At 37.8% G+C, this 236,569-nt stretch overlaps 7 protein-coding genes across 11 annotated transcripts; 5 read left to right on the top strand and 2 right to left on the bottom strand.

Moving 5' to 3' along the window:
• Positions 1–32,261: 32,261 nt before the first annotated feature.
• On the top strand, positions 32,262–54,691 carry LOC125241551 (paramyosin, long form-like). Its single transcript, XM_048150087.1, has 16 exons — positions 32,262–32,456; positions 32,528–32,584; positions 33,483–33,569; positions 34,678–34,844; positions 35,696–35,933; positions 38,036–38,155; positions 39,378–39,644; positions 40,026–40,272; positions 41,777–41,904; positions 48,657–48,769; positions 51,222–51,411; positions 51,812–51,946; positions 52,402–52,596; positions 52,965–53,060; positions 53,413–53,694; positions 53,961–54,691. Exons 1-16 carry the CDS (start codon positions 32,346–32,348, stop codon positions 54,156–54,158), a joined length of 2,631 nt encoding a protein of 876 aa, XP_048006044.1. The 5' UTR covers positions 32,262–32,345; the 3' UTR covers positions 54,159–54,691.
• Positions 48,851–50,853, top strand: LOC125241553 (paramyosin, short form-like). The gene has a single exon (XM_048150089.1). The coding sequence runs from the start codon at positions 49,776–49,778 to the stop codon at positions 50,664–50,666; it is 891 nt and encodes a 296-aa protein (XP_048006046.1). The 5' UTR covers positions 48,851–49,775; the 3' UTR covers positions 50,667–50,853.
• Positions 54,692–57,920: 3,229 nt separating the features above from the next.
• Positions 57,921–79,124, top strand: LOC125241552 (microtubule-associated protein futsch-like). Its single transcript, XM_048150088.1, has 3 exons — positions 57,921–58,033; positions 74,393–74,469; positions 76,953–79,124. Exons 2-3 carry the CDS (start codon positions 74,452–74,454, stop codon positions 79,122–79,124), a joined length of 2,190 nt encoding a protein of 729 aa, XP_048006045.1. The 5' UTR covers positions 57,921–58,033; positions 74,393–74,451.
• A 41-nt stretch (positions 79,125–79,165) lies between these two features.
• Positions 79,166–157,692, top strand: LOC125241550 (FH1/FH2 domain-containing protein 3). 3 transcript variants are annotated; one of them, XM_048150084.1, is made up of 19 exons: positions 79,166–80,370; positions 83,321–83,354; positions 139,234–139,343; positions 146,153–146,211; positions 147,970–148,154; positions 148,320–148,801; positions 149,027–149,127; positions 149,550–149,924; positions 150,430–150,720; positions 150,810–151,330; positions 151,799–152,005; positions 152,085–152,207; positions 152,379–152,636; positions 152,761–152,978; positions 153,343–153,535; positions 153,764–153,903; positions 154,401–154,516; positions 155,355–155,404; positions 155,963–157,692. In XM_048150084.1, the coding sequence occupies exons 1-18, from the start codon at positions 79,166–79,168 to the stop codon at positions 155,378–155,380; spliced, it is 4,644 nt and encodes a 1,547-aa protein (XP_048006041.1). In that variant the 3' UTR covers positions 155,381–155,404; positions 155,963–157,692. The 3 variants fall into 3 exon arrangements, with proteins under 3 accessions (XP_048006041.1, XP_048006042.1, XP_048006043.1); XM_048150085.1 differs by lacking the exon at positions 149,550–149,924 and having other exon boundaries at positions 150,810–151,331; positions 151,797–152,005; XM_048150086.1 differs by lacking the exons at positions 79,166–80,370; positions 83,321–83,354 and adding an exon at positions 124,338–124,930.
• Positions 157,693–159,930: 2,238 nt separating this feature from the next.
• Positions 159,931–161,345, bottom strand: LOC125241675. Its single transcript, XM_048150253.1, has 3 exons — positions 161,199–161,345; positions 160,748–160,961; positions 159,931–160,296 (listed from the first exon to the last, which is right to left on the bottom strand). The coding sequence occupies exons 2-3, from the start codon at positions 160,947–160,949 to the stop codon at positions 160,070–160,072; spliced, it is 429 nt and encodes a 142-aa protein (XP_048006210.1). The 5' UTR covers positions 160,950–160,961; positions 161,199–161,345; the 3' UTR covers positions 159,931–160,069.
• Positions 161,346–169,008: 7,663 nt separating this feature from the next.
• LOC125240542 (TGF-beta receptor type-1) lies at positions 169,009–195,639 on the top strand. 3 transcript variants are annotated; one of them, XM_048148445.1, is made up of 9 exons: positions 169,009–169,325; positions 172,646–172,763; positions 175,050–175,159; positions 178,058–178,300; positions 178,720–178,950; positions 179,754–179,921; positions 180,827–180,999; positions 187,236–187,469; positions 187,839–195,639. In XM_048148445.1, the coding sequence occupies exons 1-9, from the start codon at positions 169,226–169,228 to the stop codon at positions 187,962–187,964; spliced, it is 1,503 nt and encodes a 500-aa protein (XP_048004402.1). In that variant the 5' UTR covers positions 169,009–169,225; the 3' UTR covers positions 187,965–195,639. The 3 variants fall into 3 exon arrangements, with proteins under 3 accessions (XP_048004402.1, XP_048004399.1, XP_048004400.1); XM_048148442.1 differs by lacking the exon at positions 175,050–175,159 and adding an exon at positions 173,435–173,586; XM_048148443.1 differs by lacking the exon at positions 175,050–175,159 and adding an exon at positions 173,000–173,151.
• Positions 195,640–210,184: 14,545 nt separating this feature from the next.
• On the bottom strand, positions 210,185–235,764 carry LOC125241844 (1-phosphatidylinositol 4,5-bisphosphate phosphodiesterase gamma-1-like). Its single transcript, XM_048150507.1, is given in 16 exon segments — positions 210,185–210,924; positions 211,525–211,670; positions 212,142–212,746; positions 212,921–213,141; positions 214,148–214,339; positions 215,379–215,444; positions 216,997–217,174; positions 217,552–217,730; positions 218,036–218,445; positions 218,448–218,968; positions 219,334–219,449; positions 222,101–222,301; positions 223,462–223,542; positions 225,236–225,317; positions 230,818–230,956; positions 235,238–235,764. Coding segments are annotated over 16 exon segments (3,606 nt in total). The 5' UTR covers positions 235,602–235,764; the 3' UTR covers positions 210,185–210,819.
• Between the last annotated feature and the right edge of the window lie 805 nt (positions 235,765–236,569).

Genomic DNA, 236,569 nt, shown 5'->3' with positions numbered 1-236,569 from the left:
ATGCATCCACTTGCCGTAAAACTTAACACCAGTTAAATCACAGAATACTTAAACACAATAGCTAAATAGACTAAAAAAATAGCTATTTCTATACATCATCATACTAGAAAGGAAAATGTACAATATCTTGAAAAGTGTAATCCTTGTTCGTCACTTATTTATTAACACTTAAGTTTGAGGTTATTCGTGTAATACATTTTAAATTGCGCAATTACTTAAACAAAATAAATTTGAAAATATCCAACTTCCATTGACAGTCCGATCTTTAAACTTTTTTATCTTTCTATTCTTATTTCAATGTTGAAAATAAAGGGTGTCTTTCTTACGCGCCTTAAATACCTACTAATTATATATAAATTTTATATTTTTTTAATAACTCCTAAAAAGCTCGCTCGTAACATACAGGTGGCAAGTAGTAGCGTTAGCGTCATACTTCTTCATTAACATAGGAAACCTATAAAATTTACACCTAAACTTTGTTCGAGTAACATTTTATTTGTAATATTTAATATTTTTATGTAATATTTTCAAGGACATTCTCACGTTGGTGCTCTTACTCTCTACCGGCAGTTTCAATGTTAAACAGGGATAGCAGACGCGCTTGTGGCGCCCGGCGCCCGTTGCTCTTCGCAAGGCTGCTTGCGAAACGGAGATGTGGAGCGATCTATTTTTACTTATATTGGCGTTCACGCTGTAGGTGACGTCTTTAACTTCCTTGCTACCTGTTTTACCTGCCCGCATACAACAAATCCTTCCATTTTTATTTTATTTGAAAAGAATTAATATTATAAACAGAAGTATTATTATTTTTGCTTTTTAGCAAATATTTAATTAGGAAAATAAAATTTATTAAAAAAACAGACCAGCTTTTCAAATGTATTTTAATAAGTGCTCAAAGTGACCACCCTTTTCCTGCAGCCATAACTGTGAACTGCCATAATCTCTTAAATTTTGGATGGTGATGTTTATTAAGCGATGAGTCGGGATTGACGATTCCATATTTTTCATGAAACAGTATCTGTGTCTGCACTGTACCTACTACGGGATGTAAAATAATAATCAACCATATCTACTCGTTCATTATGGCTAAATATAAGGATTGATTTATTTATTGCCGTCGTATTATTTGTATGCTGCACAAATGATTGTGATAACTAGCGGGGTTGTGGACTGTATTAACTAATGTAAAATGATGAAGACACGTATTAAAAACACTTATTTTAATTAAGTAATTTAAATTGATATTGGTAAACAAAACGTATAGTTCCATGACATAAGGCAGACTGACTAGTAATCAATCATATTTCAAACAATATAAAAGTGACATTATTTCAAACGTTTAAGGAGGTCGCGCACCAGCCAGTCGCCAACAGATTGAATGGCTGGTTTTTTTTTCAGATTACTTTTAAAAACGGCTGATCATTTAATTTCTTCCCATTTTATTTTGGTGTACGCATTTTTTTAATCTGATTCCATTTTTTTCCTATAAATGGACTCACTCCTCCTTTTTATTATAATCAGGGACAAGATTTAATCTGCGCAATTCAAGTACGCGCCGCTACGTATTTATTCGTGCATTCGGAGTACTTACCTACTTTTCATTTATGAACGGGCTTGTACTTTTGACAAACTAGAATGAAAAGACACCTCTTAAAGTTTTCCAAAACCTATCGACGCGGAATGGACTCTATTAGCCGACCAACAATCGCTCGATTTTTAAGTATGAAGACGCTTACGCGTAATCGTCGCTGAACGCAACCGTAGGTGCGCATGCTCATACTAACGAGCGACTTTTGGTCGGCGAAAGTCGATTCGGCGTCGATATGTATGGGGAGACCATTAGACTACATACTAACGTAATATATAAAATTATGTTTTATAATTTTCACGGCTATTATCTTACTTTCACGTCATAAACAGCCTGTATCTTCAATCATTCAATGTGTTTATAAATAACACCTCGTATATTTCTCGTCACATATCCCGAATTTAGCAGAGCTGACGTAGAAGTGATTCATTCCGATATAGAAATACATGATGAGTCAACCGGGTGGCGCGCCTCAGGCGACTGGTGAATTAGGGGACAATTCTCTAGTAAATATGACTGAAATAGTGTGCCAAGCTCCAAAAACATGTTTTTGTTTAAGACTTGCCAAAGCGTTTATTTCGACTTATAAGTACTGTAATTAAATAACAAAGGATCCATAAATATAGTACTACTTGTAGCCCAACCTTACCACGCAAGTGCGTTTTGGCTTAGAGGCCCTCAATTATTTCACTTAATTTTTGTCGCTGGCCCTCCGCGGCCGGTGCCTGTAACCGTGATTTTACTTCTGCACCTATTTTTAAAGTTGGCCCAGTACTTTGCCCAGCTCTTAGTTATTTTACGAGGACCATAGGCCGTTCAGGTGACGCGCCAACTTAGTCCATCCATCTTTGATCGACGCGCGCCCTGTCAAGCTAGTGGAATAGCCAATGGCCGACTCTCTATGTAGTACCTATGTACCTTCAGGAAGTCCAGTCCAAGAGAGTCGACAATAAAAATAGGTTTATTGTTTGAAACTTTATAACAAAATAGGTACTTAATTAATAACTATACAAAAACGAAATTATAACTACATAAAAATAAACTTATCATAAATTTCTCAACATATTTATTCAATTGTATCTCATCTACTAAAATATTACATTTCATAGTCCAAGTAAATTCAATATTTAAACAAAACAATATAGAATGATGAAATCAAAAACTGAAACATTCCAAGCAATAAGTGACAATGTGGCCGTCGGTGAAAAGAAAATTTTGCTCACGCTTTTCAAGACCATATTCCAATGGTCGTTTTGGTGCGTTTTCTGTGGGCCGGTGTGTATGGCACGTGGACGATGTTTACTTTGACAGAGGAACAGTTGAGGGAACCTATGATTGCCAAGATGAATCCTTCTTTAGAACAGGATTCCTGCTGCGTCCTCACATTCGAAGGCCCTTATGAGACTCCGGGTGCCTCTCACCCTTATTGAGACCGCTCGAATTAGGGAAATTTGGACCTTTACCTTCAGCCAAAACATTATTTGCGAGTATGGTTTTCCCCATTTCGTATTTAATTTTGATGCTGTTCTTTTCAAGAAACTGCTATATTCGATCCCAATGGCCCCATCACATGAGAAGATTAATGGTGTAAACGAAGCTCTTAGATCTTCTGTAGCTCGGTCGTATTTTAAATGTTTTTCTCGGCTGTGCCTCTGTGATGTTTTTTGCCAGGTGAGGTTGCTGTAAGAGGAAGCGTCAGCATTAACTATGAGAACGTCGAAGAACGCTTTCCTTGCAGGTTCCCAAACGCTGTTCAATAACAGATCACCTATAAGGGCTGGCTGTGTAGCATTTGCATCACGCATTAAGGGTTCTATTGTACCAGTACCTCATGCTAATTCAGCCCAATTTTTACAATCATCTCGGTGTTGGTCGTGGCCTTGTTTGACTAAACCTCCTTTTTTACAATTTAGGGCATGATTTAAGTTGAAGTCATTTTCACCGCAGCCATCGCATACTTGAGGAAGGTGTCCAGGTTCGTGTGCGTAGCGGATGGCAAGGGCATCTCTAAATTGCGAGGATGTGAGGTCTGTATTGTTTGCGGTGTTAGGTATGATTGAGAGCCATTGGGATGAGTTTGATTCGATTATTCTTTGGACGCTTCTTTGCAGTTTATATGGTAGATTGGGTATAATTTCTTTGCTAGTTTGACTGTCTTTCAGATGCCTTGTCGGTTTGCAAATTCTCATTGTTTCTGCTGCATGGGTTTGATGAGCAATTAAGTCCAGGTTTTCTGTATTTTTGATTGCATTAATTAATATCTTGTTTGATTCGATGGACGACTTGTAACATTCACTGTTTTTTAATGGATTGTTGATACCGAGACCTCCCCATTTCACTTAATCATAAATAGGTAATACTAACAGGTCAAATTATAACTAAATATCACTATTACATTAAAATAAAATAAAAATTACTAAAAGATGAAGAAGTGGAAGATTCGGACAATTGGTCTTGTAGCCAACCTTACCACGCAAGTGAGTTTTGGCTTAGAGGCCTTCAGTTACTTTAATTTTCTCGCTGGCCCTCCGCCGGTGCCTGTAGCCACGATTTTCATGTTTCTGATTTTAGTCCTGCATCTGTTTTTAAAGCTGGCCCAGTACTTTGCCCAGCTCTTAGGTGTTTTACGAGGACCAGAGAATAGGCCGTTCAGGTGCCGCGCCAACTTAGTCCATCCATCTTTGATCGACGCGCGCCCTCTCAAGCCAGTGGAATAGCCAATTGCCAACTCTCTATGTAGTATGTACCTCCAAGAAGTCCAAGAGAGTCGACAATAAAAAAAGGTTTATTGTTTGTAGAAGCTTATCTGTGGAACGATATCCCACAATTAAGAAAATTGTCGCACTATGGCGTGAAACGAAGATAAAGGGGACATTCGTAGTTTTTTGCGAAAAACGTGTTCAAAAAAAGACATTCGATAAGAAATAATATGGTGAACAATAAATGTGCTAACATTTTTCAAAATAAAGCATATTTAAGGCAAACATATACAAAATGTTTTTCTTGTATGGGACCCAAATTTAGGTGCCCTGTTTTAGGGAAACTATGAGTTACCTAGACTGACGTCCTTCAGTCCATTATTTCCCTACTTTTCTAGAGTATGAAATGATAAACAGCCAAGTTTATTAGGCGCTCTTTTGTCTGGTTAATCCAGTTAAAAAGTCTTCAAATATCGACATTTAACTGAATGCCTTTTTCGTAAACTTATGACGTTTTTTTGATACTTTCATGCTAAAATTACAACAATTAATTAAGAAAAATAATCATTAATTATTTTCTAATGGCATTTCAAAAATATGACTATGTTCATCTTCCTCGTCCATATTATTTTCAAAAATTAATACCTAATTCTAACGTTTCAGGAGATTGCGTCATAGTTTTTTTAGTCAATCTTGGCGTCAAAAAAATGTTATTATTTCTATAAGGTACTAGACGTGCCCGCGCGGCTTCGCTCGCGCAAGTGATCGATATCCTAACACTTTCACTGTCCTTGCACCCAATGTGGAATCACGATTAGCCTCAATTTCAATTAGGGAACGCAATCGGTAAATAGTTTGTATGAAAATAACTTGTTATTTACCGGTTTTTCGGTAATTCCCATACAATTATTTACCTGTTTACATGCCCTAATTTCACTGTCATATCACCCATAACAGTAGGGTATACTTTTCAGTTAAGAACGTGATTTAATATCGACTAATTATATACTTTAAGTATCCTTGCCTTCAGCAGTCAATCCTGTCAGGGCTCGAAACTGTCGTGATTTGAAAAAGAAAATATTGTACTTTTTTATCCACATTATTTAGTTATAGGCCTATTGATTCCGCTTACGATCGAAATAATCTGTGTGACCACGCAAGTGCGTTTTGGCTTAGAGGCCTTGAGTTACTTTAATTTTTCTCGCTGGCGCTCCGCCGGTTCCTGTAGCCGCGATTTTAATTTTGCGGATTTTAGTTTTGTACCTATTTTTAAAGGTGGCCCAGTGCTTTGCCCAGTTCTTAGGTATTTTACGAGGACAAGGGAGGTCGCTCAGGTGACGCGCCAACTTAGTCCACCCATCTTTGGTCGAAGCACGCCCCGTTAGACCAGTGGAATATCCATTTGCCAACTCTCTATATACCCTCCAGGAAGTCCAAGATAGTCTACAATTGGTCTTGGCGTACTACTTGTAGCCAACTCCTTACCACGCAAGTGCGTTTTGGCTTAGAGGCCTTCAGTTACTTACTTTAATTGTTGTCGCTGGCCCTCCGCCGGTGCCTTTAGCCGCGATTTTAATTTTGCGGACTTTACTTCTACACTAATGATTTTTTCATCACACCCGCACTTTAAATGTGCTATTGCACGCAGGCGGAGCGTGAGTTATAGAAAAATCGATCTCCCAAGGGAATAATGAAATTTCTTGTACCGTACTTAACTTTTTTTACATCTATTTAAATATTTTTTACATTGCGAGTGTGATGAAAAACATTGTGTGTAACTCGGGGAGTATGAATATTACAAACTCGAGTCTTTAAATCGCTCCGGCAAGCCGTCGCGATTTAACTTACTCTCGTTAGTAATATTCAACTTCCTCCCCTTGTTGCACAATGTACTATTAAAGCTGGCCCAGTACTTTGCCCAGCCCTTAGGCGTTTTACGAGGAGGATTTCTGCATAGTTTAAAATCACTTTTCTGTCTTTGACGTAATTGTATATTACGTAAATGTTTTAGGACGGTTTTTCGATTTCAGTCGGATTTACAAAGCAAGCTACCAACCGTGGACGAAAACTCCCGAAGAAGGCAATGACAAGATTGTTTCAGATTCATTGCATGTATTTCTTCTTATTATTTGTATCTTATAAACGTGTCATAACATCCGATTATTTAAATTAGCAGAGTGAAGAGAACAATATGCCCGGCGTTCGGTCCTCACCTACAAGGTGTAGCATTCCTGGTCCGAAATAGCTACGCGTAGGCGGCCATTACCTCTGTTATTTGGGAAACCGTAACAAACGCAGAGCTGCGAAACATTTACGAAAATCGGTTTTGTTGCTTGGAAACTAATTATAAACATTAAATTAAACATAGTTACACAAATAGATTACATACAGTATACCAAAAAACGATCCCGTTGCAGAGACTCGTAATATACCCATATGACACTTGACATGAAAAGCGGTATACTTATTACTAGGTAATTTTTTTACGATATTTCTAATACAAGATATTACTAGGTAATACATGTACAAAAAATAATTCAATTCGGTACATCAATGCCTATTTCACCATTTAAACTGTTGAGCAGGGATATTTTAAATAAATTTTAAATGTTTCTAATGTCATGCATGCAATATCAATTCTGTGTAGACAATCTACTTACGAGTGCGTTATTTCAGCGTCGGATAGGAGTTCAATTTCATCAAGCACTAATACACAATTACACAGGCACACACGCACAAGAAATCTACATGGAAATTACGTCTCAACCCTCGAAGAGCTAAAAAAAATGTTGGAGCTTTTGGTTGGCTGGCTTGACTTACCTATAGGTATTTTGCTTATTTAAATTCATTTGCTTTCTTAAGTCATTCTTTTTTTGTTACATTGTTATGGCTGTATGTATAAAGATTAATTGTTAAGTCGATTTTATTTCAGTATTTCGAAGTATATTAAAAATGCCGATAACGGTTAAATCTATAGATTAATAAGCTTATAAAAAAGTAATGTATTTTGTCGTTCGTCCACAGTCGAGCAATCTAAGAGGTGAATATTATTATAGACCCTATTAAGAAATAGGATGATGAGGGGCTTTCGACCTCCTACATTAGCCAATGGCCATTAGTCCATTTCTCACTCAGTGTTATTAAATATGGTGTACATGGTGGTACACCTAATTCGTCACTTAGTAATTTTGAATAAGGCATTTTGCATTATGCCTTTTGGCGACCTTAAAATTCCTCCACTGCCTTTCCTCCTGTGGGTGCTGTACTGGTAGATTGGGTTATGGTGCATACATGTAGGTACATACCTTAGTTCTTATTATCTATGTGGCAAATAAATACACTAGTGAAGGGCCAGGGTAAGCGGACTGTACATTTAATTCATGTTAAGGAGAAAATTGGTTTTATTAGTTCAGCACGACCGACAGTTTTGGAGACTAATTTAGAAGAGGCAGATTTTGGTTCTTATGGAAACAAGTAAACAATCAAAAATGCTTTAAATTAAGAACATTTCTAATATCAATGTTGCCAACACTATGAAATACCTACATCGTGTGATTGTCTATTTTTGTAACCGATTGTCAGCATGTCGCCTAAGCTATTAAACGAATAGCTTGATTTAAATTTCGCAGGTCAACACATACCCTAAGCTGACCATTCTTCTCTACAAGAATTAAAGAGCTTACCCCGTTGAGTTGGTTTCGTGACTATGGCGATCACATACATTTGTTCCATTCCCTTTGGGAATGCTCACTGACAATGACTGTATTTTGTTAATGAGTCGTCGCTGTGCCTTAAAATATATTTTTTAAATATTTCTCTAAGACCAAACTCGTCATTATATGCATTAATTTCTTCGAAGTTCGGGACTTCTTGCTTAGAGAAGACGATTACTTCATTCTACGAGAAAAGATGCGCAACTATTGTGTTCCAGTCCAAGCATTTTCTACTAACAGTCGAGCAAACGACAATTTCAAATTGAAATAAATTTCCGGATCTCTATCATATGCTTGTCGTCCTGGATAAGGCTGCATTAAATAGGTTACTTTTTAATGGGAAAGCTTCATGACTAACCATGATAAAAGTTGTTATTATATCTGAATTGGGTAACAATCGCCTAAGAAAGTTTGTGTTATAATTTAATCGCCGACCCATATAACTGTTCGCAAAAGTACTGCCGTCATTCACTATATTATCCCACTTCCCTTTTCATACTTTTTCATAATTGTGGTCAACCTAAGGCGACAGTACTAGCGAAAAGCATTTTTTGTAGTTAAAATACGTTAAACCACTATTTGCGGGTGCTTCAATGCAGAAATGTTTTTATTTCCAAGGCTCGGATACATTTCAATAAATGCCAATTCGTCAGCATTTATTTATTTTCTGTGCTCCCACTAGCTGGCGCTACGTAACAAATTAAGTTTTTCATATCAGAAAACTCGATATTTGTAAATCTTAAATATTTTTTTAGCTAAATGATGTAGGAAAGATATGACGGTTCATATAAAATATCAACAAAATCTTATAATTCATACTTGCTAACGAATCTAATTGTTATAAAATTCCTTCATCCCTTTAATAAGTAATATAGGCCAAAGCTATATATATTAATAATACTAATGGGCTGTCAGGATGCTCTATCAAATAAATTAATGTTTCGAGTTATAGTTTCTTAGTACATTGCTATCGCAGTGGAGTATGTAATTATTAATTCAATCTAGATTACGTACCGTGCCAAAACACGATGTCATTGGGAGACAACCATCAATTTCAATAGCAGTCAGGCTCATCATTAAATATTGTGACATTTTACTGTACGAAAAGCTACTGCTGAGAAGTCATTCAGTTTTCAGAGGCATTTGGCTGTAATATCGCTGCCTTCATTACTTTTTTCGTGCTCCAGATAATTATTAATCTAAGAGTGGTGACACGTATACAGAAATAGTTAACTTTTAGAATATAATTTTACTACTAATCGACTTATAAATTTAACTTTTTTTATAAAAAAAAAAATACTACTGGCTAAATAAAGAACAAAATAACTTTTTGAAATTAAAATATACTGTTAGTCGAGATGTCTGATAGTACAGGTGACTTTCAGGGTTTTGTCTGTAAGGGCCAGTTGCACCAAACCACCTGTAAATGTAGGCTCTGTTCGTAAAATTTTACCGATTACGTGGGGGACTTAACGTCTTGTTCATTGTAATTACGATTTATTTTATATTACCCTTATTTAAGATTGCGTGTTGTACTTACTTTTCTGTTCTTGCCTTAATTTGTGTCTCTATGAGACTCACAAGGAAGGTAATAACTTGCTTAGAAATTCGATATCGGTCGATGAACTCATCATCTGTCCATTTGTTAAAATTGTCAATCCTTGGTTTATAAACTTTCCTCTTCCGTAGGGGATCTCTTTCTCAAAATCGCTTAAATAGTGGTCAAATACAGGTTCCATTCTCGTATTAGCGCGGCCGAATTTGAAAGTGGCGGGAATTAGCCAAGCACAGATTAAAACACTTGTTTTCGTTCAAAAACTTTCACTTTTTCACTATGCAATTATATTTTGAATAATTTTTATCACTATATGACCCACGTTATTGATATAAAAGCATAAACTCGTGAAATAAGGGACAAATTCAAAACATTAGCCGCCATTTTGGTTCTAAGATTTGCCGAATACGAGCTGTTAACCGGTGGTCCAGCACCGGTTAAGTGACTCGTAATCCTTTTACTGACGGATGGCATGATGCAATGCAAATATTCACTTAACGGTCATCGGAGCCATCTTTAACGATGAAGGGGGCGTCAAAATGTGTTGGTGCAACCGGCCCTAAATATTATAATTGTAGTAAAAGCGAAACTGAATATTTTGGTCCAAGGATAACCCGGCGATAACCGACTTAAAAAGATCATAATAATCGTAATAAATATCCGGTTGTTCTTTACTCGTATTTCAGCAAAGCGCCCTTTTTACTGAGTTAATAGTGTGTGTTCAACACCTCAAAACCCGCCTGCTTGGGTAACTGGGTGTGAAAGGCCACTTAAGCATTGCTGCTGCGATGGCTGAAGAGTTGAAATTAGACGCAGCACATACGAGACGAATTTGAGTGAAACGTATGTATATAAGCCATGGATGGCTGCGTTCAGTCAATCAATTAGAACCCTAGGCCACTCTAGAACCCTGTCGTATTGACACCGTGCTTTATTTGCTATACCAGTCACTTTGAGTTTTACTGTGAAAGGGTTCTATAGTGGCCTAGGGTTCAGATTGGTTAAATAAAAAAATATATATATATATTGGGGACACCTTACACAGATCAACTTACCCCCAAACTAAGCAAAGCTTGTATTATGGGTGCTAAGCGACGATATGTATACCTACTTAAATAGATAAATACATACTTATATACATAGAAAACATCCATGACTCAGGAACAAATATCTGTGCTCATCACACAAATAAATGCCCTTACCGGGATTCGAACCCAGGACCGCGGCTTAGCAGGCAGGGGCAGGGTCACTACCGACTGAGCCAGATCGGTGGACTGTAAGTACAATGTGATGTGTTTATTAGCTGTGGATCTTCAGGATGGTAAAAAAATATAATCAGTATCATTTGTAGGGTTAGTTATCAAATTGAACCAATAATTGCATTAGCGTTAATTATCCATTTACCCTCGACATTTTTGTTCGTTCACGTCATACAAAAATTGTTGATGCTTATTGCCAATCTTTTTATGAGTGTGTTTATGCCAAGATAGCGGCAACAAGAAGGTATTCTGCATGACTCGTTGACTTGGAACCTCAATTTACATCTGTAACAAATTAATCTTTCAGTACAAATTTATATACGTGTATAGTTAACCACATTTGCAATATAAATGAAAATATACTAAAATATAATTGTCTTTAATAATATGAAATAAAAAAAGTAATGATCGTAGCACAACTGTTTAACACCACGGTTAGCGATCAAGATGAGAGTTACTCTCTCCGTGGTGTTGAACTGTTGTGGTACGATCACTTACCAATTAGTGTAACGTATAAGTAACATATGTATACGCATTAACGATTTTTTTTTAATGAAATTACCTATTCAATGTCGGGCCACTGGCTGCAAGCTCTACCATCGCGAGCGATTGGCACTATTCTGGATCCAAGCAGCTTAAGGATAGCAATATGCTTGAGGCTTGGGTCCAGAATATGTGTTCCGCATACCTGCGTCTGCGGCAAGGACGTGGACCGGCTGGGCCGACACGGCCTCTCATGTTACCGAAGCGCCGGCCGAATGTTCCGCCACGGCACAATCAACGATTTGGTCCGTCGCGCGCTTGCCACCGTCTCCGTGCCTGCGGTGTTGGAACCCGTGGGCATGACAAGGGACGACGGCAAGCGGCCCGATGGAGCGACGTTGGTGCCGTGGAAACTCGGAAGGACCCTGGTGTGGGACGCAACGTGTCGCATTCAGGTCGGAGCTGCGGCTGACCAGGCCCAAATTCTCAAGCGCCGTAAATACTCGTCGTTGCTCAACGACTACGAGTTTGCGGCGCTCGCAGTTGAGACTTTGGGTCCCTGGTCGGCCGATATGAAATCATTCATGGGGGCACTGTCGGCACGGCTGGTCGACACCACAGGGGACCCCAGGGCTGGCGCGTACCTCTGTTAACCTATCTCACTTGCGATACAAAGAGGTAACGCCGCCAGTGTCATGGGGTCCATGCCGCAAGCAGACCTACTGGAAGGGGTATTTTCTTTGTAACTAGGTTATTACTGTAGGTAGCTAATTATTTTTATATGTATGTAGGTATAGTTTGTTATGTAGTTTTATTTATTTTTAGATTTAACTTTAGTTTTAATGGTATGTTTAATCTACAATTAAGTATTTTATTTATTAAACCGTTCTTTTAGAATCAGAAAAAAAAAATGTGTGTTTTCGATCCATTGTTAAATTTGATATGAATCCCGCCATTTTTTTCTTGGCGAACAAAATAAACAATTTCTTGTAATATTTCTCAATAATTGATTCATATAACGTGCAACAACGTATAAATGCTTATTGCTTTCACTAAAAACTTACAAATAAAAAAAATTACCCAACTTTTGGCCGATAACTTCACACCGGTGTTAGGTAAGGTGCCCAGAAGGCTAGCCGCATTGCCACGCTGGCTAGCAATGCTAATCCCGTAATCCGCTGAGCGAAATATTGGCCAGCCCTCTGGTCACCAGATACATCTACAATTCTACATATGAGGCGCTTGGACAGCTCATAGAGGCGACGCACACTAGACCCCCACGGCCCCAGGGTTTCAACCCCAAACGCCGCAAATACAGCTGTGTACAAAATAATAGCAGTCAATAAAAAAATTAAAACTAAGGGAAAACCACACTTTAAAATCAATTAATTTGGAATTTTTTTTATTGTTTCACTTAAGTACTTAACATTGATTCTAAAGAGGGAGACGTTTCTTGTAATAACTACGTTTTATTACTAAATATAAGGTAATCTAAATTAATTGTTTCTTTATTAAGTCTTTACATAAATTCTGCTGGCCTTTGTCCAAATCTTTCAACCTTTCCTGTCGTTCTTTGATCGGTACCGTGGGAGTAAAATATTAATGCACATGAAACCTGCAACAGTTGTTTTATTGTGGATTAAAATGAACCTATCACAGTATGCAAATTGAGGCAGGTTTTAAATACGAGTACATATAAACTGAAATAAATGTCATATACAAAGAAAAAATGACCAAGGCCTCCAATTAAATTATTTTCTATGAGGATAATTTAATTTGTTCTATGAACGAGTACATATGTTAATCTTTGTTTCGAGTGTCACTCGTTGCAATCTTTTTAAATCAGTGATAATAATACATTTCACAACTAGGTAAGTAAATGCTCTTTGTTGGGGCGGTAATTGCCTTTTATGAAGTTGCATTGCTTCGCTAGTGTTTTGTAGCGGGTTGTGCTAGACCCCTTATAATATTATTTACTTTATATGTTTTGCTCTCGTTTTTATTTTTCACACGCATGTCGTAAGCATATCCCAAACAAAATAGTGCCTAGCCGCTGTATTATTAAGTGAATGAGACTCTTTCCTACTTATTCTTACATATTACGTTATATGTATAAATACCTACCGTTACTAAGTTTGCGTCTGGGACAGCGACATCTTTTAGAACATTTAAACAAATTAAAAACATTCCATAACGACTCGAACACTTAGCTATTCTGTAAATAGTTACTTGCTAGCCAACTGAGCATGGAATTTAAGTAAGTAACTAAGTAAACTCTTTAAAATGTACCACCAACATAAAATATACAAGACATCAAAAATAAAAGAAAGAATATGGAGGAAGTACAATGGCGAATTTATCCCTGATATGGATCTCTTCCAATTAACCTGAGTAATGAAAATAAGTAATGAAGATTTAAGTGAAGGAAATAACGGAACAGTCAAAATAATATACTTTGTAGTATTAAATGCTTCTTTCTTGGGGCGATTGGGGACGAAGCAAGAGATTTTACTTGTGTTCCATCCATTGTGTTGCAGCACTTGCATTGTATCTGCTTGTTTTTCCGCGATTGAAATAATGCAGCTGTTGATACATATATTAAAAATACTCCACGTTCACAATATTGTATGTAATTGCCTTTATTATACATATACATATAGATGTGACACGCATGTTACAGTCAAGTGCAAAAATACGTATCGATTTTATCCGCTCAAAAATATGTACCGAGACCTTATTCCGCCGACATAAAGTGCTATGGGACATATTTTTGATAAGTTGTACGCACCCATATTTTTACACTTGACTGTACAACAACGAAACCGGAGAAGTAGGTATTGTTTCGGTTGTAGAGTTTTGTTGTCATGATGGGGTAAGAAGTCGAGCGAAAATTTTAAAGAATCTCATCTTAGTCCATTAGGCGGGCCAGCGTGCGTAGCCGAATGCACAAACGCTCACGAAACGCTCACAAAACGAAATGCTCGTAGATATCTATTTCTATCGCTCTTGAGTATTGGCGTGACAGAACCAGACTACCTTTCGCGGCGTTTCGTTTTCGTTTCGCGTTGTAGAAAATATCATTCGACTACGGGGCCAGGGCAGATTCGTATAACTCACAATAACTTCAAGAATAATCTTTATAGTATTCAGACTCGGACCTTGACTCAGGGTTCATTGTGGTCGATATCGATTCCTAATGACTCTTTACATTTAGTTCATAGCTAAAGTATGGTCCTTTTTTTTAGAAAATCAAGGATCCTGATGTTTTCCTCTCGCAAGTCCGTGATTAAATTTTTTCACATCCTTGTCAAACTTCATGTCAGATAACTCGGCAACCTCAAGATATATTTTCCCCGTAGCCTTCGTAGAGATTCCTGTCTATCGCATTTTTCCAATTTTTTTTAAATATAAAATGCAGGTAGCATCCCGATATATTTATTTGAGAAATGGCATTTAAAGCAACAAATTCAAAATGTGCCTTAATATATTCCATGTTTAAATTAAAATGGTTTTAAGGGCTTGAAACAATCTGACGTACGTCTCCTTTTTCTTGACAGGCAGAAAAGCATGTGAATGAATGAATGGATGAATGATTTATTGCGTAGGTACATGTTAATACATGTTACAATAGCAGGTACATATGCATATTATAAAACAGTTCCACTGAACAATATCTTTACAGGTAATATTGTATACGTTAACATAACTTGCACTAATAAAAATAAAAATAAAAGAATACCTACAAGAATTACAAAATGTCATGAACTCATGACATGTCAAAATATATAGTAATGTAAATAATAAGGTATTAAAATAATTAAAATTAAATTGTAGTTAATTATTTATTTATTTAATCTTTATTGCACAACAAAATAAGGTACAAATGGCGGACTTAATGCCTTAAGGCATTCTCTACCAGTCAACCAATGGGCTAAACCAGAAAGAAAAAATGACCAAGGCCTCCAAGTGTCCAAAGCTTTTTTTTTTTCTTTGTATATGACATTTATTTCAGTTTATAGTTAAAATAGTAGTGTGTCTACTAAAAAATACAAATTAAATTATTTTCTATGAGGATAATTTAATTTGTTCTAAGAATAAACCAGAAAGATTAAGTAGGTGCAGTGTCTTAGGAAAAGGAAACTGTAACCTAACTAAACTATGGATAGATGAATATTAAACTATACATATTCAAGATAAACTTACATATATACGTAATAAAAATAAACATACATATATATTATTTACATTGATATACCTATACCTAGTGTGAATCATTAAGATGACGACGAAGAAACTTACATTATGTGTTTTCAGCATCCATATATTCTTTTAAATTATAAAAATATTTGTCTATAAGCCAATTATGAACTGAATTTTTAAATGTATGCAAGTCAAAAGTCTTAAATCTAACGCACATCATAAAGCTATTTTTAGAAGTTAATGCCAGTCTTACATAGGGCTTGTACAATTTGTGCTCGTATTGGCTTCTTACTATTCTAGAAGACATGTCTTGAACAGTTTTAAACATGTTATATGTAAAACGGACACTATGGTGCGGCAACTGCATAAGTATTTCTGTACGACTCGTTGACTTGTAACAACTATTTATATCTCTAAATGTATCTTTCAGTGTGTTCCTTTCACATTCGTATACTTCACCTCATTTGCAATATAAATAAAACATATCTATGTATAAATTAAATTATTTAAAAATAATATTATACTTTTACTTTCTAGTGTCTAAATGATATCGTACGGAATATTTTTTTTATAAATACCGAATAAACCTTGATAACATAATAAAATTAAATAAAAATAAACAATGAGTCGAGTCTACAGTTCTACACGTATACTTATTACATATTTCAAATGTCTGTTCGATTCTTATAGCGTAGACAACAGTTGTAAGTTTATTCGTAGCACATGCAGTCGTTTCGTAGCGTGCGCAATATTAAAATGAACAAAATCACCGATTCAACAGTTCAACACCACGGTTAGCGATCCAAAAAAATCCTCCACTAATTATAATAGTAAACATATGCTTGACCACGATGACAAAGTTTTTGATTAAATTATCCAATGTGTGTTTACGATGGTGATTTTAAGCTAAGCTAAATACCTAAACTATTTCTTGTTATTACCTCTTATTACTGTAACGTAATCAAAATTAATTGTTTTTATCTAGTTTTTATATAAATTCTGTTTGCCGTTGTACAAATCTTGATTTCGGCCTTTTCTGTCGTTTGATGATCGGTACCGTGAGCATAAAGCATGAATGCATCAATGCACATAAAACCTGCAAGAATTGATTGTTGATTAAATTGAAACTATCACAGAATGCAGAATGCTTATCTTTGGTTCTTAATGGGTTGTGTCACCCTTTGCGATCCTTTTAAAATTTTTAAATCTTTTTAAAAATTCGTATTTCGTGCCCAACTATTTATTTACGTACCAACTTAACCGTTAATTTCTCTGAAGGTGTTGGTACCTTTTCAGATTGAAAACCAGAATGACTATTAAATATTGTCGTCACATGTCAAATTAAATAAAACTTATTTTCACTTTACCCATGCAGAAAGGGTGCCTTTCTTCCCGGTGAGAAGGGAACAAACAAAGTGGCTTTTATTTAATATAACTAGCTCAAAGATCTCGTCTGTTAATCGGTTGCTTTCATCGATTTAGATGGTATGTGACTATTAGTAGACTGAATTAGCGATGAGAGAAAAGAGTAATTATTTAACGAGGTACTCTTGGTGTGAATAACTTATTTTACTTTATTTTTAGGATTATTTGTGTTATGTATTTTAGGTTAGACTTCTAAATTTAGTAGGTTAATTTTAGTGTGAAGTTGGCGGCCAAATGTTGGCGACTGATTGGCGGCAAGCTGTTGGTTTTCGTTCCTGCTAGTCAGACTGGCCGTTCCCAAGATACCTCTAATGTCGATGCCGATGCGCTGTGCAAGATTGCCCCAGCCTTCCGGTCACCCGAAGCGTTTATTGAAAAATGAAAATGAAAAAAAAAAGTATCGGTTACGCTTTAACAGTCTATTAAGCGCTTGGCCAGCTCAATAAAAATCCCTTGAGCGCCCTGACGCCCCTGACCTCACGGTCCGAGCGTCTCTACACCAAATACTTAACTCAAACAAACGGTGTCAATAGCTGCATATTAGCGCCATCTCTAGCTGAGGTCCCTGAAAGATAGGACGGCGCGAGGGTATCTACGCACATGGTTTCCCAGACGAGGGGCCGACCCAGCTTCCAGGGAACCAGTGTCATGCTATCTGGTCTCTATCTATGGTAGGTATGCACAATGCACATAGGAGCACGTTTCAGAACACTCCTAGTAACGTTAGACAAAGCGTTGTGATGAATGTTGTTTAAATAATAATAAACTGAGTCTTGTAGGGTGATTTACCGATCTTAATAAAATTCACCTTTCAGATAACCACAAATGAAAACATCAAATTGTTAAATCGGGTGAACTTGGTGACCTTTTAATAGGGCCATTTATGCCCATCCACCGGGTAGGAAAATTATTTTCACTAACTACGACTAACTTCGCACACGGCATTAAGTTCGCCTTTTGTACGTTGTTTTCTTTGTGCAATAAAGATTAAATACTTAAATAAATAAAAATAAAACAGCAAATAGGCCACAGGGGCACATTTACACGTCATATATATGTACATTGTACATATTTAGAAAAGCTGTAAAATGAATTTAAAATTACAGTTGACAATACTAATTCTAAATTCTAACTAAAGTAAACTCTTCTACAATTTAATATATTTTAAGTTAATTCGTTTTAAGCTGTACATAATACAGCATATTGTTTTCATTAAGTTAATGTTTCTTTTAGTTTGTATATAAAACATAAGTAATGTATTATTGCTTATGAAAAAAATAATACTTAATTAGAGATGTATTGTCTCTACATGTCGAATTAAATAATATTAAAAGTACAAATAAAAAAAAGGTCTAAAATTACTTTAGAGGTGCAAATGACTAAATGTCACAACTAAAGACAAAATGTATACTTAATCTAATTCTTCTTAGAGGTGTATAGGGTCTCCAAGAATCAAATAAACTTCTGTTGTTCGGATTTTGTTTATCCGATACAATAAAATGATCTGCGCATGAAATGACGTGGATCTGCGTTAAAAAAAAAACATCAATATTATACATTTTTAGGGACAACTCACACTTGACCAAAATTTCGACTAAACCAAAATTTTTTTCGTAAAAAAATACCTAATGTTTCTTTAGACAGTTTCCCTGTATCTTCTATAGTTTCCGATTCCCCATTATGTCCCCAAAAAAAAAACAATGTGTAAATTCAACAAAAAAACTTATTAAAGCTTTGAATATGATTCTTACAAGTATAATTGCCTTTATTAAAGCTTTAAATATGATTCTTATTAGTACATTAGCCTTTTAAAAGCACTTTTCTTGCCATTATAAGGTTAACTTTCTTATTGCATGCCATAATAAAGCACGTACAAGATAAGAAAGCTAATAATATAGCAACTACAAGGGGGATATAAGGTTTTTGGCCTTATAAGGTGTGCCCAAATGCCCTCTTGTAAAGGGTTTACAAGGTTATTATAAGAGTACTATTTTTAGCATTATAAGCCACTATAAGACTAATTTTTGTTAGTTGGGTGGGTTGTGTCACCCTTTGCGATCCTTTTAAAATTTTTAAATCTTTTTAAAAATTCGTATTTCGTGCCCAACTATTTATTTACGTACCAACTTAACCGTTAATTTCTCTGAAGGTGTTGGTACCTTTTCAGATTGAAAACCAGAATGACTATTAAATATTGTCGTCACATGTCAAATTAAATAAAACTTATTTTCACTTAACCCATGCAGAAAGGGTGCCTTTCTTCCCGGTGAGAAGGGAACAATGTTTCTTTAGACAGTTTCCCTGTATCTTCTATAGTTTCCGATTCCCCATTATGTCCCCAAAAAAAAAACAATGTGTAAATTCAACAAATAAACTGTTTAACAACATTTTACAAAACAAGAAGTAAGCAAACATAACTCAAAAGTTTTTATAACAACAAAACTGGACAAACACGGTTACAACACATTTCTTTTTTAAATTAATTGCAGCACATCTGACCAGACTGCGCTGGCGTCTATAGAATGTATTAAATGTGCCAAGACTGCCAAGTGAGCCACCTCAGGCTTCGACTCTCCTTTCATGGCTATCGGGTGTTCCAGAAAGTATAAGCACAAGCTTAAAATGACATAACACTTTTTTTTCTTAACTATTACATTATTTATTAAAAAATAATAATTTTACACTAATTAAACCACACATTTTGTTAAGATACCATTTTGACATCGTCAGTCGTAAGCGAGAGATCGCACCTTGGATCGAACACTTAACATTAGCTTCTGCACAGATTTGTCTCCAATGACTTTCGAGGCTTTCGACCAGTTTCTTTTGAAAGCCTCGATAGAATCTGCAGGCTTAACGTTTTTCCTAAGATATGCCTTAGTAAGAGCCCAAAAAGTTTCAATTGGTCTGGCTTCCGGGCAGTTCGGCGGATTCATCTCCTTAGGCACGTATTCAACTCCATTGTCTCTATACCAAGATAACGTAGTCTTGGCGTAATGCACTGATGCCAGATCTGGCCAAAACAAAACAGGACCATCATGCTCACGGATCATGGGCAACAATCGCCGATTCAAGCACTCCGAGATGTAGGTATCAGCCTTCATTGTTTGTGTGGTGACAAATGGTTTCGATAACTTCCCGCACTCGCAGATGGCCTGCCAAACCATTGCTTTCTTGCTGAATTTTTCAACAAAAATGGATTTTTCGGCATCATCGATATCCTGGTTTTGACGTATAGTATAAAATTGCTGACCTGGAAGCATCTTATAATCAAATTTGATGTAGGTTTCATCGTCCATAATAACGCAAGCCGATTTTCGACACAATAGGCTATCATAAAATTTTCTCGCCCTAGGTTTCACGCATGCGGCTTGTTTAGCAGTTCGTTTGGGTTTCTTCTGTTTTTTTAGGGTCTTTAAGCCAATTCTTCCCTTGGCACGTTGGACATTGCTAGCCGATGTTTGCAGTTTTTTGGCCACATCCCTAACAGACAAGTCTTTTTTTCTAGCGAATACTTGAGCAATCTTGCGGTCTAATTTTAAATCTACAGGTCCCCTTTTTCTACCAGGTTTTGGTGCATCGTGAAAGCTTAAATCCTCACCGTACTTTTGAATAGCCGTACGCACGGCTCCGATGCTAACTCCTTCAGATTTTGCCAACTGTTTTAGCGTGATGTTAGGAATTGTACACCATTTGTGCACAATCTCCTTTCGCTTTTCTGGAGAAATCCCCCGCATTTCGTATATTTTACACACAATCTTCGCAAAAAATGTAAATAATTGTAGGAAATTAAGCTACTGACAATGACATATAAGTTTTTTTTTCTAGTTAGTGTTAAAAACAAAAAAGATAGCGACACAAAGTTGTGCTTATACTTTCTGGAACACCCGATATGATCCCACCTCTGAACCATCTAACCCCATACATTTTCTATTGGGTTAAGATCTGATGATATAGCCGGTCATATTATTTTCTTTATTTAGAACCAGGTCGTGTGTATCTTACAATTATCTTGCACGAAAGAAATATTAGGCATCTCCTGAACAGTTCTTGTGGTAAGAGCAGGCCGGGGACGTCGCGTTAGTAGAACGTAGCTAGGTAGGCTAGGTAGGTTGTCCCGGGCCTGCTCGAAGAAGGAGCAGACAGGACAGGATGAGGAAGGATTGCAGAAAGTATTAGCTTGAACCCGGAGTTTAGAGTTCCGGACTCGAACGCAGAGTAGAAGGATGGTGACTCGAGCCCGGAGAGGCAGGTAAGAAGACTCGGAAGCCCGGAGAAAAGGGTATGAAGAGTCGTAGCCCGGAGGCAAATCCCCGCACCGGGGAACCGTAGCACACTAGGAACTAGGAAGAACTCAATATATACTTTTATGGAAACTTGTAGAAATAGAAATTTGGAAAATCAACGTAAATGGATGTTTAAATAGTCAGAGCCCACCGGCGATGTTCTGGCTAGACCTTCAAATAAGAGAAACGCAAACGCAAGATAGAAAAAAGGTTGCAGAAAATATAATCGTTACACCTGTTGTGGGTACACGTTCCGCACACTGGGAAGCATATTCTCCTCTAACATCCTAACATAATCCACTGCATTTGCTCCTGGAGGCAACTGGACGAGTTCGTCTATGCCTTCAGCACTCATCCAGCCCCAAAAGTTGACGCAAATTCGACCAGAGTCTCTATTCCGGACGAACTATCGTAATAAAATAACTGTCTTGATATCGCACTGATACTCCTCCTTCTTGATGAAGATTTCTTATTCTATGGGGATCATCATCTGAAATCTCTGGCGGCATTTTCATTACAAGGTAATATCAAAAGAATCCAAACAATATTTAACTTTACTTTCGATATATCTTTCTCATTTCTCATCTTCACAATCCAACTGGCAAACAAATAGTACGACACATGTAAAAAGATAAAAGTAGGCATGGAAAAACAAAAGAAAAACGAGATTTAAAATATTCCAAAAGTGTTTAGTTTAATGGCATCCACTGATATTAATGGATCGTCTCATCTAACATAATTGTTAATGAAGTTAATTAACCTTTTTTATTTGCCTCTAATTTTGCCAGAAATACAGCTTATCCTGGCATGCAATGGGATTTGTCCGTGAGTCTATGTACAAATTTGCAGTGTGACCAATTCAATTGTGAACAAAGACGTGTATTGTATGACTAAATGTACATATGACGAGTTGTTGCCTAAATATTATTTAGTTCCATAACTCATTCGTAAGACATGGCCAAATTCCAATTGAGCGCACTATTTATTAATTAAAAAAAAATCAACAACAATGATGTCACATAGGCTGCTTATGTTTTGAGCAGCCTATGTGACATTATTCTAGAAAAAAGTTTTTGTACAATCTGAAATAGAATCAGCTGAAAAGAAATAACATCACCCATGACTACCTAAGAGTATTTTTATCTTTGACTTTACGTGAGCTGTTGTTCGTCCAGCCGTAATGAATTTTGGTATCGTATTTTCTCGTCATGAATATTTGAGATAGTTGGCAGCGGCGACGGTTACGAATCTCAGGGTATCTAGCCAACGTCACAATCGCTTAGGCTTTGTAAGCATTTCGTAGCTACCCTTCCTATAGCTTCTGTAGTGGCGCGACAGAGACAGACTGCTTTAAGATCGTAACGTAGCGTCAACGATTGTCACTTTGGCTTGCCCGGCAGCGCTGTATTAAGCTTCGAATAAATTCGATGCGTGTAGCACGCGTTAAACACAGTTTTCGAAGTCTATTTTATTATGAACAGTATCTATACGTGTTAGAGTTTACAATAAGTTTACTTATTGTATGTCGCTCTACTACGTTCAGAAGGAGATCCTTGTCTAAGTATGAGTATTCAACGTGTATGAGTCTCCCGTTGTATTTGGATGCGTGTGGGCAGATGGAGTGCTAATTGCAATGACAGGTGCATCAACGAGGTCTGAATGAGATCGAGAAAGAATCGCTCATACCTATCTTATTGCGATTTGAGTTTCCACCTATTCATTATTATTTCCTTTATTCATTTTCAATCTTAGATTAGGTTGTTTATAATATAAATATAAAAGTAAAATACAAAACTACTTACATATAAAAACATAATATTGTCTTCGGTTACCGCGATAGTTACTCATGAAATAAAACTATGGGATATATACCCAGAATGTTGCGAGAGGCCATTGAGATCAAGAAATATCCAAACTAATAGAGAAGATGGCTTTACTTTACCACCGGCTTGGGATCCAGTAGTACATCTGATAATGGAACAAGCACGACGAAGGCTGTGAGGCATGTGTTGTATGGTGTTGGACATTTGCAGTTTGTTCTTTGTCAATTTTGTGTAGATTAAATGGGTGATTATTATTATTATCAACTCTGTATTTATTTTCATTCTCTAGGCTACTAGGTTTTTTACAATATGTATATAAAAATAAAATATAAAAACATTTACAAAACAATATAAAAACATATAAACATATTATAAAAAACCTAACCTAGGGTGCCGCCAGCAGCGGGGCAGGGCCCAAGCTGCCGGTGGTTAGGGCTGCAGAGAGAGGAACCGTCGGACTATCCGCGCCGTGTCCAAGATCACCACCTTCTGCATCTGGCCCTTGATCCAGCCACCTATAGCGAGAGTCTCTTAAGATGTTGGTCGAGACTCTTCGCTATGAGACCGTTCGCTGAAACGACTATCGGAACAATGATCGTTGAATCAACATCCCACATGGCGGTTATCTCGTGAGCCAAGTCTAGGTACTTACTGGACTTGTACTTCTCGGCTTTCAATACTAATTCAGAGCTAGGCAGAACCATAATGGACTCAGACTGTCACCCTGGAATATTCCTCGCTCAATCCTTATGAAGTCCTGCGGGCCAGGGGGGGTCATCCCTGCCTCCTGGTTGACGAAGGACTGTGGTCCACTGCCTCATACATGCAGCCAGGAAGGATATTAAAGCTGCATCGAGTTTATACAGCTCCAATACCCTTCTCAGCCATGAATGAGGCACCGAATCATAGGCCTTCTTATAGTCAATCCAAGCGGCCGAGATGGCCCCCTTGTTCCGCCGAACTTGTTGGCAAATGGTCATGTCTATAGGAGGAGCTCTTTAGTACCACGGGACCCAACCCTACATCCGAGCGCGGCCAGCGCGGCCAGAATGAGCGGGGCCAGAATGTTGTTAGCGACAATATGCGCGCTAATTTTTGCTCTCAAAATGGATGTAAGGAGCTTGTAAAGTGTAGGCAAGCACGTAATGGGTCTGTAGTTTTTTGCTTCCGTGGTACTACCGGACTTATAGAGCAGGAAAGTAACACCAGTTGTTAGGGAAGGTGGGAGAGAACCAAGATCGAGGGCTTGTTGAAATTGCGTTGCCAACCGCGAGTGCGAGCATCGAAACCATTTTAGCCAGAAGTTGTGCAATCCGTCTGGTCCAGGACTTTTCCAGTTCTGGGCCGTTTGGATAGCACAACTTACGTCGTCGGGGCTGATGGTGACAGCCCCCATAGGTTCGATGTTCTCGCACTCACTTTCGACAACGGTCATCCACTCGCCCTCTGTGTGTTCGACGGGCACCGACCAGACGCTACGCCAGAAATCAGACACGGCAGTAGCATCCGGTAGCCGCACGTCAGACACACGAGGGTCGGTTTCCTCCCACCTTCGGTATATTTTCCTTTGGTCGCTTTGAAAAAGACGATTCTGCTGGAATCGGTCCACACGCTTTCTGTAGCGGCGAACACGGCTTGCCCATGCATAGACTTTCTGCTTCAGGAAGTCGATGCGCTCTGTGACATTGGCCAAATAGTCGCGGGGCCTGATGTCCGTCCCCGCGAACGCCTGGTTCACAAAGCGCATTACTCGGGGGCGATTATTACCCCCTCTGAAGCAAATCAGCTTTGCAATAAGAGTCCTAAACGAGTTGATACGACGCTCGATCCGTACTTGCCATGCCGGGACACCTCCGACGGTCCTAGGTGCACGGTCAGCGTCCGGAAACTTGACTCGAGCAACACGGCACGCCGCGATGGCTCCGCAGTACATGATCGAGTGTGTATCATCTAGATCTTTACTAGTCCGTATATATGGCTCTAGTAAAGCATTAAGGGCTCCTATTAACGCTAGATTGCGTCTATTTATAGGCAGATGTGGTAATCGTGGCCTAGGGTTGCTTGCGGAACGATACTGCGTAATCGCCTCTTCCAAAGACCTCCTCAGTTGCTCATTGGCAGGCTCACTCACGCTCTGACTCGCGAAGTCCCCGTCGTCGATGCCGAAATCTACCCGCGGCGCCTCCGGTGCCAGGTCGGGTTCGGGCACCGGGTCCGGCGACATGGCGGGCAAATCCCGCACCGAGGCGGGGTCCGCGCGAGCAGCGAGAGCCTCCTGACGAAGCCGATCAAGTGTGGCGTCATCCAACGCGGCGCACTACACCACCGGCAGCGGGAGCCGTGGGCGGAAATGTGTAGCATTTCCAGTGCTCCACAAAACTACTGTTAGTTTGACTGTGGAGTTAAGAGAGTATGTTCAGCGACTTCTGTCACTAGAAGAAAGCGTCAAATTTAAGACGTGAGTTTAAAATACTTTATCGGCCGATAGAAAATTTAAGATTCGCAAATCTTTATGAAATAGATAGGTACCTACATATGTATCCTGTAAAATATATAAACACATTAAAGGTAATTAATAAACAAACTGGAAAATTTTTACTAAACGACAGCGGGAAAATTTCTTGAAAGGAGAATTTCGTTTTCTTGTTTCGTGTCGGTAAATAGTCCCTATTTTCTGATTAGGTACATTGTTAAATTGATAACCAGCTAACTAACGATGAAATAATTTAGTAATTTCTGATTATTTATGCATGTGTTAAATCGTAAGTGAAATGTCAAGAGATTGTAATCGTGCCATAATATCAGGTGAACGTTCATAAATCATCTCTATTTCTGCGTTAGTACAACCTAGCTCATAATTGTAAACAAACGTTTAACTCTCGTCTACAGTCTACTTCAACATCTACAAAACTTCTTAAATTTTAATAGATAGATACAGCGAATATACAGTACAACAGACATAGTGCAAAAATTATGTTTAAATCGAGAAATATCTCAAGGTGACTCATACATTGGAGGTTGAAGAAGCTGCGAAGCCAGTAATGTTCAATTCAATTCAATGTCATCATTTTGCATAAACAATTATGTAGTAAATAGTATATAAAAATAATTAAGTCCTTTTTCACGTGCAATAAAGAATAGTAGGTAAATTAACCACACATTAGGTTAGGCATTAGGTAGGTTAGGTATTTATATATTATATATATCGTTGTCTGAGTACCCACAACACAAGCCTTCTTGAGCTTACTGTGGGCCTCAGTCAATCTGTGTAAGAATGTCCTATAATATTTATTTATTTATTTATTTATTTTATTAGGTTAAATTCAAGTCTTTATTTCGAACTACCTACATTATTAACCTAAGTCCTAATCTATGTAGTCAGGTTACTGCTCTATTTTGGTATGTTTGCTCCCTATTCTTTAACAGACAGTTCCAGGTAGTCTAACTGTATTTCAGTACCGTCAGTATCCTATTTATATTTGGTACTGCCATGGTTTATTCATTGCCAGGCTTTATTTTAATTATTGGTTCCTTGTCATAAAAAGTAGTCCAAGAAATGGGGGAGTTTTTGTGAAAGACTAGTATTAGTGAGCGTTGAATCTTTTTTGACCATTTTCCGGACGCGCCGCTTTAATACTTAAGCGCGCATCAGTACCGTGTCCCCGATGCGAGCGCGCAGGTGGCAAAATATTCGGTTATATTCGTACCTGGGCGAAGTGGGTCGGGCGCTTTCCGCGTCCCGCTCCAGTGACTCAACCCGTCTCTACTCTGACTCAGTTCGTCGAGACCGTTCCATCGCCAAACATTTTTATGACTTACGAAAATATTGTAAATTCAGATGAAAAGTACTCTCAGCTGGAACTGAATAGTCGTAGCTGTATTTATATATCTGGGATCTAGGATTGAATTGTTTGTTTACAATTTACAAGTGCTAAAAGTAAATCTCTTCGGTTTGTACTTTCGCTTCCTTTGGTAATCGAAATTATTTCAACGATAATACGTCAACTTTCATTAGTTTCAATATGTAGGTAGGTTAGGTATACCAACCTACCTACATTTTGAAACTTTCTATTTATGATTATCTACTACTACTACTACTTAAATACTTATAAATAAAATGTACCTACTTATTGTATTTTATACTGATTGTGCCTTAATAGCATGATTTTGATAGAAATTAAAGAAATCTAAAGGCAATCCGAAGTAATTTCGTGAGCAACAAGATATATGTTACTGTAAAATAATTTGAAAATCGGTTCAAACGACAAAAATATAGGGATGCCGAATAACTTACCGAATAATGTGCGCTGATTTCTCCTTGATCGAGTGTCTTCATTGTGGTTGGGTTCTGGGCTGCACATTTTGATGAAAGCCACACCTACTGTGAGTTTCTGTTATGTCCCATTTCGCGTACAATGAGCTGCAAAATTGCATAGAGAAATTATGAATTAATTCATTGATAAATTCGCCATGCACTTTTGCAGCTGATAGTACATCTAACCAACTGTACCGGATTAGAAGAATCGCCTTCTGATCCACGATTCTTCAACCAATGTATTTAAATTCAAAATTAACTTAATTTCCTACTGGTGTCAACACATTTTGGAATTTAAGTAAATGGACAGCACCATTGCTGCATACATCATATTATATCGCTGTTTCGGTACAAAGAGAAAGAACCCAAAGTAAGTTATTGTGCGGATGAGGACTAATTTCAAGGAGACTACTCTCGAACCTTTGAAGTTTAAGGATAGAAACCGAAATGTTTTATATTTATATTTTACATCAAAACCGATATCGGCATTTCGGCGTCTGCTCTTTTTCACGAGTTCCGTAAGAACTTAACGATTTTCTGGTCATTATATTCCGATTCGATTTTAATTTTGTGTACAAAATACAATAGAGATGGATTCCTATGAATCCTTGAGTTACTTAATCCTTCGATTCCAACCTTCTACAGGGCTGTTTGTTCTGTGACGTTTAAATGCCACGCTAATCATCTCTAAAGGATGTTTGTTCAGCCAATGTTTTTCGAAATATCCTATAAAATTCTTAGCAGCAGTATTTTTCGGACTAGTATTATGGATTGCCAACACTCTCTGATTCTGTTTGCTAGGAGCAATGACAAATTGACTGCCAGTCTCTTAGGTTAAAAATAAGAAAATGGAATATATTTGCAATATAAACTTTATTTACAATAGTAGGTATAAGAAATACGATGAAGAAGAAGAAGAAATACGTAGGTGTTTGTGGAAGATGCAGGATGCATTGTGTTGGTAGAGCAGAGTAGTGGTAGCTTGGGTGTTCCGGGTCTTTATCGAAACGGGAACAGACAGGAGAAGGATGAGAGTTGAAGGGACTTACTTAAACCCGAAGTTGAAGCCCCGAACGGGAAAACCGTGGCACACTCAATATAAACTATTAAGGGTTGCTTTTAAAGAAAAAAAATATATAGAAATTTAGATAGGTAAACGTATATAGGTGTAGATTCATAGCCCGCTGGCGATCTTCGAACGCGAACATTTTCATAGTATCGTTATTCTTTTACGTTCCCTCTTTTTATCAAATTTTAATGAGGGAACTCCTCGAATCTGAAAGGCATACATATGGTGATTTTTGTGTTTTTAAAGGAATAGCATGCATTTAGGTACGGAACAGTGACATTTGGTGCAGTGGAACTGCTGATGATGGCCAGAACGGAACTCTTCAAATCTGAACGGCACACGCTTATAGTGATTTTGCTATTTTTATAAGAACAGCATGCATTTTCGTCCAGAACGGTGACATTTGGTGCAGTGGAATTGCTGATGATGGTCAGAACCGAACTCCTATAATCAGAACGGCACGCTTATAGTGACTTTGGTATTTTTATAAGAACAGCATGCACTTTCGTCCATAACAGTGACATTTGGTGCAGTGGAACTTCTGATGATGGCCAGAACCAAACTCCTCAAATCTGAACGGCACGCTTCTGGTGACTTTGCCATTTTTATAAGAACAGCATGCGCTTACGTCTAGAACAGTGACATTTGGTACAGTGGAACTGCTGATGATGGTCAGAACCGAACTCCTCAAATCCGAACGGCACGCTTATAGTGACTTCGGTATATTTATAAGAACAGCATGCACTTACGTCCAGAACAGTGACATTTGGTGCAGTGGAACTGCTGATGATAGTCAGAACCGAACTCCTCAAATCTGAACGGCACACTCATAGTGACTTTGGTATTTTTGTAAGAAAAGCATGCATTTAAGTTCAGAACAGTGACATTTATTTAGTTATGTTTGTTAAGCATATTGAGTTTTCAAGTCAAAATTTGCCAAGCTTCGATTTCTTATAATATACTTAATCGGATTCATGAGGAATTGAGGAAATTCCTCAAACCTTAACGTTATACGTATATTCATTTGTGTTGCCATCTAATAATTAAAGCATTAAAAGCAGCAAAAAAATACTTACACATTTCTACATAATCCAACATTCGCAAGTAGCTTTCACCAGAACCCGAAAGGCGACGGTTTTTTTTTCTTAAAAATTATATTTTCTGCTAATTCACTGTGTATAGCAACAATCCGGTGTTGGTAAAATTTATCCAAATATTTCTTTCTAATTGTGGACTCACTATTAGGTAACTTATGGAATGGCCGTTTACCACAAATACAAGTTTAATACTTTGCGAAAAAAAGATTAAAATGCTGGATTTGCAATTTGCACCCATGGAATATTCCAAAGTATCAAAAACTCAATGAGATCAAAGAAAAAGTCTTCAGCTTCGTTTTTATATGGAACCAAACATTTGTGTGCAACTCCTTCTACTTGTACTTACTTGTTGATAGTTACTTTAAACAATTGAACCTATGAACACTTACACTAGTCATGCCGACTAATAAAATGCGAATGCTTTCTCCACTTTTGGCCCCATATACTTAACTGAAGCTTACACATTTTGGCTGCCAACTTTCCTCTTACCGAATCCATATCATCTCAATAAGGTTTAAGTGGCAATGGTATGGGGGTATCCGCAATACTTATTTTTATTACAAAACCGTAATAAAAATATCAAGAATATATTACGAAGTACCTCGTAGACGTTAGGATTTCATGTAACATTGCTCTTTTTGCTTATGGACGAACATATTTCGTTTTATACTTTTTGGAAATTAGTAATCATCTTAAATACAAGTTCTCTTACTCCACTTTTTATAGTTTTACCCATTTTGAAAATAGGATTCGTTAAAAACGTTGATTTTTTTCCTTTCGTTCTTCTGGACAGGCTAGGACCATGGGTCATACCGACTCGTCTTGAGTGAGATATTTTTTCTTCTTCTTCTTCGTCTTCCTTTTAATAAGTATCATATGTCAAATCCAGTAAGTATGTCTTCAGTTGTCTTAATAAAAAAATGCGTCGCTTTCAATAAGTACGTCTTCAGTTGTCTGATTTATAATTATCCAGCCCCATAATGAAAATTGCGTCTCTTTCAGGTATTTAGTTATCCGTTAAAAATATTAATTTAATTACACAGTGCTTATTTACAACATATTTACAGTATTATATACAAATTTATACAAAGACATATACGTTTTAATCTCCTTTAACAAATCCGGATTAAATTAGGTGCCCATAGCACGGACATCATTGGCAGGCCATGGCGGTGGAAATAATTAGCGGACTGTAAATTAATAGATCTTCATGATAGGAGAAAATGGTTTAATTTACTCAGCACACGTCCGATACATTAGGCGAATATATTTAGAAGAGAAAATGTATAAGTAGTTCCTATGGAAACAGGTAAACATAAAAATGGTTTGAATTAAAAACATTAATTAATTATTATTTTTAATATCAATGTTGCTAACACCCCATAAATATTGAGTAGCTCATCCCTCAGCACAAGGCGCTGGATGCCGAAGGACGGGCAAATAAAAATGATGTGGTCCAAAGACTAAGATTCTTGCATTTGACAGCGATCACAAAAAGGAGAGGAATAGTACATTACATCAGAGGCCGGGAAAATGAGGATTTCCGGCCAAGTGGGTATATACGGCCGAGCGAGCGTGCGAGCGAGGCCGGATAGGGATACGAGGCCGGGAATTCGTTTTCACGCCGAGGCATGTATAGTGCTTTTCTCAAACATACAATGAAATAAAAAAAATGCTCTAAAGGACAATATTTTATAAAAAAAGTTACTTTGCAGGCCTAGGCCTGAAAAATAATATGAAATCCCTTTACAGTCCTCTCGAGTTGTTGCGCCCAAAAAGCGATACTTCCCAGCCCATTTTAAGGAACGTAAAGACAATATTTCATTGCATGTTTGAGAAAACTATATTTTTACGATGAAAATGGAAATTTAAACAATAATGGCCAATTCGCATTCGGGTTATTGTAGAGTAAGTTTTTCTACGGACAAAGTTTTTAAATTTATAAAACCAAGGTCTTGTAATGAATATGTGTATGTGCTTTATTTCAAAAACTTCTGTACAAGAGTACCAAAGTTTTAAAAACGTTGAATTACTTATATTTTCCTACTGACAATTCAATGACCTAAACAAAATGTTGGCTCAGCATTATTTTTCTGGGTTGCCAATTAATAGCTTATGAGGGACGATTCTACAACAGTATTATTGGGTAAATGATATTGGAAGCAAGTGGACAACGGCTCAATCATAGTCAAGTCGGCTATAAAACCAGATTATTACCAGCCGTTAAATTTAGATTTGATTAATGTTAGTAAACATATCAGGGAGACAATCAAAGAGTGCAGTAAGTTCAATGCTAAGTTCAGAAGGTTGGTGGCATTTAGTGAGTGCCAGGGACCGACGGGAATCCGGGAGCTGGACTCGTTTGTTTACTCCCAGCGCTCACGCATCAGAATCATTCCCGCGACCTTGAACAACGACCAGTTCTTAATGTTGTTTAGCTTTCTAAATGATGAATGTACTACAAGTGGTTCGGCAGAGATTCAGTCGGGCGGTGAACCCAAAGAAACCGATCCCCCGGCGCTGCACAACTCTGAACCGAACTGTGAAGGGTTTCGCCAAAACTTTTTGGTCAAAACAAATAAAAGAGAAGTGCGGACGGGAAGGCGGGCGTGTCTATAAAAGGCCGAGAGGGGGGGGCGCGCGGGGGTGGTAACACGATCCGCGCGCTCCAGCCGGCCGGCCGCCCTGGAGCCGGCGCGGGCGCCGCGGCCCGCGGGGGAGGGGCGAGCAGCGCTCGCGCGGTGACCAGCCCGCCCGCTCTCACTAGTCGAACGGTGCCCGACCGGTAACGTAGCGCCGACTGCCGAGTGCCGACCGATCCCGACCAGCGACAATGTCCGCCGTGGCGAAGTCCTCAAAGTACACCTACCGCAGCAGCGGTGGGGGCACCACCGACGTGAACATCGAGTATACCGCCGACCTGAGTGCTCTCTCCAGGCTGGAGGTACAGCCCGTTTACCAACCAGTGCAGTGCTGTGAAAGTGTTTGCGGATACTATAATGTTGTATTTTTCAGGACAAGATCCGTCTCCTCCAAGATGATCTGGAATCCGAAAGGGAGCTGCGTCAGAGGGTAAGAGCGGCCGAAACGTGATCCGCGCGCGCGCGGCCAAAGCGGGCGCGCGCGCGGTGGGCGGGGCGGCTCTATTAATAAGCCGCCCTCGTTCGCAAGCTTTGCACCCTTGGAAAATCGCGCCACCCTCGGTGCCCCGCCCAGCTAACGTGTACTAACGGATTTTGTGCTTTTTTTAACTTGAGTACTTAAACCCTAAAGTGTGACTAAGTGTCTTTGAAAGTGCTTTGGATATGCGTAATATTTGGAAGTGAGTTCAATACCATCAATACCTCGTCATATCTCGTCATCGGATCGGTTTGCGCTATCTATTTTTGAATACTGCAGTGAACTGATCGCGTAACTCCTGCGCTGTGTGAACCGCGGATAAAAATAGACGTAGCGAAAGCATTCTCACAAATCTCTACTTCTCGCTCGAGACACTTTTGAAACTGGGCCAAATGATGTTCAGAGAATGCCACAATATTGAAATGTAATAATAGACTGGCAAAAATATCTGAGTTAGTCATAGCTATAGTCTTTATAGCCTCTACGAAGTGCGTTATATGTACGTATCGTTATATAATTCCTATTAACGATGCCATTAATGAATTGATTTCGGTTTTCGGTTCTTCACTAATTTAGGAAACCCGTTCTATGACTCACTTAATAATTTTCATGTAGCAGGTATTATACCTAAATATTACCTTTTGGAATCAGCTCTTGTTACCATGGACTAATCATACACAGTTATCGTAATTGTTAGAAACCTAAAAATTTTCGTTTTCATGTTTTTTGTAATAGTTGCCATAAATGCTAATTTCTCAAGCTTTTCCTGCATTAGGTACTAACTGCACTCAAGCATTGTTTAGATATTCAAAAAAATAAGATATCATTAGAATCTTCTTTCTTGGAACAGATCGAGAGGGAAAAGGCAGATTTGAGCGTGCAAGTCATCCAACTGTCCGAGAGGCTGGAGGAAGCTGAAGGCGGAGCTGAAAGTCAGGTAAATAAAATAAAACTATATACGAGGTTATCATAAGATGTTTACCAGATATTGTTCTACCAACAAAAAAACATGAAGCTGCTGAAACGGTCAACAAACAGGAAGCCAAAGAAGATGCCAATGAATTTAAAAGAAACATAGAAACAGAAAATAATATAAAGAAAAATATTTATTTTCTGAAACAAGTGGTGATAACAATGAAACGTGAGAAAGAAGAATACATACTTATGATTTAAAGGAAGAAAACACACTGAAGATAAAGAAGAGTCATAAAAAACGAAGACATTCCAACTGCTGCTTGTTATTTACGGCCTACGTAAATTTTCATATCACGTAATTATTAGTATACTACCGGTATGCTAATAATTGCGCCAAAATTTGTTTTTATGCGCTGCGATATTTCATTCTGCAAATGCGATGTTGTTGTTGCTTGGCGATGTAATTACATTTCATTTCCAGGTCACACAAGAAATCGGACTTATTTTTTTTAAGTTTTCGTGTGTAAATGGTGGAAAGGCAAAGGATAATAAAAAAGTAACTTACCGCATTAGAATGTAAAAGAACACTTTTAATTAAATATTAAAATATCTGACAGTAATCCAACAACTCATGCAGACCCTGTCTTTGAGAATACAAACCTACATAACATGAGGATAAGAATAGAATAACAAAGCAATCTTTTTCTTTTCCTAACATTTACCCACGTGACGAAGGAGTAATGACAGTTTTAAGACTGCGTGCATACATTTTGCTCTAGAACAATAAAATAACATTCTAAATACTACAGAAGAACAAAATATTAAATCCAGTATAATATTTGAATATAACTTCCAGTAAAAACATCCTCCCCTAAATTAATCAGAAAAATAAAACCGAAATTGTTTTGAATTTAATACATTTCAGAGAATATTCTACTAAAGTATTTGGTTGTACATATATTTGTCACTAAATAGGTATTATATATAGGTATGTCATGTTTAAAATAATTTCAAGAGTTTCAATTAAATTCCTTAAAACCAAAAGAGTGCAGTGTATGCGCCAAGTCTTCGCTGTCCCAATACACCCAGAAGTTAAGGGTGTATTTTGAAATGTACCTGTACGTTTTCAGTTCGAGATCAACAGGAAACGCGACACCGAGTTGACCAAGCTCCGCAAACTATTGGAAGATGTCCACCTGGAGTCGGAAGAGACGGCGCACCTCCTCAAGAGGAAGCACCAAGAGATCGTCGTCGACTTCCAGGAACAAATCGACCAGCTTACCAAAGGCAAAGCCAGGTGAGGAAACGCTCTTGAAGATTTAGTGTATCATGGCAGAAAACAGACGCATTTGTACCCATTTCTTTTATACAAATTCAGTCTCTTTTCTGTTTACGTATTTCTTCAAAACCTGATGCTCATTGATTCTATAATACATCCCAATTTCATTGTGCCCTAACAGCATGCTGTGACCATTTATTAGACTAAGTTCCTATTGCCATGCGAATATGCGAGCTAAGCGATTTTTCATGCTATCATCCTTTATGAACAGAACACAAATACAAGCGTTTCCGAAAGCAGGATAACGCCAACGACTGCCGTAGGAGTTAAATCTAGTTAGGGCCAAATTTTAAATATTAAGCGGGATAATTGGTCCTTATTAGGTTTTACTTTGGAACAGTCGCCAATTTTTCGAATTTTATGTCACGGAAATTTTTCACTTCATCATCATTCCCTATTTCTAATAATTATTAATATATTCACTGTCCAAATTGTCGGGGTGTCCATATGTGGGGGACATGAGCGACGGCAAATTTTATTATAAAGCCGTAAAATATATCAGTAGGCCTAGCACATGATGGCCGCGGGAGTATGTCGCCGCGAGATAGACTACCCGTCCTTATGTCATTAATACAGTTAGAAGAAGACGTGGCATCTATCTCGCGGCGACATACTCCCGCAGCCATCATGTGCTAGGCCTACAGAGAGGGTCAATGAATGTGTTAAGAAACTATGGGTTTATAGGAGTCAATCGATATTACAATTTATCAAAGTGACATGAGGAATTTCGGTTCACACAAACGGAAGCCGCTTGTATCTGTGCGTACTTTTCGAGCGTCCTCTGCATAGTGTAATTTCTTTGCCTGCAGAGCCGAGAAAGAGAAGTCCAAGTTCCAGGCTGAAGTGTACGAGCTGTTGGCCCAAGTGGAGAACGTGAGCAAGGAGAAGATCACCGTGGTTAAGCAGTGCGAGAGGCTGGAAGTGAGCATCAGCGAGCTGCACATCAAGATCGAGGAGCTGAACCGCACCATCGTCGACATCACCTCCCACAAGCAGCGCCTGTCCCAGGAGAATGTTGAGCTCATCAAGGAAGTTCAGGACCTTAAGGTGTGTATTCTATTTATCTATATAATTTTGCCAAGTCAAGTCCAGTTCTCACAGAGATTACCTACAATAATTTTTAACTTTGGATTAGCCGAAACGTCTGCAATCGATGCCACTATTTAAAAGTTGAAAATGTCTGCCTCACCCAAGGCTGACATTTTCCACTTTTAAATAAATTTATTGTAAGCAGCAAGGACGATTTATTGTAAGCCGTAAATCTATGTCACAAGGGTATAAAGAAGTTTATAACCAGGTGCTCCATGACACCATTGCACCAATTTGTCGCCAGCACCGCTACACTTCAACGGCCAAGTCACACAACATCCATACTAATATTATAAATGGGAAAGTGTGTGTGTCTGTTTGTTTGTCCATCTTTCACGGCAAAACGGAGCGACGTATTGACGTGATTTTTTAAGTGGAGATAGTTGAAGGGATGGAAAGTGACATAGGCTACTTTTTGTATCTTTTTATATCCCCCCACTTCCTTAGAATGGAGGATGGAAGTTTGTGGAGAGATTTTCGAATTTAACGCGAGCGAAGCCGCGGGCAAAGGCTAGTTAACTATAATAATAAAGAAATCGCAGTAAGGAACTTTATGTAGATTTCATTACTTTTTAGAGATAAACAAGCAGCTCCATCGAGACGGCTATTTTTTACAGAATGTTTTTGGTGGGATATACATAGGCATAGGTATATAACACTAACAAGGTATCTATTGTCTTAGTCCGTTTTCACATTATCCGATCCGATATCGGATGTCGGAAGGACTTAAATGGAAAAAATCCAAGATAGCGCCTGTAATGTATGGGGTATCAGTCCTACATCCGATATCGGATCGGATAATGTGAAAACGCATTTAGTCTCATTAATTATAACTTATATCAGAGTTTCACTAATTATTTCCTTTTATTCATTTATTATCTCAGTTTAGGTTTATACGAGTACCAAACGAGTATAGTATACGAGTAGAAAATATATTACCAAAACAATACAAACTATCATTAATTTATTATAAAAACGTAATCCAAAGTGCCACACCTGGCGGCCTAACTATCGGCGTTGTGTCCAAGACGAAGCCTGACCGACGAAGCTAGCAAGTCTCTCTACATGTTAGCTGAAATACTGTCAAACCATTCACTGTGATTACTCAGATTATTATAAGCAAAATGATCTTCGAATGAACTTTCTGGACAATTGAGATGCATGGGCGCAGTCGAAACCAGCTCGCCCCTTCAGCCGTGTCCCGTTGAAAATCGGAAAGATTCTTTTCCTTAGCACATTAAATTTAATGTTTACAAATTGGATTCGCCTTCTGTCACCTAAACTGGTAATTTTATGTATGAGGTCATTGGTCATACAATTATTAATTTATACAGTTATTAATTCTGTATCTCTACTCGCATTGCTGCTGCGATTCTAAAATATTTAATATCCATATATTATGAATATTCAATAAATCATACAATGACATTTGTGATGTGACATGGATGTCAGATGTCACTGGATGTCACATCTGTTGGCACAATGATTGCGTTTTGTTGAACGTATTTGAGCTCAACATATAGGTTTATTATCACTAAGTATATTATATTAATGAACAACGAAACGGATGTGACATTTTCCTAGTCCACCAACGTCATCTAGTCATTTTATTTGGCAATAGTTAGACAACATGCGAACAAACTTAGCCAGCGAAGCGATCACAACTACGTCGAGACCGACAAATATAATTTGTAAAAATTATGTTTTGAGCCAATATTTTGATTACAATTGATTTAAAAAAAAAGTGCTTTGATCGCACCAAAACCATAGAAATCGTTGCAAATTTTCAAATCTGACGTTAATTCTTCTCCTAAACTTCACAATACGTACAAAAATCAATCTCGATAAATTAAGTCAGGAAAAGTGCCTACTGTAATTTTAAAATCACCTACCTCTGTTTACACTTGATATAAGTACTTATTCCTCTTCAGGTACCTTGTAGTATTTTCATTATTATAGAATATAATGAGGCTTGAGACGTGTTTTTAATATGGGCCTTAGTACTAATTTGGCTATTTTCCTAACAATTACCCATATGTCTATTATATTATTAATTCCAGGTGAACATCGAGAACGTGCTGTATCTGAAGAGCCAGCTGGTGAGCCAGCTCGAGGACTCGCGCCGCCGCCTGGAGGATGAGGACAGGAGGCGCTCTCTGCTCGAAGCCACGCTGCACCAGGTAAACATAACATACATAAATTCACGCCTGCATCCCATAAAAGGGAAGGCAGAACACATGAAACCACTCAAGTTTCTTCATGAGGGGTCCTAAGAATACGAAATTGTGATATACCTACCAGGTAAAACATGTCACAAATTAACGGCGTATTAGACTAGAGACTGTACTAGAAAAAGTGGCAAATAAGTGACGACGAAGTGAAAAAAGAATTTAAAGGATTTGTTTTACAAGGGGTTGCCCCCTTGTAAAACAAATTCTTCAAATTGTTCTTCAAGTTTTTGTTTAACCGCACGTGCCGATATTGTTAATGTTGGTGTGGTGAAAAATTTTGTGTTTCACTCGGCGGCAAAGTTTGTTTAACCTTCGTGCCTTGAAAGCGTCGCAACGCTGAAGATTCCACTGTTTAAACGACTTTTACGCTCGCGGTTCAATATTGGAATCTTTCGCTTGCTCGGGTACACACAACACTTTGCCGCCGAGTGAAACACAAAATTTTTCACCACACCAACACTAACAAAATACTGACTATAAAACATCAAACTAAATCAAATCCATCGATATTTATGATTCAAAATGATAATTTATAGGTAAATTCTATCAGCTAGCTGAGAACATAAAGTTAAAATTTGTATAAATAATATTACTTTGCACTCTTGTGGATAAAATGCAATTTTGCTATCTGTTTTCGAATAGCAAAGTAAGCCTTTACCCGTTGGTGTGGTGAAAAATGATTTAATGCTTTTTATAAAGACAGAATTATACAAAGCGATTTCCGAGCCGAATTGATCCCATAAGTGTTTCGTGAACCAAGTTTTGTACGGAGCACTATAAATCATAAAAATGTGTTGTAGAAGGTAAAGTAGGTACCTACACAAATCGGAACAGGCCCCGTAGCTGAATTGCATTTCTTCGACGCGAAATTAAAACGAAACGCCGCGAAAGGTAGTCTCGCTCTGTCGCGCCAATACGCAAGAGCGATAGAGATAGATATCTACGAGCGTTTCGTTTCGTGAGCGTTTGTGCATTCGGCTAACGCACGCTGATATCTAAGTTGTGTTCACTTGCGGTTGAGAACTCGTTTTCGTGTTGAATGAGGATTAAAATTAAATGAACGAAATTAGTTAACATGAGTTTATTTAAAAATCACAAAATGGACCTTCTTATTGTTTTTTAGTTCTGTAAAACGTATTACACTATATTGACGCTTGTTTGAATGTGTCAGGTTGAGATCGACCTGGAGTCCGTCCGCGTGCAGCTTGAAGAGGAATCAGAAGCGCGCCTGGACCTCGAACGCCAGCTGGTCAAGTCCAACGGCGAAGTCCAGCACTGGAGGTCCAAGTACGAGGCGGAGGCCGCCGCCCGCGCCGAGGAGATCGAGGAGATCCGTCGCAAGTACTCCATCCGCATCCAGGAGCAGGAGGAACAGATCGAGACCCTCATCGCCAAGATCAACAACGTTGAGAAGCAGAAGTCGCGCCTGCAGAGCGAGGTGAGTTCAGTATTGTGGTTATTGAGTGTGTGGTAACTCTGCGCAGATTTTGCAATGATGCTTGGAATAATTTTTATCATAGTGTTTTACACTTCAAAATTGGCGCAGAGCTATTTTCACAAACGTTACATACAATTTTCGCTAATATAACAAAATGTTTGATGATGTTAATAGTGGAACAAAATTCAGAATTGGATAAAATAAAATAAAAAATATCAAGTTTGAACCAGATTTGACTAAAGATAAATTTTGGCATCAAAAACATGTATCATCCAGTTATTATTACAATTATGTAGATCTCTAAAAGTATTATTTACAACACGATAACAAAAAAAAACACACCTCGTACACTAAACTGGCAAATTTAATTTTCGTCCTCAGGTGGAGGTGCTCATCATCGACCTCGAGAAGGCCAACGGCACCGCCCGGGAGCTGCAGAAGCGCACCGAGCAGCTTGAGCGCGTCAACATCGAGATCAAGTCCCGCCTCGAGGAGACGGTGCAGCTGTACGAGGTGTCCCAGCGCGACCTGCGCAACAAGCAGACCGAGCTGCAGCGCGTGTCGCACGAGCTCGACAAGACCCGCGAGCAGAAGGACGCGCTGGCGCGCGAGAACAAGAAACTGAGCGGTGAGTACAGGAGTCCCAGCTGACCAGGGTACGTAACCGAATGGCACAAACGCTCACGAAACGAAACGCTCGTGGATATCTATCTCTATCGCTCTTGCGTATTGGCGCGACAGAGCCAGACTACCTTTCGCGACGTTTCGTTTTCGTTTCGCGTCGCAGAAATGCCATTCGGCTACGGCACCTGCATAGGAGACCGAGCTGCAGCGCGCGTCGCACCAAGTCGGCAAGCTACAAGAAGATTCAGAAAGACGGGAGAGTAACCACTGAGACACCAAGGATATGCCGGTTTCAGGAACATCCAATGTTTCAATTAAGACTGCGTGTAATTCTGAGTGTAAGTCTTGAATGCCGAACGAAGCCGACAAATGCACGTACCTTAATAGTTTTTCTTTAGCTGATCACCGTCGCCAGACCAGCATGCTGTCTTCTACTGGTTCTCCAAAAACCTGTAGATTAAAATAAACGTGAAAAACTTTCTTATGAAATAGTTTCGGTAACATTTCGAAATTGAAACTAAAAGTCATTACTAACAATAGTTACGAAGATTGTGTCACTTAACTTCAAACTCGAGTAAATCCATTCTGCTTTAAGGTACGTAAAAAAAATATATAATCTGAAAAAGAATCAACCTTATAGCAGAATAGATTAAGCGACGGGAATTAAAACTTGTAATAAAATCAATAATTTTTGAGAGTAGCTGCTTCTAAATACCATCGAGTCCACAGCTATTGTTGTCGACCTAGTGGCAGAACGGTGGATCCGGGCCTTATAAATAGTATAATAATGCTTGACAATTTTTAAAACCAGGCTCTAGAATAGCATAGAATATTTTACACACGACGAGACCAACTACAGATTATAACAGAAACATAAAAGAGTCATCTTAGCTTGTTGCCGATGACTTAGCTGATCTTCCGATGGGACCAAGCGACGAGTGACAACAAAAAAATTAAAAACATATAGTCAAAGCCAAAATATTCTTTATTCATAGTACATTACATCAGAGGCCGGGAAAATGAGGATTTCCGGCCAAGTGGGTATATACGGCCGAGCAAGCGTGCGAGCGAGGCCGGATAGGGATACGAGGCCGGGAATCCGTTTTCGCGCCGAGGCATGTATAGTGCTTTTCTCAAACATACAATGAAATAAAAAAAAAATGCTCTAAAGGACAATATTTTATTTATTAAGTGACAAAATACAAATACACTCAAACGTCAAGTGTGACAAGTATCCAGGTCACACAAAAATTAAAAAAAAAGTGACATGACAGTTATGACAGCTTACTTAAAAAAGTTACTTTGCAGGCCTAGGCCTAAAAAATAATATGAAATCCCTTTACAGTCCTCTCGAGTTGTTGCGCCCAAAAAGCGATACTTCCCAGCCCATTTTAAGGAACGTAAAGACAATATTTCATTGCATGTTTGAGAAAAATAGGTTTACAACGACTTATTTACTTTGCAGCATATGTATGATGTTCATAACTGACGAATCACTCCTTTCACAGATGAGTTGCACGACGCCCGCTCCAACATCACTGAGTTGACCCGCCGTCTCCACGAGCTCGAGATCGAGCTGCGCCGTCTCGAGAACGAGCGTGAGGAACTCACTGCCGCCTACAAGGAAGCCGAGGCCGTAAGTATCCCCTAACACGGGAATTTCTAGATATCAGCCCTGAGAAATTCTTCTTGTCTTGGTGAGAGGAAGCGAAAACAAAACGACTGTGTTGCACGACGCCCGCTTCAACGTGCTTGAGTTGACCCGACGACGTCTCCACGAACGAAGATCGAAACTATGCCGGCTGGAGAACAAGCGTGATAGATCAAGAGCCCAGGCCCGCCAGACCTTCCTCAAATTCTCAAGGATGAAAATTTCGGACAATGTAGAGTTCACATCGGCGTTTAATGTGTGCATATTTTCTAGTTCGGCCCATCGGCCAATTTTTTGCTATCAAGTGATGAAGGTGAAAAAAAAGGCTGGCTTCTCAAGGCTGATTTTTCTATATGTGTTAGAGCACGTTGTTAGAAATTGGTTATCATCAATGCCAGACCGTTTCCGCCGGCCATAACTTTTACCAGACGTGACAAAGTTGCAAAAAACGACTCTAACTTACCTCATTTTCTCAAGCCTGATTTTGATATATGATACGCAGGGACCTATAACTAGACCGTTTGTAAGCAGCCAGACCAATCGGATGGACCCAACCATCCGCCAGACCTACTTAAAGTTTCGATATGAGCATTAGTAGAATTGAAATATTCCGAGTCTATAAAAGCTAAAAACTTGAATTTTCTACATTAAGCTACGTGTATATTGTATACTTGACGTAATAAGCGACTTTCAAAAATTTTACTTCTAAGGAAATAAAAAAATGAAAGTTTATATGTGGTGCAAGATTAATTTTAAGCTATGAATTTTATTTACACTGCGTAAGTACATGTGTATTTTATTATAAATATAACTTTTACCAGACGCGACAAAGTTGGCAAAAAACGACTCTAACTTACCTCATTTTCTCAAGCCTGATTTTGATATATGATACGCAGGGACCTGTAACTAGACCGTTTGTAAGCAGCCAGACCAATCGGATGGACCCAACCATCCGCCAGACCGACTTAAAGTTTCGATATGAGCATTAGTAGAATTGAAATATTCCGGATCTATAAAAGCTAAAAACTTGAATTTTCTACATTAAGCTACGTGTATATTGTATACTTGACGTAATAAGCGACTTTCAAAAATTTTACTTCTAAGGAAATAAAAAAATTAAAGTTTATATGTAGTGCAAGATTAATTTTAAGCTATGAATTTTATTTACACTGCGTAAGTACATGTGTATTTTATTATAAATTTAAAGAAGAAAAGTAAATTAAACTTTAATTACGTCAAGTATACAATATACACGTAGCTTAATGTAGAAAATTCAAGTTTTTAGCTTTTATAGACCCAGAATATTTCAATTCTACTAATGCTCATATCGAAACTTTAAGTCGGTCTGGCGGATGGTTGGGTCCATCCGATTGGTCTGGCTGCTTACAAACGGTCTGATTACAGGTCCCTGCGTATCATATACCAAAATCAGGCTTGAGAAAATGAGGTAAGTTAGAGTCGTTTTTTGCCAACTTTGTCGCGTCTGGTAAAAGTTATATTTATAATAAAATACACATGTACTTACGCAGTGTAAATAAAATTCATAGCTTAAAATTAATCTTGCACCACATATAAACTTTCATTTTTTTATTTCCTTAGAAGTAAAATTTTTGAAAGTCGCTTATTACGTCAAGTATACAATATACACTTAGCTTAATGTAGAAAATTCAAGTTTTTAGCTTTTATAGACCCGGAATATTTCAATTCTACTAATGCTCATATCGAAACTTTAAGTCGGTCTGGCGGATGGTTGGGTCCATCCGATTGGTCTGGCTGCTTACAAACGGTCTAGTTACAGGTCCCTGCGTATCATATCGATACCTCTGGGTTCAATTGGCGTAAAGGACATTTTGGCGAAAATGAGTTATATATACAGTTTTGTTCAGAATTTCAAGCGCTATCGATCTGTGTAGTTAAAATTTCGATATCTCTTAAAAAGTTGCCTTTACGACCAAGATTTTCTACTATGGACTTGCAAAAATAGCTTTTCTGAAGGGGCGTAAATATCAAGTCATTAATTATAAATTATTATTTGTGTCGTAAAGGAAATCTACAAATAAAAATATAGTTGTAAGTCACCTTGATATATATTATTGCCCTTTAAGCCCTTACTTTTTAAGGATCACTTTCTATAGTAGTGTGGTAAAGTTGGGCGTAAAGGACAAGTTTTTTTGTTCTTCGTCCTTTACGACCAGCACTAAAAATATTTTATCCGCAACTGTAATCGATATCATTGGGTTCAATTGTCGTAAAGGACATATAATGCAGGTTTCAAGAGAAAGATAAACCCACTTTTTTGTTTTTTTTGGCCTATATTTGTGACGTGTATAAGAAAAATATGCAGATTACGAGTATCTTTAACCTAGTGTAACAACCGTAGTGATAAACTAAACGATTTAGAAGATAGATGGTTGTAAAGGACACGTCAAAAGCTATTAACGTCCTTTACACCCATGATTTGATAGGGTCGTAAATGACGGTCTTAGATGATTTTTATACAAAACCGGGGCGTAATTGTAACCGAAATGGTACAAATGTTGTGCTAAGTTTACAATTAAAAACTGGAAAAATGTGTCAAAACGTATTTAATATGGCATAGAATAGACATTAGTTTAATGCAGTGTATTATTTATCTAAGCTATCTTAGAAACAAAAAAGAACAAGACTATTTTATATCCAGTTTTGTAATAAAGAAACAATATTTGCTTAAAAACGATCTACTAATACTTTGGCAACAAGCTCAAAGTTATTTTTTTAGTATTCGCCGCTGTTGAATAGTCAGTAGGTTACGCATTCAGCCTTTAATTCTAGCGGGGAAACGCTTTCGTAGACTTCGTAGTATTATTATACTGCGACGAGATGTAGGTAATTTAAAAAAAACACTATGGTAATCAGGGTACGTACCCACAACGTATGCACAAACGCTCACGATACTATCTATTTCGTAGCTATATATTTTTTTCGTAGCTATAGCTATAGCTTTATCGCTCTTGCGTATTGCACCAGACTGCATTTTTGTCGGCGTCTGGCGTCGACGATTGCCATTCAGCTACGCCGCCAGTAAACTTTAACAGTAGACTATACTAACATTTAGTGCGACAATAACAGGTGCGTTTCGCTAGCGAATGAGCGTTAGCGTTTGGTGACTTGGCTATGTACCCAAAGTTACTTAAAGCATTGACTATAATATTTCTAGGATTGAACTCATAATTAAGATTATTCTTACTTAACAGGTTAAAGACTAAATAACAATCTTCTGTTTTAAAATTATCAAAAATATGCATCAACATAGTAGGTAGTCTTGACTACAGTTACTATTATTTATTAGTTGGTCACAGTTTGTATACGCGTCTTAACTTGCGTTTATAAATTGGTACTTAACTCTTAGTTATTCTTAGAACTTCTTTCTACTTTATACTTAAAATTACTGTCGTATTAATATAGTCTACTGTTCACAGTTGCTGATTAAAGTTTACGTGATTAACATTAGTGTTTTTATATTTACTTAAACTACGAAAGCGTTTCCCTGCTAGAATTAAATACTGAATGCGTAACTTAATGAGAGTTGAGACAGCGGCGAGTACTAAAATAATAACTTTCCAAAATACTAGATAGTTTTTAAGCAAATGTTGTTTCTTTATTGCAAAACTGGATATAAAATAGTCTTGTTCTTTGTCTCTGCTAAATATTTAGATAAATATACACTGTAACACTAATGTGGCTATTCTATGCCATATTAACTACGTTTTGATACATTTTTCAAGTTTCTCAATTGTAAACTAAGCTAAAAACAGTTGCCATTTGTACCATTCCGGTTACATTTACGCCCCGAATTTGTATAAAAATCATCTAAGACCGTCATTTACGACCCTATCAGCTCTAATTGTTCAAAAAAATCGTGGGTGTAAAGGACGTCCATAGCATTTTGACGTGTCCTTTACAACCATCTAACTTCTAAACCGTTTAGTTTATCACTACGGTTGCTACACTAGGTGAAGGATACTAAAAATCTACATATTTTTCTATATACGTCACAAATATAGGTCAAAAAACAAAAAAGATATAAACATTTTTCTAAAAAAAAAGTTGTTTTTTGCTTCTCCTGAAAACCTGCATTTTGTCCTTTACGCCAATTGAACCCAAAGGTATCGATATATCAAAATCAGGCTTGAGAAAATGAGGTAAGTTAGAGTCGTTTTTTGCCAACTTTGTCGCGTCTGGTAAAAGTTATGGCCGGCGGAAACGGTCTGGCCTTGATGATAACCAATTTCTAACAACGTGCTCTAATACATATATAAAAATCAGCCTTGAGAATTTAAGGAAAGTAAGCACTTTTTTTTTTCACCTTCATCACTTGATAGCAAAAAATTGGCCGATGGGCCGAACTAGAAAATATGCACACATTAACCGCCGATATGAACTCTACATTGTCCCAAAGTTTCATCCTTGAGAATTTGAGGAAGGTCTGGCGGGCCTGGGCTCTGGGTCTATGAGGAACTCACGAGGCCGTAAGTATCCCCTAAAACAGGAGTCTCCAACAGCCCTGGATCTCGGACCCAGATCTCAGAAACTCTTCTTATCTAATGAGGACAGGAAGCAATAGGAATACCTAACAGAGGCGTATTATGTCGCAATCGATATCTTGGGTATTTAGATTTTAAACAATTGAACATAAATTTTACCTACCTTTGGGAAATTACGTATGGGAAAAGGCAAACGAATTTCAGGATGGAAACATCGGTAGGTCCCTATACATTGAAAAAGGAACCCTATTGAACCCATTGGGTTAGGTCAGACAAGATTGAGGACAATTCTAAAGTCAACGGTTATTACAATGAATGAAAAATGACAAATTCAGCCTAATACAATTTCGGGGTTTCAATACCCAAAGATGAGCCCTTGACAACATTCAAAGAATACACAAAACGAAACTTACATATTGTAATGGCACTTTTCGGTACATTTACAAACGAAAATCGAATTAAAAATAACTTTATTTATAGGTATAGGTATTACGATTAATATGAAAGTGAAATTGACTGTCGCGTTGGTTAATTTAATATGAATAATTGATACAATTGCATCCAAGGGTCAAATCAATGATCTGGAAAAAAGTTCCACTTGTACTGCCCTATAGGCAACCACGGTATGCAACTCTGGCCACGGCCCTGATGGTGCTCTGATTTTTGTAGGGTATGAAACACAGTCATGTCTCTGACAATGAAATTGACAGGTAATTTATGAGTGACTTTGTACACTTTGTACGGGGCTAACGACAGTTTGGCAGACGTCACAGATTGCCACATCACTCGTCGATGCCAGGTTTCCTACCTTGTTCTTTACTTAGACATTTATTTATACGCGCATTGAGATAAATACCGAGAGGCCCAGTTATTAAATTGACGAAATTAATTCATATTGAGGGATAACCAAAGACATAAGACAGATAAAGTCTAAGAAAAAAACGTACCTCAGTACCATACAGAAACGGGCACGGTGACCTAGATGGCATTACACCTTTGGGGTACGCTCAGCTAGATGGCGCTAATATTAATATTTGACATTTTAAAACATATCAAGCTAAGAATATCCTGGGCCAAATTGTCAAAACTGAGGTTCAAAAGTTTTAAGCCTGTGTCAAGAGATGGCAGTCTATGCTGTGATTACTTTTCTTCGACAGTAACTCTCTATAATACTCGATCCTCTTTGGTTACTATCGTTTCCGTTAAAAATTTGGCACCTTTTCTTAGGTATTTACGTTTACTTTGAGGGCTCAAATTTTTCATAGGAAATGGCAATAGAAATATGGGTCATCGTGTCGATATACTTCAGGCGATATAGAATATCAATATAACCTTATTCTTGTAGGTAGTTTTGTTTATTTGGTTATGAGGATAAACAACTGCACTTGTCAAATTGGTACATTCGCATTGATAATTATACGGAATTTAAAAGTTCGCAAAGCATACGAATATATAGTTTAGGTACCTATATAGTCTGTCAAGTCGTTTCCATCAATAAGCAGCTAATTAAAAAAATATGGATTTACCGCTATCCAATTTCTATAAATCATCTCAAACACAACTATAGTCGAGTTCATAAATATGTGTACATTTTTTCACCTTATTGCAATGAGTTATGGTGAAGAAATGTACACATATTTATAAACTCGGCTGTACAAATCAATAGAAAAACTTTTATAAAACTTCTTAAGGCGCAGCTGTAAAACTGACCAGCTGCCACCGGCTGCACCAAACAATTATTAGTAGAGTAAGTAATTTAGTATTTGGCAAACGACTTAGACAGTACACATGGCTCCTGATGATTTCTGATACCCACACGAACGTTTACATCGCTAACTAATGTTCGCTTGTGGCCAGAACCATGATTAATTAACCAATGATTTCAAGAAAACCTTAGTTGAGACTAATTTATGATGTTATGACGTCTGGACTGGATATTTATTGTAACATCTTTAGAATACTGACTAACGTAATAAATAGTTCAATCTGCCAAATCGAACTAGGGTACAAATGATTGAAATATTTTAATATTGATTCCTACCGGTGACCTATATTTTTTTCTCAGAAGTAATAATTGATATACGTACATTTTAGATGATCAACATGTTTTTAGCATTTTACATGAAGAAACAGATTTTTGTTTTACAATATCCACATTTTATCTCCCCGTAGCCCTTACCGGCAATATATTGAAGTTCTATTTTCTCTGTTCAGGGCCGCAAGGCTGAGGAGCAGCGTGCGCAGAGGCTGACCGCCGAGCTCGGCCAGTTCCGCCACGAGGCCGAGCGCCGCCTGCAGGAGAAGGACGAGGAGATCGAAGCCATCCGGTAAGTCCTTGGATAGAAAGAGACAAACGTATGTAGTTAGTAAGCTGTTCTGGGTTTGCCGCAAATCGGCACTTAGCGAAGCTCTATCCACCTGAACTTCCTAAAAAGGTTTTTAGGTTGCCAACTGCTTTCCTGTAGTGAGCACAACGGCAGCTAGTTGGCTGTATGATGACCTGGAGGTATGGCTAATCCATATCAATAGTTCAATGTTTAAATCATGCTTAAAAAGAGAGGACAAGAAAACTCTAAATTAGGAGTTGCTAAAACAAAGCTATACAAATAGATATGTCTATGTAACCTGACTTAGCTTAGGATACTTAAAATATACACATGCTAACACACATAAACATCGGAAACAAAGAGACAATCAACTTCTAATAGTATGATATCAGAAAGCTTACGGTGTGCCGGCATTGGTAATGCTCCATGCTGAACTAAAAAGTATGTACAGAACATTTACACGGAACACTAGCCCTCTGTACTAGACGGGAGCCGACTCGGAACTAAGGGCTTCGTCTCTCACTACCCCTCCCTCCCCGATGACTGACGCCTGTCACCCGAGCATGCAGCCATCATCCATGACACACTTATCTTATTGGGGTGCAGCCAATAAACAATCACACATAAATCGAACTAATACATCAAATACACTAGATAATTAAAGCAACAACCACTCTCTAGATAAAATATATCGCTAATGACAGGAATTAACATGAGATAACCATGAATGAGCGGAATATTTCCGGAACAAACCTAAAAGCGTCACGGTAGAATTTATCTCTAATTATTGGCACGGATACCATATATATTTAACAAGGCATCCTATTGGTGCACAAAATAGGCGATCACATTAGCATTTTGGCACATCTGTGCCGATTAATTTGTACAAAAGACGTCGCCGAGTTGCTCGCGGACCTAATTTTACGACCTCGGCCTTTGGCGACGCACGTCTCGATAACTCAACTCACTCATCGGTAACCGACGATTGATACTCTGTTGCTCAACGATGCCGCCGGTTAAAGTGGCCACTTATAAATGGAACCGCCCTCCCACTGCGGTCTACGAAGACAACTATGGCTACGGTATAAATTTCTACCAGCCAATGATAGATTACATCTCCGACAAGGAGCACGGAGTCGCGAGCAAGCCGCCGCACTTGCCCTGGAACAACGAGAGGGGGTTAGAGAAATATCGCTTCGACAAACCTGTGCAGCCGTATTCCAACGAAGACGTCTCCAGGATATCCAAGGAAATCGCGGAGCAAGCTAAGCGTGACCTCAACAAATTTGAAGTATCCAAGCGGGCGCCGTTCACATGTGTGGCCACCGCTGCGGCAGCAAACGTCACAAAGCACGTCGGTGTGGAAAGTGTTAGTGTGAAAGCTAAGAAGACTAGAGTAAATAGGGAAAAATATAAGGCCGAGAGACAGAAACAGAGAATGGAAGAAATCGAAAAGGAGTTGGAGCTTTATGATAAGCAGAAGAATGTTGGTGCTGAATTAAAAGGTAAAGCATTGATGTACAGAGGCAAATCTGCTAAAGCTATCGCACAGACTTTGTTAGATGAAAGTAGACAAAATGTGGCGAACGCGTATGTACGAAAAATGGATACCCAAGCGAGAAAAGCTCAGATCGATCGGAATTTTGCTAGGGTGAAAAAAAGTATAATGTCGGAAAGTGAAGTGTCCACTATGGCTAGAAAGCATGTAGAAAGCTTGTGTGAAGAAACGGTGAGGTGCATCAGGCGTTCTGTGTCCCCTCCAAAGACACATCTGGTTGTAGTTCATCAAGAGATACCTATCATAGACGATTCATATTTGAAACCGTTGAGTGAGCTTAAGGAAACGTTGAGGCAGTTCGAGCACTTGAATACGAGCATCATGATAGACACAAGGTGAATACTGCATGACTTTATTAATAAATACGTTGGTCATAGGCCGGGAAGAGTTTGATAAGTCGTTGTTTTAATCACAGTCGTGTTCATTTTAATTTTATAGGGAGTAAGAATGGCATACGAAAGAATTATTGAAATAATTTAATCGTTTTTATATCTATAGCCACACACTTCTTGCAGATATTATTCTTCAAGAGCCATCCAGCAACTGATATCGGGCCAAGCAATAGTAAAATGCTCTAGTTATCACAGAAGATTTCTTGTTTTAAAATTTCAAAAACATGTCTTTTGTACACACGTCTTGGGGTGACTTCTAAAAAAACACCTTGGGGTGGGGTAAAATGTTTAGAATCGTTAGCAGACGTTTCTGCTTAATAAAAAAAAATCATGTCTCTATCGTTACGCAACTTTTGTAACGATCATTAATTCCTGTATTATTTAGTGAGTTTGATTTAAACATCACTCGATAGTCAGAATCTGGCATAACTTGACCTAGTTATTTAGCCCATTATGCTTTGGCAGAGGCAAAAAATAATCTCACCTATCCTGTCCCTTCCAGTAAGCAGACCAGCATCGAGATCGAGCAGCTGAACGCCCGCGTGGTGGAGGCCGAGACGAAGCTGAAGACCGAGGTGACCCGCATCAAGAAGAAGCTGCAGATCCAGATCACGGAGCTGGAGCTGTCTCTGGACGTCGCCAACAAGACCAACCTCGACCTGCAGAAGACCATCAAGAAGCAGTCGCTGCAGGTAACTAGAACGATATAAATGTTTTTCTTAGAAATTGAGACATAGTTCTTACTTAAATCAATAGAGAAATAGAAATTTTTGACGGTCATCTTGTCCAAAATGTTACAAAGGATCTCTTTTTCTCAATATTTAAAAGGATTGTAAATACAATCGCAAATCTGAAATAAATTAAAACAATCTAAGTCATTAGACATCTGTAAACTGGCAAAATAACTGCTTTCAGTCAAGTCAAGAGGCTACGAAACATGAACACATTAAGAAATTTAGTTTTTACTAAGTTTGGCCTTCCCAGAGTAAATAAAACTAGTTAAAATTTGTTCTTGAACAGCCTCTTCGTTTGGAGTATAACTTTGACACAATGTATGTACTTGCAAGATGCTTAACACAATTTCGTCGACAGTTGACGGAGATCCAGACCCACTACGACGAAGTGCAGAGGCAGCTTCAGGTGACCCTCGACCAGTACGGCGTCGCCCAGCGCAGGATACAGTCCCTCACTGGCGAGGTCGAGGAGATCCGTGGCAACTACGAGCAGGTAATTATGCCTTTTGGATTCAGGGTCGCACCATCGAGTGGAGTAAAGAAAGGAAATGGACATAAAAACAAGCATCCGCTAGTGAGTTATAAATATACGCTAGTTTTGCAAAATGGTTCACAGAGCTCTTACAATTTCTGTAACCGAATGACCTAAATGATACTTGTGGGACAGTTCATATAAGGGGGCATAGTCCATTTCAGCCAAATTAGTTACCGACTACTTTTGAAGACAACAACTGCATATGAAATCTGTAGGTACATCTCAGAAGTTTCAGACATTAAGAGAAAAACGCGAGTTTACTACAATCCATCATAGGAAGAATTTATGATTCAAATGCATTAAGACTTTTCTGAAATTTCAACAAAAGCCCTTATTGCGAATGAAGCACTAAGCACCTTTTAGGAATGGAACGCCACAAATAAGCCACTCTAAAATCTATTTTTGTCTTCCAGGCCATCCGTCAGAAGCGCGTCGTGGAGCAGTCGCTGGAAGAAGCCACCATTCGCATCAACGAGCTGACCGTCATCAACGTGAACCTGTCGAGCAGCAAAGCCAAGATCGAGCAGGAGCTGGCCGCCGTTGCCTCCGACTACGACGAGATCACTCGCGAGCTGCGCGTGGCTGACGAGAGATACCAGCGCGTACAGGTGTGAAACTGTCTTTCCCACCCTAGGATGCTCTCTTCTTTGATATCGAGTCACAAATAGCAACTACCTTCTGTATTTCCGACTCTAAGATGCTCTTTTTCTTGGTATCGAGTTCTAAGTAGTGCCAGTTAAAAAACTTGTGCCATTGGCTTCATCAATTTGACGTTAGACCTGCGCTTTGCGCTGCGCTGCGCCTGTCGTTGGCGTCGAAAGATACGACCTTCAAATTCTTACGGAGAAAAGTCGAAAGATACGACCTTCAATTCTTTCGGGGAAAATTTTCGGAAGATCTTTTTTCCTAGGAACCAGTATCCCACCGTGAAGTATTTTCCATATGATCTTCTAACTCATTGCTTGTTGGTTCACAGACTGAGCTGAAGCACACCGTCGAGATCCTGCACGAAGAACAGGAGAGGATCGTCAAGATCGAAGCCGTCAAGAAGTCGCTTGAGATTGAAGTCAAGGTACGGACACTTTTATAGAATGTTTACATATAGTTTGAATTTAAAACCGATCAAAATTGGATAGCTAAACACAGTATCGCCAGATAGTGGGCTATGGAAGGACAGCTTATATTGGTTGATACAGACGGGCTGCAACCGACCACCAGCGGTGCCATATGACCGAAGGCAAAGAGGTATAAGAGGGGGAGGAGCATACATTTAGAAATGTTATTCTCGTAACTCCAAAGGGAGAAGGGCAGCTGTCTCTGCTTGGTATCGTCTAAGTTTTAGAACGACCAAATGGACAACGACCAATGGTTTCTACCAGCGTGTTAGAGGTACTCAAAAAATCTAATCAATATTTTCTTTGTAGAATCTGTCCGTCCGCCTGGAAGAGGTGGAAGCCAACGCCATCGTCGGCGGCAAGCGCATCATCAGCAAACTCGAGGCGCGCATCAAGGACATGGAGCTGGAGATCGACGAGGAGAAGAGGAGGCACGCCGAGACCATCAAGATCCTCCGCAAGAAGGAGCGCCAGCTCAAGGAGGTCGTCATACAGTGCGAGGAGGACCAGAAGAACATCGCTCTGCTCCAGGACTCGTTGGAGAAGGTCTCCCAGAAGGTCAACATCTACAAGAGGCAGTTGACGGAACAGGTACCCACTCAAAATCTGGAATAACGTCATTTGTTTCGTGCAAATCAATTTCAATTGAAACAATTGCTCAAAAGGAGCTAGTTTCATGGAACGAGTATAACGGGATCTCCGCATCAATAATTTAGATAAAAGATAAAGTTTGTTCTGGTATACTGGCTTCAGTCAGATATATCCATCGAGGCAAATGAGCTCTGAACCTAAGGGTTGGCTGGATTTTCTGTAAACCTGACTAAGGGACGTTGTTTTGACCCATTGTTTGATTGCAGGAGGGCGTATCCCAGCAGACCGTGACGCGAGTACGACGATTCCAGCGCGAGCTGGAAGCCGCCGAGGACCGCGCCGACGTCGCCGAGAGCAACCTGTCGCTCATCCGCGCCAAGCACCGCACCTTCGTCACCACCTCCACCGTGCCCGGCTCCCAGGTCTACCTGGTTCAGGAGTCTCGCGCCCTCAGCACGGAGTAACAGCATTTCTGGCCGGTCGGGTTAAGCCTAGTCGTTTAATGTTTTATAGGGTAACAGATGGCGGTAGTAGCGTGCCGGAACGACGAGCGATTCTGATCTGACAGCACGCAAGACCTGTGATAACGCGATCCTTGCAGGTCGCCGTCGCGCCGGCGGGGCGGCCGCCTCGTACTAGCGCCATCTGTCGTCCGCAGGACAGGGACGCGCGCTCCGCGCCTGCGCTCGCCCTAATGTGTCTCAGCACCTACATTAGCCATGCGCTGACCGCCCGTCCCTGGATTTTTAAAATTTTGCTAAATAATACCAAATAAAGGAACCAAATTTCAATGAAAGCTTTTTTTTTTCACTATTTTTCTAATATAAGGACACCGGCGACACGCGCTACGCGCGGTAGTTTAATGTAAATGAATTATTTTATATTATTATTTATTAATGGTGCAATGCCTATACGTTTGTAACTGTAACTTGTAATATTTAAAAATAAATGCTATTTATGTTATAGAAACAAAAAAAGCAATAAAAGTTCAAAACGGCTTGGATTTTTATTTTTGTTTGGAGTTTTTACTTGTTTTTATTGAAAAACAATAGAAATAAGCTCACACAGATTAAATATAACATTTATAGCAATTCGAGTTTCCTTGTACATATTTGGAAAAGTAATTACGGAAACAGAAATAGTCTGATTCCTTCCCATTTCTAATTTCCCTGCACTATAAGAGGTGATGTAGAAGAATAATGATTTTAATTAAACCAGTGATTTTCAATCCATGGGTCTCGAGCTCTTGTGTTATTCATGAAAATTTTGGAGAAACACTGGAATGAACTGTAGAGATGACATCAATTCAGTCGACTAGGTACAGACAGGGTACAGTCAACCAATTAGAATCCTAGGCCACTCTAGAACCCTGTTGAATTGACACCGTGATTTGCTATTATAGAAGTCAGTTTGACTTTTACTGTGAAAGAGTTCTACGACTAAAAATCGTACAGACATACATACCTAAATTTTTTTAGCGCCACCTATTAAATACTATCATAACTAAACTGATTATGCCTACAAATTTTTCAAAATGTGTATTGTGAACGGCACATGTCAAAACAAATAACATTAGGAATTGGTAAAGGCTGTTACACACGTGTTCAGTAATTATATTAATTTTTTTAATAACTCGATAACCGTAAAAGTTAAGACGCTTGTTTCTTAGAGAAATATTAAAAAATTAAGATAATTACTGAACACGTGTGTGACAGTCTTTACCAATTCCTAATGTTAAACTCTATAACCGTAAAAGTTAAGACGGTTGTTTCTTAGAGAAATTAATAGTATTTGATCTAAAGAACCTTCCCTTAAAGTTAACGGAATTCAATAAAAACAGGGTGTAGATATGTATGTACGTAATATGTCATTTGTTCTTATAAAAAATAAAAACACGCAAAAATATTTGGGGAAGATATGATTTTTGCCACTTCCAGTCTGCGAAACAGCGTCATCTAGTTTTATCCCTAAAAGGCCCATACATTTCAAGGGTACATTTCTTTGTATAAGGTTTTTCAGTCCCGGTATATATCGTCCTTGATAATAACAAAGTAGAATTCGCACCGTCAAAAGAGGATTCCCCAAGACCCAAGAGTCTACACTTCGAGTTCTTCAAGAAAGGAGTGCCTCTGGACTTGTAGGCAACCAAAAACTACGGTGAATACTTAATACTTATCATCAGGCAGGCTATTTGCTTATCAGGGTGCGTAGCCGAATGGCACAAACGCTCACGAAACGAAACGCTAGTAGATATCTATCTCTATCGCTCTTGTGTATTGGCGCGACAGAGCCAGACTCCCTTTCGCGGCGTTTCGTTTTCGTTTCGCGTCGGAGAAAAGCCATTCAAGCCAAGGATGATTACATGTACATTAGAGACGGGCCGAATATTCGGTAAATGTTCGGTATTCGGCATATTCGGCAAGTTTTTCAATGTTCGTATTAACCGAATAGTTCGGTTATATTGCCGAATATTTACCGAATAAACAAAGTAAATAAATAGCGTAAGTTTTTTCGTAATTCATCGGATAATGACATCTTATTTCGTTAGTATGTATAAGTACCTACAATAATTACTTGATTACGTTAAAAATTAAAATAAGATACAAAACCAAAATTTTCTTATGCACTAAATTATAGAAACATTAAGAATATTCGTATTCGGCAAAGGCCGTAGTCGGCAAAGGCCGTATTCAGCCCATCTCTAATGTAGGTAAGGTACATCGTCCTTGGTCTGAACCATAGTAGTAGGATTATAGGCGTAAGCGAAAGGATAGGTCTGTGATCTGAACACACTTTATGGGCTTGACAATAGAGGCGTGTTCAGATATATGTGACCACCTTGACTGCTCCAATATATCTGATGGCGACTGGCCAACATTAGTGCTGGCGGCGGCCTTTGGAACTAATTTGACACCATACAATTTAATATCGAATCATAGAGTTTAGCGCCACACAAAACCTAAAAAAAAACACAACAGACCGTTGAGGTGTTGTAACTTTGCTCGATTAGTTTTATTAGGCGTCCCAACCATGTCCTAACCTATAGACCGGCCGCATTCGAATACTGCTGCGTGTCACAAGGATTCGATACTGGATAATTATCCCTCTCTTTTGGTCTCTGGGATGACGTGTTAAATAATACGTGGTTAAAATCTAGCGGGTTTTAAGCATGTTTTTTGGACCTACGGTGTAAATTTCGTTTTAGAAAAAAGTATAATACAGATCAATGAATATAATACTCACTAGGAGGAGAACGCCAACTTCATACAAAAAAATGCCCCCTTCCAGTCACACACAACCTTCACACGTTTATACTAAATGAAATGAAATATTTATTTTCCAAGTAGGCATATGACAATGCGCATATGAAGGTCAAATAAAGCTACGCCGGCTCTAACCCTACGCCTCAGCCTCGAGAACTTCGAGAAGATTTCAGTCCCCCCTCAGTAGGGGGGGGGGTATCCACTATGGGACCGGCAAGAAACTCGGCGGGCCACTTCTTTTCAAAACATTACATCTTATAATTAACATGCATTAAAAAAAACGAGTGGCGGTCTCAAGCAAAGCCCTACGGGACATTAATGGAACTAAAATTGACAACCGGTTTAGCGCAGGCGCGGATCCCGGGGGGGGGGGGGGGGGGTGTTATCATATGACATGACAAGACTGAATGGTAAGTCTTAAAACTCTTACCCCCTTATTCATAAACGTTCACTAAAGTTATCAAGCCGATAAAGTTGATTTTGTCCCTTTCCGACTTACTGGTGTGATAGAAAGGGACAAACGAACTTTATCGGCTTGATAACTTTAGTGAACGTTATATTATGGGGGTTAAAGTCTCGCTATAAAGCCAAAACTAGGCTAGGCTAGGCATCAACGTCACGCAGCAGAAGTCTATGGAAATTCCCAAACAAAGATTAACACTTTCTCTTTCTTTCACCTGCAAGAAGAAAGAGAGCGGTGTTATTTTATATCTGGCAGATAGCTTTGACTGGATATACTGAAACAGGCCCTTAGCTTAAGGCTAGTTGCATCAACCACATTTGACAGACACATTATCGTCACGCAGCAGATATCAATGAAACTTCCCATACAATAAAAATGTAACGAACGCTTTAACGATGACAGACGGTTTGATGCAACCAGACCTTAGTCTATTATTATGATTGCAAATTTTATTTACCGATTTCATCAATTGATGTTAATCTCTTACAAATTTACACAAGCCGACGAGTCGTGTCGCCCTCGCCGCGTGTCCTCCAAACGGCGCGCGGGCCGTGCGCGCGCGCCGCCCGCCCAGTCGCCAGCCGCCCGCCCCATCGAACACACCACAACGCAGGTGAGTCCACCCATACAAAAATAAACCTTTATCACTAAATCACGTGTTAAAAAAAACCTGCGTGTGTAAGTTAAGTTTTAGTGAAACAGTGACAAGAGAGTTCGTTTATGCCACAGTGATCGAATGACCAAATTCCTTAATGCGAGTCCAGTTTAGCACTGCTACTGTGGAGTCGGTATTGGTGTCTCAAACAATGCTCTAAATTATATGTGATTTGTCTATTTTAAAGTGTTCCTATCTCTTTGAAACGATTAATAGATCATTCTTAAAAGTAAGTAATTAAATTAATGAATAATAATAAAAATGCATACTAAAAGAATAATGTATCAAACTATACAATGCGTAAAACCTATCCAAATTGACTGCATAGTATATTTACGAGTATTACGATATTTATTCAAAAACACTGCCGATTCTATTTGCCTGTGTGGTGACGGGTTAAGAATTTCACCACCCCCTTTCTTCCCGTGGGTGTCGTAGAAGGCGACTATGGGATATGGGTTAAATTGTGATGTAGGCGAGAGGCTGGCAAACTGTCACTGCAATGCCACAGTTTCGTTTTCTTTTAACCCCTTATTTGCCAAGAGTGGCCCTGAAGCTTTAGTAGTTGCATGTGCTCTGCCTACCCTTTTATGGGATACAGGCGTGATTGTATGTATGTATGTATTCAAAAACAAGATGATAGTAGTGTCTACATAAACTGAGTTGAACTATTAAACCAAGAAGTCACATCCAGGATTTCAAAAAGAACATTAGTCATCTGAAAGACAAGTTTCTAATAATTTCTGCATTAAAATGCATTCACTTATAAAATAAATACCGGATGCATAAAGCTATTAGTTTCCCATATAAAATGCGTATTTATTTTGGTGCTGCATCTAAAGCACCGACTGCACGACCGGGCCGTTTATTTTTTAACTAGTTCATAACGTTCGTGTTCCGGACACCGAATGTCGGCGGCGACCTTTATCGAGGCTTGTTGCGAAACTTTACTCAAAAACTCTGTATAACTTGTTTACAACTAGCTCTTGCCCGCGGCTTTCTTCGCGTTAAATTCGAAAATTGCGGAATGCTCCATACAAATTTCCATCCCCAATTTCAGGGAAGTGGGGGGTTGGAAAGACACAAAAAGTAGCCTATGTCACTTTCCATCACGTCAATTCGTCGCTCCGTTTTGCCGTGAAAGACGGACAAACAAACAGACACAAACACTTTCCCATTTATAATATTAAGTATGGAAGTATGGATTAGGTACAGTACAAAAGTATTTTTATGCTAAAGCAAGGAATCAGTATAGATTCGTGTAGAGAGCAAATAAAATACCTGAGAGGTTAGCCAAGATGGCAATAATAGAAATTGGCTACGACGTACATTTAACTCTTACACAGGAAGAGCTACCAACTCATCTTGGTTCTACTCTAGTAACATTAAACAAATTGTGACAGGCCAACACGTTAACATATTGTTTGTTACCATATATTCCGCAAAGATGGGTGCTTTTTGGCGAAACATTTTTCTTTTAGTTCAAGTGAACCTTCGAAAGATAAGGCTACGTATACAACAAAATAATTCCACTTAGACCCAACATTGTATAAATGACCATTTTCCTAAAGTACAAAAAATACAGAGTTAACAAATAAACATTATAGATAGACCATATCTAAGATGCCAATCGTCCAATCGTTTGTGCCGTAGCGAACGAGAGGTAACGTCAGTCTATCACTCTTCCAAACTAGTGCGAAAGAAAGGCATTATACTATTAATCATTCGCTACGCCGCAAACGGTGGATTAGCGTCTTGGCTAAGCACTCTAGTTTGTTTTGATACTTTTGATACAACTGAATAAATATCAATGTCTGCACTGCACTGCGAATTTGTTATTGTTTACATACGTGAGAAACTTTTTCTGCAGTGTTTACATTTTTATAAGTCCACAAATACTTATACATCCGCACATATAGCTCACAAACATTTCGATGAATTAATATGAAAAGTTAATTTATTAATATCCTCAACCATCGAAACTTATACTTACTTTAACTTATATTATACCTGTATTTGTACTTCTATTTTGAAGAACAATTCATAAATTAATTTTAAATCTCAACGCTATCGCTAGAGGAAACTGTCAGGGGCAGATAGAAATCAAACCAAAGGAACATATCCTCGTATGAAACTTAAGTGATTGCACAATTTTAGAACCTACAGTGATACTACAGTGTATAAGTATGTACGTTTGTTTACGTCCATCATCACGATTTTACGTTAATTATCATAGTTCCTGCTGAGAGATAACATAATTATATTAAATCAATTTCTGCTCCATCTAATGCAAAAATTATAAGCAAACGCAAAGGCCTAGAAAATACAAAACGTATTAGACGTTAGACGTGCATCCAAATACATTAAACTAATGAACACTGTCACTGAACAAGCCGTCAAAGCATGAAACCGAAGCAATAAACCGAAACACAAACTTACTTTGTACCGTCAACAGAGGCGCTAGTGTCTACGCACTTGCAACGAAATTGTACTAGACCATTGTACTTCCAAATTTTGCCAGCTGCCCGAAAACTTTGTCGTTTTACATTTAAATATAGCATGGACAATTTCTATTGCGATTTGTATTATCTTTATGACCACCTGTCACCTATATGTTAGGCACAAAAGTACAAATGTATTTTAAGTTCCGGCAACATTTCGTCTGATTCCGAAGTTTTTTCTCCTATTTTGCAATTTGGTAATTACCCATGATACCGTTTGTACCCATGGAGCGGCCCTCAACCCTCAACAGTAGGTACAGTCGCATATTTGCATATTTAACAGATAGCATTATAACAGATTTATCTCTTAATTTTAGAACAAAACGGGACTTAATCGCGTAAACACTTACATTTATATTTGGCCCGACGTTTCGACCATCACATTATGTTCGTTTACGCGATTAAGTCCCGTTTTGTTCTAAAATTATGAGTGCAAATCGTGTTAGTCTAAATCAATATAGATTTATCTCTTATTTGAAACCCAACGTGAGCTATGTTATCAATGTTATCATATTGTTTATCTACAAAAATTTGGCTTTTAAACCTGTAGCTAGAATTAATAGGTGTAAGTATGTATTTACAGAGTTAGTAGGTTATAATTCTAACCTGTATTTAATAAACTCCAGTCAAAATTATCCCATGTCTTTTCGTAGCATACGATAACAAGTACCCCACTTTTTTTGTAACATGGGTATTCATACTCAGAATCACGAAGTCTTTCGATCCTGATAGGAGAAAAAAAATCTCCCAAGGTTTCCATACATTTTTCAAACTTTCCATTCTCTTACCGCCATACAAAATGTATGAAAAAATGGTATCGGAAAGGGAAAAAACCTTGGACATTTTTTTCTCCTATAGGCTACTAGTACTAGACTCATCGAATTTGGCACAATAAATGACTGTCTTCTGTAGTATTTGACATAAAAAATATATATTTATAGATTTTGGGTATTAAAAGTGTACGATGACTACGTATTTTCGATTAAAAATGTGTGTACTTTTTTATTTATTTCGGCCACCGAAAACGCTGTCAGCGATGTAAGTAGTGACGTCATCAAATTCGAACTTACTGCATGTCAAAACAATCACTGACTTATTGAACTTTATGCCTTCATACTTAAACAGTCAGAAAATGTTGTTTTCAAGTAGACTGATGCACAGATAATCTATAGATTAACATGACTGTGTTATTTTCGCCTGATTACGTAAAAGTATACTTTAATAGTTATTTGTTATACAAGGGGGCAAAGTTGTATTTTAACGCCGAGTGTGGAATTGAAAAACGAGCAAGTGAAAGGATTGTATAGTTGAACCACGAGCGAAGCGAGTGGTTCGAGAATAGAATCCTGAACTTGCGAGTTTTTTAACACACGAGAAGTAAAATACATTTTCTCAAACATGCAATGAAATATTGTCTTTACGTTCCTTAAAATGGGCTGGGAAGTATCGCTTTTTGGGCGCAACAACTCGAGAGGACTGTAAAGGGATTTCATATTATTTTTTAGGCCTAGGCCTGCAAAGTAACTTTTTTTTATAAAATATTGTCCTTTAGAGCATTTTTTTATTTATTTCATTGTATGTTTGAGAAAAGCACTATACATGCCTCGGCGTGAAAACGGATTCCCGGCCTCGTATCCCTATCCGGCCTCGCTCGCACGCTCGCTCGGCCGTATATACCCACTTGGCCGGAAATCCTCATTTTCCCGGCCTCTGATGTAATGTACTATTGCACCCGGGTGTAACACAAAACTTTTCCCCTCACTATAGCGAGGAAACTACAACGCAAAAATGCGTTTATCACTGCTTCCAGTAGTTCCACAGGTGGTAAATCATCTTTATTACCAGATTCACCTACTTTTATCAATTTTAAAGCAGTTAATTTGACTTTATTCAAGGTCAAATTACTTTACCCACTAGTGGATAAAATGCGTTTTTACCCGCTGGTATTAAAGGACAAAACACGTGTTTCCGAGCTAGTGAGGGGAAAAAATATTTTTGCTGTTTTAAAGTCATAATAAAATATGATAATATTTCGGTTAATTGGACAGTACTTAATAATAATATTTACGACAGACTAGTATTGAAAGAGCTCGCGATTCTGAGTGGAAACCACACAAAAATTTCCAAATCCAGAAAATGTGGGGTGGACAACTTCGAAAAAAATGGCGCACCTGTTATCTTGATACCTACATTTTTCTTTCCGTTTAACGTATGTCGATATAGGTAACAACTATGGTTTTATTTGGCCATAAAAACAAAACTAATTTCGAAAAAATATCCTGGATTCACAATTTGTCTGTCAGACGTTTGTTCTGGAACGAACGAGTATCTTCTCTAACGCTTGTTTACTGCTAACCCCTGAATGTGTGTCAAGTTCGCTATTGTTTCATTACTTTATTTAAAGCCGCTAGACGAGTTATACTTTCATCAACTCACACTACTCGTAGCAGCAACACTGAGCTCATTTATCACGGCCCTTATGTCTTTCTGATGTTTGCGAATTATCAGTATAAATTTCAGTCTAGATTTTTCTATCGGAAGATCAGCGCTGGAAGCCACCATACCAGCAACACGCTGAGATGAGGCCATTTCGTGGCATTTCATTCCTTTCTGCCTTGTTGTAATTTAGGTATGTGTATTTTGTCTTGCCTGCGTTCACGAATAAATGTTTATTCTATTCTAAACTTATTGTTTGTAACTAGATGCACCTATTCTAAAATTTGGAGCTTTAATGGAACACACAACACAGCTAAACAATGAAATGATTTGTCGCCTGCGGTATTTCCGGACCAATATGACATTCAAACCTTTGAGAAAAAAGCGTACATCCATCTTAAAGGCTGCCAACGAACCTCCAACATGTCTGGTGTTTCGCTTACCATCAGGCGACCTGTCTGCTCGTTTGCCTTGCCTCCTGTCGCGTAACAACTTTTTCCCCTCACTAGCTCGGAAACACGTGTTTTGTCCTTTAATACATACATACAACATACATACATACATACATACAATCACGCCTGTTTCCCAGAGGGGTAGGCAGAGATCACGGATTTCCATTTACTACGATCCTGACAAACCACTTTCGCTTCACACACTTTCATAACGTTTCTCATACACCCTTGTCCTTTAATACCAGCGGGTTAAAACGCATTTTATCCACTAGTGGGTAAAGTAATTTGACCTTGTATAAAGTCAAATTAACTGCTTTAAAATTGATAAGAGTAGGTGAATCTAGTAATAAAGATGATTTACCACCTGTGGAACTACTGGAAGCAGTGATAAACGCATTTTTTGCATTGTAGTTTCCTCGCTATAGTGAGGAGAAAAGTTTTGTGTTACACTCGGGTGCAAATGTATTTTACTTCTTGTGTGTTAAAAAGTGTCAATTCCACACTCGGCGTTAAAATACAACTTTGCCCCCTTGTATAACAAATAACTATTACATAGGCAAGCGAATTATTATTCACAATTTCGTCAACAACCCAGTCTGTGTGTCAATATAGTTACACCTCACAGCCAAACATTGTGTAGTATTACGCAGAGCGTCGTCAACGTATCTAAATGACTCAAACGCATCTCATGAGTCTCATGACTCATCAAAACGCATTCATTTTAATCAACACAGGTGATCACTGAACGAGAGCCGAGACTTTACTCCACCCACATGTTTAGCGGACGCACTGTGTCCTACCCTACTATTATTAGCTACCTATAACTTGCAATTTATTTGTTTACACCTAGAACAACTGGAACGCATGCTAACTACACTTAAAGCTAGGAAGTGGAACATTTTGTATAGAATACTCTACGGAAAGTTCCTCGTTTTAATTGTGAAAATATTGTAAAATCGTGACTTTTGAATACCTACTAAGCTTTAAAATAACATTAAAAACCGGCCAAGAGCGTGTCGGGCCACGCTCAGTGTAGGGTTCCGTATTTTTCTCAAAAACTACTGAACCTATCAAGTTCAAAACAATTTTCCTAGAAAGTGTTTATAAAGTTCTACTTTTGTGATTTTTTTCATATTTTTTAAACATATGGTTCAAAAGTTAGAGGGGGGGGACGCACTTTTTTTTCCTTTAGGAGCGATTATTTCCGAAAATATTAATATTTTCAAAAAACGATCTTAGTAAACCCTTACTCATTTTTAAATACCTATCCAACAATATATCACACGTTGGGATTGGAATGAAAAAAAATATCAGCCCCCATTTTACATGTAGGGGGAGTACCCTAAAAAAACATTTTTTTCCATTTTTTATTTTTGCACTTTGTTGGCGTGATTGATATACATATTGGTACCAAATTTCAGCTTTCTAGTGCAAACGGTTACTGAGATTATCCGCGGACGGACGGACGGACGGACAGACAGACATGGCGAAACTATAAGGGTTCCTAGTTGACTACGGAACCCTAAAAACTATAAATCTATTATAAAAATTAGAGGCATAGTGCATAAGATGCTGACAGCATTTCCTCGCTGAATCGCAACGCACCGAGGGTCTCGATACCAAATGCACAGTATAAAATAAACAAATGCTTCCACTTGTAATTATTGTCGAGTCCCCCAATTTTCGCCTTTTGACTCAATTGATGATTGCGGGTCGCGGCAGCCTTGCATAATTTGGACTTAAATAATTCATAATTAATCCCGCACAAAGTTAAAACATGGCTAATAAAACGCATCTACATTTGTCGTAGGTATTTAAATTACGACCTCTGAAAATTGAAATTCATCGTGCGATGTTAGACAAATCAACTGAAAATTGTTGTAAACAAAAATACAACTTTCCCTACGCCATATTATAAATCTACTGTCACTCACAACTCCCATTTATAACTCTCCTAAACATAAAGAATCTGAACATCAAAACATTAACTTAAGAATCCCATCGCAATTTATTTAAGTGCATTCAGTAACAACACACCCTTGACTATAACCTATTAAACCTCGTATCTCATGAGATAACTTCATTTCAATAGCAATCGTGTGTAATCTTGTTGAGACTCACCATTTAAAGGTTATTTAACTAGAAGTAGGAGTTCGGGAAAGCTATTCAAAATAGTCAAAGGAATATGTCAAATGTGTAAGAGCGACAAGGTTGTGAATTGTGTGTCCTGGAGGGTAGACTAACGGATATAGCGACAAACAGGGATATATATAAATAATTTGTCAGGAACTCCCATTGCGGTGAAATGCTGGGGTTATTTTTGAGCATGTCGGGTACTCGCGGCGGAAAGGATTGGAGACTGTTCTACTCTACAATGTGCATCTTACTCTTAGGCTGAAGAATAATCTAAAAGTACGAGTTGCTGTACCATATCTTCCATGTCATATAAAATGGGATACCCCCATTTGCCAGAATTTCATTTGCCATAATTTTATTTGCCATCCTATTCAACAATCATAATATTGTTTCTCATAACATCTTATGCCATAATCATTGTTTACTATATTAATCTAGTGCCAGAAACTTTGTTTCCCATAAAGTCAGTTTCCATAATGTCATTTGTCAGAATCATCGAAATCCGTAATTACCACATTCCATACCATCATTTGTCATACAAATTAGCGTCCAGAAAAGTCTATTTCCATAATGTGCTTTGGCAGAATCGAAAACTACTATAATAGGTACTAGAAGGACTAGAAAATGAAACTGCTATCAGAAAGTAGGTTAGGTTAGGTTAGAACTGTGACCCCCTGGAAAATGAAACTGCTATCAGAAAGTAGGTTAGGTTAGGTTAGAACTGTGAACCTCTGGAAAAGGAAACTGCTTGAAAAGTAGGTTAGGTTAGGTTAGAACTGTGACCCCCCGGAAAATGAAAATACTATCAGACAGTAGGTTAGTTTAGGTTAGAACTGCGACCCCCTGGAAAATGAAACTGCTATCAGAAAGTAGGTTAGGTTAGGTTAGAACTGTGACCCCTGGAGAATGAAACTGCTGGAAAAGTAGGTTAGGTTAGGTTAGAACTGTGACCCCTGGAAAATGAAACTGCTATCAGAAAGTAGGTTAGGTTAGGTAATAATATGGGCAACAATTAATATGGCAATAATTGCTTATGGCGTTTGAATATTCTATGAAACCATATTATTGCACTTAATAATATAGCTAACAAATAGTATGGCATTGTATGATTATGGAAGGTAATATTCGGATAAACAACGAGTATGTCATATGATTTTTATGGTAAACAAATCATTCGGGCAAATGAAATTCAGGCAAGTTAGATTCGGGCAAATGAATATTATGTTAAATGACTGTCGGGCAAACAATAGACAACCATATAAAATAGTAAAATGTGATTTAATGTCAGATATGAAACTGTGTGGTGTGACTGGTGTGAGTCCTCCATCGGCGAATTCATTTCTAACACTTATTAAAATTAAGTACCTATGTAAAAGTTTACATTTCTTCACAAAACTGGCCAAACATTACCATAGACCGAGACTGTTGGAAGAAAGAGTGGTAGGCCGTTGTCCACCAGTGGCACACCTCGGACACTGGCGATCAAATATATGAAAGAGGCTCGTTCCTAGCACACAGTCTAAGCTCGTGTAGGTGAACGCGTACTATGCTTGTATGAGTGACATATGACAGGCCGACTGTTAGCGTTTTTGACAGGCGGTAACTGTCAGGTAACCGAAAGGGGGTGGGCGGCGATTTCAGCGGGGAGCAGGAGTGGCCATACTGTACGATAGTACTCTTTATTATACTGTGCCAGTGGGTCGGGTGATCGGGTCATAAATAATAAACAGACGTCGCTCTAAATTTATATCACGAGCTCAATCGGAAACCGGAAATACCTTTATCACATTTATCTAGATACGTAGTTAGATACACTCTAAGTCAATTACTACGCGAAAATAATAAGTATAATAACTAAAGTCCAACCACGTCAAACGTGTGCGTAGGACGAACCCTTTCCTGTGTTCTCTATTTTTCACGTTTTTTCCTTTTACAAGTGAATGTACTCGCAAAGGAAAGACGCAATTTTAATTAAACGTTTTGCCCCGGTGTTTGGCACCACGCACCTTGCCGGGAAGCGGGTTGGCCCCATTTCGGAGGAGGCAACAACCCAGTCTTGACACTTAACAGCTGAGTGGCACGGCTATTTCAGGCCGGCAGAAATAAATCTAACAGTTCCTATAATGTTTTGCCAATAACGGCCAAACGGGTTTTTGGGGCAATCTTTCAGGAACCGGTGTGACGTCAGCAGTACGTATTTCTTTTTTCTAATCTAGGTAAATGGACGCATTGAAGGACTAATGTCCTAAGAATCCTCTAACCTCTTAATGGGACTCTTATGGATGACTGCCAATCATCAATTCATCACTAAATAGGTACTGCGAAGAGCAATTTGGGACAACTAGATAACCATGAGTACCTTTAATTACCCACTAGTAACCTAATACTTAAAACTTTGCGTAGGCACTAGGCACTAGACGGTGACCACCATCTGACCTTCCAACTTCTGGCCTCAAAATACCTATAAATTATCCATACTAATATTATAAATGGGAAAGTGTGTGTGTGTCTGTTTGTTTGTCCGTCTTTCACGGCAAAACGGAGAAACGAATTGACGTGATTTTTTTAAGTAGAGATAGTTGAAGGGATGGAAAGTGCTATAGATGGCAGATGGACTAAAATGTTAACAGAATGGTGGCCGCTCACAGATGTAAGAAGCGCTTGGCATCCGTTAGCTCGTTGGGTGGACGACATCCGGAAAATTGCGGGTCACAACTGGATGAGACTAGCTCAGGACCGGGACAAGTGGAGTACTAGAAGAGAGGCCTATGCTTAGCAGTGAGCGATAAAGGGCTGATATGATGATGATGATGATGATAGGCTACATTTTGTCTCTTTCTAACGCGAGCGAAGCCGCGGGCAAACGCTAGTTAACTATATTTCTATAAATGTTTTAATATTTTCACGCATTACCTGTTGTTCAATATGATTTGCATATCCACCTTTCAAAATCAGCCTGTATGTTAGTGTTTGTTATCTAAAACAGTTTATACAGTAGTCAAGTACTGAGATCACGTAACCCGATACTTGCCGAAACGCCCTTCTGAATCACAGGCTAAATATAATCTCCTAAATCATCGCAAAGTACCCATTAATTACCAATCGTTTGATGCAATCCTTGCCTTGACTTAGGTACATACTTAGCTATTCCGAGTCGGGATTTTATTTGCCCACTAATTAGTCAACTAGAAACGGAACCCTTATTTGCCATGTCCGTATTGTCCATATGTTTCTGCGTACGTTCTGTCCGTCCACGTAGTTCATTAATTTTGAGTGTTTGTGTATTATGTATCATATTATTATCATTTATTTGTTAATCCCTTGTTCCCACTAAATAGCCAAAAACACATTAGTCAAACGTGTTTCTAAGTAAAAGTGTCCCAGACAAATGGTCGCCGACTGAAATAGAAAACACTTCTCGTTGAAATATTATGTAATTACGCGTCGGAAGCATTGTTGCCGAGAACACGACATACATTACATCTGATTTATACTGGCCTGGCCCTTTGACCACTACATCCACACTTAAGATGTTAATACATTCATACATATGTAAGTACATTAAACGTGAGGCAATTCTGAATTCCGAAAAGGGAATGGATAATAGATAGAGCACATGAAACTGCTGAAGATTCACTGCCATCAAAAGGTTGAAAGACTTCGAAAAGTTGACTTCTGTGACATCCATGGAAGAAAATACTAAAAAACTCACGTTGTCAAACACCGCGTATATTGTGCAGTTCAAAGTATAACCCACGCTAGATTAGAACGGGTCCGGTCCTCGCCCCAGGTTGACGAGCGCTTAATAACAGGTGGCTAAGCGATGCTTCCTTAGAAAAGGAAGTGCTTCTTCCAGGACCCGGTCGCGAATTTACACAACCACTAATTCGCAATCCAGCTCGGTCCAACACCAACAGTTAAGGGCTCATTTAAAAGCGCAACAGTCCGCAATGTACCTACAATCGTATGCGTATAGTTCGCTTTTGACATCCCAATTGATAATTTTTAACCGCCTTCCAAATCTCAAAGGAAGGGGTTATCAAGTCCTCTGTATGTTTTTTTTTTATTTTATTTTTTATTTTTTTTAATGTTTGTTCCTCGATATCTCCGTCGTTACTAGACCGATTTAAAAATTTTTTTTTTATTGAATGTATATGCATACAGATTGGTCCCATTTTTCTCAGAACTCAGTTCTGATGATGGGATCCTGGAGAAATCGAGGGAACTCCTCAAATCTGAAAGGCATACATATGCTGATTTTTGTGTTTTTAAAGGAACAGCATGCATTTACATACGGAACAGTGACATTTGGTGCAGTGGAACTCCTGATGATGGTCAGAATGGAACTCCTCAAATCTGAACGGCACACTTATAGTGACTTTGGTATTTTTATAAGAACAGCATACACTTACGTCCAGAACAGTGATATTTGGTGCAGTGGAATTGCTGATGATGGTCAGAACGGAACTCCTCAAATCTGAACGGCACACTTATAGTGACTTTGGTATTTTTATAAGAACAGCATGCACTTACGTCCAGAACAGTGACATTTGGTGCAGTGGAACTGCTGATGAAGAGTGCCGCCCCTGGTTAGAGTTCCGTTCTGATAATCATTCTCATCTGTAAGTACTTCAGAATCATCCAGATTTCAAAATTGGTTCAGAAATGACGGAGATATCGAATAACAAACATTAAAAAATATACAGACGAATTGATAACATAATCCAACATTTGAAAGTATTTATCACCAGAACCCCAAAGGAAGGCGGTTTTTTTTTCTTAAAAATTATTGTTATATAAAGTAAGCGTTTAAGTATCAATGTACAATTGTCATCTTGGCTAGACCCGTTGGACTAGAACGTGCGTTACACCACGTCACCAACGGCAACGCGTCCACCTTGGCACGTAGGCTAGGAATCGGTTGAAGAGAACACGCTTGTCATCGCTTTAAAAGTTTCGTAAATATTTTTATTATTTTTCTGTGAAAACTAAACAAATAAAATTCTAGCAAACATCAATACCAGGTCACGCTAATGCATGAACATAATGGTTTTTAACGTAATAAATATTAATAATGTAGGTACCTACATGAAATAGTATTTTATACAATCGTGAATATCGTTATATAATACAAAGCTTTTCAGTCGAGTACCATGTTTAGGCCACGAAGCTTGCTGAGTGGCCTAATAGTACGTTACGAGAGTGAAAAGCTTAATTATATCACTTTTGTACACAATACTTTTTTTATGAGTCATCATTTTCATCATCAATGGACGAAAAATATCATCATTCAAGTTAAAATTAATGTTAATAGCGTCGTTCACCGTTGTATCAACATCGACTTACCTCTAGCAACCAAATTGTTTGTAATAAGTCCAGGGAGCGTACTTTTCGTGCCGATGACATCAATTTGACGTCACGCTCCATATAGGGTGATCACAAATTGTTTTATTGTTAATTATTAATGATTAGTCATCAATCATTTTAAGTTATGAATTTCTTTGCATGGTAATGAATGCAAGAAGGATGGTGTGCTTTACGTTAGAGAGAAATTCTCTTTTCTACGTATTTATTGTAATGAAAATGAAATGAAAATGAAATATTTATTTTCAAGTAGGCATATTACAATGCGCATATGAGCGTCAAATAAAGCTACAAATGTGTTGTTAACAATACTATTTAATTAAATTTATTTATAAAAACAAATCAAATAATTTTATTCACGTTTCACATTTCAAGTAGGTATTATTTATGCCACATGGACTACTGTATTTGAAGTAATTTGTATACGATTAAAATGATTGACGACTAATCATCAATAATCTACAATAAAACTATTTGGGATCACCCTATACGGAGCGTGACGTCAGATTAATGTCATCGGCATGAAAAGTACGCTCCCTGGACTAATAACCCTAAAGATGTGTTTTGATTTTTGATGCAGAAAAATTTGCCAGGTATCGCAAATTAATATAGAACTTGTATGAAGTTCTATTTTTGTTTTTTTTTTTCAGTTAACTAAAGTGAAGTGGAATTTAATATTATAATTGACTAAGTGTCAAAGACTATCCAACACTGAAAACTCGGCACATAATAGTTTAGTCTGTGGTGTCCTAATTGTCAGATTAAAGTCGACGAGTAGAAAAAAGCTTTTTTTTTGATACCTAATAACATAATAAACTTTTAATGAATGCAACATTGAAATTACCTATGAATTAAACATTACCTTTACTTTCAGAGCAAGCAAGGATACCTAACTTAAATAGATATTTAGATAACTTAAAAAATACATAAGATTAAAATATTTCAATTTGAAATATACGAATAAAAACTGTGTGTCATACATAATTATAACATTTATAATTAATTTACTTACCTAATTGGCCCCGCACAGTCTAACTGAAACCATCGACAAGGGAATTGAAATCAAACCAAATGTCGAAATGATATGAATCGCCTTACTCCTTAGATACTTTGAAATCTTAGAGCCGCATTTAAATCTGTAGTAATTTAAAATCGTATGAACAAACGCATAACCGGCATAACGCAACCGCAGATATCAACGATAATCTGTCTATGCCACGTCAATAACCGATCAAAAATAAAATGAACACAGCAAACTTTATTATCGAGTCCATTGAACTGAAATTGGTATGGCCGTTAATTGAAAACAGATTTCATAGACAAACGATATAGGTCAGGCTGAAAATTATTTTGGTGTTCCTATTTTGAATAGTTAAAACTGTTATATGACTTCCGTTAGATTAAAGATGCGATTACCTACACAAATACATTACAAATTAAAACATTTTCCATGAAAATACTTAAACTTGACTTAGAATATCACAATTTGCATGGCTTTTTAAAGCCTAAATGTGTTTAGCTCTAATATTATATATTTAACACCATTGTATACCACATTTAATGGCAAATAAATCATTTCATTTCATTTACAATTAAATTGCAAATGAGGAAATAATTCAATAAGAGCCTTAACATTCTTTTAAAAATGCTTAATCCTGAACACACAGGCGCTGTGACCGAAATCGGTCAGGACATCATAATATTGAATTCTAAAAAGATTGTGCCCATTTTTTTTATCTACGAGCATTTCTGATTGTATTTTTCTTTCCACAATCACACCTCGGACACTTGCGATCAAATATATGAAAGAGGCGCGTTCCTAGCACAAAGTCTAAGCTCGTGTAGGTGAACGCGTACCATGATTGTATGAGTGAGATATGACAGGTCGACTCTTCGCGTTTTTGACAGGCGGTAACTGTGAGGTAACCGAGAGGGGGTGGGCGACACTTTCAGCGGGGAGCGGGAGTGGCCATACTGTACGATAGTACTCTTTATTATACTGTGCCACAATCCACAGTTACTTACCTTCTGCCTTCATCTTCATACCAGTTTGATAGTCAATATACATATAGTTTAGGTAGTAACCGTATTGTTTTATCATTATCGCCCAGCTTACAATAAGTAACCATCTTTTCAACTCCGTCAGAAACCGGATAGTGGGTGAACTTTAACTTACAAAGTATGCTTACGGACAAAAGCTTCTAAGAAAACATGGTTGCCCCTTTGACACAAGCTACGCAAATGAAATGAGCCCCTGAGTTGTACGCGAAGTTCGATGACAGCTACATCACCTGTTTGCACTGTTTGTACACGAATAGACCTGAGGTTAGGTTCTTTGCCCCCGATAGTTCGAAGTCCTATTTTTACTCGACTGCCCCAGAAGAAGGGTAATGTTTTTGAGTGTACTTACGTATGTCTGTGTATTTGGCACGCTTTCTAGTGTACCTATTAACTAGTTTGCTCTGCCGCCAGATTTATCTGTATCTCGGGATCATGATTCTGGACTTTTGGAAGCCGTGGGTTACACAGTCATTCTCTTTCAGGCAATTTAATCTTAAGTCATGTTGTATCCTGTACTTATAGTATCGGTTCAGACGTAAGTAAGTAGTAAAAATTATATTATTTGTAAAATTTTCTAGCGAAACTGAAAGTGCATTATTCATTTTTATTAAAACGGCGCGTGCCAACCGCAACTCGCATGCGAGTTCTCGCACCGTGTAAATGAGCCTTAGTGCGTTTTCACATTATCCGATTCAATATCGGATGTCGGAAGGATTTCAATAGCAAAAACCAAAGATGGCGCCTTAAATGAAAAGGATAATATATCGGCCCTACATCTGATATCGGATCGGATAATGTGAAAACGGACTTACGGCTAGAAAACCGCTTGATCGAGGAACACTTGGCGACCACTATGTCACACTCGCGCTATCCGTCCTGTCCTGTGACTCTGTGACACATCTAAGCGCGTGCCAACCGCCCACTGCGCCGACTGTACTGTCAGCAAACTGCAGGCGTTGCGTCGGCATCGGCAATGAAAATTGTATTAAGGGGATCCCTATCCACCTAATCCCCTAAAGATAGATTCTATATACAAATGAAGTCCTTATTTTTGTCCATGGATAAGTGGATATTGACATGTTTTTATCGCAGTTTGATATAAACTTTTTTTTATTTCTTTTTTTATGGTCATTTCCTCAGTTTTCTTACATTGCACGGGAAAATCTCATAAAAGTCGAAATAGTTTCAGGAAGTAATAGGCATTTATATTTAGAATATTTGGGATTAAAAAAAAGGTTGTGGGTACCTACTTCATTTGATTATTAATTACCTACTGAAAATCAAGGACACTGTGTATGAAGTAGTCAGTAAAATAGTTACAATAATTATGTGTATGTACCTAAAGGTTATACCTATTTATTTTTCAGGAGTTACGGAGGACCCGCATCGTCTTTACCTCATGGACCCGGGTTGATTTTAAAGCAACATGTCTTTTCGGAATTATGTAAGTTTCACATTTCGAACTTTATTAGTTTTGATTTATTTTCACACAATTACAAGACAAATAGCAACTTGTGGTGCATGATATTTGATCTTTCGATGAAATTTGATATTGATAGTAATGGTCAAATATCAGCCTACATTAATCAAGACTTAATGGCTTACATTATGCTCAATGCTCATTACCTTTCCTAATTATCACGTTATTTAGAATAGCGATTCGAAAAACTAAAACTCTTTGGTAATTGGTCATCAGTCTTATTATAGTTATTTGTTATACAAGGGGGCAAAGTTGTATTTTAACGCCGAGTGTGGAATTAAAATAGAAGTTCGAGAATAGAATCCTGAACTTGCGAGTTTTTTAACACACAAGAAGTAAAATTTGCACCCGAGTGTAACACAAAACTTTTCCCCTCACTATAGCGAGGAAACTACAACGCAAAAAATGCGTCTTATCACTGCTTCCAGGAGTTCCACAGGTGGTAATAGTTATTTGTTATACAAGGGGGCAAAGTTGTATTTTAACGCCGAGTGTGGAATTGAAAAACGAGCAAGTGAAAGGATTCTATAGTTGAACCACGAGCGAAGCGAGTGGTTCGAGAATAGAATCCTGAACTTGCGAGTTTTTTAACACACGAGAAGTAAAATACATTTGCACCCGAGTGTAACACAAAACTTTTCCCCTCACTATAGCGAGGAAACTACAACGCAAAAAATGCGTCTTATCACTGCTTCCAGTAGTTCCACAGGTGGTAAATTGTCTTTATTACTAGATTCAACTACTTTTATCCATTTTAAAGCAATTAATTTGACTTTATTCAAGGTCAAATTACTTTACCCACTAGTGGATAAAATGCGTTTTTACCCGCTGGTATTAAAGGACAAAACACGCGTTTCCGAGCTAGTGAGGGGAAAAGAATATTAACCCTTTTCTATTTCTCAAAATAAGCTCCAATAAATACAACTCTTCCTTTAATGCAACTTGATCTACGAAATCCTATGCAAATCCGACTCGGCAACATGGGACCACATATTACCTCGAAAGCGAAACAGCTAACAACTATTTGATTTTGGAACACTTACGCTGTTCTAAGCCGATAGAACGACATTCCTCTCTTCTGATATTAATCAGTCTTTCTTAGTCCTAAATATACTATACGGGGCTCAATAAAATCTCTCCCTACGTTATCTTATGCGTACCCTAGGCGAAGCATGATTCCCTCGAAATACTCCTTATTACCATGGTTGAAGGTCTGCAAGGCACGCCGACGCGTCGCCCTGTGTACATGCATTCCCTTTGCTATTTATAAAACGGTAAAAGGAGCAGCTTTATGTGTGATAGTGTTGAATGGAGAATATATGAGTTTTTACTGAGTGATGAGTGTGCTTGTAAATGTAATAAATATTGGATACTTCCGTTTACATTCTGTTTCATTTAGTTCGAAAATACTCAATTATACTTCTGTTGGAATTGTATGACAAAGTTCTTGCTCTCATATTTGAATCGACAACTTGATGCAGTTTGGAGAGATGGGCCGAATATTCGGTAAATATTCGGTATTCGGCATATTCAGCAAGTTTTTCAATGTTCGTATTCGGCCGAATAATTCGGTTGCTTTGCTGAATATTTACCGAATAAACAAAGTAAAAGAATAATGAAGATCTTACGTATTCCTTTGGATAATAAGCTCCTATTTTAGTAGCTTTCTAAGGAACTAATACTAAAAAGAGATAATTGCCTATACGTCAAAATACAAATACAAAGTTGAAAAAACCTTAGTTTAAGAGTTGAGAAGAGTTTAGAGTTGTTTTAACTAAGTTTTAGTTAAATCCACTAAATCGTAATATACATATGTAGTTCTAGTAACACATGCAACCATTATCAATCATTTAATAGTTTTAATCGTATCATCCGCTTTCTAAGTATGGCTTAACCGAATATTCGGCCGAATATTCGGCCGAATGTTCGGTTCAGTAAGAGCTGAACCGAATGTTCGGCCGAATATTCGTATTCGGCAAAGTCCATATTCGGCCCATCTCTAATTGTAACAATGTCATAGTCTCGAATATCCGCATTTTGGTTGTTGCCAAAGCCAAAATGCGTAACTAGATCATAAATTAATGCACTGGCGAACGTCAAAAAGTAGCATAAAGTTTCCACAGAAATCTCAGTTCATGTCCGTCCTTCGTTCAGCACTTCCGGCTTGGCAAATGAACAAAGTGATCCAACACACTCTATCACCACCGGTAGTTACAACACAGATACAATTGCATAAATATATTACCTTCCTAACCTCATTTTATACCTAAGAAACAAGGTTACTATTATCGCTATAAGTACCTATATTTAAATATTTTAAGCGTTTGAAAATATAGACAGCTGATGCTATACCTATTTATTGCATGTATGTAAAAGAGAACGCACGCCATGGTAATTCAGTCAATGATACGAAATTTACTTAGTTGCATTTATTTCTCTATTTTCAGTCATTCGATTCGTCGTCATACGGGCGGAACACTGCTAGAGCGGGCACCAGCTCCACTGAACGGCCCACGTCCGTCACAGCCAAATATCTCAACACAACGCCCTCTTTCAAGACCTCAAGCATCCCCATCCCCAGCACCGAGCGTACCAGAGACGAAACCCCCATTTCCGCAATCGCCAACCGCTATGCCAGTTATAGCACCAAGACTGAAAAAGATAAACCTCCCCCACCTACCCCCACTGCTTCCAAATATGAGAGGAAGGATTACAAACTCTCCGTGCCACCAGCTGCAACCGCCAGGAGCAGAGACGTCAGCCCCGTGTCAACGAAATACGGCCTCACGCGACCCTCCAGACATTTGAGCCCTGAAAGGAAACCCAAATCATATAAAGATTTGAAAAGCAGAGACCCCAGTCCTTCAGATCGCGACAAAGACATTCCAAGCAAGACTGACAAGTCTTCAGGCTACAATAGCCTGTCGAGTTACAAATTGTATCCACGCCCTGCACCAACGTATACACGACCCTCATCGAGGGCGGAAACTAAGCCAGAATCTTCCTACAGTAGGCCTTCTTCAAGGGCTGAAATTAAGCCCGATACTTTATATACCAGACCTTCATCTAGAACAGAGATAAAATCAGAACCCAGTTACGCAAGACCGTCATCAAGAGCAGAAACCAAATCGGATACTGGTTATACACGTCCTTCCTCAAGGAATGAGACGAAACTGGATACCACGACGTCCTATACAAGACCCTCACCTAGAACAGACATAAAGTCAGATGTAAATAGATACGGAATTTCTAATCGGCTATCTAATAATTATTTAAGAAGTCCTCCTACAGTAAAAAGAACATCGGTTTCGCCTGTAAACCACGCCGAAAACTCTAAAACAGAACCTGAGAAGAAATCAGTGTCGCCGTGTACGGTGATAAAAGAAGAGTTACCAAAAAAAGAAATGGTTGAAAACAACAAAGAGATTGTAGAAAACGGTGTCGACAATACAGAAGAAGAAGAAGATTGTGAAATGGAAACTGTTATAGTTATAACACGTCATACATCACCTACACCACCTGGGTCTTCTGTTTATGTGAGAACAAGGAGAGCTGATATGGCAAAAACTATAGAAAAGACTAGAACGCGAAAAAAGAAACGACCAGAAATGGTAGATAGAGAAATACAATCAGATCGATTAGATGATCCTACACGTTGTAGTAGATTCGGTAGCACTGCTCGCGCTAGTACTTTAACAAATTGGTCTTTATACACACCTAGCGCTACCAGTTACACGGGATATGCAGGTCGCTACTCTACACAACACTCTACTCTCCGAGATAATTCGACAAATAACGGCTATAATGATAGAAGTAGCCGTAGTGTTAGTACAGAACCTCACCCAAGAGACACAGAACCTAGCAGTCCCTCTATAGAGAAGAAACTTACGTCTCCTCCTAATGTGATTGAATCTAATCAAGATATCACATTATATGGACAAAATAGAGATGATGATACATCAGAAATTATAATTAATGTAAATCTTAAGTTGACCAGAGCAAAAAGTCCTTTAGCAGTCGCCTCTGCTGAATTGGTATCACCTGAAATTACAATAACTAATAGTCAATTACCACCACAAGTACCTAAAGCTGAAAGCGCAACTAAACCAAAAAAGGTAAAGGTGCGAAAAACAAGTTCAGATTCGTCTACAGATTCGTCAACGAAAAAAAAAGTGATAAAACGCAAAAGTAAATCAGGTAGTTCGTCAGATTCCGATCACAATTCAGAAGCTGTAGACAAATCAAAAGACACTAAATCGGTTTCCCCGTCAAAAAGCAATCATAAAATATCATCAAGTAGCAATTTATCTAATGGACATATGAAATTAAAACATTCCAAATCACGCGAAAGCAATAGTCCTGAATCTAGTATCACTTTGTCTACACAGTCTTCGCTTAGTGAAGAAGATATGACGTCGAAATCTAAAACAAACGAAGTCTCCAGAACATCAGCGGACGAAGCATCGATACCTACCGACCGATCAGCAAAACAGCAATCTCCAGTATCCCACAAAAACGAAGGCGCTACTGAAGAAGCAAAGTCATTTTTAATTAGGCCCTGGCACCTGTCACTAGCTTATTTAAACGGCACCAAGAGAGCAGTGATAGCCGTTGGTTAGAAACTTCAACCTCAGAATCTACAGGTAAAGATGTGTCTAATATGACTACAGAAAGTGAAAGGTCAAAAAGTAAAAATAACACCGATAATATTGTTGCTTCCAATGACAATAATCAAGTGAAATTAAAGACTATAAGGCATATAGAATCCGGAGAAAGAGCGTGGTGGATGGACTCGGACTCAGAGAAAAAAAATACTAACACAAGTGAAAATCAGAAGCCACCCATAGAGAAAAATACACCTAAGAAAATAAGACACATTGAATCAGGTGAGAGAGCGTGGTGGCTAGAATCGAATGCAGAAAGCAAAAGCGAGAAGTTGCCTCCAGCAAATGGTTCAGACAACACTGATAAATCTGATAATTTCAAACTACCCAAGAAAAACAAATTTGTAGAAGATGAAAAACCATGGTGGCTTGACAGCTGCGCTAACATCCCTGAGGGCGTGGAGCGTTTGACGCCGCCCAGGAAATCATCAAGTGACAGTGAGAAGAGTGAAAAATTCAACTTTTTCAAAGTGCGACATATCGAATCAGGGGAGCAAAAGGATTGGTGGGCTACAAGTAACGAGAACTCAAGTAGTAACAGCAAGCCTGAACATCCCAACAATTTGAGCAAATCTAATTCAAATCAAAATAGTTTGAGCAAATCTAGTTCTTGTCAAAACAGTTTAAGTAAATCTGGTTCGAACCAGCCTAGTTTCCCTCTGCGACGCATACGGCACATTGAATCAGGAGAGAGACCGTGGTGGCTAGCAAGCGATAAGAACATTCCAGAAGGAATCGAAAAGCTACCTACTCCACCTCCTCAAGAAGACAGCGATTCATCGGATTCGGACGAAGTACAGGTGTATATACCATCCGCACAAATCCCTCCTTTCCCCTTACACCTCGATGACGAGCCGTTGGGTGATAGAAGAAGTCCAGAAGGCTTAGAGACGCCGAAAGAATCCGAACAATACGAAGGTCGTATGTCACCCTACGAGAACCATCGTCAATTTAGAAGAAGGGGATCAGGGACGTCATATCAGAAGAGTGCGGAGAAATTCGTGTCGCGATACACCGATATCGACGACATTCTAGGGACGTCCGGTCAAATATACAGGCCATTTATGGACAGTATATTGGCTCGGCGGACGGGCCAGATGCCGTACGACGACGACGAGGTGTGCGAGGAGATCGACCCGACGCAAGTGAGGATCCACGACAGCACTGCCCAACGACCGGTCATCAAGAAGCTTCGGAGCCGGTAAGTTCTCCTTGCCTTTAAATTGCAATCTATATCTATATAATACTAGGATTCTAAGGCCCACTTGCACCAACCACTTAACTCAGTGTTAGTGAACTGTCATCTGTCAAATTCTATATGAAATGGTGGGTAAACTCTCGGGTTAACCCTCCATTTTCGTTGATGCAAGTGGCCCTTAGATTAATTGCTCTAAGCGGATTTATAATTTTTACCAGACTTCCAAACAAATTGTATCAGTAATATATATACTGGGGTTTATTAACCTACTGTAAATAAATAAAAGTTGGTACTTATCAATAAAAAGTAAGTATGCATCTTATAAATAATAAGTATATCTATAGACCATAATCTCCAGTAATCAAATATCAACAATCACCATAAAATACCTCTTATACGAGTATAGTGACAGGCACAAGTACTTAGGTTTATTACGGTAATCAAAACATTAAGGAAGACAGCCTTATTGAGTGAAGTACCGACGCATAATTATTATTAAAATGTATATTTCTACATTTTATAATTTAATATTATGTTTTCTTTATTTAGCTTTTAAACAACGGAAATAAATGAGAAACCTCAAAATAGATAAAGTTGGTACCAAGTAAGATAATAACGGACCCAATAAGGTGCCGATAGGTTTTGGTGCTTTAATTGGCTCCCGCACAAAACGAACACGGTGTAGGGACATTGATGCAGTCTAAATGTCAGGGTCAACTCGCTTTGTCAAGTTTGTGGGAATCCAGAGAGGTGTTCATATTCATGTTTGCAGAAAACAGTCGAGCAATGAAAGAATACAGACGAAGATGTTACAATAATATTTCTTACTCCGTTATAGTATGGTATATCTACGTATTTATCTGACACATTTTACGATTACCTGCTGACAGTTATCCCTATTAAATTAAATTAGCATGAGCTCAATATGTACTAGGTACAGTACAAGATGGCTAGTCTTGCCTAGTGGGCTTTGTTGACCTTGTGACCCTGCCTTCTAAACCGATAGTCCTAGGTTCGAATCCCGAATAATGGTTTCCCGTTATTAAAAATGTTAATCCTATTATAAAATAATACTAAGTACTGGTTTTCCTGGACATTCGACTCATCTGAGCGCATACAATGAGACGGATCCACAGCTGTCATGCTAGTTGCAACTGACGAATGTGATATTCGTATATTTAAATAATTTTTGCGACATTTTATAGCTTTGCTAGTGACTACAACAGGTGAGCACTCATTAAAAAATTCGTATTACTACGTGTTGTTGAAAATAATTATTGACTTAAATATACATTTTGCTATAATAAAGTTATCAACTTGTAATATTTAGACACAAAAGCACATATTACTTAATAATACAAAGTTACTAACGTAAATGAAAGTTGGAACGCGACTTTTAAACTTATACATAATTTATTGTAGGTACAAAATGAATCAAAAACTCTTTTAAATTCAGCTAAAAGATAAATCATAATCCTCATCAATCTCATCATATCAGCCTTTTCGCCCACTGCTGAGCATTGGCCTCTCTTCTAGTACGCCATTTTGCCAAAAGGTAAATAAGTTTTTGAAGTACACGGTTGTTTAACCCAAGTGTACTATGTAGTTTAGCTAAGTATTATCCTACATTAAATATAGGAAAGTCAATCATATTCCACGCTCGTAATCTAACTGCTTTTCAACTATGGAGGCGCACGCCCGAAAATACGTGCAAAGGATATAAACCACGGCAAACCTATTCGTGCTATCGGAAAAAAAACAATGGGATCCAATTTCAACCAGTTAAGACTGACAATCGCTACTCCTGAGAACTAAAATAACTTTGTTCTGAAACAAACTTAGCGATGCTGGTGGATAAAAAGTAAACTAAAAAGTGGCGTACTTACTGATTCTCTTTAATAGCTCTTGAGTAGCGACGTTAACATCAGCAAAGACATCTTTGTAATGCTTTGTGGAGGCGGAAATGAGCGATCTTATTGCTTCATCATTAAAATCCTGATTCGAACAAGCTATGCCTACATAGAATACTATTCTGGAAAGCAAGCGAGACCAACCAGCGTTCGGTTCTGTTAGCAAGTTAGGTATATGAGTGCGATCAATTGATCACGAAGTTAGTTTTTTTCTTCATAGATACCTAATCTATGAAAAAAAAACTGACTTCATGAAACATTCAAATTTCTAAAACAATTTCTCAGACGTACGAGTATTTTCTAAAATTAGACCTACTTAAAATACTGGTATGGAAAAACTCCGATTAAATTAATTTAGAATCAAGAAGATATTTCCAGCTTAGACAATTCCTAGAAAAATCTTAATTTATTTTACTGGTCTATATGACTTCAAAATCTAGGGCTCAAATTGCAAAATTGCCTACCTATAATACCTTAATAAGCTCCCTCGATTAATTGTAAATTGCATCATAATAAATAGGTTTTGATAAAGAAACATCAAAACCGAATTCAAAACCTACTGCTTCATGAAATTGGCGTCGGTTAAAATAAACGTTCGACTCAGAAAGCTTCAAGAAGGTGTTCTAAACAAAACATGGCTGCGCACGATTCCCGAGATTTGTCGTTATATTGCGTAAGTTTGGATCCATTGAATATCGCGCGGCCCTGTTACCCAAGACGCGTTTCCGGGTTTACTTGCGTGGAACAATAACTTTGCTCTTCTTTTTAGATCCAAACTAAATAAGCTCTGAAATAGTAGCCAATGAAAATAATTTTAGCAATAAAGTGGCTAATCCAAGATTGCCCCGGGAAAGCTAGGTTTAGATTTAAATACAATACAGTCTTCACAAATATCTGAACACGCCTCTATTGTTGAGGCGGCGTGACGTCAGATATTTTTGCGCATCCCGGCCTGATAAGTTATTTAATGATTATAGTCTAGAATCTAGACAAAAAATCGACGATTGTTAGTAGGTACTTATAATCGATTATATCTGTTTCAGAAGCGAGATCATTGACTGCCGGGATGAAGATCAGGTATGTAATTTTATTATAACTACTATTTTCTTAGACTAATCACTTTGTTTGAATACATAAAAAGTTGTTGAATCTACTCGAAAATAAAAAATAAATTTGCAAACAAGAAAGCCCAGCTAGCTAATATTCTCACTGGACCGTGTAATCAATACCTATTTACCTAATGTGTACCTACTTGTATTATGAACTGTATATATTTAATATTAAAACTGTGCGTCTAATAGGTACAGGCAGCAAAGAACAGCATGCAGCATTGTGCAGAGTTCTTTGCTTCTAATTATATTGCTATAATGATAAAGATCTTATCAAAACATCCTTCAAAAGCAACAGGAAACCATCTATCGTTGGAATCAAGTATAGCAGTACCTTAACCTTGCACACATATTAAAGTTTCGCTACGAGCAATAAAACACTAATTAAAACAATTCGTGATCTTTACACAAGCGGATCCATCAATATACTCGTAAATAGACAGCAAAGTCAGTGGTGTGTATAAATAAATCAATTTAGGTCTTGATTGTATCAATATAAAGTTAACTCTCATAACATAAACAACTATAAAAACAAACAATTAATAGTTATTTGTTATACAAGGGGGCAAAGTTGTATTTTAACGCCGAGTGTGGAATTGAAAGGATTCTATAGTTGAACCACGAGCGAAGCGAGTGGTTCGAGAATAGAATTCTGAACTTGCGAGTTTTTGAACACACGAGAAGTAAAATACATTTGCACCCGAGTGTAACACAAAACTTTTCTCCTCACTATAGCGAGGAAACTACAACGCAAAAAATGCGTTTATCACTGCTTCCAGTAGTTTCACAGGTGGTAAATCATCTTTATTAGTAGACTCACCTACTTTTATCAATTTTAAAGCAGTTAATTTGACTTTATTCAAGGTCAAATTACTTTACCCACTAGTGGATAAAATGCGTTTTAACCCGCTGGTATTAAAGGACAAAACACGTGTTTCCGAACTAGTGAGGGGAAAAAAATAACAAATAACTATTAGAGTCTGTTCGGAAAAAGAAAAGTCGTCCCTTTCCGACAGACTCCACCTAGAGCTAGCTGATCCACCACAGTGGCCTATTTCACAATATAGTGCATTACGATACGATACAAGTGCGTAAAAAAGGAAGTTCGAAACGAGTGGCGATAAATTAACGAATTTCCTTTTCGCACGTTTATCGTACTTTTTTCAGTACAGATGGCCCTCCGAAGTTTCGACCTGGCATATAATGAACCACTTCTCACACTAGTGCGTAAAAAAAAACAGCATCTGTACTGAAAAAGTCAACTGTCGCCCTATACAGTGACACTTCGCCGTTCATTGCATGTTCAACAAGGAAATAATATTGACGCTGAGTAACAATGTTACTTACCTATCAACCCACAAATAGACACAGAATTGTCAGTGTCAAGTTAAGTGTCAAATCAGTCATCCACCACCAACCACCTCGATCAAGTGACAACGAATTACAAGCTTTTATTCAACTTGCCTTTGTTAGTATGTTAATGTGCGTCAAAATCAAAACGTAGAAGCTAAATTTGACCCACTTCTCGGTTTCCGATTGAGCTGAAATTTTGCACACATATGTAAATCACGTGACAATGCAAAATTATGGTATCATGGAGCTGATCTGATGAGGAGGAGAAAGGTGGTCATAGGAACTCTGTCATGTAACGTCGTATCTCCATCGAGCAAGGGGTTTTTAGAAACGTCTCGGAGAGCAGTAAGTAGATAACTGTTGAAAGAAAGGTACAGTCGGCGATAAAAGCATGTGCCAAAAATGAAATTTTTGCAAAAAACTTATTTGAACTTAATGTAGGTACTGCTTGCGGCGATTGATATCAATGAAATCGATGGTGCTGGGTTCTAATCCCGGTAATGGCATTTATTGGCGGAGCACCAAAATTTTGTTCCTGAGTTAAGGCACGTTAAGGTTGTTTTGTGTGTAGATAGCAGGCATGCATTTAATTAATATATTGTGGCCTAGTATTGGTCCCCACGGTACAATCAATATGCACGGAACAATCAAGTTTGGGGCTGGCTAGGTCGATATGTGTTTGTGTAAGGTGTCTCCAAAAATGTATTTACTTAATCTTTGTAGAAGAAAATCTGCCAAGAAGTGGCGGAACAGTGCTTAGTTCTCGGTTTATGTTTAGTTTCTTTCAACTTGCGTTCACACGAAAAGCGGGCGCTTTATCAATCAAACGTCGATATTTATTAAGTTAACTGAGAATCCTATAAATAATAGCATTATGTTCATTAACCGGGCGAGTTTTACATCGATCACGGTTCGGTTTTTTGTCGGTTGTTCACTGGCAACTTTTTATACATCCTTATGGACTAGCACGGTTTGCCATATTTTTCTCGCAAGGTATAAAACTTGGGTAATATCTCATTGCATATACCTACAGTCGCTAATGTCGCTATCAGCTAGCCTTGCCGAAGTGACAATCATTGACGCTGCGCTAGCAAGTAGCTCTTGCGCCAATACGGAAAAGCAATAAAGAGAATTAGCTACGATAACGATATTGGCGTAAGCGATTGTGACAATGGCTAGGTACCCTCATAAAACAGAGCTTACAAGACGCACGTATGAAGTAACTGTAAGAGAAATCTCCTTTTAACGCAGACTATTAGATAAATCCCTTTTGGATATATGTTTCCGGTGGGTCGCTGATACTATTAGCGCTTTGTTTATTCGCTGAACCGTAAGCCAGGCTAGGAATGCATAGTATTAATTAATATTACGGTATTATATGCCTTTATTACCTATATGTTAGCTTGTCCCACTGCAAAGGTCTTGTCTACGCCTTTCGGTCTATGGCAATATTTGGTCAATATAATTCAAAAGACGTAGACGCTACGCTTTTTGGCGTCCATTCGGTACCTACTTTTCTTGGTACATAGGTAGTTTGTCTTAAAGCTGTTAAATAATTCAAAATGCAAATAAAATTTCTCCATTCAGCATTGACTCTCCTACACGTCTTGTAAATATAGTTATAAAACTACGAAGCGGTATCAATATAATATTAAAGCTGCGGCCCGCCATGCTAGCCGCCCCGTCGTTAACAGCAATCCATTTTAATAGCCTGTAAATATTTGTTCCCATTGGTCTGATGCTGTTTATGGCACTTAATGAATCGCACGCGCAAACGTAGCTTTGCAGCCGGTGGCGGCGCCACTGTCTCCAAGTTCAAGTAGATTGTAGACAGAGTATTTCTCTTTTAGATGGAAGATCCACTCCGTCCGTACGTATTTAATTCTATATGTAGTTGTAGTATTATTAAGACAATATAGGAGGGATCCATTCTCCATACAAGCACTCTCGTCTATTTCCTCCCTGGTTTTTGAAGATAGAGCAATGTTTTTTTCAACACAGATTATTATTATTTTTATCTGTGTCGGACCGTTTTGATTTTTTTGATATTCTTATTTTTAAAGACGCTAGAGAGAAAGAGCCCATCAAAAATTTCCAAAAACGGCCTTTTTTATTATGGCACAAAAAAGGTGTGATACTCAAGATTGGTAACAATTAGCCAAAAAAACTAAACGACCGACACAGATTACTTCATTGTTTCATTCAGATTCTCAAATTTCGACCCGATTGATTAAGGTTTGAAGGAGGAAACAGTCGAGAACTGAACCTCGATTTTAAAGATTTTTTCGCGATATCTTTAAACTGAGTTATTCATAATGGACAATTTTTTTTTCGATAAATCTAGTTAATAACACTAGTATATTGAACTAAAATTCCCAAATTTAAAGGGGGCCTCCTTTCCATTTAGCATTTTCGCTCCTGTAGCGTCTTAAAGCCTGCCTATACCAACCATAGGTTTAATGCTCGGGTACTGATTATTATTTGTCGGTGTAAAGTTACGAATGTCTAGAACTTAGTTTACATAAATCGCATCCTTTGACTACATTACACGCATAATGTTTAAAACTTGCTGGAATGAATAATAAAACATTAATAATCAATAACAAACAATATTATTTTGTTTATCATTTTTACGAAATGCAAAAACAAATGCCACAGATGACAAAAAGTTACTTTCCAAATTAAAAAAAAAATAAAAAAGAACCTTGAAAGAGATCAGGGCGACGCGGGAGCAGTGAACTGAGGAGCGCGCTGCATCCTTGACTTAGCCCCATTGGGAATTACGCGCCAAAGCGGGACGGCAGGAGGTGTGTGCGTTGCTGACATTTTCGACCAGTGACGTCATGTCATAGATTAAAAGGAGAGCAGTCAATCGACAAAAAGCTCCTTGATTAAAAGTAGAGCAATCAATGGATAGTTTCGTGAGATTTTTAACTGTATTTTTAATTTTGTTGAAAAATATTATACCAAGGCCTGTTACTAAAGACTGTAGGTATCTACTCCTGTAACTAAACGTGTAGAAAAAAAATGGGGAAGTACAGAAGGCAATTATTTGCTCTTAAATACAAAGTAAGGTACATTTCGAAATGGGTAAGCAATTATTGAAAATACTCGCTGTAACGAAGCAATTTACTTTTTTAAACCCCGCGGTATGGTATATGGTATCCCGTGTTAGTGATAATATGTAATTTATTCGAAATAATCCGTATTTACACTAAGACTGAAAAACAAATGTCCCGTATTAACTAGTATATCCATGATACCATCTGCACTCATTACTCTTTGTGGAGGCTTCTAGCCTAGCCATTCACAGTTCATCTCTTTCTTCCGCGCCGGCCATCGATACAATGTCTTTCCAGGCCAACTCGACCAAAACCGGACGACTACACAACGGTACCACTTTCACAGCGGCCACAACTCCTTAACGCAGCCGGATAGTCGCCGTGAAAATTCTACCTGAGGCGGTAAGGCATGTTGCAAGACAACATGATCTTCAGTAATACATGTGGCCGAGTGCGGTGCCGGTCGACAAAACCGACGGACAATGAAGTGTGGTTGAAACTGTGAAGTTCGCTCTGATCTCTCTAAAGGTAGACTTGCTAAGTAGTTTTAAATACAGGTATGCGGAGCCGGTATTAAGTAAACTTCGATCTTCTATTTTTATAGAACATGTCTTTTACAAAACTGACCACAGAGCTTTTCGTAAGTTCTTCTCTTCTAAATCTTTTTATTTTAATCTACCTATAACAGACAACAGAATACTGTATACGTAAACACTTATTACAGAAGCTGCTAGCTTTACAATGTTGTGATCATACATTTTTGGTGCAAATATTTAAGTACACAAACTTTTAAACTACCTTCTTTGGCGATAGTTATCACCCGGACGGGTTTTTTTGTTCACTATTTATGTCTATGTCTAACATTGCACAGGAGGTACTTATAGGTATTAGGTATTTACTTATTATATTTTATTAGTTAAATACTGCAGAACTTAACAACATTAAATACAAATTTTAAACAGTTTAATAACATTTCTTGTCGGTACATAGGCTTACTATAATATGTATAGATGACTACTCTAATATATATAATATAAATGACGTTATTGTATGTGCTTGTGCTAGAACGTCAAAATAAAAAACACTGAAACGGTTGCAAATATACAAGCTTCGATGTCTTATCTTGTTGAATCGAATGTTATTAAAATAAGAGATTGCTATGGGAATTAAATAGATTAAACAATTAAATTAATACTAAATACATAAGACATAACATATTCATTTTATATATATCATTTACTTCAATCAGGTGAACATTATTTTTTCTACATAATAATTTAATAGGCACATAGCACTACGATAAATACACAATGTTGTAGGTACAGCAGCACAATTAGAAGGATAAGTATTTTTAGTAATTTTCACTTGTTCACGAGTTATTCCTGATATTAGACATAAACGCACATATGGGCGATATAGGTAGGTAGTTGGAGGGGAAGGGAACATTATTAGATTGCAATATTTAAAAATCGTTGTTAGGTTTCCATACCTAAAATTCCAAAAAGTAAGTGTTACTTTATTTGCTCATTCGAAAAATATTTATTTAATTAGATTGAGATTTCTTCTGATCCCATTGAATTTTTCTCCTTTCCATTGTCCATCACTGATATATCAATTAGTAAGCCTCTTGTTGTTACTTGATAACGATAACGCAGTTCAAACAACAATGAAGTGTGAATTTTCGCAGGCAGGTATTCCCTTAGCAAAATGGTCTTATAGACATTCTTCGAAGTGACGCTTTTATTCCTTTTACTATTCGCAGAACTAAGGAATTTGGGTTCCTTATCGCTTGAATTGGTAGCAAAACGATAGTGGTTTTGTAGTTTAAAATGCACTAATCCGTTGTAGGCATTCTATTGTTTATAAACCGACAACGGTCGCGCTACACGCTCCAGCTTCAGAAAATGGATTGTGTTAACCGAGACCCGAGGCTAAACCAAATGGTTCTGTGCTGTAGACCTAGGGTTGTAAATAGAAAAAAAACCAAATGTTTTTTTTTTTTCAGAATAGAAAAAAAAACATGAAAAAAACCGATATAAATATGGTTTTTTTTCAGATAAACTTTTATAAGACCAGAATAAAGTGTATTCGTTTAATAGAGTCTATCCATTTATTAAGTACTTTGCAATATTTTTTCGTACTTTAGAAAAAAAAACATACCCGAAAGGTTTTTTTGAAATGGACCTCTAGAAGATATAAAGATAAACTCAATATGTATGGAGCATCCATTTTGATATTTTCCCGAAAGGTGAAAGGACAAAATAAAAAAAGTTTTATCTTTTACTTGTCACAAAAACGTAAAATTTCAAGTTTTACGACAATTCTTGAAAATGGTTGTTTGGTCCAAAAATGTACCGTAATGTGCCGTATATGTAATAGATGAAAGATTTTATGCATCCAGGCATTTAAAGCGTAGGTTGTACCATAAACTACAGAAGTCCCTGAAGGTAGGGCCTTCATATAAGTCATATTATATTTATTCCCAATATGTCTTCAAATGTCTGAATGTCAACTGGCCTTTTTATCACTATCATTATTATCAGAAATATCACTTTTTATTAGAAATTCTACCCCCGATGGATTAAAATGTAGTCAAGAGTAGATGTAGTAAAGTTGCTTCATAGTTTAAAACATTTGTCTTGACATACATGGTTATGCATAACATATATTATATTATGTTATAATTTGCTTTGAAAACATAAACGCTCGTATGACATGTCTTATAAGTGATTATAAGCATTAACTGCAGCTATTTTAAACGTTAATGAACAACCTGTGAGTGAAAAAGGCATCAAAAAAATCTGTACACATGACAGGCATGCGAACAAAGAACATAAGCCATGTTCCCAGGAACAAATTAAAAAATAATGAGACTTGCAACCGAAAACCTACAAGCGCCCGGCGGCCGCTAGTGACGCGAAACGGGCTCACGCCTCGCAGGCATCGAGTCGACGAGTAGAACCAATCGATGAGCTGGGGCATTCCAGAAAAAAACGATTTTGTCGTGGACATGACACTTGTAGCGTGTACTGGTAACTTGCAGAAATATGTAGTACAGATGTAGTGCGAAAAGGTTTGCCTTCGTATTGTTACGGAAACGTACGAACGTGTCATGCTATTTCAGTCAGTCTCAGTACAAGATATACTGACATTGACTGAACTAGCATGACAAATATGAACGTTTCCGGAAAATACGAAGGAAACCCTTTTCGCACCACATCTGTAAATACCGTGACGCTGACGTTATCATGCTGCCCAATTGTCGACTTTTTAAGTAGGTACCTCTATCTACCTACTAAAATATTAACACAAATTCGAAACGTTCTTGAATTTTCAGTTGTTTCGTTAGAATCGTGAGGAGCTGGATAATTAACTTTGGATAATTTTTCATCGAACTTATTCAAACACAAGTAAAGATTGTTGATCTAAGCATCACTGCATTTTTGAAGAAAACACAATTTATTCTAATCAGTCAAAATAAATATCGTTTGCTCTGCAATTCCCTCAACTAGAGCCTGCACCTGCACGCGAGTCGATGATAGGAATCGAGTTGAATCGTGTCCCATCAATACGGCAGCGACGGGGCTGGTTTTTTCGCGTCAACCGGTTAATAATATAAAATAAAACGAACTCCATCACACACGCATTCATAAACAGTCGCCGATACGAGCAATAAATCGCAAACTAGTTTCGAACTTGGACCGAATTAAAACGTAACGACATTTGAGCGCTCTCGAGCGATCGCTCTAGCGAAGCGACAGACGACTTTGAAGCGACCAATACATATTATGTACCTACTATTATAAGTACATAGCTACGCTTAGCTCAATGTTCGTAAAATTAAGAATTTTATTATGAAATCTTGACATGCAATATTCACGGCGAAAAAAATTATGCACTTCAGCTACTTATAATTTTATGTTTCGGGTGACTGTCGTAAATCCTGACGGCAATCTGCACACGTAATCGAATATTAGGACCGATTTCGATGCAAAAAAAATGATTTACTTTTTGTTGTTTATTCTTTATGTATAATTCAGCTACTGTATACGTTGTATCATCCACACATAAATATTTTATCCCTCAAAATTTGAGACTACCTTCGGACTTTATAAGGTATCCTTTGTTTGAAACACTCGAATGAGATGCTATCTTGATAAAGATTGTTGACAAATCTAAATAAATACCTACTGTTTCGAACGGTTCCTATTTGCGTTGCAAATAAGGTGTTTTTCTAATGAATTAACAAAGGCTAGAAAGCTTTGTTGAGTAACTGGTTTCTCCTGGGACGAGCTCAAGGACTTTAAAGGCTCTCGACGCGACGTTACGTTACCGTTTCTCAGGGCAAGAAATCTCCCATCTCACACAGTCTTTACATACAAACAAATGTTTAACTCATCTATATCATACCAACGATAGACAGGAAGCCATAACTATTCGCCAAAGAATATTACTTTTCCAATCAGGGACATACTAATATGTCTACAGTGTGCGTAGCATGCACAAACGCTCACGATAATAGCTTTTTAGTAGCTATCTATCTCTATCGATCTTGCGTATTGTCGCGACAGAGCCAGACTACATTTCTGCGGCGTTTCGGTACTTTCGGTGGCGTTTAGCGTCGCAGTTATGCCATTTGGCTAATACGGGGCCTGTTTACTTACAAAATTATAGGTCCCTGAGGCACTGTGTTATTAACATTTGTAACAGCCAGTGTGGGAGCACCATTAGAACTTACCGGTACAGTATCTGAAATGCTTAGGTATACTTACCTACATATATTTTTCAGGCTAACTGGTTGACAGATTAAAATCGTCGCCATTGGTGTTTTGCCTTGGCTTATGTACACGTATTCTTAGTTACCAACCGCAGCCTTAACAGTGACACGATGACGTCCCACAAAACAGATGTTCACAGTGAACTCGCACAAGCAGGTCTTCTGAGAACGTATCCCAGTTTCTCTATGAAAAACACCCACACATCGTGTTCTCACACTTCATTATGCGTGTGCCCTGCTCATGTCAACATAAAGGGTATGATATGCGTACATCCCGTAAACGTGTAAGGCCAAAATTGAGCCAAGTTTTTTTTATACATTTATTTCCAATAGGTATAATAATAAAGCCCTCAGGAGGTTATAGACGAAGTCATATACTTATGCATATAGGTGTATGAACGTGAAGTCTACTATAAGCTCGCGATAACCTTTTGTCCTCATGTTTTATTTTGCCCAATTCTATGAAGGCTTGCCAGGCAAGACTTTGAGGAGATGACAATCTAGATTGAATTTGATAATATTTAAATCTTTATTTTTAATTTCTAAAGTTAAGTAACTACACTCTACATAACATTTTTCTGTAACTTGTACTTGGAGTACCTACCTAAAATAAGTCTTCGTCCTACCCAGTTAAAATTTTCCGAGCGACCAAAATTTAACTCCAACTTGACTACGGCACTACCATGCGTATTTTAAACGTGTTATGGGTATCTGTGTACTTAGACACTTGACCAGTCATTTTGAATCTGTTTTAAGTGTATTAGTAAATATTGGTACCAAGTTACTGTTTTAAGTAAGAGTTTGTAGTTAGGAAACTTCACGTAGGCGTATTTACACTATTTAGGTACTTACTGGTAATGGACAGAGTGTGTCATACCCACCTTTTAGTGGCCTTAGTTTACGTCCCGGTATACCAGTACAATCACAGGCATAAATATGTGATGATTTCTATACTTTGTCACATTAACGTCTTGTTTGAAATGTCATACGAAATCGTCAAACGATTAAAAAGCGACGAGATACAGAAATCATCACTTATTTATGCCGGTGACTGTACAATATTAACATTATATTTTATAAACAAGATTCTTCGTGCAACTTATGTTAATTCGAAATATCTGAGCGACCGAGCTTCGCTCGGGTCTATTTTGATATATCACGTCTTTAGATAAAAAAAAACTCTTATAAATACAAAACCAAAAACTTAATTTCTGGCCGGGATTCGAAACCCTGACACCTACGATCTATCTGCGTACATTAGACCGACCTCGTACGACTGAGCTAAGCGGAATCGATGCGCGCGCGGCGAAATTAACGACCATATTTTACGTTTACAAACGCGAAAGAAAAACTCATGAAAACTTGAAAATTCGCGTTTTCCGGGATCTAAGGCTACGCTAGATCGATTTTTCACCCCCGAAAACCCCCACATAACAAATTTCAGCGAAATCGTTAGAGCGGTTTCCGAGATCGTCGGTATATATAAATAAATAAATAAATATACAAGAATTGCTCGTTTAAAAGTATAAGATAAATATTTTGAGAATTCAAAAAGATATGGATTATTAGTTGATAAAAAGTAGACAAAGAAGTTAAAATTTCCACGGCTTGTGTACAAACAGAGACGATGTTGACATGTTCAGGGTCATATCGACAGAATATTTTCTAACGCGAAGTCCTGCTAGCCGCGTACTATTATATATTCTGTGGCCGCACCACAAAGTATCGATCGTTCCATACAGTGCATCATTAATAATTTAACTTAGGTATAGTTAACTTTACTACAATAAAGTTACGTACTGTACTGCATGCAGACCCTCTACCATCAGTTTGTGACGTTTTATAATACGTCACTCGTTTGCGTAACCCTTACGGAAAAAACAAATGAAGCTAATATTTCAAAAAAACACATTAATATAATATAAAACACCGACCGGCCTGGCGCAGTCGGTAGTGACCCTGCCTGCTACGCCGCGGTCCCGGGTTCGAATCCCGGTAAGGCCATTTATTAGTGTGATGAGCACAGATATTTGATCCTGAGTGGTGTGTCTTTTCTATGTATATAAGTATTTATATATTATATATATCGTTGTCCGAGTACCCACAACACAAGCCTTCTTGAGCTTACCGTGGGCCTCAGTCAATCTGTGTAAGAATGTCCTATAATATTTATTTATATTATTTAAAACAACGCCACGAAACTGTTACTACTTAGATCCAAAAACAAATGAAGCTAATATTTCAAAACAAATATAAAATAGTATCCAAATAGCCATATCCTCGCTGGATTGCTAAGCTAGGAAACTCTTCTGAGAGTTCTGAGTATATTCGATAGGTGTTTGAAGAAAATTTCGGACGCTTTCGACGCCGAATGGAATAAAATTTTGCGTAACGTCTTACGCCGTGGCTTGCGTGGGCGACGGTTGCGCGATGGTCGCGCGACGGCGATGCGACGCATACGAAATCAAACCTTATCGATATGGAAGTAGACGATGCGATGAGACGCGACGGCGACGGTCGCGCGACGGTCGCGGCGTTACGCTATCAAAATAAGGTACCTATTCTAAAACGTCAAAGACTCATAGTACAGGCCCAGGCCCTGGCCGGGAAGCATGGTCGCGCGATAGACGATAAAATAGCAGGCCGTCCCTATCGCACTATTTGTAAGTGCGATAGGGACGGCCTGATATTTTATCGTCTATCGCGCGACCATGCTTCCCGTGCTGGACGCCGTCGACAGCCAGCTATTATCGATATCGACCGTCGATATAAAACCAAAGTGGAGCGCCCTTGCATTTCTAATGCACTCACTGTGACAAGTTAATGGTCTGAGCAGCGTTCAAATTGTACACATTTTATACAAAACTATACGTTTTATAATACAGTCATATTGAAAAGAATACTGTAATTTACATAACGGTTTTACGATTGAATGGTGGGATTAAGTATATTGAGGAAATTATAAATATGTAAACAATACCGTCGAGATGCTAATCCATACTATCCATACTTCCATACTTCCATACTAATATTATAAATGCGAAAGTAACTCTGTCTGTCTGTCTGTCTGTCTGTCTGTCTGTCTGTCTGTTACGCTTTCCCGCTTAAACCACGCAGCCGATTTTGATGAAATTTGGAACAGACAATCTTTAGACCCTGAGACAGAACATAGGCTACTTTTTATTTCGAAAAAAAGGGATGAAGGGGTTGAAAGTTTGTATGGGATTTCTTAATTTTAAAAGATAAAACCATGAAACTTTATATTTTAGCACTTGATAAGAAATCATTAAAAATATATTTAAAGTCACATACAGGTCGAACGCGATTAATTAACATTATTTTTACCTTTAAAATAAACATGGTGGGAAATAAACATTAACTAAAAGCGGGTAGATTATATTTATTTGTCTACCCCGAACATTTATATAAATTAATATCGGGTAGTTTTGTGTTGTTTACATCTCCGGTGACATTTTGCTGGGACGTCAGTCTTCCGCGACCACGGCCAGTGCAACCTGGCCGAAACGTTGGGAAAAAAGGTAAAAATAATGTTAATTAATCGCGTTCGACCTGTATGTGACTTTAAATATGTGTACAAAGCGCGAGAACTTAAAGTGTTATATCATTAAACATCTTGATAAGGGATAAGGATAGGGATAGGGATAGGGTTAGCGATAGGGATAGCGATAGGGATAGCGATAGCGATAGCGATAGCGATAGCGTTAGCGATAGCGATAGCGTTAGCGATAGCGTTAGCGATAGCGTTAGCGATAGCGTTAGCGATAGGGATACGGATACTGATACGGATAATATGGGTATCGTTAGAGGGATACGGATAATCGGTCGGCGGTCTCTTACAATCAATGTGCTCTAAGACGATCGTTGTTTTCTTGCTTGAAGATTACGTTTGCGATAAGTATAAGCAAAATGTAAAAAATTGTAAGGGGTAATAGAAAAAAGTACTTTTTACCCACCGATCATAGTGTCGAAATACGGGCTATGTGGGATGTTTATAAAGGTTTCCCCAGTGTATATAGAATTACCTACGCTGTGGTCGATGACGTCGATGTGTAATATTTCTACAATCATTGCAAGCAAAAGTATTATGTGCAATCGAAATAATCGCAGATAAATATACCTACAGAGAAACCTAAGGATCCAAATGAAAATCTTAATGAATACTTTTATTACGCGGGCGAAGCCGCGGGTAAAAGCTAGTAACATATATAAACAACAATTGTTTGTGATACTTGTGATAAGTATATTTAAATTATCAAAATAGCAGTTACTACCTCTACATTATACCGGGTACCTACTTAATACCTATTCCTAAATCCAACGCCAAAACGAAAAGGGTCGATAGGACATCCCATTATTAGCTATCACATTAAGGCCCATCATCATGTCATCTGTCAAATTCCATATAAAATGTTAGTTTAACCCTCGGGTTAACCCTCTATTTTTGTTGGTGCAAGTGGCCTTAAGCGGATTTGACCATAATGAAAATGTCATAGTTTTCGAGATATTGGCGCTTATTTCTTTTTTTTCTTTGCGTTTGATAAGTCCGGGTCATTTTTTCCGATTTTGAATTTGGAACTTGCTTTTATTTCTATGAGAGTTCAAAACTCGAATTTCATTTGTACTTGTACAAGTACGCGGGGACTTAGGAGGGTTTAGTAGGTAAGTATAGTTAAACTATCTTATGGCAGTAATTAAATCTGTGATTGGTAATAAGGATTGTAAGGAAATATACGGCTTGAAAACGAGGCCGATTTAATACTATCATTAAGTAACTATTTTATTTCACCATTATCCTCTACAAGCATATTGGTATCGGTCAGTGAGGTGGCTTCATCGTATATCTTTCTAAATTAGTTTAATTTGGGTCTGTTACACAATTATTGACGTAGACTTATGATAGTTATGATATCACTAGACTATAATAGCTGGATGATTCGATTTAGAGTGAGGGGGGGGTAACCCGTATTATTGTATTAACAAGAGTTTTATATATCCACTGGGCACAAATAAGGCCACGCGAGTTCTTTGGATACCTACATGTAAAGCATGGTAGGTAAATATTTCGATTAGTTGAAATTACCTGCACCTTCAAACAAAACTGGTCCTTTTTTATGCTAATTAATTAATTATCTAATTATTGATCCTATGACCGAAGCATTGACAGCGTGACGTGAATCGAGCAATTAGCTTTTATGTCCGGATGTACTCTACAGGTGCAATTCACAACCACTTCTCGTGTTTAGTGACCAATCCTGAGCTTAGAACACAGAATCACTAGCTTAACACAGAATCAGCACCTAACTCTAATTCAGAAAAACCGGCCAAGAGCGTGTCGGGCCACGCTCAGTGTAGGGTTCCGTAGTTTTTCGTATTTTTCTCAAAAACTACTGAACCTATCAAGTTCAAAATAATTTTCCTAGAAAGTCTTTATAAAGTTCTACTTTCGTGATTTTTTTCATATTTTTTAAACATATGGTTCAAAAGTTAGAGGGGGGGGACGCACTTTTTTTTCCTTTAGGAGCGATTATTTCCGAAAATATTAATATTATCAAAAAACGATCTTAGTAAACCCTTATTCATTTTTAAATACCTATCCAACAATATATCACATGTTGGGGTTGGAATGAAAAAAAATATCAGCCCCCACTTTACATGTAGGGGGGGTACCCTAATAAAACATTTTTTTCCACTTTTTATTTTTGCACTTTGTTGGCGTGATTGATATACATATTGGTACCAAATTTCAGCTTTCTAGTGCTTACGGTTACTGAGATTATCCGCGGACGGACGGACGGACGGACGGACGGACGGACGGACGGACGGACGGACGGACGGACGGACGGACAGACAGACATGGCGAAACTATAAGGGTTCCTTAGTTGACTACGGAACCCTAAAAACGTTATTTTACAAAACCGGCCAAGAGCGTGTCGGGCCACGCTCAGTGTAGGGTAGTTTCACGTATTTTTCTCAAAAACTACTGAACCTATCAAGTTCAAAACAATTTTCCTAGAAAGTCTTTATAAAGTTCTACTTTTGGGTCATTCCAGCGAAACCGACACCATAGGCATAAAAATTAAATAACTTAATTCATACTTAAATCTACATCTAGAGAATAGAACATTATGCCTATTTTTATGAATCAATGAGTTTTTCCTTTTTGTGTATTTATTTTTGCATTTTATTCGTGTCCGAACGTACCCCTAGCGCCAGTTGTCTAAGGTGGTATATTTATACCCTAAGTTGGCAGCACTATTTCGCGCCTTTTATAAACATTACGGAGAAAGTGATATAAAATAAATAAATAAAAAATATGTGTAAAAGAAAATATATTTAACGCTATTTAAACCAGGGGCAAGTAAATATAAATTAATCTTCATGGTTAGGATTTATTGGGCTTCTACACAATGCGTAAATCATATCCCGCCCGTCACAGTAAAACAAAGTTTTTTCTTGTTTACCCTAAAACTATCTAAGCTCTTGTTGTCTTGCTTTGTGAAAGTAACAATTAGGTTGAGATTGATTATTTTAGCCAAAAAACGCATTGCATTTGTAAATAAAAAAATACTTTTTAACGCCTTTCAACGTAGGTCCCACCCGTCAGTGACGGGTGAGCAGAATGGGTTATCTGGTATAACTGGAGTTGGTGAGTATAAAATCGTTCTTTTAAGTTTAGTTAAACCTAGCTGGGTTATACTAAAGCAAATTATATGTGTAATATTGCTTAATTCGGTTGTGGTATTACTTTATAGAACACAATGAATGCTATGAATCAGGAAGAAGTCTCTTTCATTAAAACTGGTATAATTTTAGACATTCTTCCTGAACTGCTGATAAAAGTATGCAGTAATAGACTGTTTGACGATGTTTGACAATTATCTGAACCTTTAAAAATTTAAGATAATTTTTTTTTTTTGTCTTAATGCTCCAAGAAAACTATTGAAACTATTACTTGTAACATTAAATAATTCATTAAAGAGCTGATTTAAAGTAAATACAAAAGAACTGTCTTTATATTTTTCATATATTTGTATGCTCAAATGTTACTCGTCCCACCCGTCACAAGCATTGAGAAGCAAAATTATTTTTGTTTTTAGAGTTATAATTTGCGTAAATTATACTAATACCTAATCTATACAATATCAGGAATCATATAAAAATTGGTTGTTTAACAAAAGTTTTATAGTTTCGTACCAATTGCGAATTGTGTAAGTCAAGTCGGAGAGGAGAGGCACTTTGAAGTCACACTTCTTATACCATCAATTTCTCATAATAATAATGACATTTTCATACTTTTTTCGATGGTACAGTAAACATTGATTATTCAAGTAAGTGATAATGTCGTATTCAATACGCTAATTGTTGCTGTTTGGCAGAAATAAAGCAAAATGTAGGCAAAAAAGAGTATAAATGTCCCACCTGTCACAATGGAACGACCCTTTTGTAATTTTTTTCATATTTTTTAAACATATGGTTCATAAGTTAGAGGGGGGAGGGGGGACACACTTTTTTTTCATTTAGGAGCGATTATTTCCGAAAATATCAATATTAGACTTATATTGACCGGGATATAGACCGTGATTACCTTTTTGATTTTTGTCGAGCTCCCGATATTTCGACGCAGTTGCATGCATCATGATCACGGAAAACTGACGAAGGCGGGTGGATGTTAAAGTTGTATAGACAGCGCGCGATCTACCCTCCTTCGCGCGCGTCGGCTGCGTTCACTTTCAGCGTTACCACTGGTCGCGTTCACACTCGATGGTCTGTCCAAACACACTATACTCACAGTGTCACTACGTTTGTTCAATTCTGACTTCACCGGTTTTTTACACAAACAAATCACTGGATTCCATACATTAGATAGTTTGAAGCCATCCTCACGATTGAAATTTTTATATTTGTGAATCTCAATGGCTTCTCTTACCAATCTCGGTATGTAGTGGCGTTCCGTCGAAATTACCTTAGGACTATGCAACTCGATCCAATGATTTGCACCCGACTCAATGAGATGTTGAGCAATAGCAGACTTGCGAGTATCGTTCTTTTTGACTGCAGCAATGTGTTCTCTAATTCTGCAGGCAATAGTGCGCTTGGTCTGCCCTATGTAAGAACTGCCACAACTGCACTCAACTTTGTACACACCAGGTTTTTCCAGAGGAAAATTGTCCTTAGGTGACCGCAAGAACTGTGCAATTTTCCTGTGTGGGGTGAAGATAGTTTTTACAGAGTAATTGTTTAGTATTTTAGAGATCTTATCTGTCACTCCCTTTACGTACGGCATAAACGCTGGTTGTCTCTCTACGCGATGAGTGAGGTGCTTGGGTTTTGCATCCCGTTTATTAACGTTAACTCGGTAACCATTTCTCCTCAGGACTCTCTGAACATGGTTCAACTCCTGTACAAGATGAGAGGAGTCACACAAAGCGTGTGCTCGATTGGTTAGTGATGTTACGACCGAGTTTAACTGTCTGGGATGATGGTGTGAGCTCGCATGCAAGTAACGATCTGTATGCGTCGGTTTCCTATAGACAGAGTGTCCCAGCATGCCCTCGGCTCCAACCTTCAAGCTCACATCAAGAAATGCAATACCCCTATCTTTTTCCATTTCCAATGTGAACGACATGGATCGATGCACGCTGTTCAGGTGTCGTAACAACAGATCAGCTTCCTCCTTGCTACCCTTTATTACGCAGAACACGTCATCAACGTACCTCTTCCAAATTTTAACGGGAACTGGGGGCGCAGCGAGGGCTTTGTGCTCAAAATGTTCCATCCAGATGTTAGCCACAACTGGTGCCACTGGACTGCCCATCGCTACTCCCTCTGCCTGTATGTAATATTGCCCGCGAAACAGAAAATAATTTCACAAATAAATTCACAAATATAAAAATTTCAATCGTGAGGATGGCTTCAAACTATCTAATGTATGGAATCCAGTGATTTGTTTGTGTAAAAAACCGGTGAAGTCAGAATTGAACAAACGTAGTGACACTGTGAGTATAGTGTGTTTGGACAGACCATCGAGTGTGAACGCGACCAGTGGTAACGCTGAAAGTGAACGCAGCCGACGCGCGCGAAAATATCAATATTATCAAAAAACGATTTTAGTAAACCCCTATTCATTTTTAAATACTTACCTATCCAACAATACCTATATCACACGTTGGAGTTGGAATAAAAAAATCAATTCCCACTTTAGATGTGGGGGCAGGGGGTACCCTAACAAAACTTTTTTCCACTTTTTATTTCACTTTATCGGCGTGATGGACATATTGGACATAGTTACATATTGGTACCAGATTTCAGCTTTCTAGTGCTAACGGTCATTGAGATTATCCGCGGACGGACGGACAGACATGGCGAAACTATAAGGGTTCCTAGTTGACTACGGAACCCTAAAAACAAGCCCAAATCATACACCGATCATATACCTATGAGACTCTTACATCTTTACGACTACGTTTTTATACTTAGCATCTAGATTCTACTCGTCTAGTGTACGAGTAATCTGTAGACAGAACGTCAGACGCGACTAAAATTTGACAATTTATTATAGATTCTACAAAATCATCGCAGCTCAGAGCCGTGCACCTAGAGAATACCAAATAATATATCGGAGGTAATGCCATTTTACAAAAACAAACACAAATCCTACACCAATCTCACGACCTTTTGACTATATAATAATAATATTATATCAGGATGATTGTATCTAGACTCGTGTAGCTTCAGTAATCTGCAGACATTAGATAGACTTGGCCGTGGTGAGCCGCAATTCGGCGGTCGACGACCCGCGGATGCGTCTGCCGTTTGTTCCCGATGTGAGCGTATACCCTACATATTAAGACGATACAGGAGGGGTCAATTCTCCATACAAACGCTCTCGACTATTTCCTCTCTGGTTTTTGAAGATAGAGAATATTATTATTTTTATCTGTGTCGAACCGTTTCGATTTTTTTGATATTCTTATTTTTAAAGACGCTAGAGAGCCCATCAAAAATTTCCAAAAACGGCCTTATTGATTATGGCGCAAAACAAGGTGTGGAATTCAAAATTGGTAACAACTAGCCAAAAAAACTAAACGGTCCGATACAGATTAATTCAGATCCTCAAATTTCGTTACGATTGATTAAGTTTTGAAGGAGGAAACAGTCGAGAGCGGAACCTCGATTTTAAAGATTTTTTCGCAATATCTTTTAACTGAGTTGTTCTAAATGGACAATTATTTTTTTTTGATAAATCTACAATACAATACAATACAATACAAATACTCTTTATTGCACACCTTGATAAAATACAACAATACAAAACAAGGAAGCAACACGAACAAAGGTAAACAACAGGCGGTCTAGTTAATAACACTAGTAGGTATATTTAACTAAAATTCCCAAATTGGAAGGGGGCTCCTTTCCATTTTAGCATTTTCGCTCCTGTAGCGTCTTAATAACTAATTAAACTTTTCATACACGATATCTTCGGTTACCGCGATAGTTACTCATGAAATAAAACTATGGAACAGATTATATCGCACATATAATGAATTTAACATACCGACGTTTTGAACACTTTACAGCGTTCGTGGTCAACGGTTTTCATACACTGCTTTCATTTAGTTCTTTTAAACATTTGAACATTTTTGAATTGAGTTGTTACGCCTGTGCACTATATTTAAACTTGCCTTGGCCTATAAACTAGAGGAGCTTATTAGTTTGTTAAGTACTTGATTAAAAAATAAAGCCATAAATACCTACTCCTAACATAACCCTAAGTCTCAGAGGATTAGGATTGGGGTAGATTTTTGAAAAGCCATATTATTATGGGATTCCGAAAATCCATTAGGTATATTTTATGGCATGGCAATGACAATTTCCGAACATTAATCAGACGGCAAAATTCCGAATAAAAAATAAGCACGATATTATTTAAAGATTCAGATCTTCCTAGCGCATGATCGTAATCTTATTGTAGTTCTTTCAAAGAAAACTATAATATAAAGCCTTCTTTTAGAGGTTAGATTTCGTATACGAAAGACGATAGTCGCTTTTAAAAGTAACATTGCAGGTGGATTGTCTGTGTTATTACCTCGAGCATTTCCCGTGACCACCGACTTATTCTCCGGCGTTACAATTACTAGCAGAACGGAGAGTCGAACATTCGTACATAATAGGACGACAAATATGGTTACCATAGGATTTTTTTATATGAGTCAAATGAGCAGACGAAAGGCCTTGCGGTACAGGGTGGCTAGCCGAATGGCACAATCGCTCACGAAACGCTCACGAAACGAAGCGCTAGTAGATATCTATCTCTATCGCGCTTGCGTATTGGCGCGACAGAGCCAGCGGCGTATCGCTTTCGTTTGGCGTCGGAGAAATGCCATTCGGCTACGGGGCCTGTTGTCTTGCCGTCGTCTGTGGATATCTGTATCTGCATTAGGTACCAGAAAATTTGGAAGTAGTATGTACATCGCGCAAGACAGTAAGCTTTTTCAGTGACTTGGTATTTCAATGACCGTAGCACAAAGTAACAAACGAATGGTCGAACCAAGCAGGCACACTTGGCAAGGTTTAGGTTGAAATTTTCGTAGGATATATCTATATGTCTCTATAACTCTTCAAACTCAAAAATAGAATTACAAGCTCTTATTGAAGCAGATGAAGTAACCTAACTCGACCTCACGCTCTCTATTAAGAAGACAGGATTTCAAAACTTGAGGTCTCAATTAAACTGGTTGACATGCTTCGGTTAAAAATGGGAAAGTTACATCGGGATCTTCAATGACAAGTTGGTTCGACCAGGGTGCCTTTTACTGTGCTCTGCGAAGCGTGACATAGCCCTTATTTACAAGCCTTTAAAAGCTTCTTTTGAATAGCTCTAGTAACAAAAGACAACCTGAGGGAATGCCTCTCTAATTGAGAACTTAAATACCGCTCTTAATCCTTTTGTTAACGTAACCGCTGTTTACGAGTAAAAAATGACTAAACGTTTTTTTTAAGTGGACATTTTATCAAATACTTACACGTAGGTACATAGTTCAAATAAAATATGAAGCATGAAGATCGTCGGTATGTTAAGGTATGTTACTAAATCTCGTTTTGAAAATACTTGTGTATTTTCCGTAAGTAGTTTTATTTTAATCGTAATCCCAAACTCAAATATATTTTTTGAGCATACCGTGCCGTCTTAAATGTCAGCAAAGTGCTTACATAGAACCTGCCTATTATTTGTGTCCATTAGGCGATACCTATCGCTTACCTACCGTCAGACTCGACTGCTCGCTTTAATCGTAAACTACGGAACCCTAGAAATAGGAATGTGTCAGACGGACGGACTGGGTCGGTTCCATAAGGGTTCCTTTTGTATCGGTACAGATCCCTAAGATCATTATTGTTTAGTAATCTATGCATTCCCAACATTAAAGCTTCGTTTCCTTTTAAGCTAAATCAGTGTTTTCATATTTTATAATCAATTATATTGAATAAAGCGACGCGTTGCACAAATTAGGGGGAGTGCACATAAACGGAGCGTGGAGAATCAAAACGCAATGTGCTTACTGGAGCAGACACTGCAATTACCTTATTTAGTAACAGTGGACAGGCGGCTGAGTATTGTGCTTTATAATCAGAGGTTCCGTACATTCCGTAAAATACCTAGAACTTGAAGTGTCTTTCCACACCTTTCGACGCGGGATCTTAGGTCACATCTCGGACACTGGCGATCAAATATATGAAAGAGGCGCGTTCCTAACACACATTCTAAGCTCGTGTAGGTAAACGCGTACCATGCTTGTATGAGTGAGATATGACAGGTCGACTGTTCGCGTTTTTGACAGGCGGTAACTGTGAGGTAACCGAGAGGGGGTGGGCGGCACTTTCAGCGGGGAGCGGGAGTGGCCATACTGTATGATAGTACTCTTTATTACACTGTGCTTAGGTGATGGAAAGTGTAGGCACTAGGTAAAAAGGCAGCTGTAAAATGTAGAGCCGAAGGTTCGTCCCATAGAAAATTTGAAATTGTTTTTAGTGACAAGATTTGCTTGACTTGTTATAATTTACTAAATCAGAGCCGAAACTGCAAAATTATAAAACTTACATAAAGAAATTTTAATTATAATACAAATGGAGACGAAAGTTTTTTTGTAGTAGTTTGCAACTACGACAACATATATCTTTTAAAATAGGTACAAGAAGAAAATAAATACAATAATAGTTCGAAGTACTTTAACTGTGCTATGTTATAACAAAGGTTATAATTATGACTGTAGATATCTTAAAGAGGTTTATGCGCCATTTAATATTCTCACTGATCCCAAATTCAGTAGTAGGTACTGTTTCGTAAGATCTCATTTGCAAAAACATATACGATGCACCGAGCGCGTAATATCTGATCATTGTTAGATAAGATAACTCATTTACTGAGCGTCTACTTACTGCAAAACACGAAAATCGAAGTTTCGTTATCTGCCCCTAGCACTCTTGGATATTCGAGAGATAGAGAATCCTAGGCCACTCTAGAACCCTGTTTAATTCACCCTATGTTTTATTTGCCATAGCAGTTACTTTAATGTTTACTGCGAAAAAGTTCTACATTGGCATAGGATTTTCACGGGGTGAATGAGAGGGGTTCTAGACTCACGATATTTCCGGGCGCTCACTGCACACCCGCCAATCCACACATATAATTATTATCATTATTTTTTTTTTATTATTTTTTTTTATTATTTGGATGGATGGATTGTGTGAAAGAGGATATGAGGAAGAAAGATGTGAGTGTTGAGATGACGAAAGATAGAGGAGAATGGAAGAGGAAGACGTGTTGTACCGACCCCACATAACGTGGGATAAGGGTAGGAGGAAGAAGAAGATTTTTTTTTTATTATTGATTTATTAACACACAAATAAACAGTTTACATTAGAACAGTGTCCCACAAAACAGTTTTCACGGTTTGACTGTGGGATCGAGCAGTCTCTACTCTCTTACATTATCACTATTATCATGTATATATAATCAACATATAACTATATTATCTATAATACTAATTATTATATGCAGTTTTTAAGGTAACTACGTAGCTTTTTCGCAAACTTCACTTTACATGTTTCCTGTCTGATGTCAGAGGGCAGGCTGTTGAGTATGTAGGGAAGGCGTTTCTGAATACACCTATCGCCGTAGTAATTAGTGACCCTCGGCACGAAAAGCTTGCCCGCAGACACCGACCTGGTACCATAAACTTCGTTATAGTGTAACTGGGTATGCTCTTGACTGCCATGATTATTATACAGTATTAAATATTTATGCTTAAGGCTCACTGGAAGAATATTACAAATTTTAAACAAGTTTCTATAATCTTTTTTATTTTTGTCTTTAGTTTTATTATTGACTAATAGTTTTAGGAATCTAATTTGCATACTTTCTAGTTTGTTTAAGTTAGTTTTAGTTGTTAATCCGTAGCAGTCAAGGGCATAACCAATTATTGATTCAACTAAGGATACATATAAATATTTAAGGATATGAACTTTAAATCTAAGATAATAAAATTTTCCTAATAATACTTTTAGTTTGTTATGAATAAAATCTACATGGTGTGTCCAGGAGAAGTGTTCATCAACTTTGAGGCCTAAATACGTTACACAGTTAACACGGGAGATGGGTTTACATTGACAGTCTAATATATCATTATGCATACAAGAAAAGTCGTGGGTAGTAATAGATGTTGACAGGTTAGATACTTCTAAGTAGGGAGATCGAATTAATAAAAGCTTAGTCTTATCAACATTAAGCACAATGCCATTATCATAATATAATAAAATTATATTATGAATTATGATGTTAAATAGTAATTGTTGTTACTAGTTGTCACATTGATTTTACCTAATAAATAGACTCCACTGAAAAATATCAATCACGCAAGTGGCTATTGCTCCAACCTCCATTATAACTAGCCCAACAGGCACTAAGTCAGTTTTTCTTTAACGATCACTGCTCTAATCCTAAACAATAAAGGTTGCCATGCGATGCGATATGGAAGTCGTTCAAATCTGCTCTGAATACCTACGTCGCTAAAGTTGCTAAGCACTCTACTAAATATATCTTCCATTCAACCTTCCCATAGTCTGGTAATAAACAAACAACCATCAACCAAAATACAATATGTGTGTCACTTTAACCCCTCTCACCGAGTATAATAGACGATAGAACGATACCACACACCAAGGACAATGTCAGTACAGCCACGTCTAATTATATGTATACACTTCTGAACGTATGTCCAAGGCATAGGAATAAAAATCGTTAACATATTTTTAGCGCTGGCCGTATATCCTGCAGTTCATCTGGCCAAAGAGGATTACAGATTATGAAGACTTGTTAATGTAGCCGTAAAGAACATTCTTGAATTTTAAGCGGAGGTTCGTTGACTTTTTAAATGATTTATGACGTCATTGATCTTTCTGCCCCTGCGCGTAGATAAGGCTTACGTCATCGGTTGGAAGACGTTGGGTGAATCCACCCACTTTTGTAATGCATCTGTCGATTTTTGTATAAAATCAGGGACCGTATTCCTCATGAGTCATCAGTGAGATACTAGTTAGGGTCGGTTGTATCAAACCGTCTGTCACCGTTAAAGCGTTTGCTAAAATGTTATCGTATGAGAAATTCCATAGACCTCTGCTGTGTGACGTTGACGCGTCTGCCAAATGTGGTTGATGCAACTGGCCGTTATAGTATTGTTCTATTTGTACTTATTCCTTTGATTAACAGTGTCGTGATTAAAAGATTCGAGGTATCTGTATCTTCGTTTTTAGTTTATATTTGGATAAGAATAGTGAAAACAAAACTATTTTTTATATATATTTATGTACCTAATAAAATATTGTAAAAATAAACTATTACGTTTATGTTATTTATACGCGACCTCCAAATTAAAAATAAGAAACTTGGACATAAGTATAGGTATTTGCGATACCTGTTGACGCTACAACAAACATATTACATCATCTAAGTAGGTACCTACACTCAAATATTTTACTAAACACGCAATGAGAAAAACCGAAACACTGCACGTCTAAGCGTCGCTGTCGCATGCAATTCAAAAACACGTCATTAAAAAGCAGTAGAACAGCATTGTCTATCGTTTCTCATGTGCCAGTGTTTTTAGAATTTTCTGGGAATTGAAGAATAACCTTAGGGGTCGTGTAAAACGTGTCACCCAACGGGACAGCCAGCGTATCGCTGTAACGGCCTATGTTCTAGAGGACTCCGGTGAGTTACGTTACGTCTTTGAGCTTGAGCTCGTCTCGCGGGAGTAGCGTGAGGTTTTTGCTCATTTATGCAAACCTGGCTCGGTCAGTTATAACGTATTAAACTTAAAAACGGATCCTTTGATACCGCCGCCTATTATTATTAACTGTATTAACAAAGTTGCAAAAAAGTTTGTAAATTAAACATGAACGGCGTTAATCACAAGCTCGCTACAATACTGGAAATCGATGAATTATTTATTTTAGTTTGTTTGCTCTTTAATTCAACTTAAATTATTTATCATAAATATGACGTCACATAAAAAATAAATAAACAAATTTATATTCTGCCCCTTATTTATTTATATTCAATTTCTCCTTGTTGTCTAAATATAAAATCTGTGTAAAGTGGCTTAAGTACTTGGCCGGCTTGTGTTACGACCTTGCTAGGGGTAACATTGAGGACACAAGCTACAAGCAGTAACGATTTTACATATAGTGTCCGATGACCGATGAGATCCTGGTTATTTGGCCGCTTTTTAAGAAATACTAATATTGTAATTCATTGTGACTTTATTAAAAATATGAGCCAAACTATAGACAAGAGATGGTTAGAACCTATTTTAACGGTGTAAGAATGGTGTCTGCTTCCTAGAAAAAGCGTGGACAGTAGCTCTTTGCGGCTTCCGTAATAGTCAGCCCACTGCCGAAGCGACCGATAAATTGACTCTCTCTGAGTGAAACATGTGTCCATCATGGTTTATACATCCCGTGACGCAAGAGACCCCTGATCCCTGCCTACGAAAACTCGTGAAACCGCGATTGCTCGTGGCTTGCGCTGTCCGCTGCCACTGCCAATCTCGTTAGCACTGGACGTCACCGTTCGTCTACCCCTCCAGCGTTATAAGCACCCGGGAATGTTACTTGGAGTGCACCGTTCCGTTCAAAACTATGCCCCGTGACACGAGGGATCCCTGGCTACGAAAAGGCGTGTGTCCACTGTACTCGTGAAACCGCGATCGCTCGTGACTTGCGCTGTCCGGTGTCACGGCCAATCTCGTTAGCGCAGGACGTCACTCCGCGTCGTCCACGTGCGGCGTGACGCGAGGAATCCCTCCAGCGATGTGCTTATCGCACCCGGGAATGTTACTTGGAGTGCACACGTTTGGTTTACTCGTTTTGGTTTTGAAGAGGCCGGCCATGATAGTACGTACGGTCCTCAAGAAAATCTAAGATCGAACGACTTATCCAATATTAACTTTTAACTCAGGGCAAGTAGGTACTTTGCATCGATCTAAACTACCTAGATGCACCATCACGGCTTAGAATGTGTCCGCAGCAAATTGTGCTTGAAAATGTTCTAAGCACAATTGGGCGGTCAGTAGCGCTTCATCCGCCGTGTCGTCAACATGCCTAAGTGCTCCGTAAAAAAGTGCAAAAATAACACCTTATATACGTTAAAAAAGGATGACGTATCGTATTTCCGGTAAGTAATTGTTAATAATTTTATAATGTTATGCATTTGTTGCCAAAATGGCTTCCTAACTTACTAAAAACATTTATTTTCTAGAATAATTAAAGTAAATTCCTTGATTTGGTCTTACGCAGTTTGTCTCTTTCTCTCGCGCTATACTAGTAATGAGCGGACGGCGACAAAAGATGGATGAAGTGGAACATAGTTAAAAATGGAATGATGGAGTTGTTGGATTTGCCATTATAATGTTTAATAATTGTAACATTTTAAGGTACGTTTCTCTCAAACATTTAAATTTATGGCAATAATGTCGGTAGACAAAGAAACCGGGTCGGTCTGGCAAGTTTACCTGGACTGGTTATAAAAGGGACTGCTCGTCGGCGAGCAGTCACTTTTAGTTCTACCAGCGCCACGAACAGAGATAAGTACCTTAATCTGATTATTTAATAATAATAATTGCCTGAATTAATTTATGAAATTATTTTAAGTACCTTAATCTGATTACTTAATAAATATAAATACCTGAATTAATTTATGAAATTATTCAATGAAAATTATCTGAATTAGTTTATGGAATTATTCAATGAAAATTGTCTGAATTAATTTATGAAATGGATTAATAAAAATGTATTTAAAAAGTTAATATGTTTTAGTGTTTCGTAATAACTCGACAACAACATTGTTTATGTCTGATTATTTCATAATAATTGCCTGAATTTAACTATGAAATTAATTAATGAAAACTACCTGAATAAATTGATAAAGTTGACTAATGAAATTGTAATTAAAAATTAGTAGATATATTTTACTATTTCATTATACGAAACTTAATAGTAACCCTGTTTATGATTTTACTCCCTTGTCGAGTATTTGATGTGTTTCCAACAAGTAAATATATTGGTGTCATTGCTTTATAACCAATGCAGTTTTATTATGTCCCATATTTGCCCATTGAATTACATATTTAAAATTATTCCAAAAACAAATCAGGATTGCTTTAACGGCGAATTGCCCAAACTGTAAAACAAATATATGTTTATAATTATTTTATCATATTAGTCACTTCAGGTCATATGACATTTGACTAAAGATAATTTGTTCTTTGGAAGTTAGTTATTTCGTCATATTAGTAGTCACTTCAGGTCATATGACATTTGAGTAAACGTAATTTGTTCCTTGGAGGTTAGTTACCTTTCTTGAAGTAAAAACGTTGATTATTATTTTGAACAAAAAAAGGCTGTTTAGGCCCTTTAACATACTCGGTCGCATAATTAAATTGATATGATCTCTCATACAAACAAACTAAAGACGTTTAATTATATATCCAAAATGCTAAATTCAGAAGTGGGATACGTTTTACCTAGCCATCTTTTAACACTGTGAATTATTTCAGAGATAACGGATTGAAATCTGCTGACCAACTTTCATACCACCATTCGAAGTGCAGTTTCTTCGGGCTGCCGATACCACAACATTGTGCTTCCTACATTTGGTCCTACTGACAGCGATGATGGGGCTGCACGGCCGACGCATGGTGCACCGATTTCGGGACCTTCTGAAAACCTGAATGGACTGGCGTTGTTATGATCATTAAAGTCGGTAAGGCCCTGAGGGCTCTGCATTATCATGTAAAAATTCTTGCTTTGAAGAAATATTTTTGTACCCACTGTGTTTTAAACTGATTTTGTTTACTTATTACGGAACTGCAGTTAATTGAGCTAGTTATTGAAAGAGCTAGTGTTATGACATCTTGAATAAATAAATTACCTCATCTTAGATCATGTTGTTTAAAAGAAAAACAGTTAAATCCTGAAGAAAGGGTATAAAAGTCAGAACTGAACAATACAGGTTTAGAACAATACTGGTTTAGTTTCTTCCTTTGGGAATAAATTATATTTTGTTAATGACATAATTCGGTAAATAAGTTCTTGTTGTAAAGATTGTATTAGGACACGACTGATCCGGAGTGATCCTATAACTGCAAAACAATAGTAGCTATTTCTCTTGAGAAACACTAATATTTTTTTTTTGTTTATGTATTTAGCAAAGTGGCAGTTTTCACTTAATAAGTAAAAATTTGATGACTCAAGATCGATGTTTTCAAGCAAATATGTACATTTCAAAAATCGCTTTCATTTTTTTTTAATACTCTCTTTTCAATTGTCCAATATTTGTTTTCGCTTACATTTTATAAAGATTTTTCTCCACATTGACCAGAATGAGACCTTTGTTTTTCTTTATGGTCCTCTAGAAATACTTCTTCCTACAAAATATAAAAGGAGGTTTAAGACTGTAACGATCAGTTCAAGGATTTGACTCTAACTCATTATGTTATAAATTACTTTACGTTAAACGTTAAGTAGATTGCCATTATAATGCGATACAAAAAAAATTGGCAATCGATATGTGATTTACTTTAGAAGGCGGTTTTTGTTGTTTATTTAACTATACTATACCAGAAACAAACAAATTAGTAATTTACCCTGCCTACCTGCAAAAATGTCAAATTTAAAGGTAGTATATTAGTGCTTTCTTCAGATAAGTGGCATGGCTTCAAAGTGAAAGTTGTTGGTTTATTTAAATACAATAGTTTAGTTACATACTTACCTACATAAAAAAAAATAGACTCAAAACTTACTGCTAAAAATGCTGTGCTTATTTTAACCTGTTCCTGCCCACCATGTAGGTACAGTTTGAGGCATTGAAATTTAAACCAAATTATTTAATAAATATGGTAGACTTTCTTTTAGTTAATAAAAAAAAAATAGATTCAAAACTTGCTACTATAAATGCTGTGCTTATTCTAAGAAACGCTTAAACGTTTGTATCCCGCACTAACGTATTTCAAAATTATTTCACAAATTGCGGAGCAATAAAATTTACTGTTAGTACCCAACAGTATTGTTACACACACATCCCAAGTTGCTGTTACCTCGGACAAATTACTGATCTGATCTATTTATCATCATTGCGAGTATGTTTACAATTTTGTTTTCTCTTTTCGTTGAGAAGTAACGATTAAGGACGTGTCTGAAATTTTAATTCTACTTCCACGTTTGTGTGTCTGTTATCGCATATCTTAGGCTCAAAAACGAATAAAGTTTTATTTATTTATTTAAACTTGCCATTTTCTATCAGTCAACCATTGGGCAAAACAGAGATAGTTTGGTGGACGCCATTATAAAGCCAGTATGAGATTTTAATGATTAAATACAAGTCGATTCTATTATAAAATAAACATACATAGATACAACAAATGAACTTACATACATATTAACATATACGTAGATAAATAAATGGACCTAGTGCGAGACACATAGACATTTAATCTGGAATGTTTGCAAATAAAGGCTTACGCAACTTGCTTTAAAAAGAAAGTTTACTCTGTGCTTGCCTGGTTTTCGAGTTTGGGTAGGTTCATATCTACAACGTATTTTTATTGATTTCCGTTAATATTAGGGGACGGTTCTTTAGGTAAATTACAATTAATGTCTGTCAGAAATTATTGTCTTTTTTCTTACTGTTATCGAGTTATTCAGGGAATGAATTTAGTGGCTCAGTAAGCGTAGTAATAAAGGATGCCTTTGTAATTCCTTATTATTATTTATTGTTACATGTGACGTCATTTACTTGAGACTGACTTCACTGTTTCTACGGGTCTCTCACATGATTGACAAATTTATAATGTATGAAAACGATGAAAAAAAGAGAAATCATTTTTCGAATTTAATAAGTGATTTGCCGGGTGTTTCCTGATATCCTAGCGACTGTCAAATTTAACAAAAAAAAAAACCACTGTGTTTTCATAGTAAATATCACATTATACGTTTGCTACAATATGTTCTCAGCGGGTTCGTATAAGTAATAAAATTAATTTGGTCTCCCAACAAGAAAGTCATTAGTAAAAAAAAGGGGGAGCAAAAAAAAAATAAGATTAATAAATTAAATTATGAACAATAATAAAAACACAAATGCCGAACAATAATAAAAATCTCACAGAACAAGATACTGCAAAAAAAGGGTCACTAGGTAGGTACTTATTCATCTTCCATGCTGAATAGAGTACGGAAAATAGTGTGAATAGGTTCAAATAAGATTCTTTGGGAAAGGGACAATTTTCAAAATATAACTGTATAAATAAGTGGGCGATTCTATATGCATCTTTTCCTGATGATTCGTCAGGTTTATGCTTTACTTCTCAAGATAGCTCATTACATAGTTAATGTGATACTGTAATGCTTAATAAATATATTAGGTATACTATTTACTTAAAACCGTTGCTGATAATGCGATATTTGTCATGTAATAAGCTACGAATAAAGGAAGATGGGTTTTCAGTTTGTACGTCATTTGCACCTTACATGACATGCCCTTCATAAAATATTATGTCGTTAGGTCAGACTGGCCGAGCTGTTTGGAAGATATAACAATATTCACACTTGTTGATTGATCGTTAAGTAATCAGAAGTGAATATAAACATATAGCTCGATTAATTGAAGTCCTAGGATACTGTATCTTTTTACAGTACAAGGATAAAGAAAATGTAAAATGGTATACAAAATGGTAAATGGCCATATAAGTGCTGATTATCTTAAAGCATTCCGCAAAAAAAAACTGGCTATATTTATTGTGTATTTATTACATCAATTTAAAATTACAATAAATAACTGAAAAAAGGTAGCTTTTTTTTTGCCGATTGCTTTAAGTCCGGATTAGCCGTGTTGGATATGTATACGGATATGGATACGTATGTAATAAAATGTGTAATATATATTATATACTATGTATAATTGACAACGTTTCAAAATTTTCAGTGTCCCTAAATCGGAAATCATTTCGAGATATATTAATATATTTTTTTTTCTCTCCGTATTTTTAGTATAAAAAAATCTTAAAAAATAGTTATGGGGAAGTGACGTCAATAGCTGATTTAAAGCTGTCACTATTACAAAAAATCTTCCAGTTGGGAAGTCACTTGAGTTTGACAGTGACACTTGACAGTCAAACGGTGACTGTTTAAGCTGACTGTTAAAACTTTTTTTTTTGGAAATAATTTTGTCGTTTTCTTAGGTGTATGAAACAACACATGTGACATCATAAAGCTGTCTTCTTACGCTCTTTCTGCTCGAAGTAGTAATAAGGGATTTTCTCATTAAAATAGCAGTTTTTGGAAAAATAAAAAAAATACGTGTATCTTTTAGTATTGAGTTCTTTCAAACCAAACAAAAAGTAATACTTAAAAATATGAAATGTTGTCAATTGTATATATACTGCTGGTCGGTTATGTGTCTGATGATTGCTTGACGTCATGGTGCAGCAGGTGACGGAGCTTTCATGCCAGGGCACATAGCTACAAAAATACTGTTGGTCGGTTGTGTGTCTGATGATTGCTCGACGTCATGTCGCAACAGGTGACGGAGCTTTCATGCCAGGGCCCACAGCTACAAAAATACTGTTGGTCGGTTGTGTGTCTGATGATTGCTCGACGTCATGTCGCAACAGGTGACGGAGCTTTCATGCCAAGGCCCACAGCTACAAAAATACTGTTGGTCGGTTGTGTGTCTGATGATTGCTCGACGTCATGTCGCAACAGGTGACGGAGCTTTCATGCCAGGGCCCACAGCTACAAAAATACTGTTGGTCGGTTGTGTGTCTGATGATTGCTCGACGTCATGTCGCAACAGGTGACGGAGCTTTCATGCCAAGGCCCACAGCTACAAAAATACTGTTGGTCGGTTGTGTGTCTGATGATTGCTCGACGTCATGTCGCAACAGGTGACGGAGCTTTCATGCCAGGGCCCATAGCTACAAAAATACTGTTGGTCGGTTGTGTGTCTGATGATTGCTCGACGTCATGTCGCAACAGGTGACGGAGCTTTCATGCCAGGGCCCACAGCTACAAAAAAATGCTGGTCGGTCACAAGTCTGATGTTTGCCTGGCTTCACGGGCAGCAGGTGATGGGGCTTACATGACAAGGCTTGTGGCTACTTAATATAAGAGTAAGATTAAGATGTATAACTATGTAAATACTTTTGTACTTCGAGATCGAAGTACTTGTCAGTATGGCCGTGTTGGATTTGCCATTATAATGTTTAATAATTGTAACATTTTAAGGTACGTTTCTCTCAAACATTTAAATTTATGGCAATAATGTCGGTAGACAAAGAAACCGGGTCGGTCTGGCAAGTTTACCTGGACTGGTTATAAAAGGGACTGCTCGTCGGCGAGCAGTCACTTTTAGTTCTACCAGCGCCACGAACAGAGATAAGTACCTTAATCTGATTATTTAATAATAATAATTGCCTGAATTAATTTATGAAATTATTTTAAGTACCTTAATCTGATTACTTAATAAATATAAATACCTGAATTAATTTATGAAATTATTCAATGAAAATTATCTGAATTAGTTTATGGAATTATTCAATGAAAATTGTCTGAATTAATTTATGAAATGGATTAATAAAAATGTATTTAAAAAGTTAATATGTTTTAGTGTTTCGTAATAACTCGACAACAACATTGTTTATGTCTGATTATTTCATAATAATTGCCTGAATTTAACTATGAAATTAATTAATGAAAACTACCTGAATAAATTGATAAAGTTGACTAATGAAATTGTAATTAAAAATTAGTAGATATATTTTACTATTTCATTATACGAAACTTAATAGTAACCCTGTTTATGATTTTACTCCCTTGTCGAGTATTTGATGTGTTTCCAACAAGTAAATATATTGGTGTCATTGCTTTATAACCAATGCAGTTTTATTATGTCCCATATTTGCCCATTGAATTACATATTTAAAATTATTCCAAAAACAAATCAGGATTGCTTTAACGGCGAATTGCCCAAACTGTAAAACAAATATATGTTTATAATTATTTTATCATATTAGTCACTTCAGGTCATATGACATTTGACTAAAGATAATTTGTTCTTTGGAAGTTAGTTATTTCGTCATATTAGTAGTCACTTCAGGTCATATGACATTTGAGTAAACGTAATTTGTTCCTTGGAGGTTAGTTACCTTTCTTGAAGTAAAAACGTTGATTATTATTTTGAACAAAAAAAGGCTGTTTAGGCCCTTTAACATACTCGGTCGCATAATTAAATTGATATGATCTCTCATACAAACAAACTAAAGACGTTTAATTATATATCCAAAATGCTAAATGAGTCGCTAATTTATATTTTTTGTAAAAGAAGCCTATTTCATAGTAATAATGTATGTATTTATTTATTATTATGGACCAATAAGTCTGAATGAAAATAAAATAAATGATTTCAATTCAATAATATTAATACATATCTTATAAATTACTTTAATTATAAAAAGAAACAACCCGGGAATAGCAAATTCGTTTTTAAGTAATAAAAAAGGTTTTTATTCCAGATTCCCAAAACAAGACGTTGAAAGGGAAAAATGGTGCAAGATTATAGCTGAGGAGCGGAGAGAAGATTTACCCACACAAAGCTTTGAAAGAAATTACGTAGAATAATAAATTAATGTCATCATTCGATTCTTATTTGTTTTAATAGCTACTTAATTCATATTCTCCAAGTGCACCATCCCTCACACACACCACATACAATCCCTCAACTTTTTACCTTCACATAATCGCTACACATACACTCACTACACGCACACACACATATGTTATATATATTAGACGACCGGTCTGGCTCAGTCGGTAGTGACCCTGCCTGCTAAGCCGCGGTCCTGGGTTCGAATCCCGGTAAGGGCATTTATTTGTGTGATGAGCACAGATATTTGTTCCTGAGTCATGGATGTATCCTATGTATATAAGTATGTATTTATCTATTTAAGTATGTATATCGTCGCTTAGTACCCATAGTACAAGCTTTGCTTAGTTTGGGGCTAAGTTGATCTGTGTAAGGTGTCCCCAATATTTATTTATATACATACATACACACACACACATATATATATATATATATATATATATATATATATATATATATATATATTTATATATATATATATTTTTAAACAGTTTTTCGCAAAAATACCGCAAATTTCCTCATTCTCGCCTTTCATCTCATAGCGCGACTCCCATGATGCCTCTGTCCATCCTCGTTCCCAATTTTAAAATGGCGTTTAGATTGTTGCAGCGCGAACGAAATTAAACTTATGTTGGTTGCAATAAGACGTAGATTTGTTTAAAAATATGCACACCTGCGATCTGCGGTCATAAAATTTTATGGCTTTCGCGATGATCACATTAATTAATGTCATAACCGCCAATTGCTTGCATTTGAAATTGAACTTTAAGTACTAAGAAATAACGTTGTTTTTGTAAAAAAATTAAAGTAGTTTTTACTACATTCGAAGTTTTCGTTTGTCAACTTTTGCAATGCGAATTTTGAGTGTAAAGGTGTAATCTTGGGAAGTTTAAATCGATGGTACTTTGTGATTGTAGCGCTAAATAATATTATATCTAATTCGAAGTATTCAATGAATTATAAAATGTAAATTGGCTACGGTTTTTTTTTTATAGGACTAAAACACATTGCATGTAGTCATTCTCACACGGTACTTCTGAAATTGAAAATTGTGCACAAAAAAAATACCTATCCAGAGTATCCAGGACTTAAAATTCTACAGAAAACGCACCCCCACAATAATGTAAAAACGAATTATGATTTAATCTTCATTCTAAAATGGTAAATCTGGTAAAACCCCAAAAATCTAATTTCCAAACATTTACAGAACTCGCACTCGCACATTGCGACGAGCAAATCTCTTATAATAAGATGGTCTATGGGTACTGGCACCATAGATCTGTGTACAGATAACGGCTAAGCCCTCGTCGGCTACGCTTAATTAAGTACGATCTAATGACAGACGGTACGGAACCTTCGTCTTAGGGTACTGTTATACCCCTAGGCCGCGTGCTAAAACGGTGTAGGTACGAGTACCTGAGTATTAAAGCTATATTATTGGGTAGGAAGTAATGCTTTAATAGGTAGGTCATTATGATTATGCAAAAAGATAATACTATCACTTTTGACTACCTATTACATTACGACGGCACACTACTTGAAGTAGGTTCTAACATCGATCATATTGTGTAAACAATTTAATTAAGATAGCAGTTTCCAAAAGATAAGGTTAAATTAGAACACTTAGCAGCGGTTATCCAACAATTTTATTTATGCTTTTCACGCATTTGGCCTGGTGACAGATTTTTTTGCTAAGATCCTAATATTCCTAATAGATAAATATATAGGCAATGACAACATTACAAAGTTTATTCAAATAATTAGGTGAAATAGCATTTTATAGTTACATGCACACGATCCTCAAGAATCCGACTCAGCTGACACATTGAAAAAAGATGTCACTATCAATCAATTTTATTAGTAAGGAATTAAGAATCGAACAATAGGGAACATACAAACACAGAGACGACTCAGTCGGTATAGTGAGACGGAATATTGATTTTAACGACCGCATGTAACATGAAGAGAAGCACTATTGCGGTCGCATAGAAATTGGTTTTAAATATCAATCTTTATAGGATCTGTTGGAAACATTAATGTGTTCTGGTTGTATCCAATGTTACGATAACTAGGAATGTGGTTAAGGAATACGAGTATCATAACACCTCTGCGGAGATGGACCAGTATATATTGTGTCGTTTCAATTTTTGTGTTTATACATTCGGTATAATTTTACTTATACCTCTAATATAAAAGGTTTGCACCATATAATTACCACATCTACATATCTATACAAATTATAAAATAAAAAATTGCTGTTGATGATATAGGCCAGGTTACCGAAACATCCGACATGGATCATATGGGAAATGTAAAATCACTCCCTAAAGTAATTGTTACAATCTATTTATCATTAATTAAGTATGTTGAATACCAGAATAAACTTTAGTTCTAGAAGTTTGTACCTACGCTACCCAGATGTATCTATTACAAGTACTGATGTTAAATATAATAATAAAAACCGGCCAAGTGCGAGTCGGGCTCGCGCACAAAGGGTTCCGTAGCAGCAAATATAATAAACTTATTATGTCAATTTATACACCTGCCAAAATTACAGTTAAATCAACCTATCTCAAAAACTATAAGAGATACTTTGATCAAACCAAAAATCGTTGAAAGAGTTAATTAGCATGCATCACCTCTATTTTTTTTAGAATTTTATACCCCGTAGTTATAAAAATAGAGGGGGGGGACATACTTTTTACGACTTTGAGAGCTGATATCTCAAAAACCGTTCACTTTAAGAAAAATGTTTTTTAGAAAACTTTATATCATTTGACCTTTCCATTGATACCCCACACGGGTATGTACATCGAAAAAAAAATTTTCATCCCTCAGTTACATGTATGGGGGGCCCCACCCCCAATTCTTTTTTTTACTATTTAGTGTCATAATTTTGTAGCGGTTCATACAACACATATTCCCATCAAATTTCATCACTGTAGTACTTATAGTTTCCGAGTAAATCGGCTGTGACAGACGGACAGACGGACAGACGGACAGACGGACAGACGGACATGACGAAACTATAAGGGTTCCGTTTTTGCCATTTTGGCTACGGAACCCTAATAACAAATAATAACTATTATTCAACAACTTACTGATTGATTTGACAAATGTAAAATAATAATGTTTATATTATACACGTACAAAAATAGCCACTGCCGATTTGTGTATCGAATCCCTGTGTTACGTAAACCGAGCAGAAATGCATTTTATTTTGGGTACAGTTAAGAACATTAAGCTTAAAAATACACTGAAACTGGAACGGCATTCTCAAGAGAGCCGCAACGACACTAATGTGGAAAGACGATTTCGAGGGGCTTAGCATACCTACTTATACGTGGCTTTCCATATACAAAGGGTCCTTAAGCTTCAAATTTCAAATCCATACTAATATTATACACAAATGGGAAAGTCTGTGTGTCTTTCCTGGCAAAACGGAGCGACGAACGGACGTGATTTTTTAGGTGGAGATAGCTAAAGGGATGGAAATTTGTATGGACTGGAACATTCCGCAATTTTCAAATTTAATGCGAGCGAATCCGTGGGCATAAGCTAGTATAGGTAATAATAAGGTACAGCGGGTCAAATCTCGACTACAGATATACCAGTGTCAAAGTCTTGTCAAAGCTGCTGAACAGTTGTGTACGCCTCGTATGGATTCAGATATTTCAGATCGAATCGATAATCGATTGCAGACATTTTCAATTTAGTATTCTCTAACGGTAATACTCGCGTTAGCCTTATTTGCCTAGTATTTCACTTTATTACGTGCAACAGTCCTTATACTACATATAAATATGTCGTTCCTGCGAACACGGAGGTACGCAGAATATCCATTCTGCAATCATTGCACAACGTCGACCCACACGATTACGTAAGCGGCTCAAAATTAGAATAGAATAGACAGAATACGGCCTGGCCGTTTATTCCCAATGCTTATGAGTCGAACACCCAGGATAACCAGAGCCAACTCGACATCAAGATCCGTAATTACTACGGGGATCCCAAAAGCATAAGATAAGCCTGGTGTTCTGAAAGTTTGACTCCTGAGCTTTTGAAATATCACACCTGATGACGGAATGCCGAATACTGTCATGTCTCAACACGTCTATAATCGTATTCTGAGACAAAATATCTTGAAACTGGAGGCAGATATTGGTTTGTTCCAGTTTGCTCCACCCGTTGGTGCCAGAGTTCTACGAGGCCGAGGGTGCAGTTTGTTATGTTATTTGAACTCGAATGCAAACCCTCTGTGACGGCAAGAATCTATAGACTACGGTGGCTGCTTCTCATCAGACGAACCGTGTCTCTCTTTGTCATCGAAGTAGAATAAATAAATAGCCTACCTCATATGAACGGACTGTTATGAAGAAACTAATATCGCCGCCTCTTGATACAATATTAATGCTGAGAATAAGTTATTTGCTCACTTAATTTTTATAAGCATCGTCAATGCTACATAACGTAAATCGATGCCGCGTTTGAAGTTTATAAAAAAAAATGTCAATATAAAATGACGTTGAAAAAATCGTAACGCCGTCTATGCAGGATCGTGATCCGACGTTAGTCGCTTAAAGGTCAGCTTATGGGTCAGTGAGCATCACGACCAACAATATGTCGACCTTTATAATTGACGCGAATAGTTCTTTGTTTTAAACTGAAGAAAATGCTTTCGTTGTCAAGCCTTATATGCACAGAGATGAGTTGATTACAGAGCCTTCTAACATCACAAAAGTGAAATTTTAAGTACTTGCCACCTTACTAAATGTTTTCGGTAATGCCACTAGGTACATATAAGAATCATGTCATGACTCATGACGTCATGATACCGGTTTCGATGGATCCGACAAAAACTACAAAGTTTTAAACGCGGAAAGTTTGAAATTGCATATGCCTGTTTTAAAAGCTATACGGCAAATAAATAACCTTTTTACCTATAACAGAGGGCTTTTACTTCGTTCAGGACATACAATTATAATTTATAATATAACACAAACAAATAAAACAATGTAGCTTAGTAGGCGCTAACTATCCCCCATAGGTACTCGTATTCATAAAAAATGGAAATTCTGAAAAACAACAGCTCATGATTGTTGTGACAGATACAGAAACAAAGCTGGCCTATTTGACACATAGAATCCCGGGAACTTTTGGCTCCCTTACCGTAAACAACAGTACAATTTACTAGATTACTCGGTCATTTATTTTTCTACGAAATCTGATCCAGATCTACATTACCCCACATCGGCGTTACCGATACAGCTCCTTTGACACACATCCTCAAATAACTAATCATCGCGTCCAGTTTTTCCCGGGCCTATGAATGCATCCGCGCGCGCGCCGGGGCGTCGACCTCAACACTGGAGACACGACAATGTTTTTGATGTTTTTTAAATCACTTAGCAGTAAATAAAGTGCACTCGGGGCTCCTACACTTGAGGAGCAATTTCTTATTGTTATACGGACCTTTTTTTTCATATTAAAGTGTCAGTCCTATATATGTGATAAATTTCCACAGAAGCAAACATTCACAATGACGTTAAAATAATCGTCAAAATATAATGATTCTAGCTAGTACCCACGAAAAAAAATCTCTTTACTTTAATAGTTTTTAGTTCATCCACTGCAGCGTCCAAAAATTCAGTATTTTTTATGGAAAATTTTAAAAAGCCCATTTAGCCCATCTTATATAGACACAATTGCTCGCTGTTTCTTTATTCAAATCTCTAAGAGCTACGATGCAACAACCAAACGAACATGCTTCCACTCTGTTAACATTTTTAACCTTCTAACCTAAGCCCTCTTTTTTCCTCCAGAGGTTCAGTTCATGAATACTTACACGAATACTTTGGATGGTAATCCTTAAAGTTTTATCATACATACCCATTTTATCATACATAATATGCATTTTCAACCGGATATCGAACCCGGGAAACTCGATCCCTTATGAAAATGACTGAAATACTTTTGTTATTAAAAGTTGTAAGAAAGATTAAACGCTACGGAGCTTAATATATGTATAAGCTAATATCATTATACAGACTCGTATGTACATTATCTTATATACGTTTCTCTGTTTGTTTCATAAAATTTGCCGTTCACAGACTATCAAATTAACCCATTTATATTGTTTGCATTGTAGGTGAAAAATGTAATGTCCTGTACAATGTATCTTCAGTATAATGTACTTTCAGTACTCTATGTATATGAAACACGAGCACTTGGGTGGGAGCAAAGAGTGGGAGTGTTTATTTATTTACATCTCGTCTCGTTTTAGTGAACATTTCGCAATAGGTACCTACGTATAGGTAATTCTAAAACGAGGTATTAGTCAAATCATGGGCTAATGTTCCGGCTGTAAAAAAGTCTAATGTCCAAAACGTCTTATATACATGAAAGAAACTACGAAGATAACACATTCTAATCGGTTGTAAAAAGCCTAAACATAACATTTCGTTATCGTCAGTCGACCACGTGCGCTGCGTCCGCCAGTCTTGGTGCTTCGCGAATCGCGACTTCACGTGTATGCCATGCCGCGCCGTGCACCGCATATCTTGAAGAAAAGTCGTGTTAGCTTCGTTTACAGTTGTAAAAAGGCATACATAATAGAATATAGTATACTAACGCCCAGACAAAATTAATTATAGAAAATTGCATTTCTCGCCTAACTCGCATAAAACTGAATTCGATTCGTCATAATGAAATAAAAATACAAGATCGAGTAACCGTATACCGCATTTTTTTTAACTGGCTCCGCATAAAGATTAATATTTCAAAAACGTTTCAGTGTAACAATGTGATACAAAACATCAGCCTGTGATTCGATAGACTTTTAAAATAAGGATAGATTAAAAATGATCGAACTAGTGAAAGTGAACGATAGGGTAAATGGGAGTATGCGGGAGCTGGTGGCTGACTCGTTCGTGTGCCGGGTGCAGTACCTGGACGACTTGGACCCATTCATGGAGTACAACGTGCGCGAGCCGCCGCGGCCGCTGTACCACACGTTCAACACCACCTTACCCCTGTCCTACCAGATAGCCTCGGTGCATCGGTTGCTTCAGGCGCCGCATAGGGTAAGTATACGACTATAATAATTACAAGCAAGCATAATTTTCTGGGATGTGGATTATAGCTTAGTTTACTGCAAATGCTGGCGAAGGTGATTAATAATGTAGCAAAATTGCATGTACTGCAACTGCAGCCTTGTTAACTGTTATTTAATATAAATTATGTTTATCCTTTTATCAGAATTCATGCTAGTTAATACCTTGAAAAGAAAAGTTGCTTTTGAAGTGACGTTTGTGGGAAGCCTCTCTGAGACTGAGGCACGCCACAGACAGTCTTAAAAAAATTCATAATCTTAAAAAAAAATTGTATGCAACCTGTCAGTTCAAACCACGGTTCAAACTGACAGAATTTTCAGATTGAACTGACAGATTGCATACAAATCTTTTTTAAGATTAAAAATTTTTAAGACTGTCTGTGGTGTGCCTGATACCTAGATTACCTAAGGGTTAACGCTAATAATTGTAAATGACTGCAACTCTCTTTCAATATGTACGAGTATAATACTGAATCTAAAGCCTGTGTGCGTAGCCGAATGCACAAACGTGGCTCAAACGCTCACGAAACGCTCATTGAAGGATAATATCTCTTTCGTAGCTATCTATCTCTATCGCTCCTGCGTATTGGTGCGACAGAGCCAGACTACATTTCTGCGGCGTTTCGGTGGTGGCGTTTCGCGTCGCAGAAAAGCACTTCGGCTACGGGGCCTGACCAGAAATATAACCTACGTGCCACGTTGCGGAATTTCATTAGAACATTTTTTATTCATATTATATACTTACAGGTACTGTGATAAATTCATAATTCATAAATTTCTTTACTATTTTAATATAAATCTTAACTAAATTCACAAATGGAACTACAAAGATTTTCAACAACTTTATATTTTTACGCCATTTTACACTTTTCTTCCTTTAAATTGTATGGAAACACTGACGTGCTTGAAATTATTTTTGATGGATCAACACTGTATAAACTCACTCATTCATTAGATATTCGGAAGTAGTATAGTATGTAGGTAACAAAGAATTTCAGTAGTAATCTATTCCTCGTATAGCGTGTTACTCACCGCGCCGTTCAGCTAAAATTATCTGTTCCAAATAATGCTCAGGTGTTGTAACGAGTGACATAATATTCATAAAGTTATTATTAAATTTGTGCAGCGGACTGGCATATATTTGATATCTAGTGTCGCCCGGTTACCAGCGCTCGGCTGCTTTTTCCTCAGTACGCTTTTGTAACTCGGCCGAGCAACACGTTTACAAAAGCAAGTCTTAAAAAGTTCGAGAAATTTAAAACATCGAGAAGATTATGATTACTTCTAACTTCGTGATATTCCGCTCGGTGCCTTTGGCCCAGCGACGAGACGCAGTGACCTCCTGTAGGCTCCGTCATAAGTACGCGGATAGACATGCCTCACTCACGTGAGACTGACATGGCGTCGTCCCGTGAGACGACAGACATCGTCCCGTGAGACGACAGACGTCGTCCTGTGAGACGACAGACGTCGTCCTGTGAGACGACAGACGTCGTCCCGTGAGACGAAAGATATCGTCCCGTTAGACGATAGAGGTTGTCCTGTGAGACGACAGACGTCGTCCTGTGAAACGACAGATGTCGTCCCGTGAGACAACAGACGTCGTCCCGTGAGACGAAAGACGTCGTCCCGTGAGACGACAGGCGTCGTCCCGTGAGACGACATGACGTCGTCCAGTGAGATGACATGGCGTAGTCCCGTGAGACGACAAGCGTCGTCCCGTTAGACGGCATGGCGTCGTGCCGTGACACGACAGGCGTCGTCCAATGAGACGACATTGCATTGTCCCGCGAGACAACAGGGTTGTTCCTGTGTGGTGGCATGGAGACGATGAAGAAAATTGACAGCGATGGGACGCAGTGTAATCCTATGCACCGTCATAAAGAATATAAAGGACAAATGCTACGCTCACGTAAGACGAGACAGAGCGACGTCCCGTGAGACGACATAGGTTCGTCCCTTGAAAAGTCATAGCTTCGCCTCGTGAGGTGACAGGACACAAGAGATGTCTTGAAACGACAGATGAGGTCCCTTTAGATAACCTGGCCTATGAAAAGATAGGGCCCACGATCCAATAGGGCATCGCCTCGTGATATGACGAAGGAAATCATTCATTGTGCAGACATGATTCGTCATTAGAGATAACATGAATAAAGTTGTGCTGTGCGAAAAAGTACACTGTCATATAAATTGACAAGCGTCGCCCCGTAAAAGATTGAACTTTGCAGCGACTTGGAATTTGGATTTCGTTGCCCTATGCGATGATTTACGACATCCTGTGAGAACCCATTGGGTTATTACATGCTATGCACTAATTCACCTTTCGTGTCATGAGACGAGCGTTATGATCACGAGGCAAAATGTTGTATTTGTACTCGAATCTCAATGAGATTATGTCGCTTTAAGATCTACTTTGCGGTAATTAGATAGATAGATAGATAAAAACTTTATTGCATAAAAATATCATGACAAAAAAAATAATAATAATGAAGAACTATAAGAATTAGCACAACTCTTAACTAAACATACTTTGTATAAGGTATTTCTAAACATATATACTTCGTAGAAGGTCTTTCGAATCAGAACCACAGCGTACGTGTTAACCTGAGACATACACAATTACACAGTTTAGTCATTGTCTTATTAGACAAAAATCATCACGTGATGGGTTCCAATAAGTGGGGTCGTTTTAGACAGGTAAAGTGAACGACATCGGCGTCGTCTCAATTGCCTAATTAGCTAATACATAATCAGCGTGGTCACCTGACCAACAGATGAATGATTGTGAGGAATGTCCAAATTTCTCTCACTCGTGAATATCTGAACGGCCATAATGATGACGAATGTGTGATCCAATTACTGTAAAGCAACGCCGTTATTGCCAACCTAATTTGTCATGTCAACTTTTATAATGCTCGTCATGATAGAGGTTTATTACAATATAGCAGGTTTGACGTTGTGAAAATCCACTTCCACATCTAAAAACGTGTGGGTGGAGCTTCGGTAGCAATTAACTAGCACTTTGTTGCCAGATACTAAGCGAATTAAGAAATATACATAATAGTGATGCTAAACAGAATGAAAAACCACTTTATATTACAAAGCCCTTCTTGCCCAATCAGAAAGGGAGAGGGGGCGGTGAAAATACCAATGGGAAAAAGAAAATCCATTAATTTATGCTACTGTTTTACGCTATTCATAGAATGCAGATTCTTCTAAATGAATGATTAGAGCTCTAGTCTCATCAACTCACGGGCGTCAATAATTGACGCATGGTCTTGGGTCTTGATACGGACTTTAGAAATGCAGAAGAACCACTCAGGTACTTAGCAAATGTTGACTATTAGCTACAAAATAACTTACCGCAAAGGAAAATTCTTGTACTAGGCTCATTACTCTGTGAAACCTGGATATTAGTCTGTATTTCAGCAAACTTATAGCTGTCCGGCTGAAACGTCTAGTCGGACTAATGGCGGATAATGTTCCAGTATATGTTGTTCAGTATACCGAACTGACAAAAGTATCACTTCTGTAGCAATCGACCCAGTAGAGACTTCTGAACCAATTCATTTAGAAATAAAAAGCTACAGCTCGGAAAGTTTTCTAAGTACGATATATACATATATGTACTACAAATTGACCTCAAACTGCCGTTAATCAACCAACTAGACCAAGACTAACGTTAGCTAGACCAAGGTTACAGACAATCCTTGAAGAGGTTAGTTACAAAGACAACAAACTCGTACCGGAAATCTGACTCCCAAATATATACGATATTTTGTGGATAGTTTGGCAGAATAACTTAAAGGATATGTTATTTAGCACAATAGAATTTTAGTATGCCTTGTTGCATTGTTACTCAGGACGGACTCTCGTCGTAAAAGGATTTGTCGGTTGTCCAGTTCGATGGCGTAATGTTACGAATCCTATGTTTCTATAAATAACTAACGAATTAGATTAAAGAGACGACCGAACAATATTCTCAAACTATTTACAGCGAAGAACTATGGCTTACATCTCTTGACCGAAGTAAATGAAGTTGGTCCTAAACTTAAACAACTACACAAAACAAAGCAAGAAACCGTGTTGGTAAATTGTATTCAAAGTGCTTATTTGTTGTTCATACTCATGTATGATATATCGAAAACACTTTAATCTTATTAAAACCAATAGGGCAATACATTTTCCGACGGAAGCCGATTTTCACAATTTGCTAAGGCACTCTTATGGATAAAATGTTGAAAGGTAGTCACTGAATGTGGAGGCCTGTTTCTGAAATGATAAATTAAACGGAAATTGAAGGATGAATCTCTTTCGATTTTAGACCACAGTTTCCTCTTACAAATAAAGAGGCGCTCGCATCCTAAAATTATCGCCCGCTACTGCGGTATTACTAACAGAAAGTTCCCGTTTATTTCATTTGACAAATGTTTTCTGGGGCCTAGAGAGATTAACAGAAGTTGCATATTTACAATTAACTTTTGGAACTCCATTAGCGCGTTGTAGGATCGGTACACATTTCCGCAGTTGCTTACTAAGCGCCATTTATTAGAATTTTGCGGCGCGACTATTTGTCAGTAACAGAGGAGACGCCACAACTTATTCAAAAAACGGTCCGTAAGGCCAGAGGACGAGTCCCAGTCCCAATTGAATTTAGTGTAAGGAACTAGAAATATGATGTTTATAACATTACTGTGCATAAGACTTAATTTAGAAGACTTCGGACTCCTAATATACCTGACATACAAGAATTTGTTAGGACACTCATAAAAGGGAGCGCAGATTCTAGGCAAAATGGGTTTCTAGTGGTAACAGAAAACTTAAAATTATTGCCGTTTAAATAGATATTGATGAACTATATTTATCAGAAGTAAGGTCTTGAGACCTAAATAAAAAATAAAAGCTCAGCGCTTAAGGTACGCAGTAGGTACTTATAGCTACGATATTTTGACCTATTGGTCTCGAATGACAGGCAAGTGTAAATACCATTGTCATCGTCCGTGGCGCTACATGCTACAGCCGTGCGTACGTACGACTTTTAAGAAAATCCTAATTATATGCCATACGATAAATAAATAATTTTCATCTCGATATAATTGTAGAATCAGGTATTACCTTACATAACAGTTGCATCTTGTTTATGGGAAGTCCCGCTGCATATGGATTTTGGGAAATAAGCAAGAATACAGTAAATATTAACCCGTATGTTTATGTGTATACATCAGTTTATAAAGAACGTGAGACATTTATATTATTCGCACAAAAGAGCAATATAGAATATATTGCTTTGCAATTTGGTGATAAATTACGAAAGTGCTGAAAAGAAAACTATTTACTATCTTAAGCTGATGACTGAATTTTAATTATAAATGGGTAATCGTACATCATTAACCCTTATTTGAATAGTTATCTGTCGTCTTACATTCTTATTAGAATATCGAAATGGACTAAAGAGCCATAAGTCGTAATGTTTTAGAATTACTAGCTCACGAATCGTACAATTTTCCCTTTATAAATTCGGCTAGTCAGCACATAAGTCATAAAAATGATAAGCCTAAAAATATATGCATCACATATTCATAATTATTCAAACACAAATTAAATATTTCAAATATCGAAAAAAGCATACTAGCTAGACATAGTAAAAGACTAAATAAAGTTGACTAGTACAGTGTAGAGAGGATTCCCGCATTAACATTCATGTATATTCATGGAAGTATCAAAGTCAATTTAATTAGAAATAATTGCCTTCATTTGATCTTCGCCTAAGTATGTGTGACTCATTAGATCATTGATTCGTTTCAATCGCTTGTATCCCAAAGATTTTTGCTCAGTTGACCCATTTTAATTTAATAGGAAAAATTTACATAGTTTCCGTTCTCGTAAAGACTTTGAGTAGGAGCTTACCTTTTATTATATGGATCCTTAGCTAATCATGGCCATGGTATTATCAATTCAGTCAGAAGCCGAAAATGTATTATCATCTTATTTGCAGTTTTGCTACCAGTCCAGCAGTAACGCATACATTATCGTAATGTGGGTATACATTACAAATTAACATATGATAGCGTGCAATTTCTCCCAACTCAAGCGTCCATTTCAATTGTTTTGGGCAAATGTATATTTCATATACAGAATTCATAACACATTATGCATTGGGAAATGTTGACATTTGGCAGTGGGCTATGTAAGACAATGTTTAAGCTATGTCAATATTGCTTATTACTCAGTATACTAACAATAATATGTGCATATTGAGAGATACATATAGGCGCATTACTTATGGTACAGTAATCAATTTACATGAAAAATAAAAATTTCAACATAATGTCATAATGCTCACGGCAGTGCTATGATATAATTGTGTATTATAGTTACATGATATAATTATAGTTATCTTAAGCAGAAGAAGACTAGTATCTTGGTGAATTTATAAGACAAAAAACATGTATATGATCTTGTTCTGACTAAGGACTGTTGTAAGGGAAACGTGAGACAAATTTTGCCGACGTTGATGTAACACCCATTGATGAAGGGAAGCTCTTCAGAGTTTGGGTTGCTACAGATATTTTCTCACAAAAATGTTAATGAAATAACAGGTTTTATTTCCGTAAATATTGTAATACCGATCTATTAACTACTGGCTTCTATATTCTAAACAAAATTGTGTCTTTACGAGTCGGCGCAGAGTTCATTTATTTAGAAGGACTAACTCAATAGTAAAATGGTACCAGAACGGTCTCGAAACGGAACGGTTTACGGTCCGTGAATTCTATAGTAAGTTTAATTTAAAATGACGAATGTGTGTTTTCTTCCTTTGACATTTTGTTTTAATTTCTTGTGTTTTTTTTTATATATAATTATGGTTAGTATTTAAATTTATCATTATTTTTTGACTAAGTTGTTTAAGATTAGTTAAATTCCTTATTTATTGTATTATTGTTTTTGTATTTTTGACATGTGTTGTTTATGACATATTTCAAAATACATAGTCGTAGTCCACTCCAAAGATCGAAGCAGAACCTTTTTATGAAGATCGTAGACGCTATTTTCCTTCGAAGGTTAGATAAGATGAGGCTCATCGTCATCAAACGTCACATAAACACATAAATTATACGTGCACTGAAAATTTTATCGAAATGCAGGATAATCTGTTAGGTAGTCCAACACAGCGAAACTTCTCAATAAGTTGGGGCCCAATAATTTTATTAATCTCTTATCGATAAGTCTATGATATATTATGGTCACTCGAAGAATGAGCAGTTCAGTTCGGGGTTCGTAGCCAAAAGCTTACTATAATTATAGCTATCTCTGTCGCTCTTCCTTATTGGCGTTGGCGCGAATCTGCGTCGATCGTCAACGATTTTCATTTCGGCTAGGCTGGCTAAGTTTAGTTGCAAGGAAGGTTTCGTCAAATTCTGTACCTTTTGCTTGTTTACCCATTACTTTTTTTAAACTTTTTTAAAATTGGACGTGTTTTTGGTCCTTAACTGAAGATCTTCAATTAACACTTAAGTTGCCGCGTCGCACTCTGTCGCATTAATTGTTTTGTCCTCCAAAACCAGTTACCCATTGTTCGTTTGCTTCAGCCTGCTCGAGTTTCCTTACCACATAGAAGCTAGCTGCTAGACTTTTCTAATTACTAGTATATATATTTAGTAAGTAAATAAAATAGGTACGTAAATATTCGGGGTCTCAATAACGATAATTCACACCTCCGAACCTGCAATCGGTACATCTGTCCAATGTTTTTAATATATTCTTAAGTAAGTGTTTATATACTCGTACCTCCCGCGAGAGATTAGAAGCGTTATAGGTTTAATATTTGTTTTAATTACAAATATACGCAGAGATAATTATTTAAAAGTACATAAATACAACAGGTATGCAAGCGTTATCGCTGTGACTGTTGGTTTTTTTGACAAATAAGCCTCACATTTGCATAAAGGTCACTCACCCTAAAGGCTGCAAAGCAGAGACATCCTACAAAAATAATTATTATTTAACTATATGTCTCATGCTCGTAATTTTTTACTTTATTGATGTAATAGATGTTATGATCAGTAGAAAAAGGGAAGTGTTCATTTAAGACCATAATTATTACCTTAGAAACCCTAGTCAAAATTGCTTCCCACGTCTGTTTCTCTCAAGATAAGTGATGTCACATTTCATCATTCTCCTTGAATTTTCTTCCATTTCCTTGGCGTAAAATTGTAGAAATTACTAAAAAATAAGCTAAAATGTTTCCATATAATATTGAACACTTTCAACTTTCTCACTCTCTTGTTTCTCGTTTCCCTTATTTTCTAAAATTTATTTTAGCACTGTATGTTAGGATTAGGGGATTGTCAAAAATCACCGGTAGTTTAGCTTTATGTTGTCGAGGTAGGTATATAAGGTACAGGTATAAAGTAAATTACGAAATGGAAAAAAACATCGAATAGGTACCTACTGATTAGCACCGAAGGTCACGTAAGATTAGCAGTGACATCAGCTTCCGTCATACTTTTTAGGATTATATATGTATTTCATTTCTTATTTTTAATGTTTGGCTTAGTAGCCAAAGTGTGTAGTGAAGTCACTACAATAACTAATTACCCATATTAACTTAGGTACCTACTTACTAGGCTGGCGCGATAAACCAAAATAAGTCTTTGCCCCGTAACTATATTATGACAAGACGAATAGAAAAGAAACCAAAAGTATGAAAAATAGTGCATTAATTTAAACTGCCCATTGTAAAATGAAGCTTTCTTGCTAATTAACGTACTTTAGGTGTCGTTAACTTAAAGTAAGACACCATTACCCACGATTACCGAAGCTTAAAATAATAAACCATAATCCGTCGTCATTATGCGAGCGAAATTGAACATTTATTGGTATCGTTGCCTGGGTACATGTCTGTCATTAGGCGACTTACTAAGAAAAGAAAACGTTAAGGATAATTATTATACTCAAGATGAACATTATAATAAATATTAAGTATGAAATATATAATAAATATATTATTATTATATATTCACGTTCCCATAGCCATCATAATAGGGGTGTCAAACAAGTTTCCCAACAAATCATATCAATTATGAGTACATGTTTATATTTTTAATTTGGAATATAAGTAAATTAGTAAGTACGAGTATATGTAACACGTACTTTACGTCATATTCGAGTAGGTAATTTCTACTAAGTACTTCAAAATGTTGATTAATTCCGAAACAGGCTCAGAAATCCATCATATTGCACCCATTTCAATCTGAAAGTTTCGAAAATTCCCTAATAGGTGACTTAATACCTACTCCTCGTACATTAACTATTAATTGATGATGATCTACACCAGGAAATTTTGGAGTTGAATAATTAATTACGCATATATTATTGCATGCAAACAAGGTGAAAGATAATGGCTAAGGAGGAACTAGATAAGAGTTACCGGTACCGGTGTTACGCAAATTAATCAAAATATTCCACAGTGCCCAGGATATGCTCATTTATACCTATATTTCAGTAAAATAACTTGCAAGATGTAACAGAAAATAGATTTCACGTTAGTGATTACGTCACTTTGATTCAATTGATAATCAAAGTGTCCAAAAGTCATTCAACTCAAATCAGAAGTAATTATTATGCGCGCGACGGGCTGTTCTGGACGTCTCTATTTGAACACTGTTTTTATTTATTAATACATTGATACATAGTAGCTTAAAGCATACATTTTTGTTCTTTTTGGAGTTTTTGGTATTAAATCCTTTAAATTTTAACCTTATTAAAAAATGCTTACATGTCTTCAATTAAATTATATGCCTCCTCGTAGAGGTTCAGACTATTATAACGACTCATAATGAGGGTTCCTAGTATATTTTTAATGTGGGTATGAATGTTGGTATGAATGCAACATAAGCCAATCGTTCAGAAGTCAACAAACAGTCAACCATTTTCCGTGACTGCTTAATTGAGGACACGGTCTTATCGATAAAAATCGCATTTTATCTCTCTTAAAATACGTGAGTCGACTCAAAGCCCAGGTGTTTTCCGGAGCCTCTGAGTAATCGAGCTGTCTCATCCGATCTATTTTTACAAGCATTTATTTTGCTCAAAGCTTTTTTACAAGCATTTAGTTTGCTAAAAGTTTATTTATTTGGGTAAAGTCTGGCAAACAATAGGTATTAACCCCGTGAGCCAGACCAGACTCACCATGAAGGGTTAACCAGTTTAGACCATTATTGCCAGACTTCTTAGGTGCAGTCAACCAATCTGAATCCTAGGCCACTGTAGAACCCTTTCACAGTAAAAGTCAAACTGACTTCTATAGCAAATACAGCAAAGTGTCCATACGACAGGGTTATAGAGTGGCCTAGGATTCTAATGTAATTGGTTGACTATACTTGGATCTCGCGTTTTTTTAAATTATATTTTGTTATAAGTTATAGACCAAATAAATCGCTGATGTAAGTTATTGAATACCCATTATTAGAAGCAATCTTATGCAAATTATGCATAATGAAGAGGGTTTCCTGGGTTTCTATTTTTTTGTTACCGTCACGTATCAGCAAGCGTAGTAGGTACCTATTTTTTTGGGAATATTGCAGACACCAGATTTTAGACTTAAAATTTTAAGTAGTATTTAGACTTATTTTTTTTAATTTAAAAACTGTTGTAGTCTCTGAAACCTGAACTCTGAACCTAAATAGATACAAACTCAAATGTAAATGCTTTATGCTTTGTCATTTAATTATTCATTATCGTTACCTAACCTCTGAAAAACGTGTCAATCGAAACCGGCCGCTTCCGTTTTTCTGCTAACAGACTGCACGTTAATTTTATCCCGACTTCCCGGTCCCAGTTTCGTTGAGAATAAGGGACACTATTCCGGGCCGCTCCAGATTTCACGCTGTGTTCCGATCGTGCGGCGAGCGATCGACAGGTGACAGTCAGTAATAATACTAGGAATGCGGTGCCCATTGAACATTTTAGAGCAATTGAGTGGTTATAACTTGCAGCTAATGATTAATGTGGAACACCATTATTTATTAGTCGCTGCCGACGCCGCTACCATCGGTCGAACAATGTTTTAACTGGCCCCTGTAATTCGTATGTAATTCGTAAAGACATAAGAGTGCCGTTGTCTAGTATTGATAGAATTGGTCTAATAAACTTCAAATTAATGACATGATATTTACACACATACACGTGAGCTATGCTATCAATGCTATCATACACCAAACACCAAGCGAGTTAGCATTAGGCGGGTCTACCCTCTTAGTCAAATAACTTAACAAGCTCATAAAAAAGACATTATATTTTGTCTCAAACGGATACATTATGGAGAATATTTTTTTTAGTTGGACTCTTCAATTTTCAGGCAAGTATCAATTCTGATTAATTTTTGTTATCACCTTCATCATCAATGGACGAACAATATCATCATTCAAGTTAAAATTAATTGTTAATAGCGTCGTTCACCGTTGTATCAAACCTGGCAACCAAGTGTATAACTGTCTCTGATTGGTCGATAACGCGATAGATTTAAAAAAATGAATTTCAGATGCGGAAAAATTTTAAAAATTAGTATAGAACTTGTATGAAGTTCCAATTTTTAAATTATTACAGTTAACTAAATTGAACTGTAATGAAATATTTATATTATACTTAGTTGACTGTCAAAGACTATCCAACACTGAAAAGTCAGCACTTACAGTTTAGTCTGTCTGTGGTGTCCTAATTGACAGATTAAAGTCGGCGAGTAGAAAAAAAGCTCTTAAGTGTCTACTAATACTGGCTCCCCCAAGTCTGTCTCTCCCGCTGTTACTACAAGTCCCCGTATATAAGCGTTATTGGTTACCCTGGCGACCGGCCAACCGAGGACACGTGTGATGCACCAGCACTTAGCACCTTGCCGTAGTAAACAAAATTACTCACAACGGTGTTGGCGTTGGATCAATTGATGACTGTGCGATGCGACATGGTTCCAACTCGGTAGATCGTATCTTTTGGAACATTGGAAGCTCGACATTCTTCGGCTCTTCACGGTCCAGTTGCTAGTTCTTTTTGGTTGGAAATGTCCTTATTTATTTTCTGCTGCAATCAAGTACTATTTTTGCTGTCGATAGATTAATAGGCCTTTAGTAACTGTAAAGTAAGGAACATTATTTTATTTATAAAATAAAATATAAATATTAGTAAATTGCACAACAGTATTTTTCACTTCAAGCCGTCGAGGTCGATGATTTTTGAGTAGGTATATATTTAATATGATTGAATATGATTATACACGTGCTGTTGCGACTCTTCAATACATCGATAAACATTGAATTTTACGACATCTCAGTAATATTTTGTTGCGTGGCGTCTAACATCTATCTGTATTATTCTGTACTTTGTATCCAAGTGATGTCATCTTTGCAGCAACTTGGCGTTCAAGTGTTAAATCTAAAAATATCTGAATTATTGATTCGTACCAGTACCTTCCTTCGTAACTAATTGTATAAAGAGATGATGGCAAGAGGCCTGATGGAGTGTCCTTGGTCCCTTGGAGTATGGGACGAATGTTAGTGTGGGATGCTACCTGCGTAGACACATTGGCACCGTCTCACCTCCAACGGACCAAGACAAAAGCGGGCGCAGCGGCAGAAAGTGCCGAAATTTTGAAACGTAATAAATACAAAAGTCTTGGCAAAGAATACCTTTTTGTACCCTTTGGTGTAGAAACTCTAGGTCCATGGGGCCCCAGCGCGAACAAGTTGTTCACAGAAATCGCGAAGCGTCTGGTTGAGGTAACTGGTGACCGAAGAGCTGGCGACTTCCTCGCACAACGTATCAGCATTGCGATACAGCGAGGAAATGTCGCCAGTATCCTTGGTACAATGCCTCAAGGGCCTATTTTAGACATTAGCTAGCTTTTAAGTTTAGTCTTAGTTTCTTATATAATTATGTAAATATGTTCATGTAAATAAAGTATTTTATTGTATAAATATGTACAATTAATACCTAGCTTAAGTATATTTCTTTTAGCAGATAAATACACATTGTTATTATTTGCGGAATGTTTCAAAAAGTTAATCTAACTGGCTAAAAGTACCTAATTAATTATAAAAGTACATACTTTCATTCGAATTGAATAATAACGTTATCGCAGAAATAAAGAAAACAGTTCAGACCAAAGAAAAATAAACAGCCATTCTTGAAAATATCCCCTTTCTTCTCGTGGGTGTCGTAGAAGGCGACTATGGGATATGGGTGAAATTGTGGTGTAGGCGAGAGGCTGGCAACCTGTCACTGCAATGCCACAGTTTCCTTTTCTTTCAACCCCTTATTTGCCAAGAGTGGCCCTGAAGCTGTAGTAGTTTCATGTGCTCTGCCTACCCCTTTATGGGATACAGGCGTGATTGTATGTATGTTGTATGTATGAATACTATGAATCTATTTAAACAGTTACTTAACGCCCTCTGTAGTGAACCCAATGAATCAGAATGTCGGTATATGTAACATACAAACCGCTCACTGCGCACATGCATGTTGCAAATGCAGTGTTAAAGTCGGCAGATGGCGCTACAATAAGTACAGTCAGCAGAAAACTAACTGATACAGAAGTGAGGGACGTGATAAAAATACGACCTTAGAGACTGCTTGTAATAATAATATTTTTATTGCGACCATGGTATTAGATACAGTTGCCATAATAAAAATGTACAGCAGCTCATGGACCCTGATAAGGAGATAGCAATTTATCAATGAAGTTATATGGTGCTCCCACACTGGCTGTTATAAATGTTATATAACATGGTATGACTAGGACAGCGCGCCATCGCGCTGTCTCTATCACACCATGTTATACATATAACATTTTGCATAGCAGCCCAGTGTGGGAGCATAATTAGTAATTCGTAGAGATTTTCTGGATCACATTTACAGTAGCTAAAAATGTAATCGGCTTGGAAGACCTCGGGATTCTCACCTTTTAGAATCCCGATTTGTCTTTCTCTTCTCGATGAAAACAAAGCGCAAATTTATCTGAAAACGCACTTTTTTCTAAGTTTAGACATGGATAAAATCTAAACATATTATGTTGTTATTCATCTTGAAAACACTTACCGTGCAACGAAAGACATATCCACATCAAATTCATATATTTGTATAGGGGCCGAGCGTGTCAAATTTTGTACTGAAGTTGATTCTTGCCTGTAATTTTAAATATGTCTCAGGCTCTTGATTGTTCATATCATTAATATATGTTGTCGCAACGAGGCATTTTTTATATTTTGTCTTTTTTGTCAACAGTTGGACGACGCGACCCTGCAGGTGTTCAAAGATGGCGACTACGGGCCGTACCTCGACCTGGACTCCACGCTCAACGAGCAGGACGAGGAGCTGGAGGGCCTGCAAGACAGGTATGACTATACATGAACTTATATTTCACTGTAGAGACCCGTCCGGAACACTCAGAACAGTATCATCAAGGCTGGCTGGCAAGTGGTACACCACCACACCACCACCACAATATACAGTCCATGCACCGTCAAAACCTTCAGGGCATGAATCTAAAATCGCCGTCAATAGAAATTGTCAACAATGTAAACAAACTATTCTATAAAATATCATTATTCTAGCACAATTTTATTACTTAAAAGGTTGAGCATCATAATGTGATAAGAATTGATTAAATAACACATGGATTTAGCCAGTATCTGATGAGTTAGAATGAAAATTAAAGACATTTTGACTACAAGGTTTGTTTACATTGTTCACAAGTTCTATTGACGGCGACTTTAATCTTAATTACTTAAGAGGCCTTACGACTTGGAAAATTACTTCAACTCAAATTATGATATTCAGGCATCTTCTGGGTGAACTCACTCCATCGTAGGCCACGTCTTTGCCTTTGGCTAGTCTGTGGCCCAAAGTAAGCTCATTATATAATAATAAAAAAAATACTTTGATCTTAATTTGAGCAAGTAAAAGATAGAGATTTTTTTGCGTGTAGTAATATATGTGGAAAACCCTATTTTTACTAAAATTTGGTCAATTTCGAGTGATTGTTGAGTTGAGATTTCTCCATAAAACGTCACTGAGATACATCTAAATTGAATGTTATTATTAGATCACAATAGCCCTGTTAAGCAAGTAACAGGGAGAAAATACTATGATTTACGTTACATCACACTGAAAAAGTAGGTACTTAAATACTTACAAAATTAATAAGCGGTATTGGGGAATAAGGCCTAGGGAACAAGAAATACAAGAATCCTCTACCAGTCAACTAATGGGCTAAACCAGAAAGATTAAGTAGGTGTAGTGTCTTAATAAAAACAAGGAAAAGGAAAATGTAACCTAACTAAACTATGGATAGATGTAATTATATTAAAGTATACATAATTACATATACTTTAATTATAAATACCTACGACCATGAAAATTTTCTATTATTTTGCATACTTTCCACTTTGTACAAAGTGTTTGAAAAAAAATTCAACTTGGGACGCTTTTGTTTACCTAGTAGGATCAAAGATGCTCGTGAGTCGTGATTCTGAATAAGAATACTTAACATTAAACCTATTTTTATAAAAAAAATTTTTGAATCTTTTTTCGCGAAAATGCCCCGTTACAAGTAGTTACAGTCAGTTGGGCCCTGACAGAATGGATGTGCGTACGAGCGGCCCCCCGCTGCACTTCCTCTTTACTCTATCCCTCCTCAATGAGAATAGCCCACCATCTATTAGGACATCTAAATACACTAGCCGATCCTGCAGTGAATGTTTCTTTCTTACTGTTATTATGGTGCCGTGGTTGCGCCTAGTTCGATTCGAGGAATGAAAAATACCTATAGGGAACTTGACTGTAATTAATTAGTTAAAATAATAGTTATTTGTTTTACAAGGGGGCAAAGTTGTTGTTTAACCGCACGTACCAATATTGAAGCCCGAGCAAGCGAAAGATTCCAATATTGAACCGCGAGCGTAGCGAGTGGTTCAAAAAGTGGAATCTTGAGCGTTGCGAGGGTTTCAAGGCACGACGGTTAAACAACTTTGCCCCCTTGTAAAACAAATAACTATTTCACCACACCAACTGATAAAGGCTTACTTTGCTATTCGAAAACAGGTAGCAAAACTGCATTTTATCCACAAGAGTGCAAAGTAATTTCATACAAATTTTAACTTGATATCTTGAGCTGGCTGGCAGAAATTACCTATAAATGATGAAATTGAATTATAAATATTGAACAAATTGATAGATTTGATTTACATAGATGTTTTATAGTCGGTATTTTGTTCGCGTATATTTTATACCATGCATGAAATAAAACATGAGATAATTATAAGAAAGACAGAAGTTATTTTTAAATCCAATTTCTATTTAATTAGTCAGGTAGAAATATATGTATAAAGTAAACTGAGTTTACCATGACGTCACTCAATTCGATTTCATATAAATTGCATAATACCTCTATATTAGCCAGTCGTTCAAATTCGTTTTGACAGTTCATAAAAAGAATCTGATTTGACTAAGAGGCAAGTAGCCTATTGTATTTAGAGTCATCTTATCCGTATTAAGCTTCAATTGGTAAACAATGTAAACATACGTAGTATTCTGGTAAATCACTAAATAGGTTCTTACACGTTAAACTTTCGTGAGACATATTCAAATAATTAATGAATCTACGGTTGTACTCACGTTATTATATCGCTATTGCTGCGACATGTTTCGGGCCGATTCGGAGGCCCCTCTTCAGGCATATCGAGTTCACGCGATATAATAACGTGAGTACAACCGTAGATTCATTAATTATTTAAATAGGTTCTTATTTTTAAGTCCCATTGACTGGGGTACTACAATTTTGTGATAAACCTATACAGATATTATTATGATTGCCTGCGATTTAGCTGGTGCCACCACGATTGCTCGTTGGCTTATATAACAATACTGGTGATTTTACTATATATTAATAAAATCTAATTGGTCAACGTGATGGTTTCGCAATCCATTTTTGTTATTACTTATTAGTCTTATAACTTAAGTATTAGCACTTAAAATATATGTTTTAATTAATATTCGCTTTCTTGATAAATACATTTTATATACGTGCCATTTTTCAATCAAGGGTTGTCAGTATGGCACCATTTCCATAGCTTCAATATGAAATCTGACTATAACCTACATATTCACAATATTTTGATTGAAAACGTCACATGTGTGCCTCACGATTAATATAAAAATAGAAAATAAGATCCCACCCATCCTGACGGCTTTAGTACCTAGTGCACCGGGCTCGGGATCCCTATATAATAAATATAGTTGAACATCAAATTAAGGTAGGGTGTCCAATTTTTCTCGACTCGCTAGACAAAATCATTAATTCAATCATTTAAATTAAGGAACGAAGGAGGACTAAGGAGAATATAGGGCCATATGCCATATGTATTGACAGTTTCCAATAATTAATACCTATAAGTATTTATTTACGTATACAGTAGTTACAGATACAGATAATAAACATTTATAGCGCGATGTAGAAATTGTAACAGTTGGTACAGCGACATCTCTCGTGACATAATATATTAAATTTATTAGTATGACACTTGCTCTACGGAATTACAGTTCCGAACAGAAATGCCTTAATAATTAAATTATCTTCTTCCTATCGCTATCCAGGCCAACTGCCACGACTCACGAGAGCACGGGGTCCTCTTTGGCAACTAATCCCAAGATTTGGCGTAGACACTAGTTATTACCAAAGCGACTGCCAATTAAAACTTAATAATTTATTTTGCTTTTATATAACGTTAAACATATTATATGCTGTGATCTAATTACTGTCAATTTTGTATGACGTATATGGCTAATTATACAAAAACGATATGACCAATTCTATCTATAGAAAGCTGAAGCGAAACCGTGAGTGCGTCTCGTAGGTTTTTCGAGCCGATGAAGGTGAACCCGCGCAAAAACTGGGTCTCGCGCACACAATGCACTTGCACTGATCATACAGGCTGCTCTTAATAAATAACAATCTGAATTTCATTTTTTTGATAACTATTTCATTTTTGATACAAACTTTTATCGGCGATTGGTTTTTTTTTATATGCAACTAATAAGTCATTCAATTATAAGTTCTTATGAATTTTGTGTCCCTACATTGTGTGATGTGTGAACATAATGTTGCGTTATCAAACCTACCAAGTTTTAGTGTAGAAATTCCTAACAGGAAGGTGACATTGAGATCTACCTAAGGCACTGGTCCCACCGCGAGCTAGTAAGCTATGAGCTATCGGCTATAAAAACGAACAAAAGATAAGCCCTCCCGTGCAAATAAAAGAAACACGGCGATATTGATAGCTCACCGCTGGGCGAGTAACTATAAACATCGCCGTGTCTCTTTTATTTACGCGAGAGTAATTATCTTCTGTTCGTTTTTATAGCCGATAGCTCATAGTTTACTAGCTCGCGGTGGGACCAGTGCCTAAGCGAGTTATGCGACAATTGCTAATTTAAAATTGTCCAACAAATTAATGTATTTGGATGAGCAAAAAAATGGGAACTTAATAATTATAAGAAAACACTAAAAGCACAGAAAGTGGTACATAGTAAAGAAGAAAATGTGTTATTTTCGTAAGCAGTAATCATTTATTGCTTTCATAGGTACATTGCAAGGGTTTCAAGGCACGAAGGTTAAACAAACTTTGCCACCGAGTGAAACACAAAATTTTTCACCACACCAATACGAACAAAATACTAACTATAAAACATCAAATTAAATCAAATTTATTCAATATTTATGATTCAAAATCATTATTCATAGGTAAATTCTACATCAAGTAAAAATTTGTATGATTACTACTTTGCACTCTTGTGGATAAAATGCAATTTTGCTATCTGTTTTCGAATAGCAAAGTAAGCCTTTAACAGTTGGTGTGGTGAAAATTATATTACCGTATTTTCTACATTTATGCGTCAACAGTGCGTCAACTGTTTTCTACCGTGTACCTATACCCAATCAATTAATTTAAAATAATAAAATGCGTTATCCCTATCCCGATCGAAAACGGGGGCATCCTACCGCATCCAGCCGCCCGTTTGCCAAGCACCGCGACATTCGCATTCGCACCTGAACAAGTGAACACCCCGTATGTAATAGAAAATGGATGTGCAAGATCTTGCCGATGAGCCGGCGGGACAGAGTGGCTTGAGCCTCGCCGAGATAGAGGAGCTGTGGCTGACGTGCTTACTGGTGCCAGTCATGCTCGAGGACGATGAAGACATGTGAGGGTTTTTGTGTTTTTTGGTTTAGTGTTTTGTGTTGTGAGTGAGGGTATGGGTAAAAAGGCTAATATTGTACTCAGGTACTCGATCACGAACGACTGGAAGGGTCCGAAACTTTGGGATGTATTTTTAATTAACATAATACTACACAATATACTTAATTCGTTGCCATAGTTTTACTTAAAAAGTTGGTATGTTGATGTTGTACATTCGTCAAGTACAGTTTATTTGAACATTTATAGTTTTAATAAATTTAGACTATGATAATATACCATAAATTTAGAATAACTGTTTAGTGGAAATCCCTGTGACCCTGTCCCTGATTGATTACAATTGCAAACGGTAATTTGCGGATATGAATCAGAGACAAAACATCGGTCAAAAAACTATGAAGGTTTCCGTTCCTACCTTATTTGGAATAAGTGTACAACAATAATCTCTACGTCATAGTCATATTTCGATACTCCATGTTTCAGTAGGGGATTATGTCAACATATTCAACCATTGGAAATGTAAAATTTAGTGTGGTCCAGATCTAGACGCATTTTGTTATACTTCAGGTTTATGTAAACCGCAGTGGTCACAAAATAAGCAATTTTTTCTGATTTTTTTCAATCTGTGGCCTGAGTCGCGTAGGTAACCTGTTTTTAATTTGGAGTACCAATCTTGACAATAAAGTTCAATCTATTCTTTAATTAAAAAACTTGACTATCGCATCAACGTGTCAAATCTAGGCTATTATTTAATTAATATAGACACATACCTGCAAAAAATGTTTACTAAGTATTTTACGATAATACGTCAAATTGCTTAAATACCGGCCAAGAGCGTGTCGGGCCACGCTCAGTGTTAGGACTGTTAGGGTTCCATCTTAGTTTCCTGTATTTTTTCAAAAACTGTTCAACATATCAAGTTCAAAATTATTTTCCTAGAAAGTCTTTATAAAGTTCCACTTTTGTAATTTTCATTATATTTTTTAAACTTATTATAGTTCAAAAGTTAGCGGGGGGGGGGGGGGGGGGGGGGGCACATTTCTTTTTTAACTTTAGGAGGGATTATTTGCGAAAATATGATCATAATTAAAAAAATATTTTAACAAACCCCTATTCATTTTTAAATACCTACGAGTATCCAACAATATATCACACGTTAGGGTTTAAATGAAAAAAGAAATCACCCCAATAAAACATTTTTTTTTATTTTACCACTTTGTCGGCGTGATTTATATACGTATTGGTACCAAATGTCAGCTTTCTAGTGCCAACGGTTACTGAGAGTATCCGCGGCCGGACGGACGGACGGACGGACAGACATGGCGAAACTTTAAGGGTTCCTAGTTGACTACAGAGCCCCTAAAAATAAAATCCATGCCCGTGAACACGAACGTAACGTCACGTTTAAAACGTCGGGCCAAATAGTATCAGAACTGTTATTTAGTTGAAAACTAGAAATATAATTTTAAGTAAGATTACATTGAGGCACTTTGTTCGGTCCTTGTTTGTATATTTTTTTTCTGACCTTGGAGACCATATACATCTCCAAGGAAAAAAAATTAGGTAAGTAGATTACGTATATTTATTTTCTCTAGTGTGACAGCAAGAGTCTTTGACAACTCTAAAGTTATTTTAGTTATGTTTTATTTGTATCAGTCTGTATTTTTTTCATCATGTAAATGTTTTTTTAGCTGTATACTTTGACATTTAGAGACTCTTACATCTCTAACATCTCTTATTAATCATAGTAACTTTGTACTTTAGATAAACTCATACTATTTATTGTAATTGTTGGCATGTAAAAGTGCCCCTGTTGATTTTTGATTTGATTATAAACTCTTCTGACTATAAGTATTAAGAACCAGGGTTCACGAACATTAAAGTTTCTTTTAAGTATATTTTGTCCTTTACATTACAAATATACTTTAATAATATTTTTTTGTCGACAGTCGGAAGAACGCAATCATTCTGCGAACACAGCTGTCGGTGCGGGTGCATGCCATCATCGGTGAGTACGAGTACTAAGTATGCTCGTTATACAATCCAGGGACCCTTCCCCGCTAATCTACAGGCAATAATCCTCCTAACAATAATAATAAATAAATAAGCGGCAGTGTCTTCGTCATCACTACAGCCTTTAAATACCCAATGCTGAGCACAGGCACAGAATAAATAATAGTACTTAGGTACGTTCAGAATGTAGCTAGACTAACCCAATTTTGGAATAATGGCCGAAGACTGTGGAGGACTGAGGAAAAAGTGGGGAAAGCCTTTGCCCAGCAGTTGCTATCGCGATCAGATATATGGGAGCACCCGAGGTGCTCACAAAATTCAAATTCACAATTATCTGAACACGCTTCTACTTTATTCTCATAACTCATTCTGTTTATTTTCATAGAATTTCCCCCAAAACTTCAGCCTGATACAATATGTACCGACCACGGTGGTAAGACCTAGGTTTTACCAAATCAATTGGTAAAAGCCCGAAATAAAACAACAAATATTTCTCACTTCGGGCTTTTACCAACTGGCCTCGGTAAAACCTAGAATTTACCGGTAAAACCTACTTCGGGCTTCTACAGTGACATATCGATATTATAGATTCCCAAGAAACTATCTAATAATAAGATTTACCACGTAATGTGTAGCTTCAGTAGGTCAGTACTTAATTTTGGCGCTATAATAATGTCCATAAAATCCATTTACATGATGCGAAGACTCGCATGCGGCGGGTTTCTTTACATTACGGTATTTGTATGCCTGTTTGATGTGCTGAACTTCAGCACACGACGAACTGTTGTTTTTACATTACAAACGTATATTATGCGATTTTAGTTGTATAACTAAAATCGCATGCTTGTTCGTGCGCCGTCTAAATGAGCCGTAAGTTTTGTATACAATTTAATTATGAGATTTATGTGTTTACTACGGATTGCGTGACAACCGATTGTCATGCCAACGATTGGTTATTTTATTTACACTGCGCTACGCCGGTTAAGTGCAGTACTTAATGCAGTTTACGACCATGCACTAAATAATGGAATAAATTAAAAATAAATTATTTGGAGAGCTATTATTGTAGCGTATATACAATAAGTATGCAATATTAATTACAAATAAAAATGGGGGACCGGTGAATAGTAAAGAAGCATGTACCTTTAGCATTAACTTTTTTATCATCCTATCCATGCATTATACCTCTAGTTGACCGAGTTGGTGAGAAATATTGTTTTAAACCACCATACTATTAAACGTAATTAATTACTGCACTCGATGCATTGTTGTTGTGCAGCCTGCTTCAGTAAAACTTGTAAATTCTATCCACTCAGTTGCTTTTGGTAGCTCTAGTTACCAGCTGTCACCTTTATTTTACTTGACAATAGAGGCCATTGAAAATTTTAGAGCAATTGAGTGGGTATTTTAACAAGTTTAGAATCGCTTAGGTTCTGTAAAACTCTGCTGTCCAATATGTACAGTAACCACTCCCACTGACTGGTCCACAATTTCGAATAAAATTTAAATATCATTCATTACCAATTGTCCTTTTGGTTTAGTCCGAGTATTTTCCATCCATTTATATAATTAGTCAGCCTTAGAACTACAACAAACATAATAAAAGGCACGCCTAAACGAAATATTAATACCTACAGTTAATTTTGGACCATGGTTGGGAGCTTTGTCAGCTTTGGACTATACGAGTTGTTGGGGTTTTTTACGGTTCATTATTTTCATACTTGTCTAACTTGGTACCTAATTTGTTACACAGAGAGGCTACTGCACTCCCAAGGGAGGGAGCTCCGGAGAGCGCTGTTCACCCTCAAGCAGATCCTCCAATCGGACAAGGACCTGGTGCACGAGTTCGTGGCCAACAAGGGCCTGGACTGCCTCATGCAAGTCAGCAGCATGGCCGACCACAACTACTTGGATTACATCCTGAGAGCACTTGGACAGGTAACCGATGTTACAAAATGTTTCATCCAGTGTTTCCAGCTGGTCACTTCACATTTATCGTGTCTTTTGGTATGGCCCTATTGTATGACATGGGAGTTACGGTATTAAGACAATTTTACACAGCTTCTTAAAATACCTATATGTTTTTTTCCGTTGTCCTTACAGATACTTCTGTATGTTGACGGCATGCACGGAGTCATGGCCAACAAGCACTGTATCCAATGGCTCTACTCCCTCATCTCCAGCAAGTTCCGTCACGTAGTCAAAACAGCGCTCAAACTCCTCCTAGTCTTCGTAGAGTACACTGAAAAGAACTGCCTCCTCCTCATAGATGCTATTAACACCGTAGACACTTCTAATGGCAGACAACCCTGGTACAACGTCATGAAAATACTCCAAGACTTCGACGCCTCGGACACAGAACTATTAATTTACGCTACAACGTTGATAAATAGGTGTCTGAACAGCGTCCCCGACAGAGACATGTACTACGACCAGGTTGATGCCCTGCAGGACCAGGGGATGGATAATATCGTGCAGTTGTACATGTCGAAACAAGGGACAGACTTGGATCTGTTGAGGCAGTTGCAGATTTTCGAAGCCGTGCTGCTTTACGAAGATGGAGACGAAAGTGGGACTGCTTTAAAGTGAGTATACTCGTATCATGTTAATTTTCATCGAACATACAATTATTATTAAAGTTTCTGAGCTCGCTAAATTTAATTGTACTTACCTATGTTATTTTTCATAGCATAGCTCAATACTGTTTGGCATTAATTAAATAATTCACTGATTCTGGTTGGTGTTAGTGGACCGAAATCTTATAAAACTGGCTTAATTATTATGACACTGATGTATATATTTTATTTTAGGCAACTAGACGAATCTGTAATCAACTCCGTGCATCGCCGAAGCATAAACTTGAACACGTCAGAAAGGAGAAAGTCCAAGAAGCAACAAATGAAGGACAAAGGTACCTATTTTGTATTATTAGTACCTATCATTGTTTTTGGAGTGTTACGGCTTTCATGTCTGTTTTGAAATGATTTGCATGAGACCTCATTAATTTATCTTATCATTAGTTTTACAAATGTTTTTATTGTGCCGCGTAGACAATAATACAATAAAAGGCAGATTAATTTTAGATTTGAGAGTTATTTTTCTTCATTCCCATACGCAGTCTTACACATTAAATTCATAATACAACTTGCAAAGTATTGCATTTGGAGTTTATTGATTATTCTTGAGATATCAACCACCTTGCTCCTTAAAAAGGATTTGATAATGCTTAGGATCAGTACCAATCTTCAAAGCGATACTATGCAAGTGTTTATACCTACTCACATTACTTATCGTTTTACGTGAGCTTACCACCTCCCATTTTACTAACAACAGCCAAACAAGCTACCCACGTCGAACCAGACGAGCCAAGCATAAAAGAGCCCAAACCACTGAACAACATACGACCGCCCTTCCTACCCTGCATACTCGACAATAAGGAGAATAAAGAACTCACTACGGCTTTAAAGAGAAGACGAGACCGCTTCGCGAGGCAAGCCCATCACATAACACAGCAACGGGAAATGCTCAACTCCAACGGCTTCAGCGGACTCAACGGGAATCTCACGAACGGCAGTTACTCTTATGGGGACTATTCCAACGGAAATTATTGCAATGGAAATGGAAAGCCTTACAGCAACGGCATTAACGGGCACCAGGGAGAAGAAGAGAGGCCTCATATCAATAACCTGTGCGATATACTCAAAAACGGTTTGTCCCATTTGCTAACCCTACATCTACCTTCGTACTGCCTCCACAGCAACCAATTATATGCCCCTAGATTCCTCTTAAAGTTCCTTATGTAAACCTATGCAAGTAACGACTAAAAAATGTACAATGGTTGTTGTGCAAGTAGTCCCTCGATTTTCATGCGCTTTTCGCGTGTTATCATGCAGTTTGCTTTAACTTGAGTGTTAGGTACATGCTTTTTTCTAATTTACACAAAATACTGGTTAGACATATTACATAACACTGAGCTCAACGCCTTCTTAGGTACATACCAGTTGTTCCATAAATAATGGGTTTTGTAATACCTACCAACATCTCTGCTAGGGCTAATCGAGCCAGTCCCAAAGTTTTTTGACTTATGACACATTTGTACTCGATCAATTCAATTAGGACGAGTTTTTAAAGTTTCAGAAAATATGACATTAAACAGCCAGTATCTTTAGATTTTCTTGTATTGTCCTTACTTATTTCTGATCGCACATTTTAGGAAACCAAAGATATACAGCTGGACTGAAACAAAGAATACAAAACGGCACCCTAGGCCACAGCGTGACGCCCGCAGACGCTCTCACAGTGATTCGTCAGAAGATGGAGCTTCCCGTCGACACCATGGACGACCGAGGAGTGTTATTGAACAGGGAGCACAGCATCAAGGACCTGGCGCAGCGCCTCACGAGCCCCGTCAGCCCGACCACTGAGGAGAAACCTTTGAGAGTGTCTGACATGGCCGGAATAGTGTCGAAAGCCAAAGAAGAATTAGCTAAGTCCCAATCAAAAGGTATACCTATATACCTATTAAAAAATTCTAAATCAACTCTAGGTTATGTAATATAACTGTTATTAATCTACATTTTTTTGTGTTTACAGAGGTGATAAAGACTCCAACAATAGAAAAAACTCCAAAGCTCCACGAAATAAAAATATCAGAGAACGATCTCCATTGGGAAGAATTGAAAAAGGGATGTCTTAACCGAGAGTTCCATCTCTGTGACTTAGACTTCTCGGATTTGTGTCAGGACACTGACGACGAAATGTCATCGCCGGCTACCAACGCTGCCGGTATCCCTCCGCCGCCTCCACCAGGGATGTTCCCTCTTGTCGGTGTTCCGCCTCCACCCCCTGGTTCATTTCCACCGTTTGCCAAGAGCGTCCCTGCACCACCACCAAAGCATTCACTCTCCGAGATCTCAAACGATTCAGATAGTTCAACTATCAAGAAGAACAAGAAAACTGTCAAGCTGTTCTGGCGAGAGATCCAGGAGTGTCCGCCGCCGACGGTTAGGACGAAGATTGGAGGATTCATATGGGACGATCTGCCTGATGTGAAATTGGACACTGCTATGTTGGAGCATCTTTTTGAATCCAGGACTAATGACTTGATAATTAAGGTTTGTTAAAAGTTCAGCTTTGAAATATTTAATCATTGTTTTTTAAAGAAATATGTTATAACTAGTAAATTTTCTTGATATTCAAATACGCTAAGCTCTCTACTGCCAATGTATGCCTTATTGAATTTTTATGTTGTTTTTCCATATCGCTGACACCATCAAACGGCATCCAATCAACAGGAGGTGAGTATTTATTTAACAATTTATTGTCATTAATGTTATGTCTCTGATTAGGTCTTGTCAAATACAAATAAAATATATTATAATAAAATATAAAGATTAAACACAAACAATATAGAACACAAAATAATTTCAAAAAAAACACCCACCTTGCGACCAGCAGCTGGTAACCAACTTTACTTAGGTTGTATTTTTTTACGAGATTCTCTATTAGGTATTATTTAATCTTCATAAATAACGTTCAACTCATTTTATGAAAAACTCCATTCGAAAATTTTTATTCTCCAGAAGCTAATGGAACCAAAGAGGAATCTCATACTAGATGCGAAACGATCCAACGCTATAAACATAGCAATGAAGAAATTGCCCACACCACAAACAATCAAGGCAGCCATCATGAAAATGGACGCCACAGTAATCGGTAGGGAGGGCATAGAGAAACTGCTGACAATGCTTCCGACTGAAGAGGAAAAGGTCAAAATACAAGAAGCACAGGTATGTTTATTTAACATAGTAACTATACGTATTCTTTAATTTTGCATTAATTTCTAACAATTCTCATGATTTATTTCAGTACGCAAATCCAGACCTACCACTGGGCAGCGCAGAGCAGTTTCTTTTGACTTTGGCGTCCATCAACGAGCTGTCATCCAGGCTCAGGCTTTGGGTCTTCAAACTAGACTTTGATAACTTAGAGGTGAGTACTATTGATGCTGTTTGTTGACATAATTTGAAATACGAAAGCCTCCAGACTCTGATGGCTGGGGCACTTAGTCACGGGTTGGGTCTTCAAAATCTAAACGACCTACTATGAGGTACCAAATGGCATAAGGATAAGGACTAACATTGTATTCTTTTCTTTTTACAGAAAGAAGTAGCAGAACCACTAATGGACTTAAAGCAGGGCATAGACCTGTTAAAGATCAATAAGACGTTTAAGGTCATCCTCTCTACCCTGCGGTCAGTGGGGTCTTTCCTTAACGGCAGTCAGGTGCGAGGGTTCCGGCTAGAGTACCTGTCCAAGGTCATGGAAGTGAAGGATACGGTTCACAAACACCCATTGCTGTACCATATCTGTGAGATGATCATTGAAAAATTTCCGGATAGTACAGATTTCTTCAGTGAGGTAAGTGCCTGGCATGCTGCATATTGTATGGACAATCTTGCATGAACTATCTCAAATATTTGGCTTATGTTAATGTTCATGTATTCCTTATAAAAGAAAGCTCCCAATATCCGTGTCGTTTCAGGTGGGCCCCGTCATCCGAGCTTCTAAAGTAGACTTTGACATCTTAGCCGCCAACTTGTCCAAGCTGGAGTCCGACTGCAAAGCCTCCTGGGACCACATGAAGCGAGTGGCCAAGCACGACAGCTCACAGATCTTCAAGACCAAAATAAACGAGTTCCTCACAGATGCAGCGGAGAGGATCATACTACTGACGATCATTAAGAAGAGGGTTATGGCCAGGTAAGGAGGAAGTGACGCGAGTCCATAGAGTTATACCTGACCAGTTGGTAGGGGTTTTTTCTTTGAATATGACAAAGACCAGAGCTTGGGGCAGCGTGCAAAGAAAAAATCATAACAAAATGTATTTATAGTTATAGGTACTTACCTATAGAGGGAACAATGACTACAGGCATCAGGCATGTCATACGGGTTTGAAGAAAACGTTTTTACACTGCTAAGCGACCTCTATACTTAGTTAAGTTTTCTGCGCTTCGCGACTGCTATCGTATTTTCCTTTTATTCTTCTGGCAATATTTTTGTTTACCTCAAGCTTACTTTTACGTAACGACGCAGTCTTTTGCACACAATCGCTCCGTTGTTCCAGGTACACCAAGTTCCTTCTGTTCCTGGGAGTCCCGGCAGCGGATATCTCCAAGACGAAGCCCTCAGACTTCCTGAAGGTCATCGCAGAGTTCGCCCTGGAGTACAGGACCTCGAGGGAACGCGTGCTGCAGCAGTTGGAGAAGAAGGCTAACCACAGAGAACGGAACAAGACTAGGGGCAAGATGATTATTGATGTAAGTACTGTAAGTAGGCTTGTCAATTCAGATTAGAATGGATTGAGAGGCGTTAAATTGATGTACATTTTGTTGTAACTATTTATGCCTTAACTTGACTTTGTGAGCAAATTCCAATCTATGTTTCACTACTTAATATGGAAGAGGAATAGGAAAAGACTGCTCCCCTGATGTTTCTAATGACTGACAATGCCTTCGATTATAACTCCTAGTTATTTGTTTTATCAGGTGGCAAACTATTCTACCAAGAACGGTGACCACACGGCCGACAACGCTCTAAAGGAGCTCCTGAAGACTGACCCAGACACGGACAGTCTCACCGACGGCCGCCGCAAGATGCAAGTCAATTCTAGGAGGAGCCTCGTCAAGTAAGTTTCTCATCCTGCGTCCAAATGTCGTATAAGTAGTATTAATAAAATAATGGTCACCACACGGCGACCGTGACACTAAAGGAACTCCAAAAAACTGACTCAAATACATAGTAAGTATTGTGAAGAAAATCAAAAGTTTTAAGTAAAAATTGTCATCCAGAGTGATATTGTCTACTTTTGTCTCTTTCTAACTCCCCATTTCCCTAAAATGGGAGGTGGAAGTTTGTATGGAGCATTCAGCAAATTTCGAATTCAACGCGAGCGAAGCCGCAGGCAAAAGCTAGTTCTATATGTTAACACCGTGCGCGGCATTGTATATCACCATTGACTCAACGAGACAACGGACGCCAGGCGCCTCGTTTGTCCGAAAAGATATTCTCAAAAAGTTTGATCCTCCTTCACTCTGTATTACGTCAAATAATAAGGAGAATTATAGCTCATCACCAGTTCCGAGCTGTGATTATCGAGTTGCTTGATAATTGTCTTGTTTCCAGTGGAGACCTGTCAGCCGACGACGAGATCATAGAGAGCCTCGTGCGGTCCGCGACCACGAAGCGGAGGCCCGTGACCCGAGAGAGGCGGAAGAACCGGCTTTCCGACAAGAAAAACTGTAAGCATTTTCATCCGTCACCTCATAATGCATTAACTTGGAACTGTTTGACATCATGCCAACACACCTTGCACGTGTGGTTTCAAAGGAATATTTCCTCCCGCGGAATGAGCTGCCATGCCAAGGTATTTCCGATGAACAGGAATATGGGGTTCTTCAAAAAAGGAGTGTACAAGTTTCTTATGAGTCGGCAACGCGCATGTCACACCCCTTGAGTTGCAGGCGTCCATAGGTTACGGCGACCGCTTTCCATCAGGCAGACCGTATACCTGTTTGCCACCGAAGTGGTATATAAAAAAAACGCAATGAAATGTATGTATGCCCCTTCTGATCACCGGCTTTATCAACTTCCACCAGTACCACAGGACGCCCTTGTTGTTTTTGCTGAAATGTGTATTACCACAGGACGCCCTTGTTGTTTTTGCTGAAATGTGTATTACCAATGCTATGCCTTTGCGAAAGTCTTATTTTTTTATGTTTATATCTTGCTCGTATACTTAGGGTCATATCGATATGCCGGGGATCTCGGGTGGTTTTAATTGCTTAGTGTATTTAATCTAAAAATTAATTTGTTTATGTCGGTACGAGGTACGAGTATCTAGGTAGACAGGTAGACCTATTTATAACCGAAAATAGGTATTGACTAGCTTTGCGATTGTACTTTCAATATCCATGCAGATCCAGAAAATATACGTAGGTACCCAATGCGTTGCCATTATCGGACTGGCGGAGACACATGTGTGATTATACTGATTATTAAACAATAGAAAAAAATAGGTAATCTGACATATCCGATGTTAATAATAAATGATTATTGATTAATATTGTTTGTCCTCAGTGAACAGAACGTTGGACGGGCATTAGGATAACTGGAGGAGTTCTGTAAAGGTTAGTTATTTTACAACAACATATTAGGGTAAATTGCCGAACGAGACGAACTTAATGCCGTAAGGCATTTTCTAACTCTACCGCTCTCTACAGCTTAATGTGAAGTGGGAATATTTCGTTTTTTTCCCACTTTGTCTCCGAGAGTAGGCTTTGATTGGAAACATATTTCCATACAAGTAGGTATTCTTTCAAATTCGATTCTTGTTCAAACGAATCAAAGAGTCTCAGTCCATACTATCCAGCGTGCGGCTGTGAGGCGAACGAGGAATGATTATTAGTTACAGCGAGAGTAAAAAATTAGACTTCGAGTCGATGAAGATATTAGAGATTTTAACTTCTGATGAGCAGAAACGTCTGCAATCGATGCCACTAGGCTTAGAATAAATTTAAAAGTGGAAAATGTCTGCCTTGGGTGAGACTTGAACTCACGGCCTCTGGATATTAGAGATTTACCCAAAAAATTGCAAAATCAATGTCTGGCAACTCTATCGTGATCTAAAAAACAAAACGCTGCGATTGTTCAGTCAATTGATTAATTAATTCATGTTTTATTTGCAGGTTGCCGGCTTCAACTCAAGATAAGCAGTCGAATGGGGTTTAGTGATTAATTAATTTCTAAATTTATTTATTCAACTAGGGAACCTTGAATCTCATTTCCACTCAATCGTTTATATGTTTAAGCATTTCTTTTGCCTTTATATTAACTTCCTAAGTCTGTGTTTGTTTTGTGACTCTTCGTGATATTGTTTTTGTTAAATATATATAAGGGCCTCCCCACACTAGTGTCTCATCCTCATAATTTCTGATCGGCGGCGGACTGTTGATGCAAGACGCCATTTTCAATGCACTTACTATTATTATATTAAAGACTGTGAAGTGATGGGGGGAAGGAAGGAAGGAAGAAGATGTGGGGTGCCTCTAAACAAAACGTATTTAAGGCACAGTGAAAATGTATTTAACATAAAATACGGAACGATTGGAGTACGATTTGAGTAATTTAAACATGATAGCTACTGGTAAGAAGAAAGAGTGCGAAAATTAAAACATCACATATATGGCCTTTAGGCAAATTAGTGAGATTAGTCTGATTAGGTTTTTTTATAATACATATACTCAAAATCTCAAATAAGTTTATAGGTATTTTCTACCGCTTCTTAATATCTTGAATTGTGGGATTGCTTGCGATTCCTGACATTTGTTTATTTTCTATATTTATTTGATATTTTAATTTTCCCTACGAGGAAAGGCAGCGATATCTATATAAATTGAAAATATTTCACTTAATGTGTCAATCATAAACCCAGTTTATTATATTTTTCTTTACCTACCTTTCCCACACATACATGTATATTTATTTTTATTTTGTAAACTATCACTATGATATAACTAATATTAAAAAATCAAAGAGTTGATTAAGTTATGTAGGTAGGTAATGTTAAATGCATGTAGGTAGGGTAGGTAGGTACTTATATTAAAATTTACTGCAATAATTTTTAATATTTTCAAAATCCCAGTACAGTTTTAATCATCTGTACTGTGTAAATAATTATGTGTACATATGCAATTTTGTATTACATCTAGTGTAATCTTTTTCTACTGTTATGTAGTGATATAATCCATTCAGTTATAAAGTCGACGTGTATTCATCTTACGATTTTTAGATACATATAAGGCAATGTCGTTTCTCTTTACTTAAAATTTAAGTAAACGCCGTTCTTTGTTTTGTAATAGCAATCGAAATAACACATGCATTTGTGAAACTAATCTAATTGGAATAAACTCAGTATTTCAAATACTTTCAAAGACGAAAGGTGTCCTTACGGTCAAGTTAACTCTAAAAGCACCCATGCACTGACGGTCACTCCGCGACCGCATTACAACGGCCTGAGCGGTTCTTCGGTGTTGTCACTTACTTCTAGGCCGTTGCCGTCCGGCGGACTGACCGTCAGTGGGCCCCTTATTGGGAGCGTTCCATGAAAAGTCTACCGTTGTCCACTACAAACACGAATTTTTTTCAAAGTGGCTGGTTCTTCTAAGGCATCGTGCAGAATTATGCACAAAAAAACGATAGCCTGCTAATGCCAAACAAAAACTTAACACGAAATATAATGCATTTGCACTGGTCAGCCCATGGAGTGCTCCAATAATGAATGTGACGCTACTTCTACATCTATGCTATTGCTGCATGTGTGCCTTTGTCATGTCAAATATTCCTGTACTGAACTGCGGTCTGCAGGTTACTAGGTAATTTTTTATTTTACAAATAAGTAAATACATATAAAGTGGTATGTTTTTTTTTTCTCCTATTCCTTCCTATTAGTGATGTGTATATATCTTAATTTTCTTATACACTTACGTAATCAGTACATTACGATACAAGTGTGGAAAAGAGAAAATACGAAACATATCGTGATAAACACGACCGAAGAGAGTGTTTTAAATAGACACGAGTTACGAATGTCGCATCACGCGTATTAAGTTTTTCCCTCCAACGTGCTACGTCTATTCGTCTACAACTTCCTGTTGATACATTTGGATGGATTTGAATTAAAACAATATCAGGTTCACTTCATAAAGTAATTTATTGGACGTATAATAATAATAGAGAAATATTCAAATAAATGCATTATAAAAATTGTGATACAAATAACTACTTACGAATAAACACAAATTCGAAGTGATAATCATAAAAAATATAGGCAGTGTAAATGTAAGTCTAAACACATTCTGATAAAGTTATTTACGATTTTACTTGCTACAAGCCGTTCTTAAATAAACGAACGCTATTAGACAATGTTTTACTCTTTATTTACATTTTTATTTTCATCCCTCAAAACTCCCACCCCTGGGGGCCGATTTTTGAGTCTCACGGCGTTCGAATTCAGAAAATTGTCACTGAAAATAATAGGCAATTCCCCGTTTTCAACCGGTATTTTAGTGACAGTGAGACTCAAAAATCGGCCCCCTGTAATCGTAATAGATAGGTGGATTGCAAAATAGAATAGGAAAAGATTGGCAGTTGACAGCTGGTAATAAGTACTAGTAGATAAATAAGTTAAAAACCACCAGAGAGGATTAAGAAATTGGACGTTAGAATGTATAATTTATGTGCAACCCTAGAGAAGAATATTAATTTAAAAAAGGTCCATATAATTTGAAAATAACTCAACTTTCAACTTTACTTTGAAAGCTTGAGTTGCATCTGAGCTGACAATTCAAAAGACTAGTCTTAACCACCGCTAGTACTCCACAATTACGCACTTCGTGCCGTTCGTGGTATGAACATGTCTTAGTCTGTATATTTCGACTTTGGCGACCAAAATATCAAGCTAATTCGACTAATAAAGAGCAGTATCCGAAAACGAGACCTTTATAAGTAGTTAAATAGTCTCGGACTTTCGCGTTGCCGTACATTCGCATAGCATTAATTTAAATCAATAACCTAATCAGAACATTTTCACTGCCAGAAAATGGACAAATACAAAATATAAAATTCACACCCAATCATTTAAAAATAAAAAATATAATTATAGATAAGGTACATCTAAACTTAATCTATCAGATCTCTAAGGACAGAGTACAACGTACAGACAGCAACAGATATTCAAACGACACTTCAGGCAATCTGAAAGAAAAGAAGAAGAAGAGAAGAAAGACAAGAAAAAATATCATAACATTGCTAAGTTTTACATCTGTGGTCGTATCAATATCCGAGTACTGTTTCTCAGGCACTAAATGGCATGGACGGTATGTGTTCAGGCACAGAATGGCATATTTTAAAAAGGTTAAATGCAAAATTTCAGTCGATTTTAAAACTCAGATCAAGAATATGCATAAACTACATCTGATCAAGTATGTCTTATAAGAGTTTTAAGTTATAACTCAAAAACTAAAAATGGTTTAAAAGCTCAGCACCTATTTGTGTCAAAGCTACATAACTTAGTAAAAACATTCCACATAAGGCTGTGGTCATGGAATAATTTTAGAAAATGCCTTGAATATTCAACTGAATTTATGATTTCTACTTGCCATTGAGTACAAACTCTAAGGCTAAAACATTATAATAATTATGATCTATCATTACGGAGTACAAAATTCTTTAAATCTAATTTAACAAATTATTGCCAGAGATGGTAACTGCTGTGCACCCTTTTAACTGCTTTATCCATTTTATACATCACTTCATCTGAGGCACTGTGTAATACATAAGGTAGACTACTCATTACATTTTTACCATTTAAAAATACTATTATTTCATTATTATACTACAAAAATTTGTTAAATGTTGTATTACTCTTTTAGTTTGGTTGTATCAAGCTAACAGTTACCTCTGCAATAATAAAGTAGTAGACCCAACTACTTAAGATGAACAGAATAATATGATAGCTGCCTACACCATAGACAAATATATAAGTAGGCCTACCTATTTGTCTATGCCTAGACTAAAAGTACTCATGCCTGTCACGCATAAGAAACTTTCTGTTCATACGCTTCATCCTCCCTCCAATACCCTTGCACCACTGCATAATGTACTGGTAAGGTGTCATGCCTTAGCTTACACCAATTGGCTCCAAATCTAAGCATCAGAATGATCACTAAGAGGATGAACAGAGATAACACGGCCACAGCAGGATATAACATTAAGAAGGCCATGGTTGTTTAGACTTATATGTCACTCTCACGCTTATGTAACTCTAGGTACTCTTGCGAGGATGTCAGTGGTTGAGTGGAGACTGATGGAGGAACGTCGCCTCTGCCGTGTTCCTCGTGGTATTCAGTGGAGTATGGTTGGACGTAGTGGACAGGCTGGTAGTTGTTCTCTAGCTCGGTCAAGTCCAGCGGAGGCTGCTTGTGTGGGGTTGTGGACCAGATGGACACAATCCAACGGTTGCCTGGAAACAAAGAATTATACAATTTGAATACCTTTTGCCCATGTTACTTGAAAATATATATTTGTGAAACTTAGATAAAAATATGAATGAGTTATTTTGACAAGACAGCATACATTTTCTGATCAATAGTAGAACCCATACTCTAGTACTTGTAACAAGACAATGAACATGTTTCTTTAATACAGAGTAAGCTGCTGTAAATTTGTATACCATATTACAGAGGGGTTGATATTATCTTATGTCAGGTTGTTTCAAAACAATAACAGTCATGGTAAAAAAAAATGCAGGTTAAAAATTAATGAATATTGGAAATGGGATCTTTGCACTGAATGAATAAAGTTTAAGTAAAAGTTTATAGAGGCATTAAGGATTAATAATAATTTCAATAAACATTCATGACATCAATCAAGGATCTATCTAACTTAGACAAGTACCATTAGGATCAACTTACCCGTGTGTCGGTCCAGCCAGTAGTCCGAATACCTCGAGCAGCAGCACACCACGTTCAAAATAAGAATCAAGCCCAATATTACAGAACTAATGGCAATGGCTATATAAAATGGGGTAAAATCGCCCACCCGCGACACTAAAGGGTTTATGGCTTTGTATGTTCCGTTCCCTGTAAAGTAATAGGGATGATCAGAAGCCGACATGGTCTAACAAACCTGTTGAAGAAAGAAAATTACGTCAACGTATAGGTTTTCTGAGATGCGCATGGACAAACAGATTCAAGAGCATTTCGGAAAGTGCTAATTGAAGTTTATTAATGAGAAGTCGTGTGAAAAAAGAACAAAAGGCCTGATTTTAGGTCACGCATCATGGAATACGAAACGAGACCGCACCCTAGCTTGTAGGGCGTGGTAAACGGTAACCAATATTTTAAGTCAGGAATCAGTACTGACCTGTAACTTATTTCAGAGTTGAGTCCAAGCAGTAGATCAGAACGTTATAGTTATCACAGCTATACTCATTTGTCGTAGATAATTCGCCGGCAATATACCGTTGTAACAAATTTTACGAAGTGTTTCAACTCGCAACGAAAACTTTGTTTGCCACAGATACAAAAGATACATACTATGGGGTTTAACATCGTTACGAAATACATACTCTAGAGTCAAATGATTACATGTCACCAACATAAGAATAAAATAAAGAGCTATTCCATTTATCCGTCCAACAGATTGAGATGAATAAGAGTGATAATTAAGGCTCCCCACAGACAGTCTTAAAAATTCATAATCTTAAAAAAAACGTGTCAGTGTCTTGTCAGTGTCAGTTTGAACTGTCAGATTGCATACAAGTTTTTTTTAAGATTATGAATTTTTAAGACTGTCTGTGGGGAGCCTAAAAGTAATGTAAACTAGAATAAAGCTAGGAACATACTACGCGGACGTCCGTCATAAATCGACCGCGACCGCGACCGATCAGTGTGCACGGAACAAAACATCCAGCGAGCCAGATTTCGATTGGACGTCCATGCGCTCAAGGCCACGTCCACGTCCGTCGACCGATAGCTTGCACGGTTATATGTAATTTCATTGTCCAGATTCCCGTCCGCGGTCGATTTACGACGGACGTCCGCGTAGTATGTTCCTAGCTTTATACTGTAGCCTAGTTTTAAGTTTGTAACTGATTTTGCAATACTCTACTGGGCCCCCATGTTACCATTTTCATGTAAATTTTATGTGGGACTGGCTTACTGCACTACGAGTTAGTTCTTCACTGAATTCCGAGCCATACCTAGACGTGTACGTCTACGCATACGCATCCTACGGTGTGACTCGGCCTTGAACCTACTCGACCCTGCAGGAGGAGGTGGATGGATATACATATAGACATTTAGGTTTACTTAGCTCAAGGACACTGAAATGCACTGGCCGCACACTTACGGTTTCTTGATCAGGATTCCGAAATCGAAATGCAGACTCGGAAACCTAAATGCGCATTTTTCATAGAAAATGTTCGATAAGGCGCACACGCTCTTAAAAATTCCGAACGGATAAAATACCCGACGTTCGTTCCGTGCTACAGCCGAGCCGAGCGTTCTGGCTGGTTCTTGAGAGATCACGTATAGACATGTACGACGAGGAATGGCAAGAAGAAGGAAAATAAACGATGTTATTGGGTACGCCCATTAAATACTTGAAGATTAAGGCCGGCAACAGACAGTCTGAAAAATTCATAATATGAATTTAGATTATTTAACGTCTTTTTGCCAGTCTCTTGAACAACGCTTCTGGCGCAGACAGGGCTAGACTGGTGGCGGCTTCGGCACCGGAATCTGGGGCCTGGTTACACGCCCTTCCCTCCCCGAACTTTGGCACCCTCCTCGATAATGACTCGTTGCGGGTGGCCGTTGCTCTTCGTCTCGGCTGTGATGTTTGTCAACCACATCAATGCATTTGCGGCTCAATGGTGGAGAGCAACGGGCACCACGCTTTAAGTTGTCGCAGGTATGCAGGGAGGCCTATAGCCTCACATACACACACACATACACACTCACACACACACTCATACACACACTTCATTATCTTTTTTAATTTCAAATTATTATGTAATCAATTTTAATTATCTCCATGTTATTGTATCACACGGTGGGCTGCAAGATACAGGCCTAGCCTAGTTTGCAGTCCACCGGACAATGCCTATGTTCATGTATAACTTTGTGTTTTTTAAATTAATAAATTTACTTTACTTTACTTTACTTTAGGTTCCCACGGCACCACGCCTTGAACGATATAATTCGTAGAGCACTGGTGTCGGACAACGTTCCGTGTGTGCTGGAGCCACCTGGACTTATCCGGTCGGACGGTAAGAGGCCGGATGGGTTAACTCTGGTGCCATGGGAGAGGGATAAGTGCCTTTTATGGGATGCCACCTGCGTTAGCACGTTTGCCGCCTCGCACCTCGCTCGCACCGTGCGGACGGCGGGAGGAGCTGCTGAGCAGGCGGCGGACCAAAAAAGGGTCAAGTACTTACTCGGCCTTATCAAATTATTTATTTGTTCCGGTGGCCGTGGAGACTAGTGGGTGCTGGTGTGCGGAGGCAAAAACCTTCCTCTGGGAGCTGGGGCGTCGTCTGCAGGAGAGGGGTCTCAACCCCCGCTCCGGGTCGTTCTTGGTGCAGAGGTTGTCCATCGCGGTTCAGCGTGGAAACGCGGCAAGTGTGATGGGCACTTTTGCGTCGGGAACGATGCGGGGTGGGTTATTTGACTAATTTAGGTAGTTTGTTAAGGTTTTTTATTGTTTAGGTTTTTTTTTATTTATTTATTAGTATTATGTATTAAACCTAGTATTAAATAGTTTATTAAATGTAGTACCTAGAATCTGTAAAAAAAAAACATATTAAAATGTACATTATTTACAATATTTAGATTTGTATGCAACCCATGGACTTTCAATAGGGACTGAGCTCACACTTTTTTTGCCATACTAAATTGAACTTTATCACCGGTGCAGAAAGGCGTTCTTATCAGACTAGTAAAAGTGTGTCTACATGAGAAGGTCAAAGTTGGGGCTGGTGTCCCTCTCGCTCGTGTGACCAGAGTTAAAGAGATTATCAGATTACTATAGTAGTAGTGTTTTTAACTGTATGATAACTAAGTTTATAAACTTCTTAAATTATTTTTGTATTATATCGAGGCAAGGATATTAATACCTTGTAACGAATTGGTAAGTCTTTATTATGAAGCCATAAAACCAAAGATTTGCGCAATTAAAAAAAACCTTTCCTTCGGTATTAGTACATTTGGTAGTAACTTTGAATATTGACTGGTATCCCCAAATAATGACAGTGATGACGTCATTCAAATAATTTTGACAGTGGCAATAAGTGCGAGAGGGACACCAGCCCCAACTTTACCCTCTCATGTGGACACACTTTTTGGCCTAACAACTCAATCTAGCTTAATAATATAAATCTATGATGCAACCTGTCAGTTTGCATACAAATCTTTTCTAAGATTATGAATTTTTAAGACTGTCTGTGGCCGGCCTAACACAGAGTCAATTCATCCATATTTATTATAGTCAAATACATATTACAATAATGACAAATACGTCCACTCGATTTTTTTTGTTCTTACAACCCGAACTCACGGCTGTAGCACGGAAAGAACGTCGGTTTTTTCCGTTCAGAATTTTTAAGACCGTGCTCGCGTTACCTTTCCTATGAAAAATAAGCATTCAGGATTCCGAATCTGCTTCTGATCAGGAAACCGTATGTGTGTGGCCAGCTTTAGAATAAACCATCCAAGTATTTTTTATCTCTGTATTGGCCAACCTGTAGTTTGTATGGATTGATAATCGAGACGAACTATTTCTTAATCTACGGTAATATTTTGCTTATCTGTGGTTGAACTTGGGTTGAACTGAAGAACGTTGTTCGTGTTTTTGGTGTTTTCATTCGTTCCGCGTACAAATGTATACTCAACATAGTAGGCCTGACTATAGGTATTCTATTCATGATATTCATTCATTCACTTCACCGGAGAGGCGACCCGTCTATCTAGTCCATGGGCCAGTGAAGAAGTCGGTATAATTTGGGGGTACTAAGTTTCCTTTTTACAGCAGTTAGGTAGGCCTATAAGGATGTTAAAAAACCATGATTGCCATCTCAAAATGGTAGCTAAACAAAATGGCCGCCAATCCAAGATGGTGGATATTGAGTTTTAAAAAATCGACCACAACTCCAGAAGTATTGGTCCGATTTCATTTTTATTTTTTTTAAACGAAAGCTCTTTTTGTGTACTCAAATATTTGTTATATCCATTGTTTCGATAAATTCAACCATTAGTTAGTAATTAACGAAATATATAAAAAAAATATCTTTTTTTCTAAGACTTTTTGTCAAAAATCATGTTTCTACAAAATACCTTGCATATTCTAATAAATATTTAAATGCAGAAAAATAGTGCTATTAATTACCTTTAATTTGATGTATAAAAGATACAGACTTAATTTACAAAAACACATAGAGGCTTAATTTTAATTCTGTCTTCGTTGAAATTCACCGTTGTTCATACAGTACTAAAAGCTTCAGGTCGAAGTTGTAGATTACTAATATGCTGTTTTTAGTATATTTCTGCAATTGTACTTACAATTAAGAAAAGAACTGAACATGTTAGTATCCGAAATCCATTAGCTTTAAGAATATAATAAAATATGTCATAGGTAAAGTACAGTTTTAGATATTTGATTATTTGTATAAAATTTCTTTAGTGATACAGCGCCAACCAACCGAGATAATACAAAATAAATAAACTAGACATAGTTGAGGTCCTATCTCATCACATTAACCTTTTGACCACCATGGGCGGATATGGCCGTCGCTGGAAATGCTTCCTAAGGACGCCAACCATGGCCATCAGTTTTGCCAATTACATTGGGGAACCATGCGGGCCTTCTTAACGCCTAATTTTGCTCAAATAATCGCGATCCACGTCTGTCTGGTATCCGGGGCACGACGTATTCTTTTTCACTATTTGGCGTTTAAAAGGTTAAGCCTAACCCTGATCCGTGTTCGAGAAAACTTATATTTAGTTAAAATAATCCTTGCATACAAAAGGTGAAGAACACACCCCAAAAGAAAAATAGTCTTGAGAAATGCACTATAATGCATTAATAAGGCAAATCTATGGAGTATCCGACTACTAAACAACGTGATATATACCTACCGAATAAACCTTAATTTAGAATAGAATAAACATAGAATAAACATTTATTCGTGAACACAGACAAGACAAAGAACACATAATAACAACAAGACAGAAAGTAATGAAGTGCCACGAAATGGCCTCATCTCAGCGTGTTGCTGGTGACTTCCAGCGCTGATCTTCCGATCTTCATATTTACGCACAGAAATATATTACTTATTACCGTTAATGTAGATTGTAGAGCCAATATCACCAATATCAAGCCTTCAAGACAATCACAGGTAACAGATTAATTTTCTCCTAATTTTTCGAACTTTTATAGCAGGCATTCCACCTTCAATCACGACTTACGTGCCCTGGCCCGGCCCAAGCCCATTTTAGAGTAGCAATACGATCTCTATAATTCTGACCCGTCGCCGCATCAGCATCATCTCGTTTCGCTTCCATCGTAGAAAGACATACCGAACGTGTTGTGCTCTATACCTCTATGTAACTTTTAGCCTCTTCATTTAGTACATTGTTAGTGTCCACGTCTCGCAAGCTTATGTCACGGTGGGAAGTACCCAGTTACACACTGATCAAACATGTTGGTCTTCAGTGGCTGGTATCCTTGCCCTTAATACGTCCTTTAGCGTACAAAAGGCATCCAAGTCCTCCGTGTGATCTCCGCCGGCAGCGAGGCCGACCCAAGTCTCTGTATGTTCGTGTGTTATGGTGTTATGGTTCGCCACAACTCGACGTTTTGTGCCTAATTTGCGTGATGTGGGGGATTCAGCTAATCCTGCCAGCTTATCTCCTCGAGAAATCCTATTAGACCTTTAATGTTGAGTAGGAGAACTTTGGAGAGGTCTCTCGGGGATCCGAGATGTTTCTTCCTGTATGGAGCCACTCTGCTCACTCCATCACCAGGTGAGAGGCACCCTCGTCACAGGGGAATGTTCATAGCATCTGTTATGAAAATATGTTTGTTAAGTAGTCTACGATCTGTTCTGACATTGGTTACCATTCTCAGGCGGACTTTCCCTAGTTGAAGGAGCGTCTTTGTGAGTTTTCCATTGATGCTAGGCTTGGCTTGTTTGACTGCAGCATTTGATCTGGTTTTGCCAGTGTGCTGTGTGTAGTTTCATATTGAGCATACCTTGCTGAAGGACATCGGGAGAATCGGCAGTCGACCCCAGCTGCCTGGCCAGCTCGTAGGCCGCATCATCACCTCGACATCCACTGTGTCCTTTGGTCCATTGAAGGATGATTTTGTTATTATGACTTACCTCCGTTAGTCGTTTATGGCATTCCTTAACCCAACCTTTATTTGTTGTTCCGGATAACGTATCTTCTGTTACTTGTTATAAAGGCTGAAATATGGAGCTTTGGATAAGTCTGTCCTTGCCGTAACTTTCAATTTGTACATACCTCTATATGTTTAACTACTTTAACCCAACACTCACCGACGGCATACAGCATCTGACGGGGAACATGTGCTTCTTTGAAGATGACGATGTTATCCGAATATCGAAGATAATTGAGGCATACATTTAGACATCTATCATCCCTATTGAGGCTTTTATAAATGCCTACCTGTTTAAAAACTTGGCCAGATTGCATAACCCCGGAGTTACTCTCTACTAATTGAGATTCGTCGATACGGGTGCTAACTTTTCTTCTGATTCAATAGCAGGTTGCATAGAAACATTCACATTTTGGTACACCTTTTATGAAAATTCAACTCACGTGAGTAGGTAATTAAAACGTCTGTTATTAACGTCTTCTAACGTTTTTCGTTCGGTAATGACGAACAATACATGTTAATAATATTTGGCTCTACTTTAAGCGGTGATATTTGTCTCAAAGTTTGTCCATCCGGTATTTAACGGCTTCGTTGTTTAGTAATCGGTAAAATATAGGTAAGAAATATCTATTAATTCTGTACTAAAGAACATTTCTAAAGTTTGCCCGAATTCTGGGGGTGCTCTTCACTAACCCGCTCGTGCGTAGGTTTTTTTTTTCAAATCTGAGAGTCCTTGAATGCGGAACGATTTTCAATCCGGAATACGATCTAACCCTTATACGCAAGATGATGACGGAGTATTCCGTCTCCCAGGCACAATCGCAACAGAATTGCATTGCGAATTCGCGAATATATGAGCGTAATTAGGCATTACGGAGTCCCAATTTTATTTCATTTGGCGTCCGTATCGTTGGCGTCCTTGGCAAGAATTTCCGGTGACCACCGTGGCCGTCCGTGGCGGTCAAAAGGTTAATGGTTCTACAGTCTCGACACATGTTAGTCATATACCTAGTACACTTAAATACTTAATTTTCATCATTGAGGTGTGTTGCACATATGGTATCTAAACAAATTTTATCCTAGTACTATCGAATATCTACAAACTCATGGATACTATCATGTTCTATTAACATAAACTATTATTCTAATTGTACAATTGCTAAAATAATCTAAAAACAGCATATTTGTACTCTACAACATCTTTTAGTACTGTATGCACTCCAACCTGAAGCTTTTAGTACTGTATGCACAACGGTGAATTTCAACGAAGGCAGCTTTAAATTTAAGCCTCTATGTGTTTTTGTAAATTAAATATGTATCTTTTATACATTAAATTAAAGGTGATTAATGGCACTATTTTTCTGCATTTAAATATTTATTAGAATATGCAAGGTATTTTGTAGAAACATGATTTTTGACAGAAAGTTTTAGAAAAAAAGATATTTTTTTTACATTTTTCGTTAATTACTAACTAATGGTTGAATTTAGCGAAACAATGAATATGACAAGTATTTAAGTACAGAAAAAGAGCTTTCGTTTAAAAAAAATAAAAATGAAATCGGACCAATACTTCTGGAGTTATGGTCGATTTTTTAAAACTCAATATCCGCCATCTTGGATTGGCGGCCATTTTGTTTAGCTACCATTTTGAGATGGCAATCATGGTTTTTTAACATCCTTATAGGCCTACCTAACTGCTGTAAAAAGGAAACTTAGTACCCCCAAATTATACCGTTTGGCAAAATTAGACCAGCTGGCCCATGGACTAATCAAGGAAATTATTTCACATTGATTTTACGAGTTGTTTTTTTAAATGTATTTTTGTTATTCAATGTGTTGATCCTGCGGAATTCCGTCTTTACGCAAATACTTGAGACAGTGAATGTGTAATAAAATAATATGTCATGTTCCTATTAGACATCAATGGCCGTATTGCTGTTTTGTCGTGCATCAATAATATGTGTTTTGCCGTGTCTGGACAATAGATTGTAATGTTTCAATCAAATAATGTGATCATGCATAACTATCTGTGCCGAAAGTGGTTCCTGCTGCTGTTATTCGTGGTTTATCGCAAGCTGGACCCTGTAGAAGGTAAATGTTTTCGACGCTCTTCAGATCAAAATTATATTCTATAGAGAAGTAGGTATGCTTTTATAGATAGACCACAAGGAGGCTAGGCTAAAGAAATTATGGTCAATCACGGGCGCCGCTGTAAGAAACAAGTTATGAGCTGGTTGTGGCTTTCGCGTGCGTGTGTCTGCCATATGCATCTTTATATTTTAGAGAGCCATCGTGTTCAAAAATAACCTTAAGTCTACGCATAAATTAAGTCAACGAGCATACATATTCTAAGTCAGATCGATTATATACGATACAACCCCTATTTTCATATCATTAATTACTTGTTCAACAAATGTACCTATTGTTTGTTTTGTAAATATAAACGAAGTTGCAACTATTACAGTATTGTAAGATTACATGTAGGTACTATTTTTTGTTTAAGAAACATGAATATTATTACGTTCCAACACTGCAATAAATACATTACTTCATACACAATTATTGCCAGCATTGAGCATGCTTTACTAATATATGCCAGGAACCAGTTTGTAACTTTTGTATTACCCATAATGATACATTCATTAGCTAAAGGTCTCATAAAATTTCAATTATGTTTAATATTTGATTCTGATATTGAACATTTCTTATTTTGTTAGCTATTACCTGAATAGTTGTTTACTATAACTGGTTTAAAAAAAAATTAATAAATGTATTTTTTTTTTGCTCACATCTCTGAGATGCAAAATTTACTTACAAAAACTATTTTGGTATGTTATATTATTGACTGGGCTAAAACATTGCCAATAACCTATAGAATAACCCTTTTGAAAGAATAGATCAAATTAGCAGTAACCCTGTAGAGATTGAGACCAATCTGAAACCGGTACCAAGGTTCTCAGGGCTGAAAAGGATGTATTATGAACATACATGAGGGTTTTAGGTGTGGGAATTATTTACTAACCAAAAGATAAGTTAAAACGGTTAAAACAGACACCATTTTAACATTTCGACTATACATATTTTTATTTGTAATTCAGATACCATAAACCAGGTAAAAATCCACAAATTCATACCTAAAACCACTTCCCGATGTATAATAATGAAGTTACATAAGTATGCAAAATTGTAACGCAATTGAAAATCAGGAAGCGGGACAAATTTAACTCACAATTGATTATCGCTAAGCAACAGTCGAAACTAAACATAAATTGGTGACAAAGCTCTACAAAATAGCTCAGAATTGTTATAACTACACTAATTTGACAACCTGCCTGGCCTAGTGCATAGTGACGCTGCCTGCTAAGCCGCAGTCCCGGGTTCGAATCCCGGTAAGGGCATTTATTTGTGTAAAGAGCACAGATGTTTGTTCCTGAGTCATGGATGTTTTCTATGTATATAAGTATGTATTTATGTATATGTACCCATAGTACAAGCTTTGCTTAAATAGTTTGGGGCTAGGTAGCTTTGCTTAGTTTGGGGTTGATCTGTGTATGGTGTCCCCCAATATTTATTTATTTAATTATAAAAGTCCAAGAAATTTAAACATATTTTTTCCTACTGGAAAATGTATTAAAAATTTTCTTCATCTCAGAAAAATCCTTCACTAAGAAAATTGCGAGTGAATATATCATTTAAACATGATTGTGTGATCAAGATACATGTATTCAGATGCATGCGACCTTGTCAGTGGTAAGACATTCATTTATGCCCGCAGTGCAGACTTGACTGACATACTGACAAGGGCTTTATGTGCCATAACATATGCTATATCATACATATTGTTTCGATGTGGGGCAAGGGCAGATCCAGTGAGGAAGGGGGTCACCTGACTGGGCTGAAGCTAGAACTTCACTATATGACCTTGCCTAGGGTCTGGGAGCAAGAATTTGATCACAAGAGTACAAAGCTTGATCTGCCTATTACAGAGGAGCAGTCTGTTCCTACAACTTGTGGTGGAGTAGCTGCTGTGTATATATTTTATTATGGCAGTTGTGAGTAAAGCCTTTTTGAAACTTTTTAGACAAAATATTTATCCTTGTAACGCCCACCATACAAATTTTTTGCTAAGGGATTTTGATTCTAGGTATACTTGAAATTGAGTTGAGTTTCATTTGTTCGAAAAATTGAAGAAACAAAAGAAATTTTATTCTATTTGTTTACACGAAAGTATAAATTCCTTTGCAACCAAATGTACATCTGATTGTACATTGGGCGGCAAGAGGTTAAATAAGAAACAATAATACTAATTTAAAACTCATTGAAACCAATGTCTAATTGCTTCATGAGAAATGTTATGAACACTAAATTTCTTTTCTATGTATGATATTTGCTATATATTATACTAGCTTTTGCCCGCGGCTTCGCTCGCGTTAGAAAGCGACAAAAAGTAGCCTATGTCACTTTCCATCCCTTCAACTATCTCCACTTAAAAAATCACGTCAATTCGTCTCTCCGTTTTGCCGTGAAAGACGGACAAACAAACAGACCAACACACTTTCCCATTTATAATATTAAGTATGGATTATAGTTCCACTGTAGGTCATTCTTTTGGCTGGTTTTATTTGGTATGAATTCAAGGAAAATTAAATATTGCATGTAGGATTATTCAGTCAGTGCCCTCAATCCACAGAGAACCTCCTATAGAGTAGCAGTCTTGTATATTTTGTTCGCGATACGAGTCACCAGTGCCAGGGGTGCGAGGAGCGGGCGGGGAATGTGTTAAGCGCGCTGTGATTGGCCGTTTCAAGGACGGCGGGCAGTCGCGCCAGGTGAAAGGGACTGTCCCTTTACTGACGCGTATGTGGCCAATGTAAGTTGACCTATGCCGGCTCTGAATAAATTATAAATATGACTTTTATGTGGAATGTAATCACGTCTGTTTTTAAATTTGAGCTTCTTGTTACCTTTCCACACCATTTCACACTACAGGTGGACATCTTTAAGACATCAAAATACCCTTTTTAAATTTTTTTACTGCGAAAAACACGCGCTGCTTTCGGGTCTGTTACTTGGTCGCTACTGATCGGGCACGGCGAGCGCCCGCGCTTATATCAGTGCAAATACTAGGAAGGCTGGCGACCGCGAGTCGTCTTGTAATGGATGTCTATAGGGGTTGGTCTGTGCCTCAATCATAATATTTTACAAGCATCAGCATTAGTTCATTTATTTTTAACCCCTTTTTTACAGTCATCTGCTTATGAAAAGCTAATTCAACAAAATATACTTATATGTATGTTTAGGTTATGAGTAAAGCCATTTATGCATAAAAATTTAAAAAAAATGTTGTAATACGGGAAAGATTGAATTAAAATCCTGTATGTCTAGGTAATGAATTGTTTGAATGTGGTCAGGCTTGAAATGTTACTGCGACACGACGGGGCCCAGCTGCCAGAACGAGACCTGCGAGACGGACGGCTTCTGCTTCGCCTCCACCACGCTCAAGGACGGCGTCGAGAAGTACGAATACCGGTGAGTTGCCACCCCTACCTACCTCTCACTGCTCAACATAGGTTGTGTTATTCCAAATTTATATTGGGTCTCAACTTAAAATCACCATTTTGAATATTATCTTGATCTTAAAGGTACTAATCTAATCAAAATTATTCACAAACATACCATTGGCAATAAATATCAACACAAACCTGCAATTGATAGATGTGGCTTGTGCACTGTGACACGTGTTTAATGTAATGGTTGGCCTATAGCGAGGTGTCCAAAAGCTGTTTTAATGGCTTACCCCCGGACGACCCGCTACCATGCAGGAGTCCAAGTAATTATTGCTGTAAGACCGATCTCTGCAATTCCGATGAGATTTCCAAAGAGCGTATAGCGAGCCAACGCTCCGCCCCTCTCACGGGTAAGCTCCTCCAGGCCGTGTGACTTCTTGGAAAATGCCGATTTTGAGTTTGTTTTGATGTACTATTAGAATCATAATTGCATCGTCATTTCCTATAAGTTTTGTGTTGAGATGCCAATTCTAACATCGCTTCCTGATTAGAACATGTACCTATCTACTAAGTATCCGGGCCGGCCCGTTAGTTTTGAATGATGTGCCGTCTTTAACAAAAACTATTTTCCGAGTGTGCCATGGTTTTCGCTTTAACCTACTAAACATGATTTCTGGCTTCCCCGCGACGCAGCTGTATGGAACGTAAAGCACTGATACCGCCGGAGCACCCCTTCGGTTGCTCCACGACGAAGGCTAAAAATGAGTCCGTGGTGATACAGTGTTGTGACAGTCGTGACATGTGCAATCGCGATATGCGTCCGCAGCTGCAGCCGAAGCCGCCAGGTAGGCAAGCGCCCGTGACGCTACCCGCACCGCTTGCCGGTACACAGTCCCTCCTAACCGTACTCTAGTGAACCGGGCGCCGCCACGCAAGGTCTGCGCTGCGGCCACGCGCCGCTCCTCGACACCCAGCATTCCATATTCGACTTAGGTACATAACCCTTAAGTAACATTGGTATTATAAACCGTGTCATATTAAGACGATACGGTAGGGGTCGATTCTCCATACAAACGCTCTCGACTATTTCCTCCCTGGTTTTTGAAGATAGAGCAATGATTTTTTCAACACAGATTGTTATTATTTTTATCTGTGTCGGACCGTTTTGATTTTTTTGATATTCTGCTTTTTAATGACTAGAGCCAATCAAAAATTTCCAAAAACGGCCTTTTTCATTGTGGCGCAAAAGAAGGTGTGTTACTCAAGATTGGTAACAATTAACCAAAAAAGCTAAACGGTCCGAGATAGATTATTTCATTGTTATTCAGATTCTCAAATTTCGTTCCGATTGAATAAGTTTTGAAGGAGGAAAGAGTCGAGAGCGGAACCTCGATTTTAAAGATTTTTTTGAAATATGTTTTGACTGAGTTGTTCTTAATGGACAATTTTTTTTCGATAAATCTATTAGTTAATAACACTTGTATATTTAACTAAAATTCCCAAGTTGAAAGGGGGGCTCCTTTCCATTTTAGCATTTTCGCTACCGTATCCTCTTAACTTGCTAAGAAAATCGGTTTACACTATATAGTAGCGTAATCGTATGGTAGGATTTATTGATCGTATAGGTCTCATACGGGATTCAATTCAATGTAAAATTACCAGGTCTATTAGATATAGATACCTATACCTATTCAATAGATAATATCGGAGCCGACACCAATATGTCGATCCTAATTTGGATATGTCGGACGGCTCGCTTTTGGCCTTTAGTGATATAGTCCAAGTCGTGCTATTTGTGGAATTCATGCAATTTAAGTAATTTAACGGGATTTAAGCGCTAGACTAGTAACCTAGTTACTTGATGAATTATGACATGTCTTTTGTTGTATACCACGTATAAGCGTTTTGGTGAAACACTGTTAGCTTGTATGTGAGAAATAAATAAAATGAAATGTATTTGTTCAAGGTAATACAAATATTATCATACAAGAATCCTTCAAACCTAAATTTACATATAAGACTTTGGGCGCTTGGATACCACAAGTCATCACTTATCAGCTACTTGATTTTGTATCTGTCTAATTCTGAAATGGAAGTAGACGTAGATTGTAATGTGTAATCCCCGGATTGTAATCGCAGCCGGTGTGTCGACGAGCGCCGCGCCTCCGCAGCCCCGGTGCGAGTGTGCATGGCTAATAGAGTTGTTTTTATTTTTTAATTTCTGTTCTAATTACACTAAATTTCTTCCTCTAGACGACCGGCATTGATCACCCGTTAGACATGTTTCTAATGTTATTGATTTGAATAGATGTTGGGAGCAGGAATCGGTATTCCCGCCCGGGGACTGGCCTATATGGTGTCAAAAGGGCGATGTATTTTGCTGCTCGACGGACCTCTGTAACCGAAGCGACGAGCCAGGTAGGCTCTCATGGGTACAAAAGGGCTCTTGTACTGTCTTGTCCATGTCCCTGAATGTTACATCATTGGGAACAAAATCGATACGGAACAAATTCAAATACGCATGAAATGACGATGCTGAATCGTAATTAAAACCTAAGTACAATCTGTATATGATAAGCGTTGGACGTTCCAAATGAGTTCGTATTCAGACGGTATAAAGGTTTTTGTTACTATTTTATTTGAAGTTTTATATTTAAAGGATGCATATATAACTAGGCATGGAGGGATGTCGACGCCGTCTCGAATGCGAAGGCGACCTCATAGGTATGTCTCGAGCTACCATTACTGGGGCATAACGAACGTGATCATCGCCGGACTTTCTCTTTACTTTAGCATGTTTTTTATACTAATCGCATGCCAATAACTCTAATTCTGTTTAACCTGAGATTGATTTACGAAATAACTTTTTACTACCAAGTTATGGGTTTCATCAAATTTTTCCATTAAATTATTGAGTCGGGAAATTCCGTAGCATTAGCAATAAAAATATCTGTAATTCATGAATCGTATGAAAATAATGGCAATTTGTGCTGCGTCTAGATCCATGCTATTTTGATACGAAAAGTACACGATTCTCAGCAGCTGATTAAATTCGACTGCACCTTGTCATAAACATACCTACTTGTATTATCATTTGCGTGCATCTTTCATTAAATGAAAACTTGCAAATGCTTGATGCAGATTTCTTGGAAATGTTCAAGACGCGCTGTTACTGATACTTATTTTTCAGTCTTCATTAATTTTCATAGGCAAGGATACTTATTTGTGAAATAAGAGTAATTTATGAATGGTAATAAATTGAATATATTTCTTAACATCTTATTGAAAGTCAGCGACCGAGAGCTCGAAGACTATAATAATATAGAGATAACAAATAGTTTCCCTGAGACTGAAACCAAGAAATGGAAATCAAAAAACCATTTATTATGATATACCTACGTAAATACTGTAGATACCGATTAATCTTTTAAATATTCGTAAAATGTGTAGATTTAGATATGCGGATACCATAATGGTTGAAAATATAATTCTAAGCCGGTATCCAACACTAACTTATAGAATGTTGTTGGGGTCCTAAAAAAAATCAGTCGGGAGAGGTCATCTACTTTAGCGCGTCAGTGGTAGTAGGTCATCTACTTTAGCGCGATAAGGTCATCAAAAGTAAGGTCAGCTGAGGTAAATGGTGTAAATCTTCTTTAAACAGAACATTCAACAATTGTTGCAACCCACTATGCTCAAAGTATTATAACGTTCAACGTCGTTGGCTTTAACTCTTGATTGGGCATAAGGAGTATATTTCCCAACCTATATAACTTTATCTGTCTTTGACAGATTTCAAAATTGTCAAAATTTTGATATCCTGAAATATTCATGCCCAATTAAGGGTTAATTTATACGTTGTGTTAAAAAGACGTATTAACACCAAACACCAGGTTTACCTTAGGCGACTTACTACTTTTATAAATATAGGACTGGGGCCCGTTTCTCGAAAGGTACAAGCCTTGTATTACAAGTGCGCGAACTGTCAAATCGTATGGATTGTCATGGAAACACACTTGTAATACAAGGCTTGTACTTTTCGAGAAACGGACCACTGCAGGTACATTACTTACATACAGCACTCAACAGTCATCTATATGTATTCCTGAAGACATTTTGGTCATGGTAATCGGTTTCAAAATTATTGTGCATGATGTTCATAGTTGCTTCGTTTTGTTTGTATGTGCTTCGCATTTTGGTGGGCATTATTGTGTATACTATTTATTATAAAATGATAAAATTTTCACGACATGGAGTGCTTGGACGTATTGCAACAATAATTATAATTTCTTTCTAGTGCAGAAAAGGTAATGATTTTTTTTTATCTTTTGCTTGAACTTTTTAAATATTTAACTAAAATATTTGAGTGTGTACTAAAAATTGGGTTTCTGATTTAAGTCTCTCTTAATTTTTAAAGGATTAGGGACTGTTCAAAATCCATCTTAAATTTTAATCCGAGGAATAATTCTAATAATAGAAACCTCCGGTTAACCTTTATTGTAGGTAATATTTAGTTGCTGTTTGTGAAATTAATAATTAACCTCTGATAACATTGTATATTACAATAATTAATGCATATGAATTGATACTAAACTAATTAGTGATTAAGTATTATTTTTCATATTTTAATTAAACATAGGTATCATGTTGATAGGGCATTGTACTTATATAGGTGTATACTTAAACTTTTTGCAGACCACCATAAAACAAATTAATATTAGAGAAAAATTGAAAAACAGGACTGAATTTCTTTTCTTACAAAATCAAACAATCATTATTTCATTCCTTTTGATACTGATTAAAGATATTTTTTTATTAGGATTTTGAACCCTAAAAGGATAGTACAATATTCCTAGGATCTCATTGACCGAGAGTACTCGAAGTAATTGCGGCGGAGACGGGCCACTTACTCGTACGGTCGCGTTCCGGCAGCATTAGAACAACGACTTCCCCTCTGACTAACGTGCAATCAGCTAGTTCCTACTTTTACCATAAAATCACCATGGAACCAAAATGATCTTGATACTTTTTGCTCACTAATATTATTTACGAAAGAAATAACTTTGACTAAACAAGCAACAATATTGATGTAGGCATAAATCTCGACTCGCATAACCTTAACTCTAATTAACTCAATTGCTTGATAAACTTGCTACTTATTTCTGCTTTAAACGACACCGTCTTTAAGAAAACCTGGTTTTTAGTATGTCATACCGCAAAATAAATCCAAATGTTCCAATAATCTCAATTGAATTGAGCATGCATGCACTATGGAACATTGTGATAGCCCCGAATAACACTTTATTCTCCCAAAAGACACAACGCCGACCGCGGCGGCATGGCAAGTGGTGCCCTGGATTATTGGCCTCATGGTCCTGGGCATATGCGCCGCCATAAGCTTCTGGTGGGCCAAGCGGTCCCGCAAGATGCTCAAGAGGGGCCTGGGCTCCAGGCCGCTGTTCCCTGCCGAGGACTCGCTGTGCGAACCGAGACACCCGATACTGGGAACGGCCACAATCAGAGATATGATTGAGTTGACGACCTCTGGCTCTGGATCAGGTGAGTCTATTGTGTAATCAAGGATTCACACAGGCTTTTAGGGCATTCCAGGAAAATGACACTATTCTTTGATACTTGTGTATGTTCTGTTATATAACAGACGATTATCTACAGACTGTTATGATAGTTGCCAAAGGCGTCATGTCCTACTTTAGACCTTTTTGTGGAAAATGTGGAAGACAATCTTGTAGCTCTAAAATAAAAACTGTCAGAGTACCTGTGATTGAGTCAGAGTACCCGTGATATTATGTCCGGTTAAGGCCATGCATTTTGATCCTCAGCTAAAATTGTAATTTTTTAATGTACATGTATGTGTTTAGACTGTCACAAGCAAGAAAGATCAATCAAGACTGTGTAACTTTGTAACTGATATCTGTATTTTGTCAGTTTGACAACACTAACAGAATTCGATTATCTAGGTCTCCCATTACTGGTGCAACGTTCCATCGCCCGCCAGATCCAACTAGTGGACATCATAGGCAAGGGCCGTTTCGGCGAGGTGTGGCGCGGCCGCTGGCGGGGCGAGAATGTCGCCGTCAAGATATTCTCCTCGCGCGAGGAGTGCTCCTGGTTCCGCGAGGCAGAGATATACCAGACTGTCATGTTGCGCCATGAGAACATACTCGGGTTCATCGCCGCTGATAATAAAGGTAACGTCGCCACATGATAAAACTTTCTTACTCCGTCCATATCCAGCTCGTGGACATCATAGGCAAGGGCCGTTTCGGCACAGAATATATAATAGTACAAGTACAGAAGGCTCACTCCTTTGATGTTCACAAAACGCCGCCATTCTAAATTCTTACCTACAGTAACAAACGGACCGCACGCGTGCAGACGACATTGAATTCTATTGCGCTGCGCGAAGGTCGTCGCCACTGAACGGGCCGCGAACTCGCGGCCGCCGGCATGTACTTGTAGCGGGGCGAAAGGATCGCGGAGTGAGCCGCCCCTGGTTTCGGTCAGGTGTGGCGGGGCGACGTCGCCGTCAAGATATTTCCTCGTCATTCTGCGTCATGAGAACATTCTAGGGTTCATCGCAGCTGATAATAAAGGTAAGGCACCCTGAGAAATAGGCAGACAGCAATATTTTGATTTCCAGCTGCACTTTATATCCCGCTGGAAACACTTTTGACAATGACTTAATTTATTAAGTCTTAGGATTGTAATAGGATCATTTCATTCATAATATGTAATTGTCATTGTTGTATTATTGTTTCATTTATTAAATTTCCTCTGATATTAACACGGAAGTATAGTACTAGTATAATGCTATTTTATTACTCAATGCTACTGTAGGTATTGTAAACTTTCCTTGAATGCGAGTAGTGTCATATGTTATAAAATAATAATAACTTATATTAACCTTCAAAAGTCGTTCGATCAAACATTCAAATAAAAATGTCAATGAAGAAGAAGTAATGATATCAATGGCTCGACTTTATTTGTCCAGACAACGGCACATGGACACAACTGTGGCTGATCACGGACTACCACGAGAACGGCTCGCTGTTCGACTTCCTGACGGCGCGCACCATCGACTCGGCCACGCTCGTCAAAATGGCGCTTAGCGTCGCCACAGGCCTGGCGCATCTGCACATGGACATCGTTGGCACTAAAGGTGACAGTACTCGATACTAAAGCCTGACCACAAATGTATGACTATTGTCAAGAGGGCGCTGTTATTCTGATGTATGCGGTGACAGTTCAGTATAGTATGAACAAAATAGTTCTAATAAAATTCCGCGACATGGCGAGTAGTCATATATATATATATATATAATGTCGGAGAATGACCAAAATGCGATTTAAGATACGTTTTATGACGCAATATTTGACAAATAGAGCAAACAAGGGTTTTACAACTTTGTACAACCTGGCTGGTATTCGACTGAGTTCTGCCAAAACGTCACAGAGGACGCTACTGTCTAAAAGAATAGAATTGAAAAACAGATGATGAACAGATGATTGGAGGCTACCGATCGAGCTGCAGGCAAAATGGTTGAGGAGTGCTGGCGTTGTTGGAGATTCTTCGGTCTAATCCGGCAGTTTGCTCGAAATAATAGGCGGGATGTAATCTATAACGTGTTTTAATGTGTAATCGATTTTGTGAAGTAAATTCTGTGATATGGACATGGTATTTCATTGAAAAGCCTTCATAAACAACTACAACGGGTCCTGACAACGGTTCTAGTATGATACGCCCACGATCCGACATCGAAAGAATATTGTAAAACCCTTGTTTGCTCTATTTGTCAAATATAGCGTCATAAAACGTATCTTAAACCGCATTTTGGTCATTCTCCGACATATATATATCTTGTCAGCTTATAGACATGACGCCATCGACGACATCATTGATTGTCACTATTGTTAGTAACTTTTACTTTAACAAGTCCGTCTAAATCGTTGCATGGTCACTTTATTGGTGAAGTCATTAATTTTGCAGTTTGATACAGAAATTTAAATAATTTGTCAATACAACGTAGTTACTATATTTTTTATAACCTTCTATTCTATGCACAGGCAAGCCAGCGATCGCCCACCGTGATCTCAAATCGAAGAACATCCTAGTGAAGAGCAACCTCACCTGTGTGATCGGAGACCTGGGGTTGGCGGTGCGACACAACGTATCTAGTGACTCAGTGGACGTGCCGTCGACTAACCGCGTCGGCACCAAGAGATACATGGCGCCTGAGGTAAGGAATACACAGTAGATGATTGTAGGATCTTCTTGTCACAATAGGATCTACTTATAGTCGCTCAAGAACGTTCTAGTAAAGAGCAACCTCACCTGTGTGATCGGAGACCTGGGGTTGGCGGTGCGACACAGCGTGTCCAGCGATTGCCGTGTGATGACGTGCCGTTGACCAACCGCGTCGGCACCAAGAGATACATGGCGCCTCAGGTCAGCATACTCGTATAAAAAACAAGACAAAATGGTTGTAGGATGTAGGTAATCACTTTGAAATTGGGTCTATATAGTCGTTCTACATTTGAAAAAACTGGTGTATCTTACACATTTTCACGTGAAGTCCATTTCGATCATTAATATCAAATATGTATGAAAGATACGAAGTTTATAATGGCTGCAGGCTGACTTTATCCAAATCAATACAAAAATAGTCCGCTTAATTAGCATATAGCGACGGATGTTTTATTTTATAACAGCACTACATTTGATATGCCATTAACGTACGAGCGTATATTTTTTCCAGACCTCACTATTAAATAAATACCGAAGTGATACTAAACTATTCACTTTGTCCTTCTTCAATCACACCATGCTAAGTAGCGATATTGTCACTCCCGTCGATGCGTGTTGTTTTAAACAACAAACTTCTGACTGGACTTGACAAACTTGTGACTGACTTGCACAGGCGAGGTACCAAAATCGCTGCCAACTTACTTAGGTATTACCAGTGCTCGGACACTGTCCCGTTCGGGTGATACGTAGCAGTTGATGAACATCTTGACGTCCCTATGCGTGCGCTACCACAGATATAAGCTAATGACTTGTTTTTTGACAACCCTCACAATCCTGAATATAAATAGTCGAAAGTGATAGTGCCATGCCTATGAAATCGACAATGCGATTCGACCAAGAACCGCTGTCAAACTTCGGTTTTGTAGGAAGTGTTCTTTCTGTACTGTAGTATTATTATTTATTCTGTAGTAATTGTTTACGTATGGGAATATCCAGTGCTATCACGCACGCAACGTAGCTGATATGTCCCCCGCGTTACCTATCAAGCTGCTTATCACTTTAATGAGATGACTGATTAGATACTGATACCCCACCCACACGATTGCGGTACAGATTTACTGTATAGATGGATCATTAACGCATATTTCGTGCGTTCCATGAATTTATCCCGTTCAAACTAGAATTTTAAGATATCTTTCTGTGAAAAAAGGCCAAAAATATATACTCAGAAAAATTGCCTTGGATTTCAAATACAGCTAAAACAGTTCTCAATGTTCTCATACAGATAGGTAAATAAATAAATAAATATTATAGGACATTTTTACACAGATTGACTGAGTCCCACGGTAAAACCACGATAAAATTAAACTCTTTTGTACGGACAAGCGCAACTGGTATACGTATTAACTAAGGCTCAGGGTTGTATTTTTATAGTATAGGTGGTGTAGGGTACAATACAACTCATGGGTTCTAAAAAAACACTTAATTAACGGTGTTTGGGGACAAAAATGTGGCACACATTCTTACGTTTAAAGTTACTGCCAGTAAAATAGGGAACAATCCAAATTATTTTCTTGAATATTTTTTGTTTCTATATTAGACGCGGTAGGTCTACACCAGGGGTCGGCTTTAAGTCCTTATTTGTTCCTCCTGGTTATGGATGCTCTGACATCGGACATACAGGAGGAAGCACCCTGGTGTATGCTGTTCGCCGATGACATTGTTCTTGTTGGGGAAAATGCACTTGAGGTCCAGAGCAGACTGGGAAAATGGCAAGAAAGACTGGAAAGTGTGGGACTGAAAATCAGTAGAACCAAAACTGAACATATGTTCTGCGATTTCGGTGGTCTATCCAGTTTTTCCCCTATTGCCTAAGATGGTGTATACCTACCAGTCTGCTCCGACTTCCGGTACCTTGGGTCATTATTCCAAAATGACGGAAGCATCGACCGTGACGTGAAAAATAGAATAAATGCGGGATGGATGAAATGGCGACAGGTCTCAGGGACAACATGCGATCGACGGATGCCCCTTAAACTTAAGGGGAAAATCTACAAGACGATTGTGAGGCCTGTTGTATTGTATGGATCTGAATGCTGGGCGACAAAGGTGGAGGATGAAAGGAGAGTGCACGTAGCGGAAATGAGAATGTTGAGATGGATGTGTGGAGTGACCAGAATGGATCGGATCAGGAATGAGTATATTAGGGGAAGTTTGAAAGTTGCGCCTATAACGGAAAAGATGAGTGGCAGGTTGACGTGGTTCGGTCATGTAATGAGGAGGGATGAATGTCATATAGGCAAAAGAATGTTGGAGATGAAGGTTGATGGATGGAGAGGGAGGGGTAAACCCAAACAACGCTGGATGGATTGTGTGAAAGAGGATATGAGGAAGAAAGATGTGAGTGTTGAGATGACGAAAAATAGAGGAGAATGGAAGAGGAAGACGTGTTGTACCGACCCCATATAACGTGGGATAAGGGTAGGAGGAAGAAGAAGATATTAGACGTGTAAGCTGAAGCCCGGGTTCGACCACCGCTGGATTTGGTCGCTTTTTCTTTCGCAGTGTAAGGTATCTATTTCAGTTTACTGCCAACGGTTTAGATTGACATGTCATCCAAAACGCGCTATGCGAACTCTGGTGGAGGTGATCTTTTAATTTCACATATTCTAATAGCTCATGTTTCGTATCTCTCTGATAACATAGAATTCTCATTCGGGGTGAATGTCAACACCTGCCTGGGTATTAAAACGCACTAAGTAGCGTACAACTTTCGTTCCAATTGCGACGGTATGGGTGTGAAATTAAAGTCCGTTAAAGATTGACGTTACAAATGAAAAGGTTACGAACAAAACATTTTATCAAATTAACATATCTATAATCTAAATAATCCAAGTGGAAGAATGACAAACTGGTAAGGGCTGTGTAGCATCGTATGATTCCATTGAAATGAAATCGGTTGTCCATATTCTTCTACACGTAATAAATTGTCTGTATTCTGTTGTTTCTTCATGAATGATTTAGATGAAATTTGGTATGGAGATGTTAAAGTTTCAAGATCTCACGTTTAATTTTGTAGTTTGTCCTTAGACAAAGGATAGTTTTTATCAACCATTATTATTTCACACGACACAAAAGAAATAGCAGATGGAAAAATCTTAATCAGAACACGAATGCCGATAAACGGATCGTTGATATTTTTGTTATATTTCACTGAAAAACAATCTTGGTAAAGTGGGTAAGGAAGTTATAGTTATAAGTTAATTCAGTTATATCACCATACACTAGAAACAAAGACATATGTAATAGACAGATAAAGTCTAAAGCGTACCTCAGAACCATAAAGAAAAAGGTACGGTGGCCTAGACGGCGTTACACCTTTGGGGAACGCTCAGCTTCATGGCGCTAATATTTATATTTGGCATTTTAACACATAATCAAATTAAGAATATGGGCTAAATTATCAAAAGTGAGGTTCAAAAATTTTAAGCCTGTGTCGATAGATGGCAGTCTATCTATGCACTATGATTACACATTTTACTTTGACAGTAACTCTCTATAATACTCGATCCTCTTTGACTAGAAATAAAAGTGTTAGGAAGAACTTAGGTCACATTAGGTCAAATTTGAAGGACTCTTTTGCGGTTACGTGGAAAAAGGTACTTTTAATCAAAGTGTACAGATTGACCCTATAGTAACAGTTGAATGATTCAACTTGAATCTCTATGAATTACAAAAATCACTTCTGACAATACTCGAGGCTCATGATTCGCTTGCCCTTATCCAAAGAGGATCGAGTATTATAGAGAATGACTGTCAAAGTAAAATTTGTAATCACAGTGCATAGACTGCCATCTCTCGATACCGGCTTAAAACTTTTGAACCTCAGTTTTGACAATTTGGCCCATATTCTTAGCTTGATATGTTTTACAATGTCAAATATTAATATTAGCGCCATCTAGCCGAGCGTACCCCAAAGGTGTATCGCCATCTAGCTTACCGTACCTTATTCTGTATGGTTTTGGGGTACGTTTTTTTCTTAGAATTTATCGGTCTTTACGAAGTTATATAGGTCTTTGCCTTATCCCAGTCACTGGGGGTCGGCGTAGCACGTCTTCCTCTTCCATACATACATATATATATATATATATATACATAAACGAATATTCTATTCTATTCTATATACATCTCAATACAATAGGAAACTTGACTGTACTTAAAATAAAATATTTTATACCACATGCACGAAATAAAGCATCAGATAATTATAAGAGAAATATGGACAAAAGTTATTTTTACTATATTTAATAAGTCAGGTAGAAATATATAAAGTAACTGAGTTAACCGTGACGTCACTCAACACGATTTCATATTAATTCCATATTATAAAGTCGTTAAAATTAGTTTTTACAGTTCTTAAAAAGAAGCTGATTTGACTAGGAGGCAAGTAGCCTATACCTATTAGGCTAAACATTAAAAAATACATGTAAAAAAACATATCCTTTACTGTTGACAAATTGATACGGCTTTCACTTGTACCGTCTACAAAATATCGATTATTTGTTAGTCACATTACGTATCACAATTAAGATAAAGACAACATGGTGAAAAAACGAATAACTCTCGTTAGTCTAAATTCAATCTTATTTGAATGTTACGTAAGAGTGAAGTGACGTGTGAGGTTTTATCGTTGTTCGGGTTGTAATCGTTCTGTTTATCATCTCGGCGCATCGTATCTTCCATTACGCGTTGTTGTTCGGGAACTAATGATTGAATGTCTCGTAGTTTATCAATCAGCCAATCAGCTTCGATTAGTGACTATACTGCTACTTATTTGTAAATTAACCCTTGCGTATACATTTAACGAGTTAACTTAAATAACAACTTGCATACATAAACTTATGTTTGTATTCCCAAACGGGGTAGACATAGCACATGAAAATGCTCTAGTTTCAGTGCCATTCTTGGCAATTAGGGGGTCAAAAGAAAACGAAATTATGATAAGATACTGCAGTGAACGGTTGCCAGCCCATCGCCCACACCACAATGGAACCCGTATCCCACAGTGGACTTCTACAACACCCACAGGAGGAAAGGGGGTCGTGAAATTCATATCCCGTCACCACACGGGAGACAATAAGAAAATAAACCTGATTTATGAACAAAATCGCCTTTCCCTAGTTTTGATTGTCGATATTTTGATACATGGAGGTCGCTATTTTGATGGGGACGATATGTATATGTACCTAAGTCATCATCAAAATAACGGCCTCGAAGACAGGACACTTATTTCTCTATCTAAAGAAAAGCGTAAAATTTCGTGCACGCCGCTACGAGCGACAATAAAGCACTATTCAGATCGCATGTCAACAGCTCTTTGGCTCGGACGACTAACGACCACCATCGGAGAACTTCACTGTCTTTCAAAAATCTTCAGAAAACGTCTTTGTAGACTGTATAGTTGAGGTCACAAACATCTTTTTTATCCCTCACGCCAGGAAAATAAAAATAAAATTCAGCTTCGGATACACAACGTATGATATGATAATCCTTCCAGTAATGTTGACATCGAGATCGGCGATATTATTTATAGAAATAAAATCGAATCGTTCAGTTTTTTTTTAAGAATAGTTTATTATGTAAAAAAGACTGGTTAACATGGGCCTAAATTATCCCGCGGCTCCACTCTAGGCTAAATTATAAATCACTTTCTGGCTTTTTATAATTATTGTAATTTTACCTTGACGACACCCGCGACGCATTTATTAACCCTTAGACTGTCAAACACGACCTCAGTGCACCCCAACCAAGGTCATCACGATCACACACCACGGTAAATAGGTGACCGTCAAACGGCAAAGTAATACTACATACAATTTAAGTAGGGTACTAGACTCCTATCGAATTTGGCACAATAAATGATTGTCTTCTGTAGTATTTGACATAAAAAACAATATTTATAGATTTTGGGTATTAAAAGTGTATGATGACTACGTATTTTCGATTAAAAATGTGTGTATTTTTTTTAAATTTTGGCCACTGATAACGCTGTCAGCGATGTAGTGACGACATCGAATTCGAACTCACCTCATGTCAAAATAATCACTTTTAAGTACTAGCCTATTGCGAACGCTAAATTGGGTAACAGACGGGATAGTACAACCGACCCTAAACTAAAACTTAAAACTTGTGTAAGTCACTCACTCACTCTTATCTATTTCGTTTCAGGTGTTAGACGAAACAATGGACACGCGCCAGTTCGACCCGTACAAACGCTCGGACGTGTATTCGTTCGGTCTGGTGGTGTGGGAGATGGCGCGGCGATGCGGCGCGCTGCCCGACGAGTACCAGCCGCCGTACCACGACTGCGTGCCGCCGGACCCCGCGCTCGAGGACATGAGGAGGGTCGTGTGCCTGGAGCGCAGGCGGCCGAGCGTGCCCAACCGGTGGCACTCGGACCCGGTATCTATCATTTTTGTACCCTGTGTAAAGTAACAGCTACCAGTACCACAATTGGACCCCACAGTCGTAAAGAGTGAAACAACTCACCCTGTCAACTGACGGAACTCAAACCCGGCAATAAAACAGTACTGTCATCTCGCAACATTATCATCTGGAGTGTGCGTAATTACAAATATGTTAGAAAAATTCAGAAGAGCTTGAGAATGAGAACCTTTCCTTCTAAAGCATTTTATCTGTATATAGACGCGTCGGCACGTCGTAAGTAATACACGTTAATAAAATTCAGTAAAGATAAATCAAAAAGTACACCACGGGCTAAGTATTACCGACCTTTACAGCAACCGCTTTACTCCTCTATTCTCTCTCCAGATCCTCTCGTCAATCTCGAAGGTGATGAAGGAGTGCTGGTACCAGAACCCGGCCGCGCGGCTTACGGCGCTGCGCATCAAGAAGACGCTCGCCAACATCGGCGCGGGCGACCTCGGCAAGATGTAGGCCAACCTCACGCCGATTGGACGGCCCTTGGTCAGGTCTGTTACTATATAACCACCCCGTCACTGCTTCACGATTGTTGCTATGCCAACATTGATTTATACTAGAAGAAACAACCCTTTCAGCCCGGCCACGATATTGGTCTAAGGCGACAGTGTCGGCCATAGGTTGGGTTGGGTACACAGCGAAGGACCTTTCGGTCACCCGTGTGGCCGCGCAACTTTCGTAGACCCAACTAACTTGTATTATAAGTCACTGTTGGCCGGTTGTCAATGTGGACTGCATTTGATTGACAAGTGAAGTAAACTTTTGCGGAGAGTGACTTGCGCTAGTTACAGAAGGTGTAGCAAGAAACTTTAAAACCAAATCTGGTGTACATGAAAAAATAATGGTTTTATTTGTAAAACTGATGCTTTCCTCTTGATGTTATATTTCGTTTATTTCATTCGCACCAGCTTTGCCTATTTATGAACATATAAAGTAAAAATGCTGTGCGTTTCCAACTAAAATAACTACACCTAGGTTACTTACGCGGTGGTTATAATGCGCCAATTGTATAAAGATAGTAGAATATTAGCAGCGCTGTGCGAATTTTAAAAGTGTCATGAATTAACTTTTCGTGGCGCTTTTTCAATGTGTACGACTGAATAGTAGAAACGAGTCATGTAGTAGTAAGGAAAAGGAACGCTTGGCGTATTGCGTTGGGGTTCTGGTTATAAGATATCGTGCGGTAGAGTTCTCGGTACAACATTACAATTCTAAATTTGACTTTAATTTGCTCTAATTATTGACTATATGAAACTTTATTCAATATAAAATTTCTGTTAAATGTCCCAAATATGGCAAACTGTATTGTTATTTTGATCCTGCGCGATTTTGTCTGGCTTGGCGATGGCAATAGTTTTTTAACCGACTTCCAAATCTCAAAGGAAGTAGGTTATCAATTCGTCTATGTTTTTTTTCTTATTACACTTAAATATGAAATGAGATAAGTACCAGATCTCTATTGCATCAAAGAGTTCAATCGGTTGAAAGTTATGTTTTGATTAAGACCGGACGCACGCGGAATCGAAATATACTATCGATTATAACGATAGCTGCGTATCGAGACGTTTTAACTCTAGATGTTTCTATGTCCTAGATGTATTTGAAGGTATTCATGTACCTGATGTGTGTTTGCGTGCGTCTGTCTTGCTGTCGGCCCACGATACACCTTGCAGTCATCTAGTATTGGCTAGTGTTTGTATTTGTACATTATTTGTGACGTAGATAATATCAGAGACGTTAGATGGATAAGTCATGCGCGTCATAAGAGATAAAATACATGTTTAATGTTTCTAAATGTCGTGTAACCGATGAAGATTAGATCTTTTGATCAATACTTCGAGCTTCTCACTGCATTGAGTCCAAGGAGACCCGAACGGCAAAGTGTATCGTGTGACGTGAACCCAGTTCGGCTCCGCCGAATTGTCCTGACCCCTACCTCTTAGATTTATATTATTAAATATAATAATATCAGAAAGGCGCATTTAATAAATACGTTATACGGACTTCATGTAGTGATATTATTTTGTTACCAAGAACGTAGTTTTTATTTGTTAAGGCTATCCTGTTTGATCGTAATCTTTGTGAAAAGCTTTTTTGTTAATTTCCTGTGATATTTGACTTCGCAGATAGTGTGTTGTTTCCGAGTGTATCTAATAAGTAGGAATCTACGTAACGCGTCGAGTCGAGAAGGAGAAGGGTAAATGAATGAAGGATTGTAAAGTATACTTTTAAGGCGACATACTAATTAGTATGAATATTTACTATCTACAACCATTATAGTAACTACGTCGACTTGGCGCGTTATGTCTGTGCCCGTTCTGTATCCGTGTTTGTTGCCACGAGTGGTAATTTTTGCTTTCCAGCAATAAAAGAGTCACACGAACTAGCCGTGAAAATGCCGCACCTTCGATTTTTATTAAAATGAGATGAAACTTAGGGGCAGTAAGCCGTTTCCGTGTCGATAGGTTTGGGTAAACTCTAGCTCTGTAGCTTACTGACATAAGCAAGCGAAAATTACTACTCGTAATACATTTCATTTGAAATGAAATTCTATACCAGATCTATTGCTGCGTTATGCCAGGGTGAACGGAGCGTCACCATTAAGCGGGTTTACAATTGATCTCTTTAATACTAAGTTTAAACACCTGAATTAGTATAATAGTACGAGTATACTCGTAATTGACAAAATCCAAATGTTCAAAAAGTATGTTCGTGTTTTATGAAGTCAATAATGATCTCTAGCTGTATCAGTTAAAAACTATTCGATTATAGTGATCTTAATATAAAACACGTTGAAAATCATTGACAGCGTTAGTGCTAAGAAAATAACGTTTGCAGTACAGATGGTATTTTTTTTACGCACTAGTGCGAGAAGTGGTTCATTATATGTCTGGTCGAAACTTCGGTGAGCCATCTGTACTGAAAAACGTCGTACGATATGCGTGCGAAAAGGAAATTCGAAAAGAGTGGCGATGAATTAAAACACGACCGAAGGGAGTGTTTGAAATCAACACGAGTTTGATTTTCAGTTCGAGCTTTTTTACGCACTTGTATCGTAATGTACTATTTCAGTACAGATGGTGCTTTTTACCCGCAATAGTGCGCAAAGTGCTCGAAACTTGAAACGCTCATCTGTACTGAAAAACGTCGTACGCGTTTGAAAAGGAAATTCCAACTTTTTCTGTTATTTATTACACTTGGTAGAAATATAACGTATTGGACAGAAACAATATGTATTGAAAAGAGGTGACTTCTGCCCGCTGTCGACGCTCCCTTCAGCCTCGTAGTCTCGCACTCTATTCGATGCAAGAGCGTTTTCAAACTAGAAATATATATCGAACACAACTTGAAACTATACAAAGCAAACAAAGTGTAAAGCCAGAAATACGCTGACGAGACCTAGCCTGGTGACACTAGAGACGAACAAATCAAATGAAAAACTAAACATTAAAAAAATGATCTCATAGGCAGCTACGTAAAAATAATAATAAAGCTGAATAAAAAAAAAAGAACAAAAGAATTACATACTTATTTAGGTTATTTAGGCTTTGATTTGAGTAATCATTTCGGTAACAATGCAACAATACGCTAAGTTGGGACTGATCTGATGATGCAGTCGGAAATATGGTGCAAAAGAAATTCTAGAGGGTAAAACAATGTTATTTATTTTATAGGCTTATCGTATTTTTTAGAAGTTTGAGTAAGAGGCTTAGACCGTATAAGATACTATCACGGAGTAGGTAACACCAATGGAACGTTTAGAAAGAAAGATATATAAGTACATAATGTATGTACACATAACGTTAGGCGATTTTTTCATAATTATTTGTTTAGCATCAAAATACAGTTGGATATGAATATAACAACCTAGAATCACTATTTTAGATATTCGGTAAGGTATGTAGTTTGGCGAGAATGATATTATATTAGTGGTGATTGGCTGACAGATACATTGGGTATCTGTAAGCAGGGAGGGAGGGGGAGGGGGGGTGTACCGAAGAAAAATAATGATGGTTAAGCTTGATTTTGTAATGTACAGTCGTACTACTTATCTCAATTGATAAAAATTTGGTATACGTTTTTTCTTTCCCCCTGAAATTATTTAGTCACCATTTTACTTTGTCTTCCAATTGTGATTATATAAAAATCCCTTGTTATATATATTTTTATATGGAACGAAGAGGGTGAAGCGGGGAAGCCGCGTAATCGGTATTATCGGCGTGGTGCTATTGCTTTCGAAGCAAATGTTGTCTAGTAGTGTCTCAATGTATGTAACAAATTTAGTGATATTTCTTTTTATTTTAAGCGAGATCTTAAAGAGGTAGTGTACTCTAGAACCAATGTTAGGAGGGTCGTGTAGGTAGATAGTTTGACATTAGACGTAGCTAGCGGAGGACAAAATATTGATAAATTCATTAAATTATTATAAAGTTATATTTTTCTGATAAGTTTCAAGAAATCTTTGTCCCAATAACGTGCTAGTTTCCAACAATGCGATATTCGTCTAAAACTCTTCTTGCCGTTTTAATTGCAATTAAATGCAAACTCAACATAAGTGGCATCCTCAGTAAAAGGTTACAGTACTTTTTGCCAGTATACATTGTTCGACAAGTAAACATAGTATTTGCGAAACGCTCCTGCTCGAGTTCGGTGCATTTTAAATTGTTGAAATGACAAATTGTCCTCGTAAGCTTCTATCGACTATGTTCAGTCTATATTCTATTATACTGCGTGTAAACCACTCCAATGTTAAACGTTCACGTTTCGATAAAATACAGTATCATACATTTGCAATAAGTAAAAGTTTCTCTTTAGAGTTGGTACTAAAATTCTTATAAAAAAATAACGCCCGTTTACACACATACTGATATTTTAAGGACTCCTGAAAAGGTAACAAAAAGTTTTAACATTAGACGGATTACATGTTTTATAGTCTATAAAGATTTATTTTGTAATTTAGATCCCAGTTAGAGTAAGAGGTGAGAGATCAAAACTAATTTAGCAAAGCACGTATTTTGATAGGTACTTATTCCAAATAATATTCTTATAAACATTTGGAATAGGTATACGGCCGCGTGGAGATCTGCCGTACCGTGCTCTTTTTACATTTATGTCCTAATATGGTGCATTTACTGTCATATGTAGTAGGTAATATGATAAATATACCATCATAAACGCACTTAATTTCTTCAAACTTGTAGAATAAAGAAAAAAAAGATAAGGTTACTCTCATGCCTTTGGTAGACTTTTAGAAAAATGATTCGGCCTAACTAATACTTTCTTTAGTGAGAGTACTAAACTCCAGTCATTTATAAAAAATTGACTTACTCAAAAACTACCGAAATAATGTAAATGGTTCTTTCAAAACCTGGCTCGTTGGTGACAGCATAAAAATATATCTTTGAATAGGTTTCTGAATATTACATAGACATGCTTGCATAAATGTGGTATGTTACATACACATGGTACGGTATGGTATGGTAGGTTTACACGCGGCCATAGAGGCAGCCCTCTTTATACGATCTAATAAACGCGTAAGATTTTGTAAGCACGTAGATTTCGTACATAATGCATAACTTGTACATTTTGTAGTAGACATTGAGATAATTTATTTTTTGTTTTATTTTTTTATTGATGCCGTTGTGGCGGATATGCTTTTAACGCGTAACGGTGCGGCCTGTTGTATAAAGACTATAAAGTATGGTTAAAGTAACCAAACAGGCATAAGAGAAGAACAACTTACATCACTCAGATGAACGCCATAAACCACCTATTGCATTCTGATCCCCGGGTGGGATATGTGTTTGCATTTTTTCAATACTACAGGAACTGCGTTATTTTCATAAGTTATTGTTTTTTTTTATTATATATCGGAAGGTTTTTTCATATGCGTTTCCCGTAAGACGTTAAACATACTTAAAATAAGTACGCTAAACTATTGTTTTTGCATTTGCTAAGAGTTTTACGGAAAATGTTATACTGCTGCCCACCTTTGTTTATTTATTTTTAATTTTATGTTACTTTATTCATTTTATCCATATTCTTGAAACGCGTATGAAATTGCTCCGAATAATCGTATTTTGGAATAGTAAGGAGAAAAGTGATTTGTTTTAAAGTTCACTTCTGTATAAATAGTTGTTAATTTGAGATTTTGTTTTACTTTTAAATATGCTAAGGATTCGAGTGCACCTCGAGCAGGCACAGTGAAAAGAAAATGACAATAATATGTTCTTTGATTGCCATTTTCATTTTTCTGTGATATTCAGTAACTGAAAAACTTGTGAATGGCCGCTATAGACTGATACAATAAACAGACATGCTTCCTCATGCCCATGCATGCAGCCAATAATCCTATTCAAGAAAAGTTGTCAGAATGAGCACACCACTGGTTTTCAGCGTTCAGAATCAAAGATTTTTCGAACATTCATCATGTGACTGTTGAACTAAATGACGCTACACAGAACCATGTACGTTAACGATTTAGGAATCACCATCCTCTGAATGAAAAATGACGTTCGAATCAATGAAAATGTTTTTGGAAATCGTGGTTACTTGTAATTTTAATCTTTGCGGCTTTGGCATCTGTTATACCAATGATACACGAAACTTGGTGACAATATCTAGTGTAATCAGAACTTTTTAGGGCCACTTGCACCAACGAAAATGGAGGGTTAACCCACCATTTTATATGGAATTTGACAGATGACAGCCCACTAACCCGAGTTGAATGTTTGGTGCAAGTGGGCCTTAGTTATACAATAAATCGTTCTCAGTGTCTTCCCCTTTTGTATTAAATATAATTAAATAACTAATAATTATTAAGTTGCAAGTGTTAAATACCAGTTTACCTCTAAATAGTAGAGTTCGATTTCAATGTATTATTATGTAGACCACGTGTAGTACTGTGTGACATTATCGTACCTAAAACTACTAAAAGCAATACAGCATGGACCATGATGTCAAACTTATATGTGTTGGTGTTTCCAAAAACTTCCATTTTTTATATTTTTATAATGTAATATTAATTTTAGTATTCATTACATGGTTTGATATGGTAATTATGTTGCTAATGCTTAATTTCGACATAGCGTAGCTAAGTGTTACTAATAATTACGATTAATGGGAAAAAGGATAGCTATCTATTTCTAATAGATGGCGCTTAATATGAAAAAGAATGTCCGATATAATGTCTATTGGATGAAAAAAAATGTCCAATGGAATGGGAACGTTGAAAAATTTAAAATAGTTCCCGTTTTGAACCATTAATACCAATAAGTAATACTATTTTTGTATCCTTTATTTAACTCAAGTATAGCTGCTATTTTTAATAATCAAATGCCTTATTAAATTATTACCTACTATTATTCAATAGATGATGCAGGCATCTAAATCTGTTAGGGTTTAAGGTAGAGGTGTAGAGACATTGAGAATGAGGTAGAACAGTTTCGGGAATTCCTATAGCTACAAAAAGTTAACTGGATTTTATGATAAAGTTAAATATACCTAGCTTCATTAATGGTCTGTAGCACGTCATTTGCGTTCGATTGCTATTTATAACAGTTGTTAGCAGATGTACTAACGTCGTAAACCTGCATGATATAAGATATATTTTTGATCACCTGACTTTGCTCGTTCCTAGCGTTGTGTTTGACCTCACACGGCACACAGGCCTGTCGCTGAGATGTTATGATGCCCGTTGGTGGCCCGTTTGCATGGTTTCGTGGATGAAAGCATCTGTTTATATGATCATTTAAGATTGTCGGCCTTGTTGGTTTTACAGTTAGTGTAGAATAAAGTTAAGTACTGACTAACAGCGTAATATAGACATCGACCACTAAAACCTTTTAAAAACATTGTAAATATTACCGCTGGCGATGTGAGCCTCAAACTATGAAACTCATACGATCCGCTAATAAATAGTAATATGATAACAACTCTTAGGTTTCGCGTCGCCAGTTGATAATATGTATAACAAAGCTACAAAATAATACCGACTGAAAATTGTCCATATTAAATAACATGTAGCGAACCCGTGTAAAGACTCCTCACTCATGCTCAGTTTTGTATAAGGTGGTACCTAATGCCGAGATCTACTGTGTGTCTAATCGTTCGATGTTGACCTGTATGTATACATATTAAAGAATAATATGACTGTTATGAAATAATGTGACACAATGAGGGTCTCTGGATTTCTTAAGCAGGCAGCTACCTGACCTAAAGCTAAGACCTGGACTAAATGCGTCTCGTTCAATTCTATGCTATCATAATTGTAATATATTTCATTTATAAAATATTTTAGACGCCTTTTCTCCACCAGACGCAAATGACCTTACATTGATGACTCAAAAACGTGCTCAAGTAGCGCCTTCACAAATCTATGGACCATCATTGGCTTCCACCGATTGCAGAAACCATGTACTATGTACTTTTATTGTCGTTTATAACTATAATTTATAAGAGATAAAATTATTTAAGATGCTAGACTTAATGGTAAAGTTCAAATTTTTAAACAATGTACAATCATCAAACGATTTGTTTGAAATTTGACGAGCAATACCAAGAGTACAAGAGTTTTACTTAATTCTGCAATAAGGCGCGGACGCGGCATATCACACTTCGAGTTACGGTTATTTATTCCAAATACGTGTAATGATAATTTTAAAGTACCTACATACGATTACTTTATTACCCTGCCTAAGTTTTATTCATTGGTTATGGAGTGGACTAATTAATTTAATATAATAAATAAAACAAGTGTTTTTATAGTTCTGTCGTTTTATTTAATTATCCCTGGAGAGCCTGAAGTGTCAATAATTAATGTTATAATAACAGACTAATATCCATGCTAGAAAAGTTACCTTAGGGGCCTTGGGACAAAAGCACCTATAATTTAATTCATATTCATTTGTTTTGACGTGAAATCTGCGAGTCAAAACAAAGTGGAGCTTGCATCCAAAACCTGATTAGAGCGGACAATTCAAACAGACTGGTCACAAATTGCTCCCGGCATGAGTGGCCTTCAGCCAACGATACACATGCACAACACACACATGCCAGTTGCGCAAGCCATAAGCAAGTGTATCACAGGCATTAGGGTCTTAGGCATAGGAAGTTAAGGAGTAATGAATACTGCAATAACTCTCAATAAATTTATTTATTACGATCAAACTGTAAATACTCGCACATGCTACCGTCTCGTTCTTATTCATTACCATAATTTCTAATAAAATAACAGACCATAGAAATATTTTTCTATTACACTAAGTCGATTCGTATGTATATTCGATATAATTAGTTTTTGGATAAATGCAGTATAAATATGCATTTCGGTCTAACGACTACATGTAGTAAATATTTTTTGTTTAGAATATATACGTATATGGAAGATTTACACAAAACTCTGTTTGTTATACGTTTAATTATTCTAATTTCTGCAGTTTATTTTACTTAGATAATAAATGCAACTGTGAAGTGTAGACAGTACAGAAACAACTACATAATATGACTTCTAACTTTGGACGCCGTTAAAATGAATAAGCACGGATCAATGAAGTAAGAATGAATATATAGATTCTAATTGGCATTTTTTAACTGCGTTAGATCTCTTAATATGTTAAACATACAGAGTGGGGCCTGTAACAAAGGCGAAGAATTGAACTGTAGGCTATTCTCCTTATACTGATCAACATTTGTTCAGTGACTTTTAAAAATTATGAAGTCTTTAAATTTTTAATTTTTCATACAAAATAAATATTAGCTTCAATGTACGCCATTATTGTTGTCATTGACGTTGTCTGTCACACTTTAGACTTAACAGAATTCGCAATACATTACCTCTTAGAAAAAACTTTCAAGGGTGATAAAAATCAAAATACAAGTTATTTTTAAAAGTCGCCGAACAAATGTTGATCAGTATAAGGAGAATAGCCTAGAGTTCAATTCTTCGCCTTTGTTACAGGCCCCACTCTGTATATGTATGATGGTCCAAACGTATGTCGTTTAAAACTGACATGCTGTGAGTAAAACAAGATAAATGCAATATCCATGGCCACATTTGTGAAATATAATGCGAACTTTTCGGTAGGCCGATAAAATTTCAGAAAAAAAACACTATTAAAGGCAGCTAGTCAAAGCTGTACAACACCTGTAGTTCATTTTCCAATAGCACCAAATTATACCCTTTAAGGTCACTTCTCTTTGAATAACATTCAACATTCCATTGCCTTTTATTGGCCCCGACATCATTCTCACGCGCCCTATATTCGTGGTGATCAAAGGATGACAGTCATGACTACAATAGCATTAGAGCATTATCATGCCTAATGAACTTAGATATAACTTTGCTATCATATCATATTTTTATTTTTCATACGCCTTAATTAGGCTGACAGGTTACAAAACAGACCTATACATATTTAATTTTGAATCTGAGTATGTAAACTTATAAAGGTTTTATCAATTCTATGTAAATTATTTTTCATGGGTCCTGTGACTCTTATATTTATACATTTTGTTGTGCGCTTGTAACGCTTGTTACTCGATATTTCAGTAGCCAATACATAGCCTAAATCGCACACTTAAAACTACCTATCTAATATATGTTAGGCCAGCTGCCTTACATACTAAACAACTAATTTTATGTTGTAGTTGTATTTAGCCTTCTCAAGAATGGGGTTGGCGTCCTTAGTTTTGAACTATTTGATTTTTTTTTTTAATTATAAATGGGCTTACTCTTGACCACAGACTAGCCAAAGGCAAAGACGTGGCCTACGATGGAGTGAGCTCGCCCAGAAGATGCCTGTTCACTCTTGATTTGAAGGTTGCCGGGTTATATGAGCTCGGAAATATAGCCGCCGGCAAGGAATTCCACTCCTTGGCAGTGCGCATAAGAAAAGAAGAATTTGACACAATTCTTGATTACCAGGACAAAATACTCTAGGGCCAACTGTTAAACACTTCTAAGTAGGGATGTACCGACTAGTCGCCGACTAGTCGGGAAAGCCGACTATCCGGCCACATTTGTAGTCGGCGATTAGTCGGCGACTAGTCGGCAAAAAGGGCCGATTAGTCGGCACTTCATTAGTGATAGAAAAACAGTACAAAATTAAATTACCATCTGAAAATTATGGTTGTATTATGTAACTATTCGTAATTCCTGTTTTTTGTCAAAATAACAAATATCTGTATTAATCACAGAAATAAATATCCTACCTAGGATTATCAACTTCATAGGCAGGATCACTACCCACTAAGCCAAGCCGGTTGTCAAAAATGGAAAATGTGTATAAATATTGTCATGAAACTTTGAACTTGTAAAAAATCATGAAAAGCGCGTTCGAAGGACCAAAACTGACATTCAAAATGTGAATTTAGTCGAAAATTATGTTTTGGCCGACTAGCCGACTAGTCGGCCGACTAATCGGCCACCCAAGCGCCGACTAGTCGGTAGTCGGCCTAGTCGGCCAAATCAATAGTCGGTACATCCCTACTTCTAAGTCTTCTAACGGCCAACCCAATCTCTAAAGCCTGGCTAGAAATATAATTATGAAGCATTGTCATAAATTAAATATAACAAGATCATACCATCCCATACATTAAAATGCGACCGCCTAAGACCGCGCTTACACTCCACCACACATAGATGGCACCACAAAAAAAAATGTCTTGTAGCTTTCGATTATACTTGTAGATGGCGTTAAGTGTCACTTTTGACATAGATTTACGGCTCGGAATTGACACTTAATGCCAATCTACAAATAATCGGTGGCAACAAGGCATTTTTTTGTGGCGCCATCTATGTGTGGTGGAGTGTAAGCGCGTTCGTAGGCGGTCGCATTTTAATGTATGGGATGGTATGATCTTGTTATATTTAATTTATGGCATTGTCAAGATGGCGCGGTAATCTCATGTAGTCACGTATGTGGTGACAGTTCAATATTAGGTATACTATGAAAGAATTTGTTCTCTTGAAATGACGTAAAATGGCATATAGTCATATATTTCTGCTCAGGCTTTGTAGAATTTAAGTAGTGCGAATTTGGTAATGCATAGTAATACTAAACAGTGGTCTATTTTGTTTACTTATATGATATATTTAATTATTCTTTTATGCTATGAACCAAAATAATAACTGGTGTTGTAAAATTTTTCCTTAGCATGTTGTTAAGAAGAATTATATCAAAACATATGAACGATTAGGACCTAGTTAATACTCTTAAAAGTTTCTTGTGACGAGTGACAGATCTAGTTTCAGAGAGCTTTTTTAAATTAAATAAATAAGCATTTCTCTTTTTTTTAGCCACTTTTATTTTTGAAAAAAAAATGTTATTCCTACTCAGAATTACTAGCTTTTTCAATCCTAGTAGTTAAAAAAATTGTCCCATAAGATTTGGCGTCATCCATATATTACGTCACAGTGTAAGGGGGGGGGGTCATACTAAATGTGACAATCCCTGTTAAAGGGATACAAAAAAGCGTGACATAGTGAAAGTACTCGTGATTCTGAGTACAATTGACCTCAAATTCACAATCAAAAATTTTTATTGGCAAAAAAAAAAAAGAAATGCTCAAATGTGGGACATACATAACATGCACAACATTTTATGATTTTTATGCAATAAATATTTACCTACTTTCAACAACACGAATTAGACAAATGTACAATTCCCAAACTTTTGTGACAATATACCTACATGTGCCATAATTTTATTTTCAAATCCGAGGTACAGTCAACCAATTGGAACCCTAGGCCACTCTACAACCATGTCAAAATGACAAGCAGTAAGAGATTTCTTACAATCTGATTTATAACGTCACTGTGACATAGTTCCACAGTGGCCTAGGGTTCCAATTGGTTGACTGTACATACAATATACAACTTGCTTATTCATGTGTCCCATGGGAAGTAGAATGGATTGATAGCTTCCAAAGATTCATGCGTACCAGTGGCGGCTGGTGAAAATGTTTAATAGGCAACACTGAGCAAAAATACACCTACCTTAACATTAGGTACTTTACTAGTAATCAATTTTAGGCAAGCCGGTGGGAATCGGCTTGTATGGATCAGCCGCTGCTGATGCATACATACATAATTGTATAGTTAATTACAATATTTAAAATATAGTAGTTGCGATTATGCATCAAGTATTTACGTAAAACCAATCGTTTATATGTATATTTACTTCAACTGTACGTATAAATCTTTAAAAACGGATGTGTTGTATTGTACTAATTCATTTTTGTTAACTAATAAGTTAAAACATAGATTTTCAATACAAACATTACATTACTTAAGTATAATTATTTCATAACATTGTATAAATGATTACATATAAAAGCGTCAAAAAACTATATACATCTAATCTACATATATATCGCTTTATATACAATTATTTTGCTAAATAATATTAAATAGCAGACTTGTCATTTAAACTAAAATACATACGCAATAAGGTAATAATATTATGCTAACGTACTCGTATTACCAAACATTTTATTGATTGCATCAGATATATCAAAGTTTTTGAACTTTTCGTCCTTCGATATTGACAGCAACACGCAATAGCGCTGTCAGTAGGCACGGATTATTATTGGACAAAAAAAATACGTTTTCAGTACAGATGGTGTTTTTTTTACGCACTAGTGCGAGAAGTGGTTCATTATATGCCAGCTCGAAACTTCGGAGGCTCATCTGTACTGAATAACGTCGTACGATACACGTGCGAAAAGGATATTCGTAACTCGTGTCGATTTAAAACACTCCCTTCGGTCGTGTCTTAATTTATCGCCACTCGTTTCGAACTTCCTTTTTTACGTACTTGTACCGTAATGTACTATTTCAGAATGGCGCAGCGGCAGTACTTACAGGTAGGGCATAATCGCGTTTATCGTTGTACTTTTACCTTGACGTACAAACGTGTCACGCTATTTCAGTCAGACTCCGTGTATAAAGTACTGCAGGCCTAGCACATGATGGCCGCGAGAGTATGTCGCCGCGAGATAGACTACCTGTCCTTATGTCATTAATACAATTAGACAAAGACGTGTCATCTATCTCGCGGCGACATACTCCCGCGGCCATCATGTGCTAGGCCTACTGAAGTTGATTGAAATAACGTAACCTAACTATTATAAAAGGTTTTACACTACGTCTGGCGTCATCGTTTTCGGTCGCTAAACTAGGTACACTTTTTCTGACTTTATTCCTCTATATCTATAACAATCGATAACTCTGGTATCGTTTAGTAAAAGTCTTATTGCGTATTAAACCATGAAAAATATAATGGATGACTTTTTTTCCATAGAAATGTAGTCATAATTTCTACTCGACTCTAATTTACCTAATAAAAGAAAATGAAGAAAGGAGAGGCGCAAGGTCCGTAGGCTACGGCGATGGAAACGCAACTATCACTGCCACACTGCTAGTAATAAGGAAGAGCGATAAAGACACAAAGCAGTTCGTTGTCGAATCGACAGCAATTGTGGTCTTGGATAGGCTGGGTGTATTGGTTAACACTGCACACAGTGCCACTACAAGCGTTGCAGATGTAAATTCGTAGCGAAAGGTGACTACGAACAGAGCACTCGCCTAGCGGGTCGCGGCAGTGAATACGTCAATATCCGGAGAAAATTATGACTTCATTTTTATGGAGAATCGATCACGTGAGTTCATCCCTACGCCTTTCGTCTTAAAAATAGCCATTTATTAACACGAACATGTGATGTGATTTTTTTTGTCCCAAATGGTATGCATTGAATGCTACGAACCCGTAGATTTTTTTATTTTTATGATTGTAAAATGGTTTATAAATTATAATTTTAATTATTGTAACATCAATCTTTGTTTTTTTATATTCCATACTAATAAAACATTGACATCTTTGATGTCATCAGGACGAATGTCGAACTTCCAAGAGTTCCTTTTTTATAATAAAAGTATTATTTAAAAAATCTTTTCCCCTCACTAGCTCGGAAACACGTGTTTTGTCCTTCAATACCAGTGGGTAAAAACGCATTTTATCCACTAGTGGGTAAAGTAATTTGACCTTGAATAAAGTCAAATTCACTGCTTTAAAATTGATAAAAGTAGGTAAATCTAGTAATAAAGATGATTTACCACCTGTGGAACTACTGGAAGCAGTGATAAACGCATTTGCGTTGTAGTTTCCTCGCTGTAGTGAGGGGAAAAGTTTTGTGTAACACTCGGGTGCAAATGTATTTTACTTCTCGTGTGTTAAAAAACTCGCCAGTTCAGGATTCTATTCTCGAACCACTCGCTTCGCTCGTGGTTCAACTATAGCATCCTTTCACTTGCTCGTTTTCCACACTCGGCGTTAAAATACAACTTTGCCCCCTTGTATAACAAATAACTATTCTACATTGTGATATATAGACGTTTTACAACATGTTGGCGATGTGATTTTTGAAAATTCAATCATTTAAAACTTAGATAAACACCATAATCCTTACGATTTTTATTTTCTTCTATGACCCATTTTAAAACCTGATTAAATTGATTGATTTTTTTTCAGTGTCCTGTATATTAGTAAATTAGTAATAAAGTTAGTAAAGTCAGTCTATTAATCAGGCACGGTTAGTACCGATTCCCTTTAAATATTGGCATATAAAATTGGGAATATAAATTAAAATCTGCTAAAATCACATTAACAAAGTTAACTTTTACAATTAACGTATTACGTTTATTTTTTTATTACGTGATATTTATTTGCTTCTTATGTCTTTTTTTTTAAATGGTACCCAAAGTTGAACTAAGTGAAATAACCGGCGATAACTTTCCGAATTAACTCTCCTTTACGTATCTTATACTTTTAAACGAGCAATTCTTGTATATTTATTTATTTATTTATATATATGTCGGCGCTATTAATAAAAGCGCCATCTGTTATTATTTACTGTAACCTTTGTGAGCGCCATCTAGCGTCAAACTGTGAAATTATTATAGATTGTTTACGTTGACAAGCGACTTAGCTTGATAGCTGGTTGACTGCGCCATCTGTTGGCGATATTATGTAATCATTCTGTGGATCAGGTGACCGTTGGCAAACCGGTAGGTGCTTGTTTTGAACTGGGGATTGAGCACTTTTCGCTCGAGCCGCCGGTCTGTCAACAAGTCCTTTGGTGAGCTGTATCACACCTGAATCACTTTATTATTGTTTTGATTATGTGTTTTATTGTGTTCTGATACTTCTGATTGTGTTTTGATTAATTATTGCGTATTACTGTTAGGCGTATTAATAAATAGTGAATCGTAAAACCAACCGGACTTTGATATGGAGGACCTGAGCGAGCCGGACGATGACGGCTCGGTTTCCCCTATAATATCTACTTATAAATCCGACATCGGAAGTGGAAAAAGACCTCTTAACGCGTCCGATACCCCGCGAAACCCTGACGTAAACAAAAGTGATTTGTCGAATTCTATCGCAAAAATAATAAGCGCTCGAGTACTTCGACGAAAAATAGCGGTGTTTCTAGACTGGTTTTAAATCAAAACAACGTACCGGTTTCTGCGACTATCACACAAAACACTGCGCGATTTTCTACCACAGCAGATCATAATCACGGGACAAATTCGGTCCCTACAAACGAAAATATCGTGCCGCAGTTCGCCGCGATAAATAACGACGTACCCGTTTCGACCGCGACAAACAATCATGACGAGCAAAGTTCTTTCGCAACCAACGTTTCCAATAATGATCCTAATCGAATACTATCATCGTTTGCAGAGATATTAGACAGGATAACTAGCCAACAACAAAAGAGCATGAATACTAATAATGAACTGTTAGCCGGAATTTTGTCTAAAGCTGTCACTTCGTCACAACGCCCAAGGCTGAGCGATATTTATATTGCGCCATTTAACCCGGATGGTGAAGTTCCCGTTAGAGATTGGTGTGAGCACGTAGACAGGGCCAAACAACATTGGAACCTAACAGATTACGAAATTTGCACTAAGATTGCAGGCTTATTACAGGGTCGAGCGAAGACCCTCGGAGATACGTGGCTTGTAAAATCTCCGCTTTGGAGTGACATGCGAGATGCTTTAGTGCAGACTTTTGAACCTGAAGCGCGGTATTCAAATGATATTTTGAAATTACGTAATTTCAAATTCGATGCGTCAAACCCGTCAGAATCTATAACGCGTGCGTGGACTATTTGGAAAAGAATTATGAGCGGTGACATGGAAAAAGATGCTGTTGAAGCAATTATAGGTTGTATTGATAATGAATTCCTGAGGTTACGTCTGATATCTAGCAAATGTACAACAGTACCTGAGTTGATCTCCGTCATATCTACTACAAAACCACGTGAATCTAGGAGCGGTGAACCACCAGCTAAACGACCTAGGCTTCGCAACACTCGGGACGAATCACTTCTGTCGTGTTTCAAATGTGGCAAAGTAGGTCATGTACAATTAAATTGTCCTAATAAAAACAGTACTGACCCTAAGCCTTTGTTAACATCAAACGACTTAACATCGAACGTGAAGCCTTCGGAAAAGCCACCACAAAAGTGTACTTATTGCGGAAAATTAGGACACAGCGAAACAGTATGCTTCAAAAAACTAAAGGACGATGGTGATAAGATAGCTTTGGTCACAGTGGGATCTAAAGTATCCATTCCAATGCAAGTTGAAGTTAATGAGCGTAAACTTACAGCACTATTTGATAGCGGGGCAGAACGGTCCTTAGTAACAAGATCATTAGGCCAAACTTTACCTGGAAAGCGAGAGGACTATCCTTTAATGCTATTTGGAGTAGGTGGTCCTATTGTATCTAGCCAACGTATAACAGTCACGTGTCTTATCAGTGGTATATTCGTCGAAATACGTTTTTACGTAGTAGAAGATCACGAAATACCTTACGAGCTTATAATTGGATCCGATTTGGTCAAAGGGACAGGGTTAGAAGTCAACATTACCGAAAATGGAGCTACTTTAAAGAGAATTGCTCAAGTATTGACAGTAACGACAAATGAAGACTTCTTACAAAATATCGATACCGATTTGACTGACAAAAACGAGATTGCAGAATTAAAGGCTGTCCTGGAGAAGAATAGAGATGTCTTTGCTTGCGGAATACCCAAGACTAAAGTTACTACGGGACACATGGATATTCAACTCAAGGATCGCAAGAAGGTAGTCTCGCGAAGGCCATATCGCATGGCGCCTATAGAGCGACAGAAGGTAAAGACAATCGTCGACGACCTCATTGCTAATGGAATAGTTCGCGAAAGTACATCCGAGTTCGCGAGCCCGGTTGTACTTGTGAAAAAGAAGAATGGTGATGATCGTATGTGTACCGATTATAGGGAATTAAACAGCAATACCGTCCCCGTAAAATTCCCACTGCCTATAATCTCAGATCAGATAGACAGGTTAGCTGATGCCTCTTATTTTATCTGTCTGGATATGGCTCAGGGCTTCTATCAGATCAAAGAAGAGTCCATCCCAAAAACAGCTTTTATCACTCCAGACGGCTTATTTGAGTATGTTATGATGCCGTTCGGACTTATGAACGCACCAGCGGTATTTCAGCGTGCAATAATGGCTGCATTGCGTCCATTTCTCAACGATATACTCATTTATATGGATGATGTCCTTATAAAATGCAAAACTTTCAAAGAAGGGCTCGAAATGTTGGATCGAGTGCTGGTTGCTTTGCACGAGGCTGGTTTCTCCGTCAATCCTAAGAAATGTGTGTTTTTCAAAAACTCTGTTGAATATCTAGGCAACATCATTTCAAAAGGTACAGTGAAACCAAGCCCCAAAAAGGTGGAATCATTAGAGAAGTCTCCTGTTCCGACTACTGTGAAGCAAGTCCGACAATTTTGTGGCTTAGCTGGCTACTTTAGGCGCTTCATCCCATCTTTCTCGGAACGCATGATTCCTCTATATAATTTGACAAAGAAAGACGCTAAATTTCAATGGACGGCCGAATGCGAGAGTGTGAGACTCGACATCATTAGGAGATTGACTTCAGCTCCCGTGCTAACGATTTTCAGAGATGAATGAATTGCCAACGGAGCTACATACCGATGCCAGCAGTTCTGGCCTCGGAGCGATACTTATTCAAATTAAAGATGGCCGACAACATGTTGTGGCATACATGAGCATGAGGACGACAGAACCGGAAAGTCGATATCACTCCTATGAGCTGGAGACACTGGCCATAGTTCGAGCTGTGAAACACTTTAGACAATATTTGTACGGGAGGAAATTTACTATCGTTACGGATTGCAACGCGATAAAATCATCCTTGCAAAAACACGAACTCCTTCCAAGGATTCACAGGTGGCTGGCGTATTTGCAACACTACGACTTCAATATCGAATATCGTCAGGGCAGCCGCATGAAACATGCAGACTTCTTCAGCCGGAATCCAACAGCGTGTATTAATCTAGCGAGTAATGTTGATTCCTGGCTTGTGGTGGAGCAGAGACGCGACCCTGATTTAGCAACGATGATTAAAAAACTCGAACATGGTGAAGAGGTGAACGACTACCGTCTTTATGACAACATTCTCCAAAAGAACGATCCTGAAGATGAACCTGGCCGAAGAGAATGGAAAAAAGTGATACCAAAAACTTACCAATGGAGCATAATTAATGCTTATCACACGGCTTTGAAGCACTTCGGATGGGAAAAAACGCTGGCAAAATTACGTGAAGTTTACTGGTTTCCCGCAATGTCTACTACTGTCAAGCAATTTGTGGACACTTGCGTCATATGCAAAACCAGTAAGGGACCTTCAGGCGCAAAACAAGTACAAATGTACCCAATCGAAAAGAAGCCGACGCCATTTCAAACAATACACATAGATATGACTGGCAAACTGACCAAACGCAACGATAAGCACGAATATGTGGTTGTTATTATTGACGCATACACGAAGTTCACAATGTTAACATATGCCACCAATAAGACTTCGACATCTATGCTTAGCGCTCTCAAAAAAGTAGTAGCAATGTTCGGGGCGCCTCAACAAATAATCAGTGACCAGGACAGCGCTTTCAAAGCTGAGTTTGAAGCGTATTGTAATGAGCATGGGATTCATCAACACTTCATAGCACCAGGAGTAAGCCGATCGAACGGTCAGGTGGAGCGAATGATGGCAGTAGTGAAAAACGGATTGACAATCATCCGTAATTATGAGACTACTGATTGGAAAAAAGGTCTTGACGCGCTTCAGTTGGCCATAAATTGTACTAAAAATAAGACGACTAACATAAGCCCTTTAAAAGCTCTAACTGGTAGATCATGTGCTGTGCCAGCCGAATTAGTTTGTTTAATTGATGACGCTGAAGGTACCGTTGATCGCAACCAATTGGAAAAGTACATGAATAAAAGAATCGAAGATCGTGCTGCAAAGGACAAACAAAGATTTGACAAAGGAAAGGCTCGGGTAAACCGATTTCAGAAAGGGGATATGGTACTATTTAAAACAAACCCAAGGACACAAATCGGTCTTGACTTAAAATATCCAGATGCCTATGAAATTTGGAAAATATTACCCAATGATCGCTACATGATTAAAAAAGTAGCGGGCAAAGGACGTCCTAAAAAAGTTGCCCATGACCAGCTTCGTCTCGCACCCAAACCAGGAAGTAGTAATAGCTGTCAAGATGCCATGTCGGCGATCGGAGATGTAGACGATAATCAACCAACAACATCATCAGTGTGAGTGTAAGTGCAAGTGCCTGTGTTAGGGTGTGTGGTGTGTGCAAGTGTAAATCAATAATAAAAAAAAAAGTGAAGTGAATAAACGATTACTAAGTAACTGTCCTTTAAAACCACTGTGCAATTGTATTGTTTACCTAATCATAATGATGTCTTTATAAAATGTTTAGTTATTACTGTAAATGTAACGACGTTGTACTGTAATGAATTCACTTCTTGAAATTCACACAAAGCTTGTCTAGTTTGTAATAATTTAACTTACCGTAAGTCTGATCAAAATCGGAAGTTGTTTTAAATGTTCATTTGAAGAACTACACTACAGCATAATTAATTTATAAATTACAGTGCAATGTTTACTAAGTGTGTACTTAGAATTATGTTTGAATTCGTTGTGAGTTATTTCAATTATTACGTTTCCTGTTAATTTGTTGTTAACACATTTTATTCTCAATGATTCGCTGTGATTCCGAATAACGATGTAAATGTTTATTTGATATTGTGTTACATAGTTGTTGAGGACAGGGGCCTCCATCTATGAAAGTTGTTAGTAAGATCAGTAGAACATAGTTGTTGAGGACAGGGGCCTCCATCTATGAGCTCGAATGCTTGAAGTTGTCGAGGACAGGGGCCTCCATCTTTAAGATTTGATGCTATCGCATAGTCGTTGAGGACAGGGGCCTCCTTCTATGAGATTTTTACTGATGCATAGTCGTTGAGGACAGGGGCCTCCTTCTATGAGATTTTTACTGATGCATGGTCGTTGAGGACAGGGGCCTCCTTCTATGAGATGATTACTGTTGCATAGTCGTTGAGGACAGGGGCCTCCTTCTATGAGATGATTACTGTTGCATAGTCGTTGAGGACAGGGGCCTCCTTCTATGAGATTTGTTGTTGTTGTATGATTATTGTGAGATTATTCTATGAACATTATGGATTGCAATGTTGAATTTTGTTGGCTGAGTGCCTGATGATTCTTGTAAAGCATGTCGAGCGCGACCTGCAGCAGGATGGTCGTGTCGGCGCTATTAATAAAAGCGCCATCTGTTGTTATTTACTGTAACCTTTGTGAGCGCCATCTAGCGTCAAACTGTGAAATTATTATAGATTGTTTACGTTGACAAGCGACTTAGCTTGATAGCTGGTTGACTGCGCCATCTGTTGGCGATATTATGTAATCATTCTGTGGATCAGGTGACCGTTGGCAAACCGGTAGGTGCTTGTTTTGAACTGGGGATTGAGCACTTTTCGCTCGAGCCGCCGGTCTGTCAACAAGTCCTTTGGTGAGCTGTATCACACCTGAATCACTTTATTATTGTTTTGATTATGTGTTTTATTGTGTTCTGATACTTCTGATTGTGTTTTGATTAATTATTGCGTATTACTGTTAGGCGTATTAATAAATAGTGAATCGTAAAACCAACCGGACTTTGATATGGAGGACCTGAGCGAGCCGGACGATGACGGCTCGGTTTCCCCTATAATATCTACTTATAAATCCGACATATATATTTATTTACACTGACGATCTCGGAAAGCGCTCTAACGATTTCGCAGAAATTTGTTATGTGGGGGTTTTTGGGGGTGAAAAATCGGTCTAAATTATCCTTAGGTCCCGGAAAACGCGAATTTTCGAGTTTTCATGCGTTTTTCTTCGCGCGCCATCTCGTGTGCAGTAGTTGTACTGTTAAGACAGAATTCTTTCGGTCGATGTAAGTACTATTTATTGCAAACACTAGATGGCGACACAGGTCAAGGCTAAAACGAATAGAAAAATACACTATTTGAGTTTTTGTGGCGAAATGCGCGCCATCTCGTGTGGAGTAGTTGTGTTGTTAAGGCTGAGAATTCTTTCGCTCGATGTAGGTACTATTCATTTTTGAACTAGATGGCGACACATGTCAAGGATACGAAACAGAACCGAGCGAAGCTCGGTTGCCCAGATATTAATAGGTATATCTTTGAAATTATATTAAATTTAATATTGTAAAAATCTATTTAAACTTTGGATAGATTGTCTAGAAACACTAAGAAATCTTTTTTATTAATGGAAAACTTCATAGCACCTAATCTTCATTACAAAGGTTCTTAGTGTGAATCTATATAAGTATTACTTACCTTTAAATAAGGTATACCTGTACTTCATAACTAATTTTAAGATCGATGACAAGATGTCTGAAGTAAAGATAAATCTGTGCGTATAATTTGACGGGTGATGTATCATGTATCCTATTTACCGCTCGATACACTTTGCGGTAATTCTTTTTCAAAAGTTGACTTTATTCTCAGCTACCGCAAATATAATGGCACCTTGGTATGCCATGTACAGTCAACCAATTTGCCTAGGCCACTGTAGAACTCTTTCACAGTAAACATCAAAATGACTTCTACTGCAAATAAAGCACGGTATCAATAAGACAGAGTTCTAGAGTAGCCTAGGATTGGTTGATTGTACTGTAGTTGCCCAATACGCAGTTACTATTTTTTATCTTAGACTACACCTCTTCTCTTAGTAAATGTATCCCTGTATACGTACGTAATTTTTTTTCAGGCTCAAGTAGTAGTACAATTTTGTTTAATTTTGGGGCCACCTCTGAAGGTGGCTATGGGGGCCGATCAGCGACCGTGGACCAGCTTGAGATGAACTAAGAGGGATGAAAGTTCCAGCTCTTCGGAGTAGCCGTTGGTTAAGATCACGCTTCGGTATCCGGTCCGGAGGCCCTGGATCAATATAAAAAATGCATTAGTTTGGCTATCACCACACCTCGGACACTGACGATCAAATATTTGAAAGAGGCGCGTTCCTAGCACACATTCTAAGCTCGTGTACGTGAACGCGTACCATGCTTGTATGAGTGAAATATGACAGATTGACTGTTCGCATTTTTGACAGGTGGTAACTGTGAGGTAACCGAGAGGGGGTGGGCAGCGCTTTTAGAGGGGAGCGGGAGTGGCCATACTGTACGATAGTACTCTTTATTATACTGTGCTATCACTTAGAGTTTTCTAACTTGGACACTATTTCTATTTAATAAATCTTCTGATGTGCTAATAGATGTTTATTGGCATAACATAAGCCTCCTAATCGACAGCACTCTCCATCCCACCATTATAAAAATGTCTGTTACACTACACGCCACGACTCAGTAAGTTTTTTTTTCTGAAGTATGTAGTAGTGGAAACTATAGTTTCCGTAGACATATTTGGCACATTTTTTTCTGTAAGAATCAGGCTTTCAACATTTTTTTGTGAAAACTTCTTTTGACAGTGTTTTCCTACTGTTTGACCATTGTAAATGCAAAATATATTAATTAGATAAACCTTGAGAGGGTAGGTCGCCTGTCCGATGAAGTTGGGGTCTCCGAATATGTCTTCATCCTGGACCAGGAACCGAATTAGCGCCAGCTCTGGGTTGAACACTTCGAATTCGCAAATGTCGTTCCATATCGGGTTGATGCCGTTGTCGGCTGTCAAAAACACGAAGAAAAGAACTAAATTATAATCCAAATTTGCTAGACTTAATACAGGATGCTTATTTAGTCATCAATCTCCTCGCATTATGCTGACATTCGCCTCGGCGTATGGGAGCCTGGCGTACGCTTTGACAACTACCTGACCTGACCTTCCAACGAAGGGTAACTAGGCCTTATTGGGATTAGTCCGGGTTCGTCACGATGTTTTCCTTCACCGCAAAGCTACTGGCAATTATCAGGATGTTTATTTAGTAATCTGTAGCAATGTAGGGGGTGAAAACATGTTGAACAATTTTTACCATGGAACCAACTCCAAAACCTGAGAAAAAAATTAGCCGTTTCATACGTTTTGGCTAGTCAATTTGGCTAGCCATTTTGTATGAAATGCAACGTCAAAGAAAGCTATACATATAAATATCGACAGGAGAGTACGGTGAAACAATCAATGATTGCAAATTCACTTACCGACAGTCTTAGTAACAAGTTTGGTCCCAGAGTCGTAATCAGCGCCAATGATCTCGACTTCCACGAAGGGGCTGGCCGTGCCGCGGCCCGACTTGCACAGGTGGCGCGCCCCGATCACTCGCAGCATCACCGTCACCGGCGTCACCTTGCGCTCTATACTCCGCTTGTCATAAGGATTGTAGCCCTCCTCGAACATGAACTGAGGCTTTAGAACAAACCCGCAACCACCGTTCTCTTTAAACTTCCCCATATTTAATTGCATAGGTTTGTCGGCCGTCTGGTAGTTAAGCGCTACCATCTGAGACCCACAATTCCAGAATTGCACAGGGCTGTAGTTTGAAGAATCTATGCGCTGCCCTTTGGGGTAGATCCTGCTGAGCTGCACGGTGTGGTAGTTGAGGAAGAAGGTGTTGTCCTGCTGGCACATGAGCCGCTCGGCCTTGGTCTCGGGGAAGGAGGACATCTCGTGGAAGATGAAGCCCTTGTTGCGCAGCCGGTCCTGGCTGAAGGCGACGGAGCGGCAGTACACGATGAGGTCGGACATCTCGCGCGCTATGCGCCAGGTGCGCTCCATCTTGCGGTGCTGGAGAGACCGCGCGCTTGCGCTACAGGGAGAAAATGGTTATTGACTTTACTTCAAAATATGGATTTCTTTCCACGAACTAAGGCTAAGTATTGATAAACGTACAACTTTTGCAAAACGTTTGACGAAAGGGTTCGCCAGTAGACCTTGATTGCTGAAAGTGTACCTCAAATAGCAGAAGTCAAGTCAGAATTACCTGTGTGCAGCCTCCTTGATAGCAGACAGCCACTCAAGAGCCAGCTCATTATTCGGTGCTCGCATCTCAAACGGCGCGCACATACTAGGGCTCTGTATCCTCACGAGCCAACGCGGCGAACCGTCCTCTTCGCCCACGAACAGATCCACTATAGCGCCGTTCACATCCACCACGCCCTTCTGCCAGGAGCCGAGGGCGCTCGCGTCGGTTTCTAGGCAACTCTGAAAAAATAGCAGCGGATTAAAGACATGACATGAATAAAACTAGCACCACAGTATAATAAAGAGTACTTATCGTACAGCATGGCCCACTGATGTCATATATACCATAGATCAAGCAAACGTATCTACTTAGTGTGTCAAATGAACTCAGTGAAATCCACTGAGTTGTCCGTCTTTACTCGCAGCTTGCAGCTTTCGGGCGTCAATTTTTGTAAGTTGAAGTCAACCAAAACATAAAAAATGCCTCGTTACGTGATATCCAATTGCAACAACACAAAAATTATGAACAATCAAGAGCCTGAGACATATTTAAAATTACAGGCAAGAATCAACTTCAGTACAAAATTTGACACGCTCGACCCCTATACAAATATATGAATTTGTTTCTTCTATCTAAATTAAGTTCTGTGGTATGGCCATTCCCTCTCGGTTACCTCACAGTTACCGCATGTCAAAAATGCGAACAGTCGACCTGTCATATCTCACTCATACAATCATGGTACGCGTTCACCTACACGAGCTTAGACTGTGTGCTAGGAACGCGCCTCTTTCATATATTTGATCGCCAGTGTCCGAGATGTGCTAGCAATTGTTTTCTTAATAGTTCAAAGTTATTATTTAAAGTGAAACTTCTAATGGGACTTCCAACTGACAGAGTTTAGTTACTGTTAACCGTTTAACGCTCACTGACATACTAAGGGCCAGTTGCATCAACCACATTTGACAGACACATCATCGTCACGCAACAGACGTCTATGCATGGAACTTCCCATACAATAAAATTTAACGAACGCTTTACCGGTGACAGATGGTTTGATGCAACCGGCCCTTAAACGTTTAACGCTCAGTGTTGTCAACTCAAATTTTGAAAAACCCCTTCCTATTTTCATTTCCACATTACGAAGTTTCACTTCTTCCGCGCGAAGGGACTGAGTCGCCATGCAGTGAAGATCATAAACCGTAACTCAAGTTTCAGTTCACTCTGACATTTAAGGTGTCAACTCACAGCGATATCCGGCACTCTAGTCTCGATCTCCTGCACATAGTTGGCCGGGAACCAGTGGTGGCGCTTGCCGCCGTAGTCGCCGCGCCACCAGCCCGCGTCGGGCTTGTCCACGTTGGTGATGATGGCGTGCTTGCAGAAGGACAGCTCGTCGTCTTGACGCGCTCGATAGTCGTATAGGGCTTTTACTGTCACCTGGGGGTGCGAAGGAGTCGTACGAGTTGGCATATATTTAGTTATGTGTAAGTAAGTACCTTTTATTATGCGCATTGAGTTTTTTAATTGAATCATAAATTAAATATAAGAAGATCATCCCATACATTAAAATGCGACCGCCTAAGAACGCGCATACACTACACCACACATAGATGGCGCCACAAAAAATGCCTTGTTGCCATCGATTACTTGTAGATTGGCGTTATGTGTCACTTTCGGGCCATTCGAGCCGTTTTTAGGCGGTCGCATTTTAATGTATGGGATGGTATGATTTTCTTATATTTAATCTTACTATGATTGAATCTACAAAAAAGTCTTTTCGGTTAGGGTTTTGCGCACTTGAGTAGCACGAAGTGCACATTAGGATATTGTTGAGTAAGATAGCCCAACAAACAGCAATTATTTTTGGAAAGTCATAATGTAACACCCTATTCCTTGTTATTATTAAAATTCTATAGTCTAGGTTCTATGAATCGGTGCATTTTGTGAAATATTTAAATTTCCATAGTGAATAGGTATTTATTTAGATGCTGTTCTAATTATGAAACATGTGAAAATTTTATTCTAACTACCATCACTGCCAACATTTATCTACCACTACCACTATAGTGCCTACTAACGACCAACATTTAGAAAGTGTAAAGTTTTAAGACAATAAGATTTGTGATATCTAGGCTCGAAGCAAATCTGCAACTACCTACCGCTTACGGCTCAGCCACGACATTTGTCTAAGCGGGACAGCGGTGAGCGGCAGCCATACTTTGGAGCGAGACACAGCGATGGGACTTTTCATTCGCACGTATGACTGCCTCTCACCGCTGTCGCGCTTAGACCAATGTCGTGGCTGGGCCGTTAGCGAGCTGACCAAAAATACTTGTCTCACTTTCTCTTACCAAAACCTTAATCCGTTCACCTTTCATAAAAGGTCACAGAACACCTTACCTATAGAAAGGATGCATAAAATGTATTCCGGTTAGTACAACTATTATGTATTAGATAAAATTGGTACCTTACGTACCTTGGAGGTGAAAGAGGTGGGGTCCATGTAGCCGGGGGTTCCGTAGACGGAACTGTCGTCCGGTTCCTAAAAAATAATAAATTATTAATATTAGAAGACGGAGGTTTCACAGCCCAAAGTCGCCTAGGTGTATCGTAAAAGTGTGTATACTAATAATAGCGTATCAGAAGAAAAAAATATAAAAATTGTCGTTCGAAATTCAAAAACTTAGAAAACCTGCTTAGGGTCAATACAGACGGACTGCAACCTAACTGCAACTGCTGTGTCGGCGTTAGGCTTGTGTCGTTCACGAACTATGAACTGTTAGGAATAAAATCCCATCAATGACCGAAATGAACTGAATCTTTCCGTGCTCTGAGAATCGGTCTTTGCTCATTTAGTTCAGTATAGGATCGGCGAACGCGAGCGGTTTGGATCAAGAACGAGTGTGTGACTGCGCCGACCGAGAGCGAGAACTACTTAGCAGAGCAACAAAAAAAAGTCAAGTTTTCATATTAAACTTCGGTTACTTACAACCTTTCGGCCCGGAATGTTACTATCTGTTGACATTTTGACACTATTTGGTCCCATTCGTTCTGATCTTTCCGACCGCAGTGGTCACTGGTCTGTCTGAACTAAATGAGCAAAAGACCTAAAAGAGCGAACTAGTTCGTGGGAGCGATTGAACGAGATCGGAGCGCTCCGATCAACGAACGAAACGGCACAAGCCTAGTCGGCGTGCAGATCATAAACAAGTTGCATTTGGGTTACGTTTCGTCTGTAGCAGCCCTTAAACTTGTTTCCACCAGATTAAGTGCTATGCTACGTTGCTATGAATGCGTCTGATATCCACAAATCAGCTTAGTCGAACCCGTTCCCACTAGCGCTATGCTTTGTGGAACTATGAACATAATAGGCTAGTTTCCTACTAGTCAAATCAGCTTCTTTTTAAGAACTGTCAAAACGATTTGCTAATATGGAATTACTATGAAATACTGAGGAGTGACGTCACGGTCAATTCATTTACTTTATATCTTTTTCTTTGACTTATTAAATAGAAATTATGTTTAAACATAACTAGTGTCCATATTTTTCTTCGAATTATGTGGTGCTTTATTTTGTGCACTGCATAAAATATTTTATTTTAAGTACAGGAAACTAGCCTATTGATGGATATCAAACACATCCACATAGCGCATCTCTGGTGGAAGGGCACCCTTAATCAGTAGCACCTGTCGTTAGCCGAACTTCGAATATTTTTTTGATCAAAATTGGATAACACGCATTACATAGTCTCATGCACAGATGTCATATATACCATAGATCAAGCAAACGTATCTACTTAGCGTGTCAAATGAACTCAGTGAAATCCACTGAGTTGTCCGTCTTTACTCGCAGCTTGCAGCTTTCGGGCGTCAATTTTTGTAAGTTGAAGTCAACCAAAACATAAAAAATGCCTCGTTACGTGATATTCAATTGCAACAACACAAAAATTATGAACAATCAAGAGCCTGAGACATATTTAAAATTACAGGCAAGAATCAACTTCAGTACAAAATTTGACACGCTCGGCCCCTATACAAATATATGAATTTGTTTCTTCTATCTAAATTAAGTTCTGTGGTCTCATGATACTCACTGATATAATCTTCCTGACAATATCGTCACTTATTGGGTACCAGAGGCGGACTTTCTTGTAGAGCGGGTGTATTTCGTAATACGAGACGAGTTCGACCAGGCTCTCGAACGTGACTGTGCCTATGGCGTACAGCCGGCCTTCCTGCTTTATCCGACAATGCTTTATCTCTTTCTCTGTCCTGAAATCAAAGTGTTATAGTATTGACATAACAAATAAACATCGGAGAAGTGCGAATTACGAGTTTGGAGTACTGGTACCAGTGTTCACTCCAGCATTTATCAAACTATGCATCGTTAAGCCCATTGGCGAAACTATTAAGAAATCTGAGTATTATGTCTCGGAGGAAAATGCCTCCTTTAGCTTTGGGCCTCAAAATTAACAGTTTTCGTTAGATGGGTCATATCGCCAACCCAGTTCGCCTTCCTTAGTAAATCCATGGCTTGCGCGCGGTTCAGGTGCGGGTGAAAACAGTATTTAACCTCGTGCTTGTTCGGGTGGCACCGGAATGAGTGACAGAGATAACAGTAGTGGGTACATGGCTAAATATAAACGTACCTAAAGCTGATAGCGAACCCACGGTCCTTCTCACTAGGGCGCACCAAAAAGGCGCCGTCACAGTTTGCTTTCCTTAGTAACTCTTCAGCTTGTGCGCGGTTCAGGTGCGGGTGGAACCATTCCTTGCCTTCGTGCTTGTTCGGTTGTGGCACCGGCTCTTTTAGGGTTATCAGGAACTCCTGTAGACATACTCGTTCATTTAGAACCCATAATACTGGCAACGTACACCTTATTGCATCGCTTTTGATGTGCAAGTGGTGTTTTATATAATAATTGCATCGTCCGCGCTTTTGAAACGCTGGCGAGTTGGCTTGTCCCTTCTCTTAACGTTACGGGCATTTTCTACTATATCATTAAAAAAAAACAGGTAGTACAGACTAAAGTACTGGCAATACTCACGTACAGTACAAAAAAAGAATTTCAGAGGATGCAAAAGTTAATATTTTGTTTATAGAGTTATTTAGTAATTTAAAACTTAACTCACCTGACTCCTCAACGGATGCTGCCTATAATGCGTAATCAAGCTATACAAGCTGTCAAAACAAATCGAATCGATCAGGTAATACTTCGTCAGCCCGCGCTCCTGTTTCAACTTTATCCGACAATGGTTCGCCTTGCCCTGCCTCCAGAACGACAGGCAATAATCACCTACAAAAGTAACACTTTCTCTCACTAAAAATGTACCGTCACCCAAATGTGCATGAGCTCTAAGCAAGTCCTCCGCTTCTTGTCGATTCCCAGCTAGCTTCCCGTGGAACCAACACTCTCCGAAATGCAACTCGTTCTGAGGCACAGACGCGTTGCTCTCAGTCTCCGACTCGCCATCGCTTTCCGCGTCCGTCTCCACTTGTGTGTTATAATTCTCCGTGTAATACAACTTGTTTTCAGTTAGGAAAAAGCATGAGGGTGCCATTCGCGATCGACGGGATCCTCTAGTAGTAAAATCCCGTTCTTGATTGTATTTCTTAAGTCTAACTCTTTGCCTTCCTCTTGTTTGATAGAGAAGGAGTTTTCCTCAGCGCCGTCGGGGAGTTTCTTATGTTTGAGAATGACTTTCCGTCTTAGATCGTGCGGGGATGGGAGGCTAGTTTCATTTTTCTCGAACGGTTGTATTAGTAGCATGTCTCCGAATACGTCTTTGAACGCGCCAGCCATTCGTCTCTGCTGTGGTAGGGAGCAGTTGTCTTCGATGGAGAGTATAAGCGGGTAGTCGGAGGTGATGAAGGCGTGTTCCTTGATAGTTCTCAGTACGTCCATGAAGCGTATCTTGGTGGTAAGCGTGTGTCCGTGGTAGATGAAGGGCGTGCCGTCAGGCCCGTCCCAGCAGTCGAGCTCGATGCAGCGGCAGCCGGACCGCAGGCACCGCACGTAAGCCTCTAACGAAGACTCGCTGGAGAACTGGTCGCCGGTTAGGTACCTGAAGATATTATTGTGAGCTTAAACGATTGCTAGACGTTGTTTTATACCATGTAGCGATAAAGTTTACGAAGTCATTGACAATATTTTTAAGATGTGATTATTCAATTCTATTTGCAATTAGGGTCGATACGGATACTAACACAAAAATGTAATCGGAACACAGCCGCGCGATGCACGATAATAAGCGTGCAGAGCACAAAACTATATTTAGATATAAGAAACATATTAATCAATTTGTATATGAGCCTAACTTGTCACATTTTGTACTAACGTTGTTACCTGTGATAGGAAATTTGGCTCTAGCCTTCGAGTGTTCATAAATTTTGTGCAGTTGCAATGAAATATCACGTAACGAGTACTTACGTATTATGTGAGGAGGATATCCAGTAGTGCGAAAGTGGGCGCGTCATGTCTTGCGTTACGTGGTCGTGGCGCGAGTCCCAGATAGAGTTGTGCTTCGAGAACAGCATCTCGATAAACTGTGGGTCACATTCATATACGAATATAACAATTAACGAATTGAAGAAGTATTATAAGTATATTACCTAGATATTTTTCTGGCACGAACGTCAAGTTGTAAGTGCTTGACAAAATAAAAACATATACCATCCTTTTATCGATAAAATAGCCTTACTAAAATCTTGAATAATAAAAGAACTTATGTAAACTATTAAAATATGGTTCGTTTTATTATTATTGTTCATTTATTTTCAAACATGTGACATTTGTATAAAAAAAATAATGTTATATACACCTAAATTCAAGCCTATATTCCCTAAACGGGGTAGGCAGAGCACATGAAACTACTCAAGATCCAGTGCCACGGCAATAATTAATGACATAATTATAATAATTAATGACACATTGTAAGTTATCGGAGAACTAAATATCGAAAGGAAGTCCTAGTGTCACTTCGTTCGTGCTAGAAAAATATCTAGGTATAATTTTAAGACAGAAACATTTAAACGTCGGCAGTTGGGTGGGTGTCTTTAAATGCACATAAATAAGTTATACTTTCTGGCTTATAGGCCGGTATTCACGATGACGCAAAATGTAACTAATTCAACTTTCAATAGTATGACATACAAACCAGAGCACGCGTCTCATTAGCTGTATATCTAAACCAATAGGTACATAGAGCAGTAAACTAAACCTAATTTCGTCCATTCACATAGGTATGTAAATTACCAGTGAAAACACCTAGATAGGCACACTGATACAAATCTCTTTTATCCCTCCTTATTAGATAACCATCTGCGTCTAAGCCTATCTACCGATCTAGACTAGAAACCATTTTGGTAGTTATGTTTTAGTGCCATTGAATCATATTTGACTTTGGAGATAACCTCTCATGTCAATTGTGTTAAACAATTAGGATTGATAAAGATGGAAACACATTCATTGATGCACTATCCATAATTCATCGTACACTTTCATTGAACAGTTATATTGAAAGCCGCTTTATCTTGGTCTAAAACGCATGACCAGAGGGCGGAAATGCTCATGGCAAAAATCAAACGTCAATAGAGTTGGAATGTAAAATTTTATCGACATTTTCAGCTATCGATAAATTCAGTCTCCTTTTACATTTAACCTCTTTGATTAGCTATTCGACCATTTGATTTTGACCTCTTTGATTAGATTAAAAGTAAATTGTATGACATATAATTACAATTACCATTTCTGTCATTAGTCCTTTTGAATCTAATTCACGTTTGAAAAAAATGGTTAATCCAAAACGGAAAACTCAACAAATGGATAAAGAATTATCTTGTCGTACTTAAAAACAACTCAACAATATACTGATAATTTCATGTAATCGATAGTCGATAGAATTTAACGTTCAACTCTATTGACGTTTGATTTTTGCCATGAGCAATTCCGCCCTCTGCTCATTACAGTTAGTAAGTGGGCCATTTTTTTCAAAGATGTCCACCCCACTTTTTTTGTAACATGAGTATTTTTAGGCGATTAATACTCAGAATCGCGAGCTCTTTCGATCCTGATAGGAGAAAAAATATGTCCCAAGAATTCCGTACATTTTTGTATGTATGTATAAACGAACCTTCCATTCCGTTACCGCCATACAAAATGTATGAAAAATGGTAACGGAATGGGCCCAAAAAATATAAAAGAGACTAAAACAAAAAATAATAAAATAAAATTGGGACACTTTTTTATATCCTATTAGAATTGAAAGAGCTAGCGAATCTGATTTCCTTAAGTGGAAACCACATAAAAATTTCCAAATTAAAAAAAGAACTAGTGGTGGACAACTTTTTAAATTTTTGAAAAAAAGAGGAGACGAAGGATTAAACAGAACAAAATAGTATCCATAATACACACTTTAGTACAGAGTTTGCGAGATAGAGAAACATTAGCTCGACAACCAAAATAGATGGCGTTATACCGGTTGATCTGCGTCGCCTGTTGTGGTCACATAAAACATTACAAGCACACAACTATAGCAACAAAAGTTATGCACTCTATAGGCACTGGTCCCACCAGTAGTACACTATGAGGTATCGGCTATAACAACGAACAAAAGAGAGCGAGCGATTCGTAGCTCATAGCTCATCCTTCACGGCCCAGCCACGACATTGGTCTAAGCGCGGCAGCGGCGAGCGGCAGTCATACGTGCGAATGAAAAGTCCCATTGCTGTGTCTCGCTTCAATGTATGGCCGCCGCTCGCCGCTGTCGCGCTTAGACCAATGTCGTAGCTGAGCCGTCAGGTAGTCTCTAATAAATAGCGACGCCCTCGTCTCGTCATGTTGTTCCACTAGCAGAAACTCCTAGAACTTACGTAGCGTACACCAAAAAATTCAAATTTTGAAAAAACCCCCAACCGCGACATAGTGAACCGATTTTCATGAAACATGGCTAAGAACACTCCCGACTAACTCAGCTTTCAAACAAAAAAAACTAAATCGAAATCGGTTCATCCGTTCGGCAGCTACGATGCCACAGACAGACACACACACAGACAGACAGACAAACAGACAGACAGACAGACAGATAGACAGACGGACAGACGGACAGACGGACAGACAGACAGACAGACAGACAGACACGTCAAACTTATAACACCCCGTCGTTTTTGCGTCGGGGGTTAGAAACTGACAAGCTTACCTCGATAAGAGTGAAAGAGGGCTCATAACAATCTCTTTGAGGATCCTTTAGATAATCCCTAATAAACTGCGACGCCCTCGCCTCGTCATCTCCCATTCGGTCATGTTGTTCCACTAGTAGAAACTTCTGGAACTCTCGTAGCGTTATCGTTGTCCCGTTGGCACAATACAGGGAGTACTTGTCGAAAACGTCGTGGACGTTCTGAAAAAATACATGGTATTACGTCAAATATATAGGAGCGGCTAAGGCGCTCACAAATATGTGAATACGCAACTCTTTTCAATGCGTTAAATGTAACTTCCGATATATTTGAGAGATGAATGAACTATTGTAGTATTGTATCTAACGCAACATTGATAATACTCGTCAAGGCGATTCCTCTTTTGATGATGATTTTCTCGTGGCAGGGGCAGGATAGTACCCTCATTAATAGAAATAATTTTTAAGAAAAAAAAACCGCCTTCCTTTGGGGTTCTGGTGATAAATACTTTCAAATGTTGGATTATGTTATCAATTCGTCTGTATATTTTTTAATGTTTGTTATTCGATATCTCCGTCATTTCTGAACCAATTTTGAAATCTGGATGATTCTGAAGTACTTACAGATGAGAATGATTATCAGAACGGAACTCTAACCAGGGGCGGCTCACTCTTCATCAGCAGTTCCACTGCACCAAATGTCACTGTTCTGGACGTAAGTGCATGCTGTTCTTATAAAAATACCAAAGTCACTATAAGTGTGCCGTTCAGATTTGAGGAGTTCCGTTCTGACCATCATCAGCAATTCCACTGCACCAAATATCACTGTTCTGGACGTAAGTGCATGCTGTTCTTATAAAAATACCAAAGTCACTATAAGTGTGCCGTTCAGATTTGAGGAGTTCCATTCTGACCATCATCAGGAGTTCCACTGCACCAAATGTTACTGTTCCGTACGTAAATGCATGCTGTTCCTTTAAAAACACAAAAATCACCATATGTATGCCTTTCAGATTTGAGGAGTTCCCTCGATTTCTCCAGGATCCCATCATCAGAACTGGGTTCTGAGAAAAATGGGACCAATCTGTATGCATATAAATTCAATCAAAAAAGAAATTTCAAAATCGGTCTAGTAACGACGGAGATATCGAGGAACAAACATAAAAAAAAAAAAAAAAAAAAAAAAAAAAAAAACATACAGACGACTTGATAACCCCTTCCTTTGAGATTTGGAAGGCGGTTAAAAATGATCATAACGTATGCTGCGTGCGACATCAAACGGAAACCAAGACTTTATCGGAACGTGTGTATGGAGCCTAGAACTTCATATTCAAAGCAAAGTGTTAAAAATGCTTAGTGCGTAATGCCGGCTTCATACTTACGTTCTCATCGAAAATAAGCTTGTGATATAATGTAGAAAAGTCATCGAAGCTGATTTCGCCTCGTTTATTCGTGTCCACCTCCTGTAATCAGACATTTAAAATAGTATTTTATGCAACAGGCGTTTAAAGGAGGTCAAAAAAGACGAGTGGCGTGGGTAACAATTTGAGGCGAAGCCGAAAATTGTTATTGAGACGATACGAGTATTTTTTGACCCAGTTATACACCGTTGCATACAATACTTTTTCTACGACCATGCACTTAGTTTTTAATAGTTTTCTTGAATAACTTTCGTGCAATTCACACTGCTTCCTGTATTTTGACGCAAAGGTTTGCACTGTCAGCTCAGCTGCCCAAAGCCTTTCCGCGCACTCGCGCAGTGTCGTTATAAGGCGTTGCCATGGTTACAGAGCCAAACAATGCGTTTTCAGTTTTTTCGATACTGCGCGCATGCGCGGAAAGCCGGCGGACACTGGCTTTGGGGAATAGACCTTTATGTAGGGTTTTAAAGATCTATGCACGACCGTGTACTTAAATGACGTATAACAGTTCGGGAGTAGAAAAAATCTTTTATGAACGTGTACTCCATCTCAAATACGATCAAAAACGATGTAATTTTGAAAACTCTTGCAGCTAAAATCTTTCTCAGAATACATTTAGGTTTATTAAGACATAATTGATTTGAGTAATCCTGGGCTTTATAATGTAAATGGTATATATCGGTACAAATCCGGTACGTATCGGTATTTATAAATTTTATAATGGTACATATCGGTATAATGTAAATATCGGGAGCTCGACAAAAATTAAAAAGGTAATCACGGTCTATATTCCGGTCAGCTCATTTACACACAGCTACATTTCACAGCTCGGACATGTCAGCCAAGGTAAAGTCAAGTTCCCAAACATGTCTTATCAGGCTCTCTTATTTACTACCTAAGGTTTGTGTGAAAGTGGCAACTACGTTTAGAGCAGCGACAGATGTAGAACCAAAATAACCGGCCAAGAGCGTTTCGGGGCACGCTTAGTGTAGGGTTCCGTAGTTTTCCGTATTTTTCTCAAAAACGACTGAACCTATCAAGTTCAAAACAAATTTCCTAGAAAGTCTTTATAAAGTTCTACTTTTGTGATTTATTTGCATATTTTTTAAACGTATGGTTCAAAAGTTAGAGGGGGGCACACACTTTTTTTTCCTTTAGGAGCGATTATTTCCGAAAATATTAATATTATCAAAAAACGGTTTTAGTAAACCCTTATTCATTTTTAAATACCTATCCAACAATATATCACATGTTGGGGTTGGAATGACAAAAAAAATCACTCCCCACTTTACGTGTAGGGAGGGGGGGGGGGGTACCCCAATAAAACATTTTTTCTCACTTTTTATTTCACCACTTTGTCGGCTTGATTGCTATACATGTTGGTACCAAATTTCAGCTTTCTAGTGCTAACGGTCACTGAGATTATCCGCGGACGGACGGACAGACAGAAATGGCGAAACTATAAGGGTTCCTAGTTGACTACGGAACCCTAAAAATGAGATCCATCTCTTAGGTGTAGGTAGCACAAATAAAGGTACTTATAAAAAAATTATTAAAACTACATTGAAGAATTGTTGTTCATTTATTCGTTCACCGTTATTCAACAGATAACGAGCCGTCCAAGGCAGGTCACAAAACGGAAATGAAAAGTATTGGGAAAAAATAAAAAAAGAAGTAACATGACTTATTTTACGAGTGTTTGCAAATTGTATTTATTTAGAGGTGACATATTTACCTGGAATATGTCTCTCAGCTTGCTCGTCGATATTTTGCAGTTGATCTTCGGCAGGAAAGCCTTCACCTCCTTCAGTGATATTCTAGAAATAGGTAACCATGTTAAAATCATATTAACAAAATTACGAGTACAATATGCACCGTTCAAATTCTTATCATGTCATGTCACATTGGGATTGATCAGCAGTAAAATTTAAAGGACGTTTGTGGTACAGTTTATTTGTGGTAGCGCATTATTTAGTTACTAGCTTTTGCCCGCAGCTTCGCTCGTGTTAAATTCGAAAATTTCGGAATTCTCCATACAAAACTTCCACCACCCATATCAGGGAAGTGCATGGGGGGTTAGAAAGAGACAAAAAGTAGCCTATGTCACTCTCCATCCCTTCAACTATCTCCACTTAAATAAAATAAACCGGCCAAGAGCGTGTCGGGCCACGCTCAGTGTAGGGTTCCGTAGTTTTCCGTATTTTTCTCAAAAACTACTGAACCTATGAAGTTCAAAACAATTTTCCTAGAAAGTCTTTATAAAGTTCTACTTTTGTGATTTTTTTCATATTTTTTAACCATATGGTTCAAAAGTTAGAGGGGGGGGGACGCACTTTTTTTTCCTTTAGGAGCGATTATTTCCGAAAATATTAATATTATCAAAAAACGATCTTAGTAAACCCTTATTCATTTTTAAATACCTATCCAACAATATATCACACTTTGGGGTTGGAATGAAAAAAAATATCAGCCCCCACTTTACATGTAGGGGGGGTACCCTAATAAAACATTTTTTTCCATTTTTTATTTTTGCTGTCGGCGTGATTGATATACATATTGGTACCAAATTTCAGCTTTCTAGTGCTAACGGTTACTGAGATTATCCGCGGACGGACGGACGGACGTACAGACAGACATGGCGAAACTATAAGGGTTCCTAGTGACTACGGAACCCTAAAAATCGCGTCAATTCGTCGCTCCGTTTTGCCGTGAAAGACAGACAAACAAACAGACACACACACTTTCCCATTTATAATATTATAGTATGAATATTTAGTTTTGTTTTGCATGGGCTGCATTGCATGGCAGATTTTATTTAGTTTTGATTAATTTAACGCATATTGGTCTACTCGTATGCGATTTTGAAGGACTTCTTGCCCTAAGAGGAATAGATAATAACTATTTTGGACATTCACTTTCAGTTATTTTTTATCTTATTTTTTATTTAAATTTGTTATTACTATTTGCCTTATTTGAAAATAAAGTTACTTGAGCAGATTGCCAATGTTAACGTAAACATATACATAGCAGACTAACAAAACATTTATTGTAACTGCTAATGGGGGTATAGATCCCCACAGTCACGCTTTCTTATAGATACCAGGGATTATATGCTGGCGGTACGTAAATGTACCTAGGTATACCTACATTGAAAACACGCTACATATATACCTGTAAAGGTTTATAAGTTGATAACATATAGGTACAGGCGAAACAGAGCAGACAGAAAAGGTTAAAAAAACTTCTCAAGTTTTCATACAAAAAGCCAAGGTCGCGTGGGCTCTTAAGTACATTATCATTAATGCGATTCGCATGGCAGCAGGGCACACAGATCACAAACTAGATGAACGATATAACCACATCACATATAGGTTCCTGCCTCACTACTCGTACCCAAACTCGTACAGTAATCGCAAGATTGATCTGCGATATGAAGTCTAGTAGTACGATTTCACTTAACTATACGTGGTTGAAGCTAGGAACATACTACGCGGACGTCCGTCGTAAAACGACCGCGACCGCGACCTATCAGTGTGCACGGAACAAAACATCCAGAGAGCCAGATTTCGATCGGACGTCCGTGTGCTCAAGGCCACGTCCGCGTCCGTCGACCGATAGTTTGCACGTTATGTGTATTTCCATTGTCCAGATTCCCGTCCGCGGTCGATTTACGACGGACGTCCGCGTAGTGTTATCCTAGCTTGAGTCACACAACCCTCAAAAAGCCACGCGTGTCAGTTAAGCTAGGAACATACTACGCGGACGTCCGTCGTAAAACGACCGCGACCGCGACCTATCAGTGTGCACGGAACAAAACATCCAGAGAGCCAGATTTCGATCGGACGTCCGTGTGCTCAAGGCCACGTCCGCGTCCGTCGACCGATAGTTTGCACGGTTATGTGTATTTCCATTGTCCAGATTCCCGTCCGCGGTCGATTTACGACGGACGTCCGCGTAGTGTGTTCCTAGCTTGAGTCACACAACCCTCAAAAAGCCACGCGTGTCAGTTAATCACATGTTGGCATTCCTCTACGCGACTGCGTCAGAATATCAAGGGGGTTGTGTTTTTTAGGGTTGGCATGGTTATTTCTTTGGTACGTGCTACTGCTACCAGGATGGTTTTAGCATGTGTCGTCGCGAGATAGCTACCTACATCTATTTTGAAATATCCGGTCTAGAGTTGCAAAAAAACGGTTTTTTTTCTGGCTTGAAAAAAACATGAAAAAACCAGTTTTTTTCTGGAGCATGTTTTTTTCTAATGTACAAAATCTCAAAATTTGCAAAGCAGTTAATACTTTATACGGTTTTTTAAACTTAATGTTAACTATTAAACGAATTTAATCAAATAACTTTAATTTCTGGTCTTATAAAAGTAACATTTACGAATCTGTAGTTGGTAGTTATCACTATTTTCTGTTGGCAACACCACCGCCTCTCCACGCTGCACGCCGCATCGGGGATTCCCAATAAACGTTTGTATACTGAATGCTAATCGAATTAAAATGTACGTTATTGTTATTGAAACACGTTACAATTCACGAAAAACCGTTATTGTCGAATTATTTGTTCATCTGAAAAAAAAACCATATTTAGAAAAAAACCATGGTGCTCGGTTTTTTTTCATGTTTTTTTTTACAATTCTGAAAAAAAAAACATTTGGTTTTTTTTCTATTTGCAACCCTAATCCGGTCCGCAAAGTTATACATATAACTAAAATCGCATGCGAGTTTGCGCGTCGTGTAAATGGGCTCCGGTGTAAAAGAAAAAACGCATCTTGCTCGTACATTGAGATGTCCAGGCCCCGTAGCCGAATGGCATTTCTGCGACGCGAAACGAAAACGAAACGCCGCGAAAGGTAGTCTGGCTCTGTCGCGCCAATACGCAAGAGCGATAGAGATAGATATCTTCGAGCGTTTTGTTTCGTGAGCGTTTGTGCCATTCCGCTACGTACCCTGATTCCACTCCAGAGCTATGTGCAATCCACAATAGGAAAATACCGGTTTATTTAAAAGTAACGGAGCGCCTATGTGTTGTAACCGCGATTCAAAATCGGTTCAAAATACGGAATCTGTGTAAAGTAGTCAATGGCAAGGTGCAGCAAGTCAGGGCGCAGACAATACATTATACAAGCGGTATTGACAGTTACAGATTGCTGGATCTGTATGTTGAATAACAATTTCAACCGAATTGAGCCCTAAGGGCCTGACGCGAAAAATAAAACTCTTCCCTATTGAATGCTGTCACTCGAATAAATCTGTACCTAACTGTAGTCAGCAGCAGAGAACCCAAATTCGTAACTTAACTTTTCCTGCACTATACAGTGAAGCATAATATATTTATCAGAATAAAAAGCAGCTTTTAGAGTACAGATAATAAAATATTCATTTCTTTCATAACTAATGTATATGAATGAATGAATGAATGAATGATGAATGATTTGAATGAATGAATGATTTATTCACAAGAACATACATATAAGATACAGATACAAGGCATGCACTTATATACTATATTCTGCCATTCGGCATGTGAAATTTGATTGTATTCATGCAAGAAACAGAAGTCCTGAGCTACCTTTTCGTGCACAAACACAGGTTTGACATTGACTGCTGTCATTTATGCCAAATAACAGTTGATACCAAATCTAATAATCAAACTTAAAACTAAAGAAATCGTCTAGGGAATAAAATCAACAATCACACAATAACTTATACAGTTTGTTTTTGAAATCCGTATAAGTAAGGGTCTTTAAATATGCTGGAATTTTATTATATATTCTAATACCCATAATGTAGGAACTTTTCCTTCTGACTAGTAGATTATTCGATGGCACTGTCATTTGGAATTGCCGTACAGGTCTATTGACAACATTTTTTATAGCAGGAAACAAGTCTGGGTTCTGCTTGACAAACAGTGACATTTCATATATGTAAAGGGAGGTCAGAGTTAGGAGTCCAAGTTTAGGAAATAAAGGCTTACAGGTTTCTATGTATCCTACTCCACAGATGGCCCTAATACATTTTTTTTGTGCAATGAACACTTGATCGGCATTTACTGAATTACCCCACATGATGATACCGTAACGTAAGACGGACGCGACATAGCCATGGTAGCTCATTAAGGCTGTATCCAAGGACACTGTTTGTTTCAGTTTCCACAGAGCAAAACGAAACGTATTAATTTTTTGGCATATCTTGGCCCAAGGCGTTAGGCCCAAAAATGTGGTATAATTTACTTCCTCTACGTTAACACCACAATAGCTTACTTTCACACTATGTGATTTAGCTTTGTAAGATCTAAACTGCATAAATTTAGTTTTATTTAAATTTTAATTTATACTTCCAGAATACTACACTCCATAACGGCATTTTCAGAATTTGGGACCCCCCAATTAGCCAATTTTGTCACATTCTGAAAACAATATTTTCTTACAGTGGAGTAGCCATTTACACAATAAACCATTTTATCCCTCCTTCAAAATATTTATCTTCAGGGATATCCACAGCCCAATATATTGGGCTATATATCTCATACCATGTCCCAAGAATATGGGACATAAGGGAAAGTACCTATAATATACAGATAGGATATATTGCTGAAAGAAGACTTTATTTTATTTTTAAACTTAGTAAAACTGCATTTAAAGATTTTTTTTTTTTTTTGAAAAATTGCATGGACAAAATTTAAGGCTAAGGAGTATGCTATGTAAAATGTTAAAATTCATGGTATTCCTATAATTTATAAGTGTTCGATCAAAGCATGACAAAATTACAGAATGATTTTTTTTTCTCGTGAACATTCCCGAACCATGTATTATTTAAAAATCTATGAATGCAGTTTTACTTAGTTTTAAAAATAAAATAAAGTCTTTTTTAGCAAAATACCCTATCCACGATATTTAAAGTACTTTCCGTTCATGTCCCATAGTCTTGGGACACCCTGTATATAGTATGCTATATATTTTTTAACTTATTATACTATATTAAGTCCTCAATAATGCCATATTATCATGTATTATAATTTATAAGTGTTCGCAAAGCATAAAATAAGTGCAGTGAACATGAAAGATTAATTTTGGTATGAATTACATGCTTTTACTTTACAGTTTAAATACACTTAGAAAGATAAATGAAGATGAGATGCCTATCTCAAATCTGAAATTAGAAAAGTAACTGTACTGTACTGTACAAGTAGACAGACAGTGGTAACACTTTATTATCAAATAATAAAGAGTAACAATTGTTAGTAATTTTATATGAAATATTTTCAGACATATTTTTGATATTACAAAATAAAAACCAACACAGTTACACTTACTTTTCATGAGAGTTCTCTATGGCATAGAACTCCTTCCGAAGCCACCTTTCGATCTGCAGTGGGTAGGGGGCATTTATTGCTTCGTCCACCAGGAATCTCACTCCCTTCACCCAGGCTTCACAGTCTTTGTCTGTTTGTGCTGAAACATGAGCAGTTTATTGTTAGTTTATATGATAATATGACATTGTTGAGAACTTAATAATACTTAATATAGTATAAAAAGTCAGCATAAATATAGTATGGAGTACGGACATTGTTCAGATGAAAATATTCATCTGGCAAGATAAAATGGTTCACTATGTGTTAGACAACTGGTCTGGCCTAGCGGGTAGTGACCCAGCCTGCTAAGCCGTGGTTCCGAAGAAGCCGTGGAAGCCGGGTTCGAATCCTAGTAAGCACATGTTATTGCTTCATAAATGAAAATGAAAATGAAAATGAAATATTTATTTTTCAAGTAGGCATATTACAATGCGCATATGAACGTCAAATAAAGCTACGCCGGCTCTAACCCTACGCCTCAGCCTCGAGAAGATTTCAGTCCCCCCTCAGTTGGGAGGGGGGTATCCACTATGGGACCGGCAAGAAACTCGGCGGGCAACTTCTTTTCAAAACATTACATCTTATAATTAACATGCATTAAATAACAACATACAATTTAACATGCAAAAGTATTCATCAAAGAATATGAACAGACTAGGTACTCTATGGAAATCAATTTCAATAAATTATATTATTGCTTAATAATACGTCGTTCTTCTTCAGAGAAAACATATCAAATTGTCATAGAAGAAAAAGATAATATGAATCTCAATATCATTAAATATGTAATTTACCTACACAACATAAAATATAAAATATTTGATGTGCTTTCTTATCTGAACTGTGTCCTCTATACATAATACAATTATTTTAATTGCTATTCGTTTTTTGTAGTTTCTGGTTCGGGCCATGCATGTTTGTCTGTCAAATAGTCCTCGACTCTGTAATAAGCCTTTAACATCAATGATTTTTTTAAGTAGTTCTTAAGAGCTGGGAGGGGTAATCTCAAAGCAGTGTCAGGTAACTTATTATAAAAATGAATGCATTGCCCAACAAATGACTTCTGTACTTTACGGACACGAAACTTCTTTATGGCAAGCTTATTTTTGTTTCTAGTGTTATAATTATGGATATCAGAATTCTTAGTGAAACAGTCTAAATTCTTAACAACATAAATTATACTATCATAAATGTATTGGGAAGCTACAGTTAAGATATTAATTTCTTTGAAGAGTTCTCTTACTGATTCACGTGTTCCTAAGTTGTAAATAGAACGAATGGCTCTCTTTTGTAATACAAAGATAGTCTGTATGTCAGCTGCTTTGCCCCAAACCAGAATACCGTATGACATTACACTGTGAAAATAACTATGATACACTAGGCAAGCTGTCTCAACATTAGTCAGTTGCCTGATTCTCCTAACGGCGTATGCGGCTGAACTTAATTTGCTTGCTAGTTTCTTTATATGAGGACTCCATTGTAGATTTTTGTCCAATGTTAAACCAAGAAACAGTGTTGTATCTACCATCTCTAAGCATTCATCATTCAAAAGTATTTTTGTATCGATTGGTTTAACATTCGGCAGAGAAAATCGAATACATTTGGTTTTCTTAGAATTAAGAAGTAAATTGTTGACAGTAAACCACTGCAGTACATCAGCTAACGTGCTATTAATTACATTGTAATCCGTAGATTTTCGGTCAACATTAAAAAGCAGTGATGTATCATCAGCAAAAAGTACTATTTCACAAAAGTTTTTCACTATACATGGCAAATCATTTATATAAACCAAAAACAGGAATGGACCTAAAATTGAGCCTTGTGGCACTCCTAATTGGACTACAGTCCCGCTAGAGCGAGTTTTGTTAACAACTACTGTTTGTGTTCTATTGCTAAGGTAAGAAGACATAAAGTTTAGGGCATTTATAGACAAACCATAGTGTTCTAATTTCAAAATGAGCGTTCCATGATCCATAGTTAGTGAGTTCCTAGTAAGCGCATTTATTTGTGTGATGAGCACAGATATTTGTTCCTGAGTCATGGAGGTTTTTATATATATCGTTGTCTGAGTACCCACAGTACAGAAGAAGAAATCGCCGCCGAACATTTGATAATTAATTTAGTATTTTGACATTTTTTGAACTCCATATTTGCAGAATCTCTAATGGAATTGCTGGATGTACTCCAAATTTTAATATGTCCTATATTATTCTACAAAAAACTGTTGTTTCATCTCATTCAACTAATTTTGGTGCCAAGTAGTTTTGATAATCACGGTTCTACTGTATTTCAAATACAAGCGCAGCTGCCGAGGTATAAATTTGCAAGCAAATCACAACAAAGCTCTTTCCATGAAAACATTCCGGGCTATATTTATCTGTAGGCTAGTTGCCATTGCCAGTAGGTGGTCAGTCAAGAGCAGACCTTAATGTTATAGCAGTAAGACTTGTGCCATTGGCGTTACAAAAATAATACGAATGAACCATGGCAATGGCTTAGGACTAAACTGATTCACATTCCGATTAAATCTTAAAATAGATTCATTGACTAGAGAAACCTTTCTTTGATATGCAGTTTTGGAATTTCATGGTAATAGAATATTATTATTTCAGTAAAACTTTGATTACTTGTTAAGCAATTTGAGACAAAAAAATATGTAAGTAACCCATTGTAGTACATTTAATATAAATAATAAACTATATACATAGTTTAAAACATGTGAGATCAGGATTAATTAAAATAATGTATATAAGTATTTATATATTATATATATCATTGTCTAAGTACCCACAACACAGGCCTTCTTGAGCTTACCGTGGGCCTCAGTCAATCTGTGTAAGAATGTCCTATAATATTTATTTATTTAATGTTTATAAACACTCACTGCATAGCTAGTGCCCAGAAAAGACATGAGGGTGGCCCAAAACATGTTGACTACAAACTTCTAAACAATCATTAAAAAGTAAAACTACAATCATATAACTGAAGCAAGAAGCATCTTTAAAATGTTCTTGTTTGCTTTCAATAGACTAGCACATAAGGGATCATCCATAAATTACGTCACACTAAAAATCGTGATTTTTGACCCCTCCCCCCCTCCTTGTCACAGCTGGTCACATTTGTTAGACTCCCCCCTCCCTAGTGTGACGTCACATATTTTGCAAATTTACACGTACCTAGAAATTATTGAATGAAAACAGCGGGTAGAAATCAATCTTATTTCCATTTATGTACTTAAATTATTCTTTACTCCACCAACGGGTAAAGGTTCTCTTGATACTTCAAAAATGAATGACAAAGTTCCATTTTATCTACAAGAGTGCAAAGTAATTTCATAGAAATTTTAACTTGATGTGCACATTGCACAACTAGCTGTGGCTGGTAGAATAAACGTTTAAATGATGATTTTGACTCTTAAATGTTAATAACTACATTGTTTGATGTTTTGCAGTTAATATTTTCCACGTGTTGGTGTGTGAGTGACAAATTTATTTAACCTACGTGCCTTGAATCCCCCGCAACGCTCAAGATTCCACATTCTGAATCGGACGACAAAACAACTGGTATCTTATATTTATAACCAGATGCAAAGTCGAGAATATGTAATATTCTAGGCCATTTACAACATTTTTAGCTATACATGGCTTAGACAAATTTTAGTTTTTTTTTCGACCTAAGTAATCGCTCAATTAATTTTTTTATGTTATTCAATTTTCAAATTGCTGTAGTATAATTTACTTTAGACACAGATATGTCTAATTTATTTTATGGTAGACGATAGACATTTTACAATACGAAATAAAACCAAAACAACTATCTACAGTAACAAGAGTACGCTTATCGATTTAGTCTGAAATTTTGGAGTTTTCACCGAGAAGTTTAAAAAAAAAACCCTAAAAATGACGAATCAAATTTTGTCCGAGACATAAGAATGTTATAAATGGCCTAGCTAGACTATAGCCTACTTTTGGCTTTTCATCCGGTTACCGAACATTCTGTATGTGTTGTTTGTATGTTTATGAGATTTTCATAAAGAAAGTTTATAGTTAATGTTTTAACCCTTACATTATGATAGATTTTGAAATGTGACGTCACGAAATTTAGGACCCCTCCCTCCCCCTTGTCACACATTGTCACACTTCGTCGACCCCCTCCCTCCCCCTTAACGTGTGACGTAATTTATGGATGATCCCTAAGAATAGCCAACAAGATGTTAGATATTCTTGGGATGGATGAAGATTAGCATCACACCTTCATGTATAATGGAGTCAAAACAAGTCTAGTGTAAAAGTTGTGAGCAATGAGTTATGATTACAAAAAACATGTAACATTAAATTGCAATCGTATCATTATTTGTCATAAAAATTATCACGAGTCTTACCAGCAAATGAGGCAGATCGCAACTTAAACTCAGTGCCATAGTAAATCGTAAAGCACTTGGAGCTCTCCAGACGCTTCGTGTCCTCGGGCCAGCGCTCGAAGTCCTTCGAAGACTTGCCCACTCTGACCTCCTTGATCTCCCGGATGTCGAGAGCGCCCTCATAAGCGTGCCTTTGCTGGGTCCCGCTTGACGACCGATACCAGATCACCTGGTGCGTCTCTCGCCTCACCGACAGCGTCCGCTGGTCTGGCCTCTTCCGCGGGTAGAATAGGAGCACAGTAGACCCTCGTTCTATATACGATATGAGCTGATCGGCCTCGTGAATGAGCCTGTCGCCGCCGCCGTTATAACACACGGAACTCATCGCGATTTTTTTGCTCACGCGGCCGGCTTATACTTTTCCAACCACATGGAATATATTAGTTATAAACTGAGGATCAAATTAAAATATTTCATGAGAAACTTTCAGTTTAATCTAGTTAATAAAGCAAATTAAATTAGTAAAATCTGCCTTGTACTGTTCAGCATTCCCCTGTTGTTTGTTTGACACTTCTGACCGACTGAGGCGTCTTTCCATATCCTTTAACTTATTGAACAAAGGCGTATTTTGCCGGATTTACGAGTAAGCACGTATCTTGGCACGTATCATGTAAGTACAGTGCACATAAAAATCTGAGAAAATAATTTCTACATATACTTTCAATTTATGATGAACTATATACTTAATTTTGATGACACAATTTCTTTACTGTTATTAAGCTATAGTGAATTATTTTTGCGTTGCTATTAAGAAATCTACATCAATGAACAATACGAATTTTAAAAAACGAATTAGAATATTTTAAAATATATATAATACTTCTAACTTAGGTACTCCAGAAATTTCTTTGTTACTTACAATAATTAGATCGCTCCAAGACTTAACAAACAACATGAAAATCAAGATCCTGTGCACTTTTCTGTACATAAATGAATACTAATGCGCTATTTTCAGCTCCGGTCATGGCTACTGTACGTAAAAGTGGTACCAACGGATATTACAACCATACAAACAGTTACTTCAGTAGGTTGCGTTTTTATCAATTATGCGTGCACTAAGCCAAACTATCGAAGTTGAATATGTCTGATGATTATTAACTGCGTACTTGCGTAGGTGAGCTTCAAGATAGATTAGCTTGATTGTATTTGCTGATGTGTTTATAAGTAGTGTGCTCAAGTAGCACTGCGTAAATAAGCTATTGTTTATGATGAGTTGCTTTAGTTCATTCATCAATCATTTAATACAAATATGTTCATTTTTAAAGGCCTTCCACGGCCAATTACTTTATTCAA

The sequence above is a fragment of the Leguminivora glycinivorella genome, chromosome Z (assembly GCF_023078275.1).
Source record: "Leguminivora glycinivorella isolate SPB_JAAS2020 chromosome Z, LegGlyc_1.1, whole genome shotgun sequence".
Taxonomy (NCBI): domain Eukaryota; kingdom Metazoa; phylum Arthropoda; class Insecta; order Lepidoptera; family Tortricidae; genus Leguminivora; species Leguminivora glycinivorella.
Note: the sequence above shows the minus strand (reverse complement) of the source record. Positions and strands in the feature narration are given on the sequence as shown.

Coding starts and splice junctions, on each gene's coding strand:
- LOC125241551 (XM_048150087.1), top strand. CDS start 32,346: ATGTCCGCCGTGGCGAAGTCCTCAAAGTACACCTACCGCAGCAGCGGT. Junction 33,570..34,677: donor AAGGCGGAGCTGAAAGTCAG/GTAAATAAAATA, acceptor GTACGTTTTCAG/TTCGAGATCAACAGGAAACG. Junction 38,156..39,377: donor TCGAAGCCACGCTGCACCAG/GTAAACATAACA, acceptor TGAATGTGTCAG/GTTGAGATCGACCTGGAGTC.
- LOC125241553 (XM_048150089.1), top strand. CDS start 49,776: ATGCCGCCGGTTAAAGTGGCCACTTATAAATGGAACCGCCCTCCCACT.
- LOC125241550 (XM_048150084.1), top strand. CDS start 79,166: ATGACTACAGAAAGTGAAAGGTCAAAAAGTAAAAATAACACCGATAAT. Junction 149,128..149,549: donor GCAACAAATGAAGGACAAAG/GTACCTATTTTG, acceptor TACTAACAACAG/CCAAACAAGCTACCCACGTC. Junction 153,904..154,400: donor TCTAGGAGGAGCCTCGTCAA/GTAAGTTTCTCA, acceptor TCTTGTTTCCAG/TGGAGACCTGTCAGCCGACG.
- LOC125241675 (XM_048150253.1), bottom strand. CDS start 160,949: ATGTCGGCTTCTGATCATCCCTATTACTTTACAGGGAACGGAACATAC. Junction 160,297..160,747: donor CTGGCTGGACCGACACACGG/GTAAGTTGATCC, acceptor CTTTGTTTCCAG/GCAACCGTTGGATTGTGTCC.
- LOC125240542 (XM_048148442.1), top strand. CDS start 169,226: ATGTTTCAATCAAATAATGTGATCATGCATAACTATCTGTGCCGAAAG. Junction 178,301..178,719: donor GACCTCTGGCTCTGGATCAG/GTGAGTCTATTG, acceptor TCGATTATCTAG/GTCTCCCATTACTGGTGCAA. Junction 187,470..187,838: donor ACCGGTGGCACTCGGACCCG/GTATCTATCATT, acceptor TTCTCTCTCCAG/ATCCTCTCGTCAATCTCGAA.